The 288,358-nt window shown below is 44.3% G+C and overlaps 1 protein-coding gene across 8 annotated transcripts; it reads right to left on the bottom strand.

The window, feature by feature from the left end:
- Positions 1 to 113,951: 113,951 nt before the first annotated feature.
- LOC146798028 (homeobox protein meis3) lies at positions 113,952 to 242,591 on the bottom strand. 8 transcript variants are annotated; one of them, XM_085625261.1, is made up of 13 exons: positions 242,397 to 242,588; positions 234,105 to 234,307; positions 213,697 to 213,844; positions 212,383 to 212,433; positions 208,597 to 208,647; positions 201,847 to 201,996; positions 169,973 to 170,084; positions 148,718 to 148,863; positions 139,202 to 139,278; positions 131,357 to 131,415; positions 126,738 to 126,824; positions 125,749 to 125,838; positions 113,952 to 114,789 (listed from the first exon to the last, which is right to left on the bottom strand). In XM_085625261.1, the coding sequence occupies exons 1-12, from the start codon at positions 242,508 to 242,510 to the stop codon at positions 125,780 to 125,782; spliced, it is 1,257 nt and encodes a 418-aa protein (XP_085481387.1). In that variant the 5' UTR covers positions 242,511 to 242,588; the 3' UTR covers positions 113,952 to 114,789; positions 125,749 to 125,779. The 8 variants fall into 8 exon arrangements, with proteins under 8 accessions (XP_085481387.1, XP_085481389.1, XP_085481383.1 ...); XM_085625263.1 differs by lacking the exon at positions 242,397 to 242,588 and adding an exon at positions 240,418 to 241,139; XM_085625260.1 differs by having other exon boundaries at positions 114,655 to 114,789; positions 126,738 to 126,827; positions 242,397 to 242,591.
- Between the last annotated feature and the right edge of the window lie 45,767 nt (positions 242,592 to 288,358).

Raw genomic sequence — 288,358 nt, 5'->3', positions numbered from 1 at the left:
TATGAATGGTATGTATCCTCTTCTGGCCGAAGGGTTACCTAAGGCTACCCCGGAAATACCAAAAGACTTAACTCCTCCATTGCTCCCGATAAAAGCACATCCCAAAACACATCCCAAAACAGCAAAGGACGTTTTCCTTTCCTCCTATTTAGATGACGTAGCTCCCGAGTATGCTAATGCCATGCCACCCACACCGCTTGCCGATGGTGTTCAACACCAAGAGCATCCGTCTGTATCCCCGCAACTACAAACTCCTACACAAGTTCCCACAGGTCCGTCCGTTTCTACAGTTTTTCCCGCATCTACAATCTCTATCCTACGTCCAACGAATCCTTTCGTGCCTAGCACCTCAGATGGTGCTACAGGAGGTACGACAGACATGTTTGCCACACCGCCGCGAAATAAACAGACCCTTAGAGATTTAGCACTCCAACGTACACCCCAACTAGCGACATCCGACATGTTTAAAGAACAGCTTGTGGATTGTAGATACGATCCAGTGCCAGGTAGACAGGACAAATTGCTCATATCATCACTACGTATACGACGAGCTACATTATATTTAATGACGATACCAGGAATGGTTGAACACCTAGACGATATATATCGCTTTGTCCAAACAGGGCGAGGTCCAGAAAGTATTAACGAAGCTATGGAATACCAGAAAGTGGATGTCCAAAGACAACTACTACGTTTTTTCATAAATTGCGTGATTAGGAATCAAGACAGGCCTGGGGCAGATCACGATACCATGCAAAGACTTGCCAAATGGGGTCAGAACATATCAGAAGAGAAACATGATAGACAGGCGTGTATAATCGCCATGTGCCGAAAGATCCGCAAGGAAGTAGAACGAATACATAAAGAAAGACGAGAAACAGACAGAGTAGAATCCGAAGAAGAGGAGGAGCAAGAATCAGAACAATTAGAAACGATAGCTTATGTAGGTAGAGGAAGACCCCATAATAATACTAGAGGCTTTAATGACCCGATACGTCCGATACGTCCAGAATGCAATAGACATTTTCCAAACCCTATGTTAAATACAAGATCCCCTGAACACCTATTCCAAGCCGCTGATAAATTACTCCGAGATCGAAGGGGGTACCATATGCTCGATTCCATGGACGAACAAGAATTAGCCAGGTCAGCAGTACAATGGGCTGACAGTCCCAGCGAATACAATGATGATGTACTTGCACACACGTTTCTGAATCTTGACCCATACGAACAGCGTTTAGCTAGTATGTACATGATTCAACACCTCCTTATATTATATAAAAGCCAACACTCCGATCCAGGACCCTTACCTGACATATTGACAGAACTACTCACGAATATATGGAGAGGGTCAGGTACTGATTTGATTAAAGAAATTCTAGAATTTCGAAACCAATATTTAACTTTCGTATGCCCAGAACACGTTCCAATTCCCATTATGGGAAGAAAAATGTATCACATAGATAGACAGAATCCGTTACGCGAAGTACACCCAATCAGAGGTGACGGTAATAACTTTACACGCGTGTTTGTGTACACGCCTATAACTAAACTGGAATTATTAGAAATGAAGAAAGTAGTATCCAGCCATGACAAGGACCCAGCAGGTTTCCACCGTGAGATAAAAGACATGTTACTCATGGGAGAGTATACCTACCCCGACATTATGAAAATATTAAAAGTCCTATTACCCGCCGGTGTTTATGAGAAACTCAAAGAAAAGGAATGGGAGGTGGGAGACCAAAAGATAGATTGGACAGCATTGGAAAACGAAGAAAGGGCCCGAGCTGCAGGAGCAGGGCTTGGGGAAAAGACTACAGCACTAGCAGGGCTACTAGTGCAGGTACTGCCACGTTTATTAACTACGAAAAAGGAAGACTGGGGTGCAATATCAGCCTGTAAACAAAAGCCAGATGAAGACACTAGTGATTTCTATTCCCGATTTGAAAAATGTTTTGGTATAAATAGTGGCATAAAAGCAAGTAGCGAGTCATATCCACATCTGTTTGTGACAAAATTAGTTGAAAATTCTCTGCTGCAAGTCAAGAATAGAGTATTGAAATTCGAAAGTACCTGGCAAGGTAATACCCCGTCACAGATGTTACAGATGTTACAATATCACCACAATAGAATTAGAGAAGAACAAGAACACGAACAAAGACGTATGAAAGATACAAAAATGAAAATGCTTGTTGCTCAGTCAGTTCCAGCTGATGGTCATCAAAAGGGTGATTCCGCAGGTCCAACGAAAGGGACATGCAACTATTGTAAACAACAAGGTCATTATATACACGATTGTCCAGTCCTGAAACATAATATTGCCACAGGTAGAACCCAGGAAAGACCACGTCCACCTAGACAGGATCAGAATCAACAACAAATCCCTCAGCATGCACAACCTAGGTTAGCTCCGCAACAACTAGCTCCGCAACAGGGAGCTCCACAACAGATCGTAGCACCACCACAAGCGCAGCCTATTGCTGCAACACAAGCAACAACACAACAGATGTATCAGTATGCACAAGCAGATTATCCCGATTATCAGCGATACACATGAAATAGCCTAGAGAGGGAAGTTGGCTTACCCCTTATAGAGGTTCCTGTAGACCAAGAGGGACCTTATGTACATAGTGAACTATTAGGGGAAGACAGAAAGTTTTTACTTGATACAGGGGCAAGCAGAACAACTATAAGACGCAGTGAAGTTCCAGGGGCACCCCTCTCAGGCTCACAGAATATTTCCCTTGGATTCTCAGGAAAACCTATCATTAATGAAGTAACACAACCTCTTCCACTTACGGTCGGTCCATTGACACGTACTACAGATTTATTGCTTACTAAATCATGTCCAGAAAACTTGTTAGGTATAAAAACATTGAAAGCTCTAGGAGCTATAATATGTTGTTCTCCGGAAGGAGTACGATTATTTTTGCGTGACTTTAAAGGTCACTACGTGTCAAGAGGCATGGATCACCGGTTACAGAATTTACCTACACATTTATGGGCACAAGGCCCCACAGATGTTGGTTGCATGAACATTACACCATATCGAGTTACACTGAAAACAGGAGTAGTACTACCACGAATGCGACAATACAAGTTACTACCAGATGCTGTTGTGGCTTTGCTGCAAATCATTGACGAGCTCATTGCACAAGGAGTGGTTGTCGAAACCGACTCCAATGTATGTAATTCCCCGATAATTCCGATTCTTAAAAGAACGGATCCAAAAGCACCACCAGTATATCGATTAGTTATTGATCTGCGCGAATTAAATAAATGTATTGTACCACAATACCCTGTGGTCCCAGATATCTCTTCATTACTAACAGCTATTGACCCAGAAGCAACGTTCTTCACTGTAATTGATCTCAAGAATGCTTTCTTTAGTGTCCCAATAGATCCGGAAAGTCAATATCTGTTCGGATTCAGTTTAAATGGACGAAGTTTTAAATTCACACGCGCACCTCAAGGACTTACAGAAAGCCCCAGCATCTATAGCCAAGCACTGAAACGAGAACTTGACAGTATCCACATGCCAGTTAACACTGCCTTGCTTCAATATGTCGATGATCTGCTGATCACCGCCCGAAGTGAACCTGAATGTGAAAAAGCGTCACTGACGGTTTTGAAATTTCTGGCCGATAAGGGGCACAAGGTGTCCCCTTCTAAGCTGCAATTCTGTGTCCAGCGAGTTGTTTACCTTGGGCACTCGCTGTCCAAGGAGGGAAGGCAGCTTACACCCGACCGCATCCAGTTAATCGCTAACATGCCACCCCCCAAGACACAAAAGGAGGTGCGGGCTTTTATAGGCCTCACTTCATACTGTAGGCAGTGGTTCCCTCAATATGCATTTCTAGCAAAACCACTCATCCAGTTGACAACACAGGAGGCAGCCACATCGACTGTCCTCCCTTGGACTCAAGAACATACACACGCCTTTGAAAGCTTAAAGAAAGCTTTATGCCAAGCACCTGTCCTAGCAACACCATGTTACAGTAAACAGTTTACACTCTTTGTTACAGAACGCGAAGGTACTGCCTTGTCAGTACTCACTCAGGAACAAGCAGGATCACACAAACCATGTGCTTATTTCTCTAGTACATTAGATCCAGTAGCTCAGGCTCTTCCTGCGTGCCTGAAATCGGTGGCAGCAACAGCTTTAGCAATCAGACAAAGCGATGCCATAGTGTTAGGACATCAATTGACAGTACAAGTACCACACGCAGTAGAGGTTCTCTTGAACCGCACACAAACACAACACTTGACTATAGCGAGACTCACGGGTTACGAATTAACATTGTTTCAGCCACACATAGAAATCAGACGTTGTAATACGTTAAATCCTGCCACACTGTTGCCAGTAGGCGGAACAGATCCATTGGCACATGATTGTGTCGAAGTCATTATTATCACGACGAAACCCAGACAAGACTTGACAGATATCCCTTTGTCAGATCCAGACTTGACATTGTATGTAGATGGGTCATGTATGAGAACAAGTACAGGAGAGTTAGTGGCCGCTTACGCAGTCACAACAGACACTGAAGTCATTGAAACAAATTGTATTAACACTTTGTCAGCTCAAGCAGCAGAGCTCATCGCTCTGACACAAGCCTGTATTCAAGCCAAAAATAAGAAAGTCAACATATACACAGATTCACGTTATGCATTTGGAGTCGTCCATGACTTCGGCGTACTGTGGCGAGAGAGAGGTTATTTAACTTCTCACGGTGCCCACATCCAACACGGACCCCTCATTCAAGCCCTATTAGATGCGATTCATCTACCTACTGCAATATCGATTATGAAATGCAAAGCCCACACAAAAGTTACCGATATCATTTCTCAGGGTAATGACCTAGCTGACAGAACAGCTAAACAGACTGCTCAGATTCAGACTCATACAACTGACATGACAAAGACAATAGTTCCGACACCAACACATTGCATGACAGTTAAGGATCCCGCCCTTGATGTAATTGACATACAGACACATGCTACACCAGAAGAAATAAAGAAATGGACTGAATTAGGAGGGATCCAAACGGATCAAGGATGGATGACGAAGGAAAAATCTATATGGTTTCTTCCCGACTCCATGGTTCAAGTCATCATTAACACTATACATAGTCCAGCGCACCTAGGAGAAAAAGCTATGCTAGACAGCATTCAACACATCTGGTTTAACAAACATTTACGAGCCGCAGCTAAACAGAAAGTTCGTACCTGTATGATATGTTGTCAGTTTAATCCAGGTAAAAGCATCCCCGTAGAGCAGGGTGGATTTCAACCTCCCGATCATGCTTTTGAAGTCCTCCAGATGGATTATATCCAGATGGAACGATGTCGAGGATTCAAATATGTTCTCGTAGTTGTCTGTGCTCTTTCCCGTTGGACAGAAGCCTACCCGGTTTCAGATTACACTGCCCCGACTACTGCCAAACAGTTAGTTCGAGAATTCTTCCCACGGTACGGTTTACCACGTGTTGTCTACTCAGATAACGGCCAGCCGTTCTCATCCGAACTAATGAAACACGTTTCCCTTTTGTTAGGCTACCAATGGAAATTCCACTGTGTCCGACATCCCGAGGCAGCAGGTCTCGTGGAACGCCATAATCAAACTCTGAAAATTAGATTGTCCAAAATATGTAGGGAAAAAGGTGTCGATTGGATAGTAGCCTTACCAGTTGCGCTCTTTTACATGAGAATGGTAGCACATTCTCGAACAGGGCTATCCCCGTACGAGGTGATCTTCGGTAGACCACCAAATATGTGGGGGACGCCTATACCTCGCAAAATCACTGATGTTGACTGTAATATGCTGACAGATTACCTGGCTTCCTTGATGTCTGCACTACAATCTTGTCGTTCACAGGTAGCCGCAGCTTTTCCCGATAATACTGAGGTGAAGCCCCATGACGTGGTTCCTGGTGACCTGGTTCTGGTCAGGAATTTTGACCGGAAGACCCAACTGGAGCCTAGATGGACATCGCCAAAATTGGTTCTACTAACTACAAGGACAGCCGTGAAGATTGAGGGACGTAAAGGGTGGTTGCACTCGAGTCATATCAAGAAATTTTATGGACTACCATCTAGTGTGAACGCTCAGCCCTGCATTCCCTCACAGACAGACTCAAAGCTCCCCTTGGCTGAATTAACAAACACTGAACTTTATAAACTGAAGTTAAGGTCTAGCAAGTCAGACAATTTGATTGTTTAAGTCCTCTCCAAGGTGAATCGGTTGAATTTGTCTCTGACATGTATCCTCTAGACCGGAATAGAGAAAGAAATCAACAGATGCAGCTTAAAAAACATGCGTATTGTAAATCACTTCGTAGTCACTGCATAGTAACATTATTAATTTTGTTTTTTCTAAGTCTTCTGATCATCATTTCTAGCATACTATTGCACATGTATTACCCTATTCTTAAGCGTGCTTACAATGTAACTGCAGAACATTCTTTTAGCGAATTACCTCCGCATGAATTGTCCTATAGATTTGCGCTGCGCAACAACACATTCATTAGTATGTTACATCATTCCCATCAGACCAGCAATGCCACAAATTGTTGGATATGTGGCCGACTCCCTCCCTATCAGAACTATAAGGGAGTTTTGCCCCTCTTTCCCTATCCGTTCACACACAATGGCTCCACAGGAGCATGGTTTAGTTTGATTAATTCCCTAGATTCAAATTCCGCAGTTTATCAAGACAACTGGGTATGGGGAAACCTGAACCTAGTTTTGCTTAAAGTCTGCTACCCTAACAAGGAGGGACTTCCCAAAAGAACAGGAACTGATCTAGAAAATGAAGTATATGGATTAGGTAATTTTACACTTAACCTCATGATCCTGAACGTTGAATCTGAAACTACACCAATCTTGCCCGCCATGTCAGTATTCCCAGTAAAAGGGGAATTATGTGTAAGAAAGAATGGTTCCATACACATGGGCCATAGTAAATGCACCACTGTAATAAAATTCAGTGATCAAGGCAAGTCTACATTTAGAGCATCTCGTCATTCCTACTTCATATGTGGCCAGACCGCATATATACGTCTACCTCTAGACTGGGATGGTACCTGTTACATAGCATTCCTTCTACCACCTGTTTTCCTAGCTCCTCCTGATTATCACAGAAATACCCATTTAGTACACAATAGACAGCAGAGAGATCTCCCAATTGTCGATTACACTGAAACAGCATGGGAAAAATACACAGATTTCAATAAAGGTTTCTTTCCCTATATAGGTACAGTCACTAATAGTAAGCTGATACGTAGATTAACCAGAACCCTTGAAGCAGTAGTGAACGAAACTATTTCCGCCTTAGGCAATTTAACAGAAGAGCAGTCTGCTATGCGGATTGTTGTGCTTCAAAATCGTCTTGTCCTTGACGTCATCCTGGCCGATAGGGGCGGAGCTTGTAGGGTCATCGGATCAAGTTGCTGCATTTTCATACCAGAAAATTCGCCGTCGGTATATAAAGCCATAACCCGCCTTCATAAGATTATAAGCCAGATACACCAGAGTCCAGGCACCTGGACTTTGTCCGGTTGGTTCTGGGGCGTGTTGTCAGCCTGGGGATGGAGAATCCTATCCTTCCTAGGTATTGGCTTTCTCATACTATTCAGTTGCTGCTTATGTCTACAATGTGGGCCAGCGATTTGTGGTCTGTGTGCCACATCGTGTATCCCACATCCAAGTTTTCGTTCAAGATCCCGGAAGAAGAAAGAAGAACAAATGATGCTATATGAACAGATCGATGGATTGATGAAGATCGATATCTCCTGAGGGTCCGTAGGGGACAAGGAGGGAATGAGGAAATATGAATTTTGTGATCAGTTATGTCCCCTATCGTAGACCCCAACGGCTCCATGTGCATGCTATAAGTACATGTATGTTCCCTCCAGTTCCAGTTTTGAAGACGCAAATACATGTGCGTCCACCGTCAACATGTCCTCTTTCAGATCCGCCATGAATGGGTCAGATATTCCATTCCTAAGTATGAAAGGCCACCGACTTTATGTGGTTCACTTTCCACATTTTACAGACTCAGGCGAGTAGGCCCAGAATTCTGTCATCAAGCCTTTTCCTGCCTTCTGCCTCTGAAAGCTCCAGTCTGAGCCCGCATCTGTATCCATGAACTTTGTCCTACTCCCTGCGCGGCTAACGGTGCCTGATCCAGCCTGTTGCCTGCCAAAAACTGTATTTCACCTTCAAGATTATCTGCTCCGCTCCTCATCCGATGCATTCCTGTCTAGTAGTTTAGGTAAACATTCCTCCAGCTCCCGTGCAAAGGGCCAGGCCTCGCTGTCCACATGCAAATAATTCATAGCCCCGTTACCATGGAATATTCCTACCCCCTCGCATCTCATGTAGACACTTAGACGCTTGTACACGCACTAACAGTCAGTATAGAATAGATTCTATCCTAGAGACCTTTCCTTTTTGGATAACACAGTTCTTTAAACATAGAATATTAGATATGATTGGGGATTAGGTTGACATGACCCCCAGACTTCTGTCTCCACATGTAGAGCTAAATGTCAAGTCCCCTTCACCCTCTAGTTGCGCGTCAATCACACGTCATGCGGCTGCGCACGCATCTCTGCCAAATATTTCTGCTGACATTGCAGGATTCTCTTATGGATCCACCCACTTGTGACATCATGTATAATGACGTTTATTAAATTACGCCCATATGTCCGCCTCTATTAGTTACGTATGCACATTTTATCTGTATTATCAGCTGTTACGCCTCTTGCATCTTTTTCACTGTAATGCATTTTCCTATAAAACTGATTATCTGTCAATAATGTATGCCCTTCCTTCCTGAACTTTTGTGGTGATGGAATAGAAGCCTGCAATTCGAATTGTATTCCTTTGTATAGGAATAAAGCCTTTTAGAACCTCTAATACCACGGATTCTGCCTCTTATATTTACTGAGTTATTCTTACTAGACTTTACCGCATAAAAATAGTACCGGTAATGAAATATTTACCACACTTCTAATGTCTATTTTAAGTTGCTTTATGAATATTTTGATACTATGGATGCAAGAGACTGGTATATTTGCATGTAGTTACCTGCGTCAGCCTCAAAGAAAATTACCTATCACCATATGTCCCTTATGTATGGTGTTACATGTAGCCTTCTGTTAACTCTGCTTTATGGAAAGGGACATTTTGAATATTATTTTTCAAATTTTGATTTGGTATTTTCTGAACTTCCCCAACTTATGTTTTTGAGTAAACAATATCATGCTAAGACAATGGATACAGTTAACTGTATCCTTAGGCCAAATATGACACTGGACATAACTTATGCTCATATACACAATTTGACATGTTATTCAACAGAGGTTGAGGAGACATTTTTGGATTTGACAGAAGACATGAATAGAGCAATGAATGAAAGGGGAAAAACAGGATGGGATCAGAAATATAAAGGGCAGTGGGATGCGGAAGAAGTGAAACATCGAGACTTAGAAGTTATGCCTGCATTGCTTCTAGATTGACAACACAAAGGGAAATTATGTGTGGGTAGATAAAAATCTTCCCTTAACACTAGTTACATGGGAAGAAGTGATTGTGATCACATTTTTGAATATGTGGACTTCGCCTTATGTTCTTGGGAGGACAAGAACTAAATTATTCCAGGAGTCTATTTTGTTTGTGGGGAGCATGCATATTTCAGTTTGTCCAAGGGATGGTATGGTACACGTTATTTACGGGTAGTTTTCCCAAAGGTCTGTCAGGTGGAACATTTGAATGACCCTGTCTGGAAAACGAAAATCAGAACTAAACAAGGTAGCAGTGATGCTGAAAACCTTTTTGGTGCAATAATTCCATCTGTGGGTGTAATCTTGAATGATCTAAAGATTAGAAAATGTTTCAATATAGTTGATAAATTGTCCACAAGTACAGTAGGTTCCCCTGTTAGCTGCAGATACTGAAATGGTAGGTATAAGATCCATGGTTTTGCAGAATCGTCTTGTGTTATACATTCTTCTTGTGAAGTAGGGCGGAGTCTGTTGGATGTTAAAGGTTCAGCAATGCTGTACCTATATTCCTGACAAGAATGAGGACCTAAATAAGTACATGAAGAGCATTACTGATCTGAAAGGAGAGTTGAAGAAGTTAGAAGCTACAGGTGCATGGAAAGCAATTGGCAATGGATTTGCGGCAGTGGGTAGGTGGTTTGGGAACCTTGGAAGTAGAATACTTGGTTCCATTTTGAGACCCCTTGTGATAATTGCCCTTTCTGCAATATCTCTGTTTGTAATAATTAAGGGGTGTAAGCACGTTAAAACAAAGAGAGAAATACAAGAAAAGAAGGGAATAAAGAGAAAGAGACTGAATCAAGAAAAGGAGGAGAGTCAGTGTATATTTTATGATGAGATGAAACATCTGAAAAATATGAGACGAAAATAGTTGAAAAGTTCAAGGATTTGACTTGATCTCACCTGACATGGATTCATATGTGTGTTATTGTGATGGCTAACATTGCTATCAGAGGGGATTAGAGCAGTGTAATTTAGGCTTCAGCCTTACTCGTCACAGAAGTGCAATTCTATATGTGCACTTGACATTATAATATAATATTAATGCGTGTGATACATTTAAACTCATTACTGAGATGTATTCATTGTAGAACTTAGAGATTTATAAATGTGTGCACTAATGTTCAACATAACATGAATCATGTATTCTTTATTCATGTTTTACATTTACACTTCAAGCTATATTCAAGTAAACATATATTCACAATTTGCAGTTTATTAGAAGTTACATGTGTGCATGTATAAGCATGCACATTAAATGCTTATTTAAAGTTAACCTGACTAAAGGCCTTAAAGTTGAAATTTATTTTACTCTGTTAGTTTGTTGTTTCCTTTTGGGAAACAACCTTAATAATGCGGATTTTACACCGCGATACAATCACAACGCGGTTGTTACAAAGACCGCGTTGTTACAACGCAGTGCCATTACTACGCAAGTCGTTACAATGACTTATGCTAGATGGCGCTCTAGACTAAGGAATAGTATGATTTACTATTCCAACACCTTCCCTAGTGTTGCACAAACTGGAGTTGGAATAGTAAATCATACTATTTCTAAAACCAGCGCGCCATCTAGCGCAAGTCGTTGTAACGACTTGCGTTGTAATGGCACTGCGTTGTAACAACACGGTCGTTGTAACAACTGCGTTGTGATTGTATCGCCGTGTAAAATCCATGTAGTAAAATACTATATTCTTTCCTTTGCAGGTGCATCCTGGAGATTTTATTAGCTAGAGAAAGGAGTATTGTTGTATCTTTATAGTGAGTCCTGAAAAGAGAAATAGTGGCAAGAACGTGGAGACCTATTGAGCAAATGAAGCCTCCCATTCATTGTGTATGAGGAAAGGAGGATTGTTCATGGTTGCAGTTATTGTCCAAGTTCTGTGGTATGGTAAAGTTTGGTAATGTTGCAAATGCACTTTGTGAGGTTTGAAACGATTGGTTACTGGAGGGGTGGGAAGAGAGGCAGCTGTTGCTGAACTCTCTGTTATAATAATTTATATTCACAATGTTAGGAGTTAGACCAGATTCCCTTAGACTTTGAGGGGTACAACACTCTCTGCCACCTTCAATCTTGCAAGTGTGCAGCTTTATGCTAAACAAGTATTCCCATTCTGGAAGACTCTTACTGGAGCCTTCAGTATGCTTACACCTTTTTCGAATTTGCAAATTTCCTTGGGGTCCCACGCCTTAGGCCATCTTTATTCTAAACTTAGTACCTTGATTAGATCATTTTAGAACTTATTCATGTTTAGGGGAGAGAATCAGAGTTTCTTCAAAGAACATCTGTTTTTAATTCTCAGTTTCTGTATTGTTGTGGCTGTGATTAATTTGTATCTTATTTTATTGAAACTGAACCGACTAGGATATTTCTGCTTTTCAGTTGTAATCTTATATTTCTCTAATATTTTATTGTAATGTATATATATATATATATATATTTATATATATATATATATATATATATATATATATATAAAGTCCAAACGCTGTCTCCCACTTCCTGACGGCGAGGCAGAAAGCACACGGACACCAGCTCGTGCTTCATAGGATTTTAATAGATGTCAGCACCCACACAGCACGCCATTACGCGTTTCGGCCACAAGATGGCCTTGATCACACATATATATATATCTATATATATATATATATATATATATATATATATATATATATATATATATATATATATATATATATATATATATATATATATATATATATAGCAGATTGACTATTAATTGGAAATGAATCCCTTAACCTCAATCACTGATCTCTGTTCCTTATTGTGTGGCCAAATGGGCTTCACAATGATTGAACTTTATTGTTGTTAGCTCCCTTGTCGTCACATTCAACTTAAAAAGATCGATCAAAAGAGAGATTTTAAATCACTCACATTCGAGCTCTCAAGTGGCCAGCCAGTCCCGGTCCGTCACAACCAAATAACAACAGTTAGCTCAATGTGCTTTAAGCACTATTTTTACCTAAATATTTAAAATTAGGTATCTCTGGTTCTACTAGTAGGATTCTTGTCATTTTGGTGTCAAATAACTTATTAAAGTTTACTCTATCTATCTAAATTGGTGTGGGTGTTTCTTGTATTATGTCTTCATTTTATTACTGTTTGTGTGCTGTATAATACTTTACACATTGCCTCTAAGTTACGCCTGGCTGCTTTTGTGCCAAGCTACCAGATGGTTCAGCCCAGGTTACTTTGGGGTTTGCTTCTGTTTCACCCTTACAAGAATTGTGGTTATTGATTGCTTGAGTATGGTTTCAGCCCTCTAAACCAGTAACCCAATTTATTACATACGACATGATCTATGCACTTGCACTTTTTGTTCTTAGATTCATGTGGTCTTTTTGAGATATTTCAATAGGGAAAGTCTTTCCTGCTCCTAAATTTAGTGCAACTGTGATGATTGTTTCAGGGGTTAATACCGAGGCAAGTACTACCACACCCGCCCTTTATGCTTACAAAACTAACAGCACTGATATATCCTTCACACTCTATTTAGGCATTACTGGTGCTTTAGTGTACCATAATGGTTTGGATTACTGTTTAGCGGAAGATATTTAATACAAAACTGTAGAAAGTTATTCCATGGCTTCATAACTACAAACAATTGTTAAACCATTGAATCTAAAACATTATTTGTATTTTTATAATTTGTGATTTAGAGTCAACTGTGAATTTTGAATGTGAAGGTCCTGTTTTAAATTGTGTTGGAAATTGATCTGCCATATATTATGGCTGTGAACAATAAAGATTCAATTTGATGTGATGCATATTACATTTAAAAAGTGCTAACTTCTGATTAGCAACAGGTAGAAAGGATCACTTTGGACTCAATGAATTGTAATTTAAAATCCTTTTAAATGGGAAAGTTGGATTTTTTATTACAATTTTGAAATTACCACTTTTAGAAAGTTGGCATTTTCCTGTCCTAATCTTTCTGAGACCTTCTAGGAATTTCTAGCTACCTAGGCCTGTCAATTGCTCCCCAATCAGGAATGCGTATTGGTACCAGACAGTGAGGAATAGGACCTGGGTGTAGTTGGGAGAAGGCCATCCTGCCAGCATGTGAGGGACGGAACTGTTCCCTTCCTCACTTACCTTTCAAAGAAGCTGTCCCAGCACATTCACAAAGAACTTGACACCAGGCTTTTGTAACCCTAGACATTTTGGGACCTGGGCATGGAGGAAGAGAATTCCAGAACTATCTGTGGGATGAAAATTCTGGATGTTTCTTCCTCCTCAAAGCTGGCACCAGGTATAAATAGTGGACTCTCAGACCAACTCTTGAGTATACTTCTGGACCTTCACAAGACTACAGTAAGACTATCTTGTACTCGAGAGGACTGCCCTTCTGCTTGGAGCATGCCTTGTTTCTCAGAGGACTGCTCTGCTTCTTGAGGCCTGTCCTGCTTCTTGAGGCCTGTCTTGTTTCTTAGAGACTGCCCTGCTGCTTGAGGCCTTTCTTGTTTCTTAGAGACTGCCCTGCTGCTTGAGGCCTGTCTTGTTTGTCAGAGGACTGACCTGAATCTAACTGAGGACCACCCTGCTACTCGAGGCCTGCCTTTTTCTTCAGAGGACTGCCATGCTGCTCGAGGCCTGCCTTGTTCTTCAGAGGACTGCCATGCTGCTCGAGGCCTGCCTTGGTATTTGAAGGAGAAAGGACCATCTACGTGAACCCAAGTCAACCAGAGTGACTCTAAAGATCGATTGGCTGACTTGTTCTGAGCTCCAGGGGCACGCACGCTCCAGAGGCCTCCCTGCAACTTCCCACCTGACTGGCTGCAATTGGCCCTGTCTGGACCTGCAACTGACCCTGCCTTTGCCTGCCTGAGCCCTGCTGGCCTGTGCTGGAATGAGTTCCTGACCCTCAAGATGTGCATCCCCATGTTGTGGTCCCTTGGCTGGCATCAGTTGAGCTCCTCCTGTGAAATCCTGAAGTTTTGGACTCTGTGCACCAGACTTTAAGGAAATAACTTTTCCAGCTGGACTAAATCGGTCCCTATATCTGACCTACACTCCATCATGGTAGGCCTGACCTTGTGACTTGGTTACAATCTAGCACAACCAGATACCCACAGTTAGCGCTTTCGGCTTCTTGGCCCTGTTTTCACTTAAGCCTTCAAAACTGCATATCTCCGGTTCTACTGATTGACTTTGCGTCATTTTGCTCTCATTTTTATTTATTAAAGTTTACTATATTAGTTAAAACTGGATTTTTCTTGTGTTGTGTTTTCACTTTATTACTGCTTGTGTACTATATAAATACTTAACACAGTGCCTCTAAATTTAACCTTACTGCTTTTGTTCCAAGCTACCAGAGGGTTAAGCACAGGTTAATTTAATGACTTTTGTGGGTCATCCTGCCAAGGATTTCGGTTGTTGCTTGAAAAGAGTTTTCACCCTACCCCCAATCAAAAACCCAATTTCTCACATTTACACATTTTAAAATATGTGTCTTTGTGTTATGTTATGTTATGTTATGTTAAAAAAGTTTTGTATAGCGCCTATCACCGCCGGTCTCTAAGCGCTTTAAAACAGAAAGAACATAACGTACACTCACTCCAGAATCTAATGCCATTTCTGACTAGGCCAAGGATATAGCTTTTGTGAAAAGGAACGTCTTAAGTCTTTTCCTGAAGGAAAGTAGTTGTGAATCCTCCTTTAGCTTGGCCGGTAGCTCATTCCAGAGTTGTGGCAGAATCACCGACAAGGCATTGCCACCTTTGGTCTTTAGTTTAAACCTGGGTTGAGACAGATTGTAGGCCTGACCTGAGCGTAAGGTTCTGGCAGGAACGTATCTCCTCAGGCGCTGCTTGATGTACTCTGGGGCTTTGCCAAAGAGAGCCTTATGGGCCACACAGAGACATTTAAATTGAACCCTGAACTTCATGGGCAACAAGTGCAGCTTCTGAAGGAGAGGAGTTGCATGGGAAGTCCTCGGCAGGGAGAAAATCAGCCTGGCAGCATCATTCTGTAGGACCAGCAGCTTGCTAAGCAACTTCTGAGACAGACCAAGATACAGCGCATTGCCGTAATCTAATCTCGAGATGATTGTGGCGGAGACAATGGTTTGTAGGGTGGAGGCTGAGAGAATGGGAGTCAGCTTACGAAGTTGCCTCATCACCCCCATACAGGAACCTACTACGGCTGACACTTGAGGGGCCATGGTGAGATCAGAGTCAATCTTTAGGCCCAAACTTTTTACCACTGTACTAGGAGAAGGAGTTTTTCCTAGTTTCGGGGGCCAGTACAAGTCACCCCAAGGAGTGGCCCAGTTACTGAGCACCAAAACCTCAGTCTTCTCGGCATTTACCTTCAAGAAGTTATTAGTCATCCAGTTAACCGTGAAACTGAGCAGGTTCCTTACTGATTCCTGATCCTCCTTTGTTTCTCCAATCTGCACTAGCAGCTGGGTATCATCTGCGTAGTTAAAGATTTCACAATTCCTACGCGAGAGCTCCTCTATCAAAGGTTGTAGGTAGATGTTGAAAAGTAAGGGGGATAGTGCAGACCCCTGGGGCACACCCCATGGTACCTCCTTAATCCCGGACAGCTGGTCCCCCATCTGAACCCTCTGAGTACGTCCTGACAGGAAAGATTCAAGCCACTTGAGTGCCTGTCCTGTTTTCCCCAGCTTAGCGATACGGTCCAGCAGGATGGTATGGCTGACCGTATCGAATGCTGCCGACAGGTCAAGTAGAATCAGGGCACATGGTTGTTTCTTATCAGCTCTGACCCTCAGCTCATCAGTTACCGTAGCCATAACAAGTTCTGTACTATGCTGTGGCCGGAAGCCAGCCTGCCTAGCATGAAGTAGATGATGTTCCTCCAGATAGCTGGCTAGGGTGTTCAGGACGTGTTTTTCTAGAATCTTACTCAGAAATGGTAGCTGGGAGATAGGTCTGTAGTTTTTCAACACCTTGGTATCGGCTCCTGTTTTTTTGAGGAGTGGAGAGACTCTAGCTTCCTTCAACTGAGTAGGGAGATAGCCCGCTTCTAGTGAGGTGTTCAGGAAGCTCAGCAACTGAGGCTGAATACCCGGCAGAGCTAATTTGAAGATTTTCGGGGGACAGGGATCTGTACTGGAGCCTGATTTAACATGGCTGATCAGCTCCACCAGAAGTTCATCCTCGATGTAAGGGAAACCGCTCAGGGTCCCGGCCATCCATCGACTGCCTAAGCCCGATGTCGAGGACAGGCCGACCGGACTCGAGGTGATATGTCCTGAACCTTCCGAAGGAAGAAGCCTTGGAAAGTATCGCAATCAGGTAGGTCATCCGTAGTCCTTTTCTCGCCTGGTTGTGTGAGTTCCCTGAGAATTGTGAAAGTCTCCCTTTGTTTGTTGGTGGCCTCCCTAATTCTATTTTCATAGAAGGCAGATTTCCTTGCCAAAATATCCAACTTATAGCTGGCCAACGATGCTTTAAAGGTTAGTGATTCTACTGGGCAGTAGTTGAGTCTCCACCTTCGTTCCGCCTTGCGAAGGGCTTGCTTCTTTTCCCTAAGTGAAGCGTCAAACCATGGGGCTCCATTGCCCTTTGCTCTGGTCTTCACCAGTCGCTCCGGGGCGAGCTGATCCAGGGCGGACCGAATCCAGGACATCAGGACAATGGTGTCAGAGTCCAGGTCAGTCTGTGTCAACTTGGGAGGAGAAGAGGAGAGCAGGGTCGAGATTAAGGAAACAGCCTCAATCTTCATCCAAGACCTCACTTTCCTCCTCATGTGCGTTGCGGTGGTCAACTGAGGCTCTCCTGGAACCCAGCACCTAATTAAGGAATGGTCTGACCAGATACAAGGGCTAACTTCAGTAATTTGCAGGTGGGACAGGGAGGACCAAACAAGGTCAAGTGTGTGGCCATTCACATGGGTGGGACCCCTTACCAATTGACGCAAATTGAGGGCAGAGAGGTTTGTATCAAACTCTTGCGCCATGGGCTCTTTAGGAACCTTATCCCAGTGGTAGTTAAAATCGCCTACCACAATAAGGGACTTGTACCTGGAGGACAAATCTGTCAAGAGTTCAAAGAAGATGTCATTAAATTTGGGCGAACTCTGGGGTGGGTGATAGAACAGTAGCAGCAGAAGGCATGAGGATTTGAGTGATATTTTTACCCCTAGCAGTTCTGCGCAATCACAGTTTTCTGCTACTAATTGTGTCACTTTAAGATTCTTTTTGAACAGAACTGCCACACCACCCCCTCTACTGTCCTTGGGACGATTGTACCAGAAGGCGTCAAAATCAGGGGGAAGGGCTGCTAAAACGTCCGGTGTCGATGACGTGCCCAGCCATGTCTCTGAGAGAGCCAAGATGTCAATTTCACCCTCGGATAGTAGTGTGAATACCTCAAGATGATGCTTCTGTAGGGAGCGTGTGTTTAGTGTTTCAATAGTAAGACCTTGTGTTGTGGTACGGGTGAGAACATCCTCTCTCCGCAGTTTAGCATGGGTTACTACATCTAGCCCCGTGTTACCTGTGTTCAGGGTCCTGAGAGTTTCGGGTGTATATATGCATGAACGACCAGGGGGGGTGGCCCCTGGGCCCTTCCTGGCCCGGACGGGCATGGCGCGACGCTGCGCGCGTGCGCTGCGCGCGACCATTTCCATCCCCTAAATAGCGTATGGCAGGGGGCGTTAGTCCAACCTAGAGCGCTGAGCCCGGAAGCGTCGTGGGAGCGCTTCCGACCCACACCCAAGAAGGCGGTCGGGGGTAGGGCGGCGAGAAAACACCCAAATGGTGAGTTAAGTGCAATCAAATTTTTAAGTGCAGGCAATGCGGGCGTTTTGGGGAGGCAGAAGGCGATAGAAATACAATTTAGAACAATTTAAAAACACAACAAATTCTGCAATCAATTCTCAACTAAAAAACTAAGCGAGGATAGCCACAAGCAGTATTACGTTTCTGGAGACCGCGTTAGTGTGACAGTCCTATCTGTTGACCAGCCGGACACTAACTGGGCCCCTAAATAGAGTTTACCAGGGGACGTTAGTCCAACCTAGAGCGCTGAGCCCGGAAGCGTCGTGGGAGCGCTTCCGACCCACACCCAAGATGGCGGTCGGGGGTAGGGCGGCGAGAAAACACCCAAATGGTGAGTTAAGTGCAATCAAATTTTTAAGTGCAGGCAATGCGGACGTTTTGGGGAGGCAGAAGGCGATAGAAATACAATTTAGAACAATTTAAAAACACAACAAATTCTGCAATCAATTCTCAACTAAAAACTAAGCGAGGATAGCCACAAGCAGTATTACGTTTCTGGAGACCGCGTTAGTGTGACAGTCCTATCTGTCCTATCTGTGACAGTCCTTTCTGTCCTATCTGTCATATTTGTGTGGTTGTTGCATTCTTGATGTCACGATGGCTATGGTCTGTGCGGGGGTGCGCATCATAAGGACCATTTTGTTTGCTGTTTATTGATTTGCATTGATCATTTGACTCACTGCATCTATTGGTCTTTGTGCTGCTTCACGCCAGTTCCAGTGGCCTGTGTGTGGTGTGTGACTTACTTACTTTGAGCCTGCTTGGCTGACAGGACTACTTCAGAAGTGTGGTGTTTCCTTTTGTGAATGTGGCTCATCCCAGCTGATGGACAATTTCCCTAGTGTCTAAGTGTGCTTGCATCGCCTCCCAGTGTACCTTTTTTAGGTCTCGCCTGAGCTAGTGCATGCGCTGCTCTGGCGAGACATTTAGTGAGTGGGCTTTAAAAAGCTGACTACAGCTTTTTGTGTGGCCTAGAGATTGCGGTTACACGCACAATTACGCGCACAGCCGCCATCTGGCTTTCCTATCCCTTCCTCATTAAGAGCATCGCTCAAGAGCATCGCTCGCGGGCACCCTTAAAGCGCGCGCGCACAAGTACTTGTTAATTAACTTTCGCGGCCGCTGGGCCGCGCTTGTGTTTCAGCGCTGGTTTGTTTTGCTTTCAGCGGCGCACGCTTGTTCCTAAGGACACTACGTGCTAGAAATAATTGAACAGGTGTTACCTGTATTGACAACACTGCGTCCGGCATTTATGTTTGTCCATTGCTTAATTTGGAGAATAAGTACCTTTTATTATATATCCTTGTAGTGTGATGCCTCTTAAGATGTTTAACAACACAGTCATGTAACTCTCCACTTTTTACTGTGTATAGGTATTCCGCCGCATGTTGTAGTAACTTGCCAAGCTCTCACGCTGTGGATGACCATGCCTGATATTTGCCTCATGAGTATATCTCATAGTAATGAGCGACCCTCAGTTGGTAATATAATGCACACATGCCCCGCTGCTCAAATGACAAATTATTGAATAAAAATAGGACGCGATATTACTAATGCGCTGTAACATTTGTCGTGTAGAATCGAGTACTGGAACTCGGAGCTCAAGTAGGTATTACTAATAGGAGCTTGCGTCTAGTTTGTGGACACACGGGTTTCGAGAGTTCCCTTACATAACTTCCGTTTTGATTATGCGGTTTCAAAGTACTTGCCGTTTTTTGTAAATAATATATTTGGGTTCTTTTCTGCTTTTGTTGCCTTAATGGGGTATCATTATTTTTTCTGTGTGAGGCACGCTCCAATGTTCTGTACGTGATGCACTAGACGACATGTTACACTCTAAAGATGGAGGCCTCGGTTGGCGCTCCAGTTGTTGAAAAGGCTGTTCCTATTATTGCACTAGATACTGCGTCTGAACGCCTGTTAACGTCACGTCTGGTTGGATACTTACTTCTTTCCTCATGCAGCATGGTGGGTTCCTTTGAAATAGACGCGATAGGAGTAATCTTGTCAGCGAATATAGGCGAGTTGAGTGCCGGGTTTACGTGTGCCACGCTTTATGTACCACACAGTACCTGGTGATATTTTATTTGGTTTCATTTAACGTCTAACTCTTATAATTCATAATTACCCATACTGATATTTTTACTTTTATGTGCTTTATTTCCAGCCCAGCGGTATAGCGCGACACTTGATGCGCTTCGGTTCTCGTTGCTATTACTCGTAAACCTCTAATGTTTTCTGTGCCTGCTAAACTTGTTGCTGTGTGGTCACCTTAGCGCTATCTCTTATACAGGGAAAGTGCATATGTACACTTATGCCACTAGGGCGATGTGAAATGTAATATTGGGTTTGTGCAGATAAGGCACTGTTGGAATATTGTCAAAAGTTCTTATGTAAATTCAGACTTGACTGACACTTGTTTGAATATCTTGTGAGCTGAAACATTTATATGTAGGAAGATGAACAGCTGGACTCAGAGTATGGCATTATGCAGTTGTTGCACTTGTGATGTCAGCCAGTCTGCTGGATCATGCAAGAGCATAACACCAGTGAAAGCAGTAATGCCTTCCTCATATGAATCATATCCTACAAGGTCATAGGTGAGCTCCCCATTTTAATGACACAAAGTGGGCTACCATTGATATTAGGCACAGGCCAGCAGTCACATGGCAGCACGAATGATGAAAGACATACAGTCAATGCAGATGTACCAGGCATCTGAAATGCCACCTTTCCATAATGTGGACATTCTTCATGTACCGAGTATGACTTTTGGTGCATTGTGAGTATGTCATCCACCGAGTTCACTGCCGCGGAGCTGCCGTGCATGTTTGACTGCCCTTAGCTACTAGTATGTTGCAACGTCCCCTAGTCCACGTAGTATAACAGTTAGAAGTTTACGTTTTTGCTGTGATCTTCACTTGCAATTGTGTGCTCATGACATCTGTGCATACTGCAATGTTTTTGTAGTGTACGGCACAGTTATGTTAATCACAAGAGGTCTGGTGTATGTTCCTTCCTCTAACTAACTCACTAACTCTCACACTCTCTCACTAACTCACTCTCTCACTAACTAACTTACTCTCTCACTAACTAACTAACTATCTCACTTCCTCTCACTAACTCCCTCACTATCTAACTCACTTTAAAAACACTCATTCTAACTATCTCTCTCTCAAGGACTTTCTATCTCCAAACTAACTCTCTAACTCTCTCTCTCTCTCTCGTGGACTCTCTCCCTCAATAACTAACTCTCTAACTATCTCTCTCACTCACTAAATAACTCTCTCTCTCTCTCACTAACTCTCTAACTCTCTCACTGACTAACTTTCTCTCACTAGCTCACTCTCTCTCGCACTCACTAACTTACTAACTCTCTTACTAACTAACTAACTAACTAACTAACCAACTCTATCATTAACAAACTAACTAACTCGCTAACTATCTCACTAACTGTTACACAGGTACTATTTCCAAAGCTTCAGCCTCCTCTTATTTATGTCCTTTCATAACAAAAAAAACATAACAAGCAAGCATTGGCACACGCAGAAACAAGTTGCCAGCATTTATAGAACAAAATTAGATCAAGACATTATTTATACGTAATACTTTTTTAATATAGTCTTTCACTTGTACGTAATGCTTTCTTGGTCATATATAAGGTAACAAAAATGCTTTAAACACTTCTTTATTATAACTTTGCAGCATTCTACAAACTAATGTACAGCACAGCTTAAAAACATAGGCAAAGTCAATATCTCTGGCTAAACACTTATAAGGTCCCAAAGGCTATGCCAATGCTTGTTAATGTCCTCTTATGATACCCTTTTGAAGTGAGACTATCACCTTGTTATGGTCTAACTCTTTTAATACACCCACATTTTCACATGTTTAGTAAAATATTATGCGGACTAACCAGAATATGACGCCAGCAAAAGTCCAGATAACACGGCAGGTATGTTACTGAATGGAGTTTTTATTATTTTTGCTAGACAGAATATTTTGCAATGGCAAAGGTGTGTTTGGGCATGAAGCCCAATCATTTCCCTATTTATAGTCAAATATTAGAGAGTATTATTCCATGTATTGCATGGACCCCAGAAGGTAAACTTTTTGCTTATTTTAATCCAATAACGAACCCCGGGTCACCCACCTCTCTGCGTTGGGGAAGAGCTGCTGTGGCCTTTCCCATTTACAGGTCAGTGCCGTTAGCAAAACATCTTTAACCTTCATGTACTTCAGAATGTGCCCAAAATCACACATGGTATCAGGGGGAAAAGGCGCTCAAAGGCTGCGCTGGATGTCTGCTCGTACCGCAGTGGTAGGGTCGGAGGCTGTTATTGATGCGGGCTGGCCTCGGTGACTTGCCTGAAGCGGGGAGCTGGATCTGGTCAAGGTGGGAGTCAGGAGCCGGCCTGGCACCAGCGAGGGTCTCGTGCTAATGGCCGAACTCTCCAGGGAGGAAACCCAAGTCTCACGCTGGTTAAAAAGAAGAACGCTGCTGCGGGCGGAATCCCGTTCAGGGGTCTCCTGCAGCAATCAGTTGGAGACTTGTGCTTGGCTAGGCTGAAGTTGCTTACCCCCGCTCCTCCTCCTGGCGCCTGAACACGGCCCACACTCCCCCCACGAACAAAGTGCCTCTTTCCTCTTGTTTATGAAGTGGTCAGATCTAATTAGACCAGTAGCCCCCTTCAGCGGGAAGCACGCTGGAGTGGGGGTCTCTGTTTGTGTGCCTTTACTGACCTCTCATGCGGTGCGTTTATTCCGTCTGGCCAACAGGGCAAACAAATCGAGATAAACAAAACACGGCTTTTGTGGAGGCCTAACGCGGTGATAGCAGCAAAGCGCAACTTTTATGAATGCCTGACCTTTATAACTAGACCAGCACTGCGGGATCATGCACATGTGGTTGTAAAGGCTGACTCAGAGGATTCAACGGGAGCTGCCCTGCTTAGTTGGACATCTAGGGGCGTGTGAGAGAATACCTTCACATTTTTTTCTTTTCGATGTTTGTGACCGAAATATCTTTGTTGACAAACGCACAGATTGGGGGCCTTATTTATGAAGTCCTTGCGCCGTTGGAGCGTCACTTTTAAAATGGGAACTAAGGGGCAGATTTACAAGGCACTTGTGCCAATTTTGCGTCACTTTTCCCATGTAAAAAGTGATGCAAAAGTGGCGCAAGGGGCTTGTAAATCTGCCGTGAATCCGTGGATGTCTTCAGGCCATTGACAAGGACTTCCCACTTGATACTGACTGAGATCCTTGTTTGCTGGGGACAGTGTGATATTGACAGGCAGCTTGGTGTGGCCCTGGAGAGGAGCAGGCATGCACCGGTGAGAGCAGTACAAGAGCAGTCCTTTGGCTGTGAACCTTGGAATCAGTTGAATAGTGGTGTCGTGACTCAGTCTGAAGGCTCCCAGAATGTCAGTCAAGTTAAGATACATGTATAGCGCCAACAACTACCCACACGCCTTATTTATGAGGCCTTGTGTCAAACAGCTATCCACACGGGGGAGGGGGGGGGGGCTTATTTATGACGCCTTGCAACACTTTTACACCCAGGGCAAAAGTCCTAAAAAAGAAGTGGGGGGACTAACCTAGTTAATCAGAGTGCAAGTGGCATCACCGAGTGACTTCACAGTGTGTGTCATTGCGGCGCGTGACATCACGGTGCGTGGCATCACAGGAAGTGGCATCATAAGAAGTGGCATCAGATCTTGAGCCCTCACATATATGTGTAGCAGGTCTATCATGAGCACATTGGAGCACATTTCGCGTATACACTCAAACCCTCCCGATTGTGGCAGAAGATTCGCACTTCTGAAAGCTACGCATAAAACAGTGTTGCCTTTTGTCAGCGCAAACTTCCTCTACCCATAGTGCTGTACAAGTAAAAATGTCGGGGTGCCGCTTGCAGGCTTGGACAATTGGAGTAAGACATCATCTTTCCTGGTACGCTGTAGCAGATTGGGGGTAACAAACTCTCCAGTGTCAGAGGAGTGCTTCTACATCGGGAAAACTTTCTTCGGGACTGCGAGGTCCAGCGGGCCTTGCGCAAGAGCAATTGCCAGCAGCTGGGGGCCTCTTCCCGACCCCTCCCCTGCACGGATTATAACGCCTCGCGGCTACCGCTCTCCGGGTGCCGCTTGCAGGCTTGGACAATTGGAGTAAGACATCATCTTTCCTGGTACGCTGTAGCAGATTGGGGGTAACAAACTCTCCAGTGTCAGAGGAGTGCTTCTACATCGGGAAAACTTTCTTCGGGACTGCGAGGTCCAGCGGGCCTTGCGCAAGAGCAATTGCCAGCAGCTGGGGGCCTCTTCCCGATCTCCTCCCCCTGACTATTTTACACACGCCCACTATCGCGCGAGCGGGACGAAGACCGGGGAGAAGCCCGGGCAAAGGGCGGGCCCGTTTAAGCCCGTTCAAGCACGGGCAAGACCGGACCGGGCCCCCCCCATTTTGCCCTACGCTGTGCATAGGTAGAGGGACGAGGTAATGTCATCAAGGGATATGCAAAGCAAAACCACGCCATCACTCCCTATGGTTGCAGGTACTTTGGATAGCTTCCTCATTAGGGCTAATTCTGTGGTCAATAATGAGTTAAATATCTTAGAAAGACGCCTTTCAGATGGGATTGAAAGCACTAGAAGATCTTCTTTGGGTTTACTTGCATCTGCCAGAACCCCTGGTAATTCGGATGATTCACATATTGCTCTTATGGATAGTATTGACCAAACGATTGAATCTGTTTTGCAAGAGCTCAGGACAAGCATATCCTCATGCCGAGATTCGCTCCAGCCTATCCTTGAGTGTGTACCTGCCCCTACCTTTGATGCAGCTTTGACCGTTGATGCGGGGAGTGATTTTAAGTCATCTTGTGCACAAGGGCCCTGGGAGGGTGCCGTCTCTAAAAGGAAAAGAGAGAGGAAGCTTAAGGGGGGGAAAAAGGCCAAAATAGATTGCCCTACTGATAATCTAGCGATTACGTCACTTATAGCGGACATTTCGCCAACTGTAAGTCCCAATGTAATACTGATCTCAATTGTCCCCGTACAAACCCTGCCGCTATCACAGCCTCCCCCTTTTATCCCTGGAAAGGGGTTTGGAGGGGGGGGGATTGTTTAACAAATGTCCTTACTAATGTTTTGAATGGTTTTTTTGCCCCCCTGATGGCCAAATTTGATATTATTGATGCCAGGCTAAAAGAAATAGAAACGGTTACTCGGGCTATCGAGATTAGTACGAGGTCTAACGGCATGATACAAAGTGTGGCTCCAATGAATATGGTTGATCCCTTGTTGTTTACTTCTGCAAATTCTGCTGGTTTGGTAAAACCCGCAACAGTAATCCAATCTACCCCAGCAGGAATACCCCTACCTCTATCTAATCTCCCATTTCCCACTACCGCTATGACGCCACTCTCACAGGGTCATCCATCTCTCCCTGCAAGGAATTCCAACCTGCCAGTTAAATCAAACCTAACTAAATCAGGGAAGACTTCCAATGACACTGCTGGCCGTATTAACCAAGATTCAGGTAGTTTAAGATGGAAAAACGTAGTAAATCTCCCCCCAGAGGCAGCACCCTATGTAATAATTTTAAGTGGTGTCCCAGAGCTCACTAATTCTGCCCTAGAAACCTGTGACTCGCTAAAAAATAAAGTGACCAGTTGGCTGAATATCCATAGGCCCCTCCCCCCAAATATGAGAGGTGATGTTTTGATGGTCAGGAGGGTCACTTGGCTCGGAAACACTATGAAGAAAATCAAGGGTGACTGCATTCTGGTAAATTTTAGAAATCCACAGATTGTCTCACATATTTGTAATTGGATGGGTAATACGGGAGGTACATCTATTTTACCCCTTCCACTGTCCTTCTTTTACCCCCCACAAAACATTCATACCCATTTAGGGAATGTTGAAGAATGGTCAAGGGTGGGACCCAGCCCCCAAGGCAGAAGGCAAAGGCACATTCGCTATGATGCGCCTACCCTAGGCGACTATTCTTGTACCAATAGGTACAGCTGCCTTGAGGAGGTTGACTGACTGTGTTGGGAGGATGGAATTCGGGGAGATGAAGGTGGGATTCTTCACTCTGCACAGCCGCACTCGGTGATTCCCGCCCCTGGCAGTGCGCATCCAACACGACTGCCAAATTTAAGTAATGAAGATTTTTTTTTAAATCCTCTTGCTACTTCTTATGGCCCATCTCCATTAAAAATTATTTCCTGGAACGTAGCTGGTCTTTCTAATAAGCTTACCTGTCCTGAATGGGGCTCATTTATAGACCTTCATGATATATGTTTCTTCCAGGAAACATAGGCAAGGGATGAGCAATTTCGTTTGGGGTTCGCTTCATTCTCAGTCCCGGCCAGGTGGGGAGGAAGGGGCCGACCGTCAGGGGGCCTAACAATCTGGGTTGCTACCCATTTGGGTTGCAGTGCCAGTGTTCTAGACACAGGGTCTGACGATGTTCAATGTGTGTTGCTGGACTGGCGGACTGGTTCTAGATTAGCTGTGATTAATGTTTACTCCAGACCGATGAGTCTCTCCGCCGAGTCACGGGTCATCGAAGAGCTATCCATTGTTCTGACTAAGATTCCTGAGGGTACTCTGTATGTGGTGGGAGGAGATCTTAATTCTCATTTTGAACCACTTGAGGGGTTGCTGGATGCCATAACTCAGGAGGAGGATGATATTTGGAAAATCCCACATGTGGCAGGCCCAACGGTACGGTCATGGGCTCCTTTGGCCGTCCAAATTACATCCCTGACGTTGGCTCACTCGATTAGGGCATGTAATGGTCGTACAAAATCTGATAACCCCTCTAGGCCTACTTTTAATAAGGCAGGGAGGGAGGCTCGACTTGATTATATTTTTGTTCAATGTAAGGAGTGGAATAGAGTCTTAGATTTTAGGGTGGTATCCAGGGGAGAGAGCGACCATAATCCCTTGATTCTGGATTTTTCCTTGCCAGGTCTGCGCAAGGGTGGATCTTCATTGCAATCCGATATATCCGGTAGGGTTACCCTGTCTAATAACAGACGAAGGGTAAGATGGGACAAATTGGCTAATAAACCAGAGGAATTATCTGAATTATACGCTAGGGTTAGTCCAGTATTGGTTGACGTGGCCGCTCTCATCGAGCAACAACCTTTGTTTGATTTCTATGAAAAACTGGGTGAACTCAACAAGGCATTATTCCTCAGTCTATCAGATATTTTAAATCCCCCAGGCCCTCGTGGGAAAATGGCACGAAGAAAGCAGCCCTGGTATAATAGGGCATGTAGATTGGCGAAGAGCGAACTGCTGGATGCATTAAAAGACAATGCAAACAGGGATGTTATCCAATATAGGAGACGAGTATATCGACAGCTAATCCATCATGCCAAGCTTGAGTGGGGGAATAAAAATTTGGCTATGTTAACATCTGCCCTAGCGGGTAGGGACGCGAGGAAGTTTTGGCAGATTGTGACTACTGGTTCAGTTGAACCTGATCCAGCAGTGACGCCGAACATTGCTGCAGAAGTATGGGAAGAGCATTTTAGCACCTTGTATAAGGGGGACTATTCCTGTATGGAGGTCCCACCGGGTGAATTGTTGCCAAGTGACGCTGTTGGTCCAGCGTTGATTAGTTTTACTCTGGGTGAGGTTCGGGCTGCTATATCCATGCTTCCCGCGGGCAAAGCACCAGGGTTGGATAGGGTTCCGGGAGATCGCTATAAACATGAACCCAGAGTTTGGGCACCCTATCTCCTAACAATATTTAATGCAATCTCTGGGGGTATGGCGGTCCCTACCACTTGGCTGGGAGCAGAGGTAGTCCCTATTTTCAAGAAGGGGTCGCCTCTGCTCCCAGCCAACTATAGGCCAATCAGCCTAATAGATGTAGCCCAGAAACTTTTTGCAAGGCTGATCCTGGACCGCCTCGTGGAATGGATGGAGGAATCTGAGATTCTGAGCCAGTATCAGGCGGGTTTTAGAAAGAGCGTATCGACTATCGATCAGATTTTTAGATTGAGTATGCTCTTCTGGAAGACGGCTAAGGTTGAGGGCGGCTCCCTATACACTGTCTTTGTAGACCTGCGTGCTACCTTCGACCTGGTCCCACGTAGGAAACTTTGGATTGTTTTACGGGAGTTAGGAATGCCAGCCCCTCTTCTGGACATTATAATACGACTCCACACTCATAATTTTGCAAGGGTCAGGTGTGGGAGAGAAGGTAATTTGTCATCCAGCTTCTCCGTTGACAGGGGGGTTAGGCAGGGTTGCGTCTTGGCGCCAACCCTGTTCTGCCTCTATGTAAATGGAGTCATCTCCCATTTGAATGCGGTCCCCAAGAGAGACGCACCAAAGCTTGGTGGTATAGGGATATCGGCGATTATGTTCGCGGATGATACCCTGTTACTTGCTAAGACACCAATGGGTATCCAGCGAGTTCTGGATGGTTTTGTCTCTTTCTGTCATGGAAATAAATACGGCCAAAACGAAATTTATGATTTTCAATCCTCCGAAGACATCTCGCCCAATCACGGTTATAGACGGTGTCAGCCTGGAAAGAGTTCAGACGTTTGAGTATTTGGGATTGACTCTCAATGAAAATCTGGCCTGGGCTCAACACCAGACTAAATCCCATTTAAAGCTAATCCAAAAGGCGGGGGGGATTATAAAATTATGGAATAAATCCACGATAAAACCTATTGGACCTCCACTCGAAATTTATAAAATGCAGGCACGTGGGGCAGTAATCTATGGCGGTGAATTGTGGGGACACAATTGTGCCCCTGCAATTACTGCCACGGAAAATAAGTTTCTTAGGAACTTAGTTTCCCTACCTATTAGCTCACCCCTTCTTCCTCTCAGGCTTGACTTGGGACTAAGATCATTAAAGGAGGAATTGGGCCTAAAGCCTTTAACCTTTTGGAGGCGCCTTTGGGTAACCCCTGAACTTTATACTTATAGGCAAGAATTTATGGAATTATTAAAATTCCCAAACATACGGAAACTCCCATGGCTAAAATATATAAAGGACGAATTTGAGAGGTTGGGTTGTTCTGTTCTGTGGACAAATCCGGAAGAGGCCTGTAGAAATATATCCCGTAAAGACCTGGTCAGTATGTACTACGATCGTAATCTGTCTGCTTGTTTATTGAGTGATAAAATGGGGACATTGGCCAGTACATTCTTAACAATGAAAGACTATTACAAGATGGAGACTGATCTGGATGACATTAACCCCATCGGTCTTAGGAAACTATTTCTCCAATGGAGACATAACTCCTTACCAATAAGAGCCCTTACTAGTAGATGGCACCCACCTACTACTATCAAAAATTGTCCAGCCTGTACTGAGGAGTTGGAGAATGATATTCATGTTATGTTTTTTTGCCACTCATATTTGAAGCCCAGCAAAAAGTGGATCGTTCCCATTTGCAGAAATTGGGGGTTCAGGCACTATTTGCATGCCTATCGAATATTAAAATCTGACCTATCCCCATTAACTGTTTGTGCTGTAAGTAAATTCTTAGCGGCTATGTGGAACATTAGAAGAAGTCTCGTGGTAAAATGAGACTCTGTTCACTATACATGAGTTTTTCAATGACGAGCGAGACTCCCTGCTGATACTCTGTACAGGCAATGAAGACGTTTTTTACGATTAATATCCCTATGGGAAGATGCATATTTTTTTATCTTTTTATTCTAGAAATGTATACTATATTGTGTAATGATTTGTTTTTTATTGTATTGTGATCTCTTTTATGACATTCTTAAAGTCGAAATAAAGATAATGAATGAATGAATGAAAAATGTCGGTACTTAAATTATTTCTACGCCTCCTCAGGGTAGTAAGCATTATATAAATTACATTTATTTTGTGTAAATACAGGGAAAGACCAATGCATCTGACATTCTTACAGCGCATGCATATTTTGTAAACAGTGACTGAACAAAGTGAAAAGCTGCCTCTCTTTTTTTTTTCCTCATTTAACATAAATAAGTGAGCAATCTTTAGGCAATCCGAGGTTTATTTGGGAATCTCCTTATAAGTTTGTCGATACCTTCAAGTCGCTGGGCCCCGGGGATTCCACAAAACCAGTTACCAAGATTCTAGTAGGGATTAGAGATGCAAGTAGCGAGCGAAACCCTTTCACCTCTACGAAATAGAAACATCACCTCCAATCTCACCTATTTAATAATCATTGGACTTTATGTGAGCTAAGCAATTAACAAAACAAAAACATTTTTTATCCAACCAGTCTACCCAATTCCTCTATATTTTATATCTTTTCTTTGATAGAGTTGTCATATCTAGATTATGAATACGCCTCACCGAGGTCACCCAATCTAATATTACTGGTGATTGTGGTAAAATCCATTTAAGGCAAATTTCCCGCTAGCTATAAGAACCAACAAAAATAATAAGGAGGCCTGTGAATTAGACAAATTAAAACTAATACCCTCCTCTTGTAGGACCCCAAATATAACCAGACTTAAGCTTACCTTAATGTCTCGCCCCAGAACCTCCGAGATAGTCTTACCTATGTCATGCCAGAAGCCCTGGATAGAAGGACACTGCGAAAACATATGCCGAGCATCTGCGTCGTCAGCCTCACATTTCGGACAAACCTTTCGATGGGCACCTCCCAGTTTGGCTAGTTTCTTTGGTGACCAGTAAGCCCTGTGGAGTGTGAAAAAATGGTTGTTCTTGAGATAGGCAGCTTTGACCACATTCCAAAGGGTGCGCATTGATACTTGCCATAGGTGTGTTACGTTGGTCGATGGCAGGTCTCTTCTCCAGGACTCCTCCGTAGGCGCTGAAGGGGATTCATTCTTAATTAAGAGCCAATACCATTTGGAGACCTCCTTTTGTTGAAATAGTCGGCCACAAAGGGAAAGTTCATGTTCTACACTATATCCTTCCTCTTTATCCAAATGTGAAGCCCAACTAGATAATTGATAAAACTTGAATCTTGCAAGTCTTTGGTTCGTAAGATTATACAATATGTCCCATGAATGAAGTTTATTCCCTTGAAGCAGTTGACCCCAACTCATAATACCTTCCTCCTGTAGTACAGTGGATAGGGAGTCTTTTAAGCAGACTCGCATACCTGGGGAATTCCAGATGGGGGTCACTGCACTATAATAAGAAATCTTCAGGACCTTCCTGATTTGGAACCAAATTTCACAGGCCGAACTTGGAACTTTTAGTCTTATTTTTTTAAAGAATTTAGGGTGACCAAACTTAAAAAGAACTCCATCACCCCCTTGTGGGGTGCTTCTAGACATGGCTAGCATCATAGGAGGAAAGCGTAAAGAATTGAAGAGGAGAGGTCTTACATTTTTTAATTGAAAAGCATAATAGTAAAAGCGTAAATCCGGACTAGCAATGCCCCCCTTTACCTCAATTTCCGCCAAGCAATCCTCACCCCCTTATTAGCCCAGAGAAAACTACTTATTAAGCCTGGTGCTTTTTTCAAAGCAGACTGGTCAAAAGATAAGAGGATTGTGTTGAAAAGAAAGGTAAACTTTGGCAGAATTGGCATCTTAATTAAATTAGAGCGACCCAAAATGGATAATGCAAGGCTATTCCAAGAGTTTAGAAGTAAAACCATTTCTTTCCTTTTGAGCTCTAGGTTAACTAGGGTCGTCTTTGTTATATCATGAGTAATTTGGATGCCAAGATAACTGATTTGCTGTTTTGTTATAATTGAGGTTACAAATGTGTTCCAAGTCATAATCTCAGTTTTTTGAGGATCAATAAAATAACCTGAAATCCTTCCAAAATGTCTCAATATCTTCTCCAGACAGGGCAAAATAGAGGGAGACTCACTAGAGAAGATCATCAAGTCATCTGCATATAAGGCGACTTTTTTCTCCTATCCCTCCTATTTAAAAGGTGTGAACCTATTACTGACCCTAACACTACAAGCCAAAGCCTCTATATACAGGTTAAATAATAAAGGGGATAATGGACATGCCTGCCTTGTCCCTCTCTCCAGCCTGATCGATTTAGAGAGATTACCAGTAGCGCGCCGTATAGGGCGTGCTACCGGGCGGTGATGTGGGGCGGGGGAGGGTCAGGCTGGGGGGGTAGTAAAATGCGGCATACGTCCGATTTCCAGTAAGTAAAGAAAAAAATTAATTATACGAATTTCGATGACGTGCTGCATCGTATTTGGCGATGCAGCGTACACAACGAAAATCGTCTGTATGCCTCATTTTACTACCCCCCGCCCTGCCCCTCCCCCGCCCCACGTCACCGCCCAGTAGCACGCACTATACGGGCCGCTACTAGAGATTTTCATTGATAATAAGTCTTGCAGTGGGCGTCTTATAGATATTTTTAATTGCTCTAATAAAAGAGTCCCCCAACCCAAACCGTCGAGTCATATATGTTAAAAAAGGCCAGTTCAGTCGATCAAAAGCCTTCGTTGGATCAAGGGCAAAAATCGAGAGGGGACAATTGTGAGCAGTGGCTATATCGATCGCCCCGATTAGTTTGTGTGTTAGCTCATGCAGTTGACGACCCCTAATGAATCCCTTTTGGTCTGAATGAACCAAGGAGCTCATTACAAGATTCAACCTCCCTGCTAAAATTTGTGCAAAGATTTTATAGTCACAGTTCAGCAGGGAGATAGGCCGGTATGACTCACAGTTCTTTGGGTTCTTATTTGGTTTAAGAATCAAAGAAACTGCAGCCTCATCCCATGACTTGGGGATTGGGTTATTTTCCTGAAAAATATTATCAAACAGAGTCACAAGAAACGGGGCGATCTCTTCAGACACTGCCACATAAAGTTCATTAGGAATAGCATCGGTTCCTGCAGCCCGCTGTTTTTTAAACGTTTTAGCACATTCTTCAATTCTACTAGATCCATGTTTCGATTCAGTAAACTAGTTTGACTTTCTATCAGGCGAGGGAGCGGTAGAGCCTCAATAAAATTCTTGATTTGCAGTTCTGAAACCACTAGATCTTCTGTGTATAGATCCTGAAAAAACACCTCAAATGCCTTTTCTATTTTAAAATTATCTGAGGAGATCTCCCCTGATTCCCGTGTTATCTCTTTGATTAGGTTTTTAGTTTGATTTACACGAGACTTCCAAGCAAGTTGTCTCCCACACCCATCCCTATACTCATAGTTAGTTAATTTGCTGACTTCCCTTTTTTCCTAATGATATCGTCCAAGTGGTCTTTTAATGACTGCTTATTAGCCATTAAATCTCTGATTTGCTCCTCTCGATACTCTTCCTGACTAGATTCACTCTCGACTCTTTACTCTGAGGATATCTTCCTCTAATTTCCGAATGATCTCTCTAGATTCCTTATGTTTCTTAGCTGCCAATTTTATCACCACCCCTCTAATAAATGCTTTATAAACGTCCTAGATCATTTCTAATGAGGCTTAACTGGAATTAATGTCAAAGAAAGTTATTGTTTCTTTCTTCAACTGTGCTATTATTGATTTCTTCCTGATTGATTTAAGGTTGCTGAAATATACGTCATCAATTAAACACGTCCCGGAACATCTTTCAGATCACTCTGTTGTTGCACTAGTCCTCCAATTGCCTTAAGGGGAATCTACGAGGAGATGGACTTTTGATAGGACGCTACTTCTCGATCCTTTAATAAAAGCTGCCTCTCTTAAGTATGTGTGACGTGCTACCAAATTGTCAGCCAGTGTCCTTGTCTCTGTTGCATTTGCATCTAGGTGTGAGGCTCCTGACTGCTCCCAGCCAGGAGACTCAAACAAAAGGAGACCTGATGACCCCTCAGATTGAGCCTTTGTTACGGGCCCAGCAGGAGTCTTAACTAAGAAAGTCCGTCCAAGCTTGCACGTTCTTGAGATCGAAAGCAGACAACAACGTGCAGGCGCTGCTGAATGTGTCCCGGTGTTTGCAAATAACACCAGGACGAATTCAGCATATTTTTCAGTGGGGCCCAACACCCTGTGAAAATAGTGGGCAGATGCCGTCGACCTGCATGTACCCCCGACTCGTGCCCTGTTTACGCCGCTGTTGCTTCACACCGTCAGCGTAAAAAATGCACCATGTTGCGCCCTATTTACAAAGAAACGCATGTAGGCAGATGCATCACTTTGTAAACCCCTGAGCCACATTATACCCATGCCAGGTATAATGTATGAAGGGTGGGCATTACCCCGCAAAAAAGCCTTGTAGAAGTGGCGCATTTAAATCTTTAAGATTTCAGTGCGCCACTTCTAGGATGCTACTGCGTCAATATCTTACGCCTGTCTCACAGCAGGCGTAAGATGGACGCAGGCCCTTTATGTGAAAGGACACATTGCTGGAGTTCCGTCTGTTTTCGCACACACCCCAGCAATGCGCCACTTTCACACCTATTGATACATCAGAAATACTGACATATCTGCAACTACTTGTGACATGGAACGCCGTACATTAAATATGCTCATCCATCCTGTCGCAAGGAGGGTGCAGTGAAAAATGCTGAATCGCTGTTTTCATGCAGCAATGCAACAGTTTTCATAAATGAGGCCCTAGGTTTCCCAGCGCTTTTAGCTGCAGACAGAGCATCTCCCAGCTCAGAGGTTCAGACAGCCACGTCTTTAGTTGTCACTTGTATTGGGGCATCACAGCACCACACGATTCTGGGGGTTTCCACTGCAGACCAGATTTGGAGTCATCCTGTGGTGTTATATTCTGGCCATCATATCTTGGCCCATCTCTTGATTGGGTGGTGGTGTCATGTTCAATGAGCTGAGGGTGTTTGATGTTGGTGTAACAGAGGGAATGCACCAGATGCTTGTGAACAGCTTTGGCTGGTAACTTTCCCTCTGCGCGGCGATTCGAGATAGTCTAGGCTGCTATTGCTGACTGTGTAGATGCTTGTGCGTGGCATGCTTTGGGATTCAAATACAAGAGCTACACTTAAACCCAGGGGAACCTGAGTACTGAGTGATTATAAAAACAGTGGTTCTCATTAGTATAATTCAGTACAATATCTCAGAATAATCAGTCCAAACGCTGCAGGCACTTAATGCATTTTGCAATAAAACCAACACAACCTCCAACCATTATGATGTGTAAGAAAAATGTAGTGGAAACTCCAATCGTTTCAACAGCAACATGTACAATATATAAATCTCAAGTTTTCTTAGTGATGTGGTATCCGAATATACGATGTTACATCGCATGCGCTACATCGCATGCGATTACAACACGGTCGTTACAACGACCCCGTTGTTACAACACAAACCATTAATAGTTTGCGTTGTAACAATGCTGTCGTTGTAACAACCGTGTTGTAATCGCATGCGATGCAGCGCATGCGATGTAAACGCTGTTTCCCGTGGGATCCCAGTGGTGTGCTTTAGTGACAAGAACGTCATAGCTCACTATGTGGGAAGTTTAGTCTGCTATGTGTGTGTGTCTGGGGGTTGAGGTGTGTGTTCATGGCAGTAAGTGCCTCATTTACAATATTTTGGCGCAGGGCAGCTCTGCAAGCCTTCCTGCTGTGCTGCCACAGGTCAAAAGAAAAGGGCAGGAATGCATTGTATATATGAGATGCAGCACATTTCTGTCCTCTTCTAGTGCGCTGGTACACAAATAGCTGCCTTGCGCCAATTCAAGCACCCTTGGACCATGATGCAAGGGTGTCTGCGTTGAAATCAGATTATTTTTGTGGGGGAAGGGACACCTTCCCTCACAAAAACAACGCTTACACCCACCCCTGGGGAGGCATAGGCTTTTGATGTATTCCCTGGTTTACAGCTTATTGTAAATATGGGAATGTGTCAAATGCCATGGATGTTATGTAGGAACACCCATCGTAATGCCCATGGCACGCCTCCCCATCGCAGTGTGAGGCAACGCAGCTACTTGTGCTGTGTTGCCTCACACCTTATCTACAAGCTAATAAAAAAAGCCATGCAGGATGGCTTTACATGGCCTTGTATTAATGGGTAAGCCCAGTGGGCTCCCGGAACGACACTCCGACAGTGCACTGAATGTGTAAATAAGCCCCTCAGTGTTTGGATATCTCCTTCATTGTAAAAACCAAACCAAAACAGCAAAAAGGTGCTTTGAATATTTGCGCTAGAAGAGCATGCACCAATATTTCGAGGTGGTGATATGAGCATCAACCCTTACCAGGCAGCAATAGGACCCACAGATCTGGAGTTATGGCAAATTAACGTAATTACGACTGGGTCATCAACCGTAGCTGGCAACACAAGCAGAGTCCTTGCAAGCTTTTAAGTGTGCTTGTTTTGACACCTCTCTTTGACTGTGAGGACTAAATTGTGAGCATGGGTTCATGCCTCCCCTTCCCTCTCATGGACCCAAAAACTCTCAAAGGGCCACAATGTTCAGTAGGGTGTGCCTTTGATGAGCCTTGCCTACCACCCTGACCAGGCTCACACCATGGGTAACATAGAGTGAGACATAAAGTAATTGGCAGGAAAAGGCATAAACATACTTATCAGGTCAGCTTTATAACTACCAGATTGTCATTAACCCTCTGAATCCTGTATCTTTGATCCGAAGCTTCTTGCAATGCCGTGAGTAAATGAGCTAGAATCGTCCTTAATATTCCTCTGACATTTTCACATTTATTTTCATAATGAATGATATTTTGGGATGAGTGAGCAGAAGATTCTTAGCCAAGGGTAAGCACTGTTGTCGCAAAGGAGACTTACCATACTTCCTTTGATATGGCCATCATTCCCGCTTACTATTGTGTAGATGGTGACTCTTTTATCAGTCTTGTCCTGGCTGGTCTGAGTGTAAGTTTTGTTCACTGTTAGATACAGTCAAATGTAAGGTTCTAAACCAACCACCATAGATTGTTCAAGCCTGCCTCTGGTCAATAAAAAACTACATCAGTGTTACTGTCTACCATGGAAGTGAAAATTTGACAGAAACCACTAAAGCTACAATACTGACTATCCCCAAACAATTGCTTGAGGCTATACTGAAAGAACATACACTGGTGCGGTAGTGACACCTAGGGACAAGCGAGGGAATAGCATCTTGAAAGATCCTTGAGGGCGTTTGCAAATGTGCTGTCGAGACACCTAGTGGTCAGTCACAGTATGTCATCTGCTGAGGTCTTGAGAACGTCTAGTTATTAGGCACAATATGGAACTGGCCTAGGCCTGGAGGGAGTAGATATTGGTGCAGTGTGGCACCTGATGGTTTGTCATAGGTGTTACATTGGCTCCAAGTTGCCAAAATAATTAAATTTAAATCCCTATGCCTAGTCTATAAAGCATTGCACAAGACAGGTCTGGTATACTCCAGGAAGACATTTGCGCTCTTCTGCCGACAAGCTCCTGGTGATCCCCAGAATAAAGAGAGCACACTGGGGAGGGAGGAGTTTCATTGCAGGAACTACAAAACTCTGAAACATGCTCCCCTTAAACCTAAAAAACCGTTCCAACTAAATCACCTTTAGAAAATCTTTACAAACTTGGCTTTTTGACAACTAGTGGCATTACACTCTTATCTGGTATCATCTTTTGCATAAAACAGTGCCAAGATGCCTCCGGTCATTCAAGCGCTTTAAAAAATGAAAAATCAAATCAAATCATAGTATTGTATTGGTTGAGGTTGTGGAGTGAGCATGAACTGGTGTTCATCAACAAAACTGCCATGACTTTAGTAATGGGGGAGGAGAAACCGAAGCAGAGGTGCGACACAGTGGTTTCTTAGTGACTGAAGATCATTGCAGCTGTTCCCAAAATGAGAGTAATGCTGGACATCCTTCCACAAGCTTGTGCTTCCTAAAACCTTCATGGTATTTTATTACAGTTGAATTTATGTAGCTTTTCATACCCATAACAATGTGCCTATGTGTATTTGCCGCCATGTGGCATGCTACCCTGTTGGAGTGTTTGAGTGTTCATCATAGGCGTATGGAGTAGGCTTCTGAATTTGAGTGTGAGGACCAGTGTTGTGCTCTTACCATGTTTTGTTGCTACGCCTTGGTGTGTAATAAAGTAAAAGGAGAGAGCAATAGGATACTAAGGGCCTTATATACAGTTTGATGTACTGGTCACTCTGTCACAAACATGGTGGATATCCCGACAGCCATATTACACGCACTTTTTCACTTGACATTCATAACATTTGTGACAGAGTACATACATTCAAACTATGTCCCTTAATCTTATAAGTAACTGTGAATGGATAAAGAATATGGGTGAATGGAGTGTGACATGTTTGGGAAGAGTTGTGGTGTTGGGTGGATAGGGCAGCCTGTTCCTATTGTGTTGCTGTGAACATATACCAGCATTTATGCATGTAGTTGAGCAAAGGAAATTGTGAAATAGTTACCCATGTGGTTGTGCCTAGTATGCGTAGAGTGGTTGATTCCAGATTTGGGCCTGAGGTCTGCATTGTCCATCATTCCTATTAAGGAAAGAGATGGTTTGGTCGCTGCTGGATCATCTAGGGTGAGCTAGGCCTTCACTGCCTTCCAGAATTCTGTGTGGTCTTCGATCTTTCCTGTCTTCGCTGGAAGGGAGTTCAAGAGCTTTCCTCACTGTATGGAGAAGGATGTTGCACAAATGTGTTTCTTCTTGTAAGGAGGGTTAGCCAGCTGCAGCACCACTCCGGAGCAGAGTGTTTTGTTCTTGGAATACCTTTTAAGATTGAAGGTAGGGCCGTGCTGTAAACGGGCCAATGGGTGATGCAAATGGGCTTGAAATTTGAAACCTGGCAATGGGAAGCCAGTGATGGGCTTGGGGGGTAATGAGATGTGGTTACCTAGATGGACATGCAGATGTTATCTTCATATGGATTGTTTGCACTTGTGAGAGCAGAGAGGACAGGGCATCCAGGTAGAGTATGCTTGTATAACTAAGGTGCATCATGACGCGGGATGCTGAGATTCCCAGGGTTTTCTAAATGTGCCCATGGATACGCATGTTTCAGAGGGCACATTCTGTACGTTGGTTACCTATAGAGAATGAGGGATATTCAGGAGCACAATGTTTCACCAATAAAATTGTCTTTTATTATACTTTTTGCGTTAAAAGATCCTTTTTCAGGTAGATATTGTGCTCTAAAAACTCAATCAAGATAACTGCCAAAGAATAAGAACTCCTCTATGCCCCAAAAATCTGGAACTCTCTCCCTACCCACATCAGGACTAATCCCCCCTTCACGATCTTCAAGAGACAACTAAAAGAACTTCTCCTCAACCGCCATTTGCCAATGACCTAGATCTTCTTGGCCACCAAATCACAAATGATACTCGCTGTACTGTTTTTGTCTTTGTTCATGTTTTTCTATTCATTTATGTTGTAAAGCGCTCTGATACCCCCCGGGTCTTGTAAGCACTATATAAAACTCAGAAATAAATAAATGTCCCAAAGGGCCATTCTCCTTGAACAATCAAGCCCTTTTTCTCTTGAACTAGGCATCTAGAGAACCATCCCCTGCATCTCTGTAGCTCAAGTCGGTGACTCTACCTATCCACTTTATTGTCAATTGTTTGCTGTAAATATATTTATGCCTATAGTCCAAGCATCACACCTTTTTAATGTGAGGCAAAACATAATATACAAACAGGGCTGTGCAACAAACTGTTATGCTTTATTTATTTATTTATCAGAGTTTTATATAGCGCGAACATTGGGTATGTTAGGGTCTGCTATGAAGGTGGAGGTGTCCAAGAAGAAAACCTGCTTGATGACTGACTGTTAGTAATTACGATGAAGCATCTGACTGACATCTCTGGAAGGGAGCACACAACTCTTAGAGGGAGGATACTGAAAGCATAAAAGACAGAACACACTACATGTCCCATATGCACCTGAATGTATAATCAATTATGGTCGTAGGATCCGGTGGACGTTATGGCAAACCAGGTAATGGAAGTTTGAACCATAAACTGGACCGCTCACCCATCTGTATAATCACTTCCAGGGGAGAATCTCAATTTCTGGGAAAATCCAGGCAGTTTGAGTATTTGAGTCTGTTGCAAACATTGAAATAGCTGCCTGGCAATTTTCCATTGTGTTGCATGGCTTTCAGCAGCGGCCCGTCCCCTGCCAAAGTGGCGGGGTGGGATAGAGGAGGGAGCTGGGGAGGGGAAGGGAGGGGTAAGGGGACGGGGGACAAAATAAGATTTAAAAAAATAATAATAACTTACCAGATCACCTCCGCCACCGGTGTCTGCTCCATCGCGCTCTTCCTGCTTCTGGGACAAGCTCCCAGGCTGCACTGCGACCAATCATGACACTACATGAAAGCAGCATGAGGATTGGCCTGAGCACTGGAACTGTGCGCTCCCAGGCAGTCTGGGAGCCCGTGCCTGCTTTCTCCAGCCCCAGCTGCATTGCTGGGGCTGGAGAAAGCTTCACTGCACATGAGGGTTTGGCCGGGCGAAACGGCTGGCCAAACCCTCATGTGCAGAGAAGGGACAAGGGAGTGCATTACCACTCCCCCACCACAGTGTCATCCCCCCTGTCAGAGTCCTGGGGGCGGGTCCAGAGGGATTAAAATATAATAGTAATAAAACGGTTTAAAACTCCTTTAATTAACGTTTTATGTGCTCCTCCGCCCTAATGGTAGGGCCGCCGCTGATGGCTTTCCATTCTGGCTAGTTCGGTACCCGATATCCCACTCTCGCATCTTTATTGGGTTTTTTCTCTCTATTTCAGTTCCTTGGTGTTATTTGTGTTTTAGGTAGGATATCTCTTGCTTGTTTGCTTGATTTCACTGTTTATGAACAAACTTTCCTCTTGCAGTCCTGGCCCTTCTTAGCATCCTGGGGTTCCTTGCCTGTATACTGGTGGTGTGGGGACTCCTAACAGGACCATCCACCAATGAGTTTGGTAAGGTCCACCAATAGCTGATCATGGTAAATGGCCATCTTTCTATTTTTACCAATCTGATAAACCTATATTTATTTGCACAAAAACTATATCCTCTGCCAGGCCTGCCAACACAATTGACGTACTAAGAAGCAGACGGGTGGCACCTGTCTCTGCCTTCCACTGCCCCCCCCTCATTCTCTTTGATTGATATGCGTGTGTCTAATTAATCGAAAGCGAGTAAAAGTTGAAAGAGCGATTGGTTTTCTCAATGAAATTGCAACTGACCTCGAAACTGAAAGATTTTGTGTTAGGACAAACAGTGGTGTGCTTTTGGTAGGGTAAAGCACACTACAGGCCATACAAAGCTCATAATAGCCATAACTACTAAAAAACAGTACATACACATTTCCATCACTACACATTAGACAAAATACGCTGGGCCTGATTCCTAAACTTCACTTTGTAGTACATTTTGTACAAAACATAGTACAATGTACTACAAAATCAAAGTTTTGCCTTTATTTATATATGTGATACTCTCCGCCCCCGACTGTGGAGTCTCCTCCCATGTAAGTATACATTTTAGTAGTAAATGTTTCAGGGACACGACAAAGTGTTTAGGAAAAAGCGCAGACTTACAACTAAAGGGGAAAAGGGGGAATTAGGGAAGAGTAAGAGGGGTTCAGGGAGGGTCTGAGAAGATTTTAGGGAGGGACGTCATCCACGCACACAAGAATAAGCCAATTGCATTACTTTGGGAGTGGAGACATGACACGTACAGTTTTGTAGTAAGTTTACACTCAAGGTTTGTGAATACTGAAAGTAGTTGACTTACTACAAAGTGTAAACTTGCTAAAAAATCGAACTCACTTTTGTAAATTAGATCCACAATGTGCAATCAAGAGAGCACAGATATAGCATTTAGGGGCATATTTACAAGGGCTTTATCTATGCTTTTTTGCCTTACAAAGCCAAAAAAGCGGAGATAAAACCAGCGCCCTATTTATAAGAGGGTGCTAACATGCATAATCACATGTTAGCACCCTTTTTCCCAACGCCTCACTTTGCATCTCCAATGAGATGCAAAGTGGGCGTTACTGGGCGTACCCAAGATGGACTACCTTGCAAATGTCGCTGATGTTTACATTGCGATATTTACAAGGAAGCCCACATGATTTTAGCACACATTAGGTACTGGCGAAAACGTACGATTTTCGCCAAAACCTAACGTCTGCTAAAATCCTGACTTGCCCATCCCTAACATAGGGGGTGGATTATGCTGCTACGACCCTTTGGGTCATATCAGCAAGGTTATCGCCCTTTTGCAGGGAACATCGCTGAAAAACCAGCGATGTTCCCTGCAAAAGGGCGATAACCTTGCTAACTCTGTAATTTGTATCGCTCTGGAGTAACGCGTTGTTAATAACACGCTACCAGGGCGATAAATACCAGAGATAGCCTCCGATATTATAATTATCGCTAAGCACGGCCAGCGATAATTATCGCTGGCCGTTTTTAATATGCCCCTTAGTTGGCTATTACCCTGTCCCAAAAGCACTTCTCACTATGAAATGCTAAGCAATAGCATCCATCAGAACACGCTAAACAGAATCCCCCAGCATACAATCAACTAGGCCCAGAACAATGCTTAATTTGAGGTGGTGGTTGCCAGTGACAGCCACTCGCACTCACTTTTTGGGACCGGCTCTCAGAGTTGGACTGGGGCAAAAAATATGTCTGGGCACCAAAATAAAAGCGACCCTCATTAGCGAAACAGACAGCTAAGCAAAGTGGTAATATAAGGGAAATCGACTGTAAAAACAGGCCCATCTTCCCATTAAACCGGTCCACAACTGTTAAAAAAAACTGTCCCACACACTGATCTGTCACTGTCAGACCAGCCTATCGGGCTCCCTTTGTATTATAGGCAAGTCTGAACCTACCGGCATTTATTTTTTATGATAAGACATTTTCCAAGAGAGGGTATACACACAAAAGGAGAAAGAAGAAGGAAAGGAAAGACGGAAAAACGTTCACAATGGGAGAAAGCAGGAACCTGCAAGAGTGAGGATAAGGGGCAGGGAGTGTCTGGTGGTGGATTAAAGAGGCCTGAGGTGGATTGAAGACTACGCAGCCTTGGTAATTGGCACACTAACATTTAATAGCGCCGAGCGACGGCTTCTGAGCACAGCTTTGAGCACTGCCACTCATTCTTTTCCAAATTAAGCACTGGCTCCAGTCACTCCATGTAGTTAAATAATGTAACCTAACCAGTGCACATGGGGCAGATTAGAAGTAATACTTTGAACAGGCTTCTAGCCTTTTACACCACCCGCAAGATACTTATTGGAGCAATATGGAAGCCAGTTGGGTATCTCACACAGGGATAATTTCCCATGACAAAATGTTCCTCCACCCTACACCACCCAGGCCCTCCGTTGTTTATTTCTGCTCGGTTGCAGCGCTAACATCTGCTTTTCGTGGGATCGTCCGCCCTATTTTTAGAAGCGGGGGTTCTGCGCCATTGCTTTCCATGCCCCCTTCGCCCTCCCCCACGCCTCGGCCTGGCACCGCGCCTAGGACAATCAGAAGCCACATTAACAAATATGTGTCTGTGTATATATTTTTCTGTGTGTCCGAGGCGGTGCACGCCAGTGCCTCTCGGTCTGCGTAATTTGTTTACGTGACTAAGAAACGCACATATGCTGCCCTCTAGGCCTTGAATACTTTACGCTAAGTAGCCAACTCACCGGCAAACAATTTTCCAAACCTGAGCCAGGCTATGCATGAAACTCAAACATTGCCATACACCGACATCCACTGAATTCTGCAGCATTCCTTAAGAACCCCTTCTCGCAGGTCCATGTGTGACAGTGTTCTGGTTAGTTTGTGGGAAACCAGATGGGTCCCCACACTAACCAACCTCGCTGGGGGTCTCTGCGCCAGTCCCGAATAGACGCCTTTATTCGCACAGCAGGAAGAATAGGCAGGACCACAGGAATTATCTAGCAAAAGGGGCATGTGTGTTGCACCAGAGTTGACTAAATTATGCGGTAAGGAATCGCAAAAAATGTGGTATTAAGGAAAACACTGTCGCTGTTTTGTCATATTACCATAGGGTGATGCGAAAGGGATACCCATGCACATTAAAAGCCAAAAGGTCTTAGAAAAAAGAGAAGAATGCATATCCCCCAGACCTTACTGAAAATGTTATTCAGCAACAAATAAATGTTTTTGTATTGCATGGTAGCAGAGGAACACTATTATATTAAGAACTTCCTTTTTACCTTCCAGACAAAAATACTGTGTGTAAAATATACTGTGTGTAAAATATAAAATGCTACACTTTGCAGTAAACGTACCTACATGGAGACGGATGTATGATGTTACAACGCATGCTTTTACAACGCATGCTGTTACAACACATTTTTTACAACGCAAATGCTGTGACAACGCAAGTCTTTACAACGCAAGTCTTTACATCGACTTGCACTAGATGGCGTGCTAACATTAAAAAAGGGTAATTTACTATTCTAACTCCAGTCCACGTTGCAGTAGAGAAGGTGTTTGGATAGTAAACTACACTATTTTTAATGTTAGCACGCCATCTAGTGCAAGTCGATGTAAAGACTTGCGTTGTAATGGCATGCGTTGTCACAGCATTTGCGTTGTAACAGTTTCGTTGTAATGGCAGTGCGTTGTAAAAGTTGCGTTGTAATGGTTGTTCACCCATGGAGACACTTCATGGAATAAAAAGCTCATCTTTTTATTCCGTGTATGGCTGTTCTGCTGTTATGTTTTAGAACTGGTTTTCAATGTTGGCTTTACTGTGTTCACAATAAGGGCCCCTGGGAGCACTGCTTTCCATTAAGAAACAGCACTGCAGATCATTGTTGTGCATTACATGTGTACAGTGTAATTGTTGCACGAGGAAACAATGTACGATTCAAGGCATCTAACCTTAACAAGAGAAATTACATGTTTTGGGTTTGTCTGTGCACTGTGTGTCCTCTTGAAATCCCTGTTGGTTTGAGATTACAGTGTGGTGCAACATGAGTAATTGAACAAAACAATTTTATTATTATTTCCATCCTATTTGAATTACATTTTAATATGTAGGAACTTTTTCATGCTGCAAAATGTTTCATTGAATATAGCCATCACCATCTGAAAGGAGAGCAGTTAACTTTTGCCAAGGGGCAAGCAAAGTATCTGGCAATAATAATAATTCCTATTTGTAAAGCACAAACATTTCACCCCATTAAGGGTCTCAAGGCGCTAGGGCCCATCGGGGAAATATAGGGGCATATCAGCAACAGACGGCGATAAATATCGCAAAGCGCGCTTAGCGCTTTTATATTTATCACCGCCTATCGCTGTAATTTATCGCCCGGATAACGCTTTATTAACAACGCGTTACTCCAGGGCGATAAATTTTACATCAAAAGCGGCGTTATGAGGGAATATCGCTGTTAAACCAGTATTGTATTGTAAATACGGAGTAGGGCAGTTAGAGATCATTTTCCCTTAGTTTTTGCAGGGAACGCCTACTTTGCATCTCATTAGAGATGCAAAGCGAGGCGTGAACTAAACAGGAGCTGATTCAAGGAAACACGCGATAGCGTGTCCTTGTTAATAATGCAATATAATTATCGCCGCTTTTCGCCCAAAAACGGACGCTAAAGAGGCAATAATTACATCGCCAGCCCTTGTTGATATGCCCCTAAGGAAGCTATTACGCAGAGTCACATGATGCTGAGCTGAGCTGCCACCCAGATCGAACCGTGAACTCTGTGCTCCAAGCCAGCCGCTCTGGCCCCTGCGCCACACCTCTCCCTGCAATAAAAAGCACAGGAGTGCAACATTTATGTTAGAAACATTGGATCCAGTGGAGCTAGAAAATATTTTTTCGTTGAAATCTACAAATTATGCAGCAGAAGGCAGAATATATAACAAATCTATAGTCATGCAAAAAACTCTTCAGCTGCAGAATCACATAATTCTGATTTAACATACTGATTTGTCTGAATGGCACATGCACTTTTAACACATGCACTTTACCAAAGTAGCAAGCATTTTAGGATTTTAATAATTGAGGTTTCATGTTAATGTAGGAGATATTGTTATATCGTCAACCCATTACATCATATACATTTGAAGATCCCCCATCCCTAAATTGGGAAGTTACATACATATTAGCATTCTATAGGGTATTTTTGTACTGGAGTAACAACTTCCATTTAGGTGACAGAATTTGAGTTTGTATTTGCATTTTACAAGGGTACTTTACCTTAACTCAGGTAGGAGCATTAGCACTTTATTTTATGCACCTGAATGGAATGAATTATTAAATGTGAAATATTCTCAGATAATTGCCTCAATGACTTGCATATATATTAATTGTTTTACAACATAGCACTTTTATTAAAACACTTATTGACACTGAGGCATTATATGAGAAATATCTTTGATTTATATGGAGGATATGAATTGTAAAATCTTTATGGGTTTAACGATAAAAAGTACAAATAGCATCAATCACTTTTATTGCCTGATACTATCTGTTATAATATATTAGAAGTTGATTGTGAAATGTGCACATTCACGCCCTATCTTAGGGTAAAAATGGATCATTCTTTGAATTGTGTATGAAATCGAGGAAACAGTAGGTTTATATATGTATTAAAAAACAGACGTTAATTCTCTTAATGAATGTGCCCGGTCTTGCAATGATGTCCTCTCTTGCCAACTGTGCCCTTGAGGATGCCATCTGGTTAAGGATGTGCCATCCTATTTTCGTGGATGCACTGCTGGAGGAAGCCAAGACTAACCCTCTTAGATCTTGCGGAAAAGAAGGAAATTCATGTAGATAGTTCACCTCTTTTGACTAAAATAAAAATGCAGTTTTGGCCGTGGACAAAAATGATCTGCGTAGACTTGTCTCAGATGCTCCTAACGTTCTTCACGTTGACTTTCTTTAGGGCATGTGCCTGGCCTTCGGGTATGTCTAAACATCCATGAAAGCCGTTCACCTTTATGGTTTGAGGGGCAATTTCGATTTGTCTCTAGTGCAGGAAGTTTTTCCAGACCAAGTCTTGGCAAGTTGGGACCATATTAGGTTAACAGAGTCCCATCATTACTACTCCTCTTGCATAAATTTGTCTAGGTGATCTCATCCCATTGACTTGTGGAAGGCGGAGCGGGGCTACCCTTGGCCTGAGTGGCATCCATGGTGGTGTCTTTGAGTATGTCTAGGAACTAAGCCAAGTCCCTTGGATATTCAGATATTCTGCCTTGGAAGGTGACGATTATGGTGGCCAGCTTTAAAATACCAAATTTTATGTCCTTCTGCTTGAGTCAAGGGCAGAGAGCCAGGAATTGCTTCTTTTTGATATTAGTAGGCTCCGAGAAATCCACCACAAATATAAGTTGAGTATTCTCATACCAGTATGGGCCAGGTCTTTTAGATTCTTGTAGGATTCGTCGAACGAGTTTGTGCCTCACACAACATGCCAGAACGTGTTGTGACCTATGATCCATAGACAGCCAGTTGTAGCGTACTCTGTGAACTCTGCGCAATTCAAGTGGGGGAGTAAACATAAGGTTCATAAAAGTGGGCATCATAATGCCCAGAAAATGGAACATGTCATCCTTCTCAGCTTGTTTCAGGAGGGCTATGATTCGTATATTGTCCCGGAGGATGCAGTCTTGTAAGTCGATGACCTTCTGCCAGAGATACTTGATAGCCTGTCCCCAGTCCAGGTGTATCATCCGGCTTAGATTCAATCTCAACCAAGCACCCTTCTGTGGTACTTCAGAATGCCTGAAAAGTGTTGATGTTGCCATGCAGGGATTCGACTTGTAGATTGGTGGCAATAACTGCAGTCAGCATCTGGGCAATAGATCCTTTGATGTCTGCCAGCTCACTCAAGAGAATTGTGAGAGCCGTTTCCAAGACAGCTAGATTTGAAGGTGCATCTGCAGAAGCTGCTTTCGCCTGAGAGGAGTTCACCATTGCTTCTGTGAAAGTAAGTTGATGCGTGGATTTGTTTTTGTCATGGAAAGGGGAGGTGGGTATGAAAGGGGACCGTTAGATGCTATGTAATATGGTAGGAGGCAAGTGCGTTAATGGGGCCAATGTGCTTCCCTCGAGAAGGCAGGCTAAACCCTTGTCAGATCCACAATGCAGATAGCAGTGATCACCAGGAGTAAGACCTTTCTGGGAACCTAGCTTGCAGAAATGACAGTCCAGATACATTCATGTTCTGTGTGAGGCGCAATTAGTAGGGCTTGTAAGGATGCAAGGCTGTGGGATAAATGGTGAAAAGTCTTGGAGGGCAAGGGTGCTGCTAGTCCTGAAGAGGCAATACGCAGGATGGGTAGAGTACAGAGTCCTCAGCAAAGACAAGCACAAACCCCGGGGAGATCAGATGCATTTTGTTGACAAACTTCACAATCTGGATTAGGGGGAGCAAGGTAGTGCACGCAGATGGGGGTAGCCCTTAGGCCTTTAGATGGAGGAGTGGGTAGAGTCTAGCAAGGATGAGGCCCTCAGCCCGGGTGGAAAGAAGGGCCAGCATGTGGTGCCCACTGTCCTGTATACAGTTGTGGATAGTGTTTTGAAAAGGATGGGGCCCCTGAATCTAGGATAAACTGACAGGGAACATACAGTAACATGTAACGACACCCCTGGGCACGGTGAATTACATTTGAAGTAGGCACGTCAATTCTAAAGAACCAACATAATGGCATTGATTTGTCAAAGACAGATCTCGAAACATTGTATATTTACTTCATTTATTTAAAATATATATATATATATTTTATTTTTTTGCAAAAATATAACACAAATCTGCCCTGATACTTGTTTTTAAAAAATTCAACGAATATACATATTTGTCTCAATTTAATAAACAGTTGTCAAAATGTATTAACAATTGTCATATTTCATGTCATTATTACAATATAAACATTTCTACAATTTTAATAATCCCTTATCTCCAGATATTCAATATTTCAAAACCAAAAATCAAGTTGGTGATGTGCAGAGACTGGCGGCATGTTGACAAACTATGCGCGTTTCGGCATAGGCCTTCGTCAAGACTCCGTCACAGTGATTACTGAATGAAATAGACAACGATCATATCTAGAATTATTATGCCTACTTGGATAAATGCAATATTTACCTAAGGAAACAGGTAACAAGTGATGCATCATGCATTTTAAAACCATTGTGTGTCAAGTTGAGGCAGTGCCCAGAAAGTTGAGGCAGTGCCTAGAACGTTGAGGCAGTATCTGAAGAGATGACCACAAAAAAGCCCAGAGAAACCACCAGGTTTTGTGAAATATATCAACATAGTGATACTTAGTGATTTAAGAGACAGTACACGCATATCCCAAAGATGAAGAAATGGAGATTATGGCTTTCTAAAGATAGAATAAATAGAGTACAGCGTCCCTTACAGCCCTACTGAAGGTCAACCTAGTTAGACCTTTATCTTAAGTAAAAAAATTGTAAACGTCATAACTATTATTTTGTCAATGTTCAAATCGGACCCAAAGAATCTCTAGCACATGAAGATTCCGGCACTGCCATTTATTCTCTATGTAGATGTAAGAAGAAAAACATAGAGATATGTACTGATTATATATTTAGTCACCCGCTAACTGAATGAGTAGATGGCCACTTAAACTTGAAAATTACCTTGCAGTTTTAAGTCTGCTTTTGGAGTGGATGAACCCCTGTGTTTTCTCTCTATAACAACGATGTACACTAGAAGCGTCAATGTGTGGTCCACTGGTTGGAAATGTATGCATGTATAGTGGAGAAAAGGAGAAAAAAGGGAAATTTATTTATGTTGTTTCATAAAAACAGCTTTCCCTTGTAGCCTTAGTGCCATAGATAAGGTCAAGATATTAAAGGGAGTGGTCTTTGCCTACCTTGTGGTGGTCCAGACACACAGCAAAAAATAGTAACGGTTTAAAGCACTAGGTCTGGTCTTATTATGGGTGTCAGCAGTCTATGGGTAAATAGAAAACAAAACATAAACATGGGGATGAACCCCCTTATGGGTTGATTTACCTACTAATATATCCAAAATATATCTTAGAACCAACCATTGGGTAAAAAATCCTTATTCCCCCTTGTGATTGTGGCCATGACTTGAGAAGCCACATTAAAGATATAGGCTATCTGACCCCTCACCTCTCGGACCATGCAGCTGTTTGGATGGAATGGGATTTAGCAAGAAACCCCCCAATAAAGAGTTTGGTCCTTCGACTGAACTATGTCCCAAGAAATTAAACCTTTCTTAGATATTAATACCGGCTCTGCTGATATTAAGGTGGTGTGGGACACTTTAAAAGCCTTCTTGAGGGGTCTGGCTACAAATAGAATCTCATATAAAAATAGAAAGTATAGGGAGGACATTTTACAAATAGAGGTTCAAATGAAACAGGTTGAAAAAAACATAATTGAAGAGGTAGATCAGGAGCAAATTCAAAAATAAACTGGTAAACTAGAATCTCTGTAAGTGCTTCTGGAAAGTATAGTTCAGGCTAGAATCTCCAGTAGATGGGCGGTCAGTAAATTAGCCCATTTTGAATATGGTGAAGGGGCTGGTAGATTACTAGCCTGGAAGGCTAAATCAGACAGGGTGCGTAATCTGATTAAGGATGCAGATTCTAATACAATAATAACTAATGAGGATAAAATAGGAGATGCTTTTCACACGTACTTTAAGGAATTATATGATGAAGATAACTGCATAGACAAAACCGCTGCCAGAGACTGGTTAAATTCAATTAATCTTCCAGTTCTGGAATCAATTAAGAGGCAAAATCTAGAGGCGGAAATCTCGCAGCAAGAAGTTAGGAAGGCTCTCTCAGTTTGTAAAACTGGTAAAGCAGCAGGGCCGGATGGTCTTCCAGTGGAAGTCTATAAATCGCTGGGGGAAGCTATAATTCCATATATGACTATACTCTTTAATAAAGTCTTAGTAGAAGGGGTTAAACCACCTTCTTCGTGGGGAGAAGCAAACATCACTTTGATTTTGAAACCGGGTAAATCCTCCACAGATTGCGGGTCGTATAGACCCATTTCGCTCCTTAATTCTGATTACAAGGTCTTTACTAGAAGCCTGGCTGATAGACTAGGAGCAGTTGCAGGAGATCTGCTTAATATAGATCAGAAGGAGTTCTTAAAGGATAGAAACCTTTTTGATCTCACGCATGATTTGATAGGAGCGATTGATTTCTCTTCTAGTTTTGCTCTTCCATTGGCGGCCATGACCCTTGATGCAACAAAAGCATTTGATAGGGTAAATTGGAATTATCTTGCTGCAGTTTTGGAGAAACTGAATTTTGGTCCAAAGTTCTGTCAAACTATGAAACTTCTATATAGTGACCCGTCCGCTAGGCTAGTAATTAATGGCAGCTTGACAAAACCTTTTAGCATTAAGAGAGGAACACGACAGGCCTGCCCTCACTCCCCCCTTCTCTTCGACCTGTACATAGAGCCATTTGCTCAGAGAATTAGGGAGGAGCAAGCCATAGCACCATTCAAGAGTGGCTCATGGGAGAGAAAGGTGGCCCTGTATGCGGACGATATATTAATTTTGTCATCAGACTTGGATACATCATTTCCTCAAGTCATTAGTTGGCAGAAGATTTCGGCAGAGTGTCTGGCTATGAAGTCAATGCTGGAAAAACAGAAATTATGACATGGAACCTGCCAAGGGGTCTCTACCAAACTAAGGTCGATATGAGGTACTTGGGGGTCAAAATTGTTCCTAATATCGAGGAAATAGCAAAGGTGACTCTCTCAAATATTTTTAAAGAGAGCCAAAATCAAATTAAATCTTGGGCTCATCTCCCGTTGACTATTCTGGGTAGAGTAAACTTGATAAAAATGGTTATTTTACCAAGAGTAACCTTTCTTTTCAATACTATCCCTTTATATTTTGATAAACCACTTATTGATAGATTTCAGCAGGCAATAAACTCATTCATATGGGCCTACAAAGCAACCAGGATCTTGTGGGAAAAAACTGAGACGTAGAAGGGAAAAGGGTGGTTTTACACTTCCGGACATCCAGTATTATGCGTGGGCATTTCAACTAACCAACTCAAGGATGCTCTTAAAACATCCTGATGTTCCGGATAGGGGCAAATTGTTTAAAGCAATGCATGACCAATCGGAGCTTTCACAAAACCTGGTGGTTTCTCTGGGCTTTTTTGTGGTCATCTCTTCAGATACTGCCTCAACGTTCTAGGCACTGCCTCAACTTTCTGGGCACTGCCTCAACTTGACACACAATGGTTTTAAAATGCATGATGCATCACTTGTTACCTGTTTCCTTAGGTAAATATTGCATTTATCCAAGTAGGCATAATAATTCTAGATATGATCGTTGTCTATTTCATTCAGTAATCACTGTGACGGAGTCTTGACGAAGGCCTATGCCGAAACGCGCGTAGTTTGTCAACATGCCTCCAGTCTCTGCACATCACCAACTTGATTTTTGGTTTTGAAATATTGAATATCTGGAGTTAAGTGATTATTGCAATTGTATAAATGTTTATATTGTAATAATGACATAAATTATGACAATTGTTAATACATTTTTGACAACCGTTTATTAAATTGAGACAAATATGTCTATTCATTGAATTTTTTAAAACAAGTATCAGGGCAGAATTGTGTTATATTTTTGCAAAAAAATTAAATATATATATTTTTTAAATAAATAAAGTAAATACACAATGTTTTGAGATCTGTCTTTGACAAATCAATGCCATGATGTTGTTTTTTTAGAATTGATGTGCCTACTTCAAATGTAATCACCGTGCCAAGGTGTGTCTTGACATGTTACAGTTGTGGATAGTGCATCTTGTCCGGGAAGACAAACCTCCAACATCTGTTATAAGTGCTCCTGGGTGACTGAATGGAGTTCCTTAGCTGGGATGGGCTCTTGTGGTGAAGATAGAGTAGTGACGAGTAATACGATGAGCAGGGCTGGTCTGCCAATTTGTCTGCCACTCAGTGGCCTCTGACGATGCTCATCACCAAGAGGGGGCCACCAAAGCAATTGGGGCAAAGTGAAACTGTAGCAGTATAAAGGCCCCAGGGACCTCTACTGCAAGAAAATGGCTGCCGTGAAGAAGGCGAGGCACTCATGGATCAATGGTGGCCACTTTCTGAAGGGGAAGTCAAATCAGTTGCTATAATGCAATCGGATAATACTGCGATGCAAAGGCTGGAGCACTGTGAGACAGCAGGAAGTAAAGTTGGATTTTTACTGTTACATGTAATGGGCACTGCAGCTGCCAAATGTCATGTGTGGCTCCCTTCCTACATCAAGATGAGGAAGGAGCTGTTAAACTGTCATGCCACCTGTGTTCCTTGAGTGTCATATTCTCTTGTGGATCTGACGTGGTGGCTCAGCATGACAGCTCATCGTAGACCCTGATAACAGTGTTTATCAGGCGGGCGGCCTAACTCTCCTCAGGAGACCTAGAGATGTGCCGCCTTTCTCCTTGGCGATTGACTTTGCACCTCACAGCACTGTATGTTGCATCCCCAGAGAGGCAAGTCCTCACACAATGCATTGGTTTGCATTCTGAACTCTCTACAGGTGCATGTTTTGTCTTTGGAGTGCCAGCCCCCAGCATCTCTGGAGTGAAAACATGGTCTGGAGGGTCAGGGCTGGAAGTATAAAGTCTGCCTATTGCTGGGGCAACAGCAGTCTTTTCAGCTTCCCAGTTTTTTCCCATCATGTAGTGAGCAGAAGTGGATTTGTCAACAGAGCTGTGTATTCACAAAGAAACATAAACCACCTGTCAGTTTGATCAAATCAGACCTTGTTTCATTCAGTAGTCCAAGTCACAGATCATCTTGAAGTGTTTCTTGAGACATTTCCTACATGGCAGAGAAACCTCACATCCATTGCTATTGCTGATGACTCAAACAGATGTCCACAGGAAGCCTGGCATTCCTCTCAATGTTAGGCAGTAGTGACTTAGTTAGTGAAATAGTAATATGTGCCGTGTAGACATGCCCCAGGGAGAGCAAATGCTGACTCCATTTGTAATTCTGTCAGAGCTTCAAGGTCCCCAGTACATCTAGCAGAGTTTTTATAAAAACTCTCTGTCTGAGCAACAATCTTGAGAGAAAAGAGGAAACTCTTGGTCTTCTTGAAATTCACCACTTCTATAATGGACGTAACACACCAGCTCCTGATATCTCCTTCTTTCTCAGAGATCAATGTGGCCTTTCACCCTTGGCGCCCAAAGAACATGACTCAGAGCATCGAACCCTCAGAGAATGCCTTCTGAGTTTTGCTTGTGCATGCCTAGTGAAATTATTCATAATCACAGGAATTCTCTCAAACCCTCAGCAATCCGGTTACAATGAAAATAAGCCCATGCAAACAAAACCTAAAGGCCTACAGCTTTGAAGGTGTTGCGTTTTTGTTACCCTTGGTTCTTCTTGGCAATGCAATGAGTAATGCTTACAAAGTACTGTTTGAAAACAGTGGCTAGATTGTAAAGTAAATTGGACGTTAGAATTGTCTTCAAATAGGGTTGAAAGTCTTGCCCAATCCCATATGTCTGTGGCCTTCATGGGTGGACATTAGCTCAATCTCTGAAAACTAGGGAGGCTGAAATAACCATTGGAACAGGATCAACAGAGGGTTGTTTGGTCTGAATGTCATGATCCCCTCCAAAATTAGGGGGGTCCAGACAAAGAGAATGATCACAATTTCCTCTCATTTAGGACTATTGAAATGCACTTCTCCCTTTGCTGGGACTCTGGTCCCGCAGGTGAGCTGCTTAGATTTCATCACGGTGCAAGTGGAATAGCGACATAAGGTCCACATTGGAGGCTTTACGGCAGGCCCGTTATATGCAGAGACAGTTTCTATTCTCCAGGACTCCATCATTGCTGATCTAATTCTTATGCTCATTTAACAATTTAAATCTATTTTGCAGATGGAGCAGTTTAAACTCTCTCACACAAATTACACAAGAGGAGCTCTTGCCGACCATAGCTAATAGCCTCCCCTCAGGTTCTCCAAATTACACTGTTCCTTCATGACATCAAAACATACTCCTTATAGCTGCAAGTGACATTCTCCTTACTGTTTGTAGTATTTCCTTAAAGGTTGACATTTTTCCAAAGGTCTGGAAAGTATATGTAGTGAGACCTCTGTCTGCAGGGGGAGTAACCAACATGAACAATCCTAAACTCAAAAAGAGGCCATGTGTCTACCTTCAGGAGGTGAAAACTCTTAACAACCAAATGGATGGGCAACATGTGGGCTTTTGGTCAAATCATAGCACTGAACTGTTGGTCCTCTAAGCCCTCTACAATCTCCACCAACTCAATGAAAGAAGAGAAATTGGCATGCTAGTCCTCTTGGACTTGTCAGGTGCATTTGATGGCATTGACCAAAATATCCTGCTTAAGATCCTTGAAGCAAGGGGTATCATCCGCATGATCCTGAATTGGATACAATCTTTCATTTCAGGGAGATCACCGGTTATCACTCTTCCCCCCTACTCTTTGTAGCCATATAAGATTGAATGCAGGGACCAACCAGGATCAATCATGTTGCCTTCTCAGCTTAACCTGTAAATGCAGACCATTGCCCAATTGTCCCATCAAGTAGGAGTGCACTTTTGCTTGCTGAAGGTACTCAGGGGCATATTTACAAGCCACTATCACCACCAGAATGTCACTTTTTTTGATGTTGTGGTAGCGATACCGGCTTCGCCTTATATAGAAGGCAGCGTTAAGCCACTTAACAAGCCCTAACGCTGCCTTGTAAATAAGGCACCCTTTCACGGTATACTTAGCATGAAAGGGGTGGGCAATGGGTGTTGCGGTGTGCGTTCAGCTGCAATACCCATTAATTTTGTATTTACAAGGGTGGCGTAAATATGGGGCAGCGCCAAAATTAAGACCAGTGAAAACCTGGTCTTAACAGGGCGTAATGAGGAGAAATGCTTTATTTCTCCTCATTTTTGCTGTTTCTATGTGTGCTGCATTGTGCAGCACACATAGAAATACCACAACACCATGCATGACTGTTTATGTACAGGAAAGTGTCCCTACCTGCACATAAACAATTATTTTTAAAATTACGAGTTGCAACTTGTATGTGTGCTGCACAAAGCAGCACACATTGAAGTTATAAATCGCCATTTGAGACTGTTTATGTGCAGGAAGGCACACGTTCCTGCACATAAACAATCATTCCCCACAATGCAGGCACTATGGTGCAAGAGGGCCTGCGTTGGCGCTAGGTAGCTGAAATTAGCGCCAGCACAGGGGGAAACGCAGGGGTGCACCGTATTGTTGTAAATACGGCACAGCCCTGCGTTTCAGAAGTGGCAGAGTGCAGTGTTAAACCAAGAAGGCTAACACCGCGCTCCGTCACATCTTTGTAAATATGCTTCTCAGTGTTTCTTTAACCTATCTAATGCGCAAGAGTTTCCAAATCGAAATACACATCCTCATGGATGACCAACAACTTTCTCAAACTGAACCAAACCAAACTTGAAATCTTAATTACGTCCACTTCATCAGTCACCGAATGGGACAAGAACTTATGGTCAGATAAACGGGCAGTCCCCAGAAGCTGAATCCTGAGTGCTGAATTTAAGAGTTCTCTTGGATAGTGTCTTGTCCCTGAAAGCTCAATCTATGAATGTGGCACACACCTATTTAACACATATTTGTCTCCCAAAAAAGAATATTTCCTTCATTGATTCCTCTGTGCACACTTCAGTAGTGAATGCACTTGATGGACTATCGCTTCTTTTAGACTACCGTATTTTTGTAAAGTAATGACATTTTGATAATGATTTTTTTTTTAACTTATAAATGTTTTCTTACTCAGATATTTAATGTAAATTGCAATGATTTTAATTAATCTGCACAAATAAATATTACATTACAGTAGTGAATGCTATCATTCAATCAAGTCTTGACTACGCTAATTTAATCTACCTTGAATGACCCAGCAAAATTGTACATCAGCTTCAACTTCCATAAAATATTGTAGCATAGGTGCTTACAAAAACTGCCAAAAGATTGCATATGTTGCCAGTACTACGATCTCTACACTGGCTACTCATATAATACAAAGTAGGCTTTAGGACCCTAACAGTTGTCCATAAAACCCTCCTTTTTGGCCAATGCATTTTCCTTCTTTCTTGCATAACATAACATAACACAGCACAGCACAACACAACAAATAAGGACCGAGCATGCCCATTCATCACCCTTGGCCTGTACTGGATTTGGAAGGCACAGTAGGTGGCCAGAGATACCCATGATATCCAAGTGGCCTGTAGTCTTCACATTATTGAGGGAGTTATCAGTCCTTACTACAAATTTGGTATAAAAGAGATAGTCATGAAGCCTTTGGTAAATGCCCACTTTAGGGCAAAAAGTGAAGCTTGTGTACAAGATCATTCTTTTCCTGTACAGACATGCTGGGGCTGGAAGAGGCTTCTGGCACATCCATTCCCCATTCCTTTGTACAATATGATGCTTAGTCCATTGAAGTTTCTATCTAAATATAGTACATTTAAAGGCAATGATGCCGATGAGGTAAACCTATTCTTCATGAAGATATGTCTCTCAATATGTTTCTATATGCCATTTGAAGTTGGCTGGATTGGAAATCATAATCATCCCTGGCAAAAATGTTCAACCCAACCCCTTATTGCAGGAGGCTGTGGAAAGAGGGGGATCCATCTGGCATGAAGGGGCCATGGCAGACCATTCTGTTTCTAAAGCAGAAGTATGACTTTCCTGTTTCAACCGGTTAAATGCCAGAGTGCCAAAATGGCCATCCTGGCCATGCCTTGGAAAGGCGTGTAGCTATCATTAATGCAGCAGGTGCAATGACACCAGGGTTAAGGGACCTGGGGGCATTCTCCAACCTAGTTATGACTGACTTTTACTACCAAGCCACGTGGTTGAGATCCTATTTTATTTGTTTATTCAAGGGTCTGTGGCACCTTTTTTATGCCACTGGCTTTCGAAAGTATTTGAAGCTTCTGCAAAGCCTTGGGGCATATGTTTGAACACACTGAAGCACAGCAAATATCTGAATGCTGAAACTAAAGGCATTGTGTCCTTGCCTGGAATGGTAGCGTTTTTCATAATGCAAAAGTCTATATCTATATGTTGAATTCTCTTTTCTTCTTGTAGGTCACCACCACCAGCATCAAAGTCTGGTTGTTTTCGGGTAAAGTCAGACCTCGAGTCAATATCCTTGTGATTAAATTATTGTGTATGCATGTTTGCACAAGCACTTATGCCTCCATGTGTGGATTCATCTTGGCATGCTTTGTCGGTACGGACACAACACAGAGACACATCCACACATGGAGGCACACGCACTCACTTTAAATGCGAGGATATTCATTCAAAGTTTACACTGATAAATCTTTTAGACAACTAGTGACTACTTATTTTAGAGGACTGTTTTGGACCTCGACTTAATGCCCTGAAGAAGTCATTGGTTATGCTCATGTGGCAATGCATGTGTTTATTAGATCCTGATTCGAGTTTGAGCAACATGTATCAATAAAGAAGGCCCAGTATTATCTTCATGGCTTCTGACGATTTCTTCAGCATGCTCGCATCTCATGTTATATGCATTAATTTATTGTTGAACCAATGAAGGCAGCCATTTATTTTGCTATTATGCAGAGATCTGTAGTTACTTATTCCATGTATGAGTGGTTCATCCAGTCCGGTTTTTCTCATTTGCATTTGATACTTACTCTTGTTATCCCATTGTAGACACAGCACTTTAAATATCAGGATGCAAATAAAAAATGAATTGGGTGAACTACTCATGCGTGAAACGCAGAAACTTCAGTACCTTGTATTTTGTATTCGTACAAGACACCTTTAAGGAGGCTAGCCAAGCACATGTTCCATTCAGATATTGGCAGTTTCACTTTTAATAGTTTAAGTATGGGCTTAAAAATCTTAGCATGCAAAGTGCAGTTGTCCATAAAATCGGAAGTGGCTGAAGAACTGGGGACAATATTAGACAGCTGTCATGGACATGTCTTTTACATGTGCCTCGCCATCGTTTGGGAAGCTTGTTACATTCAGCCATAGTGGGGGAAACTGTGGCTGGTTGACTGTATGACTTACAGACTATTCATTTTTCTTTTGTTAATAAACCCTTTGAGACTGAAATTGGCATGAGAGAAGATTTTCTTTAACAGTACCTGGTGCTATTGGCCTGGAATGCCTGCTCTTGGCTGCATGCAATGACCAGAGCTAGACCTGACTCCACATGATAGCGTTTATGCTAAAGGTAAGTCTGAGGATTCTCCACGGGATGTTTGGGTGAAGAATGAATTGCCAAGTCTTTTGCTCACCATTGAGGTCAAACAGTGCCAGCACCATCAAGATTTAATGAAATGTAAAGTCTGATTGTGTTTATTGAACATGCAGGCCGTTTTGTGTTAAAAACTAAGATTTGTAGTTTCGGTAGGTGGTGATGGGATAAAGTGATTTTTCTAGGTATTGGGGAAGTCCTTGGATACAAGGAAGCGTGTGAAACGTCCATGGTATTCAAGCAGGAGGCTATAGAAAATGCAGGGCTGCAAGCATAGCTCCAGTACTTACCACAGACTCGTGAATGAATGTGTGGATGAAAAAGGTACACTGATTTAATTGCCCCAGAATCTCTGCGAGCCTCAATGGGTTGCAAGCAGAGGCCTCCGAATGCTAGAGGATCAACGGACAAGTGTGAATGTACTCCCCTGACCCCCTTCAGAAGTGCAGATAAGAAGAGATATCAGTCACACCCTTTCCCTCATATCCAGTTACCCCGTCACAAGGCAAGCTGTGGTACAAAGCCCGCAGACACCTAAAGGTTTAACATGGTTGTGATTCATGGTGTAGTAAGGGAAATGGGGTGGAAAAATCAAAAAGGCAGGGAGAGCAACTGAAGGAACTCTCGCCCATTCCTTGTACGACCAGTATGGCAAAGGCACATGGTGGTATAAAGGAGACTGGTTAAAGTGCACTAGTGCTGATGACAAGAACTTTCCATAAGAAGTTACCTTTGATATTGAGCATTAGAATCACCTTAAAAAAAGACTGAAAGACCCCAAATTCAAATCGAGCACAGAATAAAGGTATGCCTTTCTAAAGTGTGAGAACGCTCTGGGCCGTTTCTTCCAATTTAACTCTGGTCAATAGACCTGTAGTAGCCTGAGAGGAAGAGGGGTTAAGCACCAATTTGAATCCCAAAATACAGTATGATCATTAAGACCACACAATGTAGTCAGTAACTTGTCAGTAAAAGGTTTATTACAAACTCAAAGCCAGCCTAATATAGGCCAATCTCAAGAATATATTGTAAAAGTGTCAAAGGAAGACCGAAGCATCTTACAATATTGGTCCTCAACAACAGAGAGCATATCAAAATCTCTGGTGCAGCAATGCAAAATATAATAGAAAGTAAACGTGATGGCTAGATTAATGATTTCAATCCTTCTCCCCATACATGGAAAAGATTTGCAGCATTTAGTAAGCCCTACACTAATCTAAGGATAGGGATAACCCTAGTGAATCAAGGTAGCAAGAAAGGTGTCATCATCTAAACCTCAGTGAAGTTCTGCAGTAAAGAGTCATGTATAGCATGAAGCTACACAATCAGAGATGTCAAGAGAGGTCTGTACCTCTCCAAGTCTAAAGGGAATCTGACTAAATCCAAAGTGAGTTCACTAATTCAAATTCACCAAGAACATCCCACAAAAGAACTTGGTGCCTCGAACACTACTCCCAACTTCCAGTCTCCACTTCCAAAGCGTCCTTGGTTCCTCCCTTTGTCTGATAGTACTGATTGGTAACACGCCCTTTGTTTTTCATTAAAATCATTTGACCTTGCCAACCTGCTTTTCCTTTCTGTCTCTTTAACACAATGTGCTTTTCACTAACTGATGAACACCTTTGGTCTGCACCTGCAAAGAAGAGAAAAATATGCAGAAAAACAAAGTTCATATTACGTATGAATGTCTCAACTGCAAGCTTAAGGCCCACAATCACGCTAACTTAACTTTTTTCTCTGTAAAACGTTTAATTCTACAAGCTTCAAATAATCCAATAAATGAAATCTTTAATAATGAAGCAAGCTACAGCATGCAGTACTCTTATATGTGGCACAAGAACTAATACGTGTAAGTTTAAGCAAAAACAACATCTGGTCACAATCTATAAAGAAATAGTTAAATACACATGTGATTAATTCTCACTAATCCCTGGCACATGCACTGTGTTAAATGCATTTTAGCACACCAATTTACAATCTAAATTTATAGAAGATTTAATATCAGACATCCAGATGTCTTTGAAAAGAAAAAAATTTAATATGCGCACATGTATGTTTCAAAACACACAGTAAATGCTGAGGCTGCTCCTCTGCTATGGCAGAGGAGTGTCGCCCCCTGCCAGCTGCCTCGAAACAGCAGGAATGGAAAAGTAAAACAATAATAAACACTTTTTATTATTATTCCATTCCAGACGTGCCTTTGGGGGAGGGGCCATGGGGATAACAGGCTTCAGGAGGAGTGGTAAGTGCACCGTGATCAGTGAGTATGGCAGTTTGGCTGGTCGTCTCAGGCTGGCCAAACTGTCATGCGCACTGAAGCTGTCTCCAACCCGAGCTGCTCTGCCGGGTTGGAGACAGCAGGCATAGGATCCCAATCTAACTGGGAGTGCAAGTTCAGAGCGCTCAGGCCAATCCTGATGCTGCTTCCAGCTGCATGAGAGCAGCGTCAGTATTGGCCGTAGTGGTGTCCGAGAGCCTGTGCCTGCAGAGGAGAGGAGCAGAAGAACGGGAAGCAGCCAGCTGCAAGTAAGTTATTTAAAAAAAAAATATATGTATATTTTTTTCATTTGTAGACTTCTTCCCCAATTACCCCTACCCCTCCACTCTTCGACAACACCAGAGAATAAATGCACTTCTATGCCTTCAGTGCACTATATAGCATTAGTATTATTATATCACACAAGTATATTAGGTCAAATGTAAATAAATATGTGGCCTAGCCAAACGCCGAAGAATGGAGCCAAAATGATGCTACTCCAAGTGCTATGAGGAAGCCACGAAGTAAAAGCAGGAATCTCAGGTGTAGAAATGAAAGACACTCATGAGAATCCAAGCTCCCAAATAACCCATTCAAGTGACAGAATTAGGTCCTGTGCCCCTACTGGACCACGTCCCCCCTATTTGTTCACCCAGTTGACTAGAGATGTTCCTGAAATTGTAGAGCTGAAGGGGGAGGATCTATTAGATGCTTTGTGCTTCCCCATAATTACAGGTGATGAGGGGGTGCTCTGCAATGTAAGTATACTTCACCCCTTTTTCCTTCTTACTCTGCAAACTTTTAACCCCTCGCATGCTTCTGACGGAACCACTCCGTCATGAGCCACGGGTGCCGTGTGCTCATGACGGAGTGGTTCCGTCATGCTGCGGCCGTTGGCGGCCGCTCCGCCCATGCGGCGCTGATTCCCCGCCTGTGCGGGCGATTAGCGCAAGTGGGTGGAGTCACGACGGAACCACGCCGTCATGAGCACAGCTCACCCGTGACTCATGACGGCGTGGTTCCGTCATGAGCATGGCGGCGCCGCAAACCCCCCAAACCCCCCCAGCGCTGCGGCGGAATTCGCGCCGCAGCGAAGGGGTTAAGAATGCAAAAAACATTTCAAGAATCACAACACCATAATGTATTCATAGTGGCATTTAACCATCACAAGTTTTAAGACAGTAAAAAACTGAAACAATGGCGTCTCTTTGTCAACTTTCAAAATGTAGTTGCGTCGATGTCATTACCTGGGAATGAAGAAGTTCAGGATGCCGGGCCAGCAGGGGGTGCACAGGTAGACATTGTACAAAGAGCACTGCCCTGTGCAGCGTGACCAGCGTGTAATGAAGGATGGCAGAGCAGCAAGCATGAGATGTGAGGCTGGCAACATAACACAACATTTACCACTCTTAATATGACCACCTCCCCTACCCCACTGTTCCTCACATCAGAGCTGTTGGGCACACAGTGTGGCTGTAAGGTGAGGCGGTCTAAGGGCTACAGAAAGACAGAGGTAGACAGCTTGAAAGAGAACCTTGCATTGAGTGGCACACACCTTCACCTAGCGTGGGAAACAGCAATGATTCAAATTACTTGTTGCATGTCTGACCTGATGCCCTTCTACACTTGCAAGCGTACCCAGGCCCCAGAGTAAGGGGCTGGGTTGCCATTCATGATCCCTGGTCCCTAAATATTATTTGACATTTCCCCAAAATACAAGTTATCTCACAAAGTTCAGAGGCAAATTGCAAACTGTTTTCAACTGTTACAAACACAATTAGACTGATTGTAAATAAACTCCTATGTGTAACTATGTAGGAGGAGGTGAAAGATCAGCTGCTGCAAAGTTAATTGGCCACAGCAACCACCTATATATGATGATGTTCTAATGGCAATTATTAATGCTTTGTTGAATGATCTTGCTGAAGTATGGCCTTTTTAAAGTGATTGGAACTAAAATTAACAATTTGATGCAAAACGAAGGGGAAAGCCCTGATGATTACCTGGTTGAGCAATTGAAAAATGTGGTTTTGCATTATTCTGGTTGATTCAATGGAAAATGCTTTGGAGCTGTTGAAATGGTGTTCGTTCAAGGGTTAGTTTCTAAAGTAACAGCGGCGGTCCATACAGGAAAGCTTGGTGGAGTGGTGGGTGGTGGAGTGGTGAGGCAGGGCGGGAGGATAGAGTCGACAGAATAGGGAAAAATAAATAAATAAATCCTATCCCGTTGTCTGTTGACATCCCCCCCACCCCACCTCACCGCGCTTACCTGCACGGATCGCTACTGTAAAGTACAGGAACAACTGAGAACTATGGGGCATATTTATGAGGCCCTTGCATCATGCTTACACCACGCACATGTACGACGCAAAGCCCCAAGGCTTTTTTATGAAGCCACGCAAACCCACTTTGCATAGCGTTGAATGGCTTCATAAATATGGAGTAATGCAATACAGCACAAATTGCTGTGCTGCATTACTCTGGGAGGGTTCCACAGGCATTCTGCTGCACACATAGAAAGGGGAAAATGACTCTATGGATTGTTTTGTGCAGGAAGATGCCCCTTCCTGCAAAAATACAATCCTGCCTACAACACAGGCACCATTGCACCAAGGTGGAAAGGTGTCTTAATCGGCGCTAGGCTGCAAAAAACGGCATCAACGCAGTGTGAAAGGACAAGAATGCCCCGTATTTCCCTTTCTCTACGACACAGGGCAGCGCAGCAGGGTAACTTACTGCGCTGCCCTGCACTCCAATTCTGGTAAATATGCCCCTGTATGTATTGTTTGGCAAACATAGGGTCTTTCAGAATTGATTTAAGTTGCAAACTACCATGTTGCTGTGCATGAACACAATAAAGAGCCTACTGAATCTAAACTACTGTCTTTGCAAATGCAATCTTTCCAACAAACATTTAGAGGGGAGGATCAATGAAATAAGTTGATACAAAATTAACTGGGAAGACATAGAGGCTGGAGGAGTGGGAGAAGTCAGGGTTAGGGATGTGGAGAGTCTGTCCCAGCTGGTGGTACTTCATAATTTAGGTGTAGTCCCTTGATGCATAAGAATTGAGAGTGCCCCAGGGTCCGCATGAACACCCTATCAATCAAAATTGGTGCAATGTATGATACATTCAAGATCTGAATGCTCTTCTCAGATTCTGCCCTACACAAACTATTCAACCACACTAGACATTTATTGCTTATATTATATTATTTCAATTATGAAAATCTGCTCTCTAGTAATTTGCCATTTCAAGGAATAACTTGAAATCATTTGGTCCACTCTTTCAACTTTTTATTCTCTGTTGTTAATTTCAATTCCATCTCACGGAACATACTTGGGCCCACTTGCATGTTTGAAAATTATCAATGAGTTTTGTGCCATATGCTACGTCCAGAAAGCGTGCACCTCATTAGAGTACCTACTCTAGATGTCCGGGGTTGATGGCAGGAACACACTTGTAGGACTGTGGTGTGTGCAGAGCAGAATCTTTGAAGAATACTCATATATAGGATTTAAGCAGGTATAAGGTGCAATGTAGCAGAGCACAGGTGATTTCACACATGGGAGATGATCATTAAAGATCAACAAATAAAGAAAGAATAATCATATTGTTAACAACTAGAAACAAGCATTGGCATAGCCAATAGTTCTCGCCTTTGGGACCTTATAAGTGTTTAGCCATGCAATGGTTGATGTTGTTGCACCAAGGATATTGTGCTGCATAACTAAATACTTATTAGGTCCCAAAAGCGAGACTTATTGGCTATGCCAATGCTTGTTTTTTTAAAGCTATTTATTCACAAATGGGGGCCACATTTTTATTTTGGTTCTCTGGCCCAGCACGACTCTTAAACAGATGATATAACAGTTAAAATAGTCATCAAGGAGGCAGATTGAAGTCTGCGTGACACCGAGGGGTGCATTATTAAAATATTGCTCATTTAATAAGTATTTTAACAAACTGGACCAGGAGCCATACTGTGTTTGTGAGACCACCTTTGATCCATTGTGGAAAGAGAGCGGGGCATGGTGGCAGCTTAGAAGGAATTAATAGGGAGAACATCGGGGTTTATATCTGGACTGGTGCAGTCTTCCTCTAAGACGAAACGTTTAGGCGACGAGTATGACACGCGGACTGAGAGGTGAGAAGATTACCAGACTGAGAGCACCTCGGAGTGTTTCTGTGTCATAATAGGTGGATTTACCGTCTGCACAGATGATTTGAGCCGCTGTTCAGGGAGGTGGGAATCCGAAATGAAAAGTGATGTCATTGTCTCCTGAAGTCAGTCCGGTGTAATGCTAATGTTTCCGTTTACATGCTACAGTGGCGAAATTATGTGACTGTTTTCTTTTTCGGTAAATGTTAATCCTAAAGGGCAAGAGCGAGCTTTTGGTATTGTGAGGCGTATCTGTAAATTCTGCATAAAATTAACTCCACAGATTTAGCACCTTTGGGTTGTTATCTTGTCTGTGACCGAAACTGGCCAGCGCCCGCGTGTAACAGATAAGACGTTCTTTTTTTATATTTAGAATTGAAAAGAGTGTATCAACAATATTTCTTATAACGTGGAGGCATTGTTGAAACCGCGTAAAGCTGGAAAGAATGCGTTGGCGTCACGCGCCACGCCGTGACTTGCAGATATTATTTAACAGGGCCAAGTCTCTGACTCATCTCGCGAGGCACGACGCGTCATGTGCACAAACATGCATCTCGGAGTATTGCGATGTGATTGTCAAAGCCTTTTGTTTAAACGTCAGGGTAGTTGGTGTCTTGCAGCTCAGCTATTTATAATTCTTCTTTTACCTAAAATCGGTGCTGCCAGGAACCTACGTATGCAGAATAGCAGGGAAACAGCGATTCAAAACCATTGGCCAAGTGTCAGAAACGTTGCACTGGTGCTAACAATAGTTCAAAACGATTTTGCCCTATTGTCTTTCTTCTTTTATAAGAAAATATGCACATTCATTTTACTCTAGCAAAAAGAGAATGGCATTAACAAAGCACTGCTAAACATGCATCATATTTGTTGCCTGTAAATCATTTCAAGAGTGACATAGAGACTTTAACAAATCACAATATACAAACGAACGGGGTATCGGGTAAAGACAGATTGCACCAAATCCTTTTGGTCAGGTCAAAAAGTATCAAAACATTTAGGGTGCCTAGGATCCTGAGGTTAAATACCCCTAAACCTCCTTAGGGCCAAACGAACCTATGACTTTCAAACAAATTCACTGTGATCCAGCACTCCATGAAATTACTCATATAAAAGATTATTTCTTTATTAGAAGAACCTAATAAAGAAAGAATCTTTTGAAGTAACACCTGCCGTATGGACAGTCATATTTTACGATTATTGAGTAATTTCATGGAGTGCTGGATCACAGGGAATTACTTAAACAAATCAGCCTGGTCCAGCAACAAACGTTTTCTTAAACAAGCGTGGCCATGCTGCCGCAAAAACAATGTGAGGTATGCAGCTGGCACCCAGCCGCTCTGCTGCTCGCTCCCGAGCTCCCTAGGCCCGGGGAGAGAGAAGGCAGGACATGCACCCACCTTTGGCCAATTGCGTGCTGTCTTTCTCAGAAATTTTGTGAGAAAAGTATATTCAATTCAACATGTACGGCAACTAAAGTACTACTGATAATATCTATTTGTTTCACAGAAGTAATCCAACTCGGTCCTTTGAGTCGGGTAGAAAACTGAGCAACGCCAGTTTTAAACTAAGCCCCAGTTGATTTATTCGTACGGCTTACTCATTCAGAGATTTACTGAAAGATTGATTGTGCAACTTTACCGTCCTGAAGATGGTCTCGGGGATCTTCTAGACCGTCAGAGAGACCGAAACGTCGACGCTCTTGCACCTTTTTGTTTGTATTTATGTTCTTTACAGGCATAATGAAAGCAATATGAAAGAATCTGTTAAACTTTGATGTATGGTGTTTCTCATCCATATGCATATAAAAGCAAAAGGTGTTGGATTACTACTGTGAAACAAATAGATATTATCAGTAGGACTTTAGTTGCCGTACATGTTGAATTGAATATATTTTTCCTCAAAAAACTGGATTAAAGTAACCATTTGTATAACTTTGTGTTTTGAGAAATTCCCTGACTATGAGAAATTATCTTCACTTTTGTGACACGCTTTGAAATAAGAAATAATACTTGAATGATTCCTCTAGGGACATTTGTATTTTGTGATTGATTATACGCAGTCCCAAGGGGATTATTGGGTTGACCTATTGTATATTAGTCTTTCTTAGAAAGACGCATGCACAGGACAAAAGCGTGGGAGCCAAAAAAAAAGCACACGCTCAAGCGTGTGGTCCGAGTTGGAAGTGCACGCTGGCTCAGGCGAGAACTAAAATGGAGTGCTGTGAGAGGATTTTACAAAGATGTACATATTAACGGAAAGCCCACCTCATGCCTTATAGACTGGTGCTAGTCCATTATCTTTTATTTCGTCAGAGTTTCCCAATTTACCTCAATCAGGCAAAACACTTAATGCAATTACTATTTCTAACATGTGCTCCTTACTGTGCAACATGCCTTCCTTTTGAGTTCTACCTCACCCACAACGCTCCTGGAGATGAATGTTATATGAAAAGGGAATTGCACTGTTTTGCACTACCAATTGTGTTTATTTAACTGTATCTGTGGGAAATAAAACAGCTGTTTTAGGGGTGGCTTGTTAAAGTCGGGATCCATGTGAATCTGATGACCAGTCGGGGCTCCTGCTGGTAAGCGCGATGGGGCTCGGCGAGGCAGGATGTCGACAGACAACGGAATAGGAATAAATAAATAAATAAATCCTATTCTGTCGTCTGCCGACATACCCCGGCCCACCCCACCCCGCCCCACTGCCCCACTGCGCTTGCCTGCAGGAGCCGTGTCTGCTGATGACTCTGTAAAGACTTTCCATGAACAAATATCTGCTGTGCCTCAAGTCCTGCCTACTTTCTGGACCGAACATGCACATAACGTGGGTTGTATTGTAGCTGCGGAACAAGTTAAAATTGGATTCAATCCAACGAAGAAGCTTCCCTGCATACCACAGTGAGGGCCTCATGTAGGAAGCCAAATACCGGTCGGTAACGGCCGATTTTCGGTAATAATACCGTTACCGACCGGTATTTTGGCCATTGGTATGTAGGGGGAATTCGGAATTTACCTAATCGGTAAAATTACCGATTCGGTAATAATACCGAATCGGTAATGTTACCGAATCGGTAACTTTTCCGAATCGGTAATTTTACTGATTAGGTAAATTCCGAAAGCAAAATCGAGATGTAGGGGGAGTGTGTGTGTGTGTTTATGAGTCGGTATTTACCACCAACTTATAGTTGGTGGTAAATAATGAATGTATGTGTAAATGCATTTTTACGCGCGTAGCTGTGTGCAATGTGGCATACATACATGCCCTTAGGGCATGTATGTGTGCCACATGTGCACACATGGCCGAAACAGGGGTGCAACAGGGTGTCAATGTGACACCCTGCCACCCTTGTATGTGTTCCCCCCATTACCGAATCGGTATTTACCGATTCGGTAATGAGGCATACCTTCCCATCAATGGGAAGGTATGCCTCATTACCGAATCGGTAAATACCGATTCGGTAATCACCGACTAGTAACGAATCGGTAAAAATTACCGACTCATTACCTACATACGAGTTACCACTTCTTAAATACCGAGTCGGTACGGCTCGGTATTTAAGAAGTGGTAACTGGTACGCTACCTACATGAGGCCCTGAGTGTGGTAACAAGAGGAGGAGGCAGGCATTCACCAGTTCATTTGAATTTTGATAAAATGAAAGATTTTAGGACCCATTGTAAGTGACAGTAACACCCCTATTTTCCCATCAAAAAGCTCAGTAGGGATTCTTATTGCTTTGTAGAAGGTCTATGTGCCACAAAAGTTGTTGATTAGCCGGTTTTCCTGTTGTACCACATACCAATCTGTTGAATATGCCTGCAACAAATATATAGTTCACTGTTGTAGATTTGTGTGCTGCATAGCCATTCCTATACACCCTGATGGCCAGTTTCTTTTCATGCTCACGTATTTAGTGGACCAGTTCAAATTATCGAGGTCGTCACAAGGGTAAACAGTCACCATCTATATTTTACCAGGCATCCTTTTCTGTCTGTGAGGTTCCACGTTGGTTCAATATGTTGTTGATTTGCCAGTTGCTTCTGACTCATGGGACCATTTCAAGGTTGATTCTCTGCATATGTTCACCAAATTCATTAGAATGAAGTATAAATCTTCTAAAGAAAAACTGATGTTTTGCTAACCCCATGATGGATATTTAGGTCACAACATGTCCGCTGGGAAGAGACATCTGCAAATTGCATTAAAATAAACCGTATTCTATGCAGGCCTGTTACCATTTCCGAAGTTGTACTCTTTTGGGGATGGTGATCGGCTGCAGAAAGTGGATTTTGGGTTTTTATTTATTTATTTTATTTATTTATTGCGATTTTATATAGCGCAAACATTACCTGAAGGCGTCAGAGCGCTTTACAACAGAACACGTTGTGTTACATAAGGACTTTGGATTACATGAGTTACATAAGAGATATAAACAGGAAAAGATTGCAAATGTACAAGTGGAGCGAAAGGAGGGAAAAATTGCAAATGTACAAGTTGTAGAGTCACTCAAGGAAGAGATACAAGCAGAAACTCTAAAATCCCATAGGAATGGTAGTAAGTACAAAGGTCTACTACATATACTATTGATTAGAGATAAATATATATACTAATTGCAAATTCACTCAGGATTACATTTTAACAGCGATTAGGCTTGGACAATTATATATGACATATTACAGAGCAGAATATTGTTCATCCTTTACACAATTTTGTTAGGATAGACACCCCAGAACCATTTCCTTGATAAGAGGAGGCTGGACAAGCATGTGTATCTTTGAAACAAGCATTGTCCTCTGCTTCTGAGTGTTTTATTTGTTTGCAGCTGGCCAGCCCAAGGGGGTGTCCTTTGAGGTGAACTGTGTGGGGGCTGCTATTGCCTCCGTTACGCTCTTGTCCTTTGACCCTGCTTTGGGATTGCCTGACTACATAACACCTTTAACATTGCATTACCATGAAAGGAAGAACTTTGCTTTATGAGTGCTGTACAGGATCACCAAGACAAAAAGAGATCTATTTCACAGTGTTTTTCTGCTCTCGATGCTTTTCTTGCTGGGATGGCTCTGTGCCTCCGCTAGGCATTGGCCGCCACCCACTTGTTTGCAATATCCAAAAACATTTTACGTGGGTCACTCATTACTGTTGCTGTACCTCATGCTGTTGCTCACATAAACCCAGCACTTTGTTATGTTATGTTATGTTATTTCGAATTTATAAGGCGCACAGCTACCTAAGGGTTACCCAGCACCGCCTGAAGGGACCAAGGAATGCAATAGGTCTCACATTTGCAAGAGTTTGAGCTATTGGCATTGTAAATTACAATGCCTTTTGTTTATGCGTTTGAAAACCTGCAAGTTGTGCGTAAACAAGCACTTTGTACTTATAGTCCTTGCTTTTGAGAAGCAAGACTGGCAGTCTCTTTTACTGCCAGCCTTGCTTCTCATAAGCTAGGACTATACGTACAAAGTGCGTGTTTATGCACCGCTTGCAGGTTTTCAAAACAAAGGAATAAAAGGCATTGTCATTTACAATGCAAATAGCTCCAACTCTCGCAAATGCGAGACCTATTGCATTGCAAATGCTTGTTATACATGTGACCAAAAATAAACAGAATGGAAAAGAGAAAGCATGCCTCCATCTAAATGTGACGGCTATATGTTGGCAATAAAAATTAAATTGAACAAACAATTAACAATCACATATAATTCTAATAGTAAAGATAATAATAATAAAGGTAGGACAGGCTTTGGTTCAGAGAACTTTATCGACTCATTTGTCTTAGAGTAACATACATCCAACACATCATGCGAGCTTCATTATATGGTGAATCTTATCTGGTACATGCTCTTATATGGACTAAGCCGAGCATTATGTTCTTTTGAGTTTGCTAGGTGGCTACTGAAAGACCCACAAGAAATTCCTTCTGGCACACCAAAGAAGATCAAAATGTATTAAACATTATAGACTTAACATTAGGGATACAGAACGCATTTAATTATAAGCCAGATGTTCTGTTCTGTAGTCTGCGACGGTCCTGATCTAAAACGTGTGTGTTCCTGAACACAGAGAAGAGAGTAACAAAGTCCAGGTCTAGAGTAATCTGTCCCCTGGGCCTGAGGGCATCTGCTGATGTCTAACTGTGGGACACACATGCATCCTTCTGGACACTTTCCAGCATGTCGAATGGTTACTTTAAGTAGTGAGTCAACACATATCTCCCCGATAGATGCTCTGTAAACCACAGACACAGGTAGCATTCCTGCTCTTTTGCAATATGATGCTCTTTCTTATTTTCCTAATTTAGTGCCCAGTTTTGATGGTGGCCGTGTGCCTTATTGTGCTACATTAGTGTAGTCATTTTCCATGCATGTTTTTGCATTCATTTGGATTGAACAGAAACGTCATGTGAATCATATGTGTAGGACACTTTCTCGCCAAAAATGTTGAGCTGAGGTATGTCGCTGTACTAGAGTCAGCCAAGAGGAGGGGCCAGGTACAAAGCCCAGCAAGGAAAGAGAAGAAAGACTACAGTGAATGTTCTTTAGAGACCAAGGTGCATATTTAAGTGAAGGGTGAACCTGTTCTGTGCTGCAATAATACATAAAAGGATAGTGAGAAAACGAAAAGTGTTTTATATTGTGAGAAGTGTCAGTACACTATGTTTGAGCATCCACAGTCAACACCTAGCTCTATGGGAGTATTGTGTCCCTCATGTAATGTCTCCTGGACCAAAACTAAAGGATGAAGGCAACAAAGGCCACACTGCTTTAGGATGACCTTTCATCCTTGGTGTAGAACAGTGCGTTGCTCTTGTAATGCTACAGAACACACATGGGGTTGATTGGCTGACCTTCACAATGTCAAAGTGGCTGAGGTAGATTTCGATGCAGGAGAAATGCACTACACTGCCTGCAATTGTTTTGTTCTGTTAACTGTTTTCTTCTCTGGACCATTTGCACTTTGTACTGTGCACCAAATAGATGGAAAAGAACCACTTGAAGTACATACAGTCTGTTGACAATATTTGAGGGTCCCTTGAAACTGAATTGTTTCACATACTATGGCTGGTTCATTGTAATCTATTTCAGCCTCGGTAGTTTGCACACACAGATAGAGCTGCTGAGTTTGACATGATACAGTGGCCTCTGCCGGCAGACCCCCAGGCCAAGGTGCTTACAGGAAGTGGACGTTTTCTGCAGTGCAGACCGTCGATCCATGAAAGAACGGATAAGGAGCGAAGTATTATTAGCAGGGCGGGGCCTCTGCATGCGTGGAGGGGATTCTGTCAATGTTTGGCTGGTTCCACCAACGTACACAAAAATCGAAATTTTTCACAATGTGACACAAGGAAAGGGAGGAAATAAAATGACTGAGGCTCTTAAGCTCCTTAAAAACGGCACGGCCACTCGCTCCCTCCGCGCACGTAGTTTGCCTGCTCGCGTTTGCTTTCACTTTTGTTTGTTTTTTTGCTTTCGCTCGTGCCTTCGAAGTGCATGAAGCGGTCCACAAAAGTGAAAGCAACCGTGAGCAGGCAAACAGCGTGCACTCAGAGAGGGAGCAAGCGGCCGGGCCGAGCCGTAATGAATCAAGTGCGCGGTGGGAGACGCCATGCGCGCGCACTTCGCCTGTCCGTGCGCGCACAAGGTTTGTCTCCCTTCGCAAAGGAAAGCCACAACAATAGAGTCTTGCCAAGTGAAACAGCTGCGCTGCATTCGCTAGGCGAGACCTAAAAAGGGAAGATGCTTACTGATTGAATAGCCATGTTTTCAGTGATTTACGAAAGTGGACAAAAGTAGTCTCTTTCTTTAATGGCAGAGGAAGGGAGTTCCACAGGGTAGGTACTAGGCAAGAGAAGGATCTGCCACCCATATGTGACAATCTGTGCCTAGCAACCGTAAATTTCATTTGAGTGGATGAGCGGAGAGAACGTGATGGAGCATATTGGTGGACAATAGTGTTTAAATATTCCGGGGCCTTGCCATTTTTAATCTTAAACATATAGGTTAGAGTTTTAAATTTAATGCGGTTTTCAACCTTCAGCCAGTGAAGGTCATCTAACGAGCTTGAAATGGAGTCAGATTTCAAAATGTGGTAAAGTAGGCGGGCTGCAGCACTTTGTACAACCTACAACTTGTGTATCACGTCCTTGCTGGCTCCTAAAAAGAGGATGATGCCGTAGTCCAAGCGTGAGATGACAAGAGCCTGGATTACAGTTCTTTGAGTAGAGACTGGCAGCATCCACAGACTTTTTCTGAGCCATCTAAGGATGCAAAAGCAGGTTGCTACCACCTTAACCGCCTGGTGTTTCATAAAAAGCTGATGATCCATAATGAAACCTAGATTACGGGCTTGGTGGAAGGGCACCTAATTCAGATGGCCAATGTTGGGTACCCCAAAGCTCTTTATTATTCCCCAATATCAACACCTTGGTCTTCTCCCCGTTAAGCTTTAGTGAGTTGGCTTGCATCCACCATGCAATTTTACGTAACCCGCTTGAAGGGATGATGGCTTAGACGCTCCTTCAACAGACAGGGAGAAGATTATTTGGGTGTCGTCAGCGTAAGAAAAGATTGCCAACACTGCCTCAGCAGCGATGTCACATAGATATTATATAATAAAGGGCTATGGATAAAGCCCTGTGGTACCCCGTAAGGGGATGTGTGGGTTTTGGAAGTTGCGGCTGAGGAGAAGACTTGATACGTACTAGCCATCATAAAATCCGCCAGCCATTTCAGAGCAGGACCAACCATGCCCATGGATCGTAAAGCTTGCAATAACACAATGTGAGCTACTGTGTCAAAGGCGGCACTCAAGTCCTATAGTATGAGTGCCACAGTATCACCTACATCTAGGCGACTGCGCAACAACTCAGTAACTCCCAGAAGCGTGGTTTTTGTTGAAAAGCCTTTGTGAAAGCCTGATTGAGAGGAATGTATGAGCCCGTGGGACTGGACGTACTGAGTTAATTGCACGTTCACATGTTTTTCTAAAATTTTTGAAAAAATTGGAAGCAAGGAAATTGGGCGGAAGTTAGACGGCTCTGTCTGATCAGCATTTGTTTTTTTTTAAAGCGGAAGAATCATAGCATTGCGGCTTTCTGCAAAGATGCATTCCGTAGCTCCATGATCAACTTCATGGCAGGTAACTCAATTTTCTGTAACAGGGCGACAGGAAGAGGTCTAAGGGAGACCCAGATTTCAAGCTCTCTAAAATCTGACTAACAGAAATGATATCAAGCGGAAGCCAAAGCTCTAATTTACTCAAACAAGTCTCCTGTTTAACCTACTACTGAAAGTCAGTCTTAAATGGTGGGGAAACAGCTAAAGTTAGCTGTGTGGTAGTAGCGTGTGCGGTATTTAATGCAGAGTAAATTTTCTCTACTTTATTTTAAAAAAACAATGCAAGATCCTCGAGAACATTTTGAGTTTTATGGGAATGAAGGTCCAGTATACAGCCACACTTATCGCAACTATGCAGCATAGTCTCGGTGGTAGCAGGGCTCAGTTGCACACAATCAACGTGTTGGCAACAACGGAGCTCTAAAAGTTATTTAAAGGAGTAATTAATCCGACTTTCCTGAAATTGAGCAGGGGTTGTGACCCCTGGGCCCGGTTGGGCATGGACGGACGCAGACAGGCTTGCCTTATGCGCGGCTTCGGCATGCCATCGGTGCGCCCGCTGCGAGCATCACTGCGCGTCCGATCCGAGCCCGTTAAGTAGGGATTATGGCCGGATGGCGTGCAGCGACTGGAGTGCTGACCGCAAGCAGTGCGTGGCCGAACCAAAATGGCCGCCAGGGACCAAGCGAGTCCCGTTTAAAAAACTAAAAGAGTATAACACACTCCAAGGAACACATCATAAAGGTAGCAGCAATACTTCAGTTTGAAAAAGCCCCCCAGCAGTTCTAAAGAAATTCCCACATAACACAATAGAATATAGTGCAATTTAAAAATTAAGAACCTCACAGGCGCTGCACATCCGATCCGAGCCCATTCAGTAGGGATTATGGCTTGACGGAGTGCAGTGACTGGAGCGCTGATGTAAGCAGCGCATGGCCAAACCAAAATGGCCGCCAGGGACCAAGCGAGTCCCGTTTAAAAAACTAAAAGAGTATAACACACTCTGAGGAACACAACATAAAAGTAGCAGCAATACTTCAGTTTTAAAAAGCCCCCCCAGCAGCACTTTCTTTGTCCGAGTTGTCAAAATGCAAAATCCTGTTATTGTCTGCTTTTTACATTACACTGGTATGGTGTTGAATCCTGGTGTATTCTTTCTTTAAGGCTCTCGGCAGGGATCTGCAGGACTGTGCTCTCGCCACTGCCAACCTGACAAAACCTGTATTGATCTCACTGGTACAACTTTGCTGGATTGCAATATGGTGTATTATGCTGATGCTTCTTGCCTCCGAAATGACAAAGGAGCCCCAATTGCTGGTTATGCTGTTTGCAGAATATATGAAGTTATTGAGAGTCAGTGTTTGCCTCATGAATACTCTGCACAAATAGTTGATCTGGAAGCCCTCTTCTGTGTGTGTGTGTAACTGCACAGAAAACTGACCATTTTTACTGATTCAACATATGCACTCAGAACCACTCATGATTTTGGGCTTCTCTGGATGCAGCAAAGATTCCTAACATCTGTGGCAGACCCGATTCAAAATTAGCTTTATGTGCAGTGGCGGTCCCAGCCTTTGCTGCCCTGTGGCGGCCATAAGAGCGGGGGCAGGGGATTGCTGCTGGCAAATGAATCCTGCATTTGCTGCCCAGCATGGCCTCAAGTAAGAGCGGGAGGGAGGCCGCTGCCCCCAAAACTCATGCCGCCCGGGGCGGACCACCCCACCCTTGCTACACCACTGTTTATGTGATGGTTTAGCTTGATAATCTCCAGTTATCTTCCAAAGCTGTTGTTTAATGTGCTGCCCACCAAACCACCCAGGATGAAGTGCCCATAGGTAATGCTGTTGCTGACCAAACCACTGAGAAAGGTATCCTGCAATCTCATCAGTTCAGTAAAACAAATTCTGTACAAGAACATTGAGAGACAAGTTGTGTTGAAATTGAAGGACACAGTACGATGTAGTGCAAGTTTAAAGTAACCAACAGTTGCGATGGCACTCCACAAATGAACTCTAAAACACACACTGTGGTACTGAAATCACAACCTGAACAAGGGGCATTGAAGTCATTGTGCAAAAACATGGTACCACTGACGCCACAGCCTGTGAGCAAACAAATTCACTGCAACACTGAAAACACAATCCAATCAAGGGAAATTGTACATTGAGACTTTGGGCCATATGTAGGTGGGCTAATACCGGTCGGTAACGGCCGAAAATCGGTAAATTTTCCGTTACCGACCGGTATTTAGCCCTTTGAGATGTAGGAGGCTGGATTGAAGGATTCGGTAATTTACCGATTCGGTATTTTAAGAAATCAGTAAATTACCGAATCGGTAAATTACCGAATCCTTAAATCCTATGTAGGGAGCCCTCAAGTGAGTGCATTTTTGGTTTAAGGATTCGTTATTTACCACCAACTACAAGTTGATGGTAAATTCCGAATACCTTTTCAAAAGCAATTTTGTGCTTTTTTAAAAGTGCCATGTGGCAGACATACATGCCCTTAGGGTATGTATGTGCGCCACATGTGCACACATGCACGATTCAGGGGTGCAACAGGGTGTCAATGTGACACCCTGCCACCCTTGAATATGCTCCCCCTATTACCGATTCGGTATTTACCGAATCGGTAATAGTGAATGGCTTCCCATTCATTCCTATGGGCCTCCAGGCCCATAGGAATGAATGGGAAGGTATGCCTTATTACCGATTTGGTAAATACCGAATCGGTAATAACGAATATTACCGAATCGGTAAAATTTACCGATTTTTTACCTACATTCTATTTACCGATTCTTAAATACCGAATCGGTAAAATTCGGTATTTAGGAATCGGTAAATAGACATTACCTACATATGGCCCTTTGTCACTGGTGCTACAATCCGAACAAGCAACATTGTAGTCATTGTGCATTGACATTGTGGTACTGATGCAACGACCAGAACAAGGGCATTTTAGTGATTGCAGAAACAAAGACTGTATCACTAAAAACACAACCTGAAAAAAGATCAGGGAGTCATTACCCAATGATACTGTCTCACTGAAACAGTGACCTAACAAGTGATGTTGTAGCCAATAAGCAAAGACAATGCATCACTGAAAATACATTTTCAACAAGGGACATTGTATTCATCACAGATTGATGCTGTGTTACTGACACCATGTTGTGAATATGACAAGTGTTAGTCATTGGCGTTGTATAAGTGAAGCCACAACCTGAAGAAGGAAAAATATAGTCATTGTACATTGACACTGTATCACTGAATCTACATCCTGAGCAAAGGATGTTTATGTTATCGAACAAACAAAGACTCTGTATCACTGATAACAAAACTGTAGCAAGCAACAATGTAGTCACTTTGCTTTCACACTGTATCAATGAAACTACGACCTGAACAATAGACATTGTAGCCAAAGAGCAAAAACACTGTATCTCTAAAAATCTAAACTGAACAAGAGACAAATTAATTGTACATTGACACTATGGTCCTGATTTAGAGTTCGGCGGATGGGTTGCTCAATCACAAATGTTACGGATCATCCTTGCCTTTATCAATTTGTCACTGTTTTCCTATCTTTCTCCTTCTTTCTCTTTTTCTCACTGAATGTTCTTCATCAAAGTCTGGTGATGTAAATTAAGTCCCCGTCCAAAAATGAGTGGCAGTACCCAACTTTTGAAACCACCAGGCCAAACAGAGCACTAAGTGGAGGTGGGGTGAAATTTTGCAAAATAATCCACAGCTTATTTGTTCAAGTGGAAGTAAGTGGCAATGCCATCCACATTTTGATATCATAGAGAGATTCCCTCAAGGGGTACATGAAGTTTACCGATATCAGTTGTAGGTATAATAGGGTGTTGTCTGGGTACAGGTGGATGAAGATGCTAAAATTTGGTTTTTGAACGGTTCTCTTTATATTGCAAATGACATGAACGTTTTAATCAACCCCTATAGGCTATATGTTCGGGGTCTAACTGAGAGGAACCCATCTCAATAAACTGCATATGACCAGAGAGGAAAAAAGTATATAACCCAGGAGGCAGTCCCTGAACCCATACTCTTTTCAACAGATAAAAGAGAGGCCTTATAATTAATCACATCAAATGCCGCTGAGAGATCCAGGTGCAGAGGCAGACTGGCTGTTCTGTTGCGAAGTACAAACATGGTGCCAATCACCATATTTATGGAAGCTGCTTCCGTGCCAAACCTGGGGTCAGAACAAACACTCTACTGAGAAGATCTGAGAAGATGGTGGAACTTGAGGGACACTTTGAGCTACACACCCTTCAAGGCAACGTTTTGGGAAAGCACAAATGAATCCTCAGGAAGGAATTTGCCAGATTTGCATGGTCTAGGGTTAACTTTTTAAATATTGGGTGTTCTTACCCTGTTTGGAAAAGGGAGTAAATGCAACCAGATGTCACAAAATAGTTGAGCGAAGGAAATAAGAAAGGCAGGACAACAGAGAAGCAGAGGTGATTGACTTAGGAACAGTGAATGTTGAATGTTTTGGGGCCAATTCACAAAGGCAAAGAAGAGTATGTAAACAAGTACTTCTGTAGTACTACTTCTTATAGTCATAAATGCTTCTTAGAAATGTCCCTACTTACTTTACAAATGGATAATAAAGTCAGAAGCTGATAAAAAACCAACAATATCTGAGCAGATGTCAGCTCTGTAGGATTTAAATTAACAAGATACTGAATAATTGACTTCAACACTGGAGAAAGGTTTTGTGACTTTGCTGGAGAAGAACATGTTACTGTCAGTACGATGATCCCTGACAACTGCCTGTAGACTGATTGACAGCTCCTGCGAGCAGACGCTGAAGGTAAGCAGCATTGATAAAGCGGATCGTTGGTAGAGCAAGGGTATTTTTAATGAATTAATGAATGTATGAATTTATGAATGGCATTTGTAAGTGCAAACAGCTAGCAAGAGGGTGTCCCGTCTCTACCCATTAATCGATCAAACAACAGCATTTGCACTTAAATGTTGAAAAAAAGACAGGTTTTAAGTTGCTTCCTGAGCACATTCTTTGATTCAATGATACGGAGAGGAGTCAGGAATTTTTTCCAGGCCATTCAAGCCAGGTATGCAAAAGACATACCACCTGCTCTAGCCCTATTAAACTTGGGAAGTTGTAGGAGGCTTGTGTTGGAAGATCTCATGCATCTATTGATGACATAATGTTTAATTCTGGCTCTGAGATATTTTGGGCCTGACCCATAAAAAGCACTGTGCGTTTATGTCAGGGTTTTAAAAGGAATCTGTTCCTGCGCAGGAAAACAGTATTTGTTGCTTTATGTGAGCTTTCATATAAGCGTGACGGGGAATTTGGAGCGCCATTCACGCTGCTGCATTCTGTACCATCTGCAATCAGTTATAAGGTATTTGGTAGACTGAGATATAATATGTTTGTGAAGTTCGTTTGTGAGGTAATAAGAGTGCGGACAACCAATCTCTGAAATTCTTGCTGGAGGAAGGGGAATGTAACCCCTGCCCCCCCCAAAAAAACAATTACCTTATCACCACATCCAACATCTCTGCTCCGTCTCTCTTCCGTCTGACTCGAGCCGTCCACCAACCAGGAAGCACACCCAGGCTTCCTTGACCAATCACAACGCTGGAATGCAGCGTTGTCATTGGTAAGCACCGAGGCTCCCCTGACTAATTACAGTGCTATGGTTTGGTGCTCAGCCAGGGAATGGGGGCCTGGACATGTTCTCCACACAGGCTGTAATGCAGCCTGCGTGGAGAACATGCAAAGTGTTCTTGAATGTTTGGCCAGCCGAAGAGGGCCAGCCAAGCATTCATGCGCACTTGGAGTGGGAAAAACATTCCTCCCCTGCCCTGCTCTGAGAGAAGAGCAGCCCTGCCCGCCCACCCGCAAAGCAGTTGGAAACAATAAAATGATAATAACAATAAGTTATTAACATTTTATTTTTCCTTTTGTCACACTGCTTAAAAGCATTGGGGCGACACCCCTCTGCCAGAGCGGAGGAGCCACCACTCTTTAATAACTTATATATAACATGGTTGATTATTTGTACAGTTTTTTTGAGTACATTAGGTGGACATGGGTCATTAGGGGACTCTGATATACATTTGTTTTAATTTGTTTCAGTGTTAGTTGACTGAATTCCAAAAGTGAACACTTCAGCTTAAGTGGGGATATCAAAAGGGGTTCCCACTTCTGGTTTTGCTTGTAGTAAATTTTAAATTGATGTATTCTATCAATTTACTCCTCAAAGTAATAGGAAAGTATATCATAAAGTTCCTGGGTGGGTTTCACCTCTCTTTTCCCGGCTATGAGATCAAGGAATTGTTTGTTTATTTTAAACATTTCTCTTAAAGAATTCTTTGCAAGATTGATTCTGTTTGCATAGTATGCAGCTTATGCTGCTCTAGTAGCTCTCTGATATTGTTTGATTGCTTGCTTATATATATTTCTCCTTTTCCCCATATTTCCGTCGCCCTTCCCCCTCTAAGTTCTTGCTGTGTGTTTCTTGCTTGGAAAACGAGGCGGCGAACCAGGATGATGAATATTTTCTATGTTGGGATCCCACAGTTTTGAAAGGAGCTACCTCATTCGCAGTTAGCTCTAACCAGTTGAGGACTTTCTCAACATCTGTCTCAAGCGAGCCTGTTAATGGAGGCACTGTGTTTGATGATGTGGCGATGAGGTCATGTTCATCGATCTTATACAATTGACGAGAAGTGAATGAATCAGTCACTGACTTGTGCACACACAGTGATTCACCCACGCATATTGCATTGTACTTTCTAAAAATTATTCTTTTACCCCCAAGCAAGGCCACTGTTTCCTACTTTACTGATCCCATTGGATATTACATATACGTATTATATTCCCTAATTTTCATCTGCAGAGTCTGCCTTCCCCTATGCTCTGCATGTCCAAGTGCACACATGTCCCCCAAAACTGCATAGAGTGCGCCAAACGGGATGATGTCAGTGATTCGACCCGTGACATCTCTCATGACATCATTTCCTGCGCTCGCTGAACCTCTTCTTGAACATTCACTGGCACACTTCCGGTCTTTTTACATTTTGTCAAGCCAAATAGTTAGGAAAAATCGGCTGATCTAAAAAGATGGTGCACTTCAAAGGCAAACAGATGACTCCATGTCATCGGGGATACCGGGTTCCAGTCCTGGGCTTTCATTTTGCAAATAATTATTATCAGGTGGGTTAGTGCAATAGTTTCAGAGAAAATAAACCAGACTACAGCTCTCTGAATGCATTAGGTTGTTCAGGGCTCGAGTCGGGGGTACACGCAGGTACACGGCGTCCCCCCACTCTTTTCACAGGGTGGACGCCGTCCCCCCTGCCAAGAAGCTGGGCCCCACAGAAATATGCTGAACGTGTCCCGGTGTCATTTTCAGGCACCCGCACACGTCCAGCACGTGACGTCCTGAGGTCGTTTGCATATTGTCAGTCCCCCCACTCCTTTTTATAGGACTTGTGCCCTGAGGTTGTTCAGGAAATACAGGGCTTGAAGTTAATGTCTCCAATGGCATTGCTTCATCTCGCGACCTTATGCACAGTGACTCATTAGATAAGGCTGGAAAGAAAGAGGAGGTGGACACAGAACGGAATTGTGGGAGGGGAAGAGAGGCCATCTAAGTGGAACAAGCAGCAGAGGCCATATTCGGAGAGGGTTGATCGCAATGGAATGTCCTCTGGGTTTTGTTTGTGAAGCTGTTCCTCACATGAGTGTCCCCAAGAGGCCCCCTTGGCCAGAAACGCTGACTTTCCGCTGGGATCCCACCCCCTCTGCCTGGGCTCCCACCTGTCTCAGCGCATCTCTGTCTCTTGCCAGACCACTGCCCTATAAGAGACAGCTCGCGCGAGAATGCTGCTGGTACTTGGACAGAATGCTTCTGTAAACATGGACAGCAGACCTTTCAATAGAGTTAGGCTGTCATTTCTGGGCCCTTGGAGGCCAGCCGGGTTAGCCACATTCCGCCGTTCAAAACCTTCTGTTTGATCACAGGTAGCAACCACGCGCAGCTGACAGAGTGGTATTTTATGCGTCCATCCAGAAGTGCTTTGGAAACTTTTTAGGGATGTGAGGAGCTATATAAATAAGGAGCTATATAAATACATATGTGGGTTGATGGCAGAGGGTAGTAGGGCCCAAGATGAGTTAGTTGTACATCCTTTTGGCTCTGGCCAATGGGAGAGACACTGAAAGGACCTGATCTGATGCCCATAGCTAATATTTTCCATGCCTAACATTTAAACAGTCTTAACATAAGAATGCAATAGAAAAATATTAGCAATCTATTGCATTAGCTGTAAAACCAGTGCCAGATCCTCCACTTTATATCAGGCAACAGGGAGCCATGTCTACCGCAGAACTACCGAACTACTCACCTCTGGTGTGACGAATTCACAGAATCTCCAGGAAATCTCACACTGTGGTATGCCAAAATGACAACATGGCCTTTGGAGTGATAGACTTAAATGATGAGTATGCAAAATTATAACAACGTGAAAATAAAAAAAAAGTCCATGAAAAAAAGTTTGCTTAAGAATGTTCCCACAAAAGCTATTTATTCCAAGTTGGATATATTTGCCACAAAACGTAACTGCTATGGACTTGCAAGGGGTAAGTAAGAAAGTGATGTTCAGATACCAGTAAAATAAAATACAAACAAATACTACAGACATTTGCCAGGTGCAAAAGATATATCTTCACACATCTGAATGCTCACATTCCTCACCACAGATGTCGGTGATGCAGTCATAGGGTCTTAAGATGTCTTATCAGAACATTGATGTCTGATTATTCGCATTCCAACAACGGAAGACTGCTTTGTTGCTGTTAAATTTCAGAAAATTCAGCTTCATCTACTCATGAATGTCAGTAGATGTGATTGTTTGTGGGAGTCAAACAGCAGAAATATCCGCCTGTCATCAGTGACGAAAACAAGCATTGAAAATGCAATAGGTCTCGCCTTTGATTAAGTTAAAGCCATTTGCTTTGCTAATGGTATTGTACAGCAAAGCTAATGGCTTTAACTTAATAAAAGACGAAACCTATTGCATTTGTAATGCTTGTTTTTTAGTGAATGCACCTCTGTAAATTAAGCGTGTAGAAGTGAATCAAGCTGCAATGGGCGCTATACTGAAAAAAATGTCACGAAGAGCTGAGGAGACGACAGAGGAAAACTACATCAACTCAACGCTCCTTACTTACTTAACCCTATCTTTTGTAAAAGTTTACAGTGCCAGAGCCTGCATTTCGTAACTTGTAACCCCCACCCTTTACCCAGTGATGCTCAAACTCCTGAGTATCAACGTCACGCGATCCCAGGGGAAAAACATCAAAAGCGGACCACGCTTATTTGGTAAAATAATTAATTAAATATACACGCGTGTCTGAAGTGGACCGCGCTTGTGCGATTACATAATTAATCCGACCGTGCTGCTGCAATTAAATAATTAATTAAATACACAAACGCGGCCGAAACAGACCGCGCTTGTGCGATTAAATAATATAAAACAACGAGGGTGGCGGGCTGAAGTAGGAGGTGCTGTCCGAGAGGCCATTACGAGCATGTGGACGGTGTTGCAAATGAAAAGAAAAAAGTGCTTACTGTCCTTTAAAGGAGAGCGTGTAAATCCGCTTGTAAAAGATCCAGTCCCCGGTGGGCGGGCCAAAACGCGGACAGGGTGGTAACCAGGAGAGACTAAAAGTCTCCTGGACAATCAGTAGACCCCGTTTAGCATAATTGGTGACGTCAAATGACGCACACCAATTAAAATTACGTCCGGAACCGAAAGTCAACTTCGGAAACCGTACTGATTCCAAGAAGCCTTGCATGGCGAGTGCAGCGCTTGCGCGCTGTTAACGCCAGGTGAGACCTAAAAAGATTGTACTGTAGACTGCATTGAGAAAGACAAGTGGGTTCACATTTTAAATGAAGAAAACTGGACTTCCAGCGGTGGCTTCCCGCTATGGCGGAGGAGCGTCACCCCCCCACACTTGCCAGCTACCTCAAAACGGCAGAAAACGAAAAATAAAACGATAATAAACAAACTTTATAGTGGTTTTATTTTTCATTTCTTTCCGAGTCTTTGGGGGACAGGCAATGGGGATGACAGGCTGCAGGAGGAGTGGTAAGTGCACTGTGATCAGTGAGTATGACGGTTTGGCTGGCCGTCTCAGGCCGGATAAACTGTCATGCACACTGAAGCTGTCTCCAACCTGAGCTGCGTTTCCGGGTTGGAGACAGCAGGCACAGGCTCCCAGCCTCACTGGGAGTGCAAACTCAGAGGGCTCAGGCCAATCCTGATGCTGCTTCCAGCAGCATGACAGCAGTGTCAGGATTGGTCGCAGTGGAGTCTGGGAGCCATTGCCTGCAGAGGAGAGTAGCAGAAGAGCGTGAAGCGGCTGGCTGCAGGTAAGTTATTTATTTATTTTATTTTGTTATTTGTCGTCTGTTGTCCCCTGACCACTTCCCACCCCTCGTCCATCACACTTTGACAACACCAGCCGCTACTGGGACTGAGTGCTGTGTCACTGCAGTTCCCTACAAGCCACATGACCGAGGCAGACAGTGGAGGGGTAACTTGCTGGAGTCGGTCCACCAGGCCATCCATTGTATGACCGTAACATCCACACAAACCTAGGCCAGGCGTCTGAGCAAGACAGAATGATTGGCTGGTTAAATGTGGCCTACACAGACAACAGGATGAGGGTAAAACACGGATACCATCAGTACCCCATTCTTGAGATAGCCGATCAAGTGTGCATCATGCCTACTACTCTCTGCACCATTGTTTTGTTTTTTGTTGATTAGAGTAATGATACCTCCATGGTCATGAATTGCCAAGGCTGCTGTGCCCTTTGTCAAGCATAAATCTGCCTCTTTGATACAGGACCCTGCATTGTTCATATACTCAGTGTAGGTTTATGTGCCAAATGCAAATGGCATCTGGATCCACTTCCTTTTCAGCTGCAAACCTGCTACCCCTGCTGTATCCAGTGGGTCTCCTCACCAGAGAAACAGAAGTTATGATTATTGCTACACCTAGAGAGTCGCTTCATCTGCAAAAAAAAACACATTAAAAAAGGTCAATAATAACAGCGGGCATCACTCTGTTTAGACAACATATTGTCTACTGGGATGCTTACATATTTGTGAACATTCTAAAGATTCTAGACATTGAAATACTTCCGTGATACTTGTGAAAAGAACAACTGATGACTAATCAAGACTTTGGAAGTCTTCTAAGTGTGTTATGGTAGGAATAGCTGCTTGTTGTCTTAAGATTGAATTAACTACTTCACCTGCCGGAGAATCATTGTCCTTGAGATAAAGGTAAATATCCACCTCTACCAGAATTCTGAGTTTTCCTGAAGATGCGATGCAAGTGATTGACACTAGACATCTTTTTAGTTTACCATTACTCTAGGACAGTGGTTCTTAACCTGTGGTCTATGCAGCCTACTTAGGGGTCCATGACTGCTTAGAAAATTAAATATTATTAAGATTATTATATGGTATATAAATTAAAGAAGCAAAATGTATAATCGAAAATGTTAAAAATGTTCTGTAAATGTGACGGAATTTGAAATTGAAGCAAAAAATTAGGTTAGTATTCTCAGATTGATTTATGGGAGCATTGCAATTGTATCATCGAGAATATAGTATGGACAATGAGTGGCCTCTGTGTATTATTTTGCCATTCAAATAATCAAAAATGCTTAGGTTGAGGTCCTGAACTTCCAGAAATGACTCAGTGTGTGTCCCCGGATTCCAATAATGATTCAGTGTGGGTCACTGGATTCCAGTAGTGATTAAGTGGGTGTCCACAGAAGTCAAAAGGTTAAGAACCACTGCTCTAGGACCTATTTGGGTTGATCATCTGCCACACTGCTCACCAAGACAGCTATCGCAGAGCGAGTCAAAGGCATGCAGTGTCCAGACCAGCAAGGCCATACAGTTTCTGATGCCCTTTACACTCATTTTGCTGTCAGATTTGGTGGTAGTAGTATAATGCTTCCTAACACTAGTGATGGACTTAGTAACTGGAGGACTCAAGGTCTTACCTAGGGGGCACACCTTAGGTTAGTTGTCTTGACTCTCATTGCCAGTGCAGAAACGTTTGTAAATCTCATTTCTTGTTGGTAAGGGTCAGCTTCATCACTAAGATGGCCGCATAGTCGTAAAGCTTCCAGTTTGGACCCCTTTCTTCCACCCACTGCAGCACTCCAGGGTTACCTGATACCCACGGGTGTGGGTAAAGTTTGGGGAAGTAGGTGCATGGTGCGAAAAAGTGAATCGGCTCACTGTTGGAGACTCCATCAATAGACTCTTTTCTTAGCCTCCTGCGGCCAACATTCTGTGGTGCAAGTACACTGTGCACATAGGAAACCTCAAATCAGATGGTGGTGCTCCCATTCAAGACCTGCTCTTGATGTGAGAGGTGTGGGTGACAGCAACGCATTGTTGCTTTCCAAGATGTTTAGATTGGTGAGTGGGAGGTCGATGACACTCTCTGTGTTTTGGTTTAGCAGTGTCTACAACTGTTCTTTTTATGCACAGAGTGAGCTCCCAGGCAGTGAAGGAACAATAGAGGACGTGTTGCATGGACCCTTTGAGGGAGGACAATTTGCTACAACTGCAAGCTGATGGTGAACCTGTAACTTGTCTCAACTTCAGAGCCCCCAACCTGATTTCAGTGTTCCCTGGGAGGCAGAGCCCAGGCTTCCTAAGCTAGCTAAGGCATCCACTCTCAAGCAATGCAATTTTGGTGGCCTTTGGCACATCTGGTCTGTTCAAGTGCCAGAGCCTCAGTGAGAAGGGCCATCATGGTAGGCAATTTAAATAAAAGGAAGAGTGAATAATGTTACGTCTTCAAATAGACATTTTGTGAAAGGAAAGTCACCATTAAACACATACAATTTAAAGAGAGGACACACATCACAGCGGATTAATGACTATAACCCTTTAATACTACATATGCAAAATGCTAACATTGATATCCAATTTGATGCTGTTAATTCAACTGCTGTTGCCCGGCATGTGAAGTCTTATATTAATAAAGGTCAGAAAACTGATATGAAGGAAGTATGGGAAGAAAATTATGCAAAGCAATCTTTAACAAAAAGGGTGTATCGCTTTAGCCTTCAAATGCTAGAACATAGGGAGGGTAGCAGGTATGAGGCATGTGACCATTTAAGCTCTTCCAGTTTATATGCTAAATCTTGAGTCATTACATGGCTTAGTTTAGGATTAGCGTCCTCACAAAGAGGAGTTTAAAAAAAAGATTTGCCTGAAATTGTATATCTGCTCACTTAGATCCTGATAACAAGAACATTGTGAAAATAAATTTATTAGACACATACTATCCTAACAGAACCCCATTAATGGAAACTTTGTCACTTTATGAAGTTGCTCAGTTTTATACTTACAGAAATAATGTTGTTGAGGATGTTCATAGTGGAACATTTCATTTGCAGGGAAAAGACGGGTTGCTTAATACGTCATTCAAAACCTACACTGATTAATCATTGCAAACTTGCATATGATAATCCTGATAACATAGATTTTTATTTCTTAGCACTCTTACAGCTTTTTAAACCATGCCGAAAAAGGAAGAATTGATTGGAACATTCATATGTTATGTAGAAGCATTCTATGACTACAAACCTAATATCACTGTTCCTGAGTTCATAATTTATGTTGACTTGTTGGAGCAAGAAACTGTAAATAAAAAATAAATTCAAGGGGAAATATTACGTGATACTGGAAGTAGAAACAAAGTGTCAAATACAAGTGGTGCAGACCCCCTTGGAGCCCGAAATAGCATCAATGAAGGAACAATTGCTATGGGTGAGGCAGAACTTGCAATGGAAGAAATGTGTAAGGAAAGAGAAAACTTTAAGTACACATTATCACAATCAAATTGTGATCAATGTGCAATATTCAAGGAAATTAAAGCACAGATTGATCATGGACTATAACATGAACATGGTTTATATATATGTTCTGAATATGAGCCTACATTAAAATATTTATCAGGTCAAGCTGGCACCAGCAAACGTTTCTTTATAAAATTGAAAACAGCTTACCTTCAACAATTTACCAATGAAAGATTATCTTGTGTGGTTACAGTTCCAACTGGATTAGCTGCATATAATATTAATGGAATAAATTACATTGTTTACTATTACTATCAGCGGAGCACAATAATAAACTTGAATATTTAAAACTAAATTGTGATACTTCACAAGAATTTTGTAGAGTTCTGAAAAAGCTCCACATTTTGCTTATAGGCGAGGTTAGTATGGTATCCAATGTGATGCTAGCTTTTGTTCACTTACGTACGACACAAATACTGAAGACTGAACATGAAAACCTGTTTCATGGTAAACATTTTATTGATTTTGGTGATCTACTTCAACTGATTCCAGTTAAAGGAGACCCAATTTTTAAAACTGTAACTGCTAAGGAACCCCCAAACTCCTTTGGCAGTATAGGTAATGTTAATATTTGGTTACATTTTTCTTACAGCGAAACGACACAAAATATGAGACAAACAGATGACAAAGAATATGGGAACATTTTGAAAGATATTAGGCTAGGAATTGTTTCAGGCATGGCCAAGAAGAAACTTCTGACAAGAATTATATCCACTTTATTCCCACATTTGAGAAGTGCAGGAGAAATTATGGATTTCCTTCATTTTCAAGCAATATCTGTTGTTTGTTTTATTCCAACCCTAAAAGAATGCACTGATTTAAATCTGGATATGTTAGCAATGGAAAATCAAGAAATTGTACCTATACCTAACAATGATTCATTTGAAAATAATGGAGCTAATATTCCTATATCTAAAATATTAGCTAGTAAATTATTACACATGGAGAAATTTGTGTCATGAACAACTGGATAAGAAAAAGACTTATTTATGTGAAAACATTGTTGTGTTATTATACAATGCAATTTAGATGCCGAAAAAGGACTTGTGAATGGAGCAATGGGACATATAGTACAATTTATACAATGTAAATTTAATGATGAAATAGATTTTGTTATTGTCAAATTTGACAATATTAAAGAGCTCAAACAGATTGCAAGAGCAATGGCAAGATTGTTATTAATCATAGACTTATACAACTGACAAGAACAATTTCCTTTATATTTAGCTTATGCTGTGACAATACCTGAGCAACATGGCTGATGCCCGATGGAGCTGCTAGACAGCTATAGAGGAGATCGGCCCTGGTTTTTCCGCTCGGCCGTCACCTACCCAGCTGGTCATTGGGCACGGTTCTCCTTGTCTCCCCACTGTGTGTTCTTAATTCTGTAACATTGTTTTTTGTCTGTGTTTTTACTATGCTCTTGTAACGGATGTAATTTGTATTATGTAACTCAATGTTCCTCATGTAAAGCGCTCTGATACCTCCGTGCCTAGCCAGCGCTATATGAAACTCAAATAAATAAAATAAATACACAAATCTCAAGGTTTAAGCTTAAATTGTTTTTAAGGAAGGTATGGAATATGTTGCTTTATCCCATGTTACAACTTTACAAGGACTATATATTAGAAATTTGGATGACACCAAAATTTCATGCAGACCCTTCTTGTGTATGCAAATATAATAGTTTATGACAGAGATATACTCCTTCACCGCTGAGGCTTCACAAAATGCTCAGTCCTATGAAAAAAAGAAGGAAAACAGCTCGGAAATTCTAGGCTTTCTGTTTGGTAACAGTAATGGGAATAACTACTTTAGTAGTGTTGTTATTAATTTGCTATTATATTTACCTTTAGTGAAAGATGTACTTTTCGGGAACACAGATATGCCTTCTTTTAAACTGGAAGTCCTTTGTATTCAGAACGTCAGTACAACAAACAATTGTGCCAATCTACAAGTGTTGTTATGGGCCGATTATGAGTATGGAGGTATGAAGACCAATGTACCAAGTTGGTCAGTCGGACCATCGTAAGTCCGCCTCAAGACCGCTGCCGACAGGATCGTGGATCCGGCGGCAGCAGCAGTCAGGAAAGCAGCGGGGTATGGAGGCGGTGCCAATGTAGGCACCGCTGACGGAATTACAAGTTGTATTTCTGACAACCTTTTCATTGCGGGAACTCCACCATGGAAAAATCAGCAGAAGGTTAGGGAATGGGCCCTAAACAGGGCCCCGGCCATTTTAGCCCATTGGAAAGTGTGGCTAAAAACAACTCTTTAAACAATAACATGACCGAGATTCCAAGACACAGCAATACAAGATGGCCGATTACTAACGTTTACAAGTGCTAAAAGAAATGTATACACCTATTACTCCAATTTTCCTCCACCCTCCCACTTGTAACTATTGTTTTTCTGAACATAACACAGCTGCTGTCAAATGTATTGCTTATTGTTTTTAGCCCAATAACTATGTTGATCCATGCTTTGATCGTCTCCGAAGTGCCCAAAAGTGGGCATCTTGGTATGGCATCATGTAATGTCCCTCCATGCCTGGACTGTTACACGAGCACTGTTGGGAACATGAATGTTTACTGTGCATAAATGCTTTCTCAACAGGCACAGAATTTGAAAGATTTATATATCTTCCTATTCCCGATTGTAAATCTATATCATTTAAGAAATTGATATAGCACGCTGTGCACTCTAACTTTTGTACAAATTGTGGAGTCAACTTATGTCCACAGTTGTAATAACCATGCTGAACAAGTATTTATGTTTTGTAATACAAAAAAGTGCTGCAGATAACAGTAAGATTCAAACTGTAATAACCATTTTCACTGCTACTCAAATTCCAATTACTGGACACACTTTTACTTGTCCTGCAATAAATTTCCACCATGGGGAACACACATCACATTTTGTGGTCATTTAACCACATATTTAAGAAACAATACAGGATGGACTGTATGTGCTGATACTAAGTTACCATTTAAACACAGATTGTCAAAAGATTAAGAAACTGTTACATTCTCTTGCTAAATCCTAAATTATTTATAATTGTAGGTTCGGAAGTTAACATTTGTCAAATATGGAGTGCATTTAATATATACTACCTACAGTAGATACGTCATTATCTGGCCTAGCATGGTTGATGACTTATGAAGAAATGTGCTGCAGTAGTTAAGCAAAGTAGTTACATATTGGGAACATGTTTACCACTTGCAGTTAAACTAACAGTTGAAGAAGCACAGTTTCATGTTTTTTTCACAATCCATTTGATTTGTGTTGTTTTCCCAGTGTTGCATGATGATCAAACTAAAATGCTAATTTACACCCTAGTGTGACATAAATGATAGCATTTATTAGTAAAGTTGGTGTTACTAATATCTGCACAACACTAAATAAAAGAGGTTTGTTACAATATAAATGTATAATAAATAGTGTTTGTTAGTGTATGTTACATGTTTTTCGCTGCATTGTTTGCATTAACCCCTTCACTGCAAGGCCTCTCGCGACCCCCATGCTAAGCCTTTTTAGGTCTTGCCTAGCGTTGCAGCGCATGCGTTGCTCGCTTGCGAGATCTATTGTCGTTGGTTTTCTGTCGGTCTTCTTTGGAAGTGGGGTTGGTGCACGCCCTGTCTCCCTTAGGCCCCGCCCACCCGTCGTCTGTGCATTAGGTGCCATTGAAATGCTCCCTCTCTCTCTTTTTTGTTGTTTAGTATTACTGGCATTTAGCTGCTCCTCCTGCAAGCTCTTAAACACTCCTGTGGCACGCAGGGGCTGCCATAGCCGTACCTGTGTGTGCCAGACACGAGTGTCCCACTCTACCCAGTTCAACCAAACATAGGCTTCCCAAGGCTGGAGTTGCTGGATTGCGTTTCAATGTTTGTCCTGATAACTACTGGTCCCCACGCGGTGTTCTAGACGCCTCAGTGACCGCCTCCCAACCCTGCTGCTTCTCCTGTTGTGGACAGCTTCGGCGGCTATGCTACGTCCATTATTATGATGGATCACAATCGCCCTCTCTTGATACAGCCCACCAGCCCGTGGCTTGTTGTTGCATCTACACAGTAAAACTGCCTTGTGTACCCCTTTCTGTAGCCATATTAGAACAAGCGTCGGTAGTTGTCCGAATACCTCTTATCTAATGAACGGACGAGTGGCAATGTGGCAACGGGGAGCAATAATGAAGGCGACACAACTATATTTGTTTCGAGAAAAGTGGCGGTCCACTCATGTAACACTGTTTTTATTTAAAAATATTCCTAGACTTCTCATAGGTGATATGTGCTGACTAGAAAGCGGCTGGAATACATACTAAGAGGTACTGTGGCTATTTACCAGTGCTGAAGGCTACAGTGTATGCTTAGCACTGCTGTCAGGCTGAAGGCTACAGTCTGGGCAGGCGCAACAACATTCTACGACATCTCTGAGCATGGCCGAAGGTGCAGACATGGAGGCTTGCAGTTGCAGCAGGCTTACATACTGATGCCGCTCCTACAGGGAAGTGCCCATTTATCCTGTCTGCAAGAGGAGTACAAGAGACTGGCTCTACCGGACGGCGGGTAAATCTTTATGCCTGAACCCGATTCACACTTGGTGACCGATCTTCACGCCGTAGCTTCTAAGAGAGAGGGGCTCCACTCCGTTCCTGATTATAGCTACTTTTTATATAGAATAACTAAAATAAGCACTAAACAAATAGTAGGGGAAAGCCCCAGGCTTAATTTCTTAAAGATGATACAGTAGGTTACACCCCATGTCCTCGTTGCAGTTGTGGCTCAAGTATTCCAACTGGGTGTAAATGCATAAGTGCACAGGCGAACATACTTTTCTTATGGCTTCGCCTCAATTAAATCCTCATACTTGAAGTGATGGGCAAGGTGGACTGTGTTTAAATTAATCGGAAATGGTTTTAGCAACGTATGTAGAAAATACAGCTGATAGAGTTTGAAACAGAATTAAGTAACTTGGGCAGTGATGAAACACATCTCAGTTTCTCCTTGTCTCTGTCTCTGATTCGTCGTACCTGGTACAGATATACATGTCAACACTGTGCATGGATAATTCACACCCGCTGATGTTCATGGATTTCAGTGTGAAATATGGTGAACAGACGACCTGGCCCTCTACCCAATTCTCTGGCAGGAATTTATTGTTACTGCTTTTTTAAAACAATATGTAAAATAGTTGTGATTGTACGATAAATGATAATATGTATAATGTAAAGATCATGGACAAAATAAAATAAAAATGTATGCGCATGATGCAAAATGTTCAATAAGAATATCTTTAAACATCATGTAGATTTCAGTGCTTTATATCATACCAAGATGCCCACTTTTGGCCACTTCGGAGACGATCAAAGCATGGATCAACATAGTTATTGGGCTAAAAACAATAAACAATACATTTGACAGCAGCTGTGTTATGCTCAGATAAGCAATAGTTACAAGTGGGAAGGTGGAGGAAAATTGGAGTAATAGGTGTACACATTCCTTTTAACACTTGTAAACGTTAGTAATCGGCCATCTTGTATTGCTGTGTCTTGATATCTCAGTCATGTTATTGTTTAAATAGTCGTTTTTAGCAGTTTATTGGAGATTAAATAGTTTGGTTTATCCCTAGTAGCTAGAAAGAGTATATGCCAGAGCTTTGGGCCGTGTACTAATAAACATCTACCACACAAGCGTTGTTTGACTGGTAGTCTTTACATTGGCAGAGTGCAGGTTGGTTGTATTGTAATTGCATTTATATAGCGCTTAATACCCCTGACGAGGCGCCTAATCACTTTTTCGGCACTTAGCGCGCTAGTCCAGAACCCATAAAAGATTAGTGATGAATTAGAATAGTGAAATAAATTTGCCAATAGCTTAAACTCTCGCTAATGCGAGACCTATTGCATTTCAAATGCTTCTTTGTCTATTTGGGTTAGTTTGTGCTTAGGCCCCTGTAACTTTTTGTCCACATAAGGTATCCACACCAAATTTGGGTCCTTTTCTTCCAACGTCTTGAGGATTCTATAGGGACCCAGGATTTGTGGCTTCCCTTGGAGGGGACCAAGAAATTGGCCTAAATACAGCAAATTGTTTTCTTTTTAGGAAAGATGAGGGAAAAAAGTGCTGCAGAAGAAAGCGTCTGTTTTTTTCCCTGCAAAAGGTATCAACAAAGAGTTTGTGGTGCTAACATCACCATTTTCCTAGATTTCAGAAACAGGCAGACTTTTTTCAGAAGAACTAAACTTTTCTATACAGTTTTGGAATTTTACTGGGCATAGCCCATTTTTCCTATTTTTTGTGCTTTCGACCGCCTTCTAGTTAGTGGTAGAAATGGGTATGAAATCAATAATGGATCCTGTAGAACTATACATTTCTGAAAAGTAGAAATAAATCTGAATTCACCAGGGGGTCATTTGTGTGGATCCTTCAAGGTTTTTGTATAGAAACTAACAATTGAAATAAAACAATATTGAAATTCAGTTGAATAAAACAGCCATTTGTGCAAACATTTTCACCTATAACTTCTTCTAAGTATGGCAGATTTTTGAAAGCAATATACTGTTACGTCCGCTGGACCCTTATGGTTGTGGGGCTATATAGAACTTGTAGATTTACCAAAAACCCGAGGTACGCAGAGTCAAAAACTGAGCTGCATCTTGCAATGAGTTTTCATTGTGTTCCGGATATATAGCAATTAATTTGGTAAAATATAAAGAGTGAAAAATAGGTACCAAAGAAATATATATATTTCCGAAATGGGAACAAAATTGTGCGAAATTGTGGGGACCGATACAAGCATGTAAATTAGAGGACATTTTTCAAAATGACTATTTTTCTTTTACACATTGTCTTACATTTGGAGGGCAGAAACACAAAGAAAGTCAATTGGTAATAAAACTTTTTCTAATATTGTGTTTTCCTATGTCTTCTGATAAAAATAGTACCTCACTTGTGTTGGTAGGCCACGTTTTTGCGACAGGAAACCTCCCAACACGCAATGTGGACAGATTACATTTTTCCAGTGAAAACTGACCCTTTTTTTGCAATGTTCTTAGCTGTGAATTTTGGACCCTAGCTCAGCCAGCACCAAGGGAAACCTAGCAAACCTATACATTTTTTAAAACAAGACACCCAGGGAAATCCAGAATGGGGTGACTTGTGTAGCTTTCACTAGGTTCTGTTACCCAGAATCCCTTGCAAACTTCAAAGTTTGTCAAAAAAACCAATATCCTCATATTTATGTGATGAAAAGTTCTGGATTCTTCGGGATGCCACACACTTCCAGCCAACCAGCATTCCCCAAAGTCTCCCAATAAAAATAGTACCTCACTTGTGTGGGTAGGCCTAGTACCCACAGCAGGAAATGGCCCAAACAGCAACTTGGACACATCAAATTCTTCATTGAAAACTGGCCATTTTGTCGCAATGTGCCTAGCTGTGGATTTTGGACCCTAGCTCTGCCGGTACCTAAGAAAACCTAGCAAACCTACACATTTTTTAACAATAGACACCCAGGGTAATCCAGGATGGGGTTGCATGTGTGGCTCTCACTAGGTTCTGTTACCCAGCCCTTGCTAACCTCAAATTTTGTCACAAAAAACTTATTTTCCTCACATTTCTATGATGGAAAGTTCTGGAATCTGTGGGGAGCCACAAACTTCCAGCCACCCAGCATTTCCCAAAGTCTCCCAATAAAAATGGTACCTTCCTTGTGTGGTTAGTAGTTTTACCCGTGAGAGGAAACGTGGACACATCACATTTTTTAAACTTTGCCAAAATAAGCAATTTTTCTCACATTTCTGTGATGGAAAGTTCAGAAATCTGCAGAGAGCCACAAACTTACACACACCCTGCATTCCCCAAAGTCTGTCAATAAAAATGGTACCTCACTTGTGTGGTTAGGCATTGTACCCGCGACAGGAAACAGCCCAAAATGCAACGTGGACACATCACATTTTTCCAGTGAAAACTGACTCTTTTTTGCAATGTGTCTAGCTGTAGATTTTGGACCCTAGCTCTTCCGGCACCTAAGGAAACATAGCAAACATCGAATAGTTTCTTACCTGTCGGTGTAGTTTTGCAGCTTGAAGATCTTTCTGGATTCACTATGCCGACACCACCTTAGGCATGAAGTGTGGGTCCGTTCTTAGAACCACCCTATCCTTGTGTATCTGGATGTAGGGCTCTTGCAGTGTCAGTGCTTGCAGCTCGCTCACTCTACGCAGCGAGGTTATTGCTACCAGGAAGGCTGTTTTCATTGCCAGCATTTGCAGCGTGGCCTTGTGGATGGGCTCAAATGGCGCCTTCATAAGCTCGATTAGGACCACGTTGAGGTTCCATGCCGGCGGCATCCTCTTTGGAGGCGCAATTCTTTTCGCCCCCTCCAGGAACCTCTTTACTGCTTGTGACGTAAAGAGACTTCCTCCTCTCTCCCCTCGTGTGTAAGCTACATTTGCCGCTAGGTGTACCCTTAGGGAGGATGAGCATAGATTACTTTTTAGTAGGTGTGTGAGATATCTAAGCACCGTGGACTCTGCTGTCATTTTATTCAGTAGTTTATTTCTGCTGCACCAAAATGTGAACCTTTTCCATTTCTCCCCATAGCATTTTCGTGTTGTAGGTCTCCTTGCCTCCCGCAGCACTTGCATAGTGCTTTGAGGTAGGTTCAGGTGCAAAAACTCGAAGTCTTCAGGAGCCATGCCGCCAGGCTGAGGCTCTCTGGTTCTGGGTGCAGGACCTCTCCATTCTGCATGGAGAGCAGGTCCTTTCTTCTTGTGAATTTGTGAGGAGTGCCTTGTGCCATTTCCACTATTTGAGAGAACCAAGTTTGCCTTGCCCACTGTGGTCCCACTAGGATCAGTGTCATGTTGCTGGTCCTGCACTTGTCGAGCACCCTGTGTAACAGCGGTATCGGTGGAAAAGCGTAGGCAAATGTCTTTGACCAACTTATCCATAGGGCATTCCCTTGCGATTGCTGTTCTGGTTGTCTGGATGCGAAGTTTTGGCATTTTGCATTCAGGCGTGTTGCAAACAGGTCTATTGTTGGTGTTCCCCACCTTTGGAATAGCCTCTATGTTTCCTGTCCATTGAGCTCCCACTCGTGGGATGCCGATGTCTGTCTGCTGAGCCAGTCTGCCTCCACATTGTCCTTCCCTGGTAGGTGTATGGCCAGCAGGTCTATCTTGAGTGGGATGGCCAACTCCAAATCTCCTGTGCCAGAGTGGAAAGGGGGAACGATTGTGTCCCTCCCTGCTTGTAGAACATGGTAGTGGTATTGTCCATCTGTATCAACACTTTCTGGTTGTATAGCTGTTTCTGGAAGGCCTTCATGGCTAGCAGGACAGTCTTCAATTCCAGGTAATTGATGTGTCTGACCGCATCTGCCGGAGTCCACAGACCCCTCACCCTGAGTTTGTTCATGTGTGCTCCCCATCCTATTTGTGATGCGTCCGTGGTAATGGTCACAGTTGGGTTTGGTGGTTTCAAGGTCTTTCCTGTAGTTAAGTTCTCCCTGTTCCACCATGTTATCTCCTCCTGCACTGCGTGCGTAACAACCACTAGATCCTCCCAACTCCCGCTTGCTTGTGACCATTGCTGTTGCAGCCATTCTTGGAATGGTCTCATGTGAAGCCGTACATTGGGGACTAGGTGGATGCATGACGCCATCATCTCCATGATCTTGCTCACTGTTCTCACTGTCAGAACTTGCCCCTTCTGGTAGAGACGCGTCTCGTTCAGCAGGGCTATTGTTCTTCTGTCGCTGGGCATCACCGTTCCGTCTATGGTGTTGATCTTCGCCCCCAGGAAGATCTTCACCTGTTCTGGTTCTATCGATGACTTCCCCCAGTGTATCGAGAACCCCAGGTTTGTTAGTGTTCTTGTCACCCGTTCTGCGTGCTCCTCGCACTTTTCGTGAGTGCTTGCTTTGACTAGCCAGTCGTCTAGGTAAGGGTACACATGAATCCCTTCCCTTCGTAGGTACGCTGCTACTGCTGCAAGGCATTTTGTGAAAACCCTTGGGGCTGACTTTAGGGCGAATGCTAGGGTTGTAAACTGGTAATGATCCTGGTTGATGTTGAATCTTAGCAGGTTTTTGTGTCGCCTGTTCATTGGGATGTGCAGGTAGGCGTCCTTGAGATCCATGGTGGACATGAAGTCTCCGCCTCGCATTTGGGGTAGCACTTCTTGTAGTGATGTCATCTTGAATTTTTGCGTCTTTATGAATTTGTTTAGGAACCTTAGGTCGAGGATGGGTCTTAGTGTTTCGTCCACCTTTGGTACAAGGAAGTAGTTTGAGTACACTCCCTTGTTCCTTTCTCTGCATGGCACTGGTTCTAGGGCTCTCTTTTTTAGTAGTTGAAGTGTCTCCTCCCTGAGTTGAGCGAGCTCTTGACCCGAGCGCTGTCTTCTCTTTGGTTTCTTGTTTGGAGGCCTTCTCTCTAACTCTATGCAGTATCCGTGCTGTATGACGTTGAGAACCCATTTGTCTGAGGTTATTTGTTGCCATTGTTGTAGGTAGAGGCCCAGTCTTCCGCCCACAGGTGTTGCATGTTCGTAGGCGCTTGTTTTGTGTAACCCCCTTTGTGTTCTTACATTGCGCTTCACCCTTCGGGGTATGCTGTGGTGAGCGTCCTCTTGCGTGTGTAGTCACTTAGATGAGGGTTGGTCTCCCCCTCTCCTCCTTTGGCCACGTCCGTTTCCTCTCCTTCGAAAGGACTGGCCTCGAGGCTGGTACTGCCAGTTCTGCTTCTGCTGTCCCTGCTGGCTGTGACTGTCACCCTGCTGGCTTCCTCCCCTTCCGTAGGGTCTCCGATTTGGGGTGCCTCTTCGCATCCCTCTGAATTGCAGGGCCCCCATGGATCTTGCCGTCTCATTTTCTTTTTTCAGTTGGGTGAGCTTCTCGTCCACAGTTTCCCCGAACAGCGTTTCACCGTTGAAAGGGGTGTTCAGTATATTATTCTGGACTTCCTGCTTGAATCCAGAAATTCTGAGCCAAGCCTGTCTCCTTTCAGTGATCCCTATGGCCATCAGTCTGCTCGAAGTTTCCGCCCCGTCCAATGCAATCTTGATGCATGAGTTGGCGATATTCTTCCCTTCCTCCACTAGATGGGAAGCCCTTTGATGGTACTCTTCTGGGAGATGCTTGACTAGTTCCCCCATCTCATCCCAGTGCTGGTACTGGTGTCTGTTCAGTAGCGCGTTTGAGTCCGCCATGCGCCAGTGCATTGCGGCGTTTCTTTCTACCTTCCTTCCAGTGAGGTCCATCCTTCTGCTCTCCTTATCAGGAGGTGGCCCCGATGTCACCGGCACATTGGCTCTTTTCCTGGCCGTGGAAGCAATGATGGAATCCGCAGTGACCGATCCCTTGATGTAAGGAGGATCCTGCGAGGAGTGCTTGTACTTCTTTTCCATTCTGGGTGTGATGGACCGGCATGTTCCCGGGTCCTTAAATGCCTCCTTCCCTTGGTTCATCACGCTTTGGAGCATGGGGAGGAACTGGCTCCTTGTCTGGATGGGAAGCAGAGTTTCGAGTAGAAAGTCTGCTTTCGGCTTCTCCTCGTCCAATTTCACGCCAAAGGCCGCTGCAGCACTCTTTACGACCATGTTGTACGCCCCGATGTCGTCAGGTGGCGAAGGCCTCGAAGGATACGAGTCCACGGGCTCTTCGGGGTTTTCGGTGTCGATGTCCTGCCATTCCAGCTCCTGGCTCGTCGACTGCGCCGAGCCGAAGAACGACTGCTGATCCTCTTCATCACCTTCTCCCTCATAGTAAGTGCCTTCTTCCTCCTCTTCAGGGCCCCTCGACTGCTCTTCGGCGTCGAAAGCTCCTTCTTCCTCGATCTCCACGACATCCGTCGACGGGACCGTTGGGATCTTGAATTCTTCCTCTGAAGGATGCTCTCCATCTCCGCCTCGAGCCTTCTCTTTTTCTTTTCCATGCTTGAGATGTGCTCAGCGTCGACTGCAGGTCTCTTCGACGGAGCTTGCGTCGACGTGGTCTTGTCTTTCGTCGCCGAACGTCCCACCTCGTGGGTCTGTTTCGACGAACTCTGCCTCTCGGCGGTCTTCGGCCCCTGGGAGTCCTTGTCGAAGGATCCGCTCGGCCTTTTGTCCTTTGAACCACTGGCGGACGTCGAAATTTTCGGCGCCGGTGTTTCCTTCGAGGACATTTACTCATTTTTTCGAGAGTCACCATCCGATTTTCGGGGCCCTTTCGGTGGTTTTGAACTCGACGTGTCTCTTACCTCATCAGGCGTTTTCTTATCGGTCTCTGCGACCGTGAAGACATCAGGTCCCTCGGCGATGTTGTCTTCATCGTCGGTGGAGAGGCCCAGATCGTACAGCGACGGGGCCTTACCCTTGCCTTCCATGCTGAAGTTGGCTCTCCTCTGACGTTCTCTCACCCGGAGAGTCTTCGGCGAGAAAGCGGAGCAGGCGTTGCAGTCCTTGCTCTCGTGGTCGAACGGTAGGCAAAGGTTGCGGACCGGATTTTGGTCCTTCTGCGCGTACTTGTGGTGGCAGTTAGGGCAGAACTTAAATGGTGTCTTGTCCATTGCGCTCAGAGCCTCTGAGTGCGCATTTTCCTATGTGCGTCAAAGAATTTCGAGGATCCCCTCCTTCTTTGTCGTCCCGGCTGTAATACCTTTCTCTCTGTAGTCTTCTAAAGGTTCTCCTTCAATGAAACTCGCGTATTTTCCTTCTTCCTTCGTCTAAAACTCTGGAGCTTCTCGATGACGATCCAGACCCAACGGCGGAAAAAAGAATCTGAAGATGGAGCCCCAAAGGTGGGACTTCCGCAGGAAGCACGACGACGTCACGAGAGGTGCAACAAATGGTGGGACGTCAACGCCCACCTGGGCTACAAAAAAAAAAAAAAAAAAAAAAAAAGAAAGACTACGAATCCGGACAATCGCGGAATAATGCACAGCATAGTGAATCCAGAAAGATTCATGCTGCAAAAATACATTTATGAACACTAGACACCCAGGGAAATCTAGGATGGAGTTACTTGTGTGGCTCACACTAGGTTCTGTTACCCAGAATCCCTTGCAAACCTCAAACTTTGTAAAAAAAAAACACATCCTCACATTTCTGTGAAGGAAAATTCTTGAAGCTAAATGGATCCACACATGTCCACACACCCAGCATTCCCCAAAGTCTCCTGATAAAAATGGTACATCACTTGTGTGGGTAGGCCTAGTGTCCACGACAGGAAACGTCCCAAAAGGCAATGTGACACATCACATTTTTCCAGTGACTACTGACCCTTTTTAGTGCATAGCTGTGGATTTTGAACCCTAGCTCAGCCTCACAGCGGGAACCCTAGCAAGCCTATACATTTTTTTAAACTAGTCACACAGGGAAATCCAGGACGGGTGACTTGTGTGGCTCTCACTAGGGCCTGTAACCCACAATCCCTTGCACCTCAAACTTTGTTAAAATAAAAACAGATTTTCCTCACATTTCTGTGATGGAAAGTTCTGGAATGGTGGGGAGCTGCAAACTTCCACCCATCCAGCATTCCCCCAAGACTCTCAACAAAAATGGTACCTTACTTGTGTGGGTAAGCCTAGTCCCCGAAGAGGAAATGGCCTAAAACGTACTGTGGAGACTTCAAAATTATTGACTACAAAAATACCTTGTTTTGTGAGGGAGTCACCTGCATTTTTGATCTTGGGCTTGGCTGCCATCTAGGAAAACCTACCAACCCCAGACATTTCTGAAAAGCTAGGCACCTGGAAAGTCCAGGGAGTGTGACTCTCATGGATCCCCCAATGTTTTCCTACCTAGAATCCCCTCCAAACCTGAAATTTAGCTGAAAGAATCACATTTTTCTCACATTTCTGTGTGGGAAAGGTTAGTGATCACCACGTTCAGACACAAATTTCCTACCACTCAGTGTTCCTCGAGGTCTCCCGATAAAAATGGTACCTCACTTGTGTGGGTGGGCCAAGTACCTGTGAAAGGGGAGGGTCCAAACCATACTGTGGAGACATCAACATTATCTATCACAAAACTACCTGGTTTTGCAAGGGGGCACCTGCGTTTTTGGTCCCGGGATAGGTGGCCATTTAGGGAAACCTACCAAACCCACACATTTCTGAAAACTAGACACCCGGGGAGTCCAAGGTGGTGTGACTTGCTTGAACCCCTAAAGTTTTCCTACCCAGAATCCCCTGCAAACCTCAAATGTAGCTAAAACAAAATCACAGTTTCCTTAGATTTCTGTGTGGGATCACCGTGCCGGCCCAAATGTCCTACCATACAGCCTTCCCCTTGGTCTCCTGATAAAAATGATTTCTCAATTATGTGGGTGTCAAATGCAGATTCGTCTAAAAACGTATTTTAAAACAAATATAGCGCTTAGAGTTTGCTGTGCATTTCCCTCAACACCTATGTTTTTGGCCCTTCTCAGGCGTAGGTCCTTGGCCCACCTACATAAGTGAGGTGTCATTTTACTCAGCTTGCAAGGGATTCTGGGTAACTGAACCTGGTGAGGGCCACACCAGTCACCCCGTCCTGGATTCCCCTGGGTGCTAGGTTTCCCTAGGTGCTGGCTGCGCTAGTGCCCAAAATCTACAGATAGGGACCTTGCAATAAAAGGTCAGTGCCTAGTGGGCTTTCTGCCCCCATGGGGAGGCAGATCGGGGCTATTGCCCCAATATGCCCCCAAGGGGACGAAGAAAGACTGTGGCCATTTTTGTTTTGGGGGGTGGGGGCATTGGCATGACCATTCTGGGCTGCCCTACACTAAAATACAAAAATAGTCCCTGTTGCCTAGTACGCTTTCTGCCCAGGGGTAGATCTGGGGCTATTGCCTCACCTACCCCTTAGAGGAGGCAGAAAGATTTCGGTCCCCATTTATGTGTGGTATGGGAATTGCCAAGCCCATTGTGGGCAGTCTCTACACTTCTTTTATAAAAAAAAAAATCTCTATTGTCTAGTGGGTTTTCTGCCCCCTGGGGGACATATCAGGGGTAATAACCTCCATCTGCAAGCAGGGGAGGCAGAATGTCTGTCCCATTTGTGTTAGAGGGGGTTGGAGCATTGGCATGCCCATTCCGGGAAGCCCCTACCTCTACATATTAAAAAAAAAATCCCTGGTGCCTTTTGTGCTTTCTGCCTCCCCCCCCCGGGGGCAGATAGGGGGCTGTTTCCCCATGTGCTTCCTGAGGGGGGGGGGCAGAAAGAATGTGCTATTTTTTTATGGGCAGCCCCCACCCCTAAATTTACATTTAAAAAATATTCCTGTGCCATGTGCGCAGACAGACAGGAGTCGTCCAACGCACATGGGCACTGTTGGGTCGGATGGCTCCCAGCCGTCTGACGCACCGAAGGGGTTAAAATCGAAGCAAAACATGTTTGTAATTATGAAATAACCATACCATTTATTATTGTAAAGGACCTTCTTGTTTCAGGAGACTTATTGATCATTTACCTTATAATTTACTCTTCATTTGTATCCACTTACTTTTTATTTCGGGAGATTTACCCATGACTTACTTTCTCATTTACTCTTCAGTTGCATCCACTTAATTGTAGTGCTCCAAAAATGATAGAAAATAGTTCTAACAAGAACTGCTTTTTTCTTCTTTTTGGTTTGTTGATTTCTTTTTTTTTTCCCAATGAACTGTGGGTCAACTGGATCAACGAAAAACAGAAACAAAAATGCTCCCAACAGGGTACGACCTACCAAAAATAAATAAATAACTACGGATTCTCATGCTGTGCAGGAGAGCTTCTTGGCCCCAAAGGTCCCTCAGGAGTAAAGTGGACTTTTCTCCCAACCAGTAGTGAGCCAAAAGGTACATTTGCAGAGTGGTGAACAAAGGGAGCATGGCCTCTGAAGACCTCTTGGCAATTCTGCTGTGTAGTACTTACTGGAGGTAACAGGAGGTATAGTTGGCCCCAAGGACGTCCTTTCTTCACCACTCTGCAAATACAAATGCACCTTCTGGTGCACTGCTGGTTGGCGGATGAAGTCCCCTTGGCTCTTGAGGGTCCTTGAGGGCCAACTACCCCTCCTGTTACCTCCAGTGAGTTCCACACAGCTGGATTGCTGAGTGGTTGTGGAAGGCCACACCCCTTTCTCCACCACTCTGCAAACGCGCCTCCTGGTGCACTTCTGGTTGAGGGATAAAGTCCACTTTAGCCCTGAGGCCCTCAGGAGTAAAGTGGAATTCATTTCCTAACCAGTCGTGCACCAGGAGGCACATGTGCATAGTGGTGGAAAAAGGGGGCGGGCCTCGCTGACATGCTGTCCTTTTTTTCTTTTTTCATTTCTTAGGGAAGAAGGGCCCTCCCTTCCCAGGGCTGATTCTGGTCCCGGGGACCCCATTCCCCGGGGTGTTGCCTTTTCATTATTTTTTTTTTAATTAATAAATTAGGGGATGGGCCCCTGAGTCTATTTTGGCCCCAACGACCCCATCCCTGGGGAAGAGCTTTTTTTTTCTTGTTGTTGGAGGATGGCCACACTGCCCCCCTACCTGGCCAATTTTGGCCCCGGTGACCCCGTCCTCCAGGGTCTACCCTCCATTTTGGGTGCCCTGGTCCCACCCAGGGCACCCATTGACATTTGTTAGGGGCTGTGGGGGGGGAGTCTCAAGGCCCCCATGGTCCCTGCCTGCTTCCTGCATCCTGCATCAATGCCCCATTATGTGTCTAAGTCTTTACTAAGTACATATTTTTCCCTGCACAGAGCTTTTCATGGACAGACCAGTCTCTTGCCACACACAAGCCCCATTACACTGGGTAAGTCCCTACTATGCAAAGCCTTCGCCCTGTACAGAACTGTTTTGCAGAGGCCACTCTCTCACCACACCCAGGCCCCTACTATGCATATAATTTTCCCTGTACAGAAGTCTTCACGCAGAGGCCAGTCCTTCATCACACCTAAGCCGCATTATGCTGTTGAGCCCCTCCTATCACAGCCTTCACCCTGTATAGAGTTCTTCACAAATAGGCCTCTCTCTCACCACATCCAAGCCCCATTATGTGAAAGACCCTCTACTATGCACAGACTTCACTCTGTAACAAGCTCTCTACTGCAAGGCCAATCCATCAGCATACCCAAGGCTCATTATGTGGGCAGGCCCCTACTGTGCACAGCCTTCACCTGTACAGAGTGCTTCATGCAGACACCAGTCCCACACCACACCCAAGCCCCATTATGTGGCTAAGTCATTCTACAAACAGACTTCGCCCAGTACAAAACTCTTCACGTAGAGGCCAGCCCTTCACTACACCCATGGCCAAGCTTCTACTACGCACAGCTTTGCCTGTTCTTCACGAGAGGCCAGCCCATCAGCACACTGAAGCCCCATTAAATGGCCAATCCTCTATTATGCACGGCCTTCACCCTGTTCAGAGCTCTTCTTGTAGAGCCCAGACCCTCATCAAACGTATGCCCCATTATGTTGACAAGTTCAGACTATGCGCACGCTTCACGCAGAAGCCAGTCTCTCACCACACCCAAGTACCTTTAGTTGGCCAAGCTGCTACTAAATATAGTTTTTGTTCTGTACTGAATATTATATAGATGGCTGACCCATTAATACTTTTTCACATATCCTTTTGAGGGTGAGATCATTCCCTCAACATACCCAAGCCCCGTTCAATGGGTAAGCCCCTAGTTTGTGCAGCCTTTACCCTGTGTTGAGCCCTTTATGAAGGGGTTAATTCCTTAACACACCCAAGCCCCATTACATGTTCCATCAATTACTACAGACTGTCTTTGCCCTATTCAGAGATCTTGACAGAGAGGCCAGTCCTGACTACATCATTACATGACCAAGCCTCTGCTATGGACAGTCTTCAAGCTGTACAGCGCTTTTGATAGAGGGATCAGCCCCTCACCACACCCATGCCCCTACTATGCACAGCCTTCACCCTATACAGAGGTCTTTATGGAGAGGTCAATCACTTCAGACACCAATGCCCGATCAAGCGGGCAAGCTCCTATTATACGCAGCCCACACACTGTACAGAGATCCTTATGGAAAAGCCAGTCCCTCACCGAACCTAAGCCTCATTATATGGGCAGGAAACAATTACACACTGCCTCTTTGGAAGGAGGCCTATCCCTCACCGTACTCAAGACAGATTTCATGGACAACCCCTACTACGCACTGCCTTTGCCCTGTACAGAGGTTGTTATGGAGAGGTCAGTCCCTTACCACACTGAACCCCCAATTGTTTCTGCAATAAAACTATCCTTTAATGCTATATACTCTACGTATATGTATTGTAGAATGCAGTACATGCGGAAAGAGGGAAAAGAAAGAAAGAGAAAAATATATGTCTCTTTGTTGCTAACCTTAGGAGGTGTAGGACTGATACAAATCCATGTCTACAAGTGATTGTAAATATGGATTTGCATCAAAATCACTTTGTAGATGCATGCCCATCCCCATGCAACACCCAAGGAACAACCCCTTGATGAAAAGTAATGCAAGGCAACTACATTGATTAAGTATTGGTAATAAACCAACAGAAACAATTATTTCAGTTGGTTTATAAGTACCAATGTAAATTTTGTATCAGAACTGCATTAAAAAAGGGGATTCAAACCTGACAAAAAAATCTTTATAAATGTATGAAAAATCTATTGCTAGAATTGTTTTGTTATTATTTACACATAGCAGTAGGAGTTTTATATTCTGCTGTAGTAGACTATCAAAATATAGCAATATAAAGACATACACATGACAAACATTACATTTTTCTACTTTTTAAACAAGTAAAGGCTGTTCCGAAAAGAGATATTTTTTGTAACTGTTTTGTTTTTTTGTTTATTTTTTATTGGGTTCAAATTTTTAAAAAAAGAGCACCTAAACTTGGAATGAGGAAAATCCAAATTCTTTTTCTGGCTCTTGAGCTCCTTGATTAATTGGTTGCAGAGAGTGATGCTCAGCTCACCGCTATAAACCACAGTGGAGCACCCCCAGCAGTAAGTAATCATGTCGGCAAATGCTGGTTGAAGATCAGACTGGGGTTGGATGAGTTCTTTAGGCGCTGATACGCCTGGTCCAAATGAGGGTAAGGAATTTGAGATTGAGGCATCACCCTCATGTTGCTGTTGCTCTGCGCGAGCTGTATCAAATGGGTCCATAGCCTGCATGCCTTCATATTTCAATGGTGCCATAGCTATATTTCTTGTCTGACCCCCTCAAAAACTCCTTGCATACGTTGCAAATTATGAATCGTGCTGACATCTGACAGTCCTCTGGAACTGAAAGGGAATTGCTAAATTAAACATCCTTTAATGGCCTAGCAAGAGGTCTCATCCTCTTCTTCCTGGAACTCCTGCATCCTCTCAACCCACAAAAAGTGGCTTAATGCTACTTTGTAAATATAGTGCAGGGCATAGCGCCACCGGAACATCACTACGTTATCCCTTTGTAAATATGCCCCTAAACGTCACAGACTTCTCCATAGGTAATAGGTATACTGATGCATGGCTGTATCTCTTCTCACACTTTCTCCCACCTCCGTCGGTCTGTTTTATGGTCTGGTGGGCCAATTTTTGCTATTGATTTCCGTGATATTACCACAAATATTGCCTGCAGCACACGCAAATGCATACACTCTTTCAAATATTGGAAAGCATATATACAGCATGTCTTTACAAGGTTAAAACAAACCAGATTTTATATGTGGGTCAATTTTTTTTTAACTGCCTGATTCAGTAAGGGGAGACACTTTTATTTTGGTGCCTGGTCCTGTTTTCTGTCCCAGTTCGACCCTCCCTGGTCATTCCTGAATCTAAAAACTCTTCTGGTCCAAAGGCAGTTTATTTATTTATAGTTTGCAATAATTCACAAAGTATCTTTCCTTAGAATGTCCTCCTTCCCACTTCCCTTTCAGCCCAACCAGACATCCTACCTTCTACACACCTACTCTTAAGCATAGAACTCCACTCATCAACTCTCCTGTATCTTCATCAATTTAAGAACTCTAAATATGAATCCCTTTAATATTTGTGATCTGATCTCAGGCTTTAACATCGACCTGCTCTTTATCACTGAAGCGGATGCAGGTCCAATTCAACATGAAACCATACACATAGACTACTTAATCCTCATGGACAAATTCTATAGTAAAGAAGACTGGAGGTATAGTATCATCTACAAAAACTATATGGCGGGAAAATACATGACAATCTGTGCCGTTCCTCATTGTGAATCTCAGCTTGTCTGATATCTTTCTTTACCAGCTTTCACATAGCTGTTCCTCTGTGTCTAACAGCCTCTATGTTATATGTGAATTTGCAGACCTCTTCATAGATTGTCAAACATCTCAGCAATGTCTATACTTGAGGATTTAAGCACATGCTTTGACAAAACAAAATTACCCACAACCAAATTCCTTCCTTCCACCCTGGAATCACCGAAATCTTGTTTGATTACTTTCCGCTCCTACCCATATAACTCTGTACTCTTCATGCAGCTTTTATACCTCCTAAACTCATCACAGTTTCCAGTAGACATCATGCTACATGGCCTGATCATGCTATACATATTTTCTAATTCCACGTATTGTCCATCTCCACTTTATCGTTTGTTTCACGTTAAACAAATCAGTAAGTGGCATTCTAGTCTGTGGTTAATGAACAAATGATCACTCATCCTCCATCTGGCCAAAAGAGCTTGACGCATTTCCAAACCCATCACCCCACGTAAGGAATCTTGGCGTGATTAGGGACAGAAGCCTCTTGCTGATTCCTCAAATGAATCAAACTATAAACTTCTTCTACACAATGAGATCATATGTTGAATTTTCCCTGGGTTTATAAGTCATCCTCAGCTTGCACTTTCACGTCTTGATCATATCAATGAACCTTCAAGTATCCCAGCATGTCAGGCGGACGCTATAGAGAATAAAAGATGTCGCTGTGGGACAACTTCTTAAACTGAATACACAATCTTGCATTTTACCTGCTCTTCATTCTCTTCACCGGCTGCCTGTGGCAAAAGACATCGCCTTCAAAGACAAATGCGAAGCTTATTTTTTGTACCATCCATGGCTCCAGACTTCTGTTGCTTCAGCACAACTCCATACCTACCTTAAACTGGAGGTGTTCACCTAGGATGAGTCCACTTTTGGCCATCCATTATTTACAAAAATCCTACACCGGCGCAAACTCCTCAGTTCAAACGGGCCAAATATGGAGCTAACTCACTGCTAGAAAAAGCATAATTTACAAACGTCTGGAATTCCAGGGAACATTATGCAATTGTTAATTACTTAACAAGAGTAGGTATCTGCATGTATGACTGCATCTATCCTCACACTATTCCTCACCACACCAAATGCCTATGCTTAGCACTGCTTCTGCACCATGTTTAGCACGTCTCCAAACCTCATACGTCTCACGGGGCAGCTACAATATAAGGGGTTCTTATTACAACCAGTGCCATTCTCAGCCATGATTTCAGAAAGGAAGCTCAGGAAAATGCAAATCAGAGCGCTTTGTGGCCCCACCAGGTGAACAAAGCACTTAATAAATGTTACAATATAATACAAAACAAGCATTAAAAATGCAATAGGTCTCGCAATTGTTTTAGTTAGAGCTATTGGCATTGGAAATGACAATGTTTTTTACCTATGTGTTAACAGGAACATTTTGAGAAAATGGGTAGATACTTAGAGGTAAATTTGCAAGATGCTTCCTTAAAAGCTAAAGTAAGAAAAAAAGCTTAGGTACAATCATTACAATGATGACCTTGTGTGTGCCGGTCGGAGGCAGTGGTACGGCGCGAGCACGCACAACCCGCACTCGCCCCCATCACGGGTGCCTATACCATTCCAGTGCTGTCCTTGACAAACCTGTGCGCACACCGGGTGCGAAGCGGCCGCCCCTATCGCCGCATTTACTTTTGCCATACTTTGTAACCTTCAACTGTGTTAGATGTCGCGCCACAATGTGACCACTTGAGGTACCTAGTACCTGCGACAGGGTGAAATAACCATCCGCATGCGGGGAACATTGTCATGAACCTAACCAACAATCTAAATCTGTTTAATTTGCGGTTGGCCAGTGGTAAACGCTAATATCCATACTGTAAAAACGCTGTGTGTTCTGCGCTATCTCATACCTGAGCAACGCAAGTACCTCGGTTTAAACCAACATCGGCCAGGGAGAAACTCGTATTATCTCTCCGTACACCCACACAAACTATATGAATCGGTCTAAGTCGCGGGTGGCAAAAGAGAACAAACATTAATCAATTTTTAGTGCACTCAAAACATCGAAATAAAACCTCAATATAACACCCAGTGGTGCAGACAGCCTTGCCGAAATACTGCCCTGAACACCGCCTGTACAATTTGCCTAAATTTGTGGGCGATATGCAATCAATTATTGTTGGACTAACCGTCCCGTAAGGGAGCGAACCGCAACGTTGTTCTTATGACTGCCACACCATAATCGCTTGAGCTACGTTGTACATGAAACGAAAAAAAAACTTGGTGTAATTAGTCATCAGCATGTGGGCACGAGTAAAACAACCTCATATCTCAAACACTATAAAACGCTTTAAATGGCGGCCTGGAGATTGCTGCTTTCAATGCCGCGCATAAAACAACGGTCCCCCAGCTGCACCACCGAAGGCCTCCATCGAACCAGCCATGGCTCTTCGGCGAGCAGCAGGCCATTCCTATAGGGGGGTCGATTGGAAATATACTGGGGCGTGTGGGGAAGAGGTCCCGACTAACATTACAACAACTTGGCTCTACTCCGGACCCAATGACCGAGACGATGACAGCAGAACCCAACCCAACAGCTAAATGCACGACAAACGACGGCGTGTTCAATGGTTGAACAACCTAACAAAACTGCGTGCCCGGCTGCAAGGGTGGTGGGAAAGAGTGCTTACGGACTGTAACGCCACATGTGAAAGATCCAGTCCGGGTGGGTGGGGCCAAAAGTGGACAGGGTGATAACAAGGAGGGACTAAAAAGCCTCCTTCACAATAGAAAGCCAGCGTTTTGCCTGAACTATGATGCAAGCCAATGGGGAGAAGGGGCGTGGCTTTAAGTCCCCTTCTGAAAGCGTATTAATCACAATAAGCCTCGCAGAGCGAGGAGCGCATGCGCGCTCCAGTGCTAGGTCTGCAAGACCTAAAAAGGACAGTGCTGCCTGAACGGTTGGGTTACTTCCCTTCTGAGAAGGCACACAAGACACTCCAGACACTTTTTGAATTTTTGGGCCTCGTTCCCAGGGACAGTGCGAGGATTCATGAGCCTTTTCTTGTAATTCGGCACCACCTTTAGGTGACATTGTATGGAAGTGCTAACACTGTTTATCAGTGAAGTCTGTTTCATCTCCTTTGGCACAACCACCTACAGAGGTTGTGTGACTTTACAAAGCATGCTTTTACCCCACATGCCCTTACAACACAATTTTTGACACCGACTTGCTGTCGGGTGTGCTGGAGTTTGGAATAGTATAATTTATTATTCCAACTCCAGTCTGTGCAACAGTAGGTAAGGTGTTGGGGTTAAATCCAACACCTTATACCCCCTACAGCAAGCCATTTTCGTTGTAATGGCATGCGCTAATATTAATTGATCTAGGGCTCTAGATGTCATCCTACATCTTGATGATCTAGTCAACTGTAAAAATTCCCTAATTACACAGTAAGATGTTGTAAAGAAAACTAGATGTAACTACTCTGATGACGACAGATGATGTTGTGAATAAAAAACACATCCTTTGAAAAAACACATAAGTTAATTAGTTATGGCTGTGTCAATGCGCTGTAATGGATGCGTTGTAATGGTTGCTTCCCCCTATAGAGCTAAATCTGAACATACCCCTGACACTAAGGGTGACCTGCTGATGATGAATAGTGACTTGCACATAGTTGGTCACTGTAATGGCACAAGGAAGCTAAAAACTACTTAATAGCATGTATGCAACCTAACCTACCAGTGGCTCTGTTTGATTCGAACATTCCATCATTACTTCTGACCTGCCTATATTATTAAAATTCCAACAGTCTAATAGTGGTGTTGGCACGTGATGCTGGGATCTCTGATCTGCATCATATAGTTGGCGATGTTGGTGCACATCGCCTTTCTATGAGAATAATTAACATATACATGTTTAAGTTACTAACTGGGTTTCAGATAAATAAGAACTGCATGGAAAAGATATGACTGTGAATCAGCAAAAATCATAAGTAACCCATTTTCTCCTTCACTAATCAGCCCAAATTTGCCCATGAAATTGTCTCTAGCATGGTCTATATCTTGATGCCAAAGGAAGGAGTGTAAATACTATAATACAATGATGGAATAGAAAGAGATCATTTACTTACCTTTCACAACAGCTCTGAGCTTGAAACTTTCTTAGATGCACATACATTGCATCATTACACCATCTAGTGGCTGGGACCAGAACTTTCTTTAATAGAAATAGAAGTTTTACTTTTGGCAATACCCTAATGCCACAGGTAATAGTAATATATGTTAAAAGCAGTAGTAAGGACACCCAGACGGTACACAGTGAGCTGTGGTACAACAACTCCTGATGAGAAAGGAAGGGGTACAGATCTTAGTCACATACATGTCATAATTGCTTAGTATGTAGTAGTATAAATATCCTGGTGGTATTAAGAGTGCATTGGAGGCTATAAGAAGCTGAATAAATATCCTAGTGTCACAAGAAGCGCTTGCATAAATTGATCTAGGGCTCTAGATGCAATCGTACATCTTGATGATCTAGTCAACTGTAAAAATTCCCTAATTACACAGGAAGATGTATTAAAGAAAAATAGATGTAACTACTCTGATGACGACAGTTGATGTAGGGAATTAAAAACACTCATCCTTTGAAAAAACACATAAGTTAATTAGTTATGGCTGTGTCATTTTTTATGTGAAATAAATATATATATTTCTACGTACACAATACAGGTTTTTGAATTTTTTATCATAAAAAACAGATAAAACAAGACAAACAACAACCCTCACCCACCCCGAACCCCAAAAATGTACAAGTTAACTTAGTCCCGCGTTCTGAGCAACGAAGTAGAAAAGAGAACTTGAGTGTATCTCTGTTCATAAAGTCCCAGAAAAGATTTGAGCGCTCCTCTGATTCAGGTGTCTTTTACTTGGTCCATTCAATCACAGACAGAAGAAAACTGAAAATTCCTTCTTTTTTTTAAATACAATCAGAAAACCTCATCTCTGGCCGATCTGGGTTTAAAATTCAAGTCTTTTTTAATGTGCCAAAGTTCATCTTTTACGAAGAGGCCTGCTTTCTCCCCTTTCATCCAGACGACCCAGAGAGCCGGAAACAGCTTCCAAAAATGTCCATTTGATTTCCTTTTCTCTCCCGGTGTGGTGATCGGCCCCCATCTTGTCTGTTTAGGGACACAGTGCTCGTGAGGTGACAAGAAGGGCGAGGGAGTGAGTTTGGGCAAAAAGGCGAGGTGAGGGTCGGGAGAGGAAAGGGGCAGTGCAGAGGAGCGGGGGAAACCCCTCAGTGCGCGTGAATGTCCATGGCTTGTCCGTTCACAATGGGCTCCCCGGGACTCTGGGCCGACATCATGTGGTGAGGCGAGGGCCCGTTGGGCATCATGACTGCCGTGTGGTGGGGGTGGCCCGGGAGGTAGGAGTGCAGTGAAGGTCCGTGCCGCAGTCCGGCGGGATGAGGGGGCATCTGTGGAGGGGTGTACCCAGCTTGCGTGAAGCCCATGGCCATCGGCCCTGTGGGGTAATCCCCAGGCATACCCGCCATGCCTTGGAAGCCTGCAGCAAACGAGAGGGAGAGAGAGAGAGAAACCGTGAGCGTATGAATCATCGCACCCTCGTGCTAATAATATTGAAAAATGTGTACAACTTCCTCAGCGCTGCCAGCATAAACACGGCCTCCGCCAATACTTTCAAGCGCTTTCAGAGCCAGCTGATATTTTTTCGTCTTTATTTTTAACTGTCAAGGCAATGATCATAATAAAAACAAAGGCAACATCTTGTCTTTATAAAGCTCTGACAGGGGACTGGGCATGAAACGAGTGACTTGATACCATGGCGCGGTTTCGTGGCCAACCCAGATCTCTGTTGACAGTTCTCGCCTAGGACTAGATGTTACAACACACACCCCAAAATCACTCAAAATAAAATGTTAAATCTGGAACCCAAAGTGGTTACTGGGAGAGAACTAGTTCTGTGCTCAGATTCTACGGGCACTTTGGGTGTCTTTGGGTTGGTTGCAAGGTAGGCAGTGGTGGGTTTTTTCTACATGGCGGAGGAGTGTCGCCGCCCCCCATGCTGAGAGCTAGCTGAGGGAGGGATGCATAAAATGATAATAAAACCATTTTATCATCAATTTATTTTACTTTCCGCACTTGAGCCAGCAAGCAAAGTCTGGGCAGGGCGGGGCCATGACGAGAACACAGGGAGGAGTAGTGAACACTGTCTACGGCCAGCCAAGCCGTTATGCACACTTTGATGTCTCTCCACCCAAGCTGTGTTGTGTAGCCAGGTGGAGTAGAGGGGAAGGCTCCTAGGATCTGAGCGAGCATTTAACAAGCCGGCTCAGGCCAATCACGGCGCTGCTCTCTCATTCTGCATTACCAGTATGAGAGCAGTGTCATGATTGGCGTCTAGGAGCCTAGGAGTGTGCACCAGCCCCGGGAAACCGGAGTCTAGCCGGAGTAGAAGAACCCCGAGACGGCAGTGGCAGGTAAGTGCTTTTGATGTTGTTATTTAATCCCTCCTCCCACACCTCCCCACCTCCTGCTCTACCACTTGTTTCACTTCAGCTCGTTGTCTCTACGACCAAAGAAGATTTCACCTCGGCTCTCTGGGAGAAGGCATTTACCTGGCTCACCAGGAGAAGGGTTCAGCCTGAGTCTCTGGCAGAAAGAATTCACCATTGCATTTGGGCAGAAGGAATTCACCTTGGCTTTCTGGGAAAAGAGATTCACCTTGGCTCTCTGGGAGAATGATTTAGACTGGTTTCACATAAGACAAAATTCATCTAGGCTCTCTGGCAGAAGGAATTCACTGTAGAACTCTGGGAGAAGAGACGCACCTTGGCTCTTGGAGAAAGGTTAACCCTGGTTCCACAGGAGATGGAATTTGCCTGGCCTCTGTGGCAGAAGGGATTTACCTTAGTACAATGGGAGAAGGGATTCAGTTTGGCTCTCTGGGAGAAGAGATGCACCATGGCTCTCTGGGAAGAGACATTCACCTGGCTCTCCATGAGAAGGGTTCATCATGACTCTCCGGAATAGGGTTCACCTGGTCACCCTGGGATAAGGGATTCTCCATAGCACTCTGGGAGGAGGAAGTTATGTTGGATCTTTGGCAGAAGGGATTCACCTTGCTCCCCTGGCTCTCCAAGAATAGAAGTTCACATGGGTTATCTGGCCTAAGGGTTCCACCACTGCTTCCTCGGAGGAGGAATTCATCTTGGCTCTCTGGAACAATGGATTCACCTTGTCTCTGTGGGAGAAGGGATCTGTCTTTTTTCTCTAGGGAAAGAGATTCAAGTGGCTCTCCAGGAGTAGATTCACCCTGGCTTTCCAAGAGAATGCTTCTCCCTGACTCTCCAGAAGGATTTCACCTAGGCTCTGTGAGGCAAGGGATTCACACAGCTACTCAGGAGAAAGAGTTCACCATGGCTATCCAGGACAAGAGATCCAAATGGCTTTCCAAGAGAAGGGATTCACTTTGGCATTTGAGAAAGGGATTCACTTTGCCTATCATAAATCTTCACTGTGTGTACTTTGGTAAATTAATATCACACAATTGTGCTATTATGCCAATTAATGAAAGCAGAAAAGATCCTAGCTTGTGTGTATTGTACTAGATATTACACCCCCCCCCCATGACCAGTGATACTCTTGAGTCTCAAACTGAGTTTTTAACCTAACAGAAACTCGAAAATGATAATACATACTCATGGAAATCATTTACTGATTGAACATATCTATGGAAAGGTGCAAAGGGATAACATTATCTATTGTTATTGCTCAATTGAATGTATAATTTGGCCACCAAACAATATTAGCATTTCATTGTGTAGACCAAACCAAAGGAAATGCCCAGCGAACAAGAACTATTCTCCATCTCAATTTACACAATTCATCTCCATGAATTTTCACCGCACACTCATGGCATGTGCACAGCACCAGTACCGGAATTCTGGGAGCCTCAGGAATATTGTTATTTTATGCATGTATTTATCGAAAGCATTTCTATAGTGCTAACTTGGGCAGCAGAGTGCTTTACGGTAACAATAGTAAGAATGACAATTCATATGGGATAGACCGAACACTTTAGGGTTACTCCATCACAAACGTGACGAATATCCCATCCGCCCTATAACGAGTTACATTATGTTCTATTGGATATAATGGAACTCGTAATTAGGTGGATGGGATATCAGTCACGTTTGTGATGGAGTAACCCGTCCGCCAAACTCGTAATCAGGCCATACGTGTGCAGCTAGAACAGAGACACAAAATAAACTTTAAGGTGAACTTGGGAGAGGTGAATTTTTAGATTGTTCCAAATGGAAAATTAGATTTTAGAGATTGAAAGAGAGTTATGGAGGGATAAGAGTACTGAATGTCCTAGAGTAAAAGACGATCTATGTGCTCTCTGTATACAGGTGCACCCGCAGCATTATGGATCAGGCAGTCAATCAATACCATTAGTTATTGGCCCTCAACAGTCTCATGTACCCAAACTGATATATTGCCTCTAAGCTTGAGGTTAGAGTTCAGAGTAAATGTGGTCTTGGGTTGGTGTTGAACATCACTTTACACATTCGTATGTGAACTATAACTTTGCAGCATCTTAAAGGGTCTTATGGGGGATTCATAATCCTGTCAGCTCACCTGCTGAGGTCTGGGAGCAAGTAGCCGCTATTCTGTGGGCGAACTGGTTCCTAGGCAAATGGGGGCAGCCCTGATTGATGAGGGCTTTTGAACAGACAGCAGGACTGAGGCAAAGTCACCTCAAACTAACATAAAACTTACTATGCTTACCACCACAAGCTTTAGTTAGGGTTTAAGAGAACATATTTTTGATCTCCCTATGGGATTTTCGGCCTAAATGGAGATCCCCTTGTCTGAGTAATTAAAGTTCAGTAGGGGGGTACAACTTCGTTCAGGATCACAAGCTCTGCCAGCTATAATAAACCCATTCTTTTTTTACTCAGGGACATTTCACATAAAGGACCTGGGAAAATCCTTTGGTGCGGCACACTCATAGGAGTTTTGTTCTAAGGTTAACATTTAAGAAGCAATTCTGTGGAAGGAAAACATGTTGTCTTTGAGTTTTGTGCTCAGCTGCAAAGGAACTGAAGAGAAGGAAATGAGTAGATAAAGGCCACTTTTGCTGCAGCCACTACTAGACGGCGGAGTTGTGCAAAGCATGTGAATCTAGGAGAGAGATTTAATGCTGCAAGAATACCACTTTTGGTGCAGTTCTTGGGCATGGGACAAATAGTCAGCTGCTAAGAGTGTCGCCAGCAGGGGACACTAGACTGCCCATGCAAACAGCAAAGGCTTCGATCAGGTTTGACGTGGAGGTGAAGCTGCTGCTGGAAAAGGACCCCTTGGCAGCAAAGCAGTGCTTGAAATGGAAAAATAGAAGTGCGGGTACTCTGTACCAGGGTACCTGCTTGCTTCTGAGAAGTGGCAGTGCTCTCCAATTGAAAGTATTAAGTCTCTCTTGAGAAGTGCAGGAACTCTTCCTCTCAAAATATAAATAGTGCTGTTAATCAGTACCAGCTAATTTAACCCCTTCGCCGCGGCGCGAATTCCGCCGCGGCGCTGGGGGTTTTTTTGGTGAGCGCGGCGCCGCTGTGCTCATGACGGAACCACGCCGTCATGAGTCACGGGCGAGCTGTGCTCATGACGGAGTGGTTCCGTCACGGCGCCGCCCACTTACGTTACACGCCCGCACAGGCGGGGAAAAGGCGCCGCGTGGGCGGAGCAGCCGCCAACGGCCGCAGCATGACGGAACCACTCCGTCATGAGCACAGCGCGACCGTGGCTCATGACGGAGTGGTTCCATCATGAGCAGGGAAGGGGTTAAACCACTGATCAAGAGGTAAATCCTTGCACTCTCTCTGTACAAAAACCTCCCCCGGGGCCTTAACATCAAGGGAGTTTATTGGCAGGATCATTTACATCAAGACTTCAGTCAGCTGACCATAAACGAGTTTCTCGCCTTCCCTGACTATACCTCTTCAGCACCTCCATGGAGAGACAGCTATGTCCCAGGTTAGCAAAAAAAAAAAGATTCATCATGGTCCATTTTAACATGCCTAAAGGCACAATTGGACAATAAGGTTTTATTTCAATATACTGGTTTATTTCCTTCTATGCAGAGTATTTTGTTCAATGCACGTTTGACCACAAGGTAGCTCAGTGAGTTGATGTTACCTGTTGACATATTAATGTGATCTCTTTACGTTGCAAAAACAAACCTAGCGCACACTGCTATAATTTCCTAAAGCAGTAAATTAGGCACTGTCAAAAGGAGTTATAGACATTGCTTATAACGACCCTGGAGGGGTATAAAGCACAGTATAAAAATAGGTTATTATTAATTAGCTGCGCTGTATGTGCAACAAGATTTTTTTTCACAGCACTTGCTTATAAAATCTTGGCAATGCCCACAGATTCTGTATGTCCCCACAGCCTACAAGTGCCGCTCTGGCACACACTGCTTTTTCATATGCTGTACGTCTGGCGAGCTGCTAATGTTGTGGAAACTGTGATTTTCCAAAAGCAGGGGTGGGAAAGAGAAAGAAATTAAAGGCACAGGCCTCAAAGCGACACTTGGAAATGGAGCTTTGCGGCCCCCATTATGGAAGCCTTTTCGCTTTTTGATGGGGTTTATAAAACCTTCCTCTCTCTCGGGCTATCTCTGATCCCTCCTCGGTCTTCTCACTCCCTCCCTTTGCTCTATCACTCCTCTGAGCGCCTCAGTTCACTTTTCAGAGCCTTCCTCTTCACGCTCACACAAACTTGCCCTATCTCACTGTTTATTTCTCCTTTTTGAGACTCACTCTGTGTAAATCTCTCATTGTCTTTTTTTTGTTGCTTTTGACGCTCCCTTTTAGCATTCTTTTCTCTCTAGCCCCCACTTCCACATCCTAATAATTCCCCACTCTCTCCAGAATTTCCTTTGCGTGGTGTTTTGTATTTTCTGGATCCTCCCCTCTGCACCTCCTCACCCCACGGGTCTCTGGTGATAGGTGCGGGGCAGCCATTTGCTGGTCGTTAGTCTAGAACCCTATATCTGTTCCATCCACTGCATTGTGTTCTTGGGCACCACTTGGGATATGAATCCTGCCTACTCACCTCCCAGTCTCAACTTTGCCCTTCCCTGTCGTGACAGCTGAGGGAAAGGGCCTGCACTCTCAAGCGCCATTCCTCGCGATATCCACGCTGACTGTGCAAAAAAACATTACGTTGCTGCAGCACGCGACAGAGGAAGGTGGAAGAGACACAGAGACCCTCCCAGGATATTGGGGCGATGCCAGCCTACCTCAGATTATGTACTATCTACACAATAGACACATTTTCAGGGTGAGATGCGAGAACCCCACCATTAGGTTTCTAGCTGCCCTTTTTTCAGTTAGGCTTTGGTTTTTGCTATGTTGAGGTGAGAGGAAACAATGTCAGTGCACAAAGTACTACACCGTGTTCTGCTCACTGCAATGCCAAGTATGGGGAGGGCAGGGCCTGTGAGAAACCAGTCAGAGGCATTTTGGCGGGAAAAGCAATGTTATTAGGTGATGTGAGGAAAACGTTTGGCTATCACTAGAAACCTTTTCCAACAGGATGAGTGGGGTCAAAGGAGTCTGGGGGTTAAAGAGTTAAGAGGCTGGCGCAAAAAAGTTTCCAGGACAACAAAGGAGGGTGAAGCCATTCATTGCAATCTCGAGAGATATAAATACATGGTTACGCCTCTGTGTTAACCATGTAAAACCCTCCTGAGCCTGCCAGCTGTTATAACTGAATACTATTTTATTTAGTGTGAAATGAGCCACATCTAACTCACAAAATCCTAGGAGATTTTGGGTGGCCTTCCTGGAAGGTACCAGAAGCTTGCCTACGCACAGCAGCCAATCAGGAAGAGGCTGAACTCCAAACCTTGGCATGGGTAGTTCTTCCCTCCCTCCTCACGGCCCATCCAGCTAGGATGTGTGTCTCTTAAAAAAGGACTCTGGCGGCGAAAGAGAGGGACAGGAACGAGGGAGCACGGGGTTAGAGAGGGAAAGAAAGCTTTAAACCGCTTCTTTGTAGTCGGGGCCTGGCCTAGCGGAGGCTTGCTGACCCATACTAAATAGCAGCCTGGCAGTGGAGAAATCTGCATACCTATGCAGTCACTTTGATTAGATGTGCTGGCAGTGACTGCGTATTTAACCGAGCTTCTATCAATTAGCCCTTCCTGGGGGCTCCAGACCCCTCATCTGTGGCTAATGTTCAACGCTCTTTTCCATTGATTCCCTAATTTACTTCTATTCACGCTGCTTAGCCACAGCTCCGGGGACTCCGCTGAGCCCAGAGCCCGGCTGGCCGCATGTAGCTAGGCAGCACAGCATCCGTCTCCCCCCGCCCCTCCGCCAGCAAAGCCCGCTTCCATCCGGAGATTAGAGACCAGGCCATTTGGGGGTGGAGGCGCTCTCCTTGGACCGTTCCCACCCCCATCTTACCTTTGTAGGGGACAGCCAATCCCTGCGTGATCAGCGTCACAGCAAGGGTGCCAAGGGCCCTTGCGCAACTGGGGAAATTGGGCCCCGTCCCCTGGATGCACAGTAAAATACAGCCGCAATTTAGGTGCAATGAGTTGCTAACATCCACAGGCATCGGTGCCACTGCACCTGCTGCACAATTGATAGCCATGACCTTGTGCGGGTTTCAGCGCCTGTCGACATAGCACTGCTTAGTAGCAGAGCGTATCCACGCTGTGGCAGACGTTTTCTGGGGGGTGACTCTGTTCCATAGGATGCCCGTGTGCACACATTCCTCAGTGTCGTTTGTCAACAGTGCTTTAAATAGGCAGGTACTGTCCGGTACTGAGTACCTGCACTTCTTTCATTTGAAAGGGAGAGCACCAGCACTTCTCATCACCAGTGCAATCAGGGGCAGCTCCTCTACTAAGGTGGAGGATCGTCGCCTCACAAGAAAAAAGAAATGATAATAATGCCATGTTACTATCATTTTACTTTTCCCTAGTGGCTCTGTAGGTGCAGGGCTGGGCTGCCAACAGAGCAGGGGAGAAGTGGTAGGCATTCTCCAAGTGCGTATGCTTGTTTGGCCGGCTGTCTCGGGACAGCCACAAAGTCATGCTCACTTTGCCAGCCTGGGTGGAGAACATGCACAGGCCTCCAGTCCCCCTCTGAGCATGCTATCCGCAGCGTCGTGATTGGCTAGAGGAGTCTGAAGCCTAGGTGCTTCCTGTTCCTGCGTCGTGGCAAGAAGGACGGAGGAGATGTGGCCCCCGGTAAGGTAAGTTTACATTTTTTACCCTGTCTTTTTTTTCTTTCAACCGCCCCTAACCATCCCCCCCCCCTCCCCCGCACTGCTATCCTATTGCAGCTGTAACAGTGCAATTCCTTTAATGGGAGAGTACCGACACTCATGAGGAGAAAACAGCTACTCTGAGTAGTGAGTACCTGGACTTCAATATGTTTGTAGATGTGTCAACTTATGTATGGAGAAAGAGGTTTATTAATTACTGTTGATGTTTTTGGCCACGAAAACAGAAGCAAATAGTCATTCACACTGTGGTTGGTTTTCAGCTGTTTCGAAAGCGCTAAATTAATCAGGACCTTATTCAGTGCTTAAAAACAGAAGACGGCTAAGAACGCCATAACATTGGCCAGGACAGTAAAACAGCGAGTTTTCATTGTTTTTCGGAAAGAGAGACAATATTTAGGATGTGGCTGATAGTAACATAGTCTCAGAAAAGAAGACAATCTAACTCGGAGCATGGAAAAGGTACAAGGCATCCCCTTTTGCCTTTCAGTGGAAGGTCTACTTTAAACATTTCTGCCAAGGCGAGAAGGCTGAAAGCTGGTCAGAGTTAGGAATACAGAGCTTTATTTTGTCTTTAAGCTACAAAGGCTTATTTCTAAATACATGTGATGTATAGTTCCTTAGGCAACATGTGCACAGGCTGGGAGTCGGAGGCAACTTAGAGAACTGGAATGGTGGTCCTAGAATGTTAGCAACTTTGCAAGCTGCAAATGGATATGATGTGACTGTATGGGGGGGCATTGCAGTAGAGTAGCCGTAATTGATTAAGATGCCAAGAGCGCCCATCAGTGTGTGAGAAGAAAGCTCGTATTTTCCTGATGGTTCTTTGCTGAAAGTTTCACATCTTGTGCGTGCTGTCAATTTGATCACTTGGAGAAAGTTTTTCACCAAACACGATGCCATCGTTTGTAGCCAAATTCCTTGAGAAACTAGTTTGCCCCTCTATTAGTGGTGAGATTTTGATTTAATTGTTTTTTAGTTTGAAGAGTTCGTCCCCTACAGAAGTAGTTCAGTGTTAATATATAATTGCTCTGGGACAATGAATGAGAAGGATGAAAGAGTTTCTGTAGTTCATCAACTGCCTTTTCAAGCATTTAACATTGGGACATTTGTTTGGCTCTGTAAATTATATATATATATATATATATATATATATATATATATATATATATATATATATATATATATATAGGGACTTTTATCAAGAACGTTGATTGCAATTTTCAAGGCAATATATGTAATATGTGGCATAACAGTCAGGGTGGATGTTTGGTGTAATGACTGAAGCGGATGTTGTGCTGGTTTTAAAGCATTTAGAATATTGCAAATCGCGTCCATGTTTAATGAGTCTAATTGGAAGTTAGCATTTCATTCAATGTTGATATTGACGGGATGAGCAAATGTTAGTGGCGAGAGACCATCATAGCTGGAAAGCCGCTCCGATTAGGTTTCTCTTGGACAGAAGGAGCTGAGGTATTCTACTGTAGACTTCAGAATAGGAATGAACTGGGAAATTTAGACAGGCACATTGAGGGGAGTCTTAGAACAACTTGAACAAGTTTTTTTAAGAGTGGGATATTCGATTTGTGAATTGAACCAGGTGTGTATGAACGTGCGAGCTTATGAGAGTTGGTCAGGGTAGATTTTAGTTTGATTAATCGGTGATGCTTTACATTTTTCTTCCCCAATTGTCTACTTTTCATAAGAGTTTTGCAAGTTTTAAGAGTGAACCTGCAAATTGTTTTCAATCTTTTCTGACTTAGTGGTTTTGATGATGCTGATTGGCCATGACAAGGCCTGACGTAAGCCTAGGAGTGCTTTCCGGGATTGGGGTGAATAGCAAAGATCTGTTTTAGTAATGGAATCGCACCTACTTAGCAATTTTACAAACTGCTGTGGGTACGTTATGGGTAGTAAGAAACTGTGTAGTCCTAATGAGCGAGAAAGGCAGAAGACCTCAAAGACAGAGGTATGTGCAAGGTGTTGGTGTTCTCATTGATCAAGTACATTGCCAAACTGGGAGGTTGATTGTTTGCTATTGCATCATATGGCCCATCTGATGCGTCACAAGATGTAAGTCATCAAAGATGTTGTCTTTCTGGAACATTAGTAGAGTCTGTCAAGCTGCAGACATTTCCCTACAGAGTAAATAATCAAGGAACAAGGATGGCATCTGGTTTAGGTAAAAGTGGGTAGTTTGTTTGGATCCTTAGGTTAGTAGCAAAATCCTTTTCTCAAAAGGAGAGACCAAGAAGGAGTTATACTCATTGATTTTCAATGCAGCTTAAGGGTGGTGTACTGCTAGAGACCCCCGAAATATTAGACATGGCAGGTGTTTTACATGTGGAAGAGGCAAATTGGAAGGTGCTTTGGAAATGTATGCATCCCCACACAGAGAAACTACAATACATTTTCTGTGTTTTTTGGGATGGGTAGGGCCATCAGACCTAGTTCAGACATTTCAGTTATGTGGGATTGGCCCACAGTGGAGGTGCCAGTGAGCTTATTCATTTTCAAGAACACAAACCTTTCACATGAGTTCAGGAGAGTTGCTGGATCAAAAACCCCATCAAACCAGTTTACCTTTATTAGATAAGGAGGCAGAAGAACCCCTCAAGCACATCCTTTAAGATCTTACTATGCGACTGCAGACATTTTTCATAAGCCAAAGAATTGTCTATTTTTCTGTAGTATTTCTTTTGCTTGCACATTGGGAATGCACAGCAATTGGGTTTTTGCAACAAGTGAGGCCCATAAAAATAGTAGCACATATTTTTGGGGGTTCTCCTAAGCCATGCTGGATAGCAGGGCTACCACTGTTTACGGGACCCAACCGAACATTTAATATCAGAATGACAGACAATATATCCGTCTTGCATGCCCAGTTCTTTGCCTGGTCCAACAGCACATGCTTTACTTAGTCAACATATTATTATTACTCAACTCTGTCCCAGGCCTTCTTATTCCCACCATCTCCTACACATGCAGAACCCATAGACCTTTTGACAACACAGAGAGCCTGCTTTGACCTTCACATCCATAATTCCCTTGGGGAGATGGACAGGCAGCACCGAAGTGCGGGCGGACGTGAGCCAATGAGAAAGGGAGTGGGAAAAGGAATGGAATGGAAAGAGCTGGCATGAGCACAAACATTACTTTCCAAAAGACCATAAAAGGAAGACATGGTGGAGGTACTTACATCCCCCAGCGTCAGTGACGAGGTGGGGGCATTACAAATAGTGCCACTGCCCCTCCATTGCCATTGCCATTCCCAATCCTCCCATGGCGCCTAGGAGGAAGATACACAACTAAGACCAGGCTTCCGGAAAGAAAAGCGCGTTATCATTGCCTGCCATGCACAGATCGCCAAGAACTGGCCTCCCCTGTAACTCAGGCTATGCCTCAAAAAAGAGGATACTGAAAGGAAGCGTCAAGAGATATGAAAGCAAGTGGCCCCGGCTTCAGAAACCCTTGATCCAGGTTAAAAAAGAGCAATATTTATCCGACCTCAATCCAGTTCTTTACAGTACAATACATCACTCCCACAGCAGATGACATTGCTGTTTACGGTACATGAAAGAATTGATGACAACACCATTGTGCAATGCTATGTTGGGCTTTCACCCTGTTGTAGTTTCAGTATTTTCAGTACAATGAGATGTAAGTTACCCTTGGAATTCCAAGCAGAACTGGGTGTTCAAGAGAGAGTGCCCCAAAAATCAGCTCAAAGATGTATTTCCTGCTATCCGGGATTGCCCGGTTCAAAACCCCTCCCCCAGGTGTAAGCCGGTAGGTACCAACAGGGAACGGCTGGAAACCTACAGTCTACAACATCTTGGGTATCATCTGAGGGTAGAAAGAGCAGAAGAGGAACAGAACGCAACATGTTCTGCATTCAGAATTTTTCATGTTTTTTAAAGACTTATGAATGACTGTGGGTAGCAAGAGAGGGAAGGGTGTGTGAAGAAGTTGTGCGATTTTTATTTTTGCTTCACAGACGATTTACATACTCTGCTGTCTTTTAGTGGCCATCGGAAGATGACCCCCTCCCTCCAAGTATTCCCATTTCGCATGTTTTTCATCCTTCTACACACAGAACTACACTCGAGTTGTGCGCTTTAGCATGCTTATGTGTTGTGTGGCGCAATTATAAGTAGCATGCATGGAGAAAACATCTGGCTATTTTACCTGCCGGGCGGATCCCCATGTGCTGCTGGCCGTCCATGACATATCCTCCCATCGGCTGGCCCTCCGGGCTGTAAGGTGCTCCCTGCCCTACTTAAAAGACAAGTGAGCATTAAGAGCACGTGCCAACAATGAGGATGAAAGCAAAAGTTGAGTACAAAAGCAGCTGTTACCTTACATGCAGGCGTTTCTAAAGTAAGCAGGACGTCAATACGCCACCATATGCTAAGAACTGAGGGTTAGGCTGGAGGACAATGGTGCTGGGAACACAGACTGGCATTTGGAGCACAGGCAGGAGATGAGAACACAGGCTATGTGTTGAGGATTGAGGCGTGGTTGAGAATACAAAGATAGCACAGGAAAACGGGGAACAACCTTTACAACGCAACTATTACAACGCACTACACTTACAACGCAATTTTTACAACGCAACATCCACTACAACGCATTCCATTACATCGCATGACACTACAACGCATTTTTAAAAACTACCTTTACAACGCATTCCATTACATCGCATACTACCTTTACAACGCATACCATTACAACGCATAATATTACATTAAAACCCCTACACTATCCAACACTTACCCTACTGTTGCACCCCCTGGAGTTAGAATAGTAATTTTTACCCCCATACTATCCAACACTTACCCTACTGTTGCACCCCCTGGAGTTAGAATAATAATTTGTACCCCTATACTATCCAACACTTACCCTACTGTTGCACCCCCTGGAGTTAGAATAGTAATTTTTACCCCTATACTATCCAACATTTACCCTACTGTTGCACCCCCTGGAGTAAGAATAGTAATTTTTACCCCTATACTATCCAACACTTACCCTACTGTTGCACCCCCTGGAGTAAGAATAGTAATTTTTACCCCTATACTATCCAATACTTACCTTAAATGCAATGTAATAATATGCGTTGTAATGGTATGCATTGTAAAGGTAGTATGCGATGTAATGGAATGCGTTGTAAAGGTAGTTTTTAAAAATGCGTTGTAGTGTCATGCGATGTAATGGAATGCGTTGTAGTGGATGTTGCGTTGTAAAAAATGCGTTGTAAGTGCATGCGTTGTAAAAGTATGAGTTGTAACGACATACATCCCAGGAAAACACTGAAGACGCAGCATAACAGGGTTGAAACCACAATCAGGTACTGAGATGCGCGCAATGAGAACAGAAAGGATGGCAGTGAGTGCAGTCATGCAATTTGGGGCACCCAGGTTTGGGGACCAAAGAGGTGTCCCACCCTGGGGTCTTTAGGCTGGTGGTGCGATCCAGAGGAGGATCAGTGGGGATTGGCTGGGCAAGGCTCGGGTGGAGTTAAGTGGGCCAAAGGGGGAAGGATTTTGGAGACTCGCCCTTTTTCTGGTGATCTGTAAGTTCTGCCGGTATCAGAAGAGACTTTTTTGGGCCAGCCCTCCCTTCCCATAGGTCTTTGCTCTATTCCGTCGGGGAGTGGTATAAGATGTTTTTTAAGGATTATGTTGTGTGCTTGCTTTGTTGGGTATTCCAGGATGGTGGGATGGATTTCTATGATGCTGAGTTAGGACATGCCGCATAGGTGAATGGAGTTTGGAGGCATGAGTGGGCTGGGCATTGCCAGGCGGGCACTTTTCTCAGCTGAGGTGAGGGGGAGATGGTACTGGGATGCATTAGGGGGAGAAGAATGGATGAGGATAAATGCCATGGATGGGGTGCAAGACACGAGACTGGTTATGAAGAATGGTGAAGGTTTTAATGAATGTGTTTATGGTTTGGGTAACGCTTGTGCCTGGTTCGGGGGGGATCTCAGGGTGGCCGTAAACGTGGTTGGGTTTAGGTTATATTTATTTAAATTAGTGAGGAGGGGATTTTAAATTTGTATAAATTACATTGAGAAGTTCAGCTGACAGACCTGTCCTAATAAAGCAACCTTTTTCACTTTACTAATCTCTGATTCATTGCAGCGTTAATTCGCCCTAGGCTACAGCCAGGAATTGAGAACACAAGCAAGCACTAAGAGCACAGACAGGCACCTTCCCTACAGGCAGGATAATATCCTTAAAATACGACTCAGTTTTCATGCTAATTCATTCCATGTGCATGTTCCTCGCTTAATTTATTTTTGCTTGATTTGCAGTTTACATGTAATCTGTTTTTTTCTGGAGAAAAAAACCCTTTTGTCCCTTTTTCTGTCTTGCATCTTCTCAATTTTTTTTCCTTTCTCTGTTTAGAAGAGTTTGCATTTGCACCTTACCTCGGTACTGTATACTGGTGCCAAATCATCCGTATCCCTGCCTCTAATCCCCGCTAACTCACTGCTGGCGAAAAGGCAGTCATTTGGCAAATTCCCCCTCCTGCTAGGAGCACAGTCACTCGACTGAACAAATCACGAGTATTATTGTGCGGTTCCAATTCCTCTTAATTCTAGAAGCTCGAGCAATTGCTGCTGAATGTGTCCGTCATCTTTGTGGGGGAGGGGTGGAAAAACGGTAGTTGAAGAGGTTTAACTTCGGGTTTCCCTATGTAATGAGGGGGAAAAGGGGAAAGGAAGGCTTTGGAGAGGCATCCTCCTGCTCCACAAAGGCTTCCTGTCAGCACAGCTGCTGCAGACGTCCTGCTTAGAGGCCAGCAACACTTCCGGTTTCCACTAACGCTGCCTTGTGGGAGTCCCTGGCTTCCTGCGCTAAAACGAGCTTTGGGAAACCCTGCTCTGTGCCCAGCTTTTCTTGTTTTGATATTCTTGTTTTGCTTGAGAAAAGGAGAAGGTGCAGTTTAAAATAAATGATATTGTGGTGGGGTTCTCCCCAGGCAGGCGCCGTGCCGGAGACTCTCGGCAGCTGACAGGCCTGAAGGCAATTCTAGGCCTGGCTGTCGCCACATCTGTCAGAGAGCCAGATGTGATGGCTTTCGCCTGTCTCCCTGGCCGGCCGCTGGGGCCAGGAGAGGAAGACCAGGGTGTGCAGTGTGTTTTCTGTTGGAAAAAAACACACATGGATGTACCATCCTTACTGCCGCGCGCAGCGCAACACGTGTCACGGCAATGAAAACAAGATTTAGAAAAGAAGAAGGAAAATTCAGGGGCAAGAGGTGTTGACTAAAAAGAAGGCATCATGCAAAATGGGGTTGAGATGAAGATGGTGCGAGAAAAGATTTTCCAAAGAGAAGGACTAAAAGTGGCTGGCCCGAAAAATAGGTAGGACAGTACAAGGATGGGGACATCGGAATTCACCAAAATGCCTGACGCAGCAGAAGTCATCACCCGTATTCATAACTGCTCCCCAGCAGCCATTATATTAGTTGATTCATCAGAGGATCGTCCCTCCCTTAGCTCATCAAAAGCCTTCTATTTCCTGCACAGCTAGGGAGCAGATGGGCCGGGTGGGTTATGAGGGTCAAGAGTGAAAACTAGGTAAAGTTAGCAGTATCCTAGAGCTAGGTTTTTTTTTTCCGGCCGCTGCCTTCCATAGTCCTGAAACCAGACAGAATAAGGGTAGGTCCAGCTGGATCAATGGGCAAATCAATTGTAGAAGGTACCCTTGGCTCCCCTACTGAACGCTCATTTTGACTGTCCCTAGAACAAGATGTCGCTAGAACATGGCCTCATCCTACTAGGACATCATCCAAACTGGGGCTTCAGAAGGGCAGTCTGTTGCAAGAAAGCTTTAATATTCTACATTCAAAGACAAACGTCAGATCAATATCCAAATATGATATGAACAAAAATGGCATTAATCTAAAAACAACATTATTTTGTGAAAAAAAAGACTACATGGCGCATACATTTATTTGAACTACCTCCTAGACAGGGAAAATAGTCTTGCATCTTTACTCGGCCTTCCTTAGGATCTAGATTTTACCACCCCTTACTTTATTTTCATCTGTGATGTATTTCTGGAATAAAAGGTGGGCGTCTTTTAACCAGCCCGCATTGCCGGTGCTAAAAATATCCTCCGCCGAGGTCATCTTCACACCCTTGTGTGCCTTCCTGCATAAAGGCATCAGGCTGCTGGAAGCACAGTTTCTCCCCTGGAGGGAACAGCCCTAGGCAGTGTGTGCATCTCTCCTGATCAGGGTGGTTGAATCTGAGGTGCTTTTAGGAGGCACAGAATTTTTTTTATTTTTTAATTCTGTTTAGTTTTTGGAACCTCATTTTTAGAAAAGCGAGAGGGAATCAAGATTTGGAGAGTCATGCTTTGTGTAAAGATCACAGCATGGCTTTGCCTTGTGGACTTATCAGTGCTCATGAGCATCTTTACAAAGTGCTTGTGGACACATGACCTGCCTCAGGCAGGTCCATCTCTCTGTGGAACAGGAAGACTGTCCCAGTTTCCATACTCCCCCTGCCCCCCACTGGGCACCATATTTAACTCATAAAAAGCTGAAAACATGGGTTGTTAAATATGTAATTCTTGCACATTAGTGTTAGTTTCAAGTTTGATGCTGGGACTAGCAGTATTGTTTTTTTATTTTTTATTTCAGCACCAAGTAGCCACACGTGTGTGCTTCCAAATAAAAATATTGTAAACAAAATAACACCTGCAGTGCACCAGAGAGATGCATTTCAAGCGTGCACATAAATAGTAAACGGGAAGGAAAAAAATAAGTACAGAAAAATTTGTTAATTTTACCTGTGCGATTCGACTGGTCGATCATTGGCTGGACTATCCGCCGCCTAGCGTTGATGAACCTGCAACAGACAGAGAAATCAGGACAAGGGGTTCGCATAAAGAGGTGGAAACTCAGATAGCGCACAGTCCATAACAATGCTAAAATGTCCATTGTAGGGTATAAACGAATAGACTGAAGCAGGATTATCATATATGCACACAAGAATGAATCTCATTTACATCATCAGTATTCATTCACATCATCAGTAATTATCCTGAAATCAGGGGTTTGGTCCTCGTGGGTTTATGCTGGACATCCCGGTTCTACAGCTAACGCCACCTGACAGGACCCCTGCTCTTGATACTAACCTTGGGTTGTGAAAATGGGGCCGAAATGCAATTTCAGGATACATTTTTCAAAACCTGGAGCTTAAAGTTAGCGTTTAGCAACACCTCAGGAAGTCCTTGTCAAGCAAGTGGTGTCATGAGTTCACAATCTGGGTGTGCCAGGTTGTTCTGGCACTCTCTCAAAGAAAGAGGGCAGAAGTTAGTTGTAATAGCCACCTCATGGTCTGCCCTCTAAAAGCTGAGCCGGTTGATCATAGCGGCTTGGAGCGAGCGCTACATTTTCTCATTGTTGCATACGGTTCATTCGTGGGAATCTTGCCGCTAGGCCAGGCCTAAGTGCACTGCTTTCCAAGCTGGAAGCGTACTATCCATGAATATCATTTCTAACACGTCAAAGTACTTGTGTGGACCTTTGGCTCTTCGCAAAAAAGAAAAAATCCAGCATGAACATCAAAAGGTTTTGCTTTGTAGCCAAAAAACGCATGGTTTCCTAGTTTCGCTGGGACGCGCATTGGTGCATGGGCAGTTTAAGGATAGGGATGAAGTGGAAACTTCTTAACACTGTTGGCTAAGAAGGGAGGCCGCACTCCAAAAAGCCCAGTCTGCCACAGATGAGTACACTCCAAGGCCCTGGTGCTGTAATGCCAGAGTATTTGGCCACGTGGTTAAAGCTGTGCTTTGAATTTTGCAATCGGTACTTGAGAATCCTAGCTCCAAAAGACACTACGTCTGATCTTGTTCATTTTCCTGTTTCCAGTGCATCATTTGAGATGGCGGTTGCCGAAGGGGGCATTGGTACTGTTTTTTGGGGAACCAACAGTTATTTTTCCTCATCAGTCATTGACATCGAGCAAGAGAGTGAAAAACACATCAACGGAAAAGGAAGAAAGAATAGGAAGACGGAAAAGGTGTGACAAAGGGAGAAAGCAAGCTAAAGGAGCAGGAAGTGTCTAGTGGCGGAATAAAGAGGCGTGAGGCCATGAATTCAACACCATGCATCCTTAGTATTGGCCGCTCCGGGCACAGAGCAGAGTTTTGGGCACTGGCACCCATCCTTTTACAAACAAAACTGCCTGTTTCCTTGAGTGTCCCTGTTACAATCAGGAACAGTTTTTGTTGAGACATTACCACTGCCATCATGAAATAACACACAAATGTGTAAGGCTGCCTTTGAATCGTGAGGTGCACAGTCGGAAGCACATTAGTTACTTCTTTGCAGGAGTAGTTTTGCAGCTTGAAGAATTTCTGGATTCATAGGCCAGGTTCTTTCATCCTGACACAACCAAAAGGTGGTGGAATCATGCACAGCATGTCAATCCAGAAGGATTCACACCGCAGAACATATTTGCCAGAGTATAAGGGTGCTCTTTTCAGGACCAGACCTGGGCAAGGCAGGAGCCTTGGTGTAGATAAGCTTCAAAGCTTCTGACACAACTGATCAACACATTTCTTAGTTTCATCGTTTCATAAGACTGGGCATTTTCATTCTCCAATCATGGTTGCAAAAATCTCTTCGTTCGTGTGGCTACAATGTAATAATGGTGGACACAGCAGTCAAACCACTGGTATCAGTGTCCATTAGGAACTTGCAACCAGGGCGGTACGGTATGTCTTGGGCTCTGAAGGGTTATACTGTTGAGGTCACTTAAGAGCTTACCCTCTTTGTGGTCCAGAGATTTAAATGACTTAAGGGACCCAAATACAAGCCCAATCGGACGACAGAAAATGGTATTCAGGCCACATATTTGCTCCTTATTTTCTTTTGAGAAGGCATGTAACTGCAGATGTTAACCTCAGTGTGGTCTTCCCTTGGTCATGACTGACACACAACTCTAAACCCTACAGTATCTGTGAGGCAACACTTCCAACACTTCCTGTTTTGCAATGAATAAACCTTAGGCTTCTCTTAATGGTATTTTCTTATGCATATTCTTGTGTTTAGGGATCAAACCTCTTGATCTGCATATTGATCTTGGCCTGGAACGATCAAGCCACGTTTCCCCTCCCAAAAGTTGCTGCATGGTACATGTGTAATGGAAGTGCCTGTGCTTTCTGTTTCACGTCCTCCTCCTCGACCAAGATGATGCTACGCAAAGGCACTGCGATTCTACCAGCCGACCAGACACCTACGGTCACTGTCCCATAACAGTCGCCGTGCTCTGATACCCTCGGGTCCAGCAGACGCTATATAAAACCCAAAAATAATAAATATTCCAGGAAGGAACCAAAGACTTGGGACAGGAGGGGCAGATCATTTATTTCACAAGCCTCCACCCTTCCCTATGTCCCTTCTCCAAGAATACTTTCATAACTTCCGCAAAAGAGTGAGGATCTACACAGAATGCCATGTCCCTCTCCTTGAGGGCCACCTGATGTCTGCTTGTACCAGTCTCGTCTCCAAACTGCACATCGCACTCCTCCCATCAGCAGTGCTCCAAAGCTGCCACACAGCAGGATGTGTGCTTCACACTGTTACATATAGTAATCCCTCCGCAAACTGCACATCGCACTCCTCCCATCAGCAGTGCTCCAAATCTGCCACACAGCAGGACGTGTGCTTCACACCGTTCCATATAGTAAGCCCTCCGCCACCTCACAGAAGCACTATAAATGGATGCGGATAGCTTTGCCCTCAGTTTTTACTTGGATCCAACCCATAGAGATGAACTTTGTTTCCCTTGGCTGTGGCTGAATAGCCTGGTGCTGTTCCTGGGGTGGGCTGGGTCACAGGTCGTCGGAGGGTCCCACACTCTGATCCTGAGCCAAAGTCTGAAGGAGAAGCCCCCGGGCACAGTGGCAGACACGGCACAATGGCACATGATTTACAGGCGGGTGCATGCGGGCACTCTCTGACCTCTCCCTGGTCGGCCCTGCTTCCTCTGCTTGCAGCAGGGTCACTGTGAAGGAGGCAGGCCGGGGGGAGGTGGCAGGCGACCTCCGGCACAGGCAGCCGGGGGCCAGCCAGCCAGGGAGCGGACACCGCTAGAACGCTTTCAGACGGCCTCTCAAGAGGAGCTAGGGGTCACTGAGTAAACATGTGGCGCCCCTGGTCCAGTGCCAACAGGTCAAGTAGAAGGGTGGCCTCGCTGTTCTGTTGTTTCCAAATTTTTCAAGCAAAGCACAGGCCACAACTTTTGTTGAAGTTGCTTCATGTCGCACCAGGTATTGTATTGAAGGTTCAAGTTATGAGACACGAGTCTTTTGGAATAAAACGTTTTTAACTACCAAAGCAGCAAAATAGGGGTGCTCATGGAGGGCAGACCTAATTTCCAACACTACCAAAGCAGCAAAATAGGGGTGCTCATGGAGGGCAGACCTAATTTCCAACACTACCAAAGCAGCAAAATAGGGGTGCTCATGGAGGGCAGACCTAATTTCCAACACTACCAAAGCAGCAAAATAGGGGTGCTCATGGAGGGCAGACCCAATTTCCAACACTACTCAGAATAATTAATATACGTCAAGTGCCCCTTAACTCGGCTGTAACCCAACTCGGTTCTCTTCCTTTTAAGGTTGTGACCACAATGCCTGTATCCCAGGATGCATGCAATGAGGCCCCTTTGGTTTCTCCTCCTCTGACGGTGTGAACATCAGCGCCATGCTCAGGGATGCACACAATTTCTATTCAGGTGCAACGCCTGAGTCTGTGCACAAGACTTGCACAAGCTCTCCTCTGCCTCAGGTGGGAGTAAAAGTCCCATACCTGGGTGTGGACTTAAATCCAGCTCAAATCAGTACTTTAAATGGGCCATTACTGTTCCGTACTGAGTATCGCCACTTTTTTAATTTGAGAGGGAGAATACCTGCACTTCTCAACAAAAACATAACACTTTAAATAGAAGAGTGCCGGCACTTCTCAGAAACAAGCATGCACTCTGTTACAGAGTACCTGCACTTCTATTGTTCCATTTCAAGCACTGACTCAAATAGTCCTCACATGTGAACGAACACGTGTGTGTGTTGGTGTGCACATAGATGTGTTGAGGCTCTTCTTAGCGTTGTACATAAGTCTTGCTGCAGTTGGCCCTACTTTTTAGCGGCAAGTACAGATTCTGGGTGCACACGCCAACCCTGCCTATATTTCTGCACCAAAGTCAGCTGTAACAAGAGTCTTTTACTACTGAGAAAGTCTTTCTCAAGCCTGTTGCGACTCACAGAGGCAGCATCGAGAAGGAGTTAGGTACATGAATCCAACATCACCTACCAGGCCTCCAATGGCGGGTCTGTAGAGGATGGGTGGCCAGACCAGGTACTCCTCAGACTTGGTCAGGTACCACCTTTAATTATGTGACCATCAATGCGTAAAGCATGCCTCAGACCATCTTTGTGCTGAAAGGCCAAAGAACTGCAAATAAGAGATCATTCATACAAAGAACAAAGGACTGTAATGGGGCTCCCCCTACCTCCCCCCCCACACCCGTGCCGCATGTATTTCATTACATTCCTGTAAAACGATAATAAACACTGCATGTAAATGGGATTTCCGCAGCCGTCCATTAAAGCCCAGGCGGCCGCCCTTGGGTACTGACGGCCCGGCTAGACCCATATGTTTTCCGTGGACCGTGAAAAAGGTCAAAGAGAGCGGGCGAGTGGAACAACAGGAAAGCCCGGACTTCCGTGGCAGCTTGGGTGCCGACCTATCAAAGGCGAAGGCCAAAGAGCCGTGGGGGCACGTGCCCGGGAGAGAGAGCTTTATTAGCCTCCTCTCCTTACTGCTAATGCTCGCCTGTGTGGGGCGGCCATGGCTTTCTTGACTGCGGCAATAAAACTTTTATTAACCTTTCCTGGAAGAAAGAACAAGGCCAGGTGATCGGCACGTGCCTGGGTGCCTGTGGTGGCGGTGCTGCCGCGTGCCCACTTCCTGGACGAGCACGTGGCTTCAGTAGCCCTCATCGAGCAGGTCCGGCTTTAGGATGGTGCGGCCGGTGCAGCGGCACCTGGCGCTGACCTCGGGAGAGGCGCCCTGTTCAAAAAGAACTTTTGGTTTTAAAAGCACCTGCTGGTTCCTTGCGTGCCCCGCAGTTTTCATGCAACAATAAAAATGTCAAGATAACGCAGGTGATTCATGTTTCTTCTTCAGAACGATTGAAGTTTTGTCTAGTGGCAGTTCTGACTCATCATAAAGTAGTGCAGGGGGTTAAATATGCCCGCTGCAATAAGGTGTCTATGCAGAACACAGAATGGGAACACTCATTATTTTGTGTAACATTTCCTATAGACTGATTTACGCATGTAGGGTTCATTGCCTCTGTATAATGTGAGTGTGATGTAAAGTGCTCTGACACCCTAGGGTTGGTATGAGCAGCGCTATAATACAAAAGAAATAGCATGCGAGAGAGGGGCTGTGGAGAGATCAATGGCACTGTTGGAAGGTGGTAGTCAGGGAATGTGTGAAGAGAGGTCATTAGGGGGATACTAAAAAAAGATTGTCGATCCAGGTGCCTCTAACTCTAAAGCCGGCCCCCTCATCAGGCCCTCCGAGAGGGGTAAGAAGCACCTTCTCCGGTCTAACCTTTCCTCACACACACACACTACCTCCAGAAGCAGCGGACATCTTCCAGCGACAAATATAACAAGCATTGGCATAGCCAATAGGTCTCGCCTTTGGGACCTTATAAGTGTTTAGCCATGCAATGGTTGCATAACTAAATACTTATGAGGTCCCAAAAGCGAGACCTATTGGCTATGCAAAGCGGCCGTGGGGCCGCGAAAGTGAAAGTGATCGCGATTGCGATCACACATCAAAGCGGCCCTGAAAGTGAAAGTAATCGCGGTAAAAGTGGCGCGCGCGCCTGCGCACATGCACTGTAGCTCTAGGCTGGCCTGGTAGCACTTTTTGGAGCCCTCTCAATAAGTCTCGCCAGACCAGCGCATGCGCTGGGTCAGGCAAGACCTAAAAATAGTACCTAATATGTTAAATACATATATACACACACACACGCGCGCACACGCACACACACACACACACACTATTAGGCCGGATAGTAGGTAAGATTCAACAGTCGTGCAAATTCTGGTGGTCCTTGATAGATTCTGAGTTTGTAAGAGAGCATATTTTTTACCAGGCAGGTGGAAATGATTCCACATCCATGGTGTGGCATATCATTCCAAAGATGACGCCCCGCATGAGGAAGTTGCCGCCACTCCTTGTGGCTGTGCTGAGAGCCCCAAGGAATTCATGGCCGATCGCGTGAGCCTAGCATGTAACTTTGTCGCTGGAAGATGTCCGCTGCTTCTGGAGGTAGTGTGTGTGTGAGGAAAGGTTAGACCGGAGAAGGTGCATATAACTCATGGTAAGGATGTCATCTGTGTGAATTACCTTATCAAATAAAAAAGTTTAAAAACACAGATCACGTAGTACAAAAAATAACATTTAATATGGTTCTATAATGAAATTACAGCCTGATGAAATTTATAGATCGCTTGGCCTTCAGCACATTTATCAATGTAGAAACAAAAACCTTAAATGACATCGAAGACCTATAACTCATGGGCACCCTTGATGTCCCTGCATAAATATATAAAACAATGCTAACATAAGAAGCTGTCTGTCAATGTACTGCATGTAATCATTACAACATGTTAAACTATATTGGTCATAGCATTCACACAAATAAATACATTTAGTACATGCAGGGTGCTCTAGCCTAACACCATTTTGTTTGTTTGAGTGACAGATTCTTTGCCAGACCTACATAGTGGAATCATTACTTGCTGTGCAGAGTCGCCCACTCCCCGATTCTGAGGTCTGAATTCCTCAACTTTCTGCATAATTTGTCATGGCACGTGCCTCCCTTTTTGGGCTACGAATGTGCCCCAAGGAGTCATTCCCTCCCTGGATCTTCCCTCTGTCATCAATGACCATCTGACTCGCCCTTCTGTGCTCAGGAATTACTCCTGGATGGATCTCCCTGGAGGCCACATGGATCATTTCCTTTCTAGATCTCACTGGTGGCTTCAGAATCACTGCCATTCTGGCTCTTCCTTGTGGCCTCCGGAATAACCCTCTTTAGGGATCTCCCTGGAGCCTCCGGAATAACCCCCATGTTAGATATCCCTTGTGGCCTCAGGAATTACCCCCTTTTTGAGTCTTTCTTGTAGCCTTAGGAATACCTCCTTTCTAGATCTCCCTTTAGGCCTCGAGTATTACCCCCTTTCTGAGTCTTTCTTGTAGCCTTAGGAATGAGCTCCTTTCTAGATCTCCCTTGTGGCCTCAGGAATTATCCCCTTTCTGAATCTTTCTTGTAGCCTTAGCAATAAACTCCTTTCTAGATCTCTCTTGTGGCCTCAGAAATTACCCCCTTTCTGAGTCTTTTTTGTAGCCTTAGGAATGAGCTCCTTTCTAGATCTCCCTTGTGGCCTCGGGAATCACCGTCATTCTGAATCTCCCTTGTGGTCTCAGGAATCATCCAGGAATCACCCCCTTTCTGGATCTCCTTTATAGGCCTAGAAATCACCCCCTTTCTGCGAGGGTTGTGAAAGCCGAAGGTTAAGAAGAGATGGAACAAAGCTTCTTACCAGTTGTTGACCTGTAGGATCGTGAGCCCTGTGTCCTGTGCAAGCTGTTTCTTCTGCTCTTCAGAAGGGTAGGGATGCTGAAAGAAAATACACAAGGCATGAGGTAAAAGGAGAACTTAGTCAACAGGGCAATAAGGTTAAAGGAACTTAATGGACAGGAAACATGGAGTAAACTGGACATGTAGTCTAAGAGATATAGGATCATGCGGGCACAAGATACAGGACTGGAAGTGTTTTTAAGTATCTTACAATGGCCAAGAAATGTGGTTGGTTCAATGAGAATCTGGGCATTTTGCAATTTTGCACATTTGATTGATATGCAGTTACACAATGAATTTGATGTTGCTTTCTTTTTAAACTATTCACTTTTATGGTTGTTTTTTTATTTGCCGAATAAAGATTATTATTATTAAACCCATTATTTCATGCTGTTACCTGCTGCCAGTAGTTCTTGCAACTTCACTACCTCTCCATCGTTCCATCGATGCATCTGTCAGTTCACCTAATGACTGTTTTTACTATGTGCCTCACCACTCCACGAGGACACGTGCATCCAACGTTAGCCCCTGTGTTTCCGAGGATGCTCCATCACCAATACTGCATGCTATCAGCCTACGTAACCAGGGGCACGCAAAGGCTGGGGTAGATTGGGTGCTTGGCTAGGACCTTAGGTAAAAGGGGGCCCTCAAATTTTGACACTTTCAATTTTGTTTGGCTTTGATAAAGCTGGAATATTTGCCAAGGCCCTCAAAACAGGGGAAGTGTCTCAGGCCACTTTTGACCTCCGAGGGACTGAATGGGCCAATTAATGTCACACATCTTTGCACTAGTTACCTACTGCTTGGTTTTTTTTAGCTCTTGACCACTGATGCAAACAATGTTGTCTTCACTGCGCAACATTTCCTCAGTGATAGATGCCAGACCGAAGAAAGGACAGGTCAGTCGTATTAGGGGTGGCAGTGCCTGAACTCCCGGTCTCCATTTTCTGTAGGTGCTCAATTCTCCTGAGGTGGAGAACAGCTGCCATGGGTAGAGGTGCCATCTTCAGGTACCTCCAGCATGGCATGACCAACATATTAATAGTCATTGGGCGGCCTGCAACTGGGCTGACCAATGAATGTCTAATACCAAATAATTGCATGGGGCACTGGGAAGCACGGCTGTGGCAGTACAAGGTTTCATAGTGGCTTTTTTTGCACCATTAACGTCCTGTGCTGCGCAACTGGCTGAAACAGCTCCTTGCCAGTCTTCCACCCTTTTTGTCATGGTCTAAGCTGGCCTTGGCGAATCACAGTCACGTAAGGTCTAAATTGGCCAAGTCGATTCACAGGCACAAACAGTTTTATTTCTAAGTGCCGTCTGCAAAAGTGAGTCCCTTTTCCTTAAAAATATATTAAAATGTTAACGGCTGGGCGATTAGTGCCTAGTAGAATGGTCATCTCACCAGTAGGTGGTATAGGTGCGGCACACTGCATGAGAGAAATATTTATTGGAAAATCACACATCAGAAAATATGTGGTCTCGACGTGGGCCTGTAAGGAAACTGGGACATTGTGTGACTGGTCGATGGATGTGAAAGGCAGCAGTGCTGCGCCATAGTAAGTTCACTTCAAAAAAGTTTACTTATTTCTAACTCTGGTTCCGGCACGGAACCACTAGCTGGTCTGGCAATCTCTCATTTTAACAAAGAAATTCAGCACACGGCTTCACTCATTGCAATCAAGTGGTACCATCAGAGGACAGCATGTCACACGAGCACATGGCATTTGTTTTATTTTATGCTTTTACTGACAACATAACACATTGTGGGAGATGTAGTTTTGGTCTTATGTAATTTAATCAATTGGAATGAAGCTACAGTGTAGTGTTTTGTACAAGGAAAGCCTCATATGTGAATCATGGTGTACCCACTAATCAGCAAATAACTGGAGACTTTGTATACCCACAAATGCAGGACCGGGTGCCAGGGCATCAGCAACAAGAAGCCAGTCTGAAATATTTCAGGTTGTCCTACAAGAAGGCTCGCTTTCAAAGCAAAGCCAGACGCACCACTGTAAAGCAGCATATTGAGGGGATAGAAGTTCAAACAGAGTTTTGAACCGTACCAAAAAACTGGGCACCAGGAGCCAGAAAATAAACAAGATTGGACAAAAATGTTCTCCATTAGTTTGCAATCCATCTGGTTCTGTTCCCCTCTCCTTCCTTTCCTTTCCCTTTTTTTGAGAAATCGCATTTTGGGAAAGAAACGTGCTCTTTTTTTGTTACTTCAGATTTGTAACAGATGGCACCAAACGTGAAGGGGTTCTCTGTACTGAGGACCCCAGATTGTGGAACTGTCCTGCTGATAAGGGGGGGCAGGGCCCTTTTGGCCTCCTGGTCTCTTGACTGTCAGTCGCAGTGATGGATGAGGCTAGGGCCTGCCAGTTGAGGCCTCTTCAAAATGGATTCCGCCCCTTGCTTGACAGCCCAGTGACAGATGAGCAGGCCAGCAGCTGGGACTGCTTCCAACACTAGGCTTTGGGAATACACTGCCGAGGACACTAGGCCTAGGCAGCTGCCAGGGGTAACCCCTGGGGCTCTGGCAGGAAATTTAGACCTCTACTGAACACTGTGTGCCTGGAAAAAGGACTGAAGATGGTAAGTCACACCATACTTCGTGGAAAGTTCAAAGCTGCTTCATGGAAAGGTTCAGCTTTTTATGTAGCGCCAACATACCGGCAATTCACAAAATTGTAATTGCACCTAATTTGGCAGCTTTTGAGAGAGGATTATGTAATGTGATGTGTTTACGCTTGATTTTTAGCCAAAAACATATTACATATTGGTAATTGTAGTCACACAATTGTGAAAGGAAAAACAGAAAGTACATTTCTCTGAAAACTGTGTGTAGTGGGATAAAAAGCCAGGACCACAGGAGGACTAGCAGACTTGGAAAAATGATCTGAATAAGGAGATTTGCAATTTGAAGTCCATTTCCCCAATCATGTCAGTTCCTTACATTCAAAATGGCTTCCAGTGCACTGTTGGTGTTGATGTCCACACTTCCCACAGGAAGCATTTGTTTTCCTGAGTCGCTGTACATTGGGGCTGTTATCACACAGTCTCCTGGTGGCTGTGCACACACCCATGACATGCTGTCGCAGAAGCAATGCACGATAGAGGCAGAGGGCATTGTTTGCTACTGTATTTTAATGTTCAGGAGCATTCATGTATGGACCTGCTCCTGAATGCTCCTGCTGTAGAACTGAATAACTAAGGCCCAGAGAAAGCAAGCCAGAAAAGATCACAGGGTGTCTGGGCAGTTCAGACTGGGACTCAAGTCCTGACTCATGGACTACATTTTTAGCAATATATATTCTCAGCAGATAACCTCTAGTGAGAAAAATAAGTTAGGTATTGCAATATTTTTGCATCCAAAACATGAGATAGCTCAGTGGAATAAATATGTTATGGCCCCTGCACAGGGCAGATTATTCTGTACAGATTTATTTTCTGCAGCTAGAACTTGCACTCCTGATTTTAAAAATTAAATACATTTGTCGATTTATGTAGTGCAGCTGATCACCCACAAGGGTATGCAAGCATAGTCCATGGTCACAGGGAGATTACATGATTTGTCCTGAATCACAGAATGCTGAGCTGACGCCGAGACTTGAACCCGGATCCCCAGCTCCCAAGTCCGCAGCGCTAGCCGCTGCACCACATCCTCTGGTATAACGGTGCCATTCTCAGCTAAGTGGTCCACCTAACTTCATGTTATTAAGAACACTGGATCATAATTGTGGGCTTTTTTACATCAACCTAGTGCATTCTGGGTATTGTAGTCTTGATTTACTTTCCTTGAATTAACTAGACTAGCAAACGGAATAGCAATGATTGGCAGGTTAAAAGCCCAGGACTAGGGAGTCCTGTTCTGTCCAGTCTTCATTTTTAGTCAGCTGCACTATCCATGATGGGAAATGGAAGCTCATGGGAAGATATTGTGTTTGAGTCTTTTGAATTAAGTCTTTCCTGAAAGCAAGAAGGTTATGATTCCGTCTCATGTCATCTGTGAGAGAATTCCACAATCTAGGGCTTAGCATAAGAATGATTACTTTGAAAATCAGATTTTATTACACAACACGCAGGCAAATCCAATAATATTCATCACCGTTGTCTTTAATTAAACCAAAACTCTCCTTCACAACTGGCAAAGATAATTTGCGATTAACTTGGTTTCAGGAATTCTAGAATTAGGCGCTCTCTGCCTCGCGCTTTTCGTTGCCTACCTGTGAATTTAAGTTTATGTCTCAGACAAGGAGGTGGGGCAGTGTGGATTGCTTTATAAGTGATACATGAAATCTTGAAATCAACACAGATCACATGGCATGTGCTGTCCTTAATATAATGCAATGTACGCATGCACCCTTTGCACCCTGGTACTTTTAGGCCTACGCTTCGTCATAAAACAACAGCACTACAAGTCCCAAAATGCAGCATGCTGCAGGCTGAAAGGCAGGACTGGCTTTATTTGTCACACATCACATGGAAGTCCTTGGCAGCTACCCAAGCTTCATTGACAGATTCTGCATCCAGTCCCGACACACACATTGCTACATATGAACATCTTGTCCAAGAACCAGCACAATCAAAAGAAACGAGCTGTGAAATTCCTGTACAGCTTCTGTTCCCCAAAATAGCCCCCCGGTGTGCTAGTTCTGTGGTTTCTTGCTGGTATAGGGCACAGACGCCATTTCTGGGCAGAGCCGGGGGAGCGGCCTGCGCAGCGCCTTCGACCGCCTAGTTATCCAGCAGCGCCAGCGAAGGGGTTCAGGGTAATTGGCTAGAATTGATTACCCTTACCAGCCTCTAATAGGTTTATAGCTTCTTCAATTAGTAACTAATTGGTCAGCCTTCATTAACTTGGCTTTGTTTAACTAACCAGGGAAAGGGAAGGCAGCTCTCTAATTGCGCCGGAGCTCAGTGGCAGCTCGAGCGTCGCCCCAGGCTCTCTGTGATTTTGTGCGGTGGCAGGCTGCCTTTCCACACCCTCCCTGTGCCTTTCTCAGAATTCATTTCGAAATTTTTAATTGGGAAGTTGATGGGAGATGATGAGTGGAGAGTGTTACATTTAGACAAAAAACGCATTGCCAACCATCACATTCCCTCTCAAACCAACAACGCCCCCCACTTCCACCCCGGCCCTGCAGATCTGGGAAGTCGCGCCATATCATGTGACACCCTCAGCCAATCCAGGCTTTGTATTGTATTGTAATATCATTGTATTTATATAGCATGGTGCCATCCAACATATTTGTACATTTACTGTCCACATAGATGGAAGAGTGACAGAATGAATCTCGCACCTTAAAGCAGGGGTCTTCAAACTGGGGGGGTGGGGGCTCAAGTGATCGGGAATGGGGGGGGGGGGGTGAGTTATTTGCCAAAAGAATCATTATGCTAATAACAGTGCTTTGTTGTTTTAAACAGAAAAAAAGTGCAACAGTAAGTACCATATTTTGTCATATATATCCTAGCTGGGAGTATGTGTCAAAAGGGAAGGTAATCCAAATATGCTTCAAAATTCCCCACCCCAATTTTTATAATCACACCGATCACTTTTACACATTAGTAAGACCTGCCTGACCAGAATAGTGTGTTTGGCAAGCATGTATTCGATTGCCTTATTAAAATAGTAACAGAACTTAACTACATGTTTAAATAAGTCTAGACACATTTAAACATTGCCAACTGTAATAGAATAATTGTGCAAACTTCTGAGGGGGGCTATATGACGCCCCCCTTTACTGGGGGGCACAGCATGAACACGTTTGAAGACCACTTCCTTAAATCTACCCACACAGCACCGCACTGGTTACCGCAGTCCATTGTGCTGTCTTCCCAAGAGTCTAGAACAAGCCCAGACAGCAGCACTGCATGCTTCTGCAGGATTCCCAAATGTCCCAGCTCCATGGGTGAGTTGCACATCCAGTCCAGGTTTTTCTTGGTATTCTGGGGCATGCTGTCCTAAATTTGTCCTGATTTCATAAAGGATAAACCATACGGCAAATCCCAGAATGTAAAATAAAATATGTGGACTAGAAGAGGTACTCACACGACTTGGCCCTGTGAAACTTGAGAGCTCTGGACTTTATTTACACACCCCAAGAGGGCACAGTGGCAACACAAGTGTCCATAAAGCACAGCAAACTAACCAAAAACATGGCATAAGTGCATACGTCCCTCGTGCACAGGCTAAATGGCGCAGTGGATATATCCATGTCATCAAGACTGCAATGTTCTGGTTGTGGGATTTTCTTTCTCAAATCAATGTTTTAAGTGTTTTAGTTCAACTAACATGAACAACGTATACAACTCCCAGAATGCCTCAGTTTGTTAAACAAAACTCCAGTGCTGGATCACAGTATCCTTGGCAACATGCAGTTAAATGGTAACCTTAGGTTTTGCTAAGTTCTTAACACACACAATAGAGGTATAACACATTTAGCTTCACCATAACCCTCCTCAGATGCAACAGGCATCAGATGTAGCAGCCTCCCTTTTTTCATGTTACCCAATGGCTTCTTCCAGGACACCATATTTTAGCCCTGGGAGTTTCAGTCTCAAATTATTATTATGAGCTCATTTAGTTCAAGTATTCAAACCGAGACCACAATACCCAAAAAGCATCATGATGACATGCCACCAAGAAAAGACCAGGTGACACAGGCTACAGCCAGATACTGGCTGAGAATCCCTTACACATCACACATACAGCTATAGCTGACTAGTGGCTTCACGTCATGTGGGACACCTTCACAAGTAATTTCATTGCTCCGTCCATCATTTCCTTGTGGTTGCTTTGTTTACCCTAAGTTGGCAAGGTACGCCCAGACGTGAATCCCTTACTAACTTAGCCACTGGATTCAAGCTATCCTGGCTGATGAGGGGTGATACCCCGAAACTGGTCCCAGGATGCTTGTTTCCAGTCCAGGGAAGACTTGGCTTGGCAGTTCGGGCTGGACTGTTCTCATGAGGCACAGGGTCAAGACTGATTTGCATATAGCTGGGTCTGAACTGGGGTGGCAAAGTGAGCTAAAGAACAATGATGGATTCAACCCAGATCTGTGACTGGGGGTGAGTGTCTGAAAGGTTTCAGTGCTCAGTCCATCATTTCCTTGTGGTTACCTTCACAAGTAATGTCTTCTTACCCATGAACTTGTTTCCTCAGGGCCATGCAATTTCGCATTTAATATTCAAAGGGCTGAAAAATCTGAGCATGCAATGTACTGCCGATTAAACGCCGTGACTTGCTCAGGGTCTCAAACATGACCACTTAGCAAATATGCACCAAAAGGTATTTCATGGAAGTTGCCACTACACTTGAGCAGAGGGTATACAGCCTGATGCCGTAAACTTTGAAACACAGTACGTAGTATGAGGGTAAACAGTTCATCCGCTTGGTGTGAGTCGCTCTAAATTTAGCAGTGCACCATGTCCCTGATGCCTTTTCCTCCTGGTGCCGGAGACCTGAGGTTGGATGCGGGAATGGCGCACCTGCATCGAGTTAATTCTGCATCCGTTTTTCAGTCGTGACTTTTGTAGGTTAACATGATTAATGATGTAACACGAAGGAAAGCACGAATGCAGAGGGTGCCCTCTACCTAGCATAGAGAAATTACATTGAGCAGCTTCCAGCTCAGCAGCACTTCCCGACATTTATATTGACTGCAGCGTGCTCCAGATAAGCAGATCCCCTGGTGAATTCTGGGAGTTTAGTATTGGCCACATTAGGTAAACCAATGTTGTATCTCCAATGTGATTAATAACATGTTCACAGTAGAGGACATGGTTTGTAGGATGACAGGATGGCTCCATGTCACCAGAACATCTCTTTGCCATTCAGTGACTTCGTTTTTACATATTTACATATCATTGTAGTCATGTGTGTTGGTCCAATTGGCTCAATTAAAATGAACGAGACAACAGCTTCCTGAATGCACTGATATCTTGCATGGCTACCTATATTATGTGTTGGCCTACAAGGACCAGCATGCAATAGGATTTGAGCCTGGGATGGATCATTTTCATAGTTGATGGGCACATGATTTAATGTGCCACATTTGAGAAAATTCTTGGTTCAAACAAGGGAAAGTTTCATGGATTTGTTAGGTATTATTTTAGGCCTCCTAAAAAATCCTCATGTTTCTTAAAAGGCGCCATCCAGTGTAGAGAAAAAAATAGTTCTCATTACCCAGTCCTACATCGCTAGTAATCACCACTAATAACCATTCTTGAATGTTGCTTCATTTGATGATGTCAGCTGGGGTTTTGAGGTGTCAATTTCATAGCTACTGGAGCACTTTATTGTTTGCTTGGAGCCAAATGCTGACTGGTAGTGTCAACATCCTGTATCATGCAATGTCATGGATCAAATCGGGGAAATGTAATGGCTTATATGAGGGTTGAATATCGTTTACATGGAAGAATCTAATTCTAGAAAAACACAAAGTTTTCAATCTCAGGCTTTTACAAATCCCTTTTTTTCAGGTATGATAGTCTCAAAGTGCAGGGATGCAGAAAATTAATCTTTATAACTGTAAACAAAGTTTATAAACGACTGACTCGTGCAGTAACCTTATAATTCAATGAATTCGAAGGGTGATGGATTGCGTGGAGATTAAGGAGTAAACAATTAACTATCATGAGTGTCATTTCATTCTGGCATGAGAGCACTTTCATTATGACACTGACGTGAATACATTTATCGTTCAGGTTTGGGTAGATATTTTCATATTGATGTTGAATTTCAGCTTTGATTTTGGGGCTTTTCGAAATTATATTTGCTAAATTGTTCAGCAAATGTTTCTTAAGCCACCTTTGTTTTGTTCCTTCAGATCTAATGTTTTTTAGAGCAGGGGTGCCTGGAATTGAGCAAATTTGTATTTGAATGTATAGGCATCCATGAAGTGCAATCCTTGCCAGAAAATATGGAGCGCAGAATAATAAAATAGAGATTTGCAAGGGCTATGTCCTCTTTCAGATTCTTCAAATATGGAAACATTGCCTAGCACAAGCAAACAGAACAAGTTATCCATGAGACTTAACTAGATTCGATATGTGAAACAATATAGAAACTATGGGCCCGATTCACAAAAGTAATCGGAGACAAAATCCTAATTTTACCACTTTCGGTATTCACAGAAGGCATTTAGGAGTACTAAAGATAGGATTTTGTCTCAGTTAAATTTAAGTTTTGTCTGAAGTTAAACTTAAGATAAACTTAAGTTTAACTGAGACAAAATCCTAGTCGTAAAGTGAGGATTTTGTCTCAGTTAAACTTAAGTTTGTCTTAAGTTTAACTTAACACCAACATTTAAGATTGACTGAGACAAAATCCTAACTTTAGTACTTAAATGCCTTCTGTGAATACCGAAAGTCGTAAAGTTTGGATTTTGTCTCAGATTACTTTTGTGAATCGGGCCCAATGATTTTAGTTGGAACATGATGCATACTTTGTGTCCCCATGGTACTTACAGACAGATGCTGGAAAAGCCACGCCCTCATAATGTTGGTGGCTACTTTGGGGAAGATGCCTCGTTTCTTATTTCGCTTTTTGTCGCGGTCCAGATCATCGTCGTCCCCCGTGCTGGGCGATGCCACACTATTGTCCATACAATCCCCTGCAAAATAGCAGACAACCCTGTGAGGGGCCACAAACAAACCTGCATATTGCTTTTACATTTTTATGTACAACAGTTTTAAATAGTGCTGTTGTATCACCTTTTGAAAGGCTCAAAGCACTCACACAAAAGTGTTAAAAGTAAAAAACAGCACAGAAGACGCTCTCACTGCAAAGGAAATGCCACCATACTGGATTTTTCTGCTACTTGGTGATGGTCATGAAACTGATGGCATTTAAGCTTAACCCCATTATCTGGGTGGAAACAATTATTTTTTCCATGTCTTTTTTGTCATCTCCTTAATTTTACTACATTTTTTTCAGTCCAATCGAACTGTTCATAGTTTCTCTATTTCTTCCCATATTTTGTCAATTTATTAGATTTTTCCTTTTTTTGTCCAAGTCTTCTTTTATTTTTTTCTTTCATTAGACCCACTTTTACTCTTATGCTTTTTTTCTTGTTCTGCCCTTTTCTTCTACTTTCGTAAGTATGCTTAATGCCTCCCTTTTACCATCATTTTTTCTCACATTTATATTCTTTCCCGTTTGTTACACTCTCTTTCCCCTTTATTTTTTGCCATTTCCATCCCTGTTTGTCTCTTGCAATCTTTTTCACTAACAGGTCTCAATATTTAATGGCTGTCGTTCTTGTTACCTTGCTTTGCATCTCCTTTTCACATTGCTATTTCTTTCCCTGCTGTGCTATAGTTTATCCAACTGCTATCCCATCCTCTATTTTTGTCTTCTCTTCTCTGGGCTTGACTTTTACTCATACCCTGTCTTTCTCGTGCACTTTCTTCCTCCTCATCCTCTTGTCTTGTCCACTTCTGTCTCGTATCCCCATTACTGGCGCTTGTTAAGAATCAGTTACTCTCGCTCTCGTCCCCTTTTCAGGGGTCTCTAACCTTTTCTGTACTGAGAGCTACTTATGTTCAATGAAACGCATTGAGAGCTACTAATTAGTGTTGTATATTCACAATTTGTTCACATGTATATTAATTCAACCAAGCACAAGCTTTCTAATTTGATAAGCCGGGCTGCACACAGGTTTGCTACTCAGAGGTAGCTGGAGAGCTACTGCAGCTCACGAGCTACTGGCTGGAGACCCTAATTCCTTGTTTTCACTCTCATGATCTATCTTCACTCTATTTATTTTCCTTCCCCCCACTCTCCATAGTCTTATCACCTGATTTTTACAGTTTCTCCCTCTTCTCTCCCTGCTGCCTTCCTCCCGCCGTGGCCAACGCTGTATACATCACGCAACACCTGACAACCCCAGAATAACTTTTTTCATTATTCAGTGAATCCTGTTGGTCCTGTAACCCCTGCTTGATGGCAAACTGAGCAAAACAACAAAGGTTGGAAAAAGGTTTGCTTCCTTGACAGCTTCAAAACAGCTTCTCTTGCTTGACCCTACTTCTTCTGCCCTCAATGCCCTTTGCCAGTTCAGGTTGGCATGGGTGCCCACCTATCTCTCACTTCGGCCCTCCCTTCACCCCCTGCATACGCTTTGCCTTAATAAACATAAATCAGAAGAGCGCTGTCAACAGCTGCCGCGCTTTCATATCCTGCGGCAAGAAAGAGGCTTAAAAGCCTGCCTGGAGGGCAAGTAAATTATGCATCAGAGAGGTGGCGTCTCTGGGCCTGCCATGCACCGTAATGGCGCATCCCCTGCGCCGTGCGCCGGCCCTGCTTTCCCTATGCAAGCTCCTCATCTAGGCCAGACCCATCTCCATAGGAAGAATTAAAGGTGGCTCAGGAACAAAGGCAGGCAGGAACAAAGGGGTGGTGGAGGAGGGGAGCAGAACCAATGGGAGCTGCCTTAATCAGCTCCTCGCGGGCTGCCGTTCCATGGAGGGGGCGAGGGGGCTGGCAGAGTGCTTCTTAGAAGAGTCTTGCAAATGTCAAGGGATCCTATAAAGGCTGTTGCTCCATTAGAAGCCTGGCCTCCTTTTCAAACTTGTTTGCAGCAACTGATCATTCAATATCAGGATAACTCAAGGTCATACCTCTCCACCTGCTTCCTCAACCAGCCATGCACTTCTTCAGGGCGCAGAATGCACTCTTTGTGGGCCAGGTAGATACTTTTTTGTGCAAAAGGAAAAAGTGACTTGCCTGTAACAGTCGGTTTACAGATTGTTGTGGGTGTTCAGGGGGAAGGGGCAAGGCGCCAGGAACTAAGTCCCATACCTGGCGTCTGTCTGTTATACCTAGCTCATAATTTATTTTCACCCAGCAGGAGTTGCCACGGCAGCCCTTCAGACCAGGCCCATCCATGGCTTCAGTCAACTTTTTGAAAAGCAAATCATAAAGCACCATACCTAACACCAGGGAAGTCATTTGGCTATTTTCGAAGCTTCAGTACTTTTGACACACAAACGGTCACTTTATCAGAGGTTTAAATTATTCTTAGAAAGCGTACCCTCGCTCTTGAATCATGTCCACAAAGTGACAGGTCTCTATTGCCGCTCATTCTAAACCACCTGTTCTAGCCTGTGAACTCTCTGAAGTAGCTAGCCATTTCCTTTCTGTCCAGAGATAGTTTCTGCTTTTCCTCCTCTAATCGCCTGGCATCCCAGCTTTGGGCCAGAGCACGCTTGCCCGCCTCATGAAAGCCAGGATGCCTAGGTGGCAGTATCACTGTCCTCCTGCGGGTAATTACTGAATCAAGATTACAGACAAGCTTACCAAGTGGTTGCTCCATCCAAAGGAAGTCTGGACACTCATGCCACAGAGGTGCTCTTGGCCAGACTGAGTAGGCTTTGGGCTGATACTGCCATCAGGGATGAGGGCACTTAGTGAAGTCACCTTTGTAAGCCATTTACTGTTGGAGTGTTGCATCTATTCCCGCCCCACCAAAAACGCCAGTGGTGCACCGTGCATGCCCCTAGATGTCTCGCCCAGTCCCATGCATGTTCAATTTCAGACAGGAAGGACCTTAACCCCTTCCCTGCTCATGACGGAACCACTCCGTCATGAGCCACAGTTGCACTGTGCTCATGACGGAGTGGTTCCGTCATGCTGCGGCCGTTGCCCGCCGCTCCGCCCACGCGGCGCTAATTCCCCGCCTGTGCGGGCGATTAGCGCAGTGGGCGGAGACCTGACGGGACCACTCCGTCATGAGCACAGCTCAACCGTGGCTCGTGACGGAGCGGTTCCGTCACGAGCACAGCGCCACCGCGCTGCCCCCAAACCCCCCCTCCCCAGCGCTGCGGCGGAATTCCTGCCGCGGCGAAGGGGTTAAAATATAAACGCAGGGCTTGTGTTTATCTTGTGCTTCAACTAGTCTTTGACAAACAAGTTACCGTCCTATCCCAGAAAATTCTAGGTCACAACAAAAACTGTGTATCTTTCAGTCTGACAATTTACCCAATGAGTATCTGATTTGAGATGTTGATATTGCATTGAACAGTAGAATTTCAACCATCCTGTGATCCGAACACAACAACAGCCATGATTAACACTGCGCAACACCCCAATGCAAGCAAAATCTCAGTGTATTGCATTGAACCTGAAGGTGTGCAAATTCATGTTATTTTTTTCTCATGTACTACCCATAATTCTCACAAAACTTCGAAATTATGTTTGCATGTATGCAAGACACCTGCATTTAAGTCATGTATGTTTCATTGGTTATCTGCAGTGCTTAATTTGTGAGAGAGAGAGTGCCGGTGCCCAAAGCTCTGCTCAGAGCAGGCGGCTGGTGCAATTAAACATCGGCAGGCCAAATACCAAGGCAGGTAGTCTTTAATCCACTTCCAGACACTCCCTGTCACTTTTCCCCGCACCTGCATGCTCCTGATCCTCCGTGGCGGTTTTCCTGTCTTTCTCTTTCTCCGTCTTTCCGATCTGTGTGTTTGGTGCTTAGCAAGGGCAACAGTATGCCCACTTCCTACCATGACGTAATACTATTTGAGACCATTGTTTAGAGAACTTTGAAATATAGAGGAACCTGTGGGTCCACACTTTATGGACAATTTGTGTTTCACATATACTTTGGGTCAAAAATGTAAAATAAACATCTTTTCCTAAAACAAAGTGAACACCCAGGTGCCCATCTGCATTCTTAACTCCTAAATGACTTCAGGAGGGGTATGTTTTTACACATTTACCTTCACAGAGATAAATCTAATTTGTGAGTCAGGGTACGCTAGGATAATCTCTCCACTGCAAGAAGCCGATCAGGTCCTTTATTCTTTCTCCAATCATAGATCCCTTCTTGGCAGAGGTTCATTTGTATAAAAAATAAGTTTTGGGGCTCTCATCAGGAGGCAGCTTGCTACTTGCTACATTTCTACTGTTAGCACCGCCTAAAACAGAACCAACTATTAACCATGAAAGTGGGGAAACCATGTGGCATAATGGCCAGAGCTGCAAACTTCAGAGCTGGCGAACCAGGTTCGAGTCTCAGCATCGGCTCAACATCCTGTGAATCTGAGCAAATCACTTAAACTCCCCATAAAGGAAAGTGTCCTTAAGTGGCGCTTATGATGTTTAAGTGCTGGTGATGAGCAACGGAAACCACCGGCTAAAATTAATCACTGCCTCTTGGATCAGTGACAGGACTAAAGATGATCCATGTTGCAGTGTTGCGAGCTCCTACAGATTCTCCCTCACGTGGCACTGGACTAGTGACAGATGTGGGAGAGGCAGGCCATGTGACAACCCATCCGATGATTGTTGGAACCATGACATTTTTGGGGGAACAACTTCTGGGGGTACACGAGAACCTTCAGCGAAGTTGGACCTTTTGTTGCATCTCAACAAACCAGGCAGCCTGAAACTATCCTTGTTGTAAGACTCATTGTCAATCTTAAACATGGCTGGCTCGGATGTATTTCTCAGCTATAACAATCAGGGGGAAAAATTCAAATGCTATTTACCTGTAGCAGTCAGTTTGCGACTTGTAGATTCACATGTTGTGCATACTTCTGACATCTAGGGATTTGGGTTGGAATTGCCACTTGTTTTTACCAAGGTTTTTAAGTCTTTGGGGGTTGATTATGGGACTGTTCTTGTGCACACACACCCATGACCTCAGTCTACTCAGGCTCTTCTCCGTGTTCTATTTATTGTTAGATGATGTTTTTCCCAGGATCAAGGTTGCTTCAGAAACTGCAGAGCTATGCAGAAGTGATGAGGGGGTCTGCACTCTGAGACTCCCAGGGTAAACTTACAAGGCCTTTTGGAGAAAAACAATTCTGACCTAAACCACTAGATGACGGGAGGAAGCAGAGCATGGGATCTACAACAACACATGCTGCAAATATTAAGGTAGAAACCAAAATCAGTATAGGCATGCAAGTCCCCCCTTCAGATCCAGCCTGGCCCGAGTTTGAACTCTAATGCTGGCAGTCATCCCAACAATGTGTAACACCAAGGATGAAGACTGGCCGGACAGCACTAGAGCGAGGCCAAGGGTCCACGTGAACTCCAAATGAAACATCTATGGTCAACAGTATCATCAGGGTATGACAGAGCAATGTGAAGGAGCAAGGGTCACCTATGACTTTAATTACATAAATTGTTATATTTTGTTAAATCATAGTGACTGCCGTATAAGGTTATATGCCTTACGCACGGCTACTGGAACGATGCAATTATGTGGGAGCTGCCCTTTCTGCACATTTATGGGTTTGCCGCATTTTCCACATAATCCATCTGCTGCTGCATAATCTGCAGATTATTTCTACCTGAAATTGGCCAAAGATTACTAAAAATATGGCAACACGTATTGTGGACAGAGGAAGGCCTTTCACAGAGATTGGCTGGTCGTCTTTCTCTTGTTTATTGCTGTATTTGTGTGCCAGACTGGTACTAACGAGGTGAAACCGGTGCTCAGAGTGTTAAAATAAGAATTAGGTAACACATTCACAAAATGTGACACATTATGCCACATAATTTGCCTTTTCTTGCCTCATTATTTTGTAGACCCAGCCCCATAATGTGGTCCTCCCCTACCGCCTCCTTACAGTGTTTCTAAGGTTGGTCAGCACCATCCAGGGGGAGCTGCCGTTGGGAGCGACCAGCTCGCCCAGTGCCCCAGTTTTTTCAGGGGTGGCGGTAGCATTCCCCGGCTGGGCTTGCTGCACCTCCTTTTCCCAAGGATGCTTGCAGCCTCAGTACTAGCTGGATGCGGCGCGAACAGTGCCAAGTCTATGCTCTGCATGATTGAGTTCACCTCTGACTCATGTTCTCAACGTTTATTTTATGCTTTGATTCAATTTTGCGTTCCAGGCGCAGGCCACCTCCCCCACTCGTACATAATTATTACTTCAAGCTCCGTGGCTGGGCAGCCTTCGGGAAGAGGAGAGAGGGGAGAGCAGGGGGCGGGTGGCTAAACGGAGAGGGGGGAAGCGAGGTTTAGTGGCTGACCGGTACCAAGGGAAGCGGCAAGTGGACGGGCATGGAAGGGAGCTAAGAGGAGGGGGCGGGGCTGGGGTAAGAAGAAGAGCTGAGAGAACAGAGAAGTTAGTGGATATAAGTGAAAGATGACAGAGGGGGAGGAGCGGTGACAGGGGTGGTGAAACACACAGGGCTGCAAGCAGCAATTGGCCATGTAGTGTGCAGCAGCTTGAAGACTGTGACCCAGACGCGTAGTGTGTGTGTGTGTGTGTGTGTGTGGGAGGGGGGGGGGGTGTCCACAGGGGATGCCCTGGGCGCAAAATTCTTGGGGGCGCAACATTTTAAAACAAAGCAGTACGCCCCTTAATCCGTGGACCGTTAGCACTTCCCGAGTTAATGGTCCATGGGTTTAGGCAGGGCTTTAAGTGGGATGAACAAACTGGTGGTGGTGCGGGGGGGGGGGGGGGTCGGTCAAAGGGGCTTGGCTTAAAATCACGTAAACTAAAAATCGGTGCTTAGCATAGTGTGCCGCCTGACTTGTATTTCGCCGTTTCTGTCATTACATCCAGATATATTATACAAGTAACATCATACCTACAACCTGTCAGGATTAGTTGCATATGATAAATAAGCAGCAACTATGGCTTGTATATAATATTGAAAAAGCTTCCACTTAAAGCCCTGGTGACACCGTGACAATGTTGCTGCTCCTGAGGGGAAATCCAGAGAGAAAATGACTCTCCTTAAAGGATTTCCCCTCCCCTACAACGCTCACCTGGCATGACGTCATGCCGTAATTTCTCCACTAGTGAGTAGTGTGAGCACGTGCACATGATGTGCCTGCTGTCACTGCAGTCCGGAAAAAATACGGGCCACCTGTGCCAGGGCTCAAAACAGAGCCCGATAGAGACCCGTTTCGAAGCCCCCTTTAAAAAACTGCCCGTGCTCAGCACCGGTGAGACCCGGCCCACTTAAAGCCCTGGGTTTGGGGGCGAAATACTTACTAATTTGCCCTGGGCGCTTGCAACTCACGCTACGCCGATGCTGTGACCATCAACAAACTTTCAAGAGGTCGAAAAACGGAGGCAGGCCCTCAGGAGTTGAGGTCCCCAGACTGTGGAATGCCCTAAAACCGACCTTGAGATGCAAACCAAACAGCTATTGAATCTGGAACCACCTCCCAAAGATGGGACAATTCAGACATTCCCTCACAGAACAAGGATCACAACAAAAACATCAGAAACGAGCCCTGCCATCCCACCGGACTCCAATCGTCTGTGTGATATTGCTAGCTCATCTAGTGATCTGAGGTAACCGAAAGCTAACGTAGCACTTTATGAGAAACAAGATAAATAAATGAAGATTCAGACAGTGCACGATAGCAGAGAGAACGGTGGCTATAGAGGAGGACGGGAAGGGAGGAGCAGGGGACAGGGGTCCAAGGAGAGAGACAGGCACAAGGTTGGAGTGGACTGGAAACCAAAATCACCTCTGGGAAAAATGTTTAAACTAGCCTACACTGTGGGGGGCTGTTAGTAGAAAGTGGCCTGGGACCATGATTGGATCATGGCAGCCCATCCTGCTCTCAAACTAGCCCCCTAGGCTGTAGCTCTCCTTGAGAATGTTAGAGTGGCAGAAAGGCAAGTCAAAGCTTTGATATGCATCAGAAAAGGGTAAATAATGGAGCTATGTGCGAACCAGGAGCAGCAGTGGCGTCACAAAAGTTTAAGGGGCCCCTTGCAATGTACACGGAGGGGCCCCCTCTCCGGATTTAAAACGGAGCGCTCAGGTTTAAGTACTGTGCTGAGGGGGCCCTCGGCAGCTCGGGACCCCACCCCGCCCCGCGGGGGATGCGGGGGCCTGTGTTACGCCCCTAAGGAGCAGCTGATCAACTTAGCAAGGTTAAGGGGAAGATGGGGGCTTAGGAGACTGAGATACGAACCACAATCAGGTGCTTACGTAGATTAAGGTTGTGCATGTAGGTCTAGTGACAGAGTATTGCACTGAGAACTCTGGAGACGGAAATCCTCCACACGAGCAAACATTGTTTACACAAGTGATCATCAAACTTACTCAGGAGGGCCAGAGGGAGTTCACAGCAGCACAAATTATCAACAAAAGTAGTTAATGGGCATTAAACTTGTTCTGGTGTGGTGTGGGGTGGTTCAGACTCCATGCCCATTCGGTCCTTGGCCTCTCCGCTCATAGGGTGTCCATTGTGTGCCAAGATGGATGAGTGGCACACCAGACTCTCCTTAGTGATTGGTGTATATAAGTCCACAAGCCTTATAACTCCACAGCAAGTTGACAGTGAGAGAATGGTGAGAGGTGCAGGAAAGAGCACCACTGTGGTGAAAATATAGGGATTTTAGAGGGATTGCGAGAACAAATGAGTGGATAAAGGAATTAAGGTAGAGGGCATGTGTGGTTGTTGGTCTGTAGATTAAGTGGCTTCCCTTATCAGTTTTTTAATCAATACAAGGTTGTAATGTTCCAGGCATGGGAAGTCCTCTTTCTCAATCCAGAAGAGGCCAGAGTTTCTTAAAATACATTTTCCAAATACACTCTGGGTGCTTTTGTGCTTCAGTCCAGAAGCGGTGTAAGAAAGGGACGGAAAAATCATGTTCAAACATTGAAACTTGACATGAACCAGACGGGGGCAGCCAGAATGCGAAGCCAAAAGTGTTCAGGAATGGAGGCCAGGAGGCGGTCTGAACACAAACTCTATGTGCTCCATTTGACTTTGACTTAAAACTGTGAATGCTTTGAAAGGAGTGCATACCACCTATCAGCCCTACATGAAGGTAGAATTTTTGAAAATCTGTTTTATGCCCCGAAAGTTTTGAGAAATTTCAATTTTATGCTGCTGGCCAAATTTTCCAACGTAAGTTTGCCTTTGCCTTCCATACGAGTTTGCCCTTAAATTCTGCCATGTGCAGTAACTCCTGGTACCACACAATAAAAAGTTTTGCAATAAAAACCATATACTCTTGATAAATGCTTCCAGCTAAAACCTACTGATATTTATCACGGGAAAACAGGAAGATGGAATGTAGGTGCAGTAAGCAGCAAAATCTGCATGTTATTCTCCATTATTGGGGGGGAAACTTTAAATTGAGTGGTACTTATTGCACCCGATAAATTCTAACTCAGCAGTCAGATTGCATTGCATGCGATAAGTATTGCATCAGTTACAGAACCACTCATAATGAAGGGTATAGCAACAAAAATTAAGTGCAAAAGTGCCATCAACACCCTCAAGCAACCAGACAAGGGGAAACCGTGCAACCTAATTTTACCCCATTCTTCCACACCCCGACCCCACAAAGAACGTAAGTCAATATCAGTGTATCAAAGGCAATAGTGAAGCTACATGGAATCAACCACATCCTGGTTTAAACTAGACTTGAGGTTAAAGTTGTTAGATCGATGATGTCCTGCACCTCAGACTCTTGTTAGATGTGTTGCAACATTGTTCGAAAGCCCAGAGAACAAATTCAGATTATGCAAGAAAACAGAAGTCAAGTGGTTCACAGGAGGAGCTCGAAAATTGAAAGGATTTCAGTAAATAAAAACAAAAATAGTCACGTGCACATGGGAAGTAGTTAGAAACACACAGGGAAATAAATTAGACCCCATTATTATTCACAGAACAATATGGACCTCACAGACCTCCCCATTGCCCAGTTGGCAATGTTCTTCTGTGCTGTAGTGTGACATTGTATCTCAGGTTGAGGCAGGCTGAACTGAGGTAAGAAGCCATGACAGGAGTAGAGTTTTGGCTGCTAATGGGGGCTGGGCTTATCAGTAAGACTTAGTGGTGCCCAATTCAGTTAAAACTGAGTAGAGACCAATCCCCATAGCCTAGATCTTTTATTTCTTGAATTGTTCTTCTTGAAATCACTGCGGAGATGCAGCCTTCAAAACTAGTGACGGATCCTACTACTTGGTAGGGGTACAGTTTAAGAGCAACAAAGCATTATGGGAAAGAATGGACGTAGTACTTCACATCTTCAAGTGACCCTTTGACATCAGTGACACTTTCATCAAGTCCTGCTTTTGTGACAAACAACACTTTGCTTTCTGGTGCTGTAGGATCCACAGAAGCAAAGTGGTCTTGGCTAAAAAGCCAAGTTGGACGATGGCGTCACTCATGACAATGGGCGGTTAACACGCTTACTACTTTCATAGGATTAGCAGGATAGGGTGCCATCTTACAGATTCTCCCACCGATTGCAGGCACCTGATCACATAAAAAAAATCCCGAGACAGAAGCATCTTTCTGCACCACTGCACCACAGACTTAACTAAGATCATTGAGAATTCATGATGCGATTGTGCACCCGGATCAAATGGTACATTCCTGCCCCCCCCCCCCCCCCCCTCCCCCCAGCTCTCTTCCAAAGGAACACATACATCTGCATGGGCACGTTCTCTGGCTGTGATTTGTAACTTTTTTTTATCTTGAAATGTGCCGTTGGCTTTTATAACTGGGTTATGTTTTTTGACCGGAAATGCGATGTTGTTCTACACCGCTTTTTAAATTTTGTAAATATGTTAGATGCACGCTTTTTACGTGTTTATTCGTTTAATTAACTAATAAACTATTACTAGTCACTTGATCTGTTCATAGACATGACTGGAAAACATGCATGCGCTGTCCTGGGCTCTGGAAAAAACACACACTGACACACACACCACACAGACACACACATACACACCACATACCACACACACAGAGACACACACAGCACACACACACAGACACCACATACCACACACACACAGACACACAGAGCACGCACACACACCACATACCACACACACACACACAGACACAAACACACACACACACACACACACACACACACACACACACACACACACACACACACACACTCACACACACACACACACCACATACCACACACACACCCAGACACAAACACACACACCACACACAGACACACACAGAGGATGGAAGCCCTATTATGCGGGGTTTCTAATAACTTTGTACTGAACTAATGTTATACACGAGTAAGACATCTTAGAAAGGTGATTCTAGTTTCTTGCTGCAATCATTTGAGCAGCGCGAGGGAGGAGACGGCACAATATTACACCATGTATCGGAGCTGTGGGACACCCCGCTCCCCACAGACGCCTCCCCTTTCCAGTCATGAATTGACGGGGCCGCTGTATTCTGTCTGTTAATCACCGGGGGCCAGAGTCCATAGGCCGCTTCCTTTCCACACACAATGGCGGGAGTAGAAAAGACATGCAGTGGGGGAGCGGGCATCTGCCCCGCCGGTTAATTTGCTGGCTCTCGCCTTGTCTTCTGGTATAAAGGGGAACCCTGGCCCTGCCCCCAGAGGGGCTGCGGAGGGCTATTCCGGGCCGCCAGGCCTGACCTCGCTGCCCTGGGCAGCCTGGGTCTCACAGGCCGCGAGCAGGAGGCCTTCCTCGCTGTGCCCTCTTCTCTTCTTCCCTCAGGTTTTCTCGGCTGGGTGCCCCTGTTCTCAGGGTAATTATCAAACAGATGGCATGTGCTGGAATGCACGCGCTCCCCCTCCCCCTGCATATCTTGCAATAATCATAGGCATAGGCGCCGTCATAAGATGATGGTTGAACATAAACATATACACACACACGAGCATACGTGCGTGCGCAGACGGATGCGTCCAAGTCACAAAATGCAGAACCATGCAAATTCAGCTCATGCATGCATGCACCCAAGCAGAGCCACAGAAGCAAACACAAAGGCCCGTGGCTGTACTCAAGATAGATATAAACTGAGAACACAACAGCTAGCCATTTCAAAATTCAATGCAGGCTCCTACATACATGCACATGCACCCACAGTGTGTGCATACGTAGCTTAAACTGAAAACGCTGTCACCCACACATGCAAAGTATACACAGACTCATACACACACCGCACACAACCAGCATAGACTGAAAGCAAAGGTTCATGGATGCACTCAAGCAAAACCATACCAACACACACACTCACACACACACACGTATGGTTGTATCCATACCGCCCAGACCCGAGAACAGCAGATATGAACGTTAAAGCCAAGCTGAAATGCATAGAAACATAAATTTACCTGGGCACACAATAGAAATAGTCCATGCTCAGACCCAGTCTTGCGTGTGCGCACATCCAAGCACATATAAACATAAAAGACCCTACCACAAACAAAACTACTGAGCGCATGAGCCACTGAACACTTACACAGGTGATGGGCAATTTCATAGGACACGACTACTCTCTCTTCTCTTGGAGACTCCCACAGTAAAGAGTTGGCATTTTGATCCACGAGTCAGCTCCTAGAGGCCGTGTATATGGCAGTGGTGTGCTATATAAAAATCCGAGGTCAGTTGAGGAGTTGGCGAAGTGCACAATACCAAGACTGTAGCACAAATTTTAAGAAACGTGAAGGCCCTACTTAGAGACCGAAGGGGACTTAAGTCCTCTAATTTCTGGAAGACACACAACTAAATATGAAAATGTATTCAAGTCCATATATCCAACCCCTCAAACACAGCCTGCACCTTAGCCAGATGGGGATGTCCAGCACCTACCTGAAGCTTAACTTCACCAAAACAAAAATTACTGCTGTTTGTAAAGAACAACAAGCAAGGACTGGTCCAAACCTGACTCAACAGCATGAAGTAGCTTTCAACCTCAACCCTGGAAACCGATTTCACCCTCAAGGAACAGAACACATCACTAACCAAACCAGGATGACCTGGCACCAGCTTTCTCCCCTAAAAAAAGTGAAATCATTCCTCCCAGAAACCGACTTCCGAGGTGTTGTTTACACCCTCGGATGGTGGCAATGCCCTGCTACACGCCTCCCATACTTCATATTGGTCCCCTTTTAAGGCATCCCCTGCTGCAACAGGCTTATTAAGCCCTGAAGATATATGACCATTTCATTCCCACCCCGATGTAACACCACTGGTTCTCCTTTCTGACCGGGACCATTTTCAAAGTCACCTGCATCATTTACCAAGCCATCATGACTGGCATCCTCGCAAACCTGACTCACAATCTCACCATCTGTGGTGGTCACGACTTACCACCAGACTGGTGATGAAGATGGACAAAAAAGAAAATATACGGTAACAGGGCTTCTCCATCTATGCACCTGGGATCTGGAACAATATTTCTGTATCCATCAAGACTGCCCCACTCCTGCTCCAATTTAGGGAACACCTGAATACATGACACTACATCATGATGCAGCAAAAGTCGACAAACCAGCTCTGCTCCTGTCTCATATTGACTATGGATTTTATTTTGAGGTTGTACAGGGATCCTCTGCCTTTTAGCTAGGTTCACGGTATATAAGTAAGTACCACATACATACAGACATACATACATGCATACATCGATACATGAAACATTTAATACTGAGGGAAATCCACTCCCTTGATTTAATTCATAACATCCATACGGAAGACATTCAGGTGGCAGAATCAGGCAGAAGCACCTGTTTCACTCCATTTCCAACCTCCTCAGAAGGTTGCAAGGCAGACTTGATCCTCCACTTGGATGGAAACCTATTGCCTTCAGGTTGCAGAAAGTGCTCAGCAGCAGGTGTTTACCCTACCAAGCTATGTGCCCTGCTCTAGACATGTGTTCCTCCTCATTGTTCTATGTTAAATATCCAGAGCATTGCAATGAGGGTATGAACATGTTCCTCTTTCTAAACCCTCAGAGTCATTTCATTCACCTCTAGCGTAGGAGGCGAAATTTATGCCAAATGTACAGTGACACAGGTGACTCTCTATCACCGGAAACAAGTATAGTTTGTGGGCCAATGAAGGTCTAAATTTATAATACCACATTACTAAATAGGTTGCTTGTGGAAAGAATAGAGACATTATAGTCCTCAGAACCATTGTAACCATCTAGTATAACAGTACCCATCAACCAGTATTGTCCCGAACACCACAACGTCCATGCGTACACCAGTGGCGTAGCTAGACCTACTGCCTTCCAGGGCGGTCCCTGAGTTTGCCACCCGGTGCAGGAAAGAGCAGGAAGGACTGTTTCTCGGGGGGGGTGGGGGATGTTAGTCGGCAGACAGCTTGCTCAGCTCCACCGCCCCCCAAAAGAGTGCCACCACCCCAGTTACGCCACCTGCGTACACTGATTGTTACTGGCCCTCACACACCCATTCAGAGAGCAAGACCAACGGTATGCCCCTGGCCTCAGAGAGACCAGCTCTAGCTCACACACAGACCATAAAGGCCAGGGATACCAGAGACCCAGTGCAGATAAAAGGTATGCCCAAAAGGCCACGCGATCATCATAGTTCTAATCGATTCAACTGATAACACAACAAAACACCATTATGTGACACAGTAAAGAAATGAAGCTAGCAATATACAACTCCATCATGACAACTGCAACGAAAAGAAACTTTATGAACCAAACAAAACCTCCACCAATCCCAGATACAAAGAAGAAGCATTGACAGAGCCAAGAGGACTGGCTTTTCACCCCGGGGAAGTGTTTGGTGATGGAAGATGTCTGTTTTTGTACCTTTTGTCTGTTGACTGCACTAAAACTAGAAAGAAAATCCGATTAAAAACCTACATTTTGGGCAACGGCAATATGGACGCTGGGAGCAGGGTCCTTTGCTTAGCAGACGCAAGTCATAACTCACAGAAAAGTGTTCTGAAAAGGAGTCCGAATATGAAGTCTGCATTGTATATGGCGAACCTAAAAGGCGTTCAGAGGAAAATACTGCTGAGCAGAAACTTTTAACCAAGGGCCAGTATTTCAGTTGCAGCTTTAAGGAAGCGTAAGTGCATAAACATCCTTACTTTATGAAGAAAAAAGCCATAAATGAAGCACCATGTTATCAGGACAGTAAATTAAAACACATCAATTCTCAAGTGCGATTAGAGGAAGCACGGCGATTTAATGACAGGCCTTCAAAGAGTGTGCGGTTCTTAAACAACACATTGGTACTACTTGATGCCACATCACCAAAATATAATGGGAACACCAATGGGACACTGTAGCCATACCCAAAAAGCCCTGGCCATAGAGTATAGTCCATCTAAGCAATGCCAAACCATAAAAAACACACATGAACACCAATGGTGAAAAGGCGTGTCCCAATGCCCAGTCTAACTCTGCACTTCGTCCTACTGTATGTTTTTTAAGAAATGGTGCTAAATTAAGGCCACTGTAGCCAGTAACCTTAGATGTGCGCCGGATTGCAGCAAATGGGCTACAAAATGGTGCTGTCCCTTGTGGAATGGGCGCACCTAAATGACAAACTAATCCTACATGGAGCTTTCCAAATCCTTGCACTGTAGCGTCTCCTCCTCCAGCCTCAGCTCCGTCTCTCTAAATTCCATCCTCTTCCTGCGCAGTTTGGGTCTGCCTGAGCTAGAACATATTCCTTCGGTTCTCTCTTCTCATCCGACAGGTTGTAAGTAAAATTCCAAGTGGCTCGAAATGCCGAGCCTGGTTATCCCATCATTACCCGCAGCAAAACTTCCAAAGAAAAACAAGTTGCAAAGTTCCGAACCCAACACTAGTATGCAGAATAGCACACAGCACGTGAATCTACAACATGCACGCTGCCAACCACACCTTTATACAATTAAAATGTGAGAAGCTGTTGCCCTGCCTCTATCATCACCTGCTGAATTTGTCCCTGTATGTCCACATTTTACAGATGAATCCAATGTGTCCTTGTCAGGACTGCAAAAAGAACAATTGATGGACAGAATGTTGAACAATGTCAAATATTCTCCCCAGTATAGAGATCTGGGCCTAAATCCATCGTTTTTTTGCTCCCCATGCCATTCCAGTTTAAGGGTCCCAAGATGCTTGTTTCTGGTCCGGGGAGGACCTGGCTGGCAGTTTGGGCAGGACTCTTTCCATGGGGAGCATGGTCAAGACTTATTTGCATATGGCTGGGTCCAATCTGTGGTGGCATAGTGGGCAAAATAATGATGGAATAAACCCAGATCTCTTGACTGGGGGTCACTTGTTGAAAAGTTTCAGCACTCTGTCCATCATCTTGTTGTGTTTGCCATGGATATCGCACATTCAGTTTTCTCTTTGAATCCTGGTACTTTCAGGCCTCCAGAAAGAGGATAGGATGAACCACGCTAACGTGAGATGTGACAAGTTGCTAGATCTGGTCACAGGATATATGCCTTTATTATTCTCCATAGGGCCCAAACTGGATACCAGGTGTGAATTCCCAAACATTTATGCTTTACAATACCAGCTTGGAACTGCCCTACTGAGCACAAGTTTTGAATGTTTTTTACTGAAGCTTATTTTGTTCTCTTGCTTTGTCATGCGGCACAGTATTTTTTTTTTCAATCGAGGTTACGCATTGACAAGTGATTCCTAAACTTAGATTCAAAGCTTCCTTGTTCTCACCTCCACATCTTCAGCAAAAATAGACTTAATTCAGGTTTTATTTTAGATCCTCCCCCACCTACGCTGCCACATGAGAAGGAATATGTGATTGTGAATGGAGGCAAGCAAAGAATTAACAAAGGCAATTGAATGAACCCTGCTAAAAAGATATTATCATTCTGCTGCCTACTACTGCCCAAAGCTGTCAACTGGGTGGGAGAGGTTATCTTCAACTCAGGATCCATGCCAGGTTTGACAATATAGACTTAAATACAAATAAATGGAATTCATCTAAATAAAACACATGCACAAAACGATTGGTTAACCAGAAAATCTGGCATGGATCTGGCCCATGTGGACCTTCAGTGGACAGTGTTCTACCACAATAATGAGTTTCTATGATCAACCTTGAAAAATGCTGACTGCAGAACAGCGACTCCCTCTATATTGTCCAGGTAAATCTAAACACGTAAACGTAGATTTATTATCCGTAACTCCACATTTATTGATCTTGGTGATCGGTAGGTCAATATTTCTGACCTTGATATTTTGATATACAGCCTACTAACATCCCTGCTTCAACTGGTTGTAGCTTTACACAAAAAGCATTCTGATATGCAGTGTCACCCCTTTTATAGGAAAACACAACTACAGGACCCATATTCCAACGTTCTCGTGCCATCCATACCTATAGCCCCCTTTACCATGTTTAATCCGTGAACTGATCGCCTTTGGGGATGTTTCCAGGTTTCTGAAGTAGCGCAGTAGCATTTCTGTAGGGACTTAACAGGGAATTAACACTCCTGTCTCCCACATTTTAAAATTGTCACCCATTTATCATCATTTATCAGCCTGTACTTCCATGAAAGTGTTTTATTAACACATTTTAGACTCACTATAATTTCTCCAGCTGCTTATACAGCTGGATGGGGAACGACACTATAGCATTACTCCTACACTTAAAGCCGGAGGACGGGGAAGTCTACACACATGCAAAACACTGCAGAAAAGAACCTCCGTCTAACCATCTTAATATTTCAACACACTGATCGACACCACGAGGAAGCATTTTTTTTGCAGTATTTTTTTATGGCGCAAACTCGACCCGAAGGTATTGGAGCACTTTACATGAGCTCCATTTACATTACACATGGCCACATTCATTTTTTGGTGGGCACGGCGAGATTAAGTGATTTGCCCAGAATCACAGGACGTTGAGCCGATGCAGAGACTTGGACCTGGTTCCCCAGATCTAAGGTCGGCCGCTCTGGCCGCTAAGCCACATCCTCTCCTGGGTGCAGGGGACACTTTAAGGAAGTGCAAATTCAGTAAGGAGGGGATGCTGCACGGAAGGAGAAGGACTGTAGAGGGTAAATACACTTTAAGGCTACCAATGGCCTTGAGCTTGGGTGTTGGGCACTGTCAGGAACGAAACTAAAACAAGCAATGGCAAAGCCAATAGCTCTCGCCTATGATACCTATTGGCTTTGTCCATAATTTTTGGCCATGCTGTGCACACTGCGATTGCTGTGCAGTATGGCTAAATATTAAAAAAATATAAAAACCCTATAATGTGGCAGCTGCATCATTTTGTAGCAGTGAGGCACCGCTCTTGCGTGCACTCCAAAATGAGGCACACATTTTTTTCTTTTTCTTTATCAATCTGACAGGGAATGGTGACTAAAAAGGAGCACCACAAGCACTTTTTAACATTTTTTAGCAAAATTGCTTTTAAAGAAACGGAAATAGGGAAGCGGGCCAGGGACCAAGCAACACAGAGAAAGGACAAGCTGGGGAGAAGGATGGGAGTGAGAGAGAATGTGAAGTGTTGCTGAGGTGATAGAAGGTGATAATGTATTCACAGGGAGCAGGCGGTGGGAGCAAAAACACAACAGGCATGGAACAACAGTGCAGCGGTTACAGAGGGTGGGGGAAAAACAAATATCAAAGGAGGGTGGGAGGAGGGGGAAAGCAAAGGGCAAGGAAGGGTGGGCAAGAGCAGAACACTCGAGAGAAAACAACGCAAGGCAAAACGGGGTGGGCACAGAAGCACACCAGGAAGACAGCTGGTAAATACATGCACTCTCATGGAGTGCTTTAAAAAAAAGAATAGTTCATGAATAGTGGCACTCGTGGAAGAATAGAAGGAACCAATCAGAGATGTGGTAAAAGTCTATACTCCATAGGAGGGAGAAACACAAATGGATTGACTAAAACAAATAAACCCAGTTAATAGTAAGAAAGCAAATGTGAGTGAAAAAATACAAAGCCAATGATAAGCAGTGGGCGAAAGACATTTTGAGGTAAGATTTCGATAAGTCCCTAAAATGTCTTCACATGCTGTCAGGTAGGCTTCAACCTATTAAAAAGGGGTTCACACTTACAACAGCCAGCCAAAAAATAGTCATCAAGTTAAATCACACAAGAAACAGCTACTGCACCGATTCACAACTACTCAAAATAGGTACTCCTCAAAGTGGCAAAAAAATATGAGTTGGTAGTTTTTTTGTTTTTTTTTAAAGGGGCAGTGCACTATCAAGGGGGTGATGGTAAGGTAACTGCAGCGTGAGGAACGCTTATGAATGAGGGGAGCAGTTATCAATGGGGGAAGCATAGCAAGGAAACGGATGAGCCCTGTAAAGGAGGGATGGAACAATGCAAGGAGGGGAGCACTGTATGACAGGGTAGCAGCACTGTATGGACGGAGAAACACTGTAAGGTCTGGGAGCAGGGCCGGCTTTAGTGTTCGTGGCGCCCGTGCAACAATAATTGTTTGGTGACCCATCACCGCCTCCTCGTATTCTCTCACTATCACCGGGCAAAAGTGCCCCTCATCTCTCCAATCATAAGTTATTGCTTAACACAGCACCCCGCCCCTTGAGGTCAGCGCCCAGTGCAGCCACTCCGGTTGTACTGCCCTAAAGCCAGCTCTGTATGGGAGAAGCAGTGTTTGAAAGGGAAAGGAGCACTGGAAAGATTAAAGGAACAGAAAGAGCTTTTCTTGTCCCATCCAACCCCCAACACTATCCCCCACACCCTCACTGTCTTGTCCTGCTCTGATTAAAGTTTAAAAACCCTATTTTAGGTTTCTATGTTTGAATGTATTTTGCATACCACAGTCTCGCATTCTGTGTAAATGTAAAGCACACTGACACTATTCTCTTAAGGGTAGCGCTGTTAAAAAAGCATTAAAAGAAAGAAGACACTGTTGAAGAGGAGGAAGCCTGGATGGAAGAGGAGATGTACTGTACAGGAGAGTGAGCACCGCTTAGAAGGCAAGGAGCACAGCAAGGGTGGAAGGGGAAGAGGCAAAAGCACAGCAAGGGTGGAAGGGGAAGAGGCAAAAGCACAGCAAGGGTGGAAGGGGAAGAGGCAAAAGCACAGCAAGGGTGGAAGGGGAAGAGGCACAGCAAGGGTGGAAGGGGACGAGGCAAAAGCACAGCAAGGGTGGAAGGGGAAGAGGCAAAAGCACAGCAAGGGTGGAAGGGGACGAGGCAAAAGCACAGCAAGGGTGGAAGGGGAAGAGGCAAAAGCACAGCAAGGGTGGAAGGGGAAGAAGCAAAAGCACAGCAAGTGTGGAAGGGGAAGAGGCAAAAGCACAGCAAGGGTGGAAGGGGAAGAGGCAAAAGCACAGCAAGGGTGGAAGGGGAAGAGGCACAGCAAGGGTGGAAGGGGAAGAGGCAAAAGCACAGCAAGGGTGGAAGGGGACGAGGCAAAAGCACAGCAAGGGTGGAAGGGGAAGAGGCAAAAGCACAGCAAGGGTGGAAGGGGAAGAGGCAACAGCACAGCAAGGGTGGAAGGGGAAGAGGCAACAGCACAGCAAGGGTGGAAGGGGAAGAGGCAAAAGCACAGCAAGGGTGGAAGGGGAAGAAGCAAAAGCACCGCAAGTGTGGAAGGGGAAGAGGCAAAAGCACAGCAAGGGTGGAAGGGGAAGAAGCAAAAGCACAGCAAGGGTGGGAGGGGAAGAGGCAAAAGCACAGCAAGGGTGGAAGGGGAAGAAGCAAAAGCACAGAAAGTGTGGAAGGGGAAGAGGCAAAAGCACAGCAAGGGTGGAAGGGGAAGAAGCAAAAGCATAGCAAGGGTGGAAGGGGAAGAGGCAAAAGCACAGCAAGGGTGGAAGGGGAAGAAGCAAAAGCACAGCAAGTGTGGAAGGGGAAGAGGCAAAAGCACAGCAAGGGAGGAAGGGGAAGAAGCAAAAGCACAGCAAGGGTGGAAGGGGAAGAGGCAAAAGCACAGCAAGGGTGGAAGGGGAAGAGGCACAGCAAGAGTGGAAAGGGAAGAGGCAAAAGCACAGCAAGGGTGGAAGGGGAAGAGGCAAAATCACAGCAAGGGTGGAAGGGGAAGAGGCAAATTTTCCTACCTTGTTCACTGGAGTTGTCGCCGCTCTGTGAGGCAATTCCACCGCTCGAGGGGCCGGGCGTGCCGGAGTGCGTGGAGCCCGTTTCGTCATGATCACGTATCCAAGAGTTATTCTGAAGGCAAGACAGAAAGTGTAAGTTGTGGATTTCCCAGAGCTCTCCACTCAACAGTGCATGCTATGCAAAGTCTGCAGTAAACTATCAATCAATTAATGTAGACTGGATTCCCAATTTTTCTGGCAAAAAAAATCCCAGTCCATCTTCTCTGGCTCAAGATTAATGTGTTTGTCAAATCACCTAGATGGGATTTACATACTCTGCATTCCGCTTTGCATATTTTTTTAATTACATGAAAAGCACGTGCATTGCATTTATTGTGACTCCAACATGATTACCGCAATTGAAAAATTATTTTGAGCATTGCAATTGTGATAAGAATATACAATATATCTGGATTATATTAATATCTTATGTTACATTAATTTATAATGCGCACGAATCACCCCGGGAGGGTTATCTCGGTAGAAACCAAGCTATTCCCATCCTTGGATATAGTTGCATTCAGGTATACCCTACATATATTTACATACATACTGGGTGATAGCAGCCCTGCCTTCAGACAGGTAGTGAATGACTAGCATTTTTCAACTCATTCACCTCTTGAATTAACAGGCAGCAAAAATGGCATTACGTTGTCCGATGACACCATGTCAGATTTAACCAACGGCCTCAAATACGATCATGTTGCTAATCTGAGGGGAGTGCCCGGACAACAAAATGTCATTCTTTCTAGGACTCTGAAAATACATGCGCCAGAGTTGAGGAGCTCCGTAGGATAGGGTTGTTGGTTTCCTGTCACTGGAGAAGCAACGACTGCTCGGGCTAATGCAGCTTTCTCTTCCCATGACTAGTAGAGCAGATAACCAGAAAAGATCTTGGTGGGATGGCCTTCTCCTCACTGCTGGTCTATCCTGTCCACTTCACTGTCAAGTCGCCATCACTGCTAACTGCAGACGCTCTGGTTGCTGCTCCATCATGGTTTCTGCTCCATCACTCGCTGTTTACTGGGCGAGAACAGAGGCCAAAGATGCCTAACCTATCAGACCAATAAGTCCTCCTTATACCGTAACCCCATCCTCGTATAGACTGATCCTCACGCTTTTCTGATACCTACAAAGCTATCCGTCACCACTGTTTGCACCTATCTGTTACTGTAACCACCTCTCTCCAGGTCATAGCGGGTGCTCTTTCCAGTCCAGGAATTATGAATGATAACCTAAAGCATTTTGGTCTTCCATTAAACTACTCTGACAAACACATCTGTAAAGAATGGTTTGTAGGTGAAAAGTTCAAGACTGAAGGCATTGGCCACACTGACCTGTAATAAAGTGGTCACACTACCAACTATCTGCCCACCAGTTACCCCTTTACTTCCCGATCACTTCACCTCGTAGCTCCTGAAACCTTCTGTTCGCCGGATTCGCATTTCGCAATCTCCACCCCCACCCTTCTTTCCATCCACTTACCTGTCTTGGTATTCAACCTCACTTCAAATGTATCCCTTTCCTCACTCCTAAAACACAGGCAAGCAGTCAAGCTCTTTTCTGTTAGTGACAAGCCCGCAGCAGCACGTACCAGCTGTGAAATCTTTTTTCCCTCCCTAACTTGTTTATTAAGGTACATTTTTTTACATCCACGACACGACTGTTCATACTTGAATCTGTTTGATGCAATAACAGATTTTCACAACTCTCCCCCGGCAACACTAGGGGCTGCCAACCTGCAGAAGTGGACTTCTAGTAACTGTGCTGCGTTGAAAATGATTAGGAGGCAGACTTCTGCAGGCTTACCCGAAAGCAGGAGAAATAGGATAGTGAAAGAAATTGATCTGCCTGCTTCCCAACCCACCCCTGCCTCAACCTAAGACTTGCCCTTTTTTATTATCTACCATTTAAATAGATGGTTTTGTTGCATGGCACTTGTCCCTGAACTTCAAAGCGCTTTTTAAGTCCATTTTCCTTCTGCATCATCTTGAGCTTCGAGAGAGTATCACATGACTGCCAGCAGTGTGGATCTGAGGGCACTATCCAGAGTAGACGCCTCTTTCCTTTACCTGGCTTGACCTCTTCTATTCCACTGTCGTGCTTTGAAAATAGGCCAATGGCAGAATTTGAGCTGTGCATGAAATCAACATAATATAACACTGTACTCCTATAGTTCCTCTCTCCTATTCGATCCATCCCTCTCATCACCTATAGAAGCTAAATTCCTGCCTCAGGTGGCTTCCAGTTTCCCCTGAGGGGCAGCTTGTCTCTTTGCTAGTGAGTGAATGGGGCATTTTCAGGCCTTTATTTTCAAACTACATATGCAAGACGCCTGCACAATCTCCATGCTGAAGCTATAGAGAAACAGGCATGCTGCACTCAGCAAGTATACTTTACTGCATCTGATGCAAACTGTAGGAACATTTTGCACATCGCCTCGGCTTTTGTCTAATGTTTCTGGTTTAATTAACGTACATTATCACAATCTGCAAAATTCTTTCCCAAAAATATCTTTAGGGGATAACTTTTAACCCTTCCTGTCAGCCACACTTTGCTTTCTATAAATGATTGGCCAATATTGGTGTTGTATTGCGCATTGCAACCCACCATTTGCCATTACTTTTCTGAAACAAATCCTTAGGGTAGGACCCAAGGCCCTGTTGCTTCCAATGTGCATGGCTTGCTTCTAATATGTTTGGCTGACTCCCAATAAAAATAGAGTGTGGTTAACACCCAACAAGCATTGACATAAATGTGTCTTGCTTCCAATACGCATAGTTGCTTCCTTTAAGTATTGCTTGTTTCCAGTATTACTTGCTTCCATTAAGTATTGCTTGCTTTTACTTCGTATTGCTTGCTTCCAATAAGCATCACTTGCTGGCTAAAATTTGATACCTAGTGCCCGACAACAAATGCAGCTTACTTGCAATAACTCCCACACCTGTGCAACTAAATTGAACATTTTAATTTTTTTTAAAAATTGCATTAGGCGGCTCCATGTCCTTGCTATTTTAGCATCAAGGCCATGCCAGTTACTTAAAGGTGAATTTAAAGAGAAGAAACAGTAAGCGCCAACTGTGCTCTAAAAAGAAAGCAACAACAGATTGCCCCTAAATAAGACTGCGGAAAAAATCCCTTAAGTAGCAACCACGAAACACGCTTGGCACACAGGTTCCATACTCCTCCACGCCCCCTAGGGTGGGCCAGAGGGCCCAGCACACACCTGTTCCGGGAGCCGCAGCAGTGCGACACAAGTTAATGGCACGCTGTCTGTCCCGAGGAAACATGTGCAACTCCACAGCACCCCCTGGTGCTCAGATAATGGAAACACGCCGTTGCTTTGTTGAACGTGTAAACTTGTTGATGACACATCTGGATAAACGAGACGCGTGCGTTAAAAACATCTGCTCTCGCCAATTTTTCTATACGGAACGCACAGTCACGTTATATCGTTTCTATAACCCTGTTGTGTGTTTTGTTATTTTCATTGTTTACGAAAAGAAAGCAGCTTTTGCTTTTCACTTTGAACAGAGTTCTATTCCCCACAGACTTCCGAGAGAGATCTGGCTTCCTTCAAGAGTCCTCCCGAGCTGTCACGGTCTCCAGACTCCGGATGCAAGGTTTCTAAGAGACCTGTGACCTCACTGCAGGAATCTCGCAGAAGCTGGATTCATAGAAATATTGCTTCACGGAGATTACGCAATCCTTCACTGGCAAAACAGGGGGTCATTTAGTACCAGGAAATGCAAAGAATGTCTACGGAAATGTCGAATAAAGAAAAGCGTCAGATAGGATTGTACACGGTACAGCAGGACCTAGAAACTGGCCAATCGTGAAATCTTGAGACGCCTTGAAAAGTATTTTGCCCCTTAAAGAGCCCTGGGAAGACTCAGCCGCCTCATTTTGGTGCAACAATGCCTGCCTCTCAGAAGGTCAGGCACTTTGCACAATCTTCCAAAACCTCCACAGGCCGGTGGGTATTTGCCCATCAACTAATAGAGAGAGAAGCGGAGGTTTCGCTTTATAAGTCCACGCGAAATCTAGAGTGTTTTAAGGCTACCAAAAAAACACAGTTATGAAGTGTTTATAAATAAACACAGAAAAAGAGCATGGATAAAGTGAAAAAAATGGCCAGACTGGCCCTTGAGAGACCTAGTTGATTCAGCCAATGAGACATTAGTGCAAGTCACACTGTGACACCAGATACAGTGACAGCACAGTAAAGGGGTGCTGCTTTTGCCGAGTCCTGGATTACTGCTTTGAGGCTTTGGGCGCGTAGCTAGTGGCTTGGCCAAGATGACACAGTTGGTAACACTGTGAGCCAGGGCAGTTTAGATGTGATCTATTCAACCCCTCCACCCTCTTTCCCATGCCCTTTTGTTTCTTACCCCTCCATCCTCGCCCGCTCCTTTAAGTATACTACTCCCGCCACCATCCCCGTCTGTTTCTGCACTCTCCTTCCATCCCGAGTCCTTGTTTTTCTGTGACTTTAATTGATGGTTATACAGGCTTTTAGATTCTCGGATTTCTCAGCATTCCTTTTTGCCCTCTCACATCCCGTGTCTAACGTTTCAGGAGAGGAGATCTGTGCGCAGTGATGTAGTCAGAGAGGGCGGCCGTGGGGGTGGGGATGCGGGCCCCAGAAGTGAACTTTTTATCCATACCGTGATGGATACAGCATGTTTGTTTTTAGTGGGGGGTGACATATGGTGAAAGCAAAGTTCCTGCCTGGCACGTACTGGTGGCGGTGGCAGAACTTTGAGTTCACTGGCTCTGGCAGGGGAGTAGTTGAAGGGTTTACTTCCAGACCCGCGACTCTAGACTTCAAGTAGGCGACATCCCAGCCACCCCCAGTTCTAATCCAGGCTGTCGGGTTCCTCCTCCAGCCTGATCCTACCAGTTCCTGCTCCAACACCGCCACCGCCTGCTTGAGTCAGTGTAATAGCCAGTGTGTCCTGGGCCATATTGCGTGGATGGAAATGGGCCCTACTGGCTGCTGCTTGAAATGTAAAATACAGCAATAATCAGAGTTCAATGGGACCCTTAGACCGCTGGGTCCTGGTACCACTGCACCTGCTGAACTAAAGGAAGCGACGCCCCTGGATCCAGCCTGACTCCAGCACCAGCCTGAACCAGACAACTTGTACCATCCCCACCCCCCTCCCCGACTCCAGCAAATTCTCCTTAATTATGATTCCAGCACCCCCGACACCTGCAGCACCCTGCTCCAGCAAGACTTCAAGAGCTTAATCTCCAGCCTGCCTCCAGCATCACTGCTCCAGCATCACTGCTCCAGCCTGCTCCAGCATCACTGCTCCAGCCTGCCACCATCATCAGTGCTCCAGCCGGCCTCCACCATCACTGTACCAGCCTGCCTCCAGCATCCCTTCCCCAGCCTAACTTCAGCATCACTGCTCCAGCCTGCCTCCAGCATCATCGCTCCAGCATCATTGCTCCAGCCTGCCTCCAGCATCATCGCTCCAGCATCATTGCTCCAGCCTGCCTCCGATATCACTGCTCCAGCCGGCCTCAAGCATCACTGCTCCAGCATCATTGCTCCAGCCTGTCTTCAGCATCACTGCTCCAGCCTAACTTCAGCATCACTGCTCCAGCCTGCCACCATCATCAGTGCTCCAGCCTGCCTCCAGCATCACTTCCCCAGCCTAACTTCAGCATCACTGCTCCAACCTGCCTCCATCATCACTGCTCCAGCATCACTGCTCCAGCATCACTGCTCCAGCATCAATGCTCCAGCATCATTGCTCCAGCCTGTCTCCAGCATCACTGCTCCAGCCTAACTTCAGCATCACTGCTCCAGCATCAATGCTCCAGCATCACTGCTCCAGCATCACTGCTCCAGCATCACTGCTCCAGCATCAATGCTCCAGCATCATTGCTCCAGCCTGTCTCCAGCATCACTGCTCCAGCCTAACTTCAGCATCACTGCTCCAGCATCAATGCTCCAGTATCAATGCTCCAGCATCATTGCTCCAGCCTGTCTCCAGCATCATTGCTCCAGCATCACTGCTCCAGCATCACTGCTCCAGCATCACTGCTCCAGCATCACTGCTCCAGCATCAATGCTCCAGCATCACTGCTCCAGCATCAATGCTCCAGCATCACTGCTCCAGCATCACTGCTCCAGCATCACTGCTCCAGCATCAATGCTCCAGCATCATTGCTCCAGCATCACTGCTCCAGCATCACTGCTCCAGCATCACTGCTCCAGCATCACTGCTCCAGCATCACTGCTCCAGTATCAATGCTCCAGCATCACTGCTCCAGCATCAATGCTCCAGCATCACTGCTCCAGCATCACTGCTCCAGCATCACTGCTCCAGCATCATTGCTCCAGCCTGTCTCCAGCATCACTGCTCCAGCCTAACTTCAGCATCACTGCTCCAGCATCAATGCTCCAGTATCAATGCTCCAGCATCATTGCTCCAGCCTGTCTCCAGCATCATTGCTCCAGCATCACTGCTCCAGCATCACTGCTCCAGCATCAATGCTCCAGCATCACTGCTCCAGCATCATTGCTCCAGCATCATTGCTCCAGCCTGTCTCCAGCATCATCGCTCCAGCATCACTGCTCCAGCATCACTGCTCCAGCATCACTGCTCCAGCATCACTGCTCCAGTATCAATGCTCCAGCATCATTGCTCCAGCCTGTCTCCAGCATCATTGCTCCAGCATCACTGCTCCAGCATCACTGCTCCAGCATCAATGCTCCAGCATCACTGCTCCAGCATCATTGCTCCAGCATCACTGCTCCAGCATCAATGCTCCAGCATCATTGCTCCAGCCTGTCTCCAGCATCACTGCTCCAGCCTAACTTCAGCATCACTGCTCCAGCCTGCCTCCATTATCAGTGCTCCAGCCTAACTTCAGTAACTATTATTCTCTCTTCAGACTAACAGACCATCCCCAGCCTGACACATGCAGCCCCTGATCTACCAGACATCATCAGTTACTGCTCATGGTTCTGCTTGACTCCAGCAGTGAACCCTCCATTAAATACTGAAATACATATTGCATCACCCAATGCAGTTATGCTTGTGTAACTATGAATATTGTAATTAATATTAAACAAAAAGCTGAAGGAGGCATTTTTAAAATGTTGGAAAATGCAACATCCTATGAGATGTAGGTGCCTGTATAACAATACAGGTAAGCACCTGTTTCATACTCTTGGCACCTAGATTAACCCTAAAGAAGGAAAAGCCTAAATTGAACTAAGAGAATAAACCATTTACAACATGGGCTATAGGGACCTATATGAAATGAGCAGGTACATGCCCAAGGCTTTAAGTGGGCCGGGTCTCACTGGTGCTCAGCACTGGCAGTTTTTTAAAGGAGGCCTCGAAACGCTCTGTTTTGTGCCCTGGCACAGGCGGACTGCAGTGACAGCAGGCACATTGATGTGCGCGTGCTCACACTGCTCACTTCTCACTAGTGGAGAAGTTACAGCATGACGTCATGCCAGGTGAGCGTTGTAGGGAAAGGGAAATCCTTTAAAGAGTCATTTTCTCTTTGGAGTTCCCTACTCTTTTTGAAACTCTGGAGCAGCAACGTTGTTGTGGTGTCTTCAGGGCTTTAAGTGGAAGCTTTTTAAATATTATATACAAGCCATAGTTGATGCTTATTTATCTTTTGCAACTAACAACCATAAACAAAGCAAATAGTCCTTACTTGTAGGCATAAAGTTACTTATTGTTTCATATATCTGGATGCAATGACAGAAACAGCAAAATACAAGTAGGGCGGCACACTATGATAAACAAAGGTTTTTAGCTTATGTGTTTTTAAGCCACGCCCTTAATTACATTGACCACACCCCTTTGAGAGACCCCCTAGTTTTTTCATCCCACTTAAAGCCCTGTACATGCCTATGTGACTAGGGCCTGATTTTGACAGGCTGGATACTCCATCACAAACATGACGGATATCCCTTCTAAAGGATTTCAAGAATCCCAGGCTGTGGGCGAATGAGATGGATAGATGTATACTGGCAGAGACCGTGGTCTTTGGGGCCAGGGGTTGCCCCAAGAAATGGGATAAAAAGTGGTCGAAGTGGAATGTGTATCGGGGGAATCTCTGTGTGTCACCTACTGTTGCAATGGAAATAAACACTCGGATGGGCCGGGAGGAGAGGTTGTAGTCCACATTAAGTACTAACTGCCGTCCTGTGATCTGTTGAGCATATTAGAGTTGTTGTCCAATCATGTATGTATGGCTTTGATGAAAAACCAATAAACAAATTTAAAAAATAAAAGAATCCCAGGCTGTAATGCACTTGTAAAACAGCAGACGGGATATCCGTTATGTTTGTTTCTGAAAGTTTCCTATACGCCAATATTTAAATCAAATCAGGCCCTGAATGGGTAAACCAATAAAGCATCGATATCGAACTGGATGCATAAAGGGAGCCCCCAAATTGAAATCTGAGAGGGAGGCGCGTATAAGACAGCAAGGGCCTGCTTATGAGCTGTCCGTGTCTGAAGCCATAACTATCATTCCTGATAAAATCTGATATTAAGGTGTTCGGAATTTATCTTGTGTGATAACTTTAGATTCCTAATTTTTGAGGTATAACATTTTTGTGCTTACTGGGCTAAAATCCATACGCCCAGGTAAACACCGGGACTTTTCCCCTTGATTAACTCTTGACAAGTTTGACCAGCCAAAATTTAACAGAGGATGTGAACTTGATTGCATCCGGTGTGATAAAACTCATCACTCTTATAAATGTGATCCCTGAGCATTCATGGTCATTTAGGAGGACTGGCAACATAAGAGACCACTTGTAATCAGACCCCAAATAAGTGAAATAAAATAGCTTAGAGGCTTGCGCACGGCTCTAACATCTGCAGGTGATGGGTTCAAAGCCATTTACCGTTCAAAGGTGGTCAAAATGAGTACATTGGGTAGTGTGACCCTATTTTAATTAGGTTTAGAGACAATCACTAGTATGCATTTCTGGTTGGTTTTATGTGATTAGACCAGGGGCCTTCAAACTTGGGGGGGGGGGGCTCAAGTGATCCCAGGGAGGGGCCAGGCACTGGCCAAAAGAAGCTTTGTACTAATAATAGCGCTTTGTTTGAAAATAAAAAAAAATTGTGGCAGCAAGCTGCTCTGTTATGGGCCATCACTAACATATTTTGCTATTTATATCCTAGTTGGGAGTATGTTTCAAAAGGGATAGAACTCCAAATATTCTTCAAAAAACCCCACCCCCGACTTCTAATAGTCAGACTGTGGATACTTGTACCTGCTAGTAAGGCCTTCCTGGCCACAATAGTATGTTTGGCAATCATGTTTACTTGTACCTGCCAGTAAGGCCTGCCTTACCAGAATAGCATGTTTGTCAATCATATATTTGATTGCAGTTTTAAAACAGTAACAGAACGTAACTGCAGTGTTTAAATATGTATAGACATATTTAAACATTGGCAATTTAATAAAATAATTGTAAAAAAATTCTGAAGGGAGGGGTGATGTTTTTTCCCCCCCACTGGGATAGAGGGGGGGGGCGGCACTAGAAAGTTTGAAGACCACCCACTTAGACTAAACACCACGCTGCTGGAAAAAACAGGCACCAGATAGTCACATTTGAAGTTTTGGGTCTAAAATTGGCCTTCAACGCTGCCACCAGATCATATTAGACCAATCAATCAGAACACTGTGGAACATCTCATAAAATTTCACACAGTTAAAAAAATTCTATAGCGCCTCTTTTCTTGCCTAAAAACACATAACAACGTTTTAAATATAGATTCTCGCAACCTGTTGCTTGCCAAAGTATATGAAAAACGCACTACAGACAACATATGACCCCCTTCCGTCAATGATACTCTTGTAACACTTTGGCAGCTCACAGTTTGCCCGTTTTAAACTATCGATTACTGGAAGCGGCAGCGTGATACGAAGCCCACGATGACGAAGTTGACCCAGCTTTGCTTTAACTCCAAAGGGCCCCTGAGTTCGCCGGGGCCCACAGAGGCCGCACCCTTCTCGGGTTCACAGTCCGCGGTCAGAACCATTTGTCGGACATGTCCCCTAGGAACGTAATCACCCTGACCCCGGCCGACCCCCAAATCCGGCTTCAAAGGGCGCCCCGACCTCGTGTGCCCGGGGACCCGGCTGATGAATTATGCAGCCCCGCCGATGCAAGCCCCGGCAGGGGCTCAGGTTCCAGGCCGCGCTGCGCTCTGTGTTCTCTCGGCCTCTCCTGCGCCCTGGGCCTGCAGCCAGCCACCGAGGCCTCCGATACGACTCGGCCTCTGATTAACCCCGATACATGATCGCTGGACCCCGGTAAACCTGGGCACCGGGGTTAAGGAGGGGGCGGGGGAGTCACGAGGACCCCGCGCACGCAGCTTACGCACAATAAAAGGGGTTAGGAGGTGCCTGTTTAAAGCCGCAGGAGGCCAGGCAAGCAACAAGCCCGCCACAGGCCGCTTTAATCCCCCTCTGTACACATCTGACGGCAGCCGGCTGCGGACGCCTTATCAGGCCTCGGTATCAGTGTAGGCCTTTCACTGCTGCGTCTCCGCCATCTGTGAGGAATTACGGATTCGATAACTTTAAAGTGTAAGTTAAAAACACACAACCTCGAGGAAGTTTTTTTAAGGCGCTCTCCGGTCTTCTCTGCGTGGTTGCTCTTTGCCTGTCCATGCAGTTTGATTGGAACCTCCGCCATTAACTGCAGTAAAACTATTATGAGCACATTTGAGTGGCACTGCAATAAAGCCATTTAATCTCGTTTATGTGCTCACAGCTTTGGCAGGTAAGTGAACCAAGGGACGGGGTGATGAAAGTATTTGCCCAGGATCATACAGAATTAGTCAAAGGGAGAATCCTGGACGAAAATTCAGATCCCCGTGTTTCAAATGTGGCAATGTAGCCCCTAGAGTGAGCCAGTGATACTCAAAGTACGTCCCGGGGGCCACATGAGGCCCTCCTGACCTTTACATGCGGCTCCCTAGGCAGCAGCAACACTGGGCTGCTGTTTACTCGACTCATCACTAACGTGGAAAAAAAATGTTAAATTTACAACAATCACTTATTTAAAGATTAATTGCAGTTAGGGAAAGGAAGTAACTAGGCCCTTAACTTTAAGAACACCTACATTTTAAAGACATCTAGTAGATACACACACTTTACATCCCCCGCTGTCATCAGTGCGGCCCTCGTTCACACCATAGGCCAAACTTTGTGGTCCCAGGGAAAATGTTTGTGAGTACCCATGCCATAGACCATGGGTACTCACAAACATTTTCCCAAGGGCCACAAAGTTTGGTCTGTGATGAGGGCCGCATTGATGCCAGCAGGGTGGCGGTGGGGAGGGGCGGTAAAGTGGGTATAGGGGAAGCAAAGTGCACATTGTGAAACCAGAAAGCCTGAGATCATTCTACCAAATAGTGTGGAATGAAATACACTCTTAAATTTTGAAGAGACGTTATCAGATTTGTGCTCTTTTGCTGCAAGTTAGCTTTGAAAATGAAGGTGTTCCTAAAGTTAAGTGGAGCACGAGAATCTAGTTACTTTCTTTTTTTTAAACTTTAATTAACCTTTGAATAAAGGCTTCCTGTAATTTTTACTTCTTTTTAACGTTATTGCTGAGTTCAGTGAACAGCAGCCCAGTGCCGCTGTTGATCAGGGGGCCACATGTAAAGGTCAGGAGGGCCGCAAGCGGCCCTGGGCCGTACTTTGAGTATCACTGCCCTAGACCAACAGTCCAAACTTCCATATTAATAGTAGTGATAAAATGAAAAACAATATTGAGTAATGAATTAAGTCCAGTGTCGTAACGAAAATTGATGCGGACCTACTGCAGACTTTGGTGGGGGTCTCTCAAACTTTCACCTAGGCTTCAGAAATACGCAAAGGTGGGCCCTCTGGGGCTGGTGGGTCTCTTTATCGAAGGGGGCTGCAGGCTGCGTTACTCCCTGGTTAAGCCAATTGATAGAAATGATAACCATTTTGTTACGCCATGGTTCCATACAGCTCCCCGCTAGCTTCTGGAACAGTCTATGGTGCTACTACTGTGTAATTTCTGCCACAGTGAACAACTGTTAATGCCTCTTATGAGGAACTGCTGTGTTCACTGACACGCTCTCCATTGGCTCTGATAGAGAGGGGTCAGAGTTCAGGAACTAACCCTTGTCCACAAGGGTGTGTGGGGAAAGAGATCGAAGTGCCTGTACGACGACCTTAGCTGCCACAACTGGTCAAGTGCCCTTGACAACAAAGCACTGGCTGTCGCACATTTCAAGATATCAGTCTTAAGAATTAGAATCTTCCCGATAAGATCTCATTTCGTAGAATAAACTTCCTCTCGCACTTAAAGAACGACGAAAAGCAAATAGACCAGAATTATCTCTAAGAACGTGAGTGTTTACTAAAGGCATTACTGTGGTCACTGGGTACACTGCGCCTTATCTGATAGCCGCATCGCTGTTTCTCTTCTTTCTGTACACACACTGTGAGACGTAATTTAGCACCGTGTAAAAACACTGAGTAAGTGCATCCACTCTTTAAAAGCTATGCATGATGTAGCCTAACGTGAGACAGACAACTGGAGTATGCTTGAACCGTAGGGGAGCAGATGCTGTCTTGCGGCTAAGGCACTTGGATTTTAAACTGTGCGGTTCTTGGCAAATGACTTAATCTCACTGTTTCCAAAAGTGTAAACATGAAATAAATTTTAAGCAATAGTAAATATGCAAAATGTAGTGTCACTGAAATGCAAATATGTAAATCCACAAATGATGCACAGCACTCTATTCTGCTTGGTTGGCACTATGTAAATGACAACACATAAATACAGTCTGAAGTCTCTTTCACTAGCCAGAATTTCCCCAGTGACCTCTACCAATAGTCCTGGACCTGGATGCAAGAGTTATTGATTTCTGAGTCGGGAGTCTGTGCCACGATCTTGTGACAGAGACTTGAAGATGATTGATCCTTAAACCTGCCTGTCACATTATTCACAGGTTCTTTGGCCACCTGCTTGGAAGTAATAATTCCAGTCAAGTACTTCGCTCATTGCAGGGAAGAGCAGAACTAAATTTACCTTGAGACCAGTTTCATATTCTGTCTGGAAAAAGCTGTGCCTGAAAGTAAGTTGTAGTGTACGAGACTACACCTGATATATGGGAATCTCAAGGTAGCCATGAGGGTCCTTTTGATGAGAAATAATTGTAAAAGTATTTACTAAAATTAATTGTAATTTGTTATATTGCACATCATACCACACATCTGCTATTTCTAAGCATTGTAAATGACAGGTGTTACTTTTAACCGATGTAATGATACTCAAGTTTACCAGTCTCAGGAGGATGGAAGTCTCAGTCGACCTAGACAATATTTGAATTAATGGCCTCCCTCTGACTTGAAAAGTCAGATGTGAGTTGCAAAATCGATGGGCCATCCTGCCAGTGTAAACGGGCCAGAAGGGAAACGAAGGCCAGTTTCTTTTGGATATATATATAGAACCTTATTAAAGGTTTCTTTTTTACTGAGCTTAAATAAGTTTATCACATACACCCACCTACATCCAATAAGATCCCTATTTAGAGTTAAGTCGATGCAGTTCCTCAGCCTAAAGGTGGCAGTCCCATCAGCTGTATTAAGAGTGAATGTATGTCAATGACACTCTAAAAACGGAAAAAAGATTATTCCACCCATTGATGAATGCCATGTCCACCAAACTCTAAATAAGGACCCAAGTTTATATATGAGGTGGTCATGACCAGCGTTTGGAGTCTGCCCGAATCGTGAGTTTAAAGTGGGTTACATCACTCTGTGAAAGAGGTGACAGCCAGTAAAGGAAAATCTGGTTAGTCAGTGCCAATCAGTAAATGACAGACAGATCTGTCAAGGACAGTCAGTCAAAGACATGCCATTCAGATAAGTATATACATGGTCCATAATGATTTGTCAGTCAGTAAGGTGCCAGCTAAGCAGTAGCACATGCCAGTTAGTCAAGAACAAACATGGCGGCCAAGGTCACTCTCCGTAGTCAAGGACGTACTCACTAATCAAAGACATTTATGCCAGGTAGGGGGATGCGCCTGTCAGCCAACGGTAGAATAGACAGACAAAGAAGGCTATGCCATGTTGTCACCAAGAGAGCTTTTGATTAAAGATGATCATGTTGGTCAGGGATAAACCTTTCATCTAAGGATAAAAAAAATCCCTCCTGATCATCAATAGACCACTTTGAATGGAGGCTGAACTAATTGTTACGGTTTGTGATAATAATGAGCCAGCCGGTCGAGGCTCAGTGAGTTAGTCATGGATTGGGCAGAGCACAGAATGCAAGTTTAACCTGTTGAAAACACAGGAGCCACTGAAGGGCAGATTGCATAGACAATGATAGGCCGGCTGGTCCTGTATATGGCAGATGGGCAAGAAGTGGTCAATTATTTAACACTGGGTCAATCATCTGGAGAGAGTTATATTGAATGTGACGATCGCTTGTTTGATAGGTCAGAGTTCATATCATATGGCTTTGCCTGAGGAGGACACAGGCGGACGAAAAGCAGAAAATCTGCCATGAAACACTCCACCAAGCTTTCCAAGAATTGCCATTGAAGAGGAAAAAGGAGAGAGTGAAGCACGATGCTCGGAAACTGAAGAGGAGGGAGTCAAATGCAACGGAGAACAGAAAAAGATGAAAAAACAATGAAAGGAAGAGCGGCTTCTTGCTGGAGTTCAGAATTAGCCATTTGGAGGGAGATCTTGCAGCCCAATCCCAGCATAGCCCGCAGGCACATTAAAAATGCAGCAGAGTTGCTATAGGCAAATGAAGCCTGTGCCCGCATTAGTGATTCTGGTGCAGGGGAGAGAGGAGGTGAGGGTCCGCCACGGGAACAACACAGGAGAGGCCGCGCTCATTACGGGCTCGGGGCGCCACGACTGTCAGCCTTAATTATTTCCGAGGGATCCACCACCTCCTTTCAACCCCCCTCCAACACCCCCGATTAATTGTTGAAAGGAAAAGGATGAAATATATTTAAAAATTTAAAAAAAAAATGGATGGCTGCTGCAACAGAGGATCTGAATGCTACAGGAAGGGACGGGGGTCATATAGATACAGGTTCACATCAATCACAGGTCACTCTCATGACTCTCACCTTCATCCAGAGAGAGGGTCGCTCTACGTTATAATTAGAGTACACCAAGGACATCCTGGAATGAACTTGATCAGTATTAAAGAACGTTATATTATTTTTGTGAAATATTGTAGGGTTGCCATATAAAACTCCAATAGAATATTACTTTTGTGACTTCCCAAAAAACGAATATGAGCTCAAATGTTTTTAAAGGAGTTTGGGTCAAATTTGTGGTGTTTGTTCCCATTGCTGATTTTGTGATGGCAAGGTCATGCCTATGTCTCTAGTTGGCCAATCTGACTGCGTTACTCTGGAAATAGATCAAGGTAGACTGATGGATGCAGTCCAAGCAGACTTCAGTAAAGCTAGCCATGTTGGTTCACACGGAGGGCGTTTAATAGACAAGTGATATTTCATCCCCAAGATACCCTTTTGGGTGAACATGCATTTTACGAGTGCATGTTATGTTATGTGAGCTGCATCAATGAAATGGGTTAATACCTGACTGAGGTGGCGGTGGGCTGGCGGGAGTAAATTTAGCTGTAAAAGAGACGGCAACTAGGGGGTCAGGAGGATCAGACCTCAAGCATGAGCTTGTAGGGGCAGTAGACCATCGTTCATGTTATCAAAATAAACACGAATTGTATGCTACAATTGGTACAGTTCGTAAGCCTTCAAAGTCCTAAAGGCTTCTTTATCAGTTGGCCGCCTGATGACAAAGTCTTTGGGATTTTGAAAGCTTATGCGCTGTATGGCATTGTCAGACCACGCTTAGTCCAACGCATGGTATCTTGTCGTGTTTTTGGAGTTTCTGAACTGAACTAACATGACTTCAACCTACCATTTTGTCAGACTTGTCGATGAAACAAAGATCCAGAAAACCAGAGAGGTCGAGAAAATGAGACACACTACATCCAAGGTATGATCCAAGGCAACTGCAAAATCTCTACGCCATAGTCATAAGCCAGCCACTAGAAACCTTAAACAAGACAGCTGATGTCAGATAACCAGCAGTGATAGAAATATGCCCCTAGAAATGAGCCCCCACTCCCGGCCACTCTTAGTAAATCCCAATACAAAGTCTCATCTTGATTTTTCACAAAATGCAGTAATCATCTGTAAATTATACGCCACCTTACATAGTCCTTTAACAACAGCTATTCAAAGAGTGCTGAGGGCAAAATTAATACCATCTCTTAATTACGCACAACAGGCATTCCTAGGGAAATTTGCAAAAGATCTAGAAAAAATTCACTGTACAGCTTATAAAAAGCTATTCCACCTACCAGCTTGTACCAGGAATAACTTGGTTCGATTGGAATTCAACCTCAACCAACAAAAACTGGAAGAGATGGCCTCTTTGAGTAAATATTTTTACCTAACAATGGCGGCACCGGAGAACACAATGAAAGCTGTCCTAAAAAACATCTTCCTAGAATCTGGCAATCCCTGGTCTGACGGTCTCTCCTCCGCCAAAGATCTCCTGCAACTTGCAACAGAGAACTGGGACACCAGGATAGTTAAGTATGCTACTATTAAAAGCATAATAAAAAAACAAGTACGTTTACGTTCCCGAACTTTGGACATGGAGTTCTTGACAACAAGAAGATTTCACGAGTCCCAAAGCCTCCCACATACAGTGCATAATCTCAAACCTCATCTTACGCAGGCCGTGGGGAGACAAGCCCTACATAGGATTTTAGCAGCCAGGCTACATCCTCTCCCCCTTAAAGAACTATACTCCACCGGGTCAGTAAGACCAGTGATCACGGAGTGCCGGCTCTGCAAATACAAACGCGAGTCCTTGGCCCATATCTTGCTTTGTTGCCCGGCCCTGCGTCTAGCTCGCAGAATTTACCTTAGGCCCATTTTATTGCAATTGGGCACTCGTACAGCAAAGGAGGCAGTCCATCGACTTTATACGCTGGACACAGTGAAGCACATGGCTACCTTTGGCAAATTTGTACAAATTACCCGTACAAAATTGATGGACACTCCTCTCTAAGCAACCTGGCAGGCATTTGTACGGTGGCTGTACACTATTTTTTAATACTTGACTGGTTTTATTGAAGCATGTACAAGAAAAATTTTAATATTTGCTGTGCATATAGATTTATACTGTTTTAGATTTTGGATTTTAGACTTCTAGACTTTAATCTGAATGCTTTTCTCTTCTTTTCTATTGTAATGGTTTTGAGTAACCACGCAAATAAAGTTAATTCATTCATTCATTCATTCATTCATTCAATGCAGTAATCATAGATATAAAAATTCAAGATAACTATACCACCAGCAATCAACTAGCACAACAATACCACAAAATTCCCCCTATGCCCTGTTTTACAGCTGACTAAAATGAAGGGCTGAGCAGGGGATTGAAGAGGTCCTAGTGAGAAAAGTACACCATGGTAGAGGCCTTGACAGTGACAGGACAAAGTGGCCAAGCTATTCCACGCGCACACTGGTAAAGACCCACAAGTCTGGGAGGTAGCTTAAGGACCTGGCATGACCCGGAAGTGAATAGTTTTGCCCATATCACCTATAAGAGCACCAATGTGAAGAGAACGGTGGAGTTTGGTCATGCAGCCATTTCCTTCACTGGGCCTAAAGACACTGCTCCCCAAGAATGACTAACTGCCTTACCTAACTGATAAGGGATATGATATTACAGTCTTTGCTGATTGTGTATTTTTTATGTTATGTAGCCCCCTTAATGGTTCACAAGATGGAAGTTACCTGAGGCTCATTCAGTGGTATCTCCTACAATGTAGAATACCAATTTTCTCTCCACGCTGCCCCTTGACTCTCATGATTTATCAGAACATCCCGGCACTCATATTAAACTGCTTGCATTCATAGGCCTACTAGGGGGGCATCCCATGATTTAGACAGAGGTTGAAGATTTCCGGAGAAACATCAGTTAGAAAGGGCATAATTCCATAGTGGAATTAGAGCCATTTAATTAAACGTCTGCACGGATTAATGTACCGTGAGGTATGTAAAATGAATACAGATTCACAATTTTTCCCATCAAGATGGCATAGTGGACCAGTGCTGCCGTTGCAGAGATTTGTGTACAGGTGTGTAATCTTCAAGTACCACCTGTGATTCTCTGCAGAGCTTACTCAGCCTTTCATCCTTCCAAGCACAACAAACTAAATACCACTGAGCTTGATATTAATAAAATATATTATTGATTCTAAGTAACAAGATTGTGGTAAGGGCTGCCAGGTAAAAATGAATAGATATATTTATCCAAATTAAATATCTGCTGGGCATGATATGAGCGCAAAGAAGAGTGTTATATTCGCGATGTGTGCCGTTGATTGGACCAGAGCGTGGCCATGGGACAGACCACTGGTTATGTGGTGGGTTTGCAGTTGGTTTCAAACTCAGGGAAACAAAATAAGATATCATCAGTGAGCAAGAGGAAATTCGATTTTAGTAGAGCTGGACAAGTGGAATTTATGAGCCCAATGCTAAATCAGCTTTTCCACCCACGGTTTATCCAAAATCGGGCTGTCTTCTATCATCAACCACGGGGAGGGGGGTGCCAATGTTTGGCTTGGCCAGAAACTGCTTCAGGACGTACTTGCGAGGTACCCACTGCGAGCAACTTTGTGGTTTGTTTACCGGTTGACTGGCAATTTCTGGTCCTGCCGCCTGGAGGCGCCAGGTCCTGTGGTTTGCTAGGCGAACAGAAACTATGTTACAGGTGTCTCGACACTTCATCACGAGGTGGTGTATGCTGCAGGCACATGGCTACTGATGAGAGAGGTTGAAGCTGCGTGTGTAGGGCATCACTCACATCTGGCCCCATGTCAAGGGGGTTGCTTGATCCTAGTCCTGTTTTTCAGCAAGCACCACTATGGATGCTGGGGTTTGGAGGATCGTCTGTATGGCAGGAGTCCACCTGGCATGGCCCGAATACACAGGTGCCATTAAGGGTGTACACAGTTTAGAACTGCATAACTAACCTGCTGAATCTAGGGTGATTCTAAAGTGACTAGAAAGATTCACCTGGCAAAACTAGGCGACAGTTCAAGACAGATAACAGTCACGATTTTGTGATACATTCTAGAGGCTGCACGCACAGACTCAAAAAATAACTGCGACACTAAAAATAACAAAATGGAAAACTACTAATGTATTAAGCAGTTAAAGAGGTAAATAAAGATACTGAAGAGGGAACCAGGGATTTTGAGAAGGAAGGGATATGGAGACAAGCACTTCGGTAATGTGATCAATGGTGACAACCCGGAGTAAGACACAGGTGAGGCACAGAGACAGAGTGAAGCACAGAGACAAATAAGTCATTTGAGATCCAGGAATAAGATGAAGGAATAGAGATGTAACAGATACGAGAACTCGAAGTAAGACCAGAAAAGGGGAACCAACAAGTAACAGGTACCCGAACCAGGATTATGACCAGAAGAGGACATTATAAGTCACATATTGGAGATCCAGGAAAAAATAGAAGATAAGAAAATTCAAGTAAGATATACCTTTACCAGGATAATGGTCAGTCAGCAGAGCACACAAAAGTAACAAAAAAGATGCCTAGGAAAAAAAAAATAGCAGAGGGAATGTAACAGGTAAACCAGGAAATCACGAGTAGACAAGAACAGACAAGTAACAGATAAGAGTGCCTGGATTGATGGCTGCAGAGATGCACACAAGTAACAGACAAGAGAGCTAGGAAATAAGATTATCAGAGAAGAATAGCCAATTGACAGATAGGGAAACCTGGAATAAAATCAACAGAGATTAACAGATAGGTATCAGACACATGAACGCTGTGTAGGAGCAGCAGACAAGAGCTGACAAGTAGCAATTCAGAACAACCGGAACCAAGTCCAGAACAGCAAACTGACCACTTAAGGTATGGGACAACCAGGGTTAATACCAGCAGAGGAATATCTGTGTGAAAGATACGAGAACCAGGAAGAAGCACCAGGAATATACGCAAGAGCCAAGATAGACACTAAACTTCATGTATGCATAGTATCCAAGTTCCAGGAGTAGGCTTTCATTTGACAACATCTTGCTTTCTGGGAGTTGGAGTCTTGGTTTGTGTGAGAAGTTGGCCTGGTATATGCTGTTCACTAGTTCTAGTGACCACCTTGTACCATGCCAAGCAACCCTTATGGTGTGGTTGTAAGTCAACCTTTTTGGACTAGCTGCCCTAGTGGTAGCGTAGGCTAAGCAGTCTTTGAGGCTAAACTCGTGATGCGTGTTAAGCAAGCTGTTTTACCAATAGTAACCCCCTTTTATACCAATGAAAGGACACCACACAGATATATATTCAAAATATATATGTATTTATTTCTCAAAGTAACCCCTAGTCTCTTTATGAGCACAGGAGCACCAATCGTCAAACAAGATTATCACAGAATACACAGAAGTTGCACTTTATATGGATAGGCCCTGGTGGCCACTCGAACCATATACTAAAATAGTGGTATAAGTACCACGAACAGAAAAGGGAAAAGGCCTAGGGCCTCTAGAATCGCTGGGCCTACAAGGAGCTAACTTCAGTTAGTGACCAGGAGGTCCACGGGTGGCGTGTGCAGAGCAAATAGTCACACGCGTGCTCCCATAGGTTTCAATGGGTGCGTAAAAAGTACAAAGTTACTGCAAAAGGGAATCTTCCGGATGACCTAGGAACTTAAGATTTGGAACACAGGCACTAGAGATGTAATACTACACTTGGGCACAGGAGTGCCAGCTTTACCTCACCCACAGGAAGCGGGTGCATAGGCCTCGAAGTGCGTCGGGTTTCTTCTATCGGTTCCGGGGGGCCTGTAGACAAACGTGCTGCAGGCGGTCGGTCGGGAAGAGATGCAGTGGATCCAAGAGTGGATCGGAGATGTTGAAGACCTGTAAGCAGAGGGGACAGTGTTCACAGTCACTAGCCAGTGACCAGCGTGGCACCAGGTGGGTACCAGGCGATGTCGGGTGCAAACAGGAAGGAAGGTGTAGCTTGACTCTGCAGCCACGTGGTCCCTGAAGGTCGACGACGTCCAGGAGTCGAGTCACGAGCTGTCCCACGCAGGCTCTCGCTGTCGGCGGTGTCGGCGACTTGATCGAAGCAAACAAGCCTTGGCAAAAGCAATTGTTGTGGGCAAGGAGATAAGCTGATGGCTCTGACCAGCAAGGTCAGAGGAACTGCTCCTTTGGAGGGGAGCAAGGGCCAGTCTGGAGCAACCAGACCAGCGGTGTTTGTCGTAGATTTCGTCGCCAAGATGGCCACTAGCCAGCGGGCCAGCAACCGGTTAGGCGCGTCGAGTGGCAAAATGCAGAAGGGCCCCACGCAGATCGTGGAGATGCTGGAGGGCTCACCTTTGGGGCAGATGCTGCTCGAGGGTTGGGCTTCTCAGGACCCAAAGCACAACTTGGAGGGAGCCTCGATTGTTGCACTGGTCAGCTTGTCGTAGTCGTTTCAAGATGGCTGGCTCCACGTGTCTCGGTGCCTCCACGGGTCTCCTCTTTGCAGGGACTGTGGATCGGGCGGTGAGAGGTCTGGAGGTCCAGGTCTTGTCAGTCTCTGGGCTCGGGCTCCGGCGGGAGGCGGCGGCAAAGCAGACGTTGATTCGCTGGATGGTGCTTGCGTTAGCAAGGTGGTCACTCCCTGACCACAGGGGAGATTGGCTTCAGTCCTCTGTGCAGCAGAGCGTCGAAGTTCCCGTCTTCTTCTTAGTTTTAAGTTGATTCCAGGATGTCTGAAGTCTTAGGACACAGCTCCTACCTTTAAGCGGATTCTAGGGGCCGGACTACCTGCTAGGTCCCTCCCTATGGGTGGGACCAGGAAGGGGGGTGGTTACACCCCCAATCCTTTGTCCAGCTCGCCCCAGGCCCGGGACTGGTGTGCCCCAGGACCGGTTTGAACTGGCATATGCACCGAGGCTCCTTGTGAGCCACAGGCATGTCTGGTTTCTTTCAAGCCCTACCTGACCAATACACAAAATCCTGTCTGGGGTGGTGCACGCACCTCCCCTGGCAGGAAACCCTTTGTCCACACCTCCCAAGCTGGAAGGACTCCCAGCAGCAGGAGGGCAGACTTGTGTCTGTGGTGGCAGCATCCATTTTGTGGAGCTGAGGCTATGTCTGATTTTACCCGGGTTTCAGGTACTGTACATGTCGTGTCCCTCTAGAAGGGTGGAATGCTAACCCCGTCGCCAGAATTGGCGAGGGGTTAGTATTCCAATTCGTATGACACCTTACTCGACATGTTTTGATAAAGCCAAACCAAAGATAGCATTTAACCGCGAGGTTCATAATGCACTTAAGAGTATATGGTATGACGATATCTGGAAACAGTAGAAGGAAGTTGTTCCGACCACTGCAGACAGGCTCAGCTCATGCCAGAGCACCATCTCACATGGAACCAAGCACTCTGCCTTCAGGATTGTTAAGGCCTGCCATAGGAGTGACTTATAGGTTACCAGGTGTCCCATTTAAGGTTAGGTATAGGTATACTACACCTAAGTAAGAGGTGATTACACCAACTTACCCCAGCTGAGTGATCAGCCAGTTGTGTCAAATTGTTAGGCCAAGCCTGGGGTGGCATAATACATGCTGCAGCCCTTGGCAGGCCTTGGGTACACCAATGCCCTGGGTACCTAGTGTACACTGGTACAGGGGCTGACAGGGTGATCCAACCAATTGGGTATGTACCTAGGGTACATGGAGTCCATTTTACAGAGAGAGCAGATAGCCTGAGAGCCTGAATGGCAGGATCTCAGGCCAACTAAGTCGAAAAACCAGCTAGACACTAGGCAAAAATTTGGGGGTAACCATAGTCAGATATCCACCTTCCTACAGTTTGCTTTCATTAAACTAATTAACCAAGCACACATTACTGCAAAGATGGATGTCAGAAAAGCTTGGCAATGGAAATAGCCAAGAAAATGGCAGCAGAAGAACGAACGGACAGCATGCCAGGTAGCTGGTAGTCTGAGTGCAGTGCAAAGGCTCTGGCTTGAAGCCTGCGGGCCCTGGAGAGGGTGTGCAAGTCACCTCTTATCTTATTGGAAAACTTTTACTAGCCCTTTTGTTTTCCAGGTACTAATGAAAAACTGTTGGCCCAGTTTGCAGTTGGAAGACTGTGATATCTTCTTATAACGTGTATTTGTAAAGCACACGTAACCCAAGGGTATCTTGGCGCTGAATAACAGATGTTTATTGTTATTCAACGGTACTCATTTTATCACCCTCAGAAGGATGAATGGACCCGCCAGGATTTAAACCTGTGACCATGAGGTCGAACACAAGCCTCTACAGTGGCTGCATTAGTCCACTAAGCTACCAGACCCAGCATATGAGAGGTAGGTTAAGTAGTGGGAAGGGAACACTGAAAGACAGCAGCAAGGAATAGGTCAGTGTTATGTATATTACAAGACAGGTCTGAGACCAGCGAACAACATTGGTGATAAAAAGGCCAAGAGAAACAAGCGAGGTACCAAAGAACACAAAGAAGGGAAACCACAGCGAACAGCTAAAAAATGGAAACTAGTGAAAAAGAGAACTGAGAATGCGAGCCACGAAAATACGCATACAACGAGAATGCAGCACAACAGGCTTGGTGATGTGTCGCACTCTATACATTTTCAAAGTAAAAAAATAAACAACGAAGAGCAGAATACACTTGCAAAGAACAACATAGCATGAAAGAGAAAAAGGGAAGTGGAAATGCATAAGCAGAATAAATTAAGGCAAATAAAGGGAGACAAAGAGAGAAGAGATGGAAACTTAAAAACAAATTTGGAGAAACAGTAAGAGACAGTGAAAGACTAAACGACAGAGAGTAAGATAAGTGTCTTTTCTTTTTGCATTTCTTGAGATTTGAAATCCCTTCACAGAGAAGTGCAATGCTTCCTAAGAAGTGAATACATAAGGTGAGGGTTGGATGTGTGTGTATTAAACAGTATGATACCTGTTTTTTGGGGGGACTGGGAAGAAAAACATAAGAGAAATGAGAGAGAGAGAGGTGGGAGGGACATAAGAGATGAGCAGAGAGAGGGAGAGAAAGGTGGGAGGGCCGTAAGATGATGAGAGAGAGAGGTGGGAGGGACATAAGAGATGAGGAGAGAGAGAGAGAGAGAGAGGGGGGGGAGAGAGGGAGAGAGAGGTGGGAGGGACATAAGAGATGAGGAGGGAAGAGGCAAAAGAATGGGTGAATGATAGAAGCAGACCGCAGGAGAACAGCAGAGACACACACAGAAGCAGAGACAGAAAAAGAGTACTGGTGGTAGGGGAGTTAGAAAGAAGCAGAGAGACAGATGGGGCACGTGACAGGCAGAAAGAAGGGACTGACGCTCGAGTGCTGGTTCTACTCAGGGCCGTAATTGCCCCCAGATGCCGCTCTCTGGCGAGAGGTGGGCAGGGAGCGGGAGTGTTGGGGCAGTCTGCCTTTAATCTTCAGCAAATCTTTCCAATTCACACGTAACTCTCTCTTATTACTGCAGCCCCTGCTCCTCGGCGCGGGGAGAGGCCTTTCAGATACCGAGCCTCTGCTGGGGCTGCCAGCGCCAGGATTCCAGCTCAATCTCTTCCAGACCTCAGCAATTTTCTGCAAATTGGAAAAAAGCGCTGCTCCTTCCCCCTCTCCTTTCTCCTCCACATAATCTTCTTTCGCTCCTTCCTTGCTCTCCGTGACATACTTATCTGTGTCTTCTTTTACTTCTTCCACCCTCCAACATGCCATTCTTTACTCCTCCGACCACACAGACATGCCATTCTACGTGCCCTCCTCAATTCTCCACCATTCCCTTCTGTATCTCCTGCACCCAACCTGATATGGCATTCTACATGGCCTCTTTCACCCTCTAATATACCATTCTTTAACTCTTCCACCTACCAACAAACCATCGTTTACCCCCTCCACCCAACCTGATATTGCATTCTACATGCCCTCTTCCACCCTCAAATATACCATTCTTTAACTCTTGCACCCACCAACATACCATTGTTTACCCCTTCCACCCAACCTGATATGGCATTCTACATGCTCTCTTCCACCCTCTAATATATCATAACTCTTCCACCCACCAACATACCATTGTTTACACCTTCCACCCAACCTGATATGGCATTCTACATGCCCTCTTCCACCCTCTAATATACAATTCTTTAACTCTTCCACCCACCAACATACCATTCTTTACCCCTCCACACACTCTGACATGCCATTCTACCTGCTCCCTTCCACCCTCCAACATAACATTGTTTACCCCTTCCACCCACCCTGACATGTCATTCTACATGCCCTCTTCCACCCTCCAATATACCATTCTTTATCTCCTCCACCCACTCTGATATGGCATTTTATTTGCCGCCTTCCAACATACCATTTTTTTCTCTTCCACCCATCCTGACATGCCATTTTATATGCCCTCTTCCAACCCCCAACATACCATTTTGTACCTCCTCCCCACTCTGACATGCCACCACTGTACATGCACTCTTCCACCCTCAAACATGCCATTCTTTACCCTTCTACCCACTCTGACATGCCTTCCACTCTGTGACTTATCCTTCCCTGTGTCTACCTCACCCTCTCTTAGGCTTTTCTACATCTCCACTTTCCCTCTTGCGACCACAGGATGACTTTCAACATATACATCATATTTTCTCTAATGATCAAAACAATAGCATGAGTTTTATAGAGCGATCCATGCTGCGTTTGGTTGATCCCTGCATCCGGCACCCCCCATTGATATCTCGTTTCTTTCCAACATAGCCTCCATATTCCCTCTTTTCTCACCTTTCTCTCTGCCATAAACTTCAGTCATCTCCATCTGCCCCTTTTAACTTTAACATACTACACCTCATCTATCCCATTTAATGTACTCCTTCATTTTACTTCCTTCCTTGCTGTTGCACCTGCTTTCCACCTCTTTTTGTGCAGGCACGCCATTCGATGAAGCTTCGTTCAACTCTAATTTCTCCCAAAAAGACTGTTGCATATATCACCCTATTTACTTTTTTTCTATTCTTCTTCCCCACTCTTGTTACTTTTATTTTGCTCTTTTTTTAGCAGAATTTTTAAACCAAATGATTCATTCTTTTCTTTACAGTCCATTTTTCACTTGATCTTTCCTTATGTTTCAAATTCTGTCTTTTGATGTAGTCTGTTTTTCATTTTCCCTATTTTGGTCCTTGTGTATTGTTTTTTAAATATGTTTAATATTTATTAGGAGCCTTTGACAGAACAGCTAACCTTGAAGTTGTTTAAACTCTACAGAATCAGGACTCAGGTGCCACACCCAACCCTCAGCTTACTCAGACCTTGCCAGTGTAATCATACGAATTTTGTGGGCCCCGGGAAAGACATTTTGGGGCCCTGGTAGAGAACACATTTGAATTGTTTCAGCCACTTCCTGCTAATTCAAGCCCACGCAATGCCAAACAATACTAAATGATATGTTAAACTTTAATAGGGTCACACAAAAACAGCTACAATATGTCTTGCACATGAACCCACAAATCCTTTAGATGACACTTGGTAGAGAGATAGAGTCAGAAGTAGAGGTGCTCAGATAGAGAGAGTGGCTTACCTAGAGAAATGAATTGACCGAGATCAAACTGAGAGAAAGTTAAAGTTCTCCGGGGCCCCTTGGGCAGTGGTGGCCCAGGGAAACTGCACATTTTGCCCATGCCTTAAAACGTCTCTAGACCTTGCTGGCTTTAACCCCACTCAGCAGAACTGCCTCTTGGTGTATATAGGCTGGACAGTCGTAGGCCTCACACAGCTTCACTGCACCCTGGGTAACAGAGGAGACTGTGTAGGATCAGTTCTCACACAACAAGACTTATTCTTTGGGAATCGTAGATTGCATTATACTTAGACCTCACAAATCCGTGCTAACCATTAGGATGCAAGCTTCGGTCACACCCAGCAAACCCATACTTTGGGTTACTCTTATCTTACAAATTCTGGCCATAATCAACAGATTTACCCTTAGGGTCACCCAGATCTTCTATGCACAGGCCTAAGGCAGCTGGACCCTAGGCTCAGCGATTTCACAATATGTTAGTTACACATAAATATAACAAACTTTCATAGCAGGCATCAGCCGCATCCTATAGGCTGAGGCTGAAATCAACAGTGCTGGTTCTGAAGCCACAAATACTTTACCATCTCCCACCCTTGTCAGCAGTTCTCATTCTGAGGTTAGACATATCTTACAGGATAACACCCTGATCAGCAGTACTTTCTCAGAGATTACACCGATCTTACAGTCTCAGGCCATGGTCAGGAGTTCTCAATCTGAGTTTACATAGATCTCACAGGATTGAATCACGGTAACAGGCAGTGCTCACTCGGCGGTCTCACAGGTCTTACTGGTGCAGGCCATATTCAGCAGTACTAAATCTGAGGTCACACAGATGATACACGCTCAGGCCATAGTGAGCAGTTCTCACTCTGAGGTCATACTGATCTTACAGGCTCAGACCATAGTCAGAAGTACTCACTCTGAGGTCACACAGATCTTAAAGCCTCATGCCATAGTCAGATATACTCACTCTAAGGTCACACAGATCTTACAGGCACAGGTCATAGAGCCCGGACCCCCTAGAATGCCCCCCGCCCCAAACTCATAAAATCCCACAATCAAAACTTGCTAATCCAAGAGTGTGGGTAAAAAACGGCCATGTTTAATAACAATCAAATACATAAACATGACAAAATGCAGTTATAAAATTCACACTTACAAATTCAATATTTACACTTTAATAACTACGATCTTAATCACAGATCATAACCACCGGTTATGCAATATTTACTTGCTCCAGCACCAAGGGGCCCTCTGGCTCACATCTCCTAAACTGAGAACCACGCAAGGCGCAACCCACCTGCGTCCTTGAGGAGTGAGCCCCAGCCCTCTAGTCCTTGTCCGCCATTCATGGGGCCCACCCCTCTACCACCAGGCTGCCAAGGAGGCCCATAGGGAATTACCAGGGGCCGCAGCCCCATGCCCTAGATAGTGACCTGGTGCCCTTGCCTCCCCAGCCAGTGTTCCCCATTCTCCCTGCGGAGAGCTTACCGTCTCTCCCCTCAGTGCTGGCCTAGGGAGTATGTAAAACCCCGTAAGATCCTGGGGCCTGGCGCGGGAGAAAGAGGACGTTCCAGGTGGACCTCAGGCCTAAATAGCCCCCCCTGGCTCCACCCCTCCCCGTGCCTGCTAAAGCCGGAAATACGTCACGGCTGACCCGGAAGTAATTAATATGACCGGTAGCCAATCTGGCTACACGGCCGGACTATGGGGGTGTGATGTGGGTCCCGGGAGCCGGGCCATAAGGGCGGGCTCATTGAATGTCACGCTTTTCATAGTTATGTTATGTTATCAAGATTTCTAAAGCGCACTGTTACCCTGAGGTGTCCTGGCGCTATGCGCTATCTGCCCAAGCGAGGCTGAATAAAAGCATTAGAAAAACAAATTCAAGAAAAGAGCCAAGTCTTCAGACCCTTTCTGAAAGGAAGAAGTCCAGGGGAGTTTCTGATGTGAAAAGGGAGGCCATTCCAGGCCTTGGCGGCACAGTGGCAGAAGCTTCTACCACCCCAACTAAGTTTGTGAAAGCGGGGAAGAACAGCAAGTCAGAACTACTCACTCTGAAGTCACACAGATCTTACAGGCTCAGGCCATAGTCAGCAGCACTCATTCTGAGCTCACACAGCTCTTACAGGCCCAGGCCATAGTCAGCTATACTCACTCTGAGGTCACACAGATCTTACAGGCTAAGGCCATAGTCAGCTGTACTCACTCTGAGTTCAAACAGATCTTACAGGCTCAGGCCATAGTCAGCAGTCCTCACTCTGAGGTCATGCAGATCTTACAGGCTCTGGCCATAGTGAGCTGTACTCACTCTGCAGTCACACAGATCTTACAGGCTCACGCCATAGTCATCGTACTCTATCTGAGTTTACACAGATGTTACAGGCTCAGGCCATAGTCAGCTGTACTCATTCTGAGGTCACACAGATCTTATAGGCTCAGCCCATTGTCAGCCATCCTCACTCTGAGGTCACACAGAGCTTGCAGGCTCAAGCCATAGTCATCGTACTCTGAGTTTACTCAGATCTTATAGGCTCCGGCCTTGTACATGTGAGCCAACTTCCAAGTGAATCGAGCGCAGAGCATATGTGGCCTCTCCCTTTGGTCTCAGGGTTACTGAGGGAAGCGGCCTGAGGTAGCTGATCACACTCTCTCTCGCCCGCATTACTATTATAAGTTGACTTTTTGCAAATTGAAGAAGCCCAACACAAATAATCTTATTTAAAAATCCATTGTCCTTAAGGATGTCATCTCCCGGAAAGGCTTATCAGATTCATTCATGATTCTCTGCCAGAGCCAGGTCTTGGCAGCCCCGGCCGAGGCCTCAAGAACTCAGAGGTCAGAATCTTTACAGTTTCTCAGCTCTTCATCCGCTTCATCCTCTATTTCCTAATTGTTAATCGCTGTCATTTAAGAGAGCACGAGAGCAGAGAGCGCCACAGCAGGGCGATGAAGGGCAGGATTAAAGCACAAGCATGCTTTTCATGTCCTCCTAGCAGGATTGTACTTGAGACTGTGCCCTTCAGAGCAGACATCACTTTCCGTCATACAGAATAGACATCACTGTGCTACCTGCATTAGACACCACTGCTCTGTCCTGCAGAGCACCTGTCCCCATTGTATCCCACAGCAGAGACATCGCCATGTTGTCCTATTGCACAAACATCACCATTCTGTGCCTCCAGCACTGACAACACCATGCTTTCCTACAGTACAGGAAGAATTGTTCTACCCACAAGAGACAGCACTACACCATCCAACAGACCAGACATCCTAATTCAACCACAAAGTACAGACATCATTGTTCTTCACACATCAGACACCGCTAGCATATCTCACACAACAGACACCGGCATTGTATCCAACAGCACAGATAACACCATTCTGTCCTACAGCACAGGAATCCTTATTCTACCTACATCAGACACCACTAGCCGATCTCACGGAACATATATACTCAATCTATCCTGACAAATAGACATAAATGTGCTACCCACTATAGGCCATCTTACCACACAGACATCAATGATCGACCCTGCAGCAGACATCAATAGTTAATTCCCTAAAACATGTATAATTATTCTGTTCATCACATTAGACAGCATGGTTCTACTCACAGCATACACCACTAGTGAGTCTAAACGTAAAGATAGAGCTATCATGCCCTACATGACCTCCCCAGTGCAGACCCCAATGTTCAGGCCTAGAGTAGGCACTGCTTGTATATTGTACATATTGAACAGGGAGAGGTGTGGCGCAGCAGCCAGAGCGGCTGGCTCAAGAGCGCGGGGTACACGGTTGGACAGCCGCTCCAGAGCGCGGGGTTCACGGTTCGATCACCGGTGGCAGCTCAGCTCAGCATCATGTGACTCTGGGCAATAGCTCACTTAATCTCCCCGACAGCCCCAAGCACCTTGAAACCTTAAAGGGTGATATGTTCACGCTTTATAAATATGGAATGATATTATTACATGAAATACATCACTGTTGTGCCTTACAGAAGACATCACTGTGCAGTCCCAGCGCACATATATCATGTTTACGTTTTACAGCACAGCGATTGCTGCTCTAATCGACATCACAGGTGTATCAGACAGCAGACCCCACCAGTCTATGCTACTGAGCAGACATCATCATTGTAATCCACAACAGAAATCACTTTAGAAACCCGTAGCAGTCACAAGTGTGCTATCCCACTGCACAGACATTACATATCTCTATCCTCCAGTACACATGGTGATCCCTTTTACAGCACAAATACAGTTACTCTATACAAAGGCCATGGAAGTTGTGTTTTCTGCAGCTGAGGCCTCTGTTGCATAATAGATTTACCTCACTTGCAGAAAAATCCTGCAGCATAATTTGCAGATTAAAAACAACAATGTGTTTCTAGTTCAAGCAGATCTAATGTTACTCAGAACAAAGTATGGCACACAATTGTCAGGCCCTCAGCAAAGTGTAATTGGTCACTCTTGAGTTGCTTTAGTGCTATTCATAGGCGTTAAACTGTACTTGCGAAGTGAAACCTTTACCCAGACAGTACTAATCTGTGTTAAAAAGGCAAAGTAGTGAAATAATACAGCAATAGAATGTGATTCTGCATCATGCCGCATAATACACTTTTTCTTGCTGGGTAATTTAGCCAACCGTGACACTTACTTTGGTCTTTCAATGCCAGATGATTCAAGTGTCTCTGACTATACCCCAGCACAATTACTGACACCCTCTTCTATGGCTCAGACACGTGTACAATGTGCAGTGGCACGTACATTGGGCTTTATAACACAGCACATACACAATTAGGCTACGATTCTGCATACGGCATTGTATTCTACCCAACATACATTGCAGGCGCCATTACACTAGGATACTGCCCAGAAAACAGCTCTCTATCATACAGTAGAGATGTAATATATGCAAAGACATCACCATTCCATTTGCTTTAGGAGTGTTAGAATACTCCTGAAATAAGTTATTCTCACCTATCTTCCTAAAGGATGCTCTATTGACAGTATGTTTACAATTCATAGTGAATCCGCCTCTGATAGCCAAACAATAATTATCAGGAGACATAAATAAAATAAACAATGCCAGTGCAGAATAACTGAGGAGTAGAGTGGCCATGGGCAAGGGAAAGAGGGAAGGAGCCTCTTACCTGGTCTGAGAGACTAGTGCAGGAGCCTGTGAAATCCTCCAGGTCAGACTTGGATCCTCCGTCCCGGTCGTCAATCACCAAATCGATTGGCATCTTTCCCTTTAAGCACGTGATGTAGCGATGACAGAAGTTATCGCACAAGTCGTGAACCTGTAGAGGCAGGATGTGAAGGCAGAGAGGATGGGAGTAGGAGATGTGGGAACGACAGCAGAAGAAGGGGGTGAGAAGGAAAGAAAGGTGGTGAGGGTGCAAGAAAGGAGGAAGTTTAGGAAGGAATGGAAGAAATGATTAGAGGAAGGATACATAGGCGGAGGGAAGAGGGCAAGTAAAAGAGGTGGAGAAGCAGGAACAGACAAGTAAAGGGAGGGACATGGGGAGGAGGAGAGTAATGAAGGAAGGAGGTTGGGTTGAGTGAGCACGCAAGCCAGAAAAGAAGCGGAGGGGGAAGGACAGAGGAAGAGATGATGTGAGAAAGGAAGAGTGTGAAAATACAAAAATAACGGAGAGGGAAGTGAGCGGAGATACAGGAAATGAAGAATAGAAGGAGTGAATGAGAAATGTTCAGCAAGAAAGAAAGATTTCAAAGAACAAGAAAACAAATTAAAATATATTCTGAGTAGTTCTGCTTCATTGCGCACTGTAGCGTCACTGTGGTCTGCTAACAATTTTATGTAGCAGCATTGCAAACGTAATGCACACCACGGCAAGTGGTACAGGAATGGTTGTTTTTTTTCAACTCTCCCAACCTCCTACTGGTTGATCCTTTACATCTCCCCAGTCATTCAAACCCGCTCTCTGCTAAAGATCAGCTGTAATCTGGAATATCGAGTCACAAACCAAAATATCGAGGCGTGGGGTAAAAAGAGAGAGGTATAGATTTACCATTCTTATCTCCACAGCCACGTACTTTGAAGACATATACATCCTCAGGGCACATATATGTGGAGTTAGGTATAGAAAATCCATTCACACTTACATGTTGATGTTTGGTTCCCCTACTGAATGATCCTTTACATCTCCCCAGTCATTCAAACCCGCTCTCTGCTAAAGATCAGCTGTAATCTGGAATATCGAGTCACAAACCAAAATATCGAGGCGTTGAGTAAAAAGAGAGAGGTATAGATTTACTATTCTTATCTCCACAGCCACGTACTTTGAAGACATATACATCCTCAGGGCACATATATGTGGAGTTAGGTATAGAAAATCCATTCACACTTACATGTTGATTGTTGGTTCTCAATATTTTGGTCACGATATTGTGACCACTCGGTATTCCTTCTGCGCTATTCCGAACCCACACCCAAAAGATCAGAGAGTTCAAGGACTGTGATTTAAGATTAGAGGGATGCGTATAAATACCATAATTATGCACTTAGAGAGTCAGTGTAATATATAGATAGAACTACTTTTGGCGCTTGCATAGGGATATCAAACAAATGTCTTACATTCGCTGACAAAATTTTACATGAAAGAATGTTATGGTTAAATCTCAGTATTAAAAATCTCTAATTTGCCCAGTTATGGTCACTACCAAGCCCATAACACTCCCACAGAGCAACCACTAAGCATATATTTGGGATATTTCAAGGTAGGAGTATGGCATAGCCAAAAGTAATTATTTGAACTAAATGTTAATGCTTAGATTCAACCATACATTTCTAAAAACGTATTAACAAACATTCGTTTATCTGAAAAAGAAAGAATTTTTGTTTTCAATTACCATGCATGTACCAACCACTCTTGATAACCAGGCGGTGAGACCCTGTGCTACTTTCATCTTTAAATTGCACATGCATAACTCAGGAGGCATCACATGTCTTAACCTGAGGTCCCCTTTTGAGGTCGAGACAGGCCAGATAGCCCTTGAAACAACCATTTTCCCGGCGCATCCTTTGATCAATATGCATAAAACTTTCCAAGAACAAATTCGGGTACATTGTTACTTTCTTGGCACCGCTTCACAGTTAATAGCTACGCGAAACACGTTTCTATTCCCTGTGCCGAGCCGGCCGGCCCCTGCTTGAAACTTTAAGCCCCGCATTCACTTCCGGGTGGAGCTTTATCAGGCGGTCCGTCAGACTCGGCAGGGCAGCGTACCTGCGAGGGGTGCGTTTCTCACGGCCCCGATAGCCCCTCCCCGCGCCTCCTATGCCTTTCTTCTCACAAACTATGTAACAGTATCAATCCGCAAACCTTTCTTCTCGCCTAGAGCCCCCATATTAACAAAGAGAACCCCCTCCCGCCTTCGCCTCCAGGCCCTCTCTCCCACACACATAACTACCCCATACTGCTGTCAGTAATCACTTTGAGTCCCAGCAGGCAGATGGCGGGAATCAAAGGGTTAATTACCACATTAACAAGGGGATTATCTGGTTAAAAACCGCCTGGGCTGTTGTTGCCATAATAGGCTCATTACCTTATCAAACCAGGGGAGATTCTGAAGGGAAGTCCTTTTGTGGGCCCCCCTCAAAGCCCCCCAAAGCCAGGCACTGCCGTGGAAAGAGCCACGCAGCAGATCTACCTGGTAAAGGCCGGGCAATAAAACTGAAAGTTCCTGAAGAAAGATCGGTGTAAAGATGCCACTCAACCGAGCTGCACTTAAATCCTGTGTTTCCCTCTTAAATATTTTCATTTTTGGGAGATAAAACCCACGCTGGAGACAGGTTCTTCCAGGGCTCGTTGTATTTGATCTTAAGATAGCCCGATGGGTTAATCCCCCTCCTGCTGAGGTCTCAGTTGAACATAAGGGTCATGAGTTCGGATCCCCGCAGGATCAAGCCGACCTTTAATCTTTATGAGATCAATGAGTATCAGTGTGTTTGGGTAATAATCTGTTATTTACATGACTCCAACGCTGCATGCCTGAGGCTGAAAGCAGTAGGTACATACTGCATAAACATTTAAAAATGTCTTACACGGAAGGCTCTGGTTATGTGTTCATAATGCGAACACTTTCTGAGGGACAATCACAAAAAAGTTGTTTGGATTTGGTTGTATACATCTATTTTAGGCATTTCTTATTTACTTTTTTTCTCTGGTTTTTTGTGTTGACACTTCATTATGTAATGAATGGAAAGTTTTCTTTTATGTATCTCCCTTACTGGATTTTTTAAATGTATTTCCCTTGTCTCCCTTCTCAGCATAATTTGAGGAAACAAAAATCTGATGTCACTGGCAAGCAGGGACGGGGCGGAGTCAACGACTCAAATGACCCATGGATTGATACCCACAGTCTGTCGAAAGAGCACCCTCAGTCCTGCATATCGCAGGCATCTATTGAATTTGGGTCTTCGAAGGTTTCCAGGCAGGGAGAGAGCAGGGTAAGTTTTCCTTCTCTCTCTTAGGCACAGGGGTATGGCTTCCATTGGTGCAGCAGGTGCAATGGCACCGAGGCCCAGAGGCCTGAGGGGCCCACTGAACTCTGATTATTGCTGGATTTCATAACAGAGGGGGCATTTCCTCCCTTTCACTAGAGCTCATGACACACTGACTATCCTACGACCTGTGCATGGGACAGTAGTGGTACTTCAACTCCTTTCCTGGGTGGTGAAAGAGTGTGGGAGAATCTGTCTGTGAATCAAGATGCTTCCCTTGTGACTGGGACATCTTAATGGTGGTAGGTCTAGGGCTGAGTAAGTTCTCCCCTACATGCAGCGTACAGTGCATCAGTACTACAACCATTCAAACACCTGTCATGCTGGGGGAACTTGCCTCTGAGGTTATCACCCAGAATATCGATGATGGAGATTGGTTGATAGTTGGCCAGTAGATAATCTTTAAGTCTTGCAACCAAGGTCTAGTTAAGTGCTCCACGGACCACCATTCTAAAATCATCGGTTTTACCATCATTACATCCTGTGGACCAAATGTGTCTTAAAGGGGCCATAATGGACACATGTCTAAGCCTGGGCGGGGAACTCTGCTCCGTTCGCAGAGTTTGCAGAGTTTTTCGCACTCCGCGGGGCTCGTGGAGTTCCAAAAAACTGCTCCGCAGAGCAGAGTTTTATACTCATTCCCACTTGCCAGCGGTAATTTGGTAAGCGCGAGCAAGGAAAATCCAACACTTGACCACTTCTCAGTGAGATTTCTCAATGCGGGTGGCCGCAGATGGTTGCAACCACCCGCCTTAAGAAACATTCCGTTCACGTTGAGGAAGCTGCTGCTCGAGTAGAACTTCTACGCGAGTGGCAGAAAGAAGCAGAACCCTCTTGTGCTGTGTGAGACACCATTTGTGAGGATTTTACGGTGCGGGACAAATACCCAGCACTAAAAACCTGTGCAATCGGCGCAAGTTAACCCACTCAGCCGCTCGTGGAACTCTGCATAGCTTGGTAGAGTTTTTTGTCACAGTCCGTGAACTCCTTCCAGGCTTACACATGTCCACATCAGTTTGTGGTCCAGTTAGCTGGAATAGTAAGCCGGAGGGAAATAATAATTGTACGAACTGTTAAGGAGATTGAAGTTCTAATGCAAACAGTCCTCTCTGCAAAGATTTGCTGGGACACATGAGACCTCTTAGTAAATGAGCAGGTAATAATAGTGCTATCAGCCTGATAGAAACAGGTTGCTTTCCTTCCTGACAACCTATGCAAGAAAAGTATTTTCTTGGTCAATCCTCGCCGGCACACATATTTATTGGGGCTGGGAATTGGCTACATGTTCGTCTGTTAATATGCCCTTGGAGCTACCTAGTTGACTTTATACTTTCTTACCCCAATGCTGCGCCTTCTAAGAGAGACTTGTCAAAGTAGGCCAGCAGCATTGATCACTCTAGGGGCGTAACACAGGCCCCTGCATCCCCCGCGGTGCTGGGGGCCCCAGACCTTCAGGGGGCCCCTCAGCACAGTACTTAAACCTGAGCGCTCCATTTTAAATCCGGAGCGGGGGCCCCTGCGGTTACATTGCAGGGGGGCCCCTTAAACTTTCGTTACGCCAATTTCAGTCACAGACAGCATTATGATGGTGCATGGTGAGAAAAGGAAGCTGCAACCAACCTCACATGCCTCATACTTATGACACTGAACCCACTGAGCTTTATAACTGCATCATAAGCTCTAGTATTATCCGGAAACAAATTATGTTATGCCCGTAGGAGAGATATAGAGGCATTGCAGACAGAGATTAGTTTCATGCACCTCCATGAATATATGCTGAGCCAGGACCCAACAGAGAGAATCTTACAGAACCCAGGGTTCCCGAAGGATAGTTTGACTACACATTGGAATCTCGGAGCACACTATTCCAGCAATACATGCATGGACACCTTTAATAACTCATAAGTGTGACTTAAAACCTACCCTAGTGACTTGCAGGCAGATGCAGCAAGGTGAAATAACGAGACCGAGTCTCATTCATAGCACAAGATGTGCTCATCTATTTAACACACAGGTCAAACCAAATCTCCGCAATAAAGATATATACACAAATACATACATACATAAATACATGCATACACACAAATAAACCAATAATGGGATTGGTATATTTAAAACACTAGGCTCCAAAGCAAAACTCAACCAAGAACCAGACTATGTGGCAGCACATTGCCACAGTTATGGAGCTCCTGTAGCTGGGTCAAATCCCTCCTACCTATCGGTGCATCTATCTCTGTGTTGGGAGGGGTGACCAAAATTGCAAATGTCTTTCCTTCAAAACGTTATCATTTTTTGTGTTAAAGTTTTGGATCTTTGTGAATTTCACTAATATTTGAATTAAGAAAATCAAACGATGAGCCAAAGTGTCTACTAACAGCAGTTTTGCTGGAAAAATACTACAAAAACACTTTTAGAAGGAAAAAAGTTTTATGAAAAAAAATAATCTCCCCGGAATCTTTTTTTGCAAAAAGCTTTACCCTCTTGCAAAGTTTAAAAGCTTGTAATTTATGCAAACAAAATGAAGTTTGTCAGTTCTGCCCAGCTTTCCAGATGAACTGTGGAACTTCACAGAAACCTTAGGTGCATCACTTTCACAGCATCCCCATGGCTTGTACACCATAGGATTGCATTACACAATGGCGGTAGAGTTACCACCAAGCTTCATGTTTCCATAACACCAAATTCACATTCCTGCGCTTTTATGTTCCATATCGTTGTTAACAGGTCTGTTACACCACTTAGTTCAATGGAAACAAATTCATCCTACAACTCCCAGAAGGCATTAGATAGTTAGTGGAAAGCCAAAGGCTGGAAACGTGATATTCACTTACCCAGACATCCACAGTGGCAACCCTAAAATCTTGGGCCTTAAACTATTTTCGTAAATATGCATGCAGAGTTCTCAATTTAGGACCTAAAATTGCATTTGAAGAACAAAAAAGTGTGCAGAGACAGAGCAAAAGAGAAAGGGTGGAATTGCTAATGAAGTGTTTTGTTGCCACATTGATCCATTTCAAAGCAGTCTTTACTTAGGAGCTTTGGTTGTATATGGAGGAAAGTAACAGGGAGCTCTGTTGTTCTTCAGGCAATCCACCCCCTTCTTCCCTCCACTTCCCTAGTAAAATTAAGAAAATAACCCACAAAGCCCTTTTAGGACTGGTTAAATTACCCTAACATACGTTTCATGCAAAATGATTCTAAATATTTGTGGTTTGAGGTTTTTTTTGGCACTTCCACTAAATTCGCATTTAATAGGGAAGGTTAAGCTCTGCGCTCCCCTCTCTAATATTTGGATAACTTCAGTTCGGGGAAGAATATAATTGAAATACAAAGAATCTATGTACTTGCATAAGCACATAATGGCCATATTTACCTTTTCCAACTCCAAGAGATGAAACCTCAGCACCTGGATTGCTTGGATCATCTGGAAAAAACAAGAAGATCAACATATATGAAGTGTCGAAGTTGCTGGAGCAGAGCATGTGAAGGGCTGATTCCTACTTATGAGAAACCCGCCGAGAGTATGCGACAAAATAGTCTTTACAAGAGAAATGATCTTGCAACAGGAATTAGCCCTGATGAAAAGATGGCTTCATCTCCCCTCCTCCCCCGCCATTTTGCACTTCCAAGAGCATCAGTATTACCTAAAAACCTCTTCCGAAACCATATCCTTAAGACAAAATACAGAACGTCAAACTACTAGAGACTTTTAAAACATTCCTTTGCAGAAAATATTGCAAAACAGAACAGTGTATGGAAACTCATATTACTTTATTTTAATAATATTCAGAATTCTTCCCAATAAATCCAGATGATCTTTCAAAGCAGAATGTCATTTGTTTAATATATTTATATACACAATCAAGTGCACACACACACACACAAATATATACATATACTTACACGTACACACACAGACACACAAATATTCAGAACTATGTAGTTTACCACTGATAACTGAACCAAGATAATATCTATTCTATATAATACCTCTACAAATATTTGGCGGTAAAAAAAAATGACGCTGATACTAATAAAGCTGAAATATTGTGCTTTATAGTCATAAGAATTTAGATACTGTCATACGCTTAAGCCGGGCAGTAGTCCGCGGAGCCAAAATGGAGGTCTGGGAGGAGTGGGTGTTCCCTTTCCTCCTTCTCTACAGGTATGTAGACTCCTGACCATTGAGGCTCTCTCCTCCACCCCACCCCACATGAACTGCTTCTCCAATATTCGATGTAGCAATGAGATGGTTACCAATGCCTACCGCCTCAAAAAAGTAGGTAGTCATGGAAATGCTGTTCCATCTTTTGTATACCGTCTAAAATATTAGGAAATCAAGATGTAAACAGAATTCAATCTAGAAGCATTTTTAAAAAAGTTTTCTCGTCTCTGTTGTTTATATCTTTATTTGTTTCTGGTTTATTTTTGCAGATTACTTGCAATGTCCAAAGTTATGACATTTTTTCTGAAATGTTTTCTTCCCACACAGAAATTTACAGAGATATTATTACCAAAATACCTAAAACTTGGAACCGCAATGCATAGGAGTTTTAAAAAATGCTCAGAAAACTCATTAACGGCATAGAATTCCCTCTAGAGCACTTTGTTTACATGCATTGCTTGTCTGTAGGGAAATAAGCTTTTAAATGTTTCTACGACTCCTTTCAGATGATAAGTCTACCATGATAGATAAGGCATAATGTTGTGTTGATTAACAGATGTGTAACTTCTATGTCCCCTAAAATGACTCAGTGGTCACAACCTTACAGACATGGAGAAATGTATTAATGGAATCTAATAACATATAATCAGTTTCAAAACTCTTTGCAAGCCTTGATATATATAAGTTATAATTTTGGCACTTATTTTGGAGACAGGATATAATATTTCTGAAATTTTATCAGAATTAGGCAAAAATACCAGTCCTCTCCATTAAGGCATTTTTTTTGTGCCCACGTACCCTGTGTTTGTGCTAGGTGCATGTCGACAAGGTTTTGCAAATGCACTGTTGAACAGAGGAGACACTCAATATATAAAATCCCATGAACTGCCATGAATAAAAATATATAGGGCAAGGATGCCCAACTTAGGAACAGGAATTCTACTTCCATGCTACATAACCATCCATTAAATAGCAGAATAATGCACAGCATGATGACTTAGAACATATTCACAGCAAAACCCCTAACTATGTAAATTAAGTGCTTCAACGCCTCGCCAGGGGTAGTAAGCACTATATAATACAATTTAAAATTACAGTTTGCTCCATTAAGATTGATTGTATGTAAATGTATCTTATGTGGCTGTTCTGAAAATCTGGAATGGTTGTTGCCCTCCTGAACCTACGTTGGACACTTCGGCCATAGGGCATCTGTGGTTGTACAGCAATCTGCTTACTTTCTGCGAACACTTACAAACATTGTTTGTAGCAGAGTATGCTTTGGCTGCACTATCATACACAACATGACGTGATTTGCACCCAAGCCGCAAAATGCCTTTTTCTCAAATATAAGGCAAGAGTCCTGGAAATTGAATCAGACCGAACTCTTAGGATAAACACATTACATATATTTAAAAGAAAAACAGCACCAAATAACTCCTCTGGCATGGGGTGCTGTTTTGTAAGGGGTCACATTGGAGGCGTTCATGTTTTGTTAGATGGTGATGGAGTACAGCCCGCGTGGCACTGCACTGCTTTTCATGGAGGATGAGGGGGGATATTATTCCCATACTGATGTTTCCAATCAGTGAAAAAATGTATAGACAGCCGTTTATGTCTGCTCGGAAAAGTGGAAAAAAGGGGCCATCTCGGCCGATTCCAAGGAATTTGCAAACTTTACAGTTGTACCCAGAACATTCCTAAGTCACGAACACTTTTTCTCATGTTAAAGAGGGTCACCTCTTTGGGGTTCCTTGTAGACTTTGTCAGGGCCTTAAAATATAATTGAAGGCAAACCCAGGGAACGGCACATGGAGAACTTTAAAACCCTCTTGGACACAACATTAGGAAACCCCTAAAACACTGAACACTCTCCCATGGTTTTACTGGTAATGTGTTGTGAATTATGACTTACTGGACACTACTCAGCATTAACAACAGCTAACGCCCACTGCAGAAGGCCAGCTCAGACCTGCAATTATGGGCCGAGCAGACGAGAAAGGATCATCATGAAGGCAAGGGCAATTAACAACTGTTAATGCCTGAAAATACTGTGAGCAATTAGGCTAATAATAGTTCCTTTCCACTATTGTGACCCATCACAGGCAGATGGCAGACCATTTGTCATGTTTGCTCTATGTCCCTGATTTTGTGTTTGGTCACTGAACATAGAATGCAGGCAACCGTAGTTAGTGCCATAATTTTAATAAATAAATAGAGAATTTGTAAAGCGCTGCAAATCACCCGTGAGGGTTTCAAGGCCCTGAATTGTAGGCACAGGGAGAAGAAGTGATTTGCCAATTTTCATAGGATGTTGACGCCAACCCCAAGACTCAGACTTGGTTCCCAGCAACATTGAATTCGGCATCACAAGCCATTCCGCCACATCTTCTCTCATTTGAAAAGCATGGCTCTGCATTTCATACATGGTTTTAAGCTATGTTAATTCCCACAAATAGGTGGATATTTTTTGTAGGTGCCAACTGTAGACAAGCCATCAAGACATCCAAAGCCAGTCCTGGCTTTTAGCCCAACAGCACTTTGCATTCTGGGACTTAAGGTTTAATGTCTTCCATTAAAAGTGTGAGCCCGCAAGTATCAGAATTGAAAAGGATCGATGTCTAGAAAGGCAAAACTGGCTGAAGGTGTCCAGTCTTACAAAGGACTATTTAGCACCCAAGCGTATAGGAAGACAGGGGTTGCATTACCAGCCAAATGCCACAAGGTAGAACATAGATAACATTCATTAATAAGATACCCAATGAACCCATGCTGCCATCGACGTTATGAACACACACTAGGCATTCATTTGACATCCCAATGCATGCTGGGAGGTGTAGTCCGGGTTCAAAGTAGATGATCAGTTGAACTTAAGTTGACAATGGTTCGTTGAAGAAAACACATGACTGGAATATAGTGTCGCGGGTGACATGGACTAATCTGCTAAACTTAGCATCTACTATATACTGTGGAAAGGTTTGGGTAACAGTTACTCACCAAATTATCCAGCTCTGGATTGGAGGAAAATAAAGGTTTTTCTGTCCTGACCTAGAAGCAAATAAACAGAGAGAAGTCAAATGCATAGCATGGCAGCAGTATGTACTTAATGACTTATGACCCTCATGTTCTCAGCAACCTAACCGGTGCAAAATATTTTATCCAGGGCCCCTCTTCTCAGTTTTTGAATGCCACTTTTTAACTTAAACCTTACATTTAGTGCTCGCGCAGACCTTCACAACCGTCCCACCAGTTTAATTTTCCATCTGCGTCAAACACAAGCCAGCCCACTTTAAAATATTGTATTAATATAATTATAGCAACACAGAAAAAGCTTCCTCTTATGACTGGCTCTGGAAAGCCCCTGAGTGTGATTCGATTCGGAGAGAAGGCCGCTCTCTCAGCCACAAAGCATAAATCTATACATCTGCAGGACATGCAGGCTTCAGTTATCAACAGGAACATCTCCCTGGGGACCGGCATAACACTCCGATAATGGCTTATCAATGGCTGATTACAGATATTGATTATGGTTCTTGGCCCCTTTTCGGTTTGAGAGAAGGAACAGAAGAGAGCATGCTTAATGGAAAGCTTGTGGCGGGGGAGGGGGTTCAAGTGGACCCAGAGTCCCTGCTTCTTGGAGCTAAGGTGAGGTCCCCGGTCCAACATTATTCATCACAGCTCCCAGACATGAACGTGGACATTTTAATAAATGGCTATAGATGGTGGAAGTGAGTTCACACACTTATTGACCCTTGATGACATCACAGGGCTAACCAATTAGCATACCCATAGCCTACAACAGTCTTTTATTTGCTGCTTAAGGGCTAGAAAACGGAAAAGGGGTGAAAATTACACAATGAACAGTCTCTTAGGGTCCTATTTTAATTGCTTTTTAGTAAGAGTCCACCTTACATGTGCTTTCCTTCCGTGTGTTCCTTTATTTGTGTAGGTCTCTCACTTAACTCTTGTTCTTCTGGGCATTATAAGGGGACATCTACAACCTCACTCTGACCTCCACTTGCATTGGAGATCTCGGCTGGGATCAAACTGTCCATGCATTGCCTGCACTCAGATCACCTACGTTGGCTGCCTCCCATTGTTTAAGCAAGGCCTCGACTGTGAAGCCATTAAGCCCCTCTGCTATGTTGCTCAATATAGTAGGTCTAATTCGAGATCACTGGTAACTCACTGTGGATGCCCAACACTTTCTGAGTTTTAGGGGGCATTGATATTATACTTACATGCCTCCTTTGTAGTACCTATTCAATAGTAACTGGAAGACCCCAACCTTGACCGCACCATGGCACTGACCTGCTTCGCAAAGACTGCTATGTCCTCGTTGAAGGAGTCTGAGGAGCACACGTCTCCCCCAGGGTAGGAGCCCGAGTTGTCCCGAGGAGAGCATGTCGCCAGTTCACACTTCTCGAAGACCAGGGCCAACAAAGGGAAGAGCGGGTGCCTGCCACAGAAAAAGTATCCAGTTAGATCAATCACAGAGACCAGAAGAAGGCACAGGTACTTAACATGACAGAGAAACAGCTGCACACAGGGATCTAGAAGCGTGGAGCTGCCTACAGCCCAGAATAGATATAAACATAGTCTAGACTAACAGCAGTAAACAGGAATAAAAGTATAAGAGGTGTTGGATCTTTTTCTTTCCGTAGAGTGCATCTCATGGGAAACCAACCATATTCTTGTTTGAGAATGAAGGCACATGGCTCCCGGGATACTTACGGGTTTAATCAAACCGAACAATTAAACAATGGATCAAGAAGGCAATTGCTCAAACAGCATTTACTCTGTTTATTCCTGCAGTTAATACAACCTAATGGAGACCTATAAAATGTGGAATAACACATTGCACACGTCTTGCATGTAGTATTATCAGTACGGGTAGTATTATCAGTACTGTTGTGTATTGAATGGCAAACACCAGCAGGGGGGATTTGGCTTGTGCAAATAAAGGAGTGCAATTCGTGCTCCTAGTAAGCATTGCTGTAAAAACAGGTGCAAAAAACTTTTGAGCCCAATTCTACGCAAGCACAAACGTGTAAATGACCCTGTTAGCCTTGCATGTGAGAGATTCTTAGCTACTCATTGCAAAAAGTCTATTACTGTTCCATTTGCACAGAATTTTAAAGGGAATCCAGGTCACGGATTCCCTCCAGGCTAATATCCAAACACCCAAGACAAAATACTCAGAGCAGCCTGGCAACAACTTCCTATTTGAGTCAGATCTTTCAGCCAATGTGTTCATGGAATATTACTTGGTCAAAGAATTGCATTGCCAAAGAGCGCAACTTTCTGAGAGTAAGACACCAGGAGGAGCTTGCTTTCCATTAATCCCCAGACGCCACTATTAGTGCGCCACAGACATTGCACTTATAATCCTGATGCCCTACACCAATTGCTCTTGGCCTGTGGTTAAAGGACACCTTGGGGTCTGCGAGGCCTACTCAGTGGGCTACAACTGTTTTACAGAATTAAATAATAAATTAAAATTAATAAAATATATACTAATGAAAAAGTAACATTGAAAATGTGAAACCTTTTCCGTATTTAATTGTGAATTAAACAAACTATTTCGATACTTAATCATTAGTTTGGTGTATACTGGTTTATGTATTTTTGCATATTATTTTGAGGTTCAAATCATAGAAATTGCTTAGGTGGGGGGGTCCCTGGCTTCCAATAATGCGTTCACAGAAGTCAAAAGGTTAAAAACCGCTGCCCTACACTGTCTTGAGTGTTCATATGTTGACTCATACAGCGATTTATTGTAGAACTAAACAGTACTTCTGCTATAGCACCAAAATACATATTAAAACACTTTTCAAGTTCTCCAATAGTAGAAAAGCAAAAGAAATCTGATTTGTAATATTACTCGCCATTGCCATGGAAACTCGTGTGATAGTGCCTATTTCACAACATAATATGACGCGGGTTGCTGGAAATATGCATTGCTCAAGTATTTCCTACATAATTCTGGATCTGCCAATCATACTATATAATCCACCAAATCGGTAAAATTTGCAGTTTTAAACACCAATTTTATTTCAAAAGCAACCAGTTTAAAGTTACTAAAAGTGTTACACCTGAAGGGCAAAACACGTCCTGGTACACTACAATAGTTACCGTTCGCTTATTGATTCATAGATGCTAACACACCTTATTCAGACTGGAGACTTCTGATTCTTAAAGCCAAAATGGTTTTTTTTTAGCTGTGTCACACCTCAAAGTGCCTCCAGTTCAGTACAAGTCAATCAGCAAAATAAATGTCCCCCGATTTATTTGTCAAAATCTCCCTCCTTCTTCCTTCCAAATATTGGGAAGTATGCTGATTGCCACTTACAGGTATTACAATCTGAAAGGTTTGCCTAGATAGCTTTAAAATCCAAAATTGATGGGGTCAGTGAAAGGATTTTTTCTGTAATTTTAAAGAAACATCTTGCATATCTAAATTTAAATCAAAAAGGTTCGAAAAAATGATTCATTCTTTTCCCTGAAATGTCTTTTCACTGTTCATTTAAATTCATATTTACATCACAGTGTTCTAAAAGAAGCTGTATCAAGAGGGCTTTAAAGTACCACCCATTGAGATACTTACATAGTTCATATTAAGTAATACTGCTGGGTGCTTGCTTGTTGCAAAGAAGTGCCTCTTGAGGCCATTTGGTGTGAACACAATGTATAGTCAGAACTCAAGACAAATTTTACAACACAGCTGGGATCCAAAGATTAAAAGAGGTGCATATTACTAAAAGTGTGTAGATATACGGTTATTTTCAGCTAATCCCGACTTTGAGTGTGTTTTGCACAATATAATTCTCTCAGGTAAATGGTAAGAACAGTGTGAATAAAAAGTCCTTCCCATGCTCCATTGAAGACACAGTCATTAAATGTTAGTGAATAACATCCGGAATAGATCTGTCTGCAGAATATATTTACAATACTCCCACCCCACCACCTCCCAACCTTCCCCCCCCCCCGAACAATATCATGCCCAACTCAAGTTAAAGTTAGCTTTGCTTATTTCTGTTGCTGAAGAGGGAATGTCAACAGATACTGACCCGGAAGTTATTTCAAAATCTAATGTGAATTTGAAGCGTTTCTCTTCCAAGATTACTCAGGTGTCTCCTTGCTGATCTTCCAGGCTTTGCCTGGTTAATTTTGGCAGCAGCAGGGCTATGCTGCTGCCACATATCTCTGCCATGCATCCATTTTAGCCTTACGTCATTACTTTTTTCTTAAAAGCAGTTCCTGGCACCCTAACTCGAATCTTCACAGCAGAGGTTAAACATGCCTCTTTTTTTTTACACATTTGTGTTTCTGACCCAAGATGAACAAGGTGAAGAGTTTCCAAACAAAATTAACACATTCCACAAATGTTTCTCTGAATATCAAAGAAAAATGTGATAGGGTTATTTATAGCCGGAATGACATGACAGTGGGTGACACCAACACACCATTGTTAAATTGTCACCTTGGATTCGGGTGAATTGTGTTTTGTGGGCGAATGATTGCATAAGGTGTATTCTCGGGCTTTGTCGCATGCTATGAAAAAAAACCCACTACAACTGGCAGTGAAGAAAGACTATGAATGCATGTATTTAAAGAATATTCTCACCAAGTCAGAGCACCCGAGTCTGGCACCTGTTGGTGAAAGAGGTTGTGTGGAAGTATGACAGCACTTCACAGTTGTCTCTAATGTTTTATAACTTTACATGGTTTGGAAGAAAAGAAAATAAAAGCTGGGCAACTTGCAGGAGTTTAGCTGTTAAATCTTGAAAAGTTAAGGTATTTCTGCAGGCCAACAGCAAGCACCGAGAAACAGGGTTCTCAGTATGCATTGACAGTGCTGAGAGATGCCTGCAAAATGTTGGGTATATATATATATATAAGAACACTGCTATGCATGTATGTAGCATATGGTCACAACAAGTGTCCCACTGAGACAACATCTACGACTGTGCTTCATATATACTTGTGTGCCTCTTCTCACTCAACAACGCCACCACCTGTGCGCTGACAAAGAAGTGAAACAACTGTATGAACGTGTACCTCGCTTTAGTGTAAAAGAGAGGTTTGGTGGAAGCCCGGATGGATGAATTACCAATTTTATTCCATTGGTCTATGTAAGTATATTGTTAGCAAAAATTGTCTGACAGAAATATATCTTAACAAAAAAACACAATGCTAACTCCAGTGGGGCGATATTTTTGGAAGCGATGTTTCGGGTACAGCACGCCTGTAGACAATATTTTGATGTCAAAATTTTGTTAATTCCTTCTTCTAATGATTCCTGAATTTATGCATTCTTGTCAAATTGACACCATGTCAGGAGGAAGACATTAAGGGAGCTTTGTATTGTCATCCAAGTGATTAAAACTAATCGATGTAGGTGCCTTGTGACTGCGTAAGCCTCTTGCTGAAGCAGTAAGAACTTTCTTACTCTAGGTATGGGGAATGTGAAACTACACATCCCATCATACTTTACGATTTTGGTTGATAACCTGGGCTTGCTGTAGGTCACCATTATAACACCACTTTTAGAAAACTTTCCATATACCGAATGCTCTTGCACCTGGAGGCTTTGGTTACAGTGCTTACTTAGCACTTGTGGCTGTTGGTGGTGGACAGCAGGACTTAGTTTTGGGGACTAGGGATTATTTTTCATCATCAGACTTTGACATGGAGGAAGATATAGTAAGGAAGAAAAGGAAGAGAGAAGGACGAAGAGAAAGGAAAACAGTGATAAAGGCAGAAATAAAGGATAAAAAAGCCTGAAAGGGTAAGCTAAAGAGAGAAGAAGTAAAGGGTGGTGGAAGAAAGAGGCAGAAGGTAGAATCAAGACTGCACAGCCTTGGCATTCGGCAATCATGGTATCAATAGCGCCAGCGGCAGGCTCCTAAGGAAAACTTTGGGCCTCTGTGCTTTTTTTATTGTATTATTATTATTTTTTAATTAAGCACTGTTTTAAGATGTGTCATTGCTCACTCACCACATGTTTCTCTTTGCCTTGTATCCATAGCTTTCCCAAAGAAGACCACCAGGCTTTACAGAAGGCGTTTTTTATTGACCTGTATGAGACATCCTATTTACCTCATGGCTATTAAAGAGAGGGAAAAATGGTGGTGGTGGAGAGTCTGATAAATGGAATTTATTGATATGGGAATCTTATTGATTAAGTCAATAGGCAACGACATGAGTATATTTGGCAAAACCAGTATTTCGCTCTAATCTAAAATGTATCTAAGTTTCAAAGTGATCCAATGGGCACCTAAACGCTTAAGGTTTGATTACTGAAGATCTGCAAAGGAAGTAGAAAATGTTATGGGAATAGGGGCGATAGCTCTCAACGCTCGGCTTTCCCATTCAGACTTCTAGAGAGGATTTTAATGTTACTTGTTCCTGTCAAAGAATGTTATGCTTACTTGGATTAGCAAGCTTTGTAGTACGTAATTTAAACTATTTTGAATTTTAATAATACAGCATAGACATACTTAATTGGGATATACTTATTGTGTGCATGTGTGTAAGTCACAGACTACGTCATGGCATTGTACGCTACATCACAAAGCACTAAGGGGCAGATTTATGTTGCACTTGCGCCGCCGTTGCGTCACATTTGTGACGCAGCAGCGGCGCAAATCCTGCGCCATGGTGCGGGGTATTTACAACGTGACGCATCTGGGAGATGCGTCACGTTGTAAAGCCCTGCGCCACAAGTAGGCGTTCCAGGGCAGGTGGGGGCGTTCCGGCGCAGGAACGCCTCCTAAAAGTGGCTGAGTGAAATCTACAAGATTTCACTCAGTCACTTTTAGGCCCATGCTGCGTCAAAACCCTGCGCCTGCTTGAAGCAGGCGTAAGGATTGACGCAGCATTGTACAGATAGGGCCCCCCAGAACATTGCTGGAGCTGCGTCGCGCTTGCGACGCAACTCCAGCAATGCGCCACTTTTACGGCACAGATGCGTGACGCATCTGTGCCGTTTTTGCCCCATGGTGCGCCGCACATCCCTGCTGATATGCAGGGATGCGCCAGTTAACATAAATCTGCCCCTATCAGTGCACATGCTTGCTCCCATTGCTCGTTGATGTTAGGCTTGTCTTTGACCCTGTACAGCGCTCTGCCTTTAGACTAGGCTCACACTATAAAAACACACACACATTGATACCGTATACATTGTGACAGTCCACAGGGAGAGTGTGTGTTAAGAGAGTTGGCAGGAACAAGTCTCAAATTAAGGTGCCACTGAACGGCCTATGGATTCCATCTCTGAAGACATGGTTGGACCTCAAGCTTGGAGGAGGCGGAACGGGTTTCATCAAAAGCTGCTGAGATCCCAATGTGCATTTCCTATTTTAACATTCCGTAAGATAGTTTACCTCTCACATGAACTAGGAACAGCAGAAGTAAATTGACAAAGTTGACAGATCTCTGTGACTGTTGCAATCACAAGAATGGTGAAGTTTGCGTCAGCTGTTCTGTATGAGTGAAAAACATACCACAGTAAAAGTGATACTGGCATCTATTAACAAGTGCCAGGGAAAGCAAAAGTGTTCAGGGGAAATGTGTCAAAGCCATGCTTTCAGAATGATCTGCCTGGGGGTAGCCCTGGAAAACAAGCAATACCGTATCTGCCTCCGGGCCCAGGTAGATTTATCCCGGATAGACCTGTTGCCCTCAGAATATTTTGCGGCAGGAACCAGAAAACACTCCTCCTTGCTTAAAGAACATCGCCTAAACGCTGACACCAACTCCTTAACCAGTCATTACTCAAAGGCATCAATGTATACCCTTCTTTCTTGACAACAGCCCTAGTTATCCCATGCTCATAAAAAAAACATCAGCATCAAACTCCACTGTGTGTCTTCATCATGCCCGTGTCCAAATCCTAGAGAGTCAAGTCTTCAACAGGCTTACTCACTATCTTTACGCCAGCAATGTCAGCCACCCCTTCCAGTCAAACCATAGCCAAAGTGACGCTATAAACACAGCTGGTTACCACATCTCCACCTTCCTAGCTGAAGTCAAACTCAAATAATCATCTCTTTTACCTGCTGATTGTCTTTCCTTTCTCTGCTGCGTGCTATGTGGCTTAACATAGCACCACACTAACAAGAAAATCTAACACCACCATGAACACAGCACTTACCTCATCCCTAACATGCCGCTCCTACTCTGTGGTGGTGCTCCTCAAGTTCAATATCCAGCCTGATACCAGAGAGCCTCCCCTAGGGCCATAATCTGGGCCCTCTCCTGTTCCAACTCTATACTCCAACTTTATGCAATATCATCCACTCCCTTGTCTTTTCCTGTCCTATTGGCAATGATGTTCAATTCGACCTCACTTTCCTTCCCTCAGCACCACAGCAGATAACCAACTGCTTTGCCACAGTGCAGGACCGACTGGCACCGCCTTATGGTAAACAATAGCAAAATAAATCACACACTTTCCTTCAAAGTAACATTCTCCCTATTATCAATCGACTTAGTAACAACACCCATTGTTCTCATCCGCTAAAAGTAGGGCCAGCTGCAGCAGCTACACGCATCTATACAACTTCTTCACCTCAACAGACAGAGGAGCCCAAATTCAAATTCTCAGCATCAAAGAGATGTGTCTTCTTCCTACATTACACTCTTCGAAACATCCTAGTTGCTGCCACCGAAGTCCTGGTCATCTTTTGCATCAAGCTAAAATCATTTCCCTCTGTACCCAAATCCACCCATTCCAAACCCATACCCAACATTGCCTCATGGCCCTTACTCTGCTTCCGAGCTCTGTTCTCTTTCCCTCTGAGCACCGGTCTCCTTGAATGCTCTCTTTCTTGACCTGAGGGCCTTTACCTCTCTCTCTAGCAACAAACCAACCCTCAAGAACCACCTTTACTTTGTGAGGATCCTCAATGGCTACTCAACCAATCCTGCTCACCAGACACAACCCTAGGGACATCACTAACCTTAGTCTGATGTATATAGGTTGTATAGTAAGCATTGTAACGGCCATAGTCGCACCTACCATCATCATGTCCTGTTCCCTTGAAATCGTGGTGTATGTCATCACCATCTGGTCAAATACTTCTCCATTTATGTTATATACAGCATGTCATATTGAAATGCTCAACGAGCTGATGAAAACAACACACCCCTGGTTCATTTATGAAATCACACGTGAATGCTTACATTTTCTTTGAAGCAGTTCTTCCATTGATTTCTAGCTCAAATTAACATCTGTTGTGGTCAAACCATGTCTGCTCACATTACCAGCCACTAATCTATGCAATCCATGATCTAACTAACCTACATTCTTTCTTTCCAACCAGAGATGTGGTGAAGCATATAAGGTTCACGTCATATCAAGAAACATATTCATATTAGCACTAAATCAATAAAATTCTCTTTCCAAATAATGTTGATAATTTCATTATATGCACTCGAAATGTTTTGCAAATGAAAGCCTCCTTTATAAAGCTCAATGGTTTATATTATTAGGGCTGTGCATAGTGGGGAAAGGACACCACACTTCTCAAGCCTTCGAAGCATAAAGGCAGGTAACTGTGATAGAACAACAAGTCACTCATAACCTGGCAAGGGTCCTAATACTGCCAAGCATTTCCCTGGCCTCAAATCATTTAAAGAGATGGGCCTCAAAAGAAATTACATGGCAGGACTTGCGGGTCACATTGCCACCAGAGTACTAAATCGCAAAGACAATAATGGACTGCATCTTCCCCATCCCGTGGGCACAGAATCAGTTTACTTGATGGCTATGACAAGCATGTACCACTAGCACCTGATAAACAGATGGGAAGGTCTCCTTTGAGTTTCAAGTGGTGTGACTTCCAAGCAATGATCAATGGAGTGCATCTCCCTGGTGTCCAAGCAAGAGTAAAGGGTTATCACCAATGCCCCAGAAGACTGGGTCCTCGGTGGCCATCATATGGTACATCTACCCGTCACTGGAACCCTGAAGCAACGTGGTGTAGGTATCAGAAACACAGTCAATCTCACAGGAAGCAGCAGGCCTCAGTGGAAATTGCCCAACTCACTTCTAGCCAGCAGAACCCATGAGAATTATGCAGCATTTCTCTCTGGTCTAATGCGGCTTCCATGAACCTGGGTGATTTTGGAAAGTCTACACTCTGTTAATACTAAAAGCTGCATACCCCAACTGGGGCAACACAGTACATCCCCTGATCTATATGTCTGCTCAACATAGGAAGCACATCTAAGCTTCTTAGCACGGTACACCATTGTATATAGCCTTACATTCGCAAGAAAATAATATTTACATTAGGTTTATACACTTAAGTTCCAGTTATTTAGAAAGCTGCCTAGTAACTCTTATAAGTTATGTTATGCATAAGAATCCACATTCCATACATCATGTAGGCACCAAAGTATAATGTAATTAGCTGACACAACTCAATGATTTGCCTCTATCACCCCGAATGTTGGCTCCTTTGAGCTACCCTCCATGCTCTCACGCATCAATGACAATGAAAGACATTTCAAACCTCTGACAGGTTTGTCAATACATTAAAAAAAAGAATAAAGGTAAAAATAACATCGCAAATCAAAAAAGGAAAAACATTGTGATTTAAAAATAAAAAGTACATTATGCCCTTAGTTAAGTGTCCATTTGCTCACAGACGATATCATGTCTCATTAACCATTATGTCACATTTCCAGCATTATTTGTAGTTGGAAAAGCCATCTGGAGAAACACTTTGTTTTATATAAAATTAAAGCTACATGGCAGTATTTCAAAGCCTACATTGTTTTCATAGCACAAAAGAGTCTGCTATAACTTTATTTAATGTTATGTGAGTTTAAGTGTAGTTAGAATGATATGAAAGTGTGCTTGTCGCCACATGTTAAAGAAACAGTGCTGGTAGAAACATTCTCACCTTACTTCTCCGCCATCATGACGTAACTCCCCTGCACCCTTTTTCATAATTCACACATTCAATAAAATTAAGTGAGTGAAAATGAATGGTTGCATTACAACTGATTTATCTTTAATTGTGAGTTGAATTACCCTGGCATTGACACTTGAGGTGACTCCTAAAGTCAATTAACCGATTAAGAGAGGAAGAAAGTGCCATTTAAACTCGAACTCATCCTCAATTTGTGGTGAATTAAACTTGAATCGGCACCTGGTGACCTCTGATGTCAATTGTTCAATTTACAGGAAAAATGGTTCACTTACAAGCCTCTAAGTACCTCAGGTGACCTTCAGAGGTGTTACAATTAATCAGAGTTCAAAAAAAGGCAATCTTGATATTTCTGTGTTTGGCTAACTTGAGTCGTCACACCAAGATAATATTTTGTGTTGTGCATATAGATATCTTTCAAGTGTCATTAGTTCATGAATATCCAAAGAACACTACCCTTAAAAACGTGAAAGGCCTAACAGTTTTTTAAACAAAGAAGTTCAAAAACTATATGCATAACAGTCATTTAAATTTCATTAATTGAGCCGGTTTCATTCAGAATGACTCCCCTATTAAATGCTGTTCATAATCAAGGTACCTTGCTAAATGTCGATTTTTTTCCCTCTGATACTGAGTGTGAATTTTACAGCAATTTGTACTAAGAGAATGCATAAATTTCAGAAGGAAAGGATGATGAAAACGACTTTGGCCCCTCACTGTTGGGGACTGAGTGGCAGAATCACAAAACACACTTAAATTGTTCTGCAATTACACAAAATGTCATCTGACACCAACAGCATTAAATCGGGGCTGGAAACAATGATTCACATGGCAACTCATTTCAACGCCTTTTAGACCCACCTGAGGGAAAGAGCAAATCAATGGAAACACAATGCACACTCAAGTGCTTCTAGTAAATCAGTTTATGAGCGCCCCTTCGGGTGCCAATATATGTTTAATTTTTCTCAGTTGTAAAAACAAATAGGTAATTTGGTTTTTAACTTAGTGATCAACACATGTGTCAGTGCCAGTTTAAAGATTTTATTTAAAGACAATTTAAATTAGCTGCAACCAATTTTCTGAACAGGTCACCATAAAACCATATGTGAACCATATCTACAAACTTGCAGTCACTTTAGAGAAAGACTAAGAGACAAAAATATTTATAGCTGTTTTACAACCCATTTCTTATAAGCTGCTTATCTCCCCCAGGCGCTGGTTATAGAACCCATTGTAGGAAGGGAACTTTGATACCTTTCTGTCTCCTACACATAATGAAACAATGTATAATGCATGAATATTGATTATTTACAGCATCAAATGAAAAAATGTTGTGAAAACATATGAAAATGACTTTTTTCTCTCAACACTGGCTTAAGTCTTGAGACAGTACAAAGAAAATAAAAAAACTTTGAAAAGGTGTGCTATTTAATGTACAACTCCAAGCTGAAATGTAGGCATTAACAGTGATGTAATGGATTCATAACTGCTTGCAACGAAGAAACACAGGTTTTAACCCCAGTGTATTTGCATATAGTGTGCTATGTGTGTTTTAATGTGAACTTGGGCAGAAAAAAAGTGTCAAAGTAATATTTGGGATGCATTTTGCTCAACTGTCTAGTCTTTTGGGGAAAGGACGGTATATGTTGCAAGTCTGCTGCTTTCATAATTTTTTTTTTTTCCACTGTTTAAAAATAAATAAACATTTCGAAGACCATCTGGCACATGCATCAAGCTAGGATTTTGCGAGTCCTTAATTGCGAATATTAAGGATTCGCAATTAAGGACTCGCAAAATCCTATGCATGAAGGAATCGCTATAATAATAGCGATTCCTACACATTCCTTAATTGCGACTCGCAAATTGCGAGTCGCAAATAAGGAATAGCTTCCGATTCATTCCTATGGGCCTACAGGCCCATAGGAATGAATGGGAAATTGCAAGCACAATTTGCGAGTACCAATAGGTACTCCCAAATTGCGCATACAATTTCAGGGTGCAAGGGTCTCAAAAGGACACCCTGTTGCACCCCTGAAATTGACCTGTGCACGTGTGCGCAAGATGAAACTTTGAAAAATGCACAAAAGTGCATTTTTCAAATGTTTTGCAAATTACCATGAAGTTCAACTTCATGGCAATTTGCGCCTCCTATTAGATAAATCGCTAATTTTATTACTTTAATGCATTGCATTCAAGGAATCTCAATTTGCGATTCCTTAAATGCAATCGCAATTTAAGTATGCATCCCAAATGCAAAAATACCGGTCGCAAACGGGGAGATTCTGAGAATCTGCTCATTTGCGACCGGTTTTCTTTTGATGCATGTGCCTGTATATATAGTAAAGTTAACATTATGGCTGAAAGTCCTAAAGAGCGGACATCCAATAGTAAGGATACAACAAAACGTACTTATTATCTGTATATGTATATATATATATTGCAAACTTTAGGCTCTGACCAAGTTACTTGAGAGCAATCATTGCATGCAGTACATAGGCCTGCCACCTACGGAGTCATTCCAAGTAGCATCACCGCCCACTGTGGTACAATGACAGAGCAGCACTGCTTGTGCCTGACGTCATCAGGTAAACACTTCCAGTGCATTCCATTTCCAGTTTGTACTTCCGGGACCTCTGGTACAATGGACAGGCTTCACAAACTTAGAACGCAACGAAAACATTGCAGTCTCATTCACCCTTCTGTGAGTACCCGGATGTGAACTTGGACTTAAATAAATACCTAATAAACTGTAATTTAAGATGCTGCAAATCACTATTTGAATTTGTGCCACCTTGATATTTCGTATGGATGCTAAAATCATTGAAGCCACTCCCATCCATATTTTTGAAGCATAGCACCACATGAGATTTATTTGATTACGGTGGCTGTCACTCAAGAAAAAGTAAAACATTTAGTTAGCTGCAAAATCCCTGCATTCAATTTGTGAAGCTGTATCTTGCATTAACACTTTCAGTTTAAAACTGTGTTAAGTATTAACCTTAACGTTAATCAATTTATCTGTCTGTCTATCTATCTATCTGTCTATCTATCTATCTATCTATCTATCTATCTATCTATCTATCTATCTATCTATCTATCTATCTATCTATCTATCTATCTATCTATCTATCTATCTGTCTGTCTGTCTGTCTGTCTGTCTGTCTGTGTGTCTATCTATCTATCTATCTATCTATCTATCTATCTATCTATCTATCTATCTATCTATCTATCTATCTATCTATCTATCTATCTATTTAGCTGTCTGTCTGTCTGTCTATCTTTTATGCCATAGCAGTGAAAATAAATGTGGGTCAATAATATATGTTACTTAGAGCAACTGTACTAACAAATGTGCATTTACACATGTATTACCACAATGCAAACATCGATTTCCAGTTTATTACTACACCACAGCAAGAGAGAAACGCCTTTTGCTGCCTCACACACTGCATGTAACAATTACTTTACACAGGGAAACAACACTTCTAATACTCACATAACTCTTCAGTGTGATTTTACCATGCTACACAAATGTAACCCTTTGAATCTTGGTTTGGGTAATATGCATTTTGCTAAAACAAATACACTTGAAAAATTGCCATGGCATAACTTCTATATGGAAATGCACACAGAATATAATATGCTATTTGTTACCATTATTGCAGGAGGCGAGGGGCATCATGATTTACATAAGGTATATATACATAATGCTCCAAACCACCAAGGTCCACTGCACTCACTGGCGGGTGCCCGCATTATGACACCCACACACCCACACACACACACACACGCACACACACACACGCACTCACGCACACACACACACTGTTTGTCTGTGTTAGACAAACTACCACTAGGGAAGATGTTATAATGACCAAATACAAATGTGTGATAAATGTGCAGTGGTAGGTGGTGCAATATCACATTAAGTCTCACAGCATTAAGAGGGCTTACTTGAGGCGCTACCTTTCTTCAGCTAATCTCTATCCTTACATAGCAGAGAAATGTTTGTCATTGTATGTTGTCTATTGGCTCATAAGTTAAAATAACTTCTATAATACTCCTAAATATACCTTGAATTAGAGCTGCCAAGTGAACACCTGAGATAAGTATGGCGGGCTGCTGAGACTGTTTAACGCAGCTTTCCCTCGGTTATTTTCGTTCAGTTTTTGAATATGCATCTAGCTATTTTAAATAAATAGTTCTCTTTTGAGATGTGGACACTTGCTTTTCTCTCATTAGTCAAGAGTTATGTCACATCCAGTTTGACATGAGAATTTTTGACATGTATTACATACAAGTGAGAATAAATTCATGTACAATACCTTTCAAAACATCACTTGGTATATAGGAGATATGCTGAGCTCACTAATAAATTTACAAGATTGTTTCCACATGATTTCTCGACCCCTCACTTTCAGAGCTAACCCCATATGCTGAATTTCTTGAATTTCTGTAGTTTTGTCACTTGCATAAACTAGCGTCTTGTGCTCAAAGATTCACCCCAAAAGCTTAAGAAGCTGTCAATTTTTGTGATAAATTGAAGATGGTTGATTTTTTAACAACTGTATTATGTGACAATCTAACTACAGTCCTATAGATTTTGCTGACTTTTTAAAAAAAAACAAATTTGTTATGAATTGCAGAAGTCGCTAATACGACAGCAATCATTTAAAAAAGGGTGCCGTATTCTTCCACAAAGTGTACAATTCCTCTAGCATTGATTGCTTTTTTCACATAACAGGCATTCTCTGCCCAGAGGAGGATCCCATGACATAACCTCCTGAATTAAAAGTACAAAGAATGTTGAAGGTTATGGGGAAAATGATACACTTCACTCTGACCAGGCATCACCCAACGGATATACCCAGAGATCAGAAGTGCCCCCTGAGACCAGTTTTACAATAACATTACTGAATAGCTCACTAGATGTCCAAAAAGAAAATGTGCAGTGTTCACTGAGTTGAAAAGGGGTCTTTTTGCTTTTTTACTTTCTGCTAATACCCTGTGTTATCTTGTGCAAGGTATCCTTTTGTGCATATTGCAATGAATCAGTGCAATGATCAATTGAAAAGTTAGCTTCCTCTACCATTATAAATTGTATCCCTACATATTTGTGGATTTATAACTTACTAAGTTAGAAGATATTTTGCTGTTGTATAACTATGATTAAAGTAAGAGAACAAATGAAAGATTATCACACATTCCTGGCAATATAAGTGCTTTCAATATTTACTATCGATAAGTACTAGTCACAAACAAGTGGTGGGAGAGTGCTATACAAATGTACATGGCATAACACATTTTCTGGGGAAATATCTATATTTATTTAAGCTCAAACCATCAAATAGAGATTTAAATAGGGCCTTGGACAGGTCACCTTTGCAAATCTCACAGCACAACCTCTCTTACAATATGTGATTCCATGGGGTGTAAAGTTTAAGCAAAGGTTGTTTCATTGCAAAAGTCAAACATCCCAGGACAAATGTGCAGGGGTTGCATCGTTGCATGCGCGGCTGCGTCTATTCTAACACCCTTCCAAACACCCTGTGTTTATGTGTCTCACAGCTGTGTTCTGGAGTATCTCAAATTCTCATCTGGGTTTGCTCATTTTATTCCCTTAAATCTCATACCCTACTACTAACTGGTCTAACTTCAACCAACTCTCTTTCAACCACAGAAACTCTAGAGTTACAATACTCAATAAGTCAAAATAAATAGAGAGACAGACAGACAGTCAGATATTGTGGGTGTAAACAGATACTGTGGGTACAAATTCTAGATTATATACCACTGAACAGACAGGGTGAAAAATTGTACCAGGCGGGTTATTGACTTAAGGCAGCCCAACCGCGGACCATGGAGCTAGTAATAGCAATGTGGGCGCACATAGCAAAGTCACAGATTGACTCCCCACTAAACCCCCCCATTCAAATAATGCCCCCTTTAACAGGGCACATTAGAAGGTGATATATGCACTCTGGTACTACCTATGTATTCCTTTGGTGACAGGCTAGAATTGACTTGTCAAATAACAACCCTGCCCAAGAGTTTCTCTGTCTTGGATATTTAGTTTCTGTTTTACGGCAAACTTCAGATCGCGCTCAGTGTAACCGAGCCGCTGTGCCTGCGTACTTTTGAGTTTATGTTGCGAGAAAACATCTGCAAAAATTGCTGAATGCTAGAATTGTCGAAACGTTTGAATCTGTTTTCTGTGGAAAAGTGCAAAAAAAGACTAGGAGATTTACGGGGAGGGAAAGGAGGGAGAAATTCAAATGTGATTAATGCTGGAGTCCAGAAAATGTAAAAAAAAGTTGTAAAAATGGAATAACAAGTGCAGACATATATAGTAAATAGTTCAGACTAGCCAATGGGTCGCAGCTGGCGAGAGCTGAACAGGAGTGTTGGAAAGGGGTGCGGGGCAGAATAATAAAGTAATATTATTTCATCTTTCATCACCAAATCCCCTTTCCTTTTACCCTTGAAGAGCTAAACCAGCCAAAATATGTGAAACCTTTAGTCTGCTTCAAGCGGTATATTAAGTGGCTAGGTGTCAGATGTCCATGGTTTTTTAGGGCACTGGTAATGTATTATACTGACAGAGAAATCAGTTCAGTTTCAGTTTATTTATTTATTGTTATAAGTTAATGAAAACCGTCACAATATTTTACAAATAATACAAGATAAAACCATTTTGAATAAAATACTTCGTAGTTACTTCCCTGATTTGTCCTTAACTTAAGCGTTCTCACAGTTATGTCACTAATGTATATTAATAAAATCCTTTAGCATCTCAGGTGCTGGTTATTTCCTTCTAGTAAGGAAGAGAGAAGTCGATACCGCAATTTATTCTACCGGTGATTGTGGCAAGAGTACAGTTTACACTAAAAAATGGGGTGAACACCTAATAGGGATTTTGATCGGACCTGTGGTCTATCATTTTTTCATAATAACCCCTTGTGGTCGCTATAGGACCATATTACATGGTTACCCGATATGTATGTATCCCCTATAACACATAAAGTTAAATAATAGACAACTTTTCAGGAACCAGCAATCAAGTAGTTTTAGTTTTAAAACCTAAAAATAATAGTTAACAGGCTTTGGAAGGTCTGTACTCCCCTCTTTCCTCACCTGCACTCTCGTTAACTTTTCAAGAAGAGAAAATACAAGCAAAAACTACATTTTGTCAAAGCATCTCAAATTCTCATCCAGGCCTGCCTTAAATATCAGAATTATATTAGTACTGAGACTACTTATCTCGAATAATATTATTTTATTTTTTCCGCAGCACTCTGTTCTTGTAATACACTCTCTCCTGCAGGCACAGACCGTGTTGCTGCTTTTTCATGGCTTGTGTTTTTTCTTCTCCTGGCCTGTTTCTTATCTCTCGTCAAATAATTATTCCTATCTTTCGTGGGCCCTTCCTCGAGAAGAAGTGAAGCTCTCTGCACTCCCCAAGCTTTTCCCTCCCTCCACATCTATCCCAGGGTTCACTCTGTTGCTGGCTGCAGCTGCGCCTTTTTTTTCTTTCTAATGTTACTCGTTCTGATTAACAAATACTTCTGTCTTCTGACCATGGAACCTGTATACTCTGAGTTAGATATATTGTTCTCGGTTTAGTATTGTTGTTGTTAGCATTGGTATTATCATTATTATTGTTGTTATTATTATTATTAGTAGTAGTAATATTGCTATTATTAATATTATTATATTGTTATTGGTAGCAGCAGTAGTAGTATTTTATTATGACTGCTGTTATGGTTAAATATTCGTATTGTTATTAGTAGTTGCAGTATCTTGTTAAGGTTTCTGCTGCAGCCAAGTATATTATAATATATTATTATTATTATTATTATTATTATTGTCGTAGTAGCTTTGTTAATATTATTTGTGTTATTGGTAATTCTTATAATAATAATAATGATAATAATAACAATATGCAATGGTTTATTATTATCAATAATAGTAGTAGTATAGTAGTAATAATAATAATAATGATAATGATAATAATGACGATATCAATAATAAAAGTAATATTAGTAATAATAATAATGATACTAATAATAATAGTAATATTAGTAATAATAAAGATAATAATAATGATAGCAATAATAATAGTAATAGTAATATTCGGAATAATAATAACAGTCATATTTACACTATTACCACTATTGAGGTCAGCGGGAGCCCCGGTGTTTTCATGGCTGGCAGGCAGGTGACCCCCTATGCCCTCATGGTCATGCAGCTAGTCTCTGGTGTCTTCCACCGGTGCCCTGTGCTACAGCTGTGCACTCAACAGGTGTGTGGCGCAGAGCAGCGTGGGCATGAAGAGCCGCGTGAAAAGGTACTGACCCTAGGTGGGACACAGAGTAACGAGACTTGGCCCTTCAGAATGGACACGAGCCAGTGTGAGGAGACGGGATAACGACTGGTATCACCCAATAGGATCTCGCGTGGACTTGGTTCTTCTGGAAACTCCAACATTAATCCTACAACAAGCACTTTGGTAATCCTCCAGTGACTTTGGCCCTGAACCTGAAACTACCAACGAAGCAAGCTGTGCCTGACCTATGACCTCGAGCACTTTGGGACAAATCTCTAAGTGCCCCTGTTGAGGAGGCATCTTTCTAAACTTTCTGCAACTAACCATTCCACATCCTCCAACTGTCAAGTAGTTGTGATCCCTCTTCTACCCCTCCGCTATCATTCCGGAGCCACATAACTGACATATCCACCACTCAAATGACTTTCATATTTCACTATACTAATACAACACTAATCCCTTATGGGTTCCGGAGTAGCGTGCTACTCGCCAAAAAGCGCTTTGACACCTCGTTAGAGGTAGTACGCGCTATATAAATGCAATTACAATACAATACATATCTCTACTGCTTCTTACGTACCACTTCAAATCAAATATGTAAATGTGAAAGACATACTAAATGTACATGCCTCACGAATCAACTAAGCAAATGAGTCTGGCCTATGGCATGTGCATACCCCTGTAAACAAAGTTTCTTAATGTGCAGGCCTGCTGCAGGTACATGCCTCATGAATGCAATATCTACATGTGCAGGGTATATTGAATGTACATAGGTCATGAAGCACCTTTGTAAATGTGCAAGGCCTGAGGCATGTACAAACCTCTGTAAATAAAACATTTAAACATGCAGGCCCTGCTGCATGGACATACATCTGTAAATCAAAGCATAAATGAGTAAGGCACACTGAATGTAAAATTTTTTGCTGTATAGGGCATCATGAATCTACATAGCCCATGAAACTGAAATCTAAAGGAGCCAGGTCTAGAGCATGTACATAGGGCTGTAAATACAAAAAAAATGTCTAAATATGCAGGCCCTGCTGCATGGACATACATCTGTAAAGCAAAGCATAAATGAGTAAGGCACACTGAAAGTAAAATATTTAGCTGTATAGGGCATCATGAATCTACATAGCCCATGAAACTGAAATCTAAAGGAGCCAGGTCTAGAGCATGTTCGTAGGGCTGTAAATAAAAAAAAAATCTAAATATGCAGGCCCTGCTGCATGGACATACATCTGTAAAGCAAAGCATAAATGAGTAAGGCACACTGAAAGTAAAATATTTAGCTGTATAGGGCATCATGAATCTACATAGCCCATGAAACTGATTTCTAAAGGAGCCAGGTCTAGAGCATGTACATAGGGCTGTAAATTAAAAAAAAAATCTTAATATGCATGGCCTGCTGCTTAAACTACCTAGTACATTGTGTAAGGAAATGTGCTGGGCCTTCTGCGCGCACATACCTTATAAGTAGGGCTCTCCGATTTCCATTTTTACGTATGTTTTGGATAAATAAAGACAGAAAACAACCAATTTCTCTGTATTTATTTTTAAATATGAAAAACCAGGCAAAAATCTGTCGTCTTTTGAGTGGTCTTTGATGCTCTCAATCATGACTGTTAAGCAGAGAGCTGTGTAGAGCAACACACAGGGGAGTAAAAAAAAAACCTGAGAAGTTTATCTATCGAAGCCTTCAATAGTTGCAGATGTGCTTGTGTTTCAAAGTACTAATGCCATAAGAGTGTTTTGCATACGAGTAATGTCTTGCATAAGCCTTCTTATAGCAGTAAAACCCCCGGGGCATCCAATTGCAAGCGTGCCTCGGTTGAGTAAATAAATGTGGAAATAAACTAGTTTCAAGATTTTTTTTCACAAAAACACAAAATAAAAATAACTAAACACATATAGAAATAAAAATATAAATATGGATAGATACAGGTCCAAGTGTCTAAAAATCAAAACCATCAAACCGGTAGCCTTACTTATAGAAAAAAGCCTGTATCTGCAAGGAGTACGGTATATATAAATATATATCAATCAAATATTTCAGTGTGCCTGGCCCAGTTTTACAGATATTCTCCCTAATCAGAGAGCGGATGTCTCTTGAATAAATCTTCCATGAATAAGTCGAATCGGGCAATGGTTCTTGTACACAAATATGCCACAATCTGAAATTCTTAAGCAAGTTACTTTGCAGGCCTGACGTTTACCGTCTGCCTATATTTCTATATACTTTGAAACGCTCTAAAACCCTCTAGCCTTGTACGTGTTGTACAAAAAAATGCCAAATAAATAAAAACAAATATTAGCGCCCTCACTTCAGGCTTGGATATCCGGCACTATGCCCTGTCATTTGAGCTGGACTTAGTTCAGCCGTAAACAAAATATAAAATAATGGAGTAAGTCAATGGGCATACTCAAGGTCATGACCCCACAAGGATGCTCACCCATAGATCTCGTCCTTCTCCCTCTTGAGGCCGTCGTTGCTGCCCAGTCCTGGGGCCATGGCCGCCCGGTGAGCTGCCCCCGACGACCCGTAGGGTGAGCTTTGGTTAAGTGGGTGATGCTGCAGGCTCCTGCCAACATGGGGGTCCCCAAAGCCGGGCAGGGGGATCCCGTCCATCCCGGCATAGTGCACCAGTTCATCATACTGCAACGTGAGGAGGGAAAGCGAGATGTGTAAAAGGGGTTATGAACCCCAAGAAATTCCACTCATTCATTCACTCATGCAGTCCTCGCCACCCCTAGAAATCTCCTGCAAAAAAATCCCCCCTCCCTCCTCCCCACCCAGAGAAAGTGCAAAGGTCCTAAAAAGAGAAGCGCATCCCTCTGCACCCCTTGAAATTTCCCCTATTCAACCTTAGCCACCCACTTCCTTCCCCCTACAGAAAGAATGTGGGACGAACCATAAAGGGAGTTCTGAAACCCCAATACTTTTCTGCACCTCTACAAATCACAGTCCCTCGTTCAACCTCTCACTCCAACACACACCCACTCATCCTTAGAGAGAATTTGTGGAACAGGTGAGAAAGCAAAACCTTCACCCTCAATTCATGGGCCTCAAGGAGAGGGAAGGCAGAGGTAAGTTACCTCCTGTTCACTTCACCCCCATAGGCTGGGACGCCAAGGGTAACTTGTCTCCTCTCAAACTCCATTCGAAATATATTTCACTCCAAGGAGATTTTACAAAACTGAAAGTTCAGCCTTGCTTCGTCCAACCCCCTCTCGGACAGGGGGGGCAACACTCAGAAGTGGAAAGGGTCGCCTTAGAATGGAGAGTTCAAAATGGTCGAACACCCTTGCAACGCTTCACTCCAACAACATAACATGCTCCACCATCCTTTGGTGCTCACTCTACCCACAGAGCACCCACTGTACCCCAAAAAAGATAGGGGCCCTTATCCAACACAGTTGTATCACAGAGACTGAAGGGGGCATGGATGGCCAAACTCAGTGACACTGTAATCACACAGCCCCTAAACTGTCTTACCCAACTACAACACCCTGCCCTGCAACCCAGGGGATGGCCTGAGAAATGGAGGACTCCTCCACCACAGTTCACCTCATATTACCATGGTCATTGCAATCCCTGTAACATCAATACATGCTGATATGGAAGGTACCTGGTCAGCAGTGGACACACACAACCAGTCAGGCAGTGGCCCACCACACACAAACAGCCATAGTACAGAAATACACAATCACTTCTAAACCTACGGGCACATTACAGCAGAACACAGTCCAACTAAAACAGGCACTCGTTTCAGAAAGGCCAGGTACCTGCCAAAAGGCAGACATATTACAGCAAGGCACAACCACATCTACACAGAAAGCCACCATACAACAAGAAACAGTCACATCCATACTGACAGCCACACACGACAGAGCACGACAGTACTGCATTCGCCGGAGACACAATAGGCAACCTACAATCACATCCAGAAGATAGGAACGTTAGAGCAAAATTCAATCTCGTTCCTTTTTTGGAACACTTTATAGTAATGGACAACCACATAAGCAATGAAAAGCACGCAGCAGAAAAACACAACCACACCTGTAAAACAGACACATTACACACCCAGACACAATCACGTCCATGAAAAGGCACAACAGAGCAATGCACAACCACATGTAAAAGACAGCTGCAGCTATCGACAACCACATCCATGATCAAGTGCACACTACAGAAATATACTACTAGTTACACAAACAGACAAAATAAAGCAAGTCAAAATCACATTTCATTTTACAGCACTCTACAGCAAGACAGAATCATATCCACACAGAATAACGGGTTACATCAAAACACAGTCACACAAGGCACACACAGGCACTTTGCAACTGCACACAACAACAAACAGTGAACACTGGCACTGTACTGCTGGCTACAGGCAGAAACACAATACAGCCGGGCCGTCATATAAACATGGAAAGACAAACATACCATATTCACTGCAGATAGACACAGACACGTGCAGACACACACAGGCGAAGGATACCAGGATCGGACACACGCACAAGCTACCTCATGCAGCTAGACACAAACACCCATGCAGGCACACACAGCTGACCACACGTCATACTCTGTGTATGCCTGAACTATTTTATTGGGTTTATGGGCAGTAGTGCCAGATAATCGAAGACAGGATGCACAGACAGCTGGCTAAATGACATAAACAGCTAAACTGAAAGTCACACTAGAAAGCACACACTTAAAAAGCCAGCTGACGCAGGAGGACGTTCACCACCAAGAAAGACAAAATCAATCTCGGACACGTACACGGGGCAAAACCCAAGTCAAGAGAGCTCTTCTTACACGTGCTTGAGAACAGTGTTCTTCGAATGGTGCAAGTCGTCCTCAAAACAGAGCATGATTTTCCGTCTCATATGATTTGCCCTCTTTCTTTTATTGTTTATCTGTCTTTACACTTTTCCAATTACCTATCTCTTTTTATTTTTTGTATGTATTTGTTTTCTTTTTATCTTAATTTTTTTTCCCAAGCACTTTCCTCTTTCTTATTTGAGTTTCCTACTTCTCTGTCTCAGTTTCCTTATTTTACTTTCCAGGTCTCCTCTGCTTTTATTTTTTTTTTTCTTGCCTGTTTGCTTCCCTCCATTTTCTTCCCTCCATTTTTTGTATTTCTCTCCTTCTCTCACACTTCCCTTAATTCTTGCGAGAAACAGTCCAAGTACATACATTTCACGGCCAGTTTTGCAAACTTTACAGCTTGCCTTATCTGTACAGACTCAATCTGGGAATTTCTTTCCAGCTGGCAGGAAATACAAATTAAATAAATTGACATGATTTGCCCTCAAAAGCATCTTTAGGTAACTAATTCATTTGCAAATTCAAAGTTATTCACTGCCACGGTGTGAACACATGCTTTACTTTTCAAACCTCTTGAACGGATCCTTTAACGCCTAAAAGAAAATAGGTTTGCGACCATATTTTCGGCGATTTGAGCGCACCGGAGTCACAGAGAAAGTAAAAGTGCTCCGAAGAATGTGTACGAAACAGACTTTCTTGCTTCCCTGAGCTTTAACCAACTCTTTAACACACAAAAAGACGCGGCTCTGTGGAATTACTGACTCATGACGGACTTTCATATTGAAATCAGCCCGTCCAGTCCATTTCACACCCTGGATTCCGAGGGGGGACGCGCGGATGCCTAATGAAGCGGCTTCATTCCCCCATTAGGGCTTTTCATAGGGACTTTTCGCCCTGAAAGGTTGGCAAACTCGGCATTTTGTTTCCCGAGCATGGGGGCGAGGGGGGAGGGGTTGCTAAGAAGCGTTAGGAAACTTTTGCTTCAACTTTCTTCGTTTTCCAGCCCCTAAACTGATAAATAATCTTATTTATACGTTTTTAAATAGGAGGCAAGCTGAATATATTTTATCTCGTAAGTTGTTTCGTCAACATCATTTTTTAATCGTGTTTATCCCAAAAATGCACCATATGTTCCTTGCAGTTAGGATAGTTTTTATTATTGGAAAAAAACAAGCAAAAAGTTTGCTTGACATTTTATCTTGGATGTTAAACCCACCTGGCCTGAAACAAGTATTTCAGTATATTGAATAGTTTTACTTAAACAAAAATGTCGGTTTGCGGTTTTACTATTCACAGAGGCACTATGGTGGTGCACGGTTTGATTGAGATGTTTACACGGTGAACGCTGAAGGCTGTGCTCGGATGTCGACTCTGGCTTTCATCGACATATTATTTATCCAAGCCCATAAGTGTGAACCGAAGCCTCTCCTGTGTGCTTCCAATCTGGAAAGTAACCTACTCGTCTCAGCTCCTGCAACAATGCAAAGTTTTAAAACATAAGGGGCGCCCCTTTATTTCGGTCCTTTATAACTGTGTAGAAGGAGAGGTTGTGTTTCCTGGTCCTGTTAAAAACAGGGAATTAAAAAAGCAGCGCGCGTTAAATTATTTGCAAGAATAGAATATTTCGGAAACTGCCTTGCTTGTCCGCGAACGCTCCGGCGCGTGGTTGCCTGGCGGAATCCCGCCGCGGTGCTTGCAGCGCCGAGCCTTCCAAGTACAACCGTGTGGTCGGCGGCGTTATATTTTGAGTCTTTCACCAAAATTAGTAAACAAACGAGGGGGGTTTGGAGTAAAGCAAAGCAACCTTCAAAACTGACCCCATCTAACCACAGTCGTCCATGTTGCTTGAGTTAGCAGATATGAAACTTTAACAAGTATGAATCTCTTAGTATATTTGGGGCCACGGCAGGGAAGTGTGGCAGAAAATACGCCACCCCTAAAAAATACCCGAGGGCAGTGGGGGGGAGAGTTAATCCCGAAGGAGTGTTCGGTGAGGCGCCCGACGTTGGGAGGAACTGGAAGAGATACTTTATAGAGTCTCGGCAGGCGATTATTCGAAAAGATTTTAAAGGGGGGTTGGGGGTGTAACAGAAAGAGGTGGCGCCCCAACTCGCAAAGTTTCACTTTGTCAATGTACCTTTTTCAGGCGGTTGACCAAGAGGGCTTTCTATTACACATACAGGTATAACCCCCCCCCCCCTATTTTATTACCAGCAGTTTCCAAACAGTGGGGTTCTAAAGGGGCGCGGTTCTGGGGTCCACCTGAAGGACACGGCACACCATTTTGGGCAGGCACGCACAAAAACACGCACCCCGTGTCCTGCCGCCTCCCGCCGACAGCAGAGCCAGAAGTTACCCAAGGGGTCCCAGGTGAAGCGAGGTGGCATGCCGACCCACGTGCATCAAACAAACACACGCACCGACGTCCATGACCCGTCCAGACAGATTTACGCATTCAGGTGCAGCCAGGTGGGGTCGCACGTGACGTAAGGTAACACACACGCACTTGTCAGCAAGGCACTTGGAAGACAAGCATACACTCACACAACGACAAACATGCCCCTATGACCATTTCCAAGTGAACCAGAATTAGACATACAGTAGAGCCAGCTGCAGCCCGGGGGTCGCAGGTAATACGAGAGATCCTACCTAACATGGAGGGCTCAGCTCCTCAGAAGGGAGAGACACAGACCTGGGGCAGAGGACCCCTGGCGCACGTATCTGTGGAGGGGTCAGAATGTACCACTACCAGAGCCAGGTGAAGAGGGGTGACTGCTCGCTATAAGGGGTGCCGGTGCCCCCAAAACAACAAACCTGTGGCAGAGGACCCCTGACGCACCTCACTGTGGAGGGGACAGCGTGCAGCACCACCGGAGCCAGGTGAAGAGGGGCGACTGCTTACGTCAGGGGGTCCTCCCCAAAACAACTGGAGGGGTCAGAATTCACCAGAGTCAGGTGAAGAGGGCAGACTGCTCGCTACAGGGTGCCCCAAAACACCAGACCTGGGGCAGAGGACCCCTGACGCACCTACGGGAGGCAGTGAACCCTTATCATATGCTCTGGGTCCCATAGAGCTAGAGGTCTGCAGCCGAGTACGTCAGATCTAGCCATGTGGGGTCATCTCAAGTAGAGGCGCCCATTCCCTCAGCACCTCACAAAACTAAAGTTCCGTACAGAGTAGGCCCTTTATGGAGGGGGCAGGCTCCAGCCAACACCAGGGTGACAAGGAGGGTCCCCTGTCCAGTGACTGCACTCCAGTGCCTCAAATCGTGGAGCTCGGACCGAAGCACTTAGTCCAGGGTTCAGCCTGATGCACGGCCCCAAGAAAGGAGACCCGCCCCCCAATGCACCACATGCAGAACACTCACTCTGTGGCACCGGCTGGGGTCCCAGAAACCCCGCTTAGCCTACTCCAGGAGGATCAGCGTGCAGTCAGTTCAAGGGTCACACTCACTGCCAAAGGGACATCTTTCGTCAATAACCCACACACAGCACATCTTGGGGCAAGGGCACAGACACACATGGGGCAAGCATGCAGGCAAATGGTCGGGGCAGCAAGTGATTAGACCCCCAGTCAAAGCACGGGCACCATCCAAACGGGAGGTCCGCGGGTGAGAGACCCCAAGCATCCCACAGTCACCCCTTTCGTCACAGAGCCAGTTAGCAGCTTTCGGGGACACTTGACACCCAGAGGACCTGGACCAGGGTTACAGAGATACAGACCCGTCTGATTGCACCCGAGACACCCACACGCGGCACCTGGGGGGCTACAGGACCCCCATTTACACATATACACACACAGAAGCAGCTCAGCAGGGCCTCGGCCAGGCATCCGTAGCCCCGCTGCAGCCTCCCCTGACCAGCGCACGGGCTGGCATGCAGGCTGGGCCCGGTCATAGGGGGAGAGGGGCCGCGGAAGGAGAAGCACCTACCCTTTGTGCCATGGGGACCTCGCTGCAGTCCCAGACCGGAGCAGCGGCGGAGGGGGGTGGCTCGGGGCGCCTCCGGGCGGGCAGCAGGGCATCCACCAGCGTGCAGTGCGGTGCTCCCTCCTGGCCGTGCGCGCTCTCCGGTGCTGGAGCAGCGGGGGTGTCTGGCCGGCGCTAGCAGGCCGCCGGGGCTGGCAGAGGAGGCATGGGCAGCGCAGGCAGGGCACGGCAGCTCCGCTCCTCGCTGAATCTCTTTCTTGCCTTTTGGCTGCCAGAGCTGTCCATCAAGGGTCCAGAACTGTCAGAAGCAGGATGACTGATGATCCTGGTGCCTGCTGGGCGGGGGAGGGGGAGGGGTGGGCACACAGACACCCCCAAACACCCTCTTCTTTCTTGTTCAGTCCCGCTGGACTCTGGAACCTGGACCCGCCAGGGATCCGAGCATGGAGGCAGCGGAGGGCTCCTTGGAGGGAGGGCGGTGGGCTTCACCAAGACCAGCTCCAGCCATGCATCTTCCACCAGGGTAGCTGGGCTTCTCCAGGGGTCTCCCTTTCTGTGCTGGAGGCACTATCTGCTCCGAGGGGCTCCGCGCTCCCAGCTAGGGGTGTCCTCTGCTTCAGGGGGCTCCCTGTCTCAGCTGTGGAGATGCTGTTCTCTGCTGGGGTTGCTCCCTGCTCCCGGGGCTCCTTTGCCTTGCTTAAGATGCTTGCCCCTCTCCCCGCTCTGCTGGGCTGTGCTCTCTGCTGCAGGGGTCCCCTCTCTCTGCTGTGGGAGGCAGGCTCTGGGCTGGCTGGCAGTGGCTGCTGCCTCCTCCAGGATGTCTGCGCTTGGCTGTGTGTGTGTGTGTGAGAGGGAGTGAGCAGGGATGCTCTCTCGTCTTTCTCTCTCTCCCTCCTCTATGGGCTCCACAGCCCTGAGCTATGAGCACATCCGGAAGTACATGGGCCTTTTAACCCTTTGTCTGCCGGCTCAGTCGGGCAGACACACGCACCGCTGCTTCCTGCTGCGTCCTCCAGCCTTTCCAGCCTATCCCTTATGTTCTACCCATCTTTTTTTTTTTAGTTCTATCTTTTATCCAACCGTGAATTCATTCACACAGTCCTCTTTTATCGGAATCTCTCTTCATAGGCTGTTGGCATTCCACCTTTATTCGCTCTCCCCCCTTCGTCGACCCATTAATTCCCTCTTGTGTCCACTTTTAATTCCTAATAATTTCGCATCACTTTGTCTACTTTATTTGCATGCTTATTGTCCTTTTCTTTTACCTTCTTTTTCCTACACATTTTCCTCTCTTTTTGAGGTGCATGCTAATTGAAATTGCAGCCCTTTGCATTCACTTTTTTCCCTTCTTGCTTTCTCCCTTTTGACTTCTTTTTTATCTTCTCTTTAGCCGATTAGATTAATTCTTATCCCCACCTTCCTGTGTATATATTCATTTTAAAAGTCTCTCATTTTGAACTCCCGACTCTGCCCCAAACCCCCTCTCAATCCCGCGCTCTCTCTTTTTCTCTCTCATTCTCTCTCTCCCCCCTTTCTTCCCCGCATTTTCTTTCCTCTATCCTCGTCTCCCTCCTTTTCTTTTTCTCACTCGCTCCCTTTTCCTCTCTCCCCTTTCGCTCTCCGTCCTTCACCTCTTTCTCTCGCTTTATTCTCAGCACCCTCTCTCTCTCTATCTCTCACTCTTTCCCTAGACCGCCCAGAACTCAATTACGAGCCCCTCTCATAGTGCTCCGGAGCCTCGCCGCAGATAAGGCTCTAGTTAAAAAAAACTAATACACATCCCAGCCGTGCTTTGAAAACTCAGTTTTTAATTGTGCCTGCCTCCAGCGAGTCACACCGGCAGACTTTGAAACGTTTTCTAGACTGACTGACAGCCAACCGGCCTGGCAGAGCTCTGCTCTCGGTGAAGGCCAGAAAGGGTCGCATTTCTGCATGGATGATTGAGTGGGCTTTCCCTTTATTTTTCTCCCATGTCTACTCACGAGCTCCTTAAAGGGCACCCCAAGCATCGTGTTCATGGCAGACGCGGTGACCCGGACATGCTGCCCACTGCGACCTGGAAGGCCCCCGTACCCAGGGACACGGCTCCAATGCATGCTCCCCACGGCTCAGGCCGCCATTCCTGCCCGTCTCCCGGCCGCTCCGCTGCGGCCAGCGCCCCTCCTCGCAGCCCCTTTCGCCCCAGCTCCTTTTGGCACTCTCTCCTGCTGTTTTCCATCTGCCCACTGACCCAATTTCCATATAAAAGGATTCCTTTGAGGAGGTGATGCTGCCCTTGCGAGCCCTTTGATTCCCAAGGCTTCAATGAGGCCCGGAGTCACTGCCTTGGGACGGCATGAATATGTTAAAAAAAGAGGAAACAATTGACAGACCTGGGTGGGGTAATGCCCCCATGCACCACGTCCCGCATCCCCAGCCCCAAACAAGCCCTAGAGACTGAGCCCTGCTATATCGCTCAGGCTGCAGGTGATGAAAAAAACTCTAGAACTTGGTCAAAAGCGAGATCAAACTTTATTTTTTCGAGACTTTATTGTTTTTTTAGAGGGTGTCAATTGTTTCTAGTATCTGATGCCATTCCAGCTCCAGTGACCACCTGGGGCCATTTTAGAGGGTTGAGTATGAGGGCACAGCACACCTGAGCTGTGGCCCCAGGGGGAAAATTGTGTGGTTGCCAGAGTGTGTGCTTTTAATCTAATCTACCACAGTGAAACTGTAGCTAATGTATGGAATGATTTTCTTGGGAGCACATGACTAAACCCAATTAACAAGTAATAATTAATAACAACTAGATTAAGCAGTAAACCTGGGTTCCAGAGTAGCGTGCTACTCGGTGTAAAGCAATTCAACAGATCTACCAAGAGTAGCAGACTCTATATGAACCCAACTGCACTGCAATACAATATAATGCTAAGAACACACAGTGTCTGGCTTCACTTGACAGATCATATTTAAATGAAGTTTCTAAGCTCCCCAACCATCTCACCTCAACTCTGGTTTTAGGTCTGCCTTTTTGATTTTTACTAAAATTATATATATACTACACGTATAGGCAGGGCCACTGGAAGTGGACCAATTTATATGACAGGGTTTATAAATGATGCAGCAATAAAAAAGCTAATTATGCGGAATAATACAGCACATTTTGTGAAAGTATTACTTCATTATTTTTACTCATGGGAACCATGCATAGGCAAAGATTTCACTTTAGTAGTACTAGTTTAAAACCCAATTACAGCAAGAAGCAACTGTAAGCGACTTTTGTGAAGGGCCTTCTACTGTCCATGAACTCGTGTCACTGTGTTTTTAGTAACTTTTGATCAGTTTGAGCTAGAAACAATTTTTTGTTAAAATCTGCAGATTATGCAGCAGATAATGGCTTAAGTGGTAAATGTGGCAAATACATAATTATGTGGAAAACGCCACAGCCGCAGAAGCACATATTTCCAGTGACCCTGCTTATAGCAGCTTTCAGCTAGCCTCTTTCATCCATTTCTTTGTTGTTGTGTTATTCACTTTTTTCTTCCACCTTCCTACAGCATACAGCATGAGGCAGTGGGTTAGCCCACTACAGCCATTGGCTAATTTCACTGTGAGTGACAGCATTCAGCTCTTTCACATTCTGCCCATTCACACACAAAGTAGTTGCCTTCAGTGCAAGGGACCACTATGGCAATGTGTGATTTTTACAAACAAAAAATACTTTTGCTTTTAGCCAATGTTTTCTTGTATACTGGTGAGGGACAAGCAGTGCCTCCCCTTCAAACTATAAAGTTTTACGAAAAGCATAACAAAAATGACACTGACACTTCCAAAATACTGGCAGTCAATGCCACACCTGTTGGCTCTGTCAAGACTTGCTATTTGCTTGATATCAAGGTTGCATTTACAAAATATATGCATGTTAAATCATAAATATATTCAAAAATATTACACAACATTAATTAATTCCACACTAAAGCAGGACAATTTAAAAACATCAAGTAGGCACCATCTAAAACAATGATTTGCAGACCATGAGGTCTCGATGTTGAGAAATACTGGGGAATTGGTTGGCTAGGTATCATCATTTCCATTTCCCAATTTGTGCCAAATTTTGGAAATGTCTGAAGATTTTGGAGAATAAGCGCAAGAATTTTTTTTTACACTTGTTATTTCTATTTGTCTCCTCCAGTGGCAGAAGGCCATTGGATTCATGTCCCATAATTTCAGGGAGGTGTGTGTATTTGCCAAGACACTATGGGCCTTATTACGATGTTGACTTGCATCCGACCGACCCTTCTACGGACTGAAACCTCCCGACAATAGGTCTGCGGTTCCGTCCGCAGAATTTGGACAGTCGGAAACATCAATTCTTGAATGGCAACTTGTGCAGTGGATGGAAAAATACCTCAGCACAAGCTGCTATTGGAAAATGGATGTCTGTAAACATCCCTGCCCCGTTTGGCAGTCACCATGTGGTGCCTGCCACACGGTGCAGGGATGTTAACGGGGGCACCATAAGTGCCTCCTAGGCCCGATAGCGGAGGGACAGTAGGGAAAGGAGTCCTGCTAGGGGCCCCCAATGTCACTTTCCGACAGCCTTTTCATGTTGGAAAGGCCGACATGGAAAGGCTTTGGGAATGTGACATCATAATCCCGAAGACAGAGCCGAGGCTGGCTCCGTCATAATTATGGGATTATGTGTCAATCCGAAGCTCTGACGGGCTCCTTGAGCCCACCTGAAGTGCAGCAGAATTCCCTGCGGGTTTCCCTCCGACCCCCGGTATTGTAATACGGTGGTCGGAGGGAAACCATCGATGTCGGACGGAAAGCCCCCCGACAAGCTGTCGGATGGCTTTTCGCCCGACATCGAAATCGGGCCCTTTGTGGTATTACCATTGTATCTTTTGGAAATCACCCGATATTGCGGTAATGCTTTGGAGTGGAAAAAGTCTGGTATTTCCATTTCTGTATATTTTGTCCTCCCAGGAGGTTTACAAAACAATTGATTGCATTCACAGGTCAAACAATGTAATCCCTCAATTAGCATAAACAGTAAATTGATGACAAGGAAAATTGAAATTCCACCAGCTAAATAGGCAAAATTCCCCATCGTGAAGTTTGTGGTGTTTGACAAGTTAGTCAAATTTGTGCTGTGGGTGAAAATCTGTGTCAAAAACGTTTTGCTGAAGAATTTTCCTGCCAAAAGTTTTTCAAAGTTAATTCACCTTTAAGTTTTTGTAAGGGGGGGCGGGGCTTTTCCTGCAAAGCTTACATTTGCAGAATTTGTTACTTCCAAATTGTATTTTAAAAACATTGCAACATCCTGAATTCCACAAAGACGCCAAATGTTTCTAAGAAAACGTAAATACACTTGCAAAATAAAACCTTTGCAACTTTGCACATCCTAAGGAATCATAGATAAAAAATCTACAATGTAAGAATCAGAGGGCCCTTGATGAACTCTGTCCCAACATTTTGGTGCAGTGCTACATCTTCTCCTTACACATGATGGGTGAAACAGTTTGTGTCTTCTCTTCTTTATTTGAGGATGCATGTATGAAACACACAGTTCCACACAACTGATTAATCTTTGATATTCTTAATCAAGCTCCAAAATGAGAATTGTCCCTCCCACAATAAGCAAGTGAACCTTTTCCAGATAATGCTTAATCTTTTGCTCCAAATGTATTTAGGAAAATCAGAGAGCAAGGATAGAATCATAGGGCGCTCTAGAACCTGGTTTATTCTCCACTGTTTTTATTTCTTTCTTAGCTGAGGCTTCAAATTGTTATGGTACATCCAAGTCAAGAACTTCCGTATTGTTGTAAACTAAATTAGAGCAAGCACTGGCACAGCAATAGGACTGGAGTTGGCTGCTAGACTTTTGGCTTTCTCAATGCTTGTTTTTAGCAAAACTTTATTGCTGGGAAGCTGCCAGGTCCTCTTAAATAACATTGTTGCTAAAAGCAAAACTATAGTGTTGGCTTCAAAATGTACTCTTTGCCATAGAAGTGCTCCTTGTGAAAGGACAGAATGCCATCACTCACAGTGAAATTAGCCAATGACTGAAGTAGGCTGACCCATTTCTCAATGTTGTATGTTGTAGTGGGTGAAGGGAAAATGCGAATGGCACAATTACGGACTAATGGATGAGGAGAGATTACAGAAAGCCCATATAAGTATATACATTACACATCTCATTTTAGTAAAATAAAAAAAACTGGCTAACATAGGTCATATAAATAATTCATCTTGGTGACCAACACTCAAAAGATATATTTGTTAATAAGCAACATCAAGGAACATTTCTATGATTATACAGAGGTCAGAAAAAAAGTTCAGTGTTTCTGCCATTCACATTGTGCCTTCGAAATGACAACACATTCCAAACTGTAGATTGAATTGGCATTTATTGTGTTAAACAAAATATTGATTTTCATATTTTACGCTCTAAAATATTTAAATTAAATGAGGGAAATGGTATGTAATATTTTTGCCTCTATAGGCGCTGGACTAAGGTTTCAGTGAAACTGTATGGAGCCCATAATGAAATTTATCCCTTCTTGAGCTGCATTCCTACGCTGAAAAAACACAGAAATAATGGCAATCTCAAAATCAGGACAGAATTTTCTCAGGGCAATCGTATGCTTCTGATCTTTTTTTGTTTTTCGATTAATTCTTGGTGTGCTACAGCATCTGTTGCACTGTGTCTAGCAGTGCCTATCAGTAAATGCAAATCTGCGTGGGTCAGGACCTCCTTTCCCTTAGATGTGAGCACTTTGAAAATGAAACATGATGTTTCTCCTCATATAAATATCCAAATAATATTCACATCAATCTTTGTCGATTAATCATCAAGGATTTTATTCTTAATTTGTTCTTTATGTAATCTCAAAATCAGCACACAAACCTAGATATGTCAATTGCTTGAAAATCTAAACTTTATCTAAACCGATAAGCCAACTAAAGGTCTTCCGTGATCAGCCATAGACCAATATTTTAGTTAATGCCCACTTGATCTTTAGTTTGTTGGCCGCACCATACAGCCCTTGTTGAAAGATTGCTCAACTTGATTAGTTGGTATAGTGGCATGATTAATCTTGTTGAACCATTGCTCTAGTTGATAGTTACTCTAGTTGAATGATTATTCTAGCTGAGCAATTGTTCCAGTTGATTGATTGCTGTAGTTGAGTGATTACTCTGGTTGAGTGATTGCTCCCTACAGTCCAATAGGTATCACATCTAGGATGACTGTATCATCTGCTTAGGTTAGAACTCTCCTCTTAACTGGGTTCAATTTATAAAGGAAAGGTTTAGCTTCGCTTAAGGTTTGAGGCAAATCAGCCAGAAGAAGATTAAGTAGCAGATAATCCAAGGGGCATTCCTACTTCTGCGGTTTATGGTTTGTGATCATCAACACAAGGGAAATAATCAAAGTTACAGATTAAAACAAATTATTAATATGTTTAGTAATGTACTTAGACTACCCCAGTCTCTGAGCTTCACCCTTTACAGGTTTCTATGCAGAAAGCAAAAGACCGTTGTAAGAAAATGTCCCATTTTGTGTGATCACTCCTATTTTGTGGCTGACTTTCCCTGCTGATATTTAGACTCTGTACACTGGGGCACTGCTGTTCTGTGCCTAGTGTATGTGCTCTGACCCCTAAAATATGAAGGAATAGGGTGATCCCTGACTGACACATCTTGCTCTCCTATAAGGCCATAGTATGTGTTGTAGGAACTACACCCATGGCATGGAGAATTAACTGACACCCATGGACTGCAGCACTTATTGTGCCATCTAATAATGTGATAAGGAAACATGGCTTCAGGTCTACCAATGTAGCCTGACAGCTGCTTTTTAAACCTGCAATCTGATCTGTTAATATAACTGGTCCCAGGATGCTTGTTTCCTCATCCAGGGAAGACCTGGCTTGGCAGTTCGGGCTGGACTGTTCTCATGAGGCACAGGGTCAAGGTTGATTTGCATACAGCTCGGTCTGAACTGGGGTGGCAAAGTGAGCTAAAGAGCGATGATGGATTCAACCCAGATCTGTGACTGGGGGTGAGTGTCTGAAAAGTTTCAGCGCTCCGTCCATCATCTCCTTGTGTTTGCTTTGCTTGCCCTAAGTTGGTAGGGTATGCCCAGACGTGGGTCCTTTGCTCACTTTGCCACTGCATTCAAGCTAGCCTGGCTGATGAGGGGTGGTACCCCGAACCAGTCCCAGGATGCTTGTTTCCGGTCCAGGGAAGACCTGGCTTGGCAGTTCGGCTGGACTTTTCCCATGAAACACAGGAACAAGACTGATTTGCATATATCTGGGTCTGAACTGGGGTGGCGAAGTGAGCTAAGTAACAATGATGGATTCAACCCAGATTTGTGACTGGGGGTGAGTGTCTGAAAAGTTTCAGCACTCCCTCTATCATCTCCCTGTGTTTGTTTAATATAACCCTTTTGACAGGGGTAAAATAATATCTCCTTTTTTTTAACAACAATTTTTATTATGTCAATTGTCACAAACAATGCAGAGCCCTGTAATCCAGAGACAGCCTGCCACATATTACACAAAACATGTTGCGTTGACTTTTAGCATATACCTTATGCAGAAACTGAAATAATAAAGAAACAATCCCCCCCGCACAGTCTTTGCGCCACACCAATATTAACACACAGTCGCCCGCACATAAAGAGCATTACACACAGGACCCTACAGATCCAAAACCACAACTCCTGCCCAGCTTATCCCTCAAGTGCCACATTACTCACAACAGGGGGCTCCAGGTCCAAACCACGATATACTGCCCACCTCTTCCAGATCTTAAAATGCTTCAACGGGCACCAATGGGCCTGAAAAATGGGAGCCTCCAAACCCATGTTAAAATCCAATCCATTTTTCCACGCCGAGAGCAGAGGTGAAGCCCCAGCCTTCCACTTGCGTGCAATGTCCCGTTTAGCCAGCATGAAGCCCAGTATCATCAAATGGCGCTTATAAATATTCCCCCCACCCCCTCCATTATAGGTAACAGCACTAATTTTGGGAAGTAAGGAAGCTCCTACCCCAAGACCTCAGCAAGGCAGGCCAAAACTCCTAGCCAGAATCTTTTGAGGGCCGCGCACTGCCAAATTGTGTGAAACAGGGTACTATCCTCCGAGCCACACCACAGGCACACTGGGGTCTCTACCGAGCCTGCCCTCCACAGCCGGATGCAAGTATAATACACACAGTGGAGATAGTTAAATTGGATCAACCAAAGGCGCATGGCTATCGCCGCTCCTCAAGGGTACGCAAGCGCTTCTGTCCAGTCCTCCTCATCCAGCGGACCCAGGTCGTCCTCCCACCTCACTCTAAGTTTATCCAGCGTAGTGGGACTATTTCTCACCAGGGTTTGACATATCTTAGAAATTTTATGGCCTTGCAGGTCTCCCATAAATACTTTTGCTTCAACTGGGCTAAACTCAGGAAGAGACTCCAACTCCGCAACACTGGGAAGAATGGCATGTCTGAACTGCAAGTATTTGAAAAATTGTGTTTTCGGCATCTGATATTCATGCCGGAGATCCTGAAAAGATTTTAGAACCGTGTCCCGCATAACGTCCCCTAGGGTAGAGATTCCGATGTTATCCCAGTCGCGTAAACCCCCCAAACCCGCCAGTTATGGCAACCTACCATTAGACCAAAGGGGAGTTTCCCGTGTCAGCCTGCCCCACCACCCCATCCTGCGCAGGGCCTGCCTCCACAACTGGAAAACTACACTCGTGGCGGACGGCACTGTCCTGCGAATAGGAGCCGAGTATAGGACCGTGTGTAGGGAATAGGATCCCATCCGGTAACGCTCCAACGCGTATGCCGGATCAGAGCGGTCCCCATTCCACCATTCATTCAATATCAGAAGTTGCGAGGCCACATAGTAGGACTGGACATCCGAGGTGGCCAGCCCGCCACAATACGTGTACTGAAAACACGCTCGTAGGGCCACCCTGGGTGCTTTCCCTGCCCAAAGGAACTGTCCCAGGACCGAATTAACCCGGCGGAACCAAGAGGGCCTAATAAGGACTGGATAATTGTGCAGCTGATAAAGCAATCGCGGCAACAAGACCATTTCAAAGATAGCCGACCGACCTGGAAGAGAAAGGGGCATACAAGACCAGTTTCGCAATTCGTCGTGCACCCGTGCCCAGACCGGTGCAACATTGCGGTCCTAAGACTCGTTCACTGAATCAGATAGAAAAACACCCAAATATTTCAAACCAACCGTGGTGACCTGCACCGCGGAGGCCCAGGTACCCAAGTCCACCTGTCGCCCTAGTGTCCACTACATGGACTTACCGGCGTTCATAAATAGACCGGAAGTCTCCCCGAATATTTCCATGATACGCAGCAATCTGGGGCCCGTCCTGTTGACGTTGGTCAAAAAGAAAAGAACATCGTCCACGTAGAGCACAATACGGTCTGATAGTCCCGGCGCCCACTCGAAGCCTGCTACTTGTGCATCCATCCGCACACAAGCTGCCAATGGCTCCATCGCGAGGGCGAAAAGAAATGGCAACAGCGGGCAACCCTGCCGGGGACCCCGCCCAATAGGAAAGGTGAAGGAGGCAGCTCCCGCAACCCAGACCGATGCCGTGATATGTGTATCAAGAAGTTTTAAGTAGGCCAAGAGGCGTGGGCCCAAATTCAAATTATCCAGGAGTGCAAAAAGATATGACCAACTAAGGGAATCAAAGGCCCTATCCATATCCGCCAACAGGAGAGCTGCTGGCACATTCAGCCTCCGAATAATGTCTATGGCAATGTGCGTCCGCCGAATATTGTGTTGTCTTGCCCGCTGAGGCATGAAACCTGCCTGGTCCAAATGGACCAGTGAGGTGATATGGAAGCGTAGGCGAGTAGCCAATGCCTTGGCTAAGATCTTAGCCTCGATATTCAGCAGCGAAATAGGGCGGTATGAAGAGTGTTGGTCCGGAGGGCGGCCCGGCTTTTGAAAAACGTTCACCTCGGTGTGTCTCCAGTCCCGCGGAAGGCACCCACGCTCCCGTGCCTCCTCCACCACCTGAAGGAGATGGGGTCCCAATTTCCTTCCCGGAATTTAGGTCACCTAACACCTCCACCGTAAGTGGGAGATCTAATGTCGCCCGAGCCTTATCGGAGAGAGACCGGGGCAGAAGATCCGAGAGAAAGCGGCAGACCATGTCCTCTGACAGGGACTCCCGTGGGGCATACAAATTGGCATAGTAGTGCGAGATGCTCTCAGCTATAACTAATGGCTTACCCAGTGCCCTCCCATCCGGCCCCAAAAGCCCAGGTAGAACCAGGTAGCTCGCCGCCCCCTGGCACAGTCAATGGAGCAATTTACTGGACTTATCGCCCCACTGATAGATCCTACGACGGGATGCCAGCCATGCCAATCAAGCCTCATCCAGCAATAGATCCGCGTGCGTTTGTCTCACCACCAGCAACTGTCGGCGCACCAGGGACCCCCTCCTCCCTACCTGCGTGTTCCAATTCCAACATGTGGGCCTCCGAGCGCACCAACTACTCCTTCTTGGACCATCGCACCGCGGAGCAGTAGGATATGTCCACACCCCGAATGGTCGACTTCATCAATTCCCACAGCGGCGCAGCAGTCGTCACCGAGCCCACATTGATATCTAGATAATGATCAATGGCCTGTCCCAAATGATTCCTATACTGGTCATCTTTTGATGCCAGGGGGAAAGACGCCAACGAAAAGGCAGCCTTGCAGGGCCGAACCATTACATGAGCGCGACTGGGGAATGGTCCGACAGACCCCTGGGGAGGATCTCCGCATCTGATTCTCTCCCAACTACCACAGCCGGTAGAAAGACATAGTCCAAACTTGAGAACGATTCATGCACTGCAGAGAAATAAGTGTAACCCTGCTCTTCCGCATGCTGCCGTCGCCAGGAGTCCACCCATCCCAGACCCGACACCAAAGAGGATAGTTTAGTCGTTTGGCCAGTAGCTGGCGTTCCCCCTCGCCGCCATCTAGCCCGAACCCCTTACATCACATCATTCCAGTCACCACCCACTGCTGCCGCCCCATCTGGAACATCTGCCCACAGTCATAATGCATTCAGCCAACGTCCAGGACAGGGGGGGAGGGGCGTAGACACTACCCAGCACCACCCGTTCCTCATAGATAGATCCTTGGATAAAAACATACCTCCCTTAGCTGTCTGCCCACGTCTTAGAATGAACATATGGGACCCTACGATGGATGAGAAGCGCCACCCCCCGAGAACCCCTCGTGAACCCAGAATGGAAAACTTGGGAATACCCATATCTCCTTAAGCAAAGGGCCTTGGTCCCCAATAAATGTGTCTCCTGCAGCATAAGAACTAGATAATTAGAAAAGGGGCAAGCGCACACCTATTTATCTGGTCGGCAATATTTAAAAGCTTTGCTTAAGGTGCTACAGTGCTATGCTTGCTATCTGTTCAAGCATAAGGGAATTGACAAGAAAAAAACGAACCAAGAGGGTAGTGTCACTGTGCACAATACTGTGGGTTACTGAAGAACCCAGATTATGTATAAACTGATTTTAGAACCCAATGTTAGGCAAGTTAAACCAAAAAGATATTTGAAATAAACATAGATTGTTTATATTGAATTGTACATAGGTTTTATTAAACCTACTGAAAGACTGTTTATCATAAGAACATCAGCCTGGTAACGCTTAGCCTTTTAAAGGATCACCCCTCTCTTGACTTTATCCAATGCCCCCCTGACATTCCAACTCACGATCCTAAGGGATCCGGCCGTAGGCCGTGGGCTAACTACAGGGGCGGACATTCAGAAAAACAAAAAACACAATGAGCAGGACCTGCGGTGGCATGTAGATACACAGCAGCACATAGCAGCAATATGACAGTGCAGTGAAATCAAAACAATGCCCCAAAACATAATCATTAGAACACAAAACATCTGAGGAATAAATAGAAAACTCACAAATAATAATCCACGACATCCCCACAAACCCCAACCCCCCACCCCAATACTTCAAATCGCTGAAGTATCTGTCACGGTGAAGGCGGCAAAGTGACCCCAACGGGAGCCACTCGCCCACCTCCGCCAAGGAATCCCCATAAGCTCCCCCATGAAAACCTGGACCGCAAGGGCCAACAGGGGATAGAAGCCCGATCATATGCTTCGACAGTTGAAACAAGAATATACAAATGTTTGTCCACCGGGAAAGCCCCGTATAGGTCACAAGGCCGGTATCACCGACCGGGACACCAAAACCGATCTACTGGCATCACAATGGGACTGCGAGCAGCGTCTAGAACCTGAGCGCCTGCGTCCTTTAGCTTTAGGTTTAGGTGGCTTGCGGGTGGATTTACTTGATGACGACTCAGACTCCAGTCGTGGCGGCATCTGCGAACGCACCTTTACTGTCTCATCTGTCCACTGGAAGAGTTCCTCAGGAGACTCAAAAAACAATGTGCGTGACTGATAGACCACCCTCAGCTTAGCAGGATATAGGAGAGCGTTCTGCAGTTTTAGGTCACGTAGACAGGCCTTCGCTGCCATGAAGGATTGACACTTCTGTTGGACCAGGCGAGTGTAGTCTGGAAATATAAGGATACAAGCATTATTGAAATACAATGGCTCCTTAAGGCAGGCTTGTTTCAGGATGGCATCCCGATCATGATAATTCAGGATTTTCGCTATGACCAGTCGTGGTCGAGCTCCCGGAGGCGGCTTCTGCATGAGAGCCCGATGCACCCTCTCAATGATAAAGCAGTTAGACATAGATTCTGGGGGAAGCCAGCTGATTAGCCAGTTGGTCAAGAACTGTTCCATATCCCCCCTCACAGCCCTCCGGGAACCCCACAAAGCGCAGATTACTTCTCCATGCCCTCCCTTCCGCAACCTCAACATGGGATGTCAGGCCCCTAGTGAGGGTCTCCAATGATGCTACCTTCTTTTGCGAAGTACTGACCGAGTCCTCCACTCCGGAGGCCCTGTTTACAGTCACTGTGATGCGTTCTGTAGCATTGCACTGGTCCTGACAAAGGAATAGAACCTCAGAACCCACCGCCCCAATTTTGGTCTCAAGGGCCGTGCGGGACTGCGTAATTGCCTCCAGAAGCGCAGCATTGTCCGGGACTCATCCCTGTGCACCCTTCTGCGCCACAGCCGGGGCCGGGGGACCAGTGAAGCGTTCCATGGTGCTCTGCTTGGCCAAGCCTCCCGTGTGCCTGACCTTTGTCATTATGGTAGTAGGACTCTAGCCCCGGATAGATCCTCAGCTCCACAGTATGCACAGCACCAGTGATGGGCCACAACGAGTCCACCCTACGTGGTAGGGGCACGGCGGCACCACACAGGAACAGGCCACCAGTCAACTAATCGTGGGACCCCGACCGGGCCACCCTGGATTTCGTAGGAGCTCCCACGCCAAACTAGAGTGCAGATTAAGATATAAATTTAGCTTTCTCGAGTTTGGGGCATGCTAGAAAAATGGTTCAACCAGCATTTTTCATGTTTACTAAAAATCAAATTCTATGGTGAAGTTGGATGTTTAATAAATATTTAGGAAAAGTAACTCTTAGAAAGTTACTATTTCCATGCTCGAGGCTCATGGAGGCTAATATGTATTCGCCTGCATGAAGATGTCTGTGTCAGTGCTTGACCTTGATGAAGTGTGAAAACTGCTCCCAGAGTAGGACAACAGCTCATGCTTGGTGACAGAATGGGCTGGGTGTGGGATATGTGATCCATATCAGCTTAGGAAGTAGACCTGGGAAATTCCAGTAACGTCATTAACTTGAAAGGAACAGTGGCGAGGCCAGCCCATTCATAGTTTATTGCAAGGAGAGACCTGGGGGGGCTCTTTGATTGTAAACCACATGGTAGTCAACCTACCTGCCGCTTATTGGGATGGAGTGCTGGTCCTAGAACCAATTTGGGGTTGCTTAGATGGAGAGAACTGTTTATTTCCATAAACACGCCCTAACTAGCACACAAACTCCCTCCAAGGGAAGAAGACCTGCACCATCTCCAATTTGCCATAGAGTAGTGCACTCTAGGATAGCTTGCAGTAAGGCAAACTGGATGTGCTGTAAAATTGGGTACAGTTGCCCCTGTGAACGTGTTCTCCATTGGTTATGGTGTGTCCTGGAGTCACTCCCATCCACTGGCTACAGAACTGTGCAAAAGTTGACCTCCTCACTAGCGCCTAAGAACACTTTCTGTATATGTGGGAGAGCAGAAGATGGACTGCATCTGCTATTTAAGACTTGTGAGGAGGCCCGAATGGTTGAACCTGCTCTCACTTGTTCATAGGCAAGCAATTGGACCTTAAGGGTTAGTGGCTATAGGGCACAACATGCTGCAAGAGGTGTTTTTCTTGAAGTGCCTGCCTGAACAGTCAGAACTGGACCTTGACTGGACCTTGCTGGAGTAAGTTATGACCACGGGACCTTGCTGGAGTAAGTTATGACCCCTAAGTGCTGTCCCTGAATTCTGAGGTTCCTTTAGCTCTTTCCAGCTGGACTTCTCAAGCAATCTAAAAAAAATTGGAATGGAGAACAATTTTGGACTTAGAGCCCTCCAAGCGACCAGCACAAACTAACCAAGTCAATCCAATTCGGGCGCAACATCAGCGGGTGAAGATTTCAAATTGGTCACACTCAGAGCTTTTGCCGCTCAATAACCTGTTCAGCATACCTTTGCTACAAGCCTATCCAACTTCAGTGCAGACTTTCTGGGTACAGTCTGAAGCTTTGCCCTGCTGGAGAATTCTGAGCTCCAAATAAGTGACTAATTTCAAATGATGAAATCTTGACTGGATGAAGGCACAAAAAGGAACCGGTGAATGAAAGAACTACTCTGGGTGCGAAATCTGAACTTTTCCTTCTCAGAAATTTTCCAGCAAATAACCAGCAGCTTCAGTGGGACCTCATACAATGGATATCAAGCTTTGAGAGGACTTCCTTGGATACAGTCTGTAACTTTGCCCCACTCGAGTATTTTGATTTCCATTTCAGAGATTAAGTCAGAAGGTAATAAATATTTGACTGGGATGAACCTGCTTAGTGTATCCTGCCGACGTTCCATCAACGTCGGCTTGAAATCATGCCTCGGTCCCAGTCACATGCTAACAGTACTTTCTATTAGTGCTTTGGATCCAAAATCTCTTAAAATTCATATCTCAGTTCCCATTATTGGATTTTTGTCCTGTTGGTGTTATTTTGTTTATTAAATATGTCTCTATTGTTATAAATTGGAGTGGAATTTGTATTGTGTTGTATTTTTGACTTTTCAATTGTTTACTATTATCATTATTATTATTATTAATTCTTATTTAGCGCATAGCTACCTGTGATGTTTCCCAGCATTAGGGGACAGAAGTCAGAAAGCTAAGAGTGTGACCTAAAATAGCCAGGTTTTTAACTTTTTGCGAAAGGAGATCAGGGAGTTACAGCCTCTAATCGACTCAGGAAGTGTGTTCCACAACTTTGGGCCCAGAAAAGAGAATAAGCAACTGCCTATTCGAGAACATCTGAATTTAGGCACTGAAAAAAAGAGACTGATTACTAGAGCACAATGTGCGGGAGGGAAGATAAGGCATGGCCAACTTTTGTAGAAATTGAGGGCCAGAGTGAGACCTGATTTTATACATAAAGCAGAGAGGCTGGAAGTTAATGCACTTGTCCGCTGTAAGCCAGTGGAGGTCATGAAGAAGACCAGACACTGAAGAGTGTGTAGGTAGCCGGAATAGCAGCTTGGCTGCAGTGTTTTGAACCATCTGAAGATGTCTAATTGCAACATTATCAGCACCCAGATAGAGGATATTGCCTTATTCCACCCTAGAAAGAATCACAGCCTGAACCACAAGTCTTTGGGCGGAAAAGGGGGGCATCCATAAAATCATTTTGAGCCAATTCATTATAGCAAACCAGGAGTATGTAATCTTGGCTACTTGTGGCTTCATAGACAGGGTGGAGTCTAGCTAGACGCCCAGACTTTTCACCTTGGTGGGTTCGGGGAGTATACCCAGAGTGGAGGGCCAGTCCTGGGGACCCCAAAGTTGGGGTTTTTTACCCAGTATTAGCAGCAATTTTTTAGGTCTTTCTAAATGCTTTGCATATTTGTGCCAGGATAGTGACTTTATTAATTGAGATGAACTACAATTCACCCGAATAATAATTCACTTTCTTACAACTATTATGAAATCTTCTGAGCCTGAGGTGTTATATGAAGGATCATACGAGGAAAACCAGTTTGGACAAATTAGGGGAAAGTGTAAGATCCTTGTGGATGGAGTTGTGTCTTTCCACAACTCTACAGTCCAAACGGACAAAAAGATAGTGCTTTGCAGATATCTGGCCATAGTCTTCTGACCAGTGCGTAATTTTTAAAATAATAAGTGCCAGGGCCCTGAGCAGGAGGCCACTGCAGCTTGCAACATCCCTTGCCCGCCATCGCTGTCAATGAGGGTACCAAAACAACTATTAACCATCGACCTCACCTGCAAGAGTGACAGCTCAGATTATTCCAGGTCCCCAAAGCTAAAGGAATGGACGGGGAGGCAGGTATTAGTTATTTTTTTAATGAATATTTTATTCATAATCAACCGTTGATCTGCTCATCCCTTTATAAAATGAGCAGCGCCCCCATGTGGCAGACTGTCATAAATGTGGTGTTGACAAATAAGTGCCAGTGCGGAGCACCGGAAACCAATTGAGTGCCGGTGCCGAGCACTGGAAACCACAGGCTCAAATTAAGCACTGCTTCTGACCATCATGTAGGGAGGGAGCAGGAGAACTAAGATGAGGAGTCTGGGACAGAGAGGGCAGGCAGAACAGGAGCGAGAAAGATGCAGTAGGGGTTTTAAGAGTGTCAGTGAGAAGAATATATACATTTATTCACCCAAAAAACGAAAACAAACTTGATTAAGAGTGTCAGTGAGAAGAATATATACATTTATTCACCCAAAAAACGAAAACAAACTTGTTTGAAATGCATTATTGTAGCAAATTAAAACAGACAAATATCATTGAAATTCACAGGTTATGGTTAGGACCAAAATCCATAACTGGCACAACAGCCACGTAAACCATAACTCACATATACCATCACCAATATAGATAAAACAAAATTGCTGACAACTAAAATATTTTTTGGGTTTCAAAAAGCACTTATTGACACAGTAGTTCCTAGCACTGAAGCAAATTAGTTTGTGCAGACATGCTCCTTTTGAAAGAGCAAAATGCTGTCACTCACAGTAAATTTAGCGAAAGGCTGAAGTGGGCTGGCCCATTGCCCCACGCTGTATGCTGTATTGGGTGGAAGAAATATGTGAATGTCAAACCAACAGACTAATAGACGAAGATGGCTGGGTAAAAGCCCCCAATTTAAATAAGTGTATAATACACATAACTTTAGTGTAACCACTGTGGCATACATACGATCTTGTAGGCAGGCGGTCATTGCTGCTTCAGGGCATCAGACACCGTTTTGATCCCTAATTTATTTATTGTTTGTATTTCTATAACAAAGTTTGATACATGATGTAGCTCCTGTTTTCTTCCTTATCAAAAATGTATCCATAAGATTGGTTCTTGATGCGCGCAAGTAGCTGATGTCTCCCTGCATTGCAGTTTTTAAACATGCTTCTGCAGGTAGACATTTAGGTTTGTGGAGCTAAAGCACGTCTAATAGTTATTTCGAGATAATAAATCCTTGTGGAATATTTTAGGGCCAGTCCTAATGCCCTCTTCCATTAAAACCTACTTGAACGGTATATACCTTGATGAAAGACCATGTCTAAGCGTTCCTTTTATATTTAACACGCATTTGCACTTTCATCTGCACTTTACTATCACTTTATCTCGCCCCTTTACTCCAACATTTATGTCCACTTTAGCTCATACCTTGGTAGCACTCCATTCTGACGCTTCGGATTTGCAAAGCAGCTGTACTCTGTGAATCATTTTTGGCAGCTATGGATACAGTATGAGCATCCTTAGCCCGTGCCCTTTAAGAGCAGATGTATATTAATTTGTATTAATTGAATGAGCCTGGTGTTTTAAAGCTTTACGTTTTATATTAACTGTGGTATGTATTTCGTCTAGGATATTTTAAGTAAGATCTTAAAAAATAGTTTGATGCTGTTTGTCTTTAACGGAATTAAGTGTTTGAATAAAGTACTATATATACTACTACATAACTTTAGTAAAATCAAAAGGACTTGGTTAACACCAGACCTAAAAAGTTGGCAGTTTAGGTGGGGAAACCATGAGATTAGCAGGGCAGTAGAGATGCTGATTGATGGTGGGGCTTCTTCTATGCTGAATTCTCCATCAGCCTGTTTTCTGTGGCGTATATTCTTATGCAGAAGCATTTCAAGATTAACATGCATAAGAGGCAAAGCAAAAACTTTACAGCTGTTACAAATTCTCAAAATGTTCTATAGAACTTTGCAGGAAATTCTATAGAACTTTGGAAAGGTTGCAAAAAAAAAATATGTTGCTCCTTTTCACATCTTTAGTCCACAGTGTATGGTGTCTCTTATACATCAAATTCTGCAACATAGAAAAATAGCTGCACATAAAAAACAGTCTACACTGAGAGAAACCACCCATACTCACATTTAGGGAGAGCCGTTTGGGGGCAATGACTCACTAAGTTTATTAAGCACAGGGGCCAGATGTACAAAAGTTAGGTATTTGGTGACCAGTCACAGACTCTTTCCTGACTGTTAGAAATGGGGTCTCTAGTTGGCAGTGGTTGGCACCTTTGTACAAATAGGGACCCTTCCTTCCAGTCAGGATAAGGGGGATACACTACTGAAATAACCCCTGCTCACCCCCTTGGTAGCTTGGGCAAGAGCAGTCAGTCTTATCTCAGAGGCAGTGTGTAAAGCATTTGCACATAACAGATAGTAATACAATGAAAAAACTCACCATGCCAGTTTTAGACAAATAACCAATATTTATCTGTGCAAACAAGACCAAAATTATAAAAAGCCAACATACAGTAATCCAAAATATGCACTTTGCAAGAAATTACTTTAAAATGCAGTTCCTTGAAGTCAGTAGCTTTGTCTGGAGCTACAGTGGTGCTGAAAACAACAGAATACAACAGTTCCGACCATCCGCATCAGTGCGGACCGGCGTTAGTGTCAGCAGACTCATAATCAGTACCGTAGGTTGCGACCGATTGCGGTGGTGCGGGCCAGTCGTGGCAACCGTCATGGTTGCGATGTGAAGGGTAGAGGTGCTGCTTGTCGTGCTCTCAAGTCGCGGTGCAGACAGCGGCTCAGTGACGGTCATCCAGCGGCGTCAGTGAGACTAGGGCTGCAGCGCAGAATGATACGGTGCTCATTGCGGTGCTGACAGGTCACGGTGCAAGCGACAGTGCCAGTTGATGGGAGCTGGCGTCGGTCGACCCAGACTGCAGTGTGGGATGGGGCGGTGTGTCGTGTCATTTATGAGCAGTGCCCGTAAACCACGGAGTGGTCACGGGTGTAGAGGTCAGCTGGTATCGTCATCGTCAGTGAGTACAGGGTCGCGTAGTGAAGCGAGGCAGTGCAGAGTGCTGTGCCCGCAGCCGCTCAGTGGCGAAGGCGGTCGTTGTCGTCGGTGAGACCAGGGTTGCGGTTCGAAGTGCGGCAGTGCCCTCTGCGGTGTCTTCAAGACATTGAGCCCACAGCGGTGTTGGCTGCTTTCCCCCTCTGTGACAACTGAAACCCATGGATCCAGAGGCAGTACCCAGGGGTAAGTGAAGTCCTTGTTGGTCCTGAGACTTTGTGAACAGGAGGCAAGCTCTATTTCAAGCACTTGGAGATACTCAGCAACAAGTGAGGAAAGTTCAGTCCAGTCCTTTCACTTCCCAAAGCAGAAGCAGCAACTGCATGCCAAGCCAGCAAAGCAACAACACAGCTAAGGGGCAGTACTCCTCCTGACAGCTCTTCCAACTCTTCTTCTTGGCAGGTTCCTTAATCCAAGTGAGTTCTAAAGTTCTGGAGTCTGACCAGGCCCATTCAGGTGCAAGGAAATCTCCTCCCACTACTCTAAATGCAGCCCAGGTCTATTCAGCCAAGCCCTGACTCATCCAGGAAAGGTAGAACACACCTTGTGGCTGTCTGAAGAGAATGCACATCCCAAGCCCCTGTCACTCCAACATCAGACAGTCAATTTACAACCCAGCAGAGACACAAAGGATGGCTAAGCAAGAAAATACCTACTTTCTAAAAGTGGTATATTCAAACACAGAACATAAAAATTATCTTTACTAAAAGATGCATTTCTACATTTTGAGTTCAGGCATTCTAAACTCAATTTCTCCATCTTGTCCCAATATGAAGGTATACTCGTAAAATGTTACAGAGTATTCCCAATTCTATCCAATGGCACAAATAGCCTTTCAATAGTGAAAAATGAATTACACTGTAGTTCGCTATCAGGACATGTCACACACATCAGGATATGTCCTACCTTTCACAAACACTGCACTCTGCCCATAAGGGTACCTTGGGCCTACCTTAGTGGTGACTCACATGTAATAAAAGGGAAGGTTAGGGCTTGGCAAGTGGGTGCACGTGCCAAGTTGACATGACAGTAAAAACTGCATGCAGACACTGCAGTGGCAGATCTGAGAACCCTTTGTATGCCTGCTCATGAGGGTGGAACAATCAGTACAGCAGGCCCGCTAGCAGCATTTGATTTACCGGCCCTAGCACTCTTAGTGCACTTTACTAGGGACTTTCTAGTAAATCAAATATGCCGATCATGGAAACACCAATCCATAATACAATTTACAATAGGAGCACTTGCACTTTAACACTGAACAGCAGTGAGAAAGTGTGCAGAGACACTAAACCAGCAAAAACAGAGTCAAAACCAGGAGGACAGAAAGCAAAAAGACTGGGAAAACCACCAAAAGATGTCAGGTCTAACACTGACCGCTAAAAAAAAGTATTTAATATATAAGAAATCCCTTTTAGTCTGTATTGTTTGTGGTGACCAAAGTCCGAATTTCAGTATTTGTATGTATGAAGTGTTCGTAAATTACAATTAGTTGCAGAATGAGGTTTCTGCATGTGCAATTTACTCCCAAAGTCAAATCTCTTGCTATTCAGGTGCAACCTTTGTAAACAGCCACACACTGCATCAATTTCAGCTTTGTATGTGTTGGCAAGGAGGATGAGACTTTCTTCTGGTATTCAGAGGAAGAGGAGACAGAAGAGAAATGTTAGGTAGCCATTTTGGAACAGAGAGGGGGAACTCTATGTGAAATATAGGCCTAATAGTCAGGTAATTTTAGATGCAATTGTTGATTCATAGCCACTTCTAGAAAGACCTACAGAGAGAAGTAATGCAATTCTACCATATGTCAAAGCACTGTGTTAGTTACACCTTTGAGCTTCAGGAAGTTACCAGTGCATAACTGAATTAAGAAGGATAGTGTCACAAAGTGCCATATCACATTTTCCTGTCATCTTTTGGATGTCATGTTGTTAAATAGTAATCAATATGTTTTTCCTAAGTCTCAACAAGAATGTCTAAACCTTTTTTTATAATTTTCCACAATTTCCCCATGTTATAGGTTGTGTTGATGGAACTCATATTTCAATATGCTCATCATCAGCATAGATTTTATTTTGCAATCACTAAAATAGTCACTCCCTTAATATCTAGGTAGTTTGTGATAACTCCTGTGTTAAAACAGACCCTGTAGCCCATTTTCCAGGTAGCACACAAGACTCATACTTTTCCCACCACAGTAAAATGTATAACCATTTTTCTAGAGGGGACTTTGGAGCTCGATATTTGCTTGGTAAATGTGTGAAATACTATGCACACACATATATAGTGTATAAAAAACCTGTTTATTCTAAGGTAAATATTTTGTATTTGTTGGTGACAGTGTTTATGCTTTACATCCAAGTATAATGACCCCCTATTTAAATCTTGACACTTGAAGTAAGCACAGATATAACAGAGCTCACAAGAGCACATATTTAGAAATAGAGCGGACTTATGGAATTCTTAAAGTAAAATTCAGTTGTCTTCATAAAAGTAGGGGAGATCTTCAGTACAGACCAGACTTCTGCTACAAAGTAATGGCAACATTTGCTATGCTGCATAATGTTGCAAAAAGGAGTCTCCCCATTTCTGAAATTGATTCCAATTTAGATCCTGAGGATGATAATACACTTCCACAAATACCCCAAGAATCCTTCAGCGCAGGGAAAGGCAGAGCATTTTGTGCAGACATAACAGCACATTACTTTAAAACTAAGCATGAAACAAACTTTCCAAATCAAGATGAAGATGACAGTGTTGTTACACCGTTGTGAAAAAAAACAATTTTTATTCAGGTTTGTGAATAAAGTAAATATTTTGTGTTATTCAACCAGCAAGAACTAAAGGTTTTAGCAAAAGTAGAACATTTTTGTTTCATGTTACATTACGCAAACAAAAGGAAAACACTGATAATAAAACATAATACTATTGCTATTTTGTAGCTCGCTCTACTATCACTCACATTTTCAATGGTAGGAGCTTGTTGAGTTGCAGGCAGATTAGTCCTTGATATGCGTGTGCACTGAACATTAATTGCATTTGTCACTAAAGCTTGAACAGTGGCGGCTCCTCCGCTATGGCGGTGGAGCTCTGCCCCACCTGCCAGCAGCCCAATAAAACGATAATAAACGCTTGTTTATTAATATTTTCTTTTTGCTCTCGGAGCCAAAAATTCGGGGTGGGTGAAGGAGTTCTTTGCACTGCTATTCAGTGCACATGATGGTCTGGTTGGCCGTCTCAGGTCGTCCAAACCATCGTGCACTCTGAAGCTCTCTCCAACCTAAGTTGCGTTGCTGGGTTAGAGAGAGCAGGCACAGGCTCTCAGTCTAACTGGGAGCACAAATCATCATTACTCAGGCCAATCCTGACGCTGCTTCCAGCAACATGAAAGCACCTTTAGGATTGGCTGCAGTGGACTCTGGGAACCTTTGCCTGCAGTGGAAAGGGGCAAAATGAGGCAATGTGGTGATGCAAGATGTAAGTGTTTTTAAAAATGTATTTTATGTGTTTCTGTCATCCGTCCGTCCTCCCTTTTCCACCCCCCGACCCATTCCCCCGCCCCACTACTCTATCTACACACCGGCTGCTACTGAGCTTCACTTTCTCCTATTCATATATCACCAGTTGCCGAAATGTTGCTGGTTTGTATGCTTTCTAAGGCTGTAGTTACTTGAAGTAGCCCACGTGCCATATCCTTACTACAGTGACTCATCTCTGTCTGAATATTCACAGTACAGCGTGATAATAGTTTAGTTCCGTGTACCAGATGTGACCTGCTAAAAGAATCTAAATGTGACATATGCTGGCGATGTCTGTGTCTTGAATTTTTTTTTATTTTACAAAGTTTTATATAGCGCAAACCTGACCCGAATCAGGTATCAGAGCGCTTTACATAGCACCAGTTGCATTACAAGACGATACCTTTTTTTTGTTAAGCAGGGAGATTAAGTGATTTGCCCAGAATCACAGGATGTTCAGCGTCATTGCCGAGACTTGAACCCAGCTCCTCAGATTCGAGGTCGACCGCCCTAGCCGTTTGGCCAACTCCTCTCCCTAATTAAATGCTCTTGCTTCATGACTGTGAAAACAAGCATTGGCATAGCCAATAGGTCTCACTTTTGGGACCTTATAAGTATTTAGTTATGCAGCACAATATCCTTGGTGCAGCAACAACTGTTGCATGGCAAAACACTTATAAGGTCCCAAAGGCGAGACCTATTGGCTATGCCAATGCTTGCTGCTATTTTTGTGGTACTGCAATATATAGGGGTGTTATTTGTCACAGTTTACAGTTTGGATTAGATCATTGATGACACTATTGTTCATAGGATCACGATGTCTCCAGTGACAACTTCTTGCTGCCCAGGTCATGCCGAGGGGTTCCTTTTCCGGTGGTTCTGCTGTCCTGATCGAGCCGAAGGTCCTGCTGCAGTTGTCTCCTCCCTTTGTGTGTGTGGTTGTGTATGTGGTTGTGGTTGTGTGTGTGGTTGTGTGTGTGTGGTTGTGTTTGTGTGTGTGGTTGTGTGTGGTTGTAGGTGTGGTTGTGGGTTTGGTTGTGTGTGGTTGTGTGTGTGGTTGTGTGTGTGGTTGTGTGTGTGGTTGGTTGTGGTTGGTTGTGTGTGTGTGGTTGTGGTTCTGTGTGTGGTTGTGTGTGTGTGGTTGTGTGTGTGGTTATGTGTGTGTTTGTGTGTGTATGTGTTGTGTATGTGTTGTGTTTGTGTGTGAGTGTGTGTGGTTGTGTGTGTGTGGTTATGTGTGTGTGTGGTTGAGTGTGTGTGTGGTTGAGTGTGTGTGGTTGTGTGTGTTTATGTGTGTGTGGTTGTGTGTGTGTGTGGTTGTGTGTGTAGTTGTGTGTGGTTGTGTGTGTGTGGTTGTGTGTGTGTGGTTGTGTGTGTGGCCGTGTGTGGTTGTGTGTTTGGTTGTGTGTGTATGTGGTTGTGTGTGTGTGTGTGGTTGTGTATGGTTGTGTGTGTGTTGTTGTGTTTGTGGTTGTGTGTGTGGTTGTGTGTGTGGTTGTGGTTGTGTGTGTGTGGTTGTGTGGTTGGGTGTGGTTGAGTGTGGTTGTGGTTGTGTGTGTGGTTGTGTGTGTGTGTGTGGTTGTGTGTGTGTGGTTGGGTGGTTGGGTGTGGTTGTGGTTGTGTGTGTGTGGTTGTATGTGTTGTTGTGTGTGTGGTTGTGTGTGTGGTTGTGGTTGTGTGTGTGGTTGTGTGTGTGGTTGTGTCTGTGACAGTTATACTAAAAGCATCTCAAAATAAAGGAACACAAACATCGAGTTTGGAGAAAGAGAAAGCACGTTGTAAGTCAAACGGGCGCAGCAAAGCATTGACACAACAACAAAAACAAAACAAAATCACTTAGGGAAGACTGAGTGCTGATAATGGATACACACAGCCCATCATCTTAAGAGTTTGATTGCAACCAATGTGCACTCAAACCTGCCCCCTCCTTGTGAGTTGCACCCCATATTTCATGAGCTATAACTGCTGAACCCACCAAAGCGCTTTGAGATCTAAAGCGCAACATAGGTCTAATCGACTAAGCAGTCGCCAACATGCTGGACTTTTAAAGAGAATGTGCCAAAAGTTTCCAGCTTTCTCATCATGTCCTCATGAAAGCGCCAGCTAAAGGACTCCTTGAATGGTGCAACGGACATGAAGCAGCCACTGCGATCAGAAATAAACACTGTGAACGTTGTCCAGTTTCACGGTAACATTTTCTTAATGTTCCTTAAGTCACAAAACAGTAATACTAAAAGCATCTCAAAATAAAGGAACACAAACATTGAGTTTGTGGAAAGAGAAAGCACGTTGAGGCAGCTATGGAAGATACATTTAAGGTAGGCGTGATATTGCCTGACGGAGATGCACCCACTGAGAGAATTCCGAACGCTTGTAAGTGCCAAGGCGGGGGGAGGGGCAGAGGCAGGGAGCAAGCAAGAGGAAAGACAGATGGTGCTGAAGGCTGGCGGTTCGCGTGTGCACGCTCACGTGAACACAAGCTTGTCGCCATCCAGCAGCACTTTGAAAACTCACCTACTAAAGCCTCTCTGAGTAGTGCATGCGCGCTGACTCAGCGAGACCTAAAAATATGCAGCGGAGGCAGGAGGAGGAGACTTCAGGAACCTTGGATGGTTAGACATGACAACTGAAATCATACAACTGGGGCAGTAAATCCGATGGAAGCATTAGAACCTGATGAGGTGGGACTGGTTGTTACCACACAAGAGAGGGACGCCAAAGGACAGCTTATAGAAGGGATGCGAAGACACTGTGCAGGCAGCTTAAAATGAAACACAAAAGGTTAACCCCTTGTCTGCGCAGGTCCTGAGCCAGACACTTCTCCAAAGTATGCACAGAACACTGCACAAGTCCAGAGCCAGACACTTCGCCAAAGCGTGCAGAGAACACTGCACAGTTCCAGAGCCAGACGCTTCGCCAAAGCGTTCACAGAACACTGCACAGGTCCAGAGCCAGACTCTTCTCCAGAGTATGCACAGAACAAACACTGGATGGGCACGTTACTTGACATTTGTGCCTATGATGTACAAAAGCATCAAAAGGGCATGCTGGGTGCACATTTTTAGAAAATACATTTACATAAAGGCGGCAGTCAAGGGGTTAAACGTCAGTTGTCCATCACTGGGATAAGATGTTGGCTGAAAGGTTTTTGAAAAATGAAGAAATACATAGTATTTGGTTCATACAACTAAATCACCCCACATGGTCTGTATTTTATTGTATTCAAACTCTCTTGCCGTTTTCCTTCTCCCTTTTTGTTGTTACCCCTTTTTCATTGGCATTTGTCCTTTTTCATATAGTGTAATATTCAATTATTGTGTCACTTTATTTACCGTGTTCTGGGTTTGTTTTCCTTTTAAATTCACTTTATGTTTTGTCACCACCATGTTTATTTTTATTGTCACTCCGTTCATTTTGCTTTGTGTTTTTTTTTGATCCAATATCATATTGTTTCCCAGCCCTGAAGAGTCACAGTTGTTCTACTGTTGACGAAACACGTGTCGGCTGGCGCCCTTTGTACTGATGAAAGACATCGTTTGAATTAAAACAACATCTTTCCATTGTTCATTGAACTTTGTTGTTTTTTCTGTGATCTCATTAACAATATTGTCACGTGTGCACAGGATTTGCTTATAATTGTTCTGGTATGGGCTTTTGCCCACACCTTATACAGGGGTTTTGGGTATTCCCCTGACCTGTTTGCACCGTTAAGCATTGGTTCTTTGTTCTTCTCACTTCATCTGTCCGTTTATCTGCCTTAGCGCCATTTATCCTGTCTTCAAAACCCTCTCTGGTCCATATGTATTTTATTGTAGACTGCTGACGCATGGCTCAAATCACGAAACAGATTTATTTATTTCGTTTTTTAGTCCAGAACTTCCTTTCCAGTGTCTCACCCGAGATCTCTGCATTTTTATCCTGTCAGGGGGGGGGGGGAATGTAAATTTATAAAGAAAGCTCTAGCTAAAGTTTTGGGTGGCCACAGGTGACGGCCAGCACGTCTGATGAATAAAGAATGACCCATGAGATAAGCAACCAGGACCGGTACCCAGTGAAGGGCTCCTTTCTTCCTCCCCAAACTTCTGGGAGCGAAGGCCAGCCCTTCAGTATATACTTGCCAATGTCAAACTTCATAACTCAGATCAGAACTGATGACAATGACCCCTCCGAGAGTAACACTGATCCAAGCCTACAACCAACTCAAGCTGAAAAATAAAGGACGGGCCCTCTGATCTGTAGATGTAGGAAGGAAGACACAAGCGCTAGGTAAAAAAAAAACTTTTATATGGATTTCCCTTTTAAATCTTCCACACAACAATTTCACCTTTGCAGTGAGCTCGAATTATAGTTTTTCTTTAGCAGGGCCAAGATCACGCACTGGGGCGCAGGTGGCCCCCTGTGGGGATTCCAGTAACCAGGAAGACAACAGCCCCACCCAGAACGGCAGGACAGGCCCCCTCAGGCCAGCAGGAAACACGAAGTCCTGTGTCTAGGAGTGGGCGGCAAAGCAGCGAGCTGGTACTTCCAAGAACTCACACCCACAGTAACCTCACGCTCTCCGGGGAACAAAATCATTGCTGCAGCGACAGTTATTTTGTTAATGAGGATTTAAAGGTGCTTCAGAGCCCGAAGGCGGGATTTCAGAACAGCAAGTGGAAAGAACATCTCCCCAGGGGCAGCAAAAAACCGCCTGGAGTCACATCAAACACAAGCTGGCTCCTATGTAACAGGTGTGTTTGTTTACCAAGCCTGCCCAGTGACTGTGCAGTAAGCTTCAATGTAGGAGGCAGACCAAGTACTGCAACAATAGTCTTTATACCTGCTGAAGAGGAGAAAGCTTGTAATCACAGGAGGCAGGAGGAGGAGACTTCAGGATCCTTGGATGCGTGAACGCAATGAACGCAAAGACAGATAGATGGCGCTGAAGGCTGGCGGTTCGCGTGCAGGCTCGTGTGAACGCAAGCTTGTCGCCAGCCAGCAGCACTTTGAAAACTCACCTACTAAAGTTTCTCTGAGCAGCGCATGCGCGCTGACTCAGCAAGACCTAAAAACTACTTACAACCTTTATAAGCCCATCAAAGGTTTCGCATAGGTATATGTGTCCCTCCACTACAGTCTCCCTTAATGTTTCCTGGCCTTCTAACATGTGTGACATGTTACCATTCACAGCTAATAACTATCTATTCACAGCTTTAATGTTTTTATTTTGTACAGAGAGCACTGAGGTTTCTAAGCCACTAAACAAGTTTGAGGTTTTATCAACCTCTTTAGGTGTGTTAAGCCACACATTTCTTCTCCTAGTAGAACTGCGATAGTCCTGCATAAGCCTCAAGCGCATCTGTTGTCCTCTCAATGCTCTTTGTGGGGTGTCCCTGGCTGTGGGGACGACCCAGAAACACCGGGGAAATCTGACAGTGGGGAAACAAAACTGCTTGCTCTGTGTCTTGATGGGAGAGGTTCACTTGGTCTGGCTGGTAAATCAGTGGTTTTCTCCATGTGAGAGGGACTATCTACAGTGGCCCCTTGCTCAGTTTCGCGTTCTGTCTGGGATGGTGATGCATAGATAGATATATATCACTAAGTGCAATGTTAAAGCTTTATAAAGCTTTTTTGACATTTTCTGAATAAAAAAATAAAAAATCTATCATTACTGCCTACAATATTGTCATTTAATTTTTCACCAGCAAGGGCAATGTAATGGAGTATTATTCACTCTGTTATACATTTTAATAAGTTAAAATGTAATAAATCATGATACTACTCATCTTGAGATATAGTTGGTGGGTGGAATGTAATAATGAAACGAACAATACTCTGGCTGCAGAGTGGATTTGATAAGATTTTCTAAAGGAGTTGCTGGTGGCTGCTGTGAGGGTTCCCCACCTATTTCACGCACCTCTGCAAGACAATCGGCGTCCTTCTTCTTCATACTTGACCAAAAATCATACCACTTTTTCAGGATATCAGAGATGGTGTGCTGGGTCACACCAACAGAATTTATTTTGTACAATATGTCTTTCGAGAAATCATTTTTTTTTGTGACTCTGGAACATTTAAAGAGCTTTTGCCAAAAAGCTCAGCAGTGTGAACCACACATTCCTCCGCAAGCACCTCAGGCTCTTTTTCACTAAGCTTTACTTTTATTTTGCTGCCACCAACATCCTTTTTGGATTCTTCTCTGAACATCCTGAAAAAATCCAAATTAGCACTCCATGAACAGCATCAAAGTTTGTCCAGGAGTCAACCTTCCCTTCCTCTGTCTTCTAGAGCCCAGAAATGAGAATTAATAAAATAAATTCCTCAATGAGATGGCATCATGCTGGTCCCAAACGTGATTTTTGCAATTTGCGATTCCTGAATATCGATTCACAATTTACCTATTCGGTATTAGGAAATCCCTTAATTGTGAATGTGAAACATACCGATTGGTAAATTGAGGAAGTGTCACTTTGATGCATTTACAATATCAATTACCAAGTTGCGATTCCTTTAACATTGCAATTTGCGATTCAGTAATCTCAGCGTTTGTACAACTGGCTCCCAATCCCTTACCTTTCCAGTTGGTGTACTGTCACTTTGGTCCTCCATGTAGTATTTTCAATCACCGATCGCAATGAACTGAAATTTCTATCCACTTGTTTATTTCTTATCTCATCATCTCATCATGAACATCAAAACATTACTTTATGTTCTTTTTTAATGCTATGGTTTGTACTCCATAGGTTAGTATGCATGACTTATAAACTCCAAAGGTGTTTGAAGATTAGGCAGCAGGTCAAGAAGTCTTTTTTTCCCTGATCCTGTTAAAGAGAGAGAAGATCCGTATGAGTCCACTTTGCTCTACAGCTCCTCATAGACTGATGGAGCCAGTCCCATTTTATAGAGCTTGCCGTCTTCTAGCCCAGGCCATCCCTTTGTTCCCATCCTTGCTTCTTATAGGGCAACACTGGCTGTACTCAGTACTTGCACTCCCAGGGAAGGATGCTATCGGAGGAAAGTTATAATATAGCCTTATAGCCCACCGTAGCGGGCTATACCGGCCATTTAAGGCTTGCTCCAGCGTTAAAGGTCCGAGCCAGAGGCGAAGGGCTTTATCAAGGGAGCGGGACTTTAATTCCGTTATAGCCCAGCTATGGAGGGCTATAAGGCTATTAGAACGTTCCGCCACTAAAGGGCAGAATGTTAAATAAATAAGGCCTCCCTGAGCCTGGGTGGACTGAAATCTCCTCGGGCTCCGTGAGGCCTTTGTTCACATTAACAGCTGTGAATGACAACATTGGAATATTGGAGCTCTGGGCTTCTACTGGTCATTAGAAGCCTGGAGCACTCCATTGTTTTCAATGGAGCTCTCAGCATTCCAGTGTTCTAAAAGGTAATATGGACTCTGCTCCCTTCATATTCTGCGCCACTCTTCTCCCATCATCTTAGTGTGTGAGACAGACAAGGTTGGTGCTTTGGCTTTCCGCCTAGAGCAGCATTAATTTAATCTTTTCTCTGGTGCTTAGTGGCCTGTCTTCTAAGTAATGAGTGTACACCTGGCAGTGGACTGTAGGTAATTTCTCTGGTCTGTCTGAGCACCCCATAGAGACAATGGGGCATATTCGCAAGGATCTATCGCTGAGTTATCGGCACTTTAGCGCAGTAAAAGTCGCGATAAATGTATCGCACCATTCACAAGCTGGTGCTAACAGCCCATATCAACACTTTACCTGCGATAGCAGCCACAAAAAACATCGCCACAGATGACCCCGGCAACTATAGCTAATGAGATGCAGAGTAGGCGTTTCCCAAGCAAAAAAACGCGACAACACCACTCCGCAACATTCTGAATGACCAGCCACATCGGCGATAAGACCACAAAACAGGCGATAAGGCGCGTTAGCAGCAGGAAACTAACACCTGCTCTGACCTGGTGTAAAGTCGGACGTGAACCGGCACCAGACAATGGAGCCCAGCCCAGAGCCACACATGAAGAACAACAGATGCGATGGAGCAACTGAACATGCAGCCCGGAGCCCCAATAGGGCAACAACACCCACCACCCCCAGCCCCCCCCCCCAGGCCCTACCCCACCAGCCCCCCTCCCCTCCTTTGGACAAAAATATTGCACATCAACTCCACGAAATCGTGAACCACACAATTTGCCTGTAGTCGCACAATCACAACACCTAACATACATGTGTGGTCAGAAAAAGGAGAATCATACATTCATCTCAGAATATCCAAATAATCTGTTCATTACAATTCGGATGAGTCATGTCAGGTTTTCTCAGGACATTCTGTAAGCCTGCAAGAAAAAACCCTAGATAAGAAGGTGTGTCATGTGCTCATCAAAGTACAGAGAGAGAGATAAAGAGATAAAGAGAGGGAGAGAGGGAGAGAGAAAGAGATGGAGATAGAGGGAGAGAAAAAGAGAGTGGGAGAGAGAGAGAGGGAGAGAGAAAGAGGGAGAGAGAGAGGAAGAGAGAAAGGGAGAGGGAGGGAGAGAGAAAGAGAGAGAGGGAGAAAGCAGGAGAGAGAGGGAGAGAGGGAGTAAGAAAGAGAGTGGGAGAGCGAGAGAAAGAGGGAGAGAGAGAGTGCCAATACTGTGGACCCAGGCCTCACTGCTCACCTGCTGCCACCGGTGTGTCTCCAACCACGTGCCGGTACACCCTGCAGTCCCCCAGGTCCCTCACCCGAAACAGTTGTGAGACATGAATGGCAGAGTCCATACAGTAGCACACACCATCATCGCTTGCCCGCCCCTGCGCACAAAGGCTGATGCACCCCAGCCCCCCCCGCCGCCCAGCGGAGATTGCCCGCCCCTGCGCAACCAGGCCTCACTGCTCACCTTCCGCCACTGCCGTGTCTCCAAGAGGGCCCACCTTGTGCCGGTGGGAGCTCCAAGCCCGGGGCCCGAGACCATGGCACCCTGCACATCATGCAGCAGGGCTCACACTAATGCGACCATTCTGGGCCGCCTGGATGGCGCATCATCGCAAGCTGAACACCCGCTCAGCACTTAAGGTGCTCCTACCTCAGTGCACCGAAAGACACCGTCCCGTGGCTGTGTGCCTGTGCCTGCCACAGTGTATCCGGTGCCACCAAGTCTGTGCACCGCTAGCCATGGACCCTTTATGATTGAGTCCTGTGGTGCGAACACCATCATGTCACCCCCTGCACTGGGCAATGTGAGGTGGCAGGGCCCTAGGCCCTCATGCATACATAATACCCACACGGAGACACCCAGTTGGAGAGTGGAAATGGCGTCCAGCACGTGTGCCAGGCCCTTTTATTGGCAGGGTCACATTTCCTGTGACGCCGGTGCTGAATGGGTGTGGTGTGGGTGTGAACCAGCCATGAGGGAGTGGCTGTGGCATGCTGACAACTAGATCTGTGAGCAGCAGATCCCTACAGGGAAGACCTGGGACATGTAGCGTTGTCGTCCCCCCCTGTGGGCGTAAGCGTAAGCGGAGTGGGCTTGCCTCGCATATGCCAGTCCAGCGTAAGGGTGTGAACAATGACCCCAGGGCTCTGGGCGTGCTTCCGTTCTGGACAGGACAAGGAAGTAACTAATGCGTGTGTCTGGGGAATCATTGACCCTACATTTATCCATACCTCCACACTTGCAATATCATAGACATGACACATCGTTGTGACAATGAATGTTTAATGCACATTCAATGGAGTGTTGTAGCTGGAGCAGTACAGGGCCATGCAAACCCCACCTTGCATCGTTGGCCCATGGAGGGCTAGCTAGAGTCCTTCGGGGAATACATCAGAAGAGGAGGAGTTCAGTCTGCAGTCAGATAGCTGTGTCATTGGTGACCAAACAGAATAGGTGAGTGTCGCAGAGTGCATCGGGGGACAGTGGAAGGTGATGATGCAAAGGGCAGAACCAAGCAGAAACAGGCCATATGGCAGAGATGCATGCTACTGCATTCTTCTGACCACGGAGGCAGATTCATCTGCATCTTCGTACTCTGCTGTTGCATGTGCGTCACATGTGGGTGGTGGTGTTCTGTCTCCAGCACTGTGTGGCAGTGACACCTCAGGGGCTGGAGGTGGAGTGTCCGCCGCACTGTGTGGCACTGACACATCAGAGGCCGGAGATGTGGATGGAGTGGTAGCAGCAGCATGCATCAGCGCCAGGCCTTGTGGCAGCAATGCCATGAGGATGGTCTTTAGGGCATTGAGGGACCCAGCTACCTCTCACTGGTGTGCAGCCGTGGCAGCCGCTCTTTCCGCCCGCGTCCACTCCATGTCCTTCATAAGCCTTCGCATGAGTCCCAACTCCTGGGCGAGCTCGCTGGAGCCACTCTGACTGAACAGTCGTTCTTGTCTCAGGGTCAGGACTCTGGCGATGTCAGCCATGGTTCATTGTAGAGAATGGAGCGGACTGTGGGTGTCCATTAGGGACTGTGAGCGGTCCCTGATGGGACTTAGACACCCACGTATGGCGTCCAGTTTGGTTGCCATGCGGTTGAACCCCACCTGCACCAGTTCAGCCAGCTTCTCCTGGCACCCCAACACATGGAGTTGGAAGGCCACGTGTTCATCGTGGGGGTCCAGGGAGGCAGCTGCGGTGGGGGGTGCTGCCTGCTGTGTGTACTGTGTAGGGGGTGGGTTCTGCTCGTAGCAGCTGGGCTGCCCTGCTCCTGGAGGTGGGGTGCGGAGACTCTCCACGAGCTGTTGGAGGGCGTTGGAGTTGAAGGTGTGGTGGTCCTCTACGTCATTGGAGAAGAGAGGTTCAGGCTGCTCTGCAGGAGGTGTTGGATTTTCCCCTGAAATGTGAAGGGGAGATGCAGTTTAACAATGTGTTGACATGTGTGTTGACGCATTGTACATGGTTACTTACAGACTGCATGACAGTGTACATTGTGAGTGTTTGGTAGAAGCTGCCTATTTGATGCGGGACAGTGGAAATGTCGACAACATCACAGATGTGTGTTTGTACTTGTACATCATCATCTCACATTTCCCTGCTATGCCAAATGTGATTGGCCAGTGTCTGCACTCAAGCGGCACCAGTTGTGTCCTCTGTTCTGTTGTGGATGTGTTGTGGTTTGCACCACATTGTTGTCGATGTTGCTGTGCTCTGCATGTTATGTGTATGTGCTGCATTTTGGGGGAGTCGCCCCTGCAGCTCTGATTTGGATGCCCCTTATCCCTTTAATGCGGTGTGCCTTTGACTTCTGTGCTTATACAGTGCTGGGATGTTGCAGACTTAGGTACATTGGGCTCTTGGTGGGAGTTGGGGCTCTGGGGCATGGTTTGTCGACAGCTGTGCTGTGCTTAATTGTGCATGTGTGCCATTGTGCCCATCTCCCCCCGTCCACCCAGTCCCTGGTCATTCCTCACCCAGTTGCTGTTGTGTCCGGTTATGTTGAGCAGTTTCCGGTCCCCCAACTCCTGCCACCGTCTCCCCACTAATGACTGTAAACACCATTTCCTCCAACTCGTCCAGCTCCTCCTGTGGCGCTGGGCTCCCACCTCCAGTCTGCATTGCTGCCTTCCGGTTGTTTGCGAGTTTCTGCTTGGTTTTGCGCTTGACATCATTCCCGCGCCTCTTGACTTCTTCCATTGTCCTCTTCAGCACTCCGACTGCATTCACCTTGTCCACGATGGTCTGCCATATTCCATTTTTGGTTGCCAGTGACACAGTGGAGGTGACGAACAGTTGTTGATGGTGTTCTATCACCTCCGTTATCAGGATCCTGTTTTCCTGCGGACTGAACCTTTGCTTCCTACTCTTCTTGTCCTTGCCCTTCCCTGACCAGGTTCCAGGCTGGTCCTCCGGGGGGCTTGTGGGGTTCTGGTTGTCCTCTGCACTTGCTCCTGCTAACTCCATTGTGCTTCGCTGTTGTTTGGCTTTTGAATGTGTTTTTTTTCAATTTTTATAGTGCATTTTCCCGCATGTCGCGTGGGGATTGCAGGGCTGAGGCTGGTTTTCGCTGGTTTTTGTATCGCGATTGGCGTCATTGCTGCTTTTTTCGTGTTCATGTTTCGCATGTTTGACGCGTTGTCGTGGGTTTATCGCACGGCGCCACCGTGTTGAGAATACCACGTTAACACAGAGTTATTTTCTAGTGATAGACTGCCGATCCTGCAACTTCTCCTGCCTCCGAACAACCACCACGCCCACCAAGACGGACAACAGCAACCACCTCAAGTGCATCCTGATCAACACCCGTTCCATCCACAGACACGCCGTGGAACTCTGGAACCTCCTCGACACCGCATCTCCAGACGTCGCCTTCCTCACGGAAACCTGGATGAACGACTCCTCAGCCCCCGACATCGCCATAGCCATCCCGGACGGCTACAAGATCATCAGGAGGGATCGCAACAACCAGACCGGAGGGGGCATCGCCATCGTTCACAAAAGCACCATTCGCATCTCGACTGACTCCACCGACGCATTCAACACCGCCGAATACCTGCACTTCCAGATCCACACCGACCCCAAGACTACCCTCAGAGGCACCCTCATCTACAGACCCCCGGGACCACGCGCACAGTTCTGCGAAGACATCACGGACTTCATCAGCCCTCACGCCCTCCCCTCCACCGACTACATCCTCCTCGGAGACCTCAACTTCCACCTGGAGAACAACAACGACCGCAACACGACCACCCTGCTGGACAACCTCGCCAACCTCGGACTCCAGCAACTGGTCAACACCCCCACCCACTACGCCGGCCACACGCTCGACCCCCTCTTCTCATCCAGCAAGCACATCACCTTCAGCCACTGCACCGGACTCCACTGGACTGACCACAGCTGCGTCCACTTCAGCTTCAAGAAGAACACGGTCCACCACCACCCGAAGCAGGTTCCCCACAGAAACTGGAGCAAGATCACCGTCGACCAGCTCACCACCTCCCTCAGCCAGAACCCACCGGTCCGGACAACGGACCCTAACACAGCAGCCCTCGACCTCACGCAATGGCTGACCTCCTGTGCCAACGACCTCGCCCCACTGAAGAACCCACTCACCAGGCCCAGAAGCAAGAAGGCCCCCTGGTTCACCGATGAACTCAAGGACTCCAAGAAGGCCTGCCGCACCCTCGAGAAGGCCTGGCTCCTCGACAAGACCACCGACAACATGACCGCCCTCAAACTCGCCACCCGCAGACATCACCAGCTCATCCGCACCACCAAGAAGAAATCTTTGAAGGAACGACTGGACAAGAACGCCCATGACAGCAAGGAGCTCTTCAACATCGTCAAGGAGTTCTCCAACCCCAGCACCAGCAACAACGACATCACTCCCTCGCAGGACCTCTGCGACTCCCTCGCCTCGTACTTCCACCGCAAGATCGCCGACATCCACAACAGTTTTGGCGCTCCACCCCCGCACCCATCGACCGAACCTACGCACCCCGCCGCTATCCTCCAGACATGGACCAAAGTGACCCTCGAAGACACGACACGCATGATGAACACCATCCACTCCGGATCTCCGACCGACCCATGCCCCCACCATGTCTTCAACAAGGCCGCCTCTACCATCGCACCCCACCTCCGAGACATCATCAACGCCTCCTTCGACACAGCCACCTTCCCAGAGAGCTGGAAGCACGCCGAGCTCAGCGCACTACTGAAGAAACCAACTGCGGACCCGACCGACCTCAAGAACTTCCGCCCTATCTCGCTCCTTCCTTTCCCTGCCAAAGTCATCGAGAAGGTCGTCAACAAGCAGCTGGCCGCCTTCCTCGAGACGAACGGATCCCTCGACCCATCGCAATCCGGATTCAGAGCCAACCACAGCACAGAGACCGCCCTCATCGCAGCCACCGACGACATCCGAGCCCTGCTCGACAAAGGTGAAACAGCGGCACTCATCCTCCTTGACCTCTCCGCAGCATTTGACACTGTCTGCCACCGCACCCTAGTCCAACGCCTCAACGACACCGGCATCCAGGGGATTGCTCTGGAATGGATCATCTCATACCTCTCCGGCAGAACACAGAGAGTACGCCTCCCTCCGTTCCGCTCTGAGGCCACCGAAGTCATCTGCGGCGTCCCGCAAGGATCATCGCTCAGCCCCACTCTCTTCAACATCTACATGAAACCCCTCGCTGCCATCGCACGCCAACACAACCTCAACATCATCTCCTACGCCGATGACACCCAGCTGATTCTCTCCCTGACCAGAGACCCCGACACCGCCAAAGCCGACCTACACGAAGGGATGAAAGATGTCGCCGAATGGATGAACATCAGCCGCCTGAAGTTGAACACGGACAAGACAGAAGTCCTCATCCTGGGACCATCGCCCTCTGCATGGGACGACTCCTGGTGGCCCCCGGCCCTGGGCACCGCACCCAAGCCAACGGACCACGCACGCAACTTGGGCGTCATCCTGGACTCCTCCCTGTCGATGACCAGACAAGTCAACGCCGTCTCCTCATCTTGCTTCCACAACCTCCGCATGCTCCGCAAGATCTTCAGATGGATCCCGACTGAGACCAGGAAGACTGTCACCCAGGCCCTCGTCACCAGCAGACTAGACTACGGAAACACCCTCTACGCCGGTACAACAGCCAAGCTTCAGAAAAGACTTCAGCGTATCCAGAACGCCTCCGCCCGTCTCATCCTGGACGCCCCCCGACGCAGCCACATCTCGAACCACCTAAGAGACCTGCACTGGCTCCCTGTCAACAAGAGGATCACGTTCAGACTCCTCACCCACGCACACAAATCCCTCCACGACCTGGGCCCAAGGTACCTCAACGACCGCCTGACCTTCTACACGCCCACCCGACAGCTACGATCCGCGTACCTCGCCCTCGCCGTCGTCCCTCGCATCCAGAGAGCCACCGCCGGAGGAAGATCCTTCTCCTACCTGGCGGCTAAGACATGGAACTCCCTGCCCGTCCACCTGCGGCTGACCCAGGACCACCTCGCCTTCAGGAAACAGCTTAAGACCTGGCTGTTCGAGCAGTAGCAGACCCCCTCCCCCAGCGCCTTGAGACCCTTCCGGGTGAGTAGTGCGCGTTATAAATTCCTTGATTGATTGATTGATTGATGTGAAGAGTTGCGTTAAGCTACTTTTGCGGTAGTTATCACACGTTCTTGAGAATATCCCCCAATGTTGTCTAGGCATGTTTCGCTGGGTGCTGGGGTTTGGTATCATTGTCAATTTTTGGCTTATACCCAGAGAACCCCAGGAATTGTTGCAGTTACCCACTAAGGAGTCAAAGGCTGGATATTTACAGAATGCAACAATCAAAACCGAAATGATTTAAGAAGGAAATACTACGATGCCATCACAAATCAAAGGGCAACCAAATGAACCGAAAAAAATAATCACACTTAACAGAAGAACCACCAGTCATCATCAAACTAGGACCAAAATACACACAACATCACTTCACCAACCAGTAATGAAAAGGAGGATGGAGAGAAGGGAAAAAACAGGAAGACTGTTTCCGCTCATGAGAAGGTGATAGTCACACCATGGCCCTTATGAGGAGTAAAAGTCATTGTTGCACTACGCATATGTTTTTGAAATCCAAACCATATGCCGGAACTAAATGCAGATTTCTGTTTACTTCCAACTGACTCAGCTCACTTATCTAGAAATAATAGAATGACTGACAAACGCATGTCAAACTTTTTACATCTACTTTCATACAAAAGGAAGTGCTACATGTTGTGTGTGAAGTGTGGTTATCATGTTATGGGAAAAAAGGAGCACCTGTATTTCTTCAGCTAAGCTACTAGATGCTGCTGGTTCTGTTCCATTTATAATGAAATATTGACATATATGAGGGTTTTCATAAGATCAAGTTTATTATGTTCTTTTCATGTTGTTTCCAAAATGTCTCATATTCCATATTAGTTAATTGAAAAACAGCGTACTTATTTAGACAGTCTACAGATACATTTCAATGATTCCTTCTATCTATTGTGATATAGCTGTTGTGTCAAAAATAAAAAATAAATTCATTTCTATAAAAACAAAATAGGACCATCACAAAAAAAGAAGAATCCACCTTCCCTCACAACCAATCCTATCACTCTAACATGTACTCTAACTCAGACACTAACATACTAGACACTCATACTGGCATCCCAGTATACTACACATACATGAAAACAAGCCTCAGCAGAGATACAGAATGAATTATTGTCCACTGTGGTGGTGTGGGCTGGGATCTGTTTTCCAACAGTATCAAGATTTGGGATGCAGTGCTTAGCAGGGTGATGGATGAACAGGTGTGAGAGATAGACGTGCAGCTTGTGGTTTCTAGTAAGCTGGCTGCGTGATTTGTGTTTGGCAAACTCTCACACTCAATGCCATCAGTGTTGTCATCAATGACACCATCAATTATATAATTTGGGATGTCATCAAGGATATCATGAGTAGTATAATATGTAAGGTCATAAGAAGTGCATGGAGGCTTAGCAAGTTATACTGAGTTTGCTGAACTATAACGGGCAAATTTCAGAAATGTTCTGAGTTTAAAATGTCACATTATTGCTGACATTGTGATCTAACTATAGTGTCCCTTTTACCTTTGATTTTTCAGTGAATTTACATGTTTTTTAAAATGTAAGTTAAAATCTGTTTTGTATACCTACCTATAACGTCACTTTCACTGTTTCAGTGAATTTGAAGTTTTTTTTAGCATAAAGGAAATTCAGTGTGTCACAGTCAACCATAATGTTAATTGTGCCGTTAGATTTTGTAGTACATTTTCAATAGTATGGTTTAATGTTAAAATGTAATAGATTTATTAGGTACATTAATTTGTTTCCCCTTTCTATGGACCCTAGATAGTCCAGAGGGACCTCTGCAGCCAATGGCAGGCCCCTGGGGGAGTTCATTGTGGGTTTTACATCATTTCTGGGTCGTGCTGTGGTACTGCAAGACCTCTGCAAATTAAGTAAAAGTTGTATTTAGTATGAAAGAGTATGTTTTACGGTCTGGCTTGACAGTGTAGTGACAATTATGTGTGTATCACTACAGGGGCTTTGGTTCCACCCACATGTTGGGAGCCAGAAATACATATTTTGAGTGGGTAGAAGGTGTGTGCTCCTACAAGAAAAAGTGCTCGCTCTCCAAGCAGCTGTGATCATTTTGTCTTTTAATCCAGCTGGCTGAGCTTGAACTTTCAGGTGCAATCACATGGCATTCTAATGCTGTAAAAGTGTCTTAGATAACTAAATCATTTATTGTGTTTGTCTTTTTTGGTAGCAAAACATATGGGAGGCGGGAGTCATTAACCTACATGCATTTTTAGGTCGGGCTTGACAGCGAAACTGTCACCTGGTCTTTTAACCTATTATTCTACAGTTTGTTTCCAGGCGAATACATATTTATTGCCATATATTTTCTTGTAATGCTTCACATTACCATACAACATTACTTCAAAGCCACACCTATTTGAATTCCCAAAGTTTGTTATTTAAGTTAGAGATTTTCAAATTGCAGCAATTTATCAGGATCCCTTGAGTCTCTTTTGGTAAAATGTTGCTGGAATAACACAGGAGTATCACAGGAATATTGCAGAGTACCGCGAGACCTATGACTCAGACATGAAGGCCATGTGATTGGTTGAAATCACAGTCTGCCTCTATTTACAGGAAGTCCCCACCCTTTAAACCTCATTTGGATTACCACATTGTGCCTCACACCATTTTTTGCTTTTTTGCAATTTTTTGGGTCAATCAACTATGCCTTCAGGTGAGGAAAGAGAGGAGGAAATGGAGGAACCAGAGACACAAAGAGCCACCAAGGAGTCCTTGGTTTGTCAGTGTTTCAGCCTGCCTGCAGGAGAGAAGAAAGTTCTCATTTAAAACATCATCTGTAAAACAAAAAACTGTTTTCTTGAGAAACATCAAAGAATTACTCACACTATACTTCGGGTATATCCGACACATGTGGTGCCAGCACTCATGATGGAACGGGAAGCACAGGAGGAAGCATCCTCATCAAGTTCAGGAACCTCGGTTGAAACAGGAGATCAAGTGGCCATTAAAGTGCTTCAAGGTCAATTAGACAGTAATCTTTCATACCGAGAGATGATGAACTACTTCAGGCAGGGCCGGCTTTAGCGCTGGTGGCACCCAGTGTGACAATCACTTTTGGCGCCTCCACGTTCCATGGCCGCATCCTCGGATTCTCTCCCTACTCCTTGCAAAAGTGCCCCTCATCTCTCCTATCATAAGATATTGCTTAAAACAGCGTCCCCCTGAGGTCACAGCGCCACTGTCCTAAAGCCGGCCCTGACTTCAGGGGTGCAGTACGATGGTGTACGTGGGGGAGTAAGGCACATCAGTGATGGACAAATTACTGTCCGAACAGCAATGCCTCAAAAATAATTCACTTATTTGTATTTTTACACACTCGAGGTTCACCAGCCCTATTGTTGTTATGCACGTTGAGCCCAACAAAAAAGTTAAAAATACAAAAAATTCAAAAAACTTCCACAAAAGGTTATTTTTTTAACTGTCTTTTCTGCTTTAAAAATAGAAAAATGTATTGTTGTTTGTCACGTGAGTCTCGTTATGTGTGTGTATCATAATAATCTGCTATATGTCTGCAAATAATAATAACTGCTAAGTCTATTGTTATAAGTGTAAATGAAACCCAAACACTTATAACAACTGGTTTGTCTTAGATTTAGAAAAGTTTGTGTTACTTTTTAAATTTATACTCGACACAAAATTTAGATTGTATTTATGAACTAACAGAGGTTACTTTTCCTGTAGTTTATATCCTCAATGAATTCAGTGCAGTGCAATGCATTGCCTTACATACTTTGCATCAAGGGTCATTCCATAGGTGGTGGATGGGAGTTCCCGTGTATCCACCCATGTATTTTGTTGCAAATCCATCTCTGCCAACACTTGTAGAAATGGATTTAATGGAGTTTGGCTGGCTCGAGTAAGTGGGCAAGTACCTGATGTTTCTCGGGTGTCTTGGGGTGAAGGGCATGCTTACTAGGGGCTTGGGTGTCTGGAGGCCAAGGGTGTGTGTAATAGGGCAGGGGGTATCCACCTTATAGGACTTGGCTGTTTGGAGTGGGCTCTCCATGAAGACTTCTGTACAACTTAAAAGCTGTGTGTAGTGGAGGTTAGGCCACCTAATGGGGCTTGGATGCCTACAGAGAGTGGGTTAATAGCAGGGGATTCACCATCTAATAGGGATTCCATTTTATTTTTATTTTTTTACAATGATCCTGTGGAACTCAAGTGGGATCACATTGGTGGTCTGCGCTGTCTCCCACGAGATTACTCCAGGACCAGCGTTACAAAAACATGTTTTTTTAAACACCCTGTGTGATGTCCCACCAGAACCACTATAAATGTAAGGTGGTCAGCATACCCAATATATCCTATCTCATTTGCCTTTTCAGGATACGCGGACCGAGTTCTTGAATTTTGAAATGTTCAAAGCAGCATATCTGTTGATGTTGAGCTTGCCATTCAAGTCACTTACTCTAACGGGACCAGGAACTGTCCTATTGCAGCTAGATGGTCGGTGGGAGGAAAAGTCCTCTTGGCAAAACAGATCGCTTTATTTATTTATTTTGGTGCCGCTGCATTCCATGGGACCAACCATCCATATTTATCTAATTTATTGAACAATTCGGTACAGATTTACACCAAATTACAAAAAGCACATTCTCTGAGTAAAAATCTAGCTATCTGCCAAATTTGGAGTAATTCTATTCAGCTGTTTTTCCTGTAGTGCTGTCTAAAGTTTCCTATAGGAAATTGCACAGGAAAAGCATGTTCTGCCCAAACCTTTTTTTTAGGCCCCTGCTTGACAGATTACCACAAAACTTTCCAAGAAGGAGCTAAGGTGGATTAACATGTTTCTTCTGAACGTTTTGTGAAGATTCCTCAAAGGGCGTTTAAGTTACTGGTAAAATAAAAACGCTCTTCCTATGGAAACTCTGACCTAAATATGACTACACAGTGGTGACTGCCTCTGCATTGTAGATAGATAGATAGATAGATAGAGAGAAAGATAGATAGATAGATAGATAGATAGATAGATAGATAGATAGATAGATAGATAGATAGATAGATAGATAGATAGATAGATAGATAGATAGATAGATAGATAGATAGATAGATAGATAGATATCTTTGTAGATAGATATCTTTGTGAGGACAACATTGCTGTAGGGGGTGAGGGAGGTACCTCCAAATGTGTGTGTTGTAACTGGTAGCTAACCAGCAGGGACTCAAGTTGCCATGCGGAGGTGGTCTATGATGGGATGGGCTAGGCCAAAGTTAATCAGGGTGGGAAGCTTCTACTCAGTACTCGCTCCCTGCAGAAGCACGAGCTCCATGTTTTTGATCTGTTGCAAGACTCACTGAAACCTGGCTCACTCAATCTTCTAACCCCACCATCGCCACTGCTATCCCTCCTGGATATAAGATTCTCAGGAAGGATAGCCCAGTAGGTAAAGGAGGGGGTGTAGCTATCATTTTTAAGCAGGAATATCCCTGCAACACTATTCCCATAGGGGAACTGGATGATGCAGAATGCCTTGGATTTCACTGTGACTTATTTGATCACCAATCCTTGGCCGGAGCCCTGATATACAGGCCTCGCAGTCCAGCTGGTACATTCTTGAAATCCATTAATGAGGCAATCTCCCCCATGGTTCTCAGATATGGACACTTTTTGGTTTTGGGGGACCTTAATATCCATTTGGACAAACCCACTGAGCCGGAGGTTATCTCCCTGACTGAGTCCTTTGCCCTTTTTAACCTGTTCCCTTATGTTTTCCACCCTACGCACAATAAGGGCCACACCCTCGACCACATTTTCTCAAAACTCAGAGCTCGAGGTGGATCTGCTCCTTCCTTTAGTGTGGTCAGATCACTACCTTATTGGTTTCAGGGTCCGCAGGTCTTTAAGGGGCCGTATGTCCCCGTCTTGAAATGTGTAAATATCCAGAGATCTTTCCATCAGATTACTCCATCTGTTCTGAGTGAAGCGCTGGAAATCCACCCCGCCACTATGTGGTGAACTTGAGAGTGATGCTCTTGGTCTCAAGACCTGGGTGCAGCACTGCACTCATGTGCTCGCCCCTATGCCCACTCACACCCCCAAGAAAGCCAGACTTTCGGCTCCCTGGTTTAATGAGGCATTGAGCTGTGCAAAATCTTCTGAAAATGCCTTGAAAGGTTATGGCGTGAAAACTTCAATTCGGACGATGAACTTCAATACAAACAGGCCTTGAAGGCCCAATACACAAAAATCCAAGATGCTAAAAACAGCTATTTGGAAGCTAAAATAGAGATGTCCTGCAGCAAGGGCAAGAACATTATTAAAATTGTGAAAGCCTTTTCCTCCCCGTCTTCTGTTGCCAGGGCTCTACCCCTCTCTTTAGAATGGACTAACCAACTTGCGTCTTTCTTCCACGACAAAATCAGGACTATTCAGGACTCCTTCTCTTGGGGGCCCCCTGTGGATTATGACCACGCCGCCAATTTAGCTACTGAGGCACATCTCGCCTCTATCGGCGGCCCGACACTTGTACAGTTTCCTCCGCTCCAACCTGAAGTAACCCTGGATATCATTAAGAGTTTGAAGGCAGGGTCCCCTTCTGACCCTGCCCAGCTAGTTTATTGACCTCGGTGGCCACGTCTATTAACCCTACGGGAAGCAAGGTTCTTAACTCCTCCCTTACGGCCAGCCTAGTATTTGGAAAAGTGCGAAAATCCTCCTGCTGCTCAAGAAGCCCTCTGCTGACCCCTCAGTTTCAGCAAATTACAGACCTATTTCACTATTGCCTTTCTTCTCCAAGGCCCTTGAGAAATATGTCAAGTCAGTGATCTCTGACTATGCGAAAAAAAAAAAATCTCCTGCACCAGAGTCAGTCGGGTTTTAGAACCAACCATAGTATAGAGACGGCTCTACTCGAAGTCTCTGAGTTCATTAAAGAGAAGCTGGATCAGGGGGGAAAACCATGTTGATTTTATTAGAACTCTCTGCGGCTTTTGATACCGTGCCACACGATAGACTCCTGAACAGGCTACAGTACTGTGGTATAGGTGGCAGCGTTCTGAAATGGTTTTCCTCTTTCCTGGAAGACAGATGCCAGGAAATCTGGACTCCCCCTTTCACGGCTCCCATCCCCATCCTGAAAGTGGGAGTTCCTCAAAGCTCGATACTGAGTCCCACTCTCTTCAACCTTTATATGTCCCCCCTGGCTTCACTGGCAGAAACGTGCAGCGCTAAAATTATCTCTTATGCGGATGACATGCAGCTTCTGTTTACCTGCAACAAGGGAGCGTACTTTGAAGGAGAAAAGATCAACTCATGTCCCTTGAAGGTGTTTTCTTGGCTGAGGATGAACCAGCTTAAATGTAATCCTGAGAAATCTGAGGTCATCTTCTTTGGCTCCCCACCCGTGGCTGAATGGAAACTCTGGTGGCCATCGGATATGTCACCTCCCCCTTCCGCTCGAAGCACTGTAAAAAATCTGGGTATCAAGAGGGACAGCACTCTTTCGATGAGATCTCAGGTCCAGTCCGTTGCAGGCTCCTGTTTAGGGCTTTTACTGATGCTTAGGAAATTTCTTCCACTCTTGCCTCTTGATCATAGGAAGACTGTAGTCCAGGCATTAGTTATTTCCAGACTGGTCTACGTTAATATCCTGTACTTAGGCCTCCCCGAATACCTGCTTAACCGCTTACAGGTGGTCCAGAATGCGGCCGCAAGAGCGGTCCTCTTGCTCGAACCCAGGACTCATTTCTCTCCTCACCTCAAGGCCCTATATAGGCTTCCTGTAAAAAAAAGGATTTGTTTTAAGGCCTTGGTACTCTTCTTTAAGGCCCTGCAGGAAAATGGAGTGCAGTACCTCAGAAGGAGAGTCACGCATTATGTGCCTCCAAAAACCCTGAGGTCCTCCACACTAAATTTGGCTTTCGTACCAAGGATACACCGCACCCGCGGCCGTTCCTTTCAGTCACAGGGTGACCGCGTTACCGTGTGAAGGAAATTTCTCAAAACCTGGCTTTTCTGTAACTAACTCCTGCTCTCCCGCCCGAGGGGCAGCAGCAGGTCTGATATGAGCCTTTCAGCACCAGGACAATCTTTCTGAGTAGCTGTGCGCTTTATAAATGCTCTTTCATTCATTGATAGATAGATAGATAGATAGATAGATAGATAGATAGATAGATAGATAGATAGATAGATAGATAGATAGATAGATAGATAGATAGATAGATAGATAGATAGATAGATAGATAGATAGATAGATAGATAGATAGATAGATAGATAGATAGATGGATGGATGGATGGATGGATGGATGGATGGATGGATGGATGGATGGATGGATGGATGGATGGATGGATGGATGGATGGATGGATGGATAGATAGATAGATAGATAGATAGATAGATAGATAGATAGATAGATAGATAGATAGATAGATAGATAGATAGATAGATAGATAGATAGATAGATAGATAGATAGATAGATAGATAGATAGATAGATAGATAGATAGATAGATAGATAGATAGATAGATAGATAGATAGATAGATGTGTATTGTTGGCCTAATTACCATCAAGGGGTTCTTGTGATCTTTACAAACCTCGAGGCTGAGGGCTCAGTGGTTTCCAAATGCCACAGAAACCCCAAATATGCAAGTTAGGAGCATATTACACATCTTACTTGTTATGTATTTTTTATATTACAGGATTTTATTGATTTTTAGTACTCTTCTGAGCGTCATCCAGTTAGTTAGTATTCATTGTCGGCCTGAAACTGCACATATGTTTGTCAATTAAAAAGTGTGTTTTTGTTGGGGATAATGTGCAATATTTAAATTGTGTTTTATAGAACAACATGTATTATTATAAATCAGATTTTAAATGCAAAGCGCATTGTTAGGAAATGGCATCGGCACGGCACAG

Source organism: Triturus cristatus, chromosome 9 (assembly GCF_964204655.1).
Source record: "Triturus cristatus chromosome 9, aTriCri1.1, whole genome shotgun sequence".
In the NCBI taxonomy this organism is placed as follows: domain Eukaryota; kingdom Metazoa; phylum Chordata; class Amphibia; order Caudata; family Salamandridae; genus Triturus; species Triturus cristatus.
Note: the sequence above shows the minus strand (reverse complement) of the source record. Positions and strands in the feature narration are given on the sequence as shown.

Excerpts from the sequence above, each read along its gene's own strand:
- LOC146798028 (XM_085625256.1), bottom strand. The coding sequence starts at position 242,510 with ATGCATTGGAGCCGTGTCCCTGGGTACGGGGGCCTTCCAGGTCGCAGT. Across the intron at positions 212,434-213,696 it reads TAGCAGTCTTTGCGAAGCAG|GTCAGGACAGAAAAACCTTT; the intron begins GTCAGTGCCATG and ends ATTTGCTTCTAG. Across the intron at positions 148,864-169,972 it reads CGACAACTCCAGTGAACAAG|GGGATTGTATGGACAATAGT; the intron begins GTAGGAAAATTT and ends GCTATTTTGCAG.